The 213872-nt window shown below is 39.1% G+C and overlaps 1 protein-coding gene across 1 annotated transcript; it reads left to right on the forward strand.

Moving 5' to 3' along the window:
- Positions 1-16310: 16310 nt before the first annotated feature.
- On the forward strand, positions 16311-130472 carry dntt (deoxynucleotidyltransferase, terminal). Its single transcript, XM_028468999.1, has 11 exons — positions 16311-16504; positions 24979-25153; positions 33836-33946; positions 45055-45225; positions 52808-52879; positions 53052-53175; positions 54815-54947; positions 68570-68672; positions 81341-81589; positions 83583-83666; positions 130386-130472. The coding sequence occupies exons 1-11, from the start codon at positions 16311-16313 to the stop codon at positions 130470-130472; spliced, it is 1503 nt and encodes a 500-aa protein (XP_028324800.1).
- The last annotated feature ends 83400 nt before the right edge of the window (positions 130473-213872 follow it).

Consider the following 213872-nt stretch of genomic DNA (forward strand, 5'->3'; position numbering starts at 1 on the left):
TTAAATATCTATTTTAGTTTTTCAATTTGAAAACGAATATCAAATAACTAATCGTTGTTTAATGTAGGTATAATGCTGTTATTTTTGTTGGTTTCTCGTGTGTGATGATTTAGGATGCATTTACACTGCCCTTCTGAGCCATGACAAAGCATGTTTGACACCTAAAGTCCGGTTTAGTTGGTAAGACCGAGGTATGAGTGAGTGGCAGGAAAGAAGCTACAAAGCTACAGTTTTTGGGCGTTTATGTTGAACATTCCAATAAACAACTTGAACTGAAGATGGCGTGTTTACTTCTGATGATAAGTAATATCCAACGATATTACAGGTACCAAATACATTCCTTTCCCAAACTAGACCACAAATGAACACCCCCTACCACTAAAAAAAATCATTTTTTTTCCTGGTCCAATTGCATGGTTTGTTAAAGTCAGGCAATTGTGATTTGTAAAGGAAAGAGAAATAATTACCATAAAATATGTAACAAATCCCAATAAATTATGTATTCCCCTCTTTATTCACAATTCATTGCTCCAGGCCGTTACTAACTCCGTGCCTCTTCTGTTTTAAAATTAGCTGTAATGTAATGAAGATCCACAACAGCAGACGTGAAGCAAAGTGATATAATTCTTATTATAACATGTCAAATGAATAAATAAGTCTAACAATCTTATGAAATGACCACTAGTGAGCAGACTTTCTTGTGAAGCAGGTGTAAGCTTGTAAATATCTGCACAGTTTAGTAAAGTAAAGTTTTCAAAGCTGTTTTAAGAGCAATTTGACACCACACGTGGATGGATGGAAGAATCCTTTTGCAACATGGGCTAATAGCAGGGGTTTTCAACCTTGGGGTCAGGACCCCATTTCGGGTCGCAAGACACTGGGATGGGGTAGCCAGAGGCCTTCAAGAAACTAAGACTTTTTTCTTTTTTTTACAATTTGAGCCCATTTTTTCTTATTTTTTTACCCTTTTTCTGCAACTACACCAAATTTGTCATCTCTACCTATTTTCAACACTTTTTCTTACCATAGTTTTGATCCTTTTAATGCATTTTTGCTTTCTTTACTCCAATTTTTGCCACTTCTCCATCAAATTTTAATGGCTTTTCTGCACATTTTTTGCACTTTCAAGACATTTTTGGCACTTAAAATCCTTTTCCACCACTTTTCCCACAACACATACAGTATGTTGATCCATTAATGTTATTTTAATATCTTTTCACCATATTTCATGTTTATTTTTTGGCAATTTAACCAAATGTTCTTACTTTCTGCGACTTTTAAGCCAATATTGACTCTTTGAACTCTTTCTACCAATTTTTCTGTCTGTTTTTGGCAACTCTAATTTGCAACTTTAAACCAATTTCTGTGGTTTTTAACAAATCCCATTTTACAACCTTTTCCACCATTTTTGGTCACTTATAACCCAATTTATTTCTTATTAAAACAGGGATTTACATCTTTAAGATGACTATACACTATGGCCCAAATAATAATAAACTTCCTGCATAACAGTGGATATTATTTAGATAAACAAATAAATGTGGTTATGGACCATCATTTTGCTGACTTTATGGATGGCCCCCCAAAAAGCTCTCCCCTTTATTCTCCCTTATAAATGGTCCTGTCTCCACATGACTGTTCTTCAATGTTCATGTCTGTGTTCAACCACCTTCAGGTACAGTGGGGGTCCCTGGTGTCTGGCACCTTTATTTTGGTGGTTGCGGGCTGAAAAGTTTGAGAACCACTGGCCTATAGGACAGTTTATGTCAATCATTTGGAAATAATTTATTCAAAAAGCTGAATCCCTCTCTTCCAGTTACGCTTTAGATTTTTTGCTCCGTTAACAGGTGAGAAAGAAAACCATCAATTTAAAATCAGATGTAGCGTTTCAACACAGCATAATAAAAAAAAAATCAAATAGTTTGACCCAGAGGATACACAGCAACCGCTCCTACATTGAATTATTTATAGGAGTGTCTGTGCCACTTCAAATGAGACACAACATCTTTCCCAGCTGTAGCCTTTCCTTTGTGCTGGAGACCTGGAGCACAAGTGCAAAACCATGCTCAATCACATCACAATGCTCTACATTGGTCTACAACCCATTTCAACGCACGCACGGTTCAATCAGCATGTGTGAACATGGAATACTGTTGCTTTGGATCAGTCTCTTTTCTTTATGATGATGGGATTTATGTTAACAGCCATGCAACATGCGTGCCAAACAGTAAACAGGAGCTCTGCTGGTTAAATATGGATAAACATAAAGCTTATTACGTTCAAGATTCTAATCTTTTTACTGTCAGAGCTTTTAGTCATAGCATTAGTAGGAGTGATGGTCTGTGCGATGGGAAGTGGTTGGCAGTTAATACGCTGGTTTATTGATTCCAAAATGTGTCACTGCAAACATGCCAAAACATTGCTTTGACTTTAACAAGCTAACACAGTCAGCAGTTATCCTGATTCTATTGCGATATGAAAGGCACAGCATTACATTTGTCCTATATAGAAATATGTTACGTGTGTGATTGAGGTGGGGAATAATTCATTCAACACAATGACATCACAGCTTTTATGTCAGGGAGGTGAGGATTAGAGGAAGTCCATTTACTTTGAACAAAAAACTCAAAATACCAAAAAGACCAGCTGAGTCCATCAAACAAAAATACTTAGAGAAAAACCAAAAGAACTCAAAAACCAACCAACTGCAAAAAGAAACAGTGAGCTGCAAACAGAGACGGTGAGGCAATGCTCACTCACCGTGATAATTTAGCAGCTCAAAGCATATTTTGCCCTCAGTGCCGTCTCAAATTAACGTTTCACTTTCTGCACTATTGCAGGCGAGATCATAAAAAACTGGTATGGTGTTGAGATTTCATGGGCAGTGAGGATACACGATGCTACTATCTAAATTTAGATAAATATGTTGAAATCTCATTACTTTCCACACCAACCTCTATCCCTTAAAAACCCTCTAGGTGCTGCTGATTCAGTGAGGGGAGACACAGCGACCTCCTCTGCTGGCATCAGGTTCTGGATACTGGATTCTCCTCCTGTTCCTTTGACTACTGAAGGTATTTAATCCAGCTGAATTAAGTGGTCAAAGTCTGGGTGCATAAAGGTGTCAACTTGGGTTCTGACCCCACCTTGGATAAATAATCAGTCTCTGAACACGTTATGCATTCTTCAGTGTTCAGACACTCCTTAAGCAGCGCAAGGAGACAATCAGGGAATTAGGCACCCCTGAGTGGGGACAGGAAGAAAGAGCGGGACAATTCAAACTTTTAAACAAACATACTGACAAGACAGGGATTGAAGAAACATACTGCTTCTTCTACTACTTTAAGTATCATAGGAAATGCTTTAATAATCCACACGTCTGCCCTCAATATTATTGTGAGTTTGTCTTTTTTTTTAAACTAGAGTCACCAAAATAATTTGTTGAATATTGTTACTTGAATGCCTCAATGCTAGTTGGGCTAGCAGTGCTTGTTGAAAAAAAATAATATGTGAAATGCTGTAGGTGTAGATCTTAATAAACCGGAATAAATAAAAAAAGTGTTGATTTCAATGTGAAATGTAGGAGTTGGGCTTTTTACTGTGCTGAAAATGTTAGACTGTGCTAATGGAAGGATGAAACTTTGGTAAAAACTGTATTATCTCACAAATTAGACCCTGTGTTTACATTTTTAAAAAGAAAAATAATTTCATTTTAAAAAAAGTCTACAAATTGAAAGCTGATATCCGCAGTTTCTGAGAAATCTGTTTATGTATCATTCTTTTGAAATTCATAAAAATACCAAACTAGTCTTTTACTATGGTCTACTGCCGGTGGTCATTCATGTACATTAATGTATACAGTATAAGTCCCTCCTTCATCCTATAGACTCCTATACAAATGGAAACGAGCGTCGTGATCGCCCAGCCAATAGGCTTCGACTTCATGTTTTTGAGACTGTCAATCAAAGTGAATGTAGAACTGTGCACGGAGACAGAGTCAAGTTGAAGGGTTAAAGGTCAGATGTGGACACAGGGTTTATTTTTGTGAAAGGGTTTTTGGGGCAGACCGGCCTTTGATTCAAAGGTTTCAGTGTGTGTGTCCAATGTATCTGTAGTTGTTCTGTGCTCTCAGGGTTTTGTATGCTGCTGATAGCGCTAAGCATAACAATGACAGAGTGTCTGAGAAAAGACCTTGGAAATGTTATCAGTACGATAGTAGGGCAGTTTGACCAGAAACGACCAGGAGAGATTCTGTAATTCAATTCAATTAAATTCAACTTTATTTATATAGTGCAATTTACAACAAAGTCATCTCAATGCGCTTATCAAAATATAAAATTCATAATAAGAAAGAAAAAACCCAACAAGATCCACATGAACAAGCATTTAGCGACAGTGGGAAGAAACAACTCCCTTTTAACAGGAAGAAATCTCCAGCAGAACCAGGTTCAGAAATGGAACCAACAGAACAGGATAGAGAGATAATCACAAATCAATTTGTTCTGGCATCCATCCATACTCTGTAATCACAATTGAAACATTTGTTCATGCCTTTTGCCTACAATGGGGAAAAGAGCTTGGTGGCTGTAAAACTACAAATTTCATTCTGGTTCTCATACAGAATGTGGTCTTTTACAGGTTTGCGAATCAGCAGCAAGTTTCTTGATTACAGGTGTCACAAGCTAATTCAGGTGCAAAGTGTTTCTCTAGTATCAGCACCTTGTCTCATTCTATCTCTTTTTAAACAAAAATTTCACACAGCTTTCACAGCATAGCCTGTGTAACATATATTTAGCATGCTAATGAAGATGTTTGATACACACAACAAAGTGAATGACTAAGTATCAAGTATATTTTGAGTGGCTTTTGTGATTTTGACGTGTTATGCAAAAGCTGAAAGCAGCATCTTGTCACAGACGGCCTCATGATGGAGTCTGACAGTACATCTGATCTGCTACATACCTCTTTTAAGCTGTCTACCTGTGTGAACCACAGTCTGACTTTTTGATATACTGCAGTACGACTACAAAACTTAAGATAGTTGATTTAACCTGTGATTGTACAGGTACAATGTGGTTCAGCTTTGAGGAAGATATGCTCTGATCCGCTGCTGCATTTGTGCTTGATATTTTATGACCTTTGCTATGTGTGCTGTATGAACATTCCATGAATATGCAGGTTAAGCCTCAGGCCATTCTCAGCGATTCAACACTGGGTGCATAACATCCAGTAGCTACTCACAGTCCAGGCCCGTTCTGCCTTTAGACACATGCTGTTCACCCAATGAGTCAATTGCCGCTGAATGTTCGAACACACATAGAAATGATGAGAGTTTAGTTCCTACAACTCATAGGGCATTATTATTATTACTTTCAAATTCTTTTGTAAAAAAAGATTTCTCTCTTACCGTGTCTGCATATGTTGTCAAAGGTCACTGCATGTAGTGCAATCCTGTTGTGACAGCTACAGTATGCATGTTTTAATAAATTATACTTTTATTATTTAGCTTAATTGTGGTTTTGGGTTACCATAGTGCGATGTGAGCCAGCCCCCTTTTTCTTTACATTTGTTTACCCTTTGAGTAGGCTATATGAGTGGCACAGGCATGTTTAATTTGTTATTCGCACTATGCTGAGATGCTAAGGGAAGTGTTTATTTTTTTTTCTGAATTTTAATGTTATATGTTATAAAATATGTAGTTATCAGATTTCTTAATCAGAAAATTTAAGCTACTGTGAAGTTGCTGTTGTACTTTTGCTAAACCTGGGTTAAAACTTGAAATAGTTGAATGACAGAGCCTCATTTATCTTTTATATTGGGATTGTTCTATGCATTTTAACTCTGCAGGACACAGCAATAAAGTTGCACTTTTGACAATATATTTGATGTCTGCAGTCATTTTAAGTGCATTGAAAAAAAAAATCGCCCAGCCCTACTGTGTAGTATTTTCCAGTAAAATTTTACATTTCCCACAATCCTTAGCTCTTCTCTGTAGTCCATCTACTCTTGGGATGTGTTATAAAGGTGCCGGTACTTCCGTAGCTCGTCTCCCGGTCTCTCTGCTAAGCTCGTCTTCATCTCTCCTCACCAGGCAATTGACATGCAGGTCGGTGTTACCTTTAATGCGGGTTGATACAATGCCGAGCAGTGTTTTGTGTGACACCAGGTACACGGACTAGACTAAAATCTGAGGTTTGCACTTAATTGGCCTGTTGGACTCTGCGTTGCGGATCTACGCTCAAGTATATTTGAGCTTTTACACCCAAGTGAAGAAGGAGATACAAGTGAGGACATTAAAATGAAGGATGAGAGCACATTTTGGTGGTGCTGTTGGTATACCGTGATGTTGCTAATGTGAAATCTGCTGTGTCAGCGTATGTAGTATGTAGAGAGAATATTAGGAGGAAAACATCCAACTGCTCATATACTGTGACTATAAAAGTGAACAGAGGGAGTGAGTGAGTGAGTTCTTACAGCTTTTTTTTTCAGAATCAAATTTTTCTGAGCTATGTCAGCACATAAGCTATCCTGATGCCCCAGACATGCCTTTGTCCTGATGTGAGTGTAAAAGCTGCTGTAGGAAGCCATTGCAACGCAGGCGCCGCAAAATGGCTGCCCACTGCTCCTCAGGGATGGGTTAAATGCAGAGGACGAATTCCATTAATGTATTAACATTACATGGCCAATTAAAGGCGAAAGCCCCGATTTAATCTAATTTAATCGAATTAAGTATACATTTTGCTACAAAGATCATGTTTCAACATCAAACAGAACCAAAGTTATGATTAGATTGAAATTCGCAATATGGATGGTGGCCATCTTTGATCTTGCTCTGAGCACAATTTATGGAGTCCTAAGATATATTATTGAATTCCTTGACCCTGAAAACCTATAATTTGCCACTCTCCAAATTGGTGGCCATCTTGGATTTCTTGATTTTGAGTGGGAACAGTTGATTTGCCAGCATGAATCCCATTAACAATGGATTCAGCATACTCAAAAATCTCCATGTACAAATATTCATGCTTTCTTTCAGAAGTGAACATCTTTTTGACATATCTACTAGCTATGGAACAAGCCCCCAAAGGTGCTGAGACTGGTGTCATCCTGCCTTTTTGGAGGTGGGAGACAAGGAAAGTAAACACGCATGGGCATGGCGATACAGTATATCAAGGCTGGAAAAGTTATTGAGTTCATTTTCATAAATCATTTGCTTAATTGATTTCTTGATTAGTGTCACAGGCTTAGCGGCAGGCATTTTTTAATTTTGTGAAAAGAGCACCAATAGTGTTGGTACAGCAGAGGCTAGCAATGATAAAAAAGTCAATGGTTTAAGTTCTGGCCCAGGCATTTTGCTCAAAGATTGCTTGCCATGCATTTCTCTAATGGCCTATTTATAGACGAGTGACCTGCAGGGTGCATCATTATTTAAAAGCAGAGTATGTAAAAAAAAAGTCTTACAAATAGTGACATGACTGCATTACAAACCAATGGAAAAAAATATATAGTTTAATTTGATTCTCAAGCTCTGACATGTTGACCAATCCAGAGAAGACACTGCAGGAAAATACAGCATTTATGTATTTATTTTTCATATATTGATTTGTAAAGCTTCCTTTGGAACTCCCTCAAGCCCTGAGGTCAGATAATCATCCCCCATTCATCCACCCATCCTTCCATCTATTTACATTGTTATTTGCATGAAACTAGACATCGGCCCCTATTTTGAGTTCCCACACCCAGCTACCTAGAGGCAGGGTTGTGTAAATTATTCAAATGTTCTTCAAGGAGGAAAGGTGGGGTACCTTTGCTCTCAGGATTGCACCCACCTCATTGAGCTGGATCAAACTTCATCATTACTCAGAGCCGTGGTTCGGTTAGGTATACATTCCTGAGAGGAGAGTTGGAAATAGACCCAGCCTGTACCGTGCACCTGAGTAGGGTACACTCAGTGTGCAGTGCTCCATGCTCTCTTGGCTTTGTAGCACCATTTTGTCACCAACATACGGGGCCATTAGCTCAGCTGACTCAGTAAAGCCACATTTAATTTGGCCTTTAAACTCAAATTAATGGTTTTCTATGAAATAAAAAAAAAAACCATTGGTAACTCTTAAATGGGTTGGACCATTGAATATCGAGTATCCATTGTTGCTGGGACTACTTTTTGATTCTCCCGGAATCAATAAAAATGTTCAAATTTGATTCTTACTTTCGATACTCCCAAACAGAAGAAAAAATTGCTGAAAACCAACGAAGAAAAATCCTCGTAACTCCCCTCTCCTCACCAGGGGGACAAGGGCTACCCCGCTCCCTTCGGGGGGTCCGAGTCACACCCTCTCTCCCCGCTGACAACTCCGGCCACAGCCATCGACCTCCCTCGCCTCCCTCGGCTCTGGCCCGGTTTATTGTCCGATGAGGGTGGTGTGTTTAACGTCTCCGGCTCGCCCGGCGTGTCACCCTTGTTTGAGGCAGTGGTGGCCTAGTGGTTAAAGAGTAACTAAACCTCTGCTTTCTGCTGACCTGCCACGAGGAGGGAAATTAAAAAACTGCCTTGATTATGGGCGTTACTCCTGACTCAGTAAGCCACGCCCACTCACAGCGCACATTAACATTTGTGATCAAGTACTACAATCACACACACCCAATGCCCACGTGAAGCTGCACCCACGCACACACTATAACTTGTGTTCCAGTCTTTGTTCATGGCTCAGCAGAGGGTGGAACACACACAGGAAGATGCACGAATGTCTGCGCACACGGAGAGACAGACGGGAATACACACACGATGTGTCTGTAAATACACAGATTAATGAACCCTCTGAGCAGAATCTGCTCTTTATAGAAGCACAGTCAAAAAAAAAGAGAGCTGTTCTTCATTAGAGCTGCCAATCAATGCTCACTGACGGCTGTGATTGGAGGAAACTCTCCTCCCTCCTCTCAGCTTTTATAAGAGGGGCGGGGCCAACAGTGAAAGTTGAGGGTGCAGGGGAATCTTAAAGAACCCGTTTCAGCCAATAGCAAAATTCACTTGTAATAGCGACGTTCAACCCTTAGAGGCCAATAACTCTGACATTTTACAGCTAAATATGCAAAATAAATTACTAATGCAAAATAAATTACTAGTAATAAATTACTTGTATACACGTAAAATGTTTTTGATCAGACTGGTTTGTATCTATGTGTGTAGCCACTCAGTGAATGGTATAAGTCAGCTGTGCAGGGTTTATTTCACATTAACATTACACTAACTGTTGGTGTAGGCATTTTTCACATTTGGGTTTGCAGCTCCCACGGCTTTCTCTTGGAGGTGTTCATTTTTCTGACAGATAATAATCCCTATGTTCCATCACTTGAGGGCGAGGAAAAGCCTGAGTTATAAGGGAAGTATTTTGATGAAACATCCCACCTACAGTGAATTCATCTCAGGGCCAGTAAACAATGTATGAGAGTGAAAGATGTGTTTACTGTAGAAGATAAATTATACAACTCATATTACAATCCTCAAATACTGAAAACCACAGAGCTATAAACTTAAACAATAAAAAGTCTAACTGAAAGAGAGTTTGCTGTGTTATTTTTTTATGCCTATGGGTAAGATTCTGTAAACTGTAACATGGGCCACTCTGGGATCTTACAGATACGCTGATGTCGCTCAGACGGCTGGGGCTGGTTCTGATAGAGGTGCCAGAATGCTCAGCCTACTGTGATTTCCTACACATGTTACAGGCTGTAGATCAGTCAGAGGGATTCCCAAGATCCCAACTCTTAGCTCTCACTCCAATTACTGGACAATAATCATGGTCCAAGAAGAACCAACTCACTGCTTGCTGTATGTGGATCTAGAAAAAATTCAATGGTGTGGCAAGAGGGGGGCAGGATTTTTTTTAGATCCATCAAGATAACTGTGACTGAAGCAATTCAGAATTTATCTACTGCACTGAATCCATTTCACAGGAATTATAAAACAAGTCTGAATGCATTTTTATGGCATGGTTAAAATGAGCATGTGCAATATTTGCAGTTAAGAAGAGCTACGGCAACAGTGGTTTAACACACACTGACCACAACTAGTCACATGACCTTGTGTTATGTTGAAGTCTTTAAGGAAAGCCTGATACAAAATATTGCTTCACCAAAATATTGTTAATGTTTGTTTAAATTAACTTTAAATCATTAAAAACAAAATGAATGCAGAAAATGCTCATTTTCAGTGCTAGTATTATCAACTTCTCTGTAAACATGGACACTTATCAGTGCTGCTTAACAAGCACAATGATTAGATCCTCTTCATTTCTGTGAGATTCACAAAGTATCTTCACCATGTTTTCTTTGACAAACATTGATTTATAGACGCACAGAAGTGAATGGACATGAACCTCCTATAGCCCAGCAGTCTGCATCCTTTACTCTTAACACTAGAAGTCCCACAGAGGTGTCAAATGAACTTTTTACCTATAAAACCCAGAGAGGTGTCATTTGACCCAAAGAGAACACAAAAATTATTTATTTTTAATGACAGTGTGGTGTGAGAAATGTGCAAAAGAACAACTGTGATTTGTTTTCAATGGTTTTTATTTGTGTAAAAAAAAAAAACAAACAAAATAAATAAAAATAACGATAATAACAAAGCAACTGTGCACATATTTAGAAGAATCTCCTTCATCCTCTTATTGAGACTCGTGACATACTTGGCACTGCCACGGTATCTCTCTCCTACATTTGCCACATGTGTATTTGTGGCAATGAACACATCGCACAGTTGCGCGATTGCTCTTGCAGCAATGGTTGATCTGACACTTAGCCCTTTTCCCAGGGCCAGGTGTAGGCGGTTGTTGTTGGCGCAGTTGCTCTTTGAGTGCCTTCTTTTCACTCACATGAGAGTTAGCCAACTCTCTTGCTAGCTGAACCAGGAAGTCCACCCGTCTCTCCTGCACCCCGGTGCATGCTTGATAAAGCAGATGTGCATTGAGTGCCGCCATGTCGATCATGTTGTAGAACACGGCGACTGGCCATCGCCGTGTTCCTGTGCGCACACTGTACTCCCGCACCATCTGGTCCATCACATCCACTCCGCACTTTGTGGTGTTGTATTGGGTGATGGTGTTTGGCTTCCTTTTGATGGTTTCCTCAGTCTCAACCACGCTGTGCATGCTGCTGAGAATGTAGACGGTCTTTTTTCGTTTGGGCGCATACACCGTCAGCGTGGCACCAGTGGTGGAAAACACCTAAAAAAGAAGAAATTGTTGTTATTATAGCGGTTTTAAACACAATGACACACTCAGAGGTGTTGATGGAATAAAAAAGACCAACAACATACCTGAGTGGTGAATTCCTTGCGGTCCATCTTTCTAGTTGACTGAGGAATTTCCCGGCGAATCTTGTTGACTGTCCCGAGGATGGTGGTTTTCCGGCTGAGCAGTCGTCGTGCAAGTGTCAGTGATGTAAAGAAATTGTCCGTGGTGACCGTCCTGCCTTTGTCCATAAATGGTTCCATCAGCTTCATCACCACACTCTCAGAAAGTCTCTCCTCACTGGGACGACTGGGGTCCTTTCCAAGATATGGGAGGACATTGCAGATGTACTTTGTTTTCAAATCACAAGCCACCCAAAACTTTATGCCAAATTTGTCGGGTTTTGTTGCAATGTACTGCAGGAAACAGCAGCGAGTCTTCGATGGGAAAAGCTGTTCATCAATTGTGATGTGTCGACCAGGGTTGTAGCATGTGATGCAGTTGGTAACAAACGATCCCCACACATCCGAAATTGCAGCAAACTTATCTGTCTGCACTCGCTCACTGCGCGTAAACATGTCATCAAATCGTAGGTGACGCATGATGTCTTGGAAACGGTTTCGTGACATAATTCCAGTGATAAGTGGGTTTCCCAGGCATGCTGACCAGCTGTCACGCAGAGATGGAACCTTGGTCACCCCCCTCAAAATAATAACAGAAATAAATGCCATTAGTTCATGGAGGATCATGAACCAGTCCGTCTGCTCCGTTTGCCGTGCATGCTGAATAGTCCATTCTTGAATGGGACGGAGCATGCCAACAGTAATGAAACAGAGGAAGCTCTGAAGGCGACTCCTGATTCTTCTTCTGGCCTTTGCTGTTGGCTCTCCATCTGCAGCGTACGGTTCCATTGGAGTGAAACGGAGAATTGTACCCACATGTTCTTCATGCCACACTGTGCCCTCTTTCGCCGTCTCTGTGGGCTCACTCTCCAACCGAGCTCTCTTTTCCAGATGAGGAGCAGTCTCGTCATCTGCAATGTGAACAAATTCAAATTATTCTTTTCTTCGGTTTTAAATAAAAATAAAGTCAGGAAATGAAAATAGGATGTTTGGGAAATCTAACCTGAAGACAGCTCAGAGTCCGAATCCGAATTTGGCTGAAGGTTTATGTCCTCCCCATCTGAGTCACAAGGGTTTGCATTGTTCAGGATCAATTCCAACGCTTCTTGAGTGGTAAACCTTCTCTGCATTTTGAGTAGAATAAGTGTGGAGTGTCAGCAGGTGGAAGCAGCCAGCTATTTATTCCCCACAGCACAAAAGGCTGCATGACAACATGGTATTCCAGGGGTGTCGTCAGTTTGGTCCTAGAGTTCATTTGACCCTGCTCTGGGACTTATGGGGGGATATAGAAATCCCTGGGACTTCTAGTGTTAAAGGAGCCATTTTGTCTAATCTCACCTGGATTAAAGTCCTTCCGGAGCCAAAAAATACCTTCTCAAATAATAATTAAAACTTAAGGTTAGCCACACGTGCAAGACAAGTTGATGATCTGTAGCTGTTGCAGGAGGTGACGTAGGAAGGTGGAGTCATTGCACAATATGATTTATTTTTAGGTTAACAAATAGTTTTTATCATAATTATATTTGAAGTTAATGTCATTAATCATCAATACCCACTGTAAGAAATAACAATTCCTTATTTTAATATATTTTTGAAAACAATAGGGAGCCATCACAAAAAGAGTCAAAGAGCCAAATGAGGCTCCAGAGCCGCAGGTTGCAGACCCCTGTCCTAGCCAATAGCTAAACACTGTTAATATTTACTGGGGTGGAGGCTAACATCCACACAGAAAAACAGCTTCTGACCATGAAAATAAACAGGATAATTGTCACATCCATCACATTGAAGAACCATTCTGTAACATTTAACAAAGTGTAAGACTGTGTGAGTGATAAAAAGTGTCTAGTAGTTTTATTTAAATTACTACGGTGCAATATGTTTTTAATTATACAAAAATATGGCTTTAAATCAGTTGTTTTCACTGTAACAAACTGTAAGCAGATGGGGGGAAAATGTGTCACTATTATGTTGTTATTACTATTATTATTTTAACATTGACATGTTAATTTTGCCACACTGTTACATAACTAAGTATAAAAACTTATTTTAAGGGGCATATGATGAATTTGTGTAAAACAAAAATAACTACATTTATTTGTTATTTTGATTTGGTTTTAAAATGGAATAAAGAACAAAGGGTACACGGATTATGATGCTACATCTACATATGCTCCCCAAACGTGTGCACATTCAGCACACACTGCACACACCCACGTCAGTGCACATTGCCTCACACACACTCAGCGGACCGCGACCGTATAGTTCAGTGCCCGTGTGTACAAAGGGTGGCAGCAGGGGTGTTTTGGGGTGGCATCTATGACACCCGGTAGATCCGCCCCTGCTCATACCACAACACCTAATTAAATGTTTACTGGGAACATTTCAGCAAAATAAGCTCGCCATTGAAAGACTTCAAACAGGCTGATATTTATTGATCAGCTATCTGTTTACCATCACATACATTCATGAGTTTTATTAAATTCCATCCCCAAAGCTTGTCTCTGAATTATATTGAATGTGTGTTTATGGATATAGTATAGTAAGAAAAGTCTGTGCATACTCCTCAGCCTGAATTGCTGAACTTTCTAATGGTAAGGGAAATAACAGGTTATTTGTGCAATGCAGTAGCTCTTTAGACAGTGCCATACTATGTCTCCCACTTTACTTGCAAACACCTTTTAATAACCAGGGCCACCTGTGCCTGGTCCCACATGCACCCCTCCCTTCAGGGCAGGCTTCCGTTCCTTCTGTCTGGACTGTTTGAGCAAGGTTGAGCTGAGCGTAGGTTTGGTAGAGCAGTAAAGGACTGAGCTGCCACACAGTGCAGCTCTGGCATCTGGTTCAGTAGGAGGCCAGAAGTGCCTATGGGAGATTTCCTTTCTTTCCACAATAAGCTATGCTATGTGTAACCTTCAGGCACCAGTTTAACTTGGTACCTTCCCGAGTCATTTAACGATGAGAATGTCCAGGATGACACACCCTAACAAAAGGCTGCATCCTTTTTCTATCCCCACTTCCTAATGTTCTCAGGCAGGGCAAATGTGTTTGAGTGTTAGTACACAGTTTTATTGTGTTGTTTTTGATACAAATGTGATTTGACCACATTTTCAGTTAACAGTTCACTCATGCCTATTATGTCTCATTTCTATATCTATCAGCATATCTAAAGCCTCTTGTGTATATAAATGTCTCATAACATTAGGCAAGGTGTGAGAAAAACCTTTCAAAATGAGCATTGTATGAACTACAGTCAAACATCACTCTTGCTGTATAGAAGCTGAATATTTACACCTTTTTACATCTGTCAGGTGGGAGGACAGACAAATCCACAAATACAACTTGTTAAAAATCCCTGTGGCAGAAACAGATCCTGGTGCAAAGCAATGACAGTGGGCTGTAGCAGGTTGACTGTCTGCAGTTTAAGGTGGAGAGGTAGATGTTGGCTGAACATGAACAACTATGACTGACTGTTTGTGGCTTCACTATAGTGATAATAGGACAGACTCATATACACACCAGCAATCATTCACACAGATGGAAAACATGGGAAAAACCCGGGTTGGGAAGAGGAGAGAGGAGGAAGGGTATGGGACCATTGGTAAATAACAAGACTGAAAGTAAATGTGGAACCACATCATTGCAACAAATACCAGATCTAGGCTCAGAACATATTTATTTGGTTGTGTTTTTCTTACCTATAATTTAAATTTTCAAAAACAGTGAGGCAGTGGTTTGCGATTCTGCACTTTATGATTTCTAAACCAAGATGTCCCCAAATAAGAAGTGATTTAAATCTAGCAACTCTAGTGATCTCTCATGCCAAATATCAGTATTATACCCTGGAGTATACTGTGAAGGCTGCTCTGGACTTAACTACAAATGTCTTCTAATCGTAATAATGAGACGATTTCATGAGAATCATTGAATCCATCGCTCTGGGGAGATTGCTGATGGCTCCCTAGAAGTCATCCGTCATGGTGGAGTCAGAATTACATCGGTTTTGTTTGGATGGAGGCCAGTAGTCTCAAGTATGGCTGAAGAATTGAGGGAACACAGGGGCAGACAGTCAAACAATTAGTGGTGTCTCACCTGTGACACACATTAACCCTGAGAACTCAAAGCTAATGAGAGTCTTCTAATAGTTTCCGTCCAGCAGACAGAAGAAAGGTGGCCTTTTAAATTAACAGAGGGTGCAATAATTAGATGTCAAACCAAGGTCTTGAACAATGTGACCTCCTTATTTATAACCAGTCTAGCAGAATGAATATTTAAGATGATTCAGGCAAAGTAATATATCCAAACTGTTTAAGAAATATTACGAATCAAGAGGCTCCTGGATGAGTAAACGGCGCATTCATTGGGTGATTTCTATTTTCACAGGGTGTTTTTGACCTAGTTATTCTTCCTGATAATGGCTGATATCACACTTTTCTGTATCCAAGGCCGTGCTTTAGCTTTCGGACTCTGAGGAAAAAGTGGCCACAAAGGATTGTAAGCTAATTAAAGTGGTAGAGCAGATGGTGCAGAATTGGTCGGGACATAATGAGACAGGGAGAGGCAAGACAGAATGGACATGGCAGGACAGCTGTGAGGGGTGAAGGGGAGCTGTGACCAGAATTCAGGCGTCTCCCCAGAGTGATGTTCCATGAAGTTCCATCCAAGTCATAGCTGCAAAGTTTGGAACTTATGTTCAACACGCCACTGTTTCAGTTTATTTCCCTTAAGCATTGAAACTTTTACAGGAAGTGAAATTAACACACAAACAGTTTTCTTTTTTTTTTGATTTTGGTTGTGATTATTATCATTCTTGACACCTGCCACAAGAAACTTCTCTATCAATCCCCACCCACTCTGGTTTAACTGACACCATGTGAGCAAAATTAGAGTGAGAGAAAACCTCACATGAATTAAAAGATAGACAGTATGAAATGCTGCAGACGTATCCTCTGTAATAGAGATGCTGCACGGTGCTGTTGGGTTTCACATAAGAAGGAGGTCAAAGATGGAGAAAGTCCCTGTTTCAATGCACAAGGACGCCAAGTTTGAGAGTGTCAGACTGTACCTGGTGGAGAGGAAAATGGGCAGCAGCAGGAGAGCCTTCCTGACCCAGCTGGCCAGGTCAAAGGGATTTATTGTGGAGGACATTCTCAGGTTGGAGAAAAAGCTTTTGGCATTATCAAGTTTACAGATCGAACGCCACTTGGCTGTGTAAAAGCTTTGGTGAATGTGCAGGCTTGAGAATAGAGAAATGCAGAGGGATGAAGGAGTAATGTCTTTTATCGCAGACTGAACTGCTTGACCTTGTGGTTTTGAGAGTCCCAGCCACATGAATTCTTTATCAGGACAGTGACCAGCAACTAACACTGGGCATTCATTATCTTAAGATAAGTGGGGGTTCTCGAACAATTGTACAGCAGTATCCTATAGCAACTGATAGGGGTCAGTAATTCAATATATGCCTGTAATTTATATTCATTTGGTAATTTACCAATAACGTTATACAGTTAATGTAAAAAAAACCCCTAAAACAAAACATTATACATATATTATGCCAGCTATCAGATTTTTGTTTGTATTATGTTAGATACTATCATATACTGTAATTGCTGTGGCATAAAAAAATCCTCAATAAAACAAAAACCTTTGAAAATGAAGTCACTTCAGCTGTTAACATGAAACAAACCTTTTCTTTAGATAACAGTTTGTTTGCTTTGATTAAAAATACCAGTAACACTTAACTTGAAGTTTTATACATAAGGCTGACATTATGCTGTCATTATTATGACATGGCACCTGTCATTAGCATGAATAAGGTATCATGTTAGGCTGTCATTAAGTTTGGTTTGTTCCCCTAACCCTAACCCTTTGTTACCCAAACCCCTAATCCTAACTAACCCCACTAGATCCCTTCACCTAACCCAAAAAATGGTATATATAAATATAGGCAACATACTAATAATTAATCAAACTATTGTTTAAAGTTGTAAACACATTGTCCTGGTAAATAGTAATAAGAGGACAACTATTCTGATAGGACAAGCTGATTAAAGATACAACACTTTCAGGACTCAGGCTGCTTTACAGTAGTGATTCCTCCCACATTTCCCAGTTAAAAGGAATTGGCTCGGGCAGTTGGCTGTGAGAAAGATACCCACGGAAACTGCAGAAAACTTTTTAACGAGTTTGGAAGAAGTTTTTTTTTTGTCGTGGCATTGAAGATGTGATGTACTGTGAGCTTGTTTCTTGAAACGAAGCATCCAAGTATTATGCTATAATTAAAGAAAGAGCGCACCATCTTCATTATTCCTGTGTCTAATTGGAGGTATCTTTTAGATTCAAACTGTGAGTGCAGTGGCATCTTTTGCTTTACCTCACTGACGTGGCATTATCGGATTCTTTTAGGGCCAGTAATGTATCAGTTGCATGTTTTAAAGCAATGACTGACTTTTATGTCTATAGATTTTAAACTCATCCGGTGAGCACTTGGGTTTGTGCGTAGGATTTTGTTGCTGCACAGTCAAAGATTTCTTACAAATATTGTGCAGAGGTGTGTATCTTGTGTGTGTGTGTGTGTGTGTGTGCTGTGTTTAATTGCATGTCTGAGTGAGCTTACCAGCCGTCTTGCAGCTTGGCCATGGCAGCTTTCCCAGAAATACAGCTTGTGCACTCCTTCAGTTACACTTGGCTTGATACAATGGTTAGGAATCAACATCAGGAAGTGGAGCGCGCCTGCCGCAACCCACATTAATTCTGCAAGTCTACCAAACTGATATCAGCTCCAAATTATTGCAACACCTCCCATATCTAGTAGTAAATATGAAATAGGCAGGCTGCTCAACTACATGGACTGATATACGATCCATCAACAGCTTTGTCCTAATTGACTAATGGGCTATACGAAATGTTTACACACATTGACAGGCTCATTGACACTGACATGTACACTTTAATATTCCAAACGTTCTCTTTAGAGAGACATGGTTTTCCCATCATTTAGGACACTTTTTCCAGGTCTGAACCAACAATAACAAAGTGGCTCTTGTTGTGTGGAGAAAGGAACTCAGTAAGCTGGAGAAGAGGAGTTGTTAACAAGTTAGAAAGGTGTTAGCTGGACTCACACCAACAGTGGTAGCGTCATCCTCAGCTTTTGTCCAGGAGTCATATACTCAAAGGCGGAGTTTGAGATTCTTGCCAGGGGGGCAGAATTTTTTTTTTTTAATAAAAAATAGAAATAAATATATAGAACATCTCCAAATTTGCACCAACTACAGTGCCAACAATGCAAAAATGATTAGTAACATAATTGATAATGTTCACTACAAAAAATTGCGTCGACACATCGTTTAAAGCTGATACCCGGAGTTTCTGAGAGGACGTCTCGATGTCCCGCCCTCAACAGCCTCACTTCCACCCACTGCCTCTGCAATCTACCAGAAGCCACGCCTCTACTTTTCTGCATGTGCATCGCGAACATAACAAGGTCGCATCAGGTCGCATTGATATAGGTCTATGGGTCAGGTAAGAGCCAAAATCATATTTACCTGTTTGCTGTTGTGACGTGTGGCCCAGTTCCGCATTCACTATGATTGACAGTCTCAAAAAAGGAAGTCGAAGCCGATTGGCTAGGTGTAGTCGGCGATCGTTTCCATTTGTATAGGGGTCTATAGGATGAAGGAGGGACTTATATACATTCATGTATATTATTTACCACCGGCAGTAGACCATAGTAAAAGACTAGTTAGGTATTTTTATGAATTTCAAAAGAATGATACATGAACATAGATTTCTCAGAAACTTCGAATTTCAGCTTTAATGTTGTAAATTCATGATAAAATCAGGCCGGCGCCCACTTTCTGCTTCATTATTGCTGCAGTACCATACCTGAACTGCTGCAATTTAAAATGCAGCTTGAAATGTTCAGCACCCTCTTGTAGCTTAATGACAGAGTAAAGTTGCTCAAATTAAGCAGTGTTATTATTCATGATGTTCTACATGATATATGATACAACACTGGATACATGTGCTTTAATATGGGATATATGCTTTAAAGCTAGGGTTGGCGATTTTCTCTAGGTACACTTTTTAAATTTTTGGTTGAAATTGTCTTTATGTCCTGACAGAAATTAATATCTTATGTGCTCTGAAAAAGGAATGAAGAAAATTAATCATCTTGAGCAGCTGTAAATCTGTAATAACTTCGAACAAGGAAAAAAAAACAAAACAAAACCGTTTTTTTAACCAATCACGTCTCTGTCTCCCTGCTCGTTCTCGATCCCTCACATGCACAAGCACAAGCTCACACTGAAAGCGTGTCACCACTTACAGAGTTAAAACAGAGTTTTTTGACATATATAATGGTAAAGTTTATTGTTTACTTACTGCTGAATAAGACACGAGACAATGACGTTTCTACACAATACAAGCGATGAGCTGAGCTCCTCTACTGCAGCAGCTGTGTGCATGCATGTGAGCGAGAGGGGAGGGGGGTAAAGGCGGAGCCATCAGGGAGGCTACATTCAAAATCATGCTAGCTTTTGAAAATCGCCCACCCTACCTTTAAAATGGATGGATAGACTTGCTGGCAGTTGTAAATCACTAAGTTAGACAACAGGTAAAGTATAATGGGATACATAAAGATGCCCCCGCAAACTCCACATATGCATATACTCCTACTACTAATATTTTTCTAGGTTGTAAAGGTGAGGAGAATAGAGAATCTGGCTTTGTCTGGCCTGAAAAAAGCTACAGCTACAAAATCTATGTGACGAATGCCGGTACTTCTTACATATCACTCACTTTATATGTGTTTGATGTCTCCTCATTATCAATGGCCAGGGCATACTTGACTTTTGTAAAACCAATTAACAGAATAAAAGCTTTTAGATAATTCATGCAATCTGCTACTTTGCTGCTGTCATGTTACTGGCACCTAAGTAGCCCATAATAACATGCTTGTACTTCAGACCTGCTAAAACTCATGTGAACAAGTGCCTTTTTTTGGCAGGAACAGGTACAGACTATGGACCCACTGAGGTCCTGGCAAATAATTTTTGGTTAATTCTTAAAATGAATAGCAAGAACAACCTGTGTTCATAAAATTCAGAATATGCTTACTTGCATGTTGATTTTTTGAATTTTGCAACTTTTTCCTCCCCTAAATTTCTAAAGATTTGGTCCATTATTTTTGTGGTTGCCATGGAGAATCATGGCACATACGAATTAAGATCAAATATGTCGGTTTTCAGACTTAGGGATTGCTGGTTTCAGCACATCTTTGTGCTTGATTCATGTAGAGAAGCTTGCCTGCTGGGCTTTGACAAGACAATCGATGAATTTGGCATTTAGGAGAAAGGCCTATAGGTGTTTTCTGTCTCTTTGTATATGGCAGCAACTTTTTGCTGTTAGTCTGTTCACTTGACTATTCATCATTGTAAATTTACTGCATTTCATAGCTAACATTTTAAAAACAACAGTGGAAAGACCTTAATGTGGTATGTATACTTTTCCTATGTTGCCAGTATATCTGCTTTTGATCATAGTGCAGGATTTCAATAACTGCAGATAGAGTGTAATATTAAAGCCCCTTTACGTTGGCTTGTCTCTTTCCCCGGTCTTTGGCTTTCTCACTTTGTGGCAGGTGGTTAATGTTGAATGAGTGTGTGGATAGTCACGAAGTAACTTCACGGAAATGTCATCACATTTTCAAGTGTGAAGTCTCAGTGTAAAAGCCGAGGAGCAGCAGGAGTATAGATAAGAAAAAGACTATCACAAATAGTGGAAAATTGCTCTCCCTTTACCACACCTCTGCATGTGCTGTTGTGCAGTCTAGATTTGGAGATGATAATGCCCATTTTGCGCATTAATAAAATTTTGGCAAAACATGTTGAAGAATGATCATCTGTGTGTATGTGTTTAACAGAGTATCTCAATTGTGATATTAGGGATCAAGGAATCAGCTTCTTTAAAGCGGCTCTGAATAGGCCTTAAAGCTGATATCTGGAGTTTCTGAGAAATGTCCAAGGGTGTACTCAAACTGCCAGCTCGAGCCGTTCCAAGCTCACAGCAGGAATCCCCCCCTCCCTGTCTCTTTTCTGGCAAGGTAGAACGGACGTGATCACCAGCTCAACTCGGTTCCCACAGTCAAACACGTCATCACGTTAATTTATGACACATGTATGGCATTACCTTTTCATCGGCTAACGAGCACTTCTGACACCGCTATCATTGCGGAATGCGGATGTTTATGTGCCGTGAAGCGTTGGGCGGTACCAACGTCATCACATTTTGCGCGCGGGTCGAGTCGAGTTGTGCGTGCACATGCGTGGCCAACCGTGCCAATCTGGCACGGTGTTTGGACCACCTCTTCCAGCAGGACCATCGGGCCGTTAAACCCCCCGCATTGCAGTTCACACCTACGCAGGCCAGACAATGGCCCCCCATGGTTTCACACATGCAAAGAGCTGGTTAGGAACGGCCCTGGTTGCCAGTGTAAGTACACCCTAAATGTCCCGCCCCAAACAGCTCCACTTCCTCCCACTGCCTCTCCCAATCTACCAGAAGCCACGCCTCTACTTTTCTGCACATGCATTGCGAAACATAACAAGGGTCGCATTGATATAGGTTTATGGATCAGGTAAGAGCCAAAATCATATTTACCTGTTTGCTGTTGTGATGCGCTGCCTTGTTTCCGGGCACAGTTCCTCATTCACTTTGATTGACAGTCTCAAAAATAGGAGGTCGAAGCCTATTGGCTAGCCGCACCCGGCGATCGTTTCCATTTGTATAGGGGTCTATAGGACAAAGGAGGGACTTATATACATTGATGTATATGGATGGCCACTGGCAGTAGACCATAGTAAAACACTAGTTAGGCATTTTTTTTTTCGCATTTTAAAAGAATCATACATAAACATAGACTTCTCTGAAACTCTGGATATCAGCTTTAAGATAGTTAAGAATGGATGTCTTCGTTCTTCTTGAATCTGCATTTTTGCCCTGAGGATTATTTCCCTTTAGCTCATGGACCATTAGAGTTCAGAAGGCCATGTTGAGTAGATAAAGAATTAGTTTCAGTCAATGATTTGGCCAATTAGGCTTCAGCCTTAGCTCTGCTGGGACCCTCCTTAAGGAGTCTTTCCACCGATTTACCCTCACTATGAGAGGAAACGGAGGGGCATGCTGAGGGTAATTATGCACGGCTGGGCGCCGTGATTTGGTATGGTTGATACATACTGTGGTAAGGTTCAGAGAGGCGAAGGGACATGATGAAAAAATAAGTTGATAAACTTTTTTCTGAGACGACAGAGACACAGGTTGAGTGATCAAACAACAGTCACAGCAGTGATATCTGTGTACACAGTGTTGAGAGTTGTATACCCTGGACACAAAGCTGCATTACAACTGCTTCTCTCACACCCCTGAAGGTCAACAAATCAGAGCTATTTTTGCTGGATCAATTTTCTACCAAAGCTGTGTCATAAACTGAGATCATTATTCAACCTCTCTATTGTTGAAATGTGTAACTTAACAGAGAAGTGGGGATGTAAAGATTGATTGTAAGGCAGTTATTAATAGATTCACAGGTGTCAGTTCAAATCGATACTCTGAAAATGGAATTGCAGAACTTTTTTAAACAGCAGATGGTGCTCTCTATTTATCCTTCTCTTGTTTGAACTACATCACTCACATGTGATGTGAGTGTCGGCGCCAGGCATGGCCGGCCCAGCCTATACGCAGACTAAGCGGCTGCTTAGGGCCCCCTGGCAACTAGACGGCCTCCAACCTGGCAATCCCACTTGCATGTTACTAATACCGCTGTGCATTGCGTGCATCAAAACTGCAGGGCGCATTTCCAGTAATCTATCCGGCCATGCATTTGTTTGTAATTATGTTGAACCTGACGTTGGACCTGACCTTGCTACGATTGGTCAGCTCATTGTAAGCAAACATTGTATACAAACAACAGCACTCGTCATGTCGAAGATAATTTATCCATCCAGAAGCGTAGGGCGGAAGCGCCTACTACTCTTAAACATGTTCATAAATGATTCCTTACCCCTTTAGCACCGAAAGAATATATCTGTAATAGTACTTGAATATCTGTATGCTAGCTCTGTCTGGTAGCATAGCTTCTCTTCTTCACTGCTAGAATAGCTGCATGCCAACCGACCACTGGGTTACCAGCGCCCTCTGCTGGCCCAAACAAATATCTGATGTAAATACAGTGCAATGACTGTTTTTTTTTAAAGTCCAATTGTTAAGGCACAAAATGCATTTTCAGTTGCACTTTTAAAAAGAAAAAGAACTATTATGCAATTTTACATTGTTTACTGTAGAGCCAGAATTTAAATTAAAGGCTTCTTCTTCATTTGTATTATTTCTTTATTTATTTCATTCAGAATTTATTTTTAGTTAAATGACATTGTTTTGAATAGTTTATCAAGGGATTCTTTGACAATGAAAGATAAAGGAAAATATTACAGTATTTTCTATTTTTTTTTTCCCCGATAAAAATTAAGGAATATTTTTTCAGTCATCATTTGTCTACAGTCTGAATTTGTAAAATAAATGGTGAGAGAATCGTATCGTGAATCGAATCATATCGGGAGTTGAGTGAATCGTTACATCCCTACACAGAAGTATTGGAAATCATTTTATACAGGGTTGAAATATAGAAAATAGTTTCAAAGACATTTGGATGAAGCCCAACACATCATTGAATTGTGTATACCATCATTGATTTTATGTTGACGGGTGAATGGAAAGAAAGTAAGTCCACAAATCAGCACGCATGGTGGTGTAGCGCAGGAGATCCCAAAATCTTTTCATTGAAGGGACAAAAATGGTGATGGAGGACCTTGGGCCAAAACTAAAAATTCATGTTGCATGCATGAAATTAAATATGCCAATAACATAACTGTGCAAAATAAACACTTAAAAGTCGTGTTGAAATTGAATAACACTTTTTTATTACTATGCTTCATGGCATTAAATTATGAAAAATTTAAATGTCTTCAAAGACATTTAGTGCATTACAAATTCAACAAAATGGGACACAACATAACCCGCAAATACGATCAAAAAACTACAAACTCGAGAAAAATGATGTAATTGGACGTCAGCTTTAGATTTTTTCTTATAAATCACTGTACTTTATTATATACATTTTTATATTACAATAATATTAATAATTAAAAAAACATGTTCAGCGGGTCAAAACTAATCACTTGTGGGCCAATTTTAGCCCTCGGGACCCAAATTGGATGGCTCTGGTGTAGCGGTTAGCACTTCTGCCTTATGGCAAAACGAGTTGGGTTCAATTCCCCGAAGCCTTATGAAAACCTCATTGTGTGGAGCTTGCATGTTCCTCTTGTGGCGTACCTAAGACTGATATACAGAAAAAAAACATGATATTTATTTACTTGAACATACAAAATATTATTAATAGTGCACTGTAGGACATTTTTCTAGCACTGATACCATTTACATGTACTTATTTGAATTATTAAAATATATCGGCTATAATTGAGCATGGGTCATCAGACTTTGGTAAAAATCGAACTAATATTAATCAATAAGAAAACAAATCCCTAATAATCTCTTATTTGGTCTGTTTACATCCTCAGTGATGTGGTCACTCACATTGTGTCAGAGGACTGTCAGGCTTCCTCTCTCTGGACGTGGCTGGAGGGACATGGAGTGAAAACACTACCCATGATGCAAGTGCTGGACATCACATGGTTCACTGACAGCATGAAACAGGGAAAGCCTGTTGCTGTGGAGCCTCGGCACCTCATTCAGGTTGGTTTGTAACATAAACAGAAGAACCAAATGCTGATAAAGAAATAGCACTAGATGGCACTACAAACTAAACTGGGTAAAGAGTAAATAAACAAATGTTTCTGAAGGAAGATTACATAAATTTGGTGTATTTAATATTTTGTTCTTTGTGTAAATTGAATACATCACCTCTCATATTACCACTCTTCACCGGGTTGAGAACGTGAGAAACATCCTCCATGTCGAGTGGGATTGTCAAATGACTGCATTAGCTGGATATTGGCTCTGAGCAACACGCACGGACGCACGCACACACGCACACACAGACACACACACTTTTTCGGTGAACAATGCAGTGAAAGCTTGGCAACGTTTGAATATGTGACAAATCAATATATTGAAACTTTTTTCTTCCAAGTTTGAGGGAAATGTCACATGCTTAAAATGTGATGGTTTTTCTTCCAAGAAACAGAGACCAAGTTAGTTTGACACTGGTTGGTTTGTGAATTTATAACATGATTGAATCAGCTTGTGAGCACATACGTCTCTTACAAAAATTGTAAAAAACAATATCAAAACAGAAGCAACAAAATATTATTGATAATATCACCTACAATATGGGTATAGTCTGCAGTAAACCTTTCCACAAGAGTATCTAGTGGTTTGTATTGATTGTAGTGCATTGAGATATTGACTTTCCAAAGCATACAAGCCTAGACATCAACAACAGAGATAATAATGACCAACATATATCCTCAGATATAAGTAAACAGAATGTTATGCTTCAGCAATGTTGACCTTTTTCAAACATTTGAGCAACAGGGAGAGTTAATTTATCATTGCAGACCACCAATATTTATGTATATAAAATATTAATAAAATAATAATGTCACAGAATCACCAAAATGTTAGTTTGTCTGTATAGTTTGAAAAGAGAAGAAGACTGTGTTCACAGACCTGGCAGTCAGCCATTGGTTGATGACATTTATCTACAGTAACTTTAAATTTTTTGCATATTAGCTCATTTGAAAGGTAAACTTCATTTATTATTATAGTGTATTTATTTTATATTTTAGAGTGATTAGAATTGTTGAGTCCACATTGAGTAGACAAAGTAATGGGCTATATGCACGCGTCACTTCCGCGTTTAAGTGAAGACCGTGAAAGAACTTCTGGTTCTTAACTCTAATGTATTATTACAAATGACTATAGCTTTCATATTAATCTCACACAACTCAACAACAGCAGTAAATATCAGAGAACATTTGATACATTTCCATAAGCTACTGGCCTTTCACTGACAAACACTTGCTCCTCTTGTTTTATGTTTAGCTAGGCGCTAATGCTACTTTAATAGCTACGGCTGTGTTTTGATAGCATTTCTTACCATGTATAAAACCTAATGTCCTCATCTGAAGCTGCAAACCGTTCCAAGCCAAACTTGTTGCTGATGATCATCTCCTCCATCTGTCACCGGAGCGCAGTGTTCTCTGCCCGAACCTCCTCTATAACACTGAGGGCTAAGTCCAATGCACTCGGCTCAGCAGACGAGCAATAGTTGTGGTCACGGTACATTCATTACCTCCTCAAGGTCCTCAGAAGGAAAGTCTAGTCGCTCTCTTCACTCGTGCATTTGATCGCTCCTTCATGTCAGGGTTTAGGGTTTAGGGTTTATCTCTCCGGATGTTGATGATGCCCTTTTTTTGCATCCTCTTGTGGGAATGTAAATAACTAAAAGCAGAACGACATCTAGCTGAGCTGTACACCTTGGAATGCAACAGTTGTACCTTTAGAATAGAATAGAATGAACTTTATTGGCCAAGTTATGTAAGTTATAGACACGAGGAATTTGACTTGGTGAACTGTGCTCTCTCCAATAGTGTAAACAATAAATAATAACAATTAACTAGGAAAAAAAAATATATATAAACATAAATATAAACAGTAGTTAGACTAATATGTGCAAAACTAAATAAAATAATATAACAAGATAACAATAACAAGATAAGCTAATAATAATAATAATAATAATAATAATAATAATAATAATAATAATAATAATAATAATAATAATAATAATAGTGCAGTAGAGCATTGATGAGTAGTGCAGGTGAACATTTAAATTAAATAGTATGTACATGAACATTCTCAGTGACAGATTGATCCAGGGTTGATATGTTTAGTTCCAGGTTTATTTCACAGAAACAGGTCTGACACTCTTTGACTTTTTAGCGTTGATCAGAGTGACAGCCTGGGGGAAGAAACTGTTTTTATGGCGGGTAGTTTTGGCGTACAGTGATCTGTAGCGTCTGCCGGAGGGGAGGAGTTTGAACAGATTGTGTGAGGGGTCTGCAGTGATGCTACCTGCCTGTTTCCTGACCCTGGACAGGTATAAGTCTTGGATGGAGGGCAGATCGACACCAATGATCTTTTCTGCAGTCCTGATTATCCTTTGTAGTCTGTGTCTGTCTAGTTTGGTTGTAGATCCAAACCAGACAGTGATGGAGGTGCACAGAACAGACTGAATGATGGAGGTGTAGAACATGATCAGCAGCTCCTGGGGCAGGTTGAACTGCCTCAGCTGACGCAGGAAGTACATCTTCTGCTGTGCCTTTTTCCTGGTTGTGTCTATGTGGGAGGTGAACTTCAGGTCCTGTGAGATTGTGGATCCCAGGAATGTGGGAATCTTCTCTTGTTTGGAAGGTAAACTTCCTCCTTTTAGATGTCATTGTGTAGACACACAACCACACAAACAGACACAATAAAACGAAACTGTGAAAAACACGTTTCAAAAGTGTGACGGGTGACGGCTCACTTCTCCACTGTTTTGACTGTCCAAAAGCTGTAACAGGAAATACTTCATTGGTCTTATTGTGCATATAGCCCATAATGTGTCTGACAATGTTAGTGACTGCAGTGACCAGAGGCCACGTTTTATTTTGAAAGTATAGCACTCTACTTTTAACAAGGGATCCCTATGTGTATATTGTCTTATCGTTCCACAAATGTATAATTTTCAACTTCTATGGCCAAAAAAAACGAATGAAAACCACCCAACAGAGGTTGTTTATGGCTAATAGATTAAGTGGCATCATTTGGTTGTTCTTTATGTCCAAAAACAAACACATTGATTAACAGAAATTCACTTCTCCAAATGATTTATTTTGTGAGCTAAATATGTTTGTATTTACCATTATTTGAAGTACCCTCAATATACTTCTGGAGCTGTGAGTCTTTCCATTACTGTAATTCAAAGTAGGACGAAATTACAGATTTGATCCTTTTGATAAAAAAGTACTTTTTTTTTAGTTTTTATTGTCTCACAAAAAAGACCCAACTTGGAATAATAAGTGTTCTGTAAAGCTTTAATTTTCTGACCTCTACACATCCAGTTTTTTTTCCATAGGAAGTATTCCAACTACACTATGCATGTTAGTGGAAAAAGGACAAAAATGCTAATCTGTTAAAATTATGCCCCGCTCGGAGCATTGATAATGTCAAGCGCTCATATGGGTCAACTCTTTAGGTCAAAAAGTCAGCAGTGAGACTTGAACTATCAATTGTTTATTTATTATTACTGACAATTGTGAATTTATCAGATACTATAATCCAAAGTATTATAATACAGTATAACTGTGACCATTATAACATGCATGCACACACACGTGCTGTAATGATGGCCTTCTGAAGACTGTCCCTTTAAGGGCCCCATGGTAAGTTACAGTAAGGTCAGAGTGGAGTCAGACCTGCCTTCTTCCTGATTTGTACTGATACCTATCTGTTACTGTCCCATCTGAAACAACATATAAGCAGTGTTTGAGCTTCCCCTGCTTACAGAAAACGTGCAGTGTGACGGTAAAGAGTTGTTTTGAGTCCTGTTTATAACGTTATCGACCTGCAGACACCTCTGGATCTCTACAGCGCACACACACTCCCGCACGCAATCATTCACTCACACACAGTGACATTCTGAAGCCAAACCATTCCAAATTATTCTTTTTTTTACAAACTAACTTCTCGTTCAACTCTGTTTCAATGTTGTCGCTGCGGCTGCAGAGGTGAGTGAGAGGAGGAGGGTGTTTGGCCAGCGTGTGTGTGCGTTGAGTTTCACTCAGGGACAGAGCAGGAGAGAGGCGAGGCAGGGTTTAGATAGACACAGAGGAAAAAGGCATACTGGCGGCTCTACGGAAGAAACTTTTAATGTTACGTGAATTATATCAATAAAGTCCTATATTGATATTTATTAAAAACTTGATATATTTCCCAGCCTTAATATATACATATGTAAAAGTGCTGCAGGTAATTTTGACCGACTTAAAACAATTTGTGCTGGTTGACAAAAAATGTGATGCTAACACAGGTAGTTTGTCATGTCAAAACGTACATAAACAAACAGTTTTTGTTGCTGTCAGTTGCTTCATCGAATTGTATTTTTGCAGCATTTGTTTCCTCCAGCATGACAGATATCATGTCTAATGCTGCAGACAGTATCAACTCCTCTGCTATGGTGTGGGCTTTTTTACACTAAGCAATCTGGTACGCTACCTTGTATCATATGATGCTAACGGGGCTCGCTAGTTTACGACAAAGCGGATGACTGTTGGTAATATTTGCCACGTTCGCTGAAAAAACTCAAGCATCTTATCAGCGTTATTAGGGTGTAACATCTTTAATTGACGTCCCGCTTCCTCCGGTGGTCTCACCCTCTTATCCCTGGATAGCTCCGTGCCTCTCAGCCTCTCCCGTCAACTGACAAGCTTGCCGTGGAAGCGCTCATCGGGATGCGGGCGCTGTGGTCTTGTTCTGGCCGTCACCCCGTCCGATGCCCCCCAAGTACCCAGCAAGGAGGTGGGTTCAATGTCTCCGGAGCGCATGTGTTACCCTCGTCTCGAGGGCTAAGAGAATATATTTTGGGTGTTGTGGGCTGAAAAGTTTGGGAACCCCTGCTCTGTGGTCTGTGATAGAGCGCACACTCACCCACATGAGACACACACTGCCCCCTGCAGTAGTGGGTGTGCACTTACACTTTACTATAGTACAGAAAGAAAAATCATGTTCTCCAGGGTCAAACCCCCCCTCCCCCGGTATCGCACCTCGCCCACCCTACTATTTGAGAAGGATTGCCCTAGAGTATCTTCAGTTTTAAAGTATTGTCTATGTAATCTTTCACAGATATTGATAGTAGTCTAATTTTTATCATATAATTTATAATTTCTTGGCTACTGAAGACTTTATGTCACAACTTTTTTTTTTTGTTTAGTTTTTTTTGTTGGTATATGCTTTTGATGAGACCATCACATGACAAATATCTTGCTTCAGCATTGCTGTAATAGGACAGCACAACACTGGAACACGTCTAGTCAGCTTCATCATGAAAAGACAAAGTTAATGATGCCATGCTGACATTTACTGACCCAGCTCCCCAGGTAACCAAAAGCTCACTTCAATGCTTGTTTATGGAGGCAGCTCCTCGACTAAGCAATTGAGGAAACGCAGGGTGGCATTTATGTTTGCACAGTTTCCATTTGATTGCTTCCTACGAGTTATAAATCCATTAAAGGAGCTACCATGTAGAGATAAAATATTCCCCAAATGGGCTACTTCTTGGGCACATTTGCCTGTGGCAACTTCATGATAGTCTGGAGATGAGAAATGTTTTGTCATAAATATTCTACAGCAACTCGGGGTGGAATTTTAAGTATTAAACCCTTACAAAAGTAATTTTACATGAGGGTCCAGCTAGCAGAGAACTGGTAATGCCTGTTAAAGTAAAGATGTGAGAACATTCCAAATGAGCCAATAGAGAAGTGATTGTGGGTGTGATAGGTACGTGCCTGTGGAAGTCTGTGGAGGAAAGTTTGCTGGTTTGTGAAAAGGTTCAGAGGAAACGCTGCCTGACAGGCATTCAAAAGTAAATAACTGAGACTGGACTATGTCATGTAACTAACTGACACTTTTTATCTCAGCATTGGGACTGTAAGAAATAGGGATGTAACGATTCACTCAATTCTCGATACCATTCGATTCACGATACTGGGTTCACGATACGATTCTCTCACGATTTATTTTACAAAATGGGACTGAAAAATATTTCTTTATTTTTTTCGGGAAAAAACTAGTACTATTTTCCTTTTATTTTTCATTGTCAAAGGAATCTTTTTATAAACTATTCAAAAAAATGCAATTTAACGAAAAATAAATCCTGAATGAAGTAAATAAAGGAATAATAGAAATGAGGAAGAAGCCTATTAATTTAAATTCTGGTTCTATAGTAAACAATGCAAAACTGCATAATAGTTCTTTTTCTTTTTAAAAGTGCAACTGAAAATGTATTTTGTGCCTTAACAATTGGACTTTAAAAAAACCAGTCATTGCACTGTATTTACATCAGATATTTGTTTGGACCAGCAGAGGGCGCTGGTAACCCAGTGGCCGGTTGGCAAGCAGCTATTCTAGCAGTGAAAAAGAGATGCTATGCGCTAGCAGACAGAGCTAATAGAAAAATGTGACTTTTACAGATATTCGTGTAATATTACAGATATTCTATCGGTGCTAAAGGGGAAAGGAATCATTTATGAACATGTTTAAGAGTAGAAGGCGATTCCACCCGCCGCCTACACTTCTGGACAAGAGAAGGATAAATAGATAAAAAAAGTAATGTGATTCAATTTTCAAGGTATCGATATGAACCGTGATACCTATGAATCGATTTTTAACTGCCTTACGATTAATCGTTACATCTCTAGTAAGAAATGATCTGTGTTATTTAAGATTCACAATCTCTCCACCAGCTTCCAAAGTATGATATTAGTCAAACTTACGGTAGATGGGGAAACCATCCTCTTAATGATGATGCCAGAAACTTTTTAACTATAGACAATCAATCCTACGTACAATGTTGGGCGGTAACGCGTTACTTGTAACGTTACTGTAGCGTTACTTGTAACGTGTTACCGCCCCAACGTCACTTTTGACAGTAACTAGTACTGTAATGCAATATTTTTTTAAAGAAATAATGCGGTTATTGTTACAATATGGTGCGTTTGTCCATTACTTTGCTAGCTGCAGTGTACTTCCTGTTTACAGTGGCACTACATATTTTTGCGGGACGCCGTGCCAACCACGGTAAAACAGTAGAAGAAGAAGCATTGTCAGCGTGTCTCTGTTTACATCACATGCGTCAATCATGGCTAGTCAATGCGAGAGCAGGACGTGCTTCTCAGAGTGGGAATATACATATTATTTCTGTCTCCAAAAGATGCATCCGTGAAGCTAAGCTAACGCTGCGGCTGGATTTTAACGGACTGTGACTGTTATCCAGGGACAAGTCAGCCAAACTATTGCACGGTATGTTTTTGTAAATAAGAAGCCTGTCGCTGCTGCTGAGTCACCGCTAACAGCAGCTCATTAGACTGATATGTTTAGCATTGTGCTGTGAATTTGTTTTTCCACATTTATTTTCACAAGCATTTTCAACAGCAGAATGAGTACCTGGAATATGCACCGCTTACTTTTCATTACTGTGCAAATCCTGAAAAATTACTGTTTTAATTTTGGGGCAGCTGTTTTGTGCTTTATATACACATAATTTATGGTTGTTTTATAGCAGTTGATTAACAGTGGATTATTTTATTATTACAGCACTGATATAAAGCTGTATGGACACAAATGACCCAAAATAAATAATACATTCTTTAATTCTAAGTAATTCAAAAGTTACTTTTTCCAGTAACGCATTACTTTTTGATGTAAGTAATCAAAAGAGTTACTTTGTGGATGAAGTAACTAGTAACGGTAACTAGTTACTAGCACAACACTGCCTACGTAGGGTGAGGAAGAGTTAAGAAGAGGGGTGGAACTGATTAAAGGAAAAACCCTCTAGTTGTATTTAATTGTGCAAGGAATGGCTAAAACTATTTTACATTTTGATTGGCAGAAAAATTGTACCATGAATACGATAAAAACTTATTATAGCTTTTTTGAAAACAAGAATAGCTGATGGCAGAGAATAAATGATTAAAAAAGAAGAAGAAAGGAATCCTTTACTGATTGATTCAGCCCCGAAGAGGGAGAGGTGCCATCTCTTTTCATGATCTTTTCTGAAACAGTTCCATTTACAGGATCAGCTTTAGTCTGAACTGAATAGTGGCAATCTTTTTCTTGCTTGCGCTTTACTTCCTCTAAATAGCTCTCAAACCTGATCCATGCGTAATTTATGGGTGCAACATTCCCTTTTGTGATGTCTAATTGTCTCAAAGAATATTAATATTACATTTGTAATCCTTTTGACACTTGGGATACCATTTCTTTATAGAATAAAAAGGCAATTTACAGGAGGCAAATTGGATGATGGCAAGCAGATTTGTAATGCCACGGGTTAGGTAGCATAATGGATTTGGATGCCATCAGACTGTGAGATGAGTGTCATTAGCTTGTTGCCCTGGAGACACACAGTCATAAAAATAACCTATCCAAGGCAAACGGCCACATTTTTATGTAATTCAATTTGGCTCTTATCTTCCTAGGAGTAACCTGTTACACAGAGTTATATGTTGAGCTTATCAACAATTTAGAATCATATACTAGGAAGAGACCCACAACCCTGAGAAGGTGCAAGAGGGTTGGTTAGATGGATACTAGGAATAAAGCAATGTCTATGTACGCAAACACTCATGAGTCAGTGGTAACTTTTTTTTTACACAGGGTTCCTTGCCCATGTTACCAGATGCTACGACATCGACTCCAGTGGCCAAAGTTTCTCAGTACGCCTGCCAGAGACGGACAACCACTGCAAACAGCAACAAGATTTTCACAGTAAGAATGTACAGTTAACTTAAGCCAGTCTTAATATGAAGATCAAAGTACCAGAAATTAGAAATCAGTGTTTTCACATAAGTTAGAGTAAGCAGTTTGGTAGAGGTGTGTTTATTGATATCTGTACACATTTTACAATGACTGGGCACACGGTGGCGTAGTGGTTACCATGTCTGCCTCACTGCATATGTTTGTATTCTCCTCATGCTTGCGTGGGTTTTGTCCTTTGGGTTCCTCCCATCATCCAAAAACATGGTATCTCTAGATTGCCTGTAGGAGTGAGTGTGAGTGTCTGTCTCTGTTTGCGTTGCCCTAAGATGGACTGGCGCCCTGTCCAGGGTGTACTTCCACCTAGCGCCCAAAGAAAGCTGGAGATAGGCACCAGCAGACCCTTGCATACGAGAAAAGGAGCGAAAATATATCTGGCAACTCGGCATCTGAAGAGCCCTTTCACACCAAACCCTTCACCAGAATCAGGGTCAGAACAGGAAGGGTTTTAGTTAGTGTGAATGCACATTCCAATAATTTGGAGGTTGGTGTGGCAAACCAATGATCATGATACTGCTTAAAAGCAATGTTGGAATCACCACTTTTCTGGTGAAAAGCAAGTCGATGGCAGGGTGGGTAATCAATATTCTCACCCTCCTTATAGAATGACAATGTGGTTAACTAGCTTAGGTGTTGATAAATGTGAAAGATCGGAGAGATGGTGTTACACTGATTGTGATTACAGAGTAGAAACAAGTCTGTACAACTTGGTAATGCAAAGCAATAATCTAAAGTTTTAAATGGGTGCTTGTTTGACAGAAGATTTGTGGAGCAGTTAAGAGTTTGATTAGCACTTTCAGGGTCATTCTCTGAAAGGTTCCTGGTGAATTTCAATTCCCTACCAAAGGTGTTTTTTTCTGGTTTTCACTTGCTTAAAGAAATCTGAGAAATCTATGTTAATGCATGATTCTTTTGAAATTCATAAAAATACCTAACTCGTCTTTTACTATGGTCTACTGCCGGTGGTCATTCATATACAATAACGTATATAAGTCCCTCCTTCGTCCTATAGACCCCCATATAAATGGAAACGATCGCGACTGCACCTAGTCAATAGGCTTCGACTTCCTGTTTTGGAGATTGTCAATCAAATCGAATGCGGAAGGCCGCGCGTCACAACAGCAAACAGGTAAATATGATTTTGGCTCTTACCTGACCCATAGACCTATCTACCTATAAAATAATATGAAATTGTTGATGAAGTTATACATGCTCAGCAGGCCATGCATTTAAATTATTCTAGGGGTAAAACCGTGGGTGGGTGGAGATACAACATATACAACTTGTGGGGAATTTCATCTTCCAGAATCCTTCCGCCTCCGCCTCTTATGAAGACCATCCACTTCCTTACACCCCATATTTCTCTCTCCACTAACCATTCTGAATGATCTTACCTCAATGTGAAATGTAAATAGAAGTTTAATTTTAGGATATAAGGGCTGTAACCAAAGGTTTTAATCTCACTGAAAAGTATTTAGCTAAGCTTTAAGACTTGCCTTTACCTTAACTAATATTTCTTCAATTGAAAAAACAAAGCAAAACACTGTTAAAGTTTATTTAGGCATAAAAAAACCAAAACAAAAAAAAGAAAAAGTGCTTGCACAATTAGGGTTTACTCATTTACTCAAAATCCTAGAACATATCCTCAAATTGCCCTACTCCAAATATGTCTACACAAATGTTTGAATAAATTAAATAGCAAAGGCCTTTGTATAAGTTATCCCTTTTTTGTCTTCAATAGCTTAATTTAATTTTTTTTTTTGAAAGACCTTTTTTAAAAGATTTGCAACTACCTTGATGATTTTAAGTTTAAAATCAATCTGTTTTTATAGTTTTATGATTATGCAAGGTGTACCTCAAGGCTTTATCTTGGTTCAATGTAGTTCATTATTTAATTTCCATATCTACTTCTACTCAATCACATCATCCTTGCACCCTGAACCACATGGGACAGCCACTGTAACCCTTGACATTATATGCTAAGGATAAAGGTCAGGAGCATAAAAAAATACATTTTCATCTTGGGTTGTGCTAGACTTAAGGTGCGTTTTTGCTTAAGAAGCACTAATTCGCATTCTGTATAGAGGGCATGGTTATATGGAGCCTGCTAGTTGACAAAATGCATGGGACACTTTATTCATAGACATATTTTTAGACAATAAGAGGATGCTGGCAAACCTAAAGAGAACCTATTCTAAGTTTCAGTTCCACCCCAGGATTAAAACTCTTGCTTTCTTTTAAAGTAGTGCTAAGTGTCAGTATGAGCTTATAGACCTATACTTATGAGTTTCTTTAAGGCTTGTTAAACACAGATTATTTGGGGCAAGTGCCACATCTGTTTTAAAAGAATTCCACACACATTATGTTTTTTGCCCATTTGGACTAATTCACACACTTCCACATGTTTGTCTACATTCATGTGCAGCTACAGATGTACTGTCTCCACACACGTCTCACTTAGACTAGGGAATTGCTACTTCATTTTCCCATTCCCATTTCTTTCCACAACATTAGCTCCATAATTAGAACCCCGCTCATTTTGTCTCTCCCTGTGATGAACTCATTATCTTCAAGAAAAGCCACTTCCAAAGAGACTATCGGATCAGATCACTCTGGACCTCACTCAGGTTGACAAAATGGAAGGACCTTGTAGAATTATTAAAGATTTTTTTTCATTTCCTCAAAAACCAACAACAACATTTAACACATAGGGTGTGATACTGTAGTGTGGCTCTGCTAATAAAGGGAAAGCTACTCATCATCCATGTTGGCGCAGTCCTCGATCGTTGTGTGTTTGATTACAAGACAAATAATGATGCAATTTTCTTTGAATCTCATGTATAGACTAAATGTGTGTCCCAGTGTGTTGTGTTTCCATAAGTGGGTATCTGAAAATTCCAGCTTTTTCTTCGAGAAGTAGTGACACTTTTTAAAGCCTGTTCTGTTCTAGGGATCTTTGACAAGCAAAGCCTTCATTCATTCCAGTGAATCAAGTGCAGGACTGTGTTGATATGCACACTTTGGAATGAGATATTGCAGGCTCAGTCAATACCAACACTTCTTATGGTGTCTCTAAAATAATATATACAGTATGTATATTTATTTGCTCAGTGGCAAGAAGCTTCAGGCTTCTGAAAGAAGTCACTCATCTGGAAATACATTTTCCCAAAAATCTGCATATTGCCTTTAATACAGCCTTTGTAGGTGTGATATTTCTTGTAAACACCAAACTTCAGGGCACTGTATATGAATAATATTTTCTATCAGTGCAACAAATAACTTGAAGTTGCAGGAACTCATCTGTTGGGTTGTTGCACCCCTCAAACGTCAAAGAGCTTCAAAAGAACCACAATCATGATGGTTCTCTTAATCACTTAACCTCTCTAGTCAAGGATTCTGTCATAATGACAGAATAGTGTACTGTACTTTAGTTTATAGTTATAATTATAAAATTAGGGATTATGGAATTCAATGCTAAAATTGATGCTAAGGTAAATGCCAGGATATGAAAGTGCATTATGAGTGAAGGCAATGACTTGCCATCATTTTTTAAAATATTAAATACGCACACATTAGTACACCATAAATGTTTTTAATGTTCATACATAAAGATATTGGAACACAAAACTGCATGTTTTTATTACACTAATGATCTTTAGAGGATTAAAAAAAAAAAAAAAAACAGTCCAATCATGAATAACGAATTTCGATAATGAAACCAGCCAACATTTCTCCAGTGAGGTGTCAGCCACATGCAGACAAGGATTCACATCATTTAACAGGATGGCACTATTGATCTACTCATCCCATCTTCATCTCTCATCTTTTCCGTCCACATCTTGTTTCACTGGTTTCTACCCATCTACAACACCACTGATTTCACTCACTCATGTTGCCACTTGCTGTTCAACCTCCAGTGTGAATGGTAAATTCAGCAAAGACACATCCTCTTCCTATTATTTTTAATCTGCTTAGCCTCAAGTCCCTTGCTGTCATAACTTCCCATTAAGCCTGATATATGCCGACACAACTATTGACTTCAGTGTCTTGGCTGATCGTCAGAAAGTATTGAATCCCTTAGCAGACATACACAAACCCGCATAAGTCTACAAAAACAGACCAACACACAAATACCCTCATATAAACACAATCCTGCAGACACAGAAGCAAACATATTGAACAGACTAATAATGGCAAAGAGTTCACAAAAAAAACCAACTTAGACAGAACTGGATAAAAGTTCACAGTTTGTTTCTCCTGAAGCACAAAACTTCCAACTAATTGATAACAGAGTTAAGCAGATGAATGGGTTTGGGACTACTGAGCCTTAAACGGGCCAAATAGATTCAGCTTGAAGAGTTAACAATATAAAGAAGCAGCAAAGGTTCAAGGATCATAGCCAACTGTTTAATAAAAAACACATTCTAAACAAAAAGCTTATATTTCATTCAATAATAGGTAGTAAGATGTTATTGTCTCTATTGTGTGAAAGACACAAATTTGGTGTAGCTAGATCTTATTGCTGCAATGTAATAAATGGAATAGAATATCTGAAAGCGTTTAATTTTAATACCATAGAACTAATTTGTTTTCATATACTGTATGTTAATCCAGGATGTACTGGATTGGCAAACCGTAAAAACATCACAAATACATGCTATTCACCACAGGCCTGGGGATATTTTATCAAAGTGCTTTTAAAAGACCCAGGCTTATGGGTTACACCAAGATGTCCGTCGCCCATCTATCCATTTTCTGACTTGCTTGTTCCTTTATTCAGGGTCACAGGGGTTTGTTAGTGGCTATTTGCAGCTCGCATTGGGCATAGGCAGGGGAACACGCTGGACAGGGCGACCAGTACACTGCAGGGCAACACACAGACAAACAACCACTCACACCTTGCTGCAATTTAGAGTCTACAACCTAGTCATGTTTTTAGATTGTGGGAATAAGCCAGACCCAGAGAAAACCCATGCAGCACTGCGACCTTCTTGCTGTGAGGCGGACGTTCTAACCACTACACCACCATGCGCTGCTACCTGTCCTGACTGAAGAGCATTGGCTCAGCCAACGTCTTCAGAAAACTTGTGAGGTAGATTAGATGACAGCGTTAATGATCAGACACGTGAGGACGCCTGCACAGCAGCTTTTAGCCAATAGAAACCAATGACCGACAGGACGTGACATCATCTGTTACAGAGCAGTGAGCGAGAAGAAAGAAAAAAAGGACAGACATGTTTCAAAAGTTTCTGTAGTTTCAACAATTAAAAGTAGTATGGTTAAAGTTGGTGTTATTTAGGGATGTCCCGATACAACTTTTTCACTTCCGATATGATACCGATATTGCAGCCTTGCATTTCGGTCGATACCGAGATTACAGTAGGTTACTTTGTTGAGACTGAACCACAGTCACCTATGCATAGAAGTGAAAATTTTATCGGCGAGCTTATATCAGTGATTTTAGATGCAGTCCGATAAAATCCAATATTCGTTTTCTGGTTGATATCGGACCAATATCCAATATCAGTATCGGATCGGGAGACCTTTAGTGCTATTTAGTACATTTTTAGTACATAGAGAACAAATGAAGCATGTGCAATCTCACACTAATCTATGTGAGTTTAATGCATTCCAGCCGTATATGGTGAGAAAATGCATTTTTTTTCAATTGGTAGCTCTTGGTTGAGTGTTTTAAAGCACCACAAAAAGACACATTTTTAAATGATGACTTTTAAATGAGTGTGTCTGTAGCTTGCAGCAGGTTAAACCAAGCCTGCTGCTTAAACCGGGTTGGGAGCAGGTTTGCACCACAGACTGTGTTTCCATGGCAACTAAGGTGTTTTCTCTTTGCCAAACGGCCAATTCAGTTCGATCCCTGGTTAAACTAAGCCAGACACTCAGGTTAAACCTGGAAAAAAACCCTGAGCTGGTTTCCATGATCCCTGAACAAGTGTTTCACTGAACAGTTAGGTTTACTGGTGATTTGGAAATCAAAAACATGCAAGTTATTGACTTGGTCATGGCAATTTGATCAAGGTCTGTTTGTTTTCCACCAGGCTATCATTAACTAAATCATACTAGATAATTTGTTCTAAATATTGAATATGCGGGATCCAATTTTTTAGCCAATGCTGGAAGGTATAGTATTGCACTCGGCAAAAACCAATGTCAGTGACTGTACTTTGCAGTTGAAACCTAGTTGAAGACATTAAACACAGAGCTCCTAAAATTCGAGTCAAATTAAATTATTTGTCCTTTTTCTTTAACATTTTGTTTAAATTAGCAGCAAAATGCAGGGAAATTGTGAACAGAGCAAGATATTCTTTTCAAATAATTCTTTTAAAGAGTCAAAACTCTGCATCAACCTTTGAACATTTGGCTAGCAGCAGTGTCAAAGAAGATACTCATTTTGAACATAGACACGTCACTTAATATATTTATTTAATCTTTAACACATATTTTGGTTTCCATATGCTTGCCTTGTACACATTTTTCCCTTTTGAACGTCTTCACTGTCTTCAATAAACAACATCCACTCCTTTTTCATTTGAAACAGGACAGATGACATTCATCTCCTGGGTGGTAATTGTGTTAAATCTCTTCTCAGCAGGTCCTTTACACTCCTTTCATGAATTTTGTTTCGCAGGCAGTGAGGCAGACAGCCAAATGTGGATGACTCGCAGGCATACTTATGATTTTCATGGCAGGGGGTAAATCAACGTGCTATATCATCCTCCCTGCATACCAATTCCCTTACCTGACATACATTCTGATTAATTAGATGAACAGCCATGTAGAGGTTTCTGCATTACAGCTGCTATGTCGACAACATGACAGATGTCATACACACAGCAAGGGTGTGGCTGTGAGTACATGTGTATAAAAGTTACATAAAAAACCCATTGCTCCCCCTGCATTCCTGATATAAATACTCAATTTCTCCTTTATTTCCTGTGTATATTTATCTATTTTGGGTACATCCAAGTATTATCATTAGTACTTTTAGAACCACCACTCCCAAGTCAACACACTTCCGCACTCTAAATTCTGCATGTGTGTCTCTAACGGCTGTTCCCATTCAGTGTGCTACAGTAAACAGGTCAGAGCGTCTCCTGGGTGAGCTGGACTAAACTCTGTTACTCACTGACCTGAGGCTGGACGTCCCCTCAGGGCTGTGTGTGGTGCAGTGACCTCAGACCTCAGCTCGCCCAGAGGAAAGTGGAACGAAACCAGAAATGTAGCTCAGTGTCGCCCAAGCTCTGTTAAGCGCTGAATCGCATTAAGGTCATGCCAAGAAATAGGCATCTGTTTTTTTAGTTCCTGCAGTTGGAGTCCATGAGGCTTTGTATGCTGACAAGATGAATCACCACAGGTTTATGTAATTTTACTGATACTGTATTACATTTAATTAGTGCATTTTGAAACATAACACGAGACATAAATAAAGGGTAGAGAGATAACAATATATTTTTTGCACCATGAATGCTCGATCAAATGCTCTAGATAATTGTAATACAGTATGTCGATATCATAATTAAGTTATGTTTGCATGCTTTCCTTATAAGTGCATTCATCTCCAAATTAAACATTCACAATAGAGCACATGTCAAACTCAACGCCCGGGGTCCAAATCCGGCCCTTCAGAGCATCTGATACGGTCCGCTGGAGAAAGTGAAAATGACAGAGAAAACATCAATCGTGTAAATTACCGCATAATTCAGTTGTAAATTTTTGTTGAAAGAATTCTAAATTTTTCTAAAATCCTCTAAATTTTTCCAAAATCCTCTAATTATTCCACAAAATCCCCCTAAATTAAATAGGTTCTCTAAGATCTGAAATAAAAGGTGGTAAACCAGGTGAGTCTCCAAATCATTTGGTGGCGCTGTTTCTTCACCTGCTTGTGGGGAATTTACTAACGTTGCGGCACTTATAGGTGCGCCTGTAGACGTGGTTGAGACCGCTCTATTTCAATGAACATTTTGCTCATTTAATGTGGAGAGGTGAGTGCACAGCACACAATGACATTTGAAGAAATGAAATTGGAGGCAGGCGGACTTCTCTGTTCATTTAAATAAGGTGGTCTCAACCACGTCTATACACACACCTATAAGAGTTGCAATGTTAGTGAATTACCCACAGCAGGTGAGCAAACAGTGCCACCTAAAGATTTAGGGACACACCTGATTTACCACCTTTTATTTCAGACCTTAGTAACTCTGCCCCTTTGTGTTTTACTGAGACATCATATTTGATACTAATAATTGACATAATAATTTTTTTCGGTGTTTTAATTTTCATTTTGGTGCATCCCTACAGAGAATATTTAACAATACCAAAGGAGGGAGATGAAATAAAGACAAATCAATATGGAAACAATTTTATAAATTAACTGTATATACCCTCTGTAGGTAATTAAATACAGCTGACTTATAATGCTTTAATAAAAATGTTAATATTTTGTGTTATTTGTCAAGAAAATGTTTGAATAGTATCTGCTGTAATAAGCATGTTTTTTCATTGAATAAATTTGTATTTTTTTAAAAAAGTATTTAAATAAAATAAAAAAATATATATATTTTTATAAAGTAAAAATACACAGACTAACATTTTGTTGTCACATATAATATGAGCTCAATTGAATAAAAACTAAAGGAGACAAAACAATGATTATATCACTGATACGTTGAAGGTCTTTTTATGATGCAAGGCATTTTTATCTTTACAAATTGCATCATGTTCTTTTATAAATGACTAAAACATGCCAAACTACTTATTGGGTGATGTTTGTGATCTGCATCAATGGCCTTTTGGAGTAGGTCATTCACTATAACAGTGATTTTCACCCCCCTAATCTTTCTGAATGTTACTTTTTCATCAATTTCAACCCAATAGCAGACAAGAATTAACAGCCTGGCACTTCATAAAGTTTGTTCTATACTTTAATCAAAGTTTTTCCACTTTTCTGACAAAGCACTGCCTGTCAGAAGTAATGTCTGCTCTCGTAATGTTGGAGCCTAAAAGCCCACCTGCTGCTCGCTATTCCTCACTGATCGTTCATCCAGACATTTGAGATATTAGTCATAACTCAGATAAAAGTGATGGCTTGTTTTGTCAGGGAAGGATAACTGTGCTGAGGATGCTCTGAAATAAATGATGATCTCATTTTATCTGACCTGAAGTACTGAACTCTTTATGTTGAATGCCTGCACTGGCATACATTACTGTTCTAAACAATGAATAAAATAGGGCTGTGATGATTCGTTTTAGAAACAATTCAATTTGATTAGATTAAAATCACAATTTGCTTTTGCCGATTCTATTCAAGGCTGATATTGATTTGATCAGAAACAATTCAGTGACTTTATGAATGAGTAGCCCCATCAGCTAGCACGGGGAGACCACGACGCTAACGCATGTACACACTAGGGGTTGGTTGAACAGACTAGTCTATTGGTTGACTAGTCGACTTTAGTGTTGTCTCGCGACTCTGTCCACGTGTCGTCGAATAGTCGCACGCCCCTGCACGTGCAACAACAAGCGTTTCTTGCTTCTTCCTTGTTTGTGCTCAAACTGCAGCTGGTTGGCAGGTACTACAGGCTAATATACATTCCCAAAACAGCCTAAACAAAGTCTAAACATCCGGCTTTGATGAAGCCTCAGGGCTTAACAGTTACCATAGACTCACAGTAGGTGAAGCAGCAGTGTTCCTGGGTTTACTTAGCTTCTATACTATGTCCCATGTTCCAGCGGCTGGCGGTGTTGTGCCCAAGTCTGTGACCCAAAAAAATCTATGACCGCTGCGGCTTCTCGGCGGTAGACAAGAAGTAGCTATAAAAGAGCCATTTACTCCCCCTTAAACATGCTCCAGTGGGTGAAGTAAATGCAGACCGGAGAAGAATTACAAACGTGTTTAAGGGGGAGTAAATGTCCGCCGAGAAGCCGCGGGGGTTGGAACTGTCACAGTTTTTTTCGGGTCACAAATTTTGACACAACACCGGTACTCGACTGCCACTCGGCTCAGCTTTGGCTCTTGGTGACGTCGACTCAACTAGTATGCACATAGAGTCGACCTTTAAAATTATGAAGTTGTTCAACCCCTGATACACACACACACACTCGCTCACACAGGCTTTTCCCTATCGTTCCATCCGTTTACTTCTGTCCTTTCTTCAGCAACCGCAGCCGCCATGGGTGCACACTTGGCTGCTGCTCAAGCCTTTTCCCATCCATAGTTTTCTCCGATTTGCAAACATTTTCTACAGTATACACCACTCATTTATACACTCATTGTGTGAAAAGGAGATTTGCACACTTGGATCAATGCAAGTAAAAATATTTAATTTCCCAAGCTTTTGGTCAGAGGACCCCCCAATTCCTTTCCTGCGCTTCCAGGGAATTGAACATGTACATTTGCCAAGAGGAGGAGACCCTGACAAAATATTGTGTCACATAAATATGCTTTAAGCTCTGGCACCTAGACAGTTTTTGTTGTGAGTGCGGTGATTCTACTTCTAACCAATGTGATTGTGAAATAAATACTATAAATAGATCTAAAGGACAAATGTTTTTTACAGTTTGGAATCAAACTGGATTAACACACACCAAAAAGACTTACAAATTGAATATGACTGGACACAGCCTGGCTGACTTGAGAAAACTTCTCATGTCTGTTAAAAGGAAATTCCATATGCACGTCCCTCGGGTATTTTGTTGTGAACAAGTAGAAAATGACAGGTTTCTATTGGATATTGGACACCCTTTAATGTTGCTGTGCTGTCATGCAAAAGTAAAACAACATGCTGCAGGTCCTACAGCATGAAGAAGGTGGCATTGACAGGAGCAGAGGATGGAGAGATGTCTGTCTGCTTGTCTCTAAGGGTCACTGCATCTCATGTGTGAATGCACTTTAAACACATCTCGCTTGACTGTGCATTCTCTACTTTGCCCCTTTGTTTTGATATCATAAAAAGTGAGTTATTTATGAAGTAAAAATGATCATACAAATCCAAACTGTAAAGTTGCACTTTCTCTTATGTCTTCCTTGGCCTCTAAATCTGCAGGATGCATTTGAAGTGCTTGCAGAGAGCTATGAATTCAATGAGATGGAGGGACAGAGTCTGGCCTTTAGAAGAGCTGCATCTGTGCTGAGGAGCCTTCCAAGCAAAATACAGAGTTTGAGGGATGCAGAGAGCCTGCCCTTCCTGGGGAAACACTCCATAGCAGTCATAGAGGTAAGGTCAATGCTGGGACATTCATTTATGTGGACTGGTCCATCTACTTCAGTGGTTCCTAAACTTTTTACATTCCTGTACCCCTTCAGACAATTAACCTGAAGTCATGTATAATAATAATAATAATAATAATAATAATAATAATAATAATAACTTAGATGATGGCACACATCACACTGTATTAGCTTATCATTGGCATTAGCTAGCATTAGTATTATCTAGCATCAGCATTAAAACAACAATAGTATTAACCTAGCATTAACATTAGCCTAACATTATTATTAACCGAGTATTAGCTTTAACCCAGCATTATTGTTAGCCTAGAAATATCATTAACCTAGCATTAGCTTAGCAATAACAATAACCAAGCATTAACCTAGCATTAGCATTTACCTCACATTAACTTTAACACAGCATTAGCAATAACCTAACATTAGCATTAGCCTAACAATAATCTAGCAATAGCATTAACATAGCATCATCATTAACATTAGCATAGCAATAACATTAACCTAGCATTAGCACAGCATTATTATTGACCTAGTATTAGCTTTAACCTAGCATTATCATTAGCCTAGCAATAGTATTGGCCTATCACTAGCAGTAACCTAGCATTAGCAATAACCTAGCATTAGCCTTCACCAAACATTGACTTTAACACAGCATTAGCATTATCCTTCACCTAACATTGACTTTAACACAGCATTAGCCTACCAATAGTATTAGCCTAGAATTAGCATTAACATTAACTGCTGTATTTATATTCTATGATAACTTGCGTACCCCACTTTGGGAACCTAGGATCTACTTTAATGACCATGTAAGATAGAGGAGAGGAAAGTTAAGTTGAAGAAAGGACGGTAAAGTGTTAGTAAAAGTAGAGCGTACAATTATTCAATATTCCTCTTGTGTTATTGTTTTGTGTGATTCATGTGTTATTGTTGCCCGTTGATTATTTGGTCTACGTAAGGTTTCAAACCAAAATAGCACTGTAATTAGCATGTGTTAGCATAAAAACACTGATGCAAATTGAGCCTGGATTGATTACAGCCCTCATTGTGGAACATTCAGGACCTGCTCACGTTTTTGTTTTTTTAACATCCTCTCATGAATGTCAGAAATCAGTATCTGCTTCAAAGGAAAACACTTGAAAGTGATTTGTTGACAATATCCTTTAAAAGCAGCTGAGGAGGCCAAGTTAGAAGTCACAGTCATGAAAATTAATGTTAAAAATAATAACTGGCTCTTATTCTCCTTTATTCTTTGAAATCAGTCTAAAAAAAACATCTTCACTAGGAAATGTTGGGATAAATATTTAATGCAATGACTTGATGATACAATTGATGATGAAATTGATACAATTTGTTGGCATAACATTGAGACAAAATGCTACAGAAGTTATGTGGTTTCACTTAATCAATACAGTGTTGGGCCAATTACTATAAAATAGTAATAACTTATTCAATTGAATTTAATTCAACTTTATTTATATAACACCATTTACAACAATCTTGTAGTGCTTATCAAAATATAAAATTCTTTAGAAAAAAACCCAACAAATCCACATGAACATGTATCAGCCACAGTGGGGAGAAAATACTCCCTTTTAATGAGAAGAAATCTCCAGCAGAACCAGGCTCAGAGGTGGCAGACGTTTGCTTTGACTGGTGAGATAGAACATCAGAGTGTCCCAGACTAGTTGAGCCGTGAACCACAGATCAGGAACTTCCATCATCAGCTTCATGACACCTGAATCAGAAAAAAGAGAGAAGGGTGAGGAGAAGGCACTGACTGCAGAAAAACATGATACAGTATTAGCAGGTCTGCCTGCATGGAAACACCTGCTGCACCTGGTCTATGTGAGAATGGGGTGGCGTGGACATCAGTGTAAATGGTGTGTAAGCAGTGTGGTGGGTATGTTACTGGGACATCCTGACAGTAAAGAGTTACAATAATCTAGTCTTGATGTAACATTTGCATGGATTCATTTTTCATCATCACTCTGGGTCAACATATTCCTGATTTCAGAGATATTTTGGATGTGGAAGAAAATTTTTAAAGTTTAAAATGAGAGTTAAAGGATAAGTCGGTATCAAAGATAACGCCTCAGTTTTTTACTGATACTGGGTAACAAAGTAATTCCATTCAGCAATTTTATTTACTGAATTACTTCATAAAAGTAATTAGTGACCAGGAAAAATAATTATTGCATTACTTTAAAAAAAATAAATAAAAATAAAATAAAATATATTAAAGAATTAAAATTTTGAGTGGGTTTCACGGGCCAGTTGCATTTTAGAGTAGAACAACATAGATGGGTATACACCTTTTCACACTCTGGAACTGCGCATGCGCGACCTGGGGGGGGGGGGGGGGGGGGGTCATAGGTCTAGAGGGATATAAACATAAACAAGCTCGTTCGGGCAGTTAATATTTCCAACCTAACAGCTTTTGTAATTTTATTTCAGAGAATAATAGTGTTTGTATTATTATTATTATTATTATTACACATATTTGGACTCGACGGGGTGACCAGGACTTTCCACTGATGCCACTTTCGTCCGATCCGAGCATTTTTAAAAGCCGATGAGAGCAGCTCAACAGCAGCATGGAAGCGAGGGGACTGCCCTCGCTTCCACACAGGTGACCCCTGGTGCACAAAAACACTGACTACCTGGGTATCCAGTGGGCTGAATTCAGACTCTTCCTGGGAATAATGCACATATCCGATGGGAGAAGCCGTATCAAAGCGACAAACCTCCTCTGCTTCCTCACTCTCTTCTCTCAAGCTTTTAACTTGTGATTGTTATGTATTTGCTGTATTTACCTTTATTGTTGTTGGTTTCTTTTTCTGACTTGTGTTGTAAAGTGTATTTGAGTTTTTTAAAAGCATTTATAAATAAAATGTATTATTATTATTATTATTGATGGGAGAAGTGTGATTTCCGAGTGTGAAAAGGACAGTATTAGTTCTCACTTAGAAAAGGTAAATTTACGAGGTACACCATTCACTAACCGGGTCCATGATTATTTTTATTAAGCTATTATTTTAATTTGATTTACAAATGTGAAGGAAGTGTAACAAGATGGACAGGGCGATAAGTGAAACAGTTTGAAAAGTCAGGGAAAAACTGAATTGTCAGCTCGTGTGCAGCATTAGCTTTAGCAGCTAACTCTGTCTTTTTGCCTCTGAGACCGACATCACGTTAAGACAAAAAATCTTTCAAGGAATCAACGCTCCAACGACAAAAACAATCTAAATCTCTGTCAGCTAAGGCAAGTTTATCCCTTTTGACCTTTGAACGCATGCGCGAGAACTGAACGAGAGCGAGATTTCCGAGAGTGTGAAAAGGCTTATTTATTGGATCTCAAACCACAACAGGAACATACTGCAGGCACTAATTCAAGTATTTCCTTCAAAGTAAAGTTTAACATTAAGTGCTGTTGAAATAGAACTGAAAATTAGGATGAAGAGAAATCCAACATCAACTCCTAAACATTCATTCATTCATCCCAACATCATCCATATACTCTGAACATTGTTAAATAAACTTCTATAGAATATCAGCTCCCTTTGAGAGACGCGTGTGTGTGCATGACTCTTTATTGTTGCATTGTCCTTGTTGCACGCTGAGGTTTGTAACAACACCCACTTACCTTAACTCTGGCACTGATTGGCTTACCAAAGTCACCTTTAGCCGATCATCATTACTTATGAGTCTGCATCCCCTCTGTCTCGTTAGATATCAGTGAATCGTAACACGCCACATTTCACAGTATTGGTAACGCCGTTGTAACGTTTGAAATAGTAATTAATTAGATCCCCCGTTTTTCCCCAACACTGGTTGTCAGGCCAGCAGCATGGCTGGTTAGAGTGATGAGCTGTCAATATTCTCTTTCATTTAACATGATTAATGTCAGCCAGGGGGGGGGGAAAAAACATGCTTGAGTTTTTTAAAAAAAAAAGAGAGAAAAAGATTCAAAGTTTTGAGGCAAACACAACTTGCAACAGACATCAGAAGAATTTCGGATTTTGCTTTGAAAAAAAAAAAAAAAAAGCAAACAGGCTTACTGGGTCACTTCATCGCCTCAGATTCTGTCAAACTGAGGGCAGAAATCATGGCAGTTTGTCAGCTAAAGTGTTGAGAAATGTTTACTTGGTGGGCTTCAGCATCCGACTCTCTGACACCTTCAGCTTAACATAAACGCAGCAGGTTTTTGAGCAACCTCCTGAATCTGTCACATCTAGTAGGATGAGGTTAATTCATTTACCAAAATATCCCACAGTGTCCCGATGTGACTGAAAGAGTCTGCTTGTGAGTGCCTAGTCCCTCGTGTTGATATCACACGAGCCAGAAGAGCAGCGTCTGTCGGCGTGTTGTGTCTTTTTTCAAGTTGGCTACTTTGCAAGAAAATCGCCGCTGAAAACAGAAAACTGAGCTGATGTGAAAAAGAGAGTGAAACCAAACAGAGAAGAAGAAGAAGAAAAAAAAACAACAACGCTTGAGCTGCCTGTGAACATTGGAGTGACACTGTCAGCATCCCTGAACTGCTCACTGCTGACGGAATGTTCAAAGTGGAGAGAAAAAGACATAAAACCACTGACATCAAAGTCAGGGAGCAGTGAGGCAGAGCTGGAGATGAATAGTCAGTATGTGTCTTCTTCATGTATGTCTGTGACAGAGCGTAATGTCGTGCATGTGAAGAGGTGTGCCTCCCCAGGAGCAGAGCGTGAGTAGCAGCGTTTTCAATGCATTTGAGGTATTTTGAGCCTGAAAAGAGGAAAAAGATGGACGTGTGGATGCGTCCCTGAGCAGTGAGTGAGGCATTGTATTTACTGTCTGGATCTTAGGTTTCAAGCTGTCAACACCATTCAGAAAAGAACAGATACCCTCTGAGAAAAATTGTTACTTTGCGCAACATGTGAAGAAAAACACAATAAATTGTATTTCCAAGTTCCCTAGATTAGAATAACATGGCACAATCGTAATCTTAAAACAGCTTATTACATGTACCATTTGTCAGAAAATGTGTCCTTGTTAATTTCGGAGGTCCAGATGCAATAAAGGGCAACAATAGTCATTAAACTTGTTTTTCACAAGTTATTTGTACTTAACTGTTTTGGGAACATTACTTTAAAAAAAGCAATTAGTTATAGTTACTTGGGTTGGGCGATATTGACAAAAATAAATTATCCCGATAATTTCTGGTATTTATCACGATAACGATAACAATCACGATAAATAAAAACTATGCATATTCAAAAAAACTAAATAAAAAAAAAAAAAATCACAGCTTTGTGTAAACAGGTTCTTTACAAACACAAATACATCTGAATACATCAACATTAGACACATTTAAATAGGCTACAATAACTGCTGACTCAGAGTTCATGAGCTGATCTTTTATGGAATATATTTATGCATGTGGTCACTCTATAAACACATGAAAAGCAAAAATAACTCCAATAGTGTTTTTACTGCTGCTGAATCTTGTTTCATTTATCTTATGAGTTACATAAAGTCATGATTGATAAATAACTCTTTGATTTCCTATAATTAAACCAGATCAAGATGATGATTTAATAATTCAGTATATTTAGGTGTAATAATCTCAATAGTTACATTAGTCTAATGGGATCATCTTTGTCTGTGAACACGTGAAATGTAATTAAAAAATATTGTGTTTCACAAGTTGGGACGAATGAATAGTGACATTAATATTTATGCTAACATTTATTTCACACAACGTGTGACATGTTTATCTTTTATTCTTCCATACAAGTGTTAAATCTGACCATAAACAAATCTGTGGCTTTATGACAGTAAGATGTGTTCTTTTTATTTGGCCTATTCTTTATATGGAGTGCTTAGCATTAGCTCTTAGCCCAGTCTGTGTGTCGGTGGATTAGCTTAGCATAGTTAGCTTTAGTTGAGTTTCCAGTTCATAATTGTTGCTACAGGTTCATCTCTGTCCCCGTGTTTGTGGAACTTTGGGTGGATCTGATGGAGGAACTTGAATCGGTTCCCTTTGATGGATGGTTATCTGGTTTTAACCAAGTAGCGGTCCATGATGTATCGCAGCACGGCAACTTCAGGTAGCAGTGACGAGCACCTCACACAGACAGACGGCGGTATGTGAAGGGAGCGGTGGCGGAGTACGTCAGAGCTTCCGTAAACAGCGTTCCGCTCCAGAGAATAATAAGTTGACAACAAACAGGGGCAGTTTTGGCCTGTGGAACACGTTGTTTTTTTTGGGCATTCTTGGTTAAATTGAGGGACAAATGGCCCGTGGCCCTCGCTAATTTCCGACATGGGAATTTATCATTCATATCATGGGATGACATATTCTTACCGGTGGGAATGTTTTTGACGATAAATCATGAATGATAAAATATTGCACATTCCTAATAGTTACTCACTACTTGATTCAAAAAGTAACTGAGTTAGTAACTGAATTACTCTATAATAAAAGTAACTCATTACCGAGGAAAGTAACTATTTGTATTACTGTCAAAGAATTCAGATTTTTTAGATGTGTGTGTTATTGTGAGGTGCTTCATTAAATTCGAGTTGCTTATAACGGATGTCGACAAAGTCACTCCTGTGTAAAAACACTGGCTCTGATTGGCTACCATGAAACATGACGCTGCCTTAGCCAATCGTAATGGCTCACCTTGTTTTTAACCCACCTCCTCAATACAGCTGAGTAAGAAGCAGGGGATGCTTTCAGATAAAAGTTTATTCAATCGATGCATGTAACGCACCACATTTAACGTTCAGTAACGTAAACAGCGTTGTGACGGCGTAAAAAGTAATTAGTTAGATTACCCCGTTACTGAAAAACAAACGCCGTTGCATAACGTCGTTATTCCAAACACTGGTACTTAATCACGCATGATGTTTTTATTGACTTTTCTCACAACCCAACTGCTCTAAAATTTAGGTCATAAAAGACTAGTATACAAACTCACCCAGCTCACATTTGCACCCGTCCCTTAGTAGATGTTAACCAAATGCCTGCAGGCAGATTTTCATTCTTCTCATAATGAAAAGAGTTAAATGTGACGGGCATCTTTGCATTGTTTTATTGAGAACAGCCCACACTTCAATAATGAACAATTTGGTTTTGAAGAAAAAACAAGGGAAACATTAACTTTGGTGTTTTTAATGAACGCTATAAAACAGTTATTAATCCTAGTGCAATGATGTATTCTCTTGATTGTAAATGGACATCAAAAACTTCTTTGCTGTTTGGTTATCGTTGCTATAAAAGATATTACACCTTCTACTGTTACACTGTCTTGACTAATTTGTGTTTTGTAATTTTTCCTTCTGACTCGCAGACATGCAGAAGAATTCCATTTTACCTGTTCTTTTGAACTTGTACAGACGGCAATAAACTATATTCGATTCTATTCTATTCTATTCTGATCTATTCAATTCTGATTTATTCTATTCTATTCTATTCTATTCTATTCTATTCTATTCTATTCTATTCTATTCTATACTATTCTATTCTATTCGAGGATATTGAGATGCAGACACAAAATAGTTTTGTTATTTTATATCTTCTCTTGCAGGAGATACTTCAATGTGGCTTTTCAATGGAAGTACAGAAAATACTTTCTAATGAGAGATTTAAAACACTGAAAGTAAGTAGTTGAAACAACAACAAAACAGCAGCACAGTTCTTTGATTATGTTCTTTGTGCTGTAAACATCTATCTCTTGAAGACTCTGTCTGTTGGCGGCATCAACTTCTGTGAAATAATCTGTAATCTAGAACAAACCTTCTTAATTGTGTCTCTATGCTGTTTCCTGCCAGCTGTTCATGAGTGTGTTTGGAGTTGGACTTAAGACAGCGGAGAAGTGGTACCGTAAAGGACTGCTCTCCTTCAGCGACATTTTGGCGGCTCCTGGCATTCATCTAAACCGGATGCAACAAAACGGTAAATCATTTTCTCAACATCTCCACTCTGCCACTTCACTAATTATCTAACGTCATGTTCACCTCCAAGAGACTATCAAAGACCTAATCATGGCATGTCTCAAGAGGTTTTCTTCTCATTTCAGATTTTTGTGCTTTTACTCAACAGGGAGGCTCTCTTATGCAAGGTTATATACGCAAGAAACTTTCAATGGCTTCATCATTAGCAGAGAACTATCAAAGCAAAAGTTACAAGACATTTTTTATTTCCATTTTGAAGATTCAGATTCAGTCTGTAATATCTGCTAATATATTTATTTAAGTGTTTCCATTGAAAATATTCAAACGTAACAGACAGCAACAGAGTGGTGTAGTGGTCGGTACTTTTAACAAGAAGGCAGAAGATGAAAAAATAGAATTAAAAGTTGACAGAGCAAAGGAAAATTAAATAGGTAAAAAGTATGCCTGACCCAAGTCTTTAAAAGTAGGAGCAATCAGTCTTTTTTACTTAAATTATTCCCAAAATTCTTTCCAAAAATGAACTGAATTGACTTCAGTTGGTCTAATGCTCTTAAATGAATTTAAAGAACATTTTCTCCATCCAAATCCCAATTAAAAAGCTTTCTTCCTTGTATCCAAGATGTTTTAGATTTAGCAAAATGTATTTCAAGAAGAAAATTATCTGAGACGCTTCTTCAAGACATTGATTAAACAGAAGTATTTGAAGGTGTGCTATTTGGACCTTTAGTTTTTGACTATACATGATTTAAATGTTTAAACAGGACAACATATGAGTCACGTTTTAAGAAATTCTCTTGAGATATCTGATAGCCGGAGTAAGGAACAAATGTTCCAACTTATGGGCCAACAACCTGAAAGTAAACGGCTGGGCAGGATATAAAAACAAGCTAGTAAAGTACACCTGGAATATTAGTTTCTAGATCATTTCTTAGTGGTGTTAATTTATTAGAAATATGAAAACAAAGTACTTTAAAATGCATGAACCTTTGATAGTTAAGTGAAGGCTATCATCACTCTGCATCATTTTACCCACCCTCCTTGCATCGAGGCGTGGTGTTATAATGCTCAACAATATAGCTTGAAGGTTCCATCATTAGCTTTGAAAGTCCATTCAATGATGAATTATGCTGATGGTCTATTCCCATCAAGATGGTAATAAACCATCAGAGGACCACGATTCTCATTGTTCATAAAGAAACAAGTGAGTTTATGACCCGAAAAATGTGCTTAGGCTTCTGATCTATCCGCTGTATTATGTAAATTTGAACATGAAAGATCCTAATGATTTTACAGAGGTTCAGAAATATCATTAAAAGTTTCGTAATTAATTTGTGCTCTGGCTCTGTTCATTAAAAAGTTGTTAATGTTTCTTGTAAAGTGCAGAGAAAGGAGAGCATACCAAATGAAATACAAGATGTCCATCAACACAAAGGTTTTAATTAAGCCCAGTATCGAGAAGCGACTCTGAACTTTTGTTGTCTGCCGCAAACGAACATTGACAGTCTCCTCCTATCAATCAGCGGTGCATATCACATTTTTTACCTTCCTTTTATTTCGCTCTGACTCTGTTTCCCCAAAGCAAAGTGCTATGATTGATGGCTGGCTCGCACACTAAGTAGCACGTGGTCTTTTCCCTACAGGCTTTCTACATTATGGAGACATCTCCAGGGCTGTCAGCAAAGCGGAGGCCCAAGCCCTGGGGAACATTATTGACGAAACCGTCCATGCGATCACATCAGACGCCTTACTCACACTGACGGGTGGCTTTCGCAGGTACAAGACATGTCTCCTCCTCTCAGTGTTTATATTGAAGATGAAAGAATACAGCACCTTATTTTGTCTTTTGTCTATTGTTAAATCTATATTGGTTATGTACAAAGACAGAGGGATCTTGAGAGGTATGTTTGGTTCCCTCAGGCTTTTTCCTCATTGTTAAATATTGTCAAATACAATGTATAACAGGCTTGTTTTCATTAGCAAATCAAAGTACAGTAAGTCATTTGATATTTACTGTTGCAAATTTCTAATGCATCAACAAAAAAATGTGGTAAACACTAAGACATTTTTTTTTTTGCATTTACTCTGTCTCGTCGGTGCCACCCTGAGCTGCCAGCCCTTTTAGGCTTTTTCATTTTTTTCACTTGCAGTGCTTTACGGCTAAATACGCATGCAGCACTCTGCTCTGAGGTGTTGTAAAAACCCAGCCGTAACCACTGATGTGTGAGGTAAATAATTCAAAGGCAGTCTAGAGGGAAGGGCAGAGGATAACCTCTTAGAGCAGGGTGACACAGCTGCCACAGCATAACTGAATAGTGACTCCTTTGCAAAAACTCCCTTATGTGTATTCACTTTATTGGTTTTTGACTATTTGTTTTTCCTTAAATAAAGAACAGTAGAGCTGAGGGGTATTCCAGAAAGTAGGTTATGTTCATGCTCTGACTGTGTTCGGGCTCAAATGAGGGAAACTCTGAGTATCCCATTCCTGAAAGTGAGGTATGTTCTACTATGAGTATGTCCCATGGTAACATTCTCGGGGGTTTCAATCTGAACTGAAGAATTTTTTTATGACGTCTTTTTTGGATGTCCAGACAACTCTGGCGACTACATTACATTAAAAATCAATATGAATGACGCAACGTCAAGCAGCCATCATTGTCTTAATAGCCGCTGCAGTGGCAGGGCTGTACACTTCCCCAACCTACTGGGGCCATATGAAAGTGTCATACTCCTTGAATACACCTTTTACATTTAAACTGTAAGTACAAGTTTATCTGTCAATGAAAAGTGTTGTTAACGTACGACTGGAGAAGAAGTGATCAGACCTCTAAGCGCGACTGTCCAGGCTCCACAGACACTATAGTATATACTATTCACACTATTCCCCGGTCATTACGTCACTGGAGTGATGAAGCGACCAAAAAGCGCGACTCATCACGAACAATTTAAGCCATGTGTCAAACTCAAGGCCCGGGGGCCAAATCCAGCCCTTTTGAGCATCCAATTCGGCCCGCAGGAGAAAGCAAAAATTACAGATAAAACTATAATCATTGTGTAAATGAAACTCAACACTCCTGGTGCTTATATCATATGAATGCAGTCATTTTTAAGGTTAAACAGTTGAAAAAATGTAAAATTCTTACAAAATCCTTCAATTTTTCTCAAATTTTGAGATGACTGGAAATTTCACGTGAAGATCCTATTGGGACTGATAACTACTGTATGTATATGTAGAAGTGTAAACTAGTGCACAATAATGTTGAAATTACTTATTTTCCCGCATACAATCTGTGGCCCAATTGAGATCAAACTGCTCTGTATTTGGCCCCTGAACTAAAATGATTTTGACACCCCTGATTTAAGCAATTATAGTTGCTGAAGTGATGTTCTGTGTGAACAGTTTCATAAAAGGCTCATATTCTCCAAACACCTGCTTATTTCACCCATCGAGGTGAAATAAATCACTCCCTTCCGGGTGGTTGCCATGGTAGTTCGTGTTATCTTTGCTCCATTGATGATGGATTTTAACCCAAGGTTTACATACTCAGGGTTGATTGACCCACTTCATACCAGCTGTAATAGAATCAGATACCCAGGTATGTTGACCCAAAGTTTATGGATAGACTCAGATTTTGTTGAACCTCCTTTCGTGAATACCCCTCATTAGTGTCCAGCTTTGTGTTGGAGTATTGCCAGTTGCATGTTTTAGGCTTCTCTAAGCATTAGCACATGATTACAGTATTACAGATTAGCTGTTAGCAAACAATTTTTATTCTCTTCTTTGCGTCTTTACTGCTTATCTATGTCAAAAGATGTTGGAGAATGTAAATAATTACAGATAGTACAGACAAATGTATTTACCCCATGTGATCTAGATTCATGTTTGCTGAAACAAAGATTAAAAAAAAAAAGACATCAACTTCTGTTTACAAATGAAAAAAAAAATAAAACAGAGCAATGACTGCCTTCATATACAAAACAATATTTTGCTGTCATTTGGCACTTTGGAGCGATAGATATATGGGTTGAATCACTGATCTTATACCCTCCCCGTGTACTGCCAGTAGTGCCAAAATATTCACCATGCAAACTGTATACTTGGCACAGACATGCGTACTATTGTGTAAGGGTACAATGTTTGTCATGTAATAAGTATAAGTTTGATCCTCCTGAAAAACATGTTCACAACAACATGGTTTAAACCCTACAGGAGGCAATATACATACAATTATACCAAAATAGTTGGTGTGATCTGTGAGATGCCAACAGCAACACTAATAATCTGCAGTTTCTCCTCAGCGTGACATACTTAGGAATGCTCTTCTCCTGTCAAAGCTTGACTTAATTACCTATAATTTAAAGCCTGATGTTAGAGTAGCTATTCCATTAGCTCCATCTTTCAAGCCATTAGTCATTGTCAAATTTTGAAATACACATGGGTTTAATGTCTAGGTAAAAAAAAAAAAAAAAAAATCAACCTAGTTGTTATCTTTGAATTAAAAAAAAATTAATTCCCCAAAGTTTCACTAAATATTTGACATGCATACTCTGGTAAACTCAAGCTGTCACCCACTTTGGAGAGAAACAGCATGGTGAGGATGTGTTGATGGCACTGACATTAGCCTCATTGAAAGGACAGCTGTGGGAAGGCGGGCGACGAGCCTCAGAGCGATATGTTGTTGGAGCGTAGGATTAAAAATAGATTACGCTAGAAAAAGGCAGCAATCACCACCACTTTTTGTGTGCATGCATCTGTGTGTTTGTGAGTGTCTGGGACTCACGCTGTGTCAACTGAGCACTGTATTTATGGCTGCGTGAAGCTGACAAGTGCCCGGAGAGGATCTTATTTAACATCAGATTGTGTGGGTGTACAAGTCAAAGTGACACAAGTGAGGGCGTGGAAGGTTTTACAATCTGCAATTGAGATCTGAGTCGCACAGCTTTGTTTCCCTTCAGAAGCTGCTTAGATAAGTATTCCTTATCAGTTCATCTCTACGTGTTGGGATTCTTAAGCCAACTCTATTATTAGTGTGTGCAAAACCATTTGTCTGATCATGCCAAGCATTTACCGCTGATTCTTCTTTGTTTACAGGCAGAAAGGGTGATGAATAAAGATGATTTGCTCTTCTACAAAATATGTGTTAATTTGTGCAAAAAACTCCTGAAAAAACTACACCATTGGAAGGGTAGCAGAAAACAATAACAAAAAAAAGCATGTGTTAAAAGCACACTGTGGACATTTTGACCTAAAAAGCTGACCCATATGAGTTATTTTAATGATTCCTCAGAACAATATACAACGCTTGACAATATCAATGCTCCGAGCGGGGCTGCCCTTTTGAAATACCGACGATGTAAATTTGGAGAGACGGATCGTCTTTGGCAAGGTCATGTGACCTGGAGAATGCCTGGAGAACGTTTTACTGTATGGCAGTCACGTTACCACAGGCTCAGATATATATAGTTCACACGTCATGTCACAACATACGGGCATTTTCCGACCCGGCGCAATTGTTCTGGGCAGCTGACACAAGTTTAGCCTCTGTTTACAGCCAAAAGAGCACAATATGGTAGTTTTGTGTTGGGTTAATGGTGCACTTATCACCATGATAGTTCAGTTAAACATGGATTCTTTAGTAAGGGAAGTCAGCAAAACAGATCCGTAACTTCAGGATAAGGATTGGCTCTAAGGGCTGGGGTGTGAAGCGGGGCTGCTAAGTCTATGGGCTGGAGGAGCAGCCGCCATTGCCACATTCTTCTCCCCGCCGCCAGAGAAGTGGGCTCGCCTCGCCGTATAGAACAGTATAGAAATGGCTAATGAAGCTGTCAATCTGCTTTTATGTTTCACTAAACTCCTCTCATCATATCCTGTAAAATTTCCATCACCAACAACACTTCCCATAATCTACATTATTCATACACGCCGCTCGGCATCAGGTCACATTTGTAAATAACCATATATATTTTTTATAAGCTTTGTGCCAAAAGGTTAAATAATTCAAGGTTTTTCAGCACGCGATAAAAAGGCTAAATTCACACTGGGTGTGCTGTGCTGTGAAGTCAGAGCTGTGTGTTATTGTGCTCAGTTTGGAGGAATACCAGGCTGTTGGCTGGTTCTCAGTGTTGTTAACAGGCCCATCAGTGCTTTATGCTTTTTCAGCTGCATTTCCACATGTTTGCGTCTCCCGCTGCGCAGGGGTGGACATTAAATGCTGAATAGAAGCAGCATGCTGAAGGTGCACCATTAGCTGCTGAGGCAAATAAGAAGAAAAACAGCCTGCTTTCCAAAGTGAGCCCTCCTGATGGGTATGTGTGTTGCGTTGGGGACAGGACTGGAAATAAAGAGGGAATCTGCTCTGACCTGACAGTGCTAATGCTATAGTACAATCAGGGAGGAGATTAATAATTGCTGTTTAATTTAACACTTCGGTTCACACAAACAATCAAAGTGAAGCTTTTCGGTTTCAGGTTTTTGTTTTCACTCATACCTATTCAAGGGTTGTATCGGACAGGCTTATATGGAGACGGACAATCAAAGACACATGCATATTAATCCTCCTATTATCCTCAAATATTACTAACACATTTTAAAAGTCGCCAATTCCATCTTCTACTCCTCCGGACCATACACTGTAAAAAATGACGGCACTCCAGGCACTACCTTGTTATGAGCATTGCTGTGTTTTGGCCACTGCGGAAAGGGGTGGGGGCTGTGAGCAACAGCTGTCAGACAGTCCATCAAACACAATCCTGGCTCTGATTGGTTCTTTTTGCTCAGTCAAACAATCTGGCAATCTGCCAAAGGCTGCAGGAGCAGCAGGGGGGACTCAATGAGCCTGTTTTTTTTTCACACAAACTACTAGTTTCATGTAAAGCTGTTCTTACGTAGTGACAGCAAATATGACAAAAAGTCACTTTTATAAGTGTTACGGACTGCACCTTTAAAGGGGACATATCATGGTTTTAAATCCTTCCTTTTTAGATATAAATCATACAGTTGTGGTCTATATAAAGTGGAACTGCAATGCTTGGGTCTGAATTCCTCATTATTATAGCTCCACCCCTTTTCTACCCCTTTTCTGATGTGCTTCTAAGAGCAACTCGTTTTGGTGCGGTCTCTTTAAATGCAAATGAGACACTTCATACCCCGCCCCCTCTCCAGGTTCAACTCCACCCTGCTCGGCCATTTTTGTAGTTTGATAGAAGAGATATGGCTATGTAGCGGCGCAGAAAAAGTTTATTCAACAGAAGACTTGTCCATCCAGCTTTACATGTTTGAGTCAGAGTCAGACCTGGCGGAGCGAGATGAAAATGAAGATGATGAACCTGCAGAACCCTAACAAGTGAGCTAACACAAGCACCGAGCTAACGCTAGTGCCAAGCTAATGTCATGAAATGCATTTTAATACAGTCTTTTCGGAGACAAAAACGGCAAAATGAAATGACTAATGAAAACTTTAGACTTAAATTAAACCACGTAGGCCATATCATCAAGGATCTAAAACGAGCACACAGCGCTAACATATGAAGACGGTGCAACTGCTAATGCTAACAAAACAATGACAGGGACGTCTTATCATCACACTTTTTAGCGTTATTTACAGCTTACCGAAGTGCTCTGTTCGTCGTCTCCAAAGATAGAAGGAATTGAACCCTCAATCAGACAAAGTCTTTCGGCAAATCCTTCTTTATACTGGCGGAGGTTGCTGAAGCAGTCATCCTTGAAGTGCTTCGCACACACAAAAACGACCTTACCCACAGATGTGGGTACATTTCCATGAAAAATAAAACTCAACCAGGCACTTTGAAAAGGTTCTGATGCTGGGAGACGTTGTAATGAAGCGTGTGGGTTACTACATCCAACAACCGAACATTTTGATTTCTCCTCTCGTAACTTCTGCATCCTGGAGCTTGGACTACAAAATAAAAGCGAGAAATAAAAATGGCGGATTGTTCGAAGTGTTGGGCCTGGAGTCGATGTCCTAATTTAGCAGTTCCGCTAACGTTATTGTTCAAAAAACGTAATAGAGAATCGAAAAATCGAAACAGATTGAAAAATATGACCAAAACAGAATATACTGTAAAGATATCAACGGAGCACCTGAAGAGACTAATTTGAACTTTTCTGTACTTCTAAACAATCTAAATATACATCAAAATGCATTTAAGGGCTAAAAAAGTGGATTTAGCATGATATGTCCCCTTTAACAGAGGACCACCAATGAGTGCAATGTGTTCAGCACATTGAAAAAAAACATCATAATAAGTTTAGGCTTAATCAAATGTATCCATCAAATTAGGAGAAGTCATGAAATATGAGGCAAAAAAAAAAAAAAAATGAAGTCAACTATTATTTGTTAAATGATAAAAATTGTTTGGGGCCAAATTGACCCCCAAGGATAATAGGGTTAAATTATAATCTTAAATAATTTATGCTGTACATTTATATGAGGCTTTTACCAATGTCAAATATTTTCTCATATTACAGCACACCAAATCCTCATTTTTTCTTTTCTGAATAAATACTTTTACATGGTAATATTTTCACATGTAACTGATTCAGTCCTGTAGCTACTATTTTATTTATAGTAATAAGCTCTTTTTACATTCTCCCACTCATTGTCCCATCAGTCAGAAACACTTTTCCTACTTGTGGCTGATCTCTTGCTGTCTCTATCATTCTTTAGCTATTCATGGCACACGTTTATGCAGTGCACTTGAGAGAGTTTTGCAAGCGAAGCAGAGGGATAAGCAGTCAAGATTCACTAAACAACTTAAGCACACTATACAAGCTGGAAGGGTTGTGGTTTCCCAGCTTTGTCAATTAGGAGTGTAAGGGAGGTTTGTAGCAAAGATGTGGACTCAGCAGATGGAAATCTGTGATGCGTGTCCTACCAGTCAGCTCATTAAAGGAGCGCTTGCACGTGAATAAGGAGGATAAACACGAGTGTGTAAGTTCTCCCATGGCCTCAATTATTTTGAGATGGGGAAGGGGTTTTTGCCCCACCCATAGTCCCAATACTCTGGCATTTGAGCAAGTCCCTCAACACATAAATGCTTGGGAATACATGTCGTACACTGTATAGCAATAGAAATTAATCTAATTTTATGTCTATCTATGATTTTACGCAACCGTTATTATAATTAAGCTCTTTTGGTGATATTTAAAAAAAATTCAAAATTCAACCGAACAATTATTATTCTTATTCTTATTATTATTTTGTTCTTGCCTTAATATTCAAGCAAAAATAAACACGTCAAACAATGTACTGTGCACAATTCAGGAGTTATCACAGCCTGAACTCACCAGGAGTCAGCACTCAGTGCCGAGTGTGTTGTACGTGAAACAATACATCACTGGTGTATAGAGTTAACCAGATTGTCAATAGTGGAATGTTGATTGTTGTCCCATTGCTCCAGCAGTGCAACTTGGAGATGGCCCACATTTCCTCAAACCACAACACGTTGTCTTAACTCACTGATCCAGAACATCCCAAAGGTTTTCTTGATGATTCTCTGTGCTGCCAGTCTCTCTGAAGCCACTTCTAAACCGACTGATGGTGGAATTATACACATTCAAGTGTGTTTACACGGCCATCAGATATATCCCAGCTTTCATCATGGCAATGATACACTCCCTCATGACTTGTGACAACTGTGGCATTGTGACTTGTAACAAAAGTGCACATTCCAAGGTGGCCTTTTATTGATCCAGCTGCACTCAGTGTCTGAGTATTGGTCACGCTGCTTGACCAACTCTGTGTTATGCTCTGTACAGCTCAGGGGTGACACATTAGTGCCAAAAAGCAGCGCACATAAAAACAAGAGTCGCGCGCCGTTAACACCGTTAATCAAGTCCACGCGCCCTCACTTTCGCTGCGCTCTACATCACATTCTGCGCGCTCAAATGTATTGAAGAGGGCGGGCTATGGGTTATGTTTTGTGAGCCTAGTATAGACTACTGTTTCCAGGCCAGAGCCAATCCAACGCCGAGTAGGGTGGGTGTTCCACCCCAACAGAGTCAGAACCTGCTGCATGTATTCACACTGTAATGCTGTCATTCTTAATAAAGCTTATGTATCCTTGTTATGGTTGGTGCCTCCTGGCCTCTCAGCCTGCTCTTCCTTCTTCTTACCTAACACACTAATGTGACGCCATTTGGAATATTCAGTGAGTGAGTTATCTCACAGGGAGTGGTCAATGGGAAGTGGGTCACCAGAATTGTACAAAAGAAATAATTCTGTACACCAATAAAACACTATTAGTAGTGTTATTTAAGTGTTTATATTTGTGTTCAGTGTTTTTTCCCTCCTGTGTGTACCTAAATGACCAACATATTCTCAGTTGCGGTGAAAAGCAGCTAACCGACCCTCAGCGTCAAACATTAATGCTAAGGGGGTATCTCGTGTTAACCCCCAATTTTCACTAGAAGAGGCTCCGCTGCGTTACGTCTGCGCCACGCCACAAGAGCTGATAGGTTTCCACTTTAGTCTATGTGTTTATTTCCACCAGGTCCACTGCGCTGCGTGTCTGCTACTTCCCAGCTTTGACAGTCCGGTGCATATAAATATCGTGACACTGCTCTGTCTCCTGACGTCACAGTCGTTCAACCGGAGTGCTCTGTGGCGCACTCAAAACGTAACCGGTGAGGATTACTGGACGGCGGACAGCGGGGCAAAACTGGATCGGTGCCGTGGTTCAGCGGAGACGTATCCAGTGGAAACTCCCAGTTAAGGGTCGTTCCGGAACATCGATATATGACAAGTTGGGAGTGAGACTGGAATGAACACCTGAGTCAGTGAAATTGAAAGGGAAACTTATTTAGATTGTAGACTTCACTGTATTAACCCTTGAGCAGTGCCATACCGTTTATTAATTTTGACCTGTGCAAACGTATACACATGCTTTTAATTATGTTGCGTTTGTCTAAGTCTCGGGGTGCCTGGGTAGCGCGTCGTCTTTGAAGTCTTTGAAGGTGTGGGTGTTTCCCATATCTCAAATCTGCGTTTTCTTACAGGTATGATTTTCGACCCAAACCTATGCCAAACTAACCATGTGAATAATTCACTGTGGTGACCTTGGAAGGCAACAGTCAAAAGTAAATCCCAAAAGTGACAGAGGCATACTTCAACTAACTAAAATTAGTGACACCATCTCTAATTCTTACCTGAAATAATATACCCAATAAAAGATAATGGATATCAAAATATAGGCAATTTCTATTGAGTATATTATATCGGGTACTACTCTAATTTTTTGGCACTAGAGTACTGTCAAGTACTTTTAATTGGGTATATTACATTGGATTAAAATCTTCCAGCGTGATGGTGTTACTAATTTTAGCGACAGTGTTCTATGGTTAATACCTTTTGACATGAATTTAATGATTTTTTGTTTTGTTTTAGTTATTTATTTTAATAATTCTTGTCCACCATTTTGAATGGTTTTGGCAAAATGGTGACATTTTTCTTTTTATGTGGTATATACTACTTACATTTGACTGCAAATGACTATTGTTATCTTTTGGGATTGTAAAGTGCTGAATTAATTAACAGTTGACTGATTGATTATATCAGAAGCCAACAATGATCTCATGATTGGAATTAGGCTGCCATGGCTCCCTCATCACTCTCCACACTATGGCTTTAGGGTTTCACACTTTTGAAAACACTCATTCATTTGTCCACATGTCACAGTTAGGCTCTTTGAAATTGGCTTCTACCCTTACTGCTTTCTATTAAAATGTTCATAAAACATATCCTACCTACTTAGGTTGATGGGGGATAATTAGTGTTAGTTGCTTCACCTGTCAGTGTTTCGATGCCAATGGCTACCAGGTGTAATCCCAATGATAGAAGAATTTAAATATAGGCCACCAGATGCCTGTGGTGGATAGCTTTGTTTTTTGGAATCGGAACTTCACACAGAATGACAGAATTCTTCTGCAAGAGGACAATTTTTCAGCAAACACAGTTGGCGCATCAAAAATATAAGCTGAAACTCCAAAACACAAACAAAACACTTATTTATTCAGAACTTTCAGAAGTCGCTCTTTATTCTGTGCTGACGGTCATTTAACAAAAACAGAGGCGTATAGAATAAACATATCAAGAGTTTCAATGATATTTTGTTTTTCTAAAGTTTTAGTTTCTACTTCATTCAGGCTAAATGGAAGAGAAAATACTCAACTTGCAACAATGTCAAACCTCATTTTTACTGACCATTGGATGATACCAAATGGCCTTTCAGGATTGGTAGTTTTTCAATGTTTTTGATGGTTTTGGGACCTCTGTTTATCAGATCTGCTTTTACCTTATAAACAACACGGCTCCTCTGCACTGTACTGGTCTTTCAAATGTTTCCAAAATCAATATGAAACTTACAGCACCGCAATGTGTTTGACTCTGTTGGTGGTGGAGGTGGCGGTGGGTGGGGGGTTGATTCAATGTTTTTTTTTAAATGGTTAAAATAGTTATGCCTCAAAACATAAAAAAGGGAAGTAATGAAGAATAAAAGAGATATTCCCATAGTTTTGAAGACAGGACGAAATTGTAAATATAAGCGTATTTTACAGGTTTTTTTGTGCTTAATTGAAGGTACTTCAACTTCTGCCTCCATGCTTTTATCCATTTAAAATTCATTTTGGTTCATCTAGTTGTGTTTAGTTGACAAACTGACATAATAGTTGCTTGCGTAATTGGAAAAGTTGCTGCAACTTTTTCATTTATTTATTTATTTGAAATTATGATGATTTACCCTTTGTGTTGCAAAGTGTGAGCGTGAAAAAACAGCTCATGGGAGGTGCACATAGATGTAGCCAACTGTTTCAGTAATGGAACTGCAATTGCAACTCAACCCTGGCACAACATGGACCAGTCTGAAATGGCTGAAACATGATAAACATTCTGCCCGTAGGAGGAATAGATATCAGCAGGTGGAATGGGAAAGAAGTTCAGTCATATCCAATGTATTCATGTCCTCTTGTGACCTTTAGATGACTAATGCACAAATATGATAATGTATTTTATAAAGGCAGGCTTATGGAGTCCATTTACATTTTAAGGAATTTGTAAATATTCTGGACTATTATGCACTTTTGAACAATAACACGTTATTATTATTAGTATCAGTGTATCTAAACTCATTAAAGTGTGCATTAAGGCAAATTAGTGGATTATTCCCAAATGCATTTTTATTTTAAGTTTTTGTATTTTCATTTTTTTATCACTGTTATTATTATCATTTTTTTCATTGTGAGATGCACTGCTGTTGTTTTCATGTTCAAAAGAAAAATGAAAAAAATTCTAAATTCTTCTTAGAAAATGAAGGGATCATTAGCAGATACACAGCGTTTACTTCACACAGTTTTATCTACCCACATAGGCTACATATCTTCTTTTTTTATCAAACAATAAGCTTTTTAATTTGTGGAAAAGTGCAAATGAAGTGTTTGAATACGATCGCCTCAGATATTTTTTTTTATTGTTATAATCCTGATTTTTTTTTTTTTTTAAATATATATATATATATATATACTGTACATATATATATATATATATATATATTTTTTTTTTAACCAAATTAATGTTGGCCTTAACTATGTCAAAAAAGCAGGTAAGCTGTTTGCGCTAATTATTAATATGAATTTACGTTAGGAAAAAAAAAAACTATTTATGGAACTACATATATTGTATATACACATACATATGACAGTGTACTGTATAAATATTATAAATCAATATTGATGAAAAATTACCGAAAATCCCAGTTATGTCAGTAGGAATCAATGGATTCGAATGACCTGCCACTAACTTCCGGGAACAAATTCAGTCTTACATGAATCATGTGACGGTCAAGCATTTTGGACTTCCGTTGTTGCAACTCTCTTTCTATACGGCTCTGGTAGAAGGTTGTTTCTACACAGAGACAATGAATTAAAGACAGTCACGTTAATAAAACACGAGCATTAGTCTTTCCCCTCTACTGGTGGAAACCACAGTACAGGAAATAAGCCACTCATGCATGCTCAGTGAGAACATCAAAGTGTCAAAGCCACCGCTGTCTGCTTGTGAGCTACAATGGTAATGTTAAATGAGGCCCGATTACAGCCCTTTTAACAATAATCCTATGATGTATAATGAGGATAACGCTGATCTTTTAACCTGCTTTGCACTCCAATGAAATGAATCCTGGGAGGATTTTAAAAAGGAATCCCTCATTTGCTCTCTGAGTAAGTGATCCGTAGCCAGTTTAAAGTAGCCGTGAACACCAGTAGTTTTGATAAAACTGTTTTTACTAACCAAATCACTGTGTTGATATCAGACTGATTCTCTATTCCAGTGGTTTGCAAACTTTTTTGGCCCAAGCACCCAATTTTTCATATTTCTGAATCCAAGTACCCCCTTTGTCTGACTATAGTGATATGATATGAGTGATAACACACATTTTAAAGAATCACATTTTGTAAATTATTGGAAGGAAACAGTATTCAGTGCAGTGGTTCCCAACATTTTTTGGATCGTGATTTAATATCAAGAATTTCTGCCGACCCCAGACATTTTTTTTCTTGAATTAGTTTTTGATCATGTTTGTGCTCAGATTTATTTATTTATTACTGCATTTTAGTTGAACTAGATTTACAGTATATTTCACCAAGTGAAAGTATAGAAATATGGTTGTTTAGGATTGTGTTTTAATTTAAAAGAAGAAGAATTAAAAAATTTCAAAAATCCATTTTAATATTTCAGAAATATCAGGCAACCACATTTAAACTCCAGGCCCAAGGTTGAAAAACTCTTATATAGTGGTTCCTGAATTTTAATCATTTGTGGTCATCTCACACCTGGGGTGGGACCAAGACTGACACTTTATTTGTTAATTTTCCACTCTCTGTCTCTCAAGTACCCCCTATAGAGCCATTGCGTACCCCTAGTGGTACACGTACCCCCATTTGAGAAACCCTGCTCTATTCGACCCCGTGTGTCTATAACTGTAGCTGCAACAACCTTTTCTTTAGTCTGCTCCCCTCAGATAATCACTTGATAATCAGGCTGTACTATAACTCAGTTATGCTGACAATGTCAATGCATTGAGTAAGCTCAGTTTGGCTCCATATGGGTCTGCTTTATCACACTGATCAAAGTGGAAAATGATGTATCCCATAAATGGTAAAGCCCTGACAGCTGAGGCTACAAAATGAAAGCTTTTACACCTGACTACAAAGGACAAGAGAATAACTAGAATATGGAAAGAGTCAGTGCCTGTATCCTGACATGTGTTTAATAGCTCCATCTGCCACCTTTCTCAAGCAACATCTAAAGACTGTCACAAAAGCATAATATATTTAATTATTCCTGCATCTCAATGAATCAATAATGGTGATGTGTCCTTATCTGTAGGGGGAAGGACTTTGGTCACGATGTGGACTTTATTGTCACCACACCAGAGATGGGGAAGGAGGAGCATCTACTCACTGCTGTTATTGAAAGCCTCAAGCATCAAGTAAGCAGTTATTGACTCATTTTATGACTATGCAGTAAAAAGGTTTAATATTGTTGACTCATACCGGTACCTCTGATATGGTTTGTGGACAGAAATGGTTTGAATTCAACACATTTTGAGATATAAAAACAACGGTAATTGACCTACGACGGTAAAGAACCTCCATCAATTCCTCTTTTATACTTTGCTAAGGGCAAGGGCAGCTTACTCTCTGGACCCATGGCCAGTCCATTAAAAGGCTATAGCACAAATACAAAATTGCAGCCATCACACACAAGGACCATTAGTGTCAATTCTGAGACTACTATGAACCGTGTTTAATGTGGTAAGAAACCAGAGTGGAGGAGAACATCCTACAGGTAAACTCCACAGAGAAATAATCAGACTTGAACCAGAAGCCATAAAGTGATTGCAGTTTTTCTTCTGAAAAATGTCTCCACTGTATTCTGGAAATATTGTGTTAATAAAAGTAAAATGAACAATAAAGGGCAAAATAATGTTCTCCCTTTGTGGTGGGAAAACCACAGAGAAAGAATAAACCTAGAAATTAGCAACAAGTACAAACTCACAGCAAAGAACACACAAGCTGTGATTGGCCACGTTTACATGGGAGCTTTAATTCCTCTTTAAAGTGGAATAAAAGTTAATTCCTCTTTAACCTGACCTTGTAAACACCTAATTCCCAATGCTTATTCAATTCCGAATTAAACTTAATTCCAAATTAGGTGGCTGGTTAATTTCCGTTTATAATTCCGAATTAAACAATTTCTCTTTCTTGTAAACAGTTAACAACACTTAAAGCCGCTTCAAGTTTATTTCAGTCGTTTTGCGCATGTGTGACTCGCGGCGATGACACGCTGGATGACAACATAATCCAACATGGCGGCCTGGAATAGAGCAGACACTATTTAAAAATAGCCTTAAAAGACATGGAGATTATGAAAAAAAGGAGATGGACGGAGGCATAAACATGCAGACATTAACACGGACACATGGACTTATCTCACACATGGAGGTCAGCAAATGGAACAGGTTTCAGCGGACAGGTGATATTAAGACCCTGAGATGGAATAAATGCGTCCCCATACTGCTGCACAGGCTGTAATATCACCAAGTTTATCATTGTAACAGTTGTTAGAGCTTCTGTCTTTACCAAGGAGCAAATAATTCTTACTGGTTATTGTTTTACTGGGCTTTATTTACTGGTGATTAGTTCATATCTCTCTTACGCTCCATAGACCAAAGTGTGTTATTGTCGAGCTGCTGCTTCAAAACTACAATCAAAAATAAAGGTGAAAACAGTTCTCATGTGTAATCTTCTGTGTTATAGCCGACAATAAACGGTTTGTTGTATGTTTCTCCCAATGGACGTGATCGACGTGATACGTTATGTGCTCCCCTGTCCATTCAGAGCCTTCCCAACTCCCAGACCTAAAGCGGAATTAACTAATAAACTTAATAATTTAATTCAGAATAACTAAGGCCATTGTTGCCTTACAGTTATTCAGCTTGACATTCATGGGTTTGTACCATCGACTGAGGTGCAGTATTTTCTTTGTTCTCTGAGATACTGGTTCCTCCGTTTAATTCAATATTTGCACGATTTAGCATAAACAGAAGACTATTTTGGATTTATTTTATACGCGACCATTGTAAAAATTGCCATTGTACCTGCATTTATTAAGGCATTTCTGCAGTCATTCATTTGACTGAAGACACCTTAGTTTGAAACAATCCACAGTATTACACTTTGCAGGCCATTGTATGACTATCATAAAAGGTCAATTCAGGATCCAGGTTCATCTGTTTTTGATGCATTGCTATGCAACTTGCATCATTCACAACTGTGAAGCCTTTAAACCGATTCAATTTGTGCTATGCAAGTAAAATCATATACCAGTAATGAAAGTTTGCCTGCAACAATTGGATAATTAATAAAGTGAATAATTAACCTGTATGATTTTATTCTTCTTGTACGAGTGAAATTATTTAAAAAACATTTTTTTACAGGGACTTAGAATGGAAATGAGCAGCAGTGAATAATTTGTACTGCCAATGGAAAATGAATATTAAAAAAAAAAAAAAAACGAGGGCATGAGAAAGAGAGAACTAATGTGAAGGAGAGATTAAACAGTGTTTAATTCAACTGGATAGAAAGTGAGAAGAGATGGACATTGTGTGTGAAAGTGCTTTCACACCAAGCCTGACGATGTTAATAGTTTACATGCAAATAGTGTTTCATTATTATTTGCACCTCTTTGCAGCCGATGACAACATAATTTAACAACACACAGTGAAACTGAGGTAATGTGGTCGCTTTAATGGATTTCTTTTAAATTGCGGTTTCTATTACTTCCACTGTAATACGACAATAGTCATGTACACGTAGCACCTCATTACATCTAATGTGATAACTCCTGTAATTGCACATATCATACAATTATAAAGACTTGATTTAAAGGTCCCATATTATGCAAATCAACTTTTTTGTGCTTTTAACCTTGTTACAATGTTAATTCCTTATAAAAAACACCCCCAAAGTTTGATTGGGATTCCTTCCCTCGTCTCTGAGAAATCCTCAATAATCCTGCTCTCTGAGCTGCTTCTCTGCCCTCTTGTGAAAAATGAGCAGTGACAAATGGTAGTGACGTCATTAGCATTCTGAACCGCCCCCTCCAGGAAGTGCCTGCTGTTGGTGCCGCCCCTCTACAGTGAACACTGCAGTGTAGGCACAGAGGGAGTAGACATTGTATCTCCTTTGACTTGATCTGACGTGTTTGTGACCCAATGCGATGCAACGGTTGAGGTGATGAACAAATGATAAACACCTTAAATGCACTATTCCTGTATTTAATAAAGATGAGGAGGAGAAGAAAGTGAATTAGCAGCTTAAAACTCTGGTGAGTGTTTGAAGCTGTTGCTGCTGCTGGATGAACACAGCGCGAAGACGGACTCACACAATAGCCGCTTAAATATCCATGTGTTTTACTGTTATGTGCTGTTTTTTTGGCTGAAAACAATAACAACAGTGTGTGGATAGCAAGAGAAAATCGTTTTGGTGATCACTGATCTGTCTCAGAGTGAGAGAGTCAGTGTATAGACACACCCACTCATGAATATGTATAAGCAGACAGCAAACAGCCCATTGGCCAGAAAGTCACTTTTTAGAGGGCTGAAACTTTGGAAAACAGGCGAGTTTGGGAAAATAAACCTCAAATACTATGTTTTTGGGGTTCTTAGAACAAATGGAGATGGGTGAAAAATGCATGATTTGTGAAAAAAAAAAACCCATTATTTTAAGTCTTTTAATGTTTATTGGTGATGAAGCGTTCAAAACCCAAAAGAATGAGCCCACACACAAACCTTCCTATCACCTTGAACAGGCTGTGTGATGCATTATGTACTGCTATTCGTGATCCAAATTTCCTGCTCAGTTCTGCGGATGTGACGTCAGATGTTGCTGTATGCGTCATTTGACGTCACGCTTTGGCTGATAGTTGCAGTTACCCTCTAGGCCGGGGGTGTCCAATTCCGGTCCTCAAGGGCCACTATCCAGCATGTTTTAGATGTTTCCCTCTTCCAACACACCTGATTCAAATGATCAACTCCTCATCCAGCTCTGCAGAAGCCTGATAACGATCCTAATCATTTGAATCAGGTGTGTTGGAAGAGGGAAACATCTAAAACATGCTGGATAGTGGCCCTCGAGGACCAAAATTGGACACCCCTGCTCTAGGCCGTCGTGTCAGTATTGAGTCTTATTTTTTTATCCTTATCCTATGCTCCTTTAATGATTCACTTCAAAAGCTAGGTGGTATTTCATATGTTGTCCATCAAATAAAAGGAGCATTGAGATGGCCATAAAATTGCTCCACAGCCCCCACAGATCCACTTTGGGTATTATGGAATATGGGGTGTTCCCAAATCACAGTTGCATTTGTGGATTTTATTGTTGTGGATACGAATCTGACATAATAAAATAACGTCCAAATGGGTCTCGGGCATTATGTGTTGATGAAAGACCTGCAATGCCAATGCTGCATTTCAAGTTTTGACCAGAGGCGGCGGTAATGCATCAAAATACTGGATGCAACTGCTGTTTAACACGAGATGCAGAAGTAGAATTGGGACATTGTGCTAAAGTGTCACATTAAAAGTAGAGAAAGCTCATCTTTCTCTACTTTGTTGTTACATGCTTTTTGCACAATGTTATAGTGTTGGCACGGAAGTGAGTTGACGTGTTTTGGACAGCAATTAAAAGATTATTTTCATTTAGCAGACACTTTTATCCACAACAACGTACAACACACGCAGTTAGAGTTGAGGGACTTGCTCAACATCCACAGTGATGGCCCAGGTTGGACCCTTCGATTACAAGCCTGCTTCCTTGTTCTTATTCTACATCTTCTGTTTTAAATGGCCATTGTCATCCAGCATTTTGATGCATTACCGCCACCACTTAATTGAAACCTTACCGTATTTCCTCAGTTGCTATTACAGTTGGTTTGTGCAGTAGAATTGCTGCTAAAGTACTATATAAAAAAATAAGAATAAATAAATACATTGAATAAGTTCTTACCTTGCTTCAGGTAACTTTAATTCAGGCAACTTTCCAATTGAGGTAACCTTCTCTTTGAACATAAATTTGTTTTTAGGGCTAAAGCAAAGCAAACTAGAAAAAAATATTTCACAAGAACAAAACACATCATTACAGAATAGCACACAGATAAATGGGACTCTAGGTTGGTTTGTAAACTGTGGTTAAAGGGACTGGAAAATAATTTAGCTTAGATGCAAACAACATTAATATCGCTGTCCTTTTGCTGTTAGTGCTGAATTCTACACATTTTATGTTGCTTACAATTCTTGCCACTTTATTTATTATGAACAAAATTAAAGCATCAGGCCAGCCAAGCTAAAAAGTCTAACAGACTAAGATAGATATTATCATTAATATTTTTAAATCTATGGACACCAATTATTTACAGAGGAAAAAAACATGCATTTTCTAGTAATGCTTAGGGCTGACAAATAATACACCACCCTGGATGTTTATCCTTCGTGGCACTGCTTGAACTCTCTAGAGAAAAACAACACTGCAGGTGTCTGGACAAGAAATCACTGGCAGCGGATTGCTTGTGATTTTTAATGCCACCACAACAGCTAGTATTCACTGGCATTGCTGGGACTTGTTGACACAGGGTCATCAGCTCAAGCCACATGGTCACACAAACTCATGGCCACACACTTGCAAGCTCATCTAAAAAAATAAACACAAGCTCAGTGAGTACACACTGGCACCAAGCGAAGAGATTCCTCATGCCACCAATTCCAACCAGCAATCACTAAGAGTAAAACTAACACGGTTGCCAATACAACGAATACATCTTTTTACATTGAAGAGACTCTTTGCATTGATGGTCATTATGTTAAGATGGTAAACATGAACTAAAATTTCCTTCTGAGCTCCTGATACCGCTAACCACAAGAACGCAGAACCAAAGGGCAAAATCTAGTTTCACTAACAAAAACTTTGACTCTCTATTACCTTTTGTGAAGGATGAGGTGGGAAATGGTGGACGTTTCTTTGTCAATACTATGTGATACATACAGAGTTGAATGGGGTTGACAGAGAAGGTAAGTGCTCGATGAGGAAGACAGTCATGTTGTCAAGGTAAGCGTCAGGTTTCCTTTTTTCATAACCAGGACTAAAAATACATCCTTCCACCCTCTGTCACCTTTCCCTTCACACCTCCACATGCCCACACTCTTTCAGAAGTCCTCTTCTACGATAATCACCTCCTACTCATTGCACATTATCATGGGGAGTTCGCCATTCTCACCACTTACAGCCACTTAAATACAATAGCCAGATGGAGAGAGGTGATAGTTATGAGAATATGTGTAAATGTGTGGGGAAAGTGAAGTAAAGTAGTTGTGAAACAGTAATTTAGAACAGGAAGGCCAGGTGTAAAAATGGCTTTGGTATCCTGAGAAGGGCACAGTGCAAAATGACCGGAAGTTTTTCCCCCTGTCGGGGAGGATAAGGGTTGGAACGTCTGGCCAGGGGACTGGTCTGCAGGGATGAGGACACATGAGACAGTGATTAACTGCGGGTAGCAGAGGTTGATTTTAAGTCATGTAACCTTGTCATCTGTAATGGAACCCCTGGGGGCTAGCATGTCTTCACTGAGATCTAATACCACAGACAGACCCCATACCCCGAGCTCTACCACCACCATCCATCCAGCACCCCTCTGCAGCCTGCAGGGAGTTTAAAATAGATCCATTCAGAAATGTCCTTGTAAAAGGGGGGTCCATCATTTTCCCTCCTTCCTGCCAGAACTGCTGATATTCTAAAAGCATAACTTGGGGCTGAGGCAAGGTCAGACACAGCTTCGGTGGTAGAATGATGAGATTCAACCTAGCCCAAGTGATACCATCAAAAAAACAGAGGGGTCTACACTTATTTTCTTTATTGGATCAACTATTTTACTAAACATTGCAGGAGTCCTACATTCTGATGGCTGAGCTCTCTGTGATTCACTGTCATTACCAAATCATACTAGTCAGACTTTATGCTCAGCTTTTGAGTCAATGCATTCAGGGCTTTTTCTTCAGTCAGTCAGAGTTGTGCCATGTAGCTGAAGGGATGTTTTACAGTCACTATCTAAAAGTTCAATGGCAGCTTTCAAACGACGTGATAACATCGCAGAAGAATTGCACTTATTACAGCAATCACTTTTTTTTTTATCCAAATAAAGCAGTGTATCAAAGTCAAAGTTTCAGTTCAAAAGATTACGGCTGATGTGCTAATCTGGAACTTCAAGCCAAATTTCTTGTCAGTCTGTTAATGTGAAACAAGATCAAATGCTTGAGTTCAAGATAACTTGTCCTTTAGATATAGTGGTTGGAGTAACCACTTATCAGACCTAAATGTTGAAATAAAAATTGAAAAATCCTTTTTAGGTCATATTTTTTAAAAGTGCTTATTCACTTGGCTTTTTTTATTTCTTTCTTCTGGGCTTGAGGGTTAAGCTTCATTCAAGGAGATTATCTTTCCACCGTCATCTGCTGTAATTTCCTGTGTAAACAGTTCTGCTAGAATAAGCTTACTCTCAGATGCTTGCTGACATTACCTGCTGCGTGGGAGATGATTACAGATCGCTATTGGGCTAAACAGCCCTGGTGGTGCAGAGGCGAAGGAACTTCACGACACCCTATTTTTATGGTGGATTTGTGAGTGCTACAGTGTCAGGCTCAAAGAGAGAGACCAAAAGGGAACAGTAGCAGAGTGTGCTGTGATAAATATGTGTGGGCAGAGAGGCAGCAGACTTCTCTCACTGAAGGGCATCTGCATTCTGTGTACTTAATGGTCCGTACAAATGTCTCCATAAGTCATTAATACTTATCTTTGAAGGCATTAGGATGATTTAAGAATAAAGGAAATAAACCTCCAGCAAGGGATGAAAAACATGACAGCATGGAATGTGGCTTACATTTGGAGCTTTGCACGCTAGATGAGTTGCCGACATTCTGGAAGCACTTGACTCAAGTGTACCTCAGTGGGATTTTAATTTCAGATAAAAGTGCTGTTATCCTTGCTAAGTCTAAGTAGGCCTTTAGCAAAGTTGTTAATGAATGTCTTTTAAAAGAGCCTTACCATTTGACTTTTTGAAGGGGAGCAATAATCACTAATTGTTGTCAGAGAGATGTCTAAGAACCCCACAGAGAGTGAAATTAAGAAAATGTGCCATAATGGATTAATTTAAAGATGTTAGTGGTGTGAGGGGTAAAATCAATTAAAACAACGGACATTTGAACCCCTGTCTTATCAAAATATTGGCCCCTTGCTGGTAGACCATGAGGTGACTTAATAACATTTTAAAAGTATTTCTCAAAATTCTATTATATCTGTATGTCCAGTATATCTGTATGTGTTGTTTTTTTTATATAAAACCAACTTACATTATCATTATTACCTTTTTTACCATGTTTGAAAAGGCTTTTTTCAAAAGTTTTTTTTAGCGTTATGTGATTCATACAATCCAAAAACATACCTTTTTGGTTGATTGGAGTCTCTAAATTGCTCGTAAGAGTGAATGTGAGTGATTGTCTGTGTGTTGCCCTGCAATGGACTCTTGCCCTGTCCAGGGTGTACCCCCGCCTAACACCAAATGAGAGCTGAAGATGGGAACCAGCAAACCCCTGTGACCCTGAAAAAAGAAGCAAGTGAGTCATAAAATAGATGGATGCATGATTCAAGCTGTTTAAAGGCTTAAATGGCTCATGCTAAAAGAAGCTCTAAAATAAGCACTATGTATGACAGTATGGAATCACGTTGCACGTTGTGTGGAAAAAACAACAACTCTCAATTAGTTTCCATGGTCAGACAAATATCACAATCTTTTTGAGCCCCTTAAAACTGATATCCGGAGTTTCTGAGAAAAGTCTCGATGTCCCGCCCTCAACAGCTCCACTTCCTCCCACTGCCTCTGCCAATCTACCAGAAGCCACGCCTCTGCTTTTCTGCACACGCATCACGGAACATAACAATGTTGCATCAGGTCGCCTTGATATACTGTAGGTCTATGGGTCAGGTAAGACCCAAAATCATATTTACCTGTTTGCTGTTTCCGTGCACAGTTCCGCATTGACTTTGATTGACAGTCTCAAAAACAGGAAGTTGAAGCCTATTGGCTGGGCGATCACAGCGCTCGTTTCCATTTGTATAGGGGTCTATAGGATGAAGGCGGGACTTATATACATTGATGTATATGAATGAACACCGACAGTAGACCATAGTAAAAGACTAGTTAGGTATTTTTTCACATTTCAAAAGAATGATACATAAACATAGATTTCTCAGAAACTCCAGATTTTAGCTTTAAATAAAAAGTTTTAAAAACAATTCTTCATCCGAAGCATCATGCTAACATGGATAAGTCGACTAAACACTACCTTGATGAAACTTTTAATACAGTGCAGTGCTCAGTGAAGCCTGCAGATACATAAACGACACCAAACAATACATAGGACTAAAAAGGTTGGTTAATTCTGCTTTAGTATAGAAGGAGTTTGTTTTCAACCAATGAATCATTGCACAAAACTAAAAAATGTCTGATCTGAACTTTCTTTTCTCAGTCTATGGTTTGCAATTAGTAATTATCGGAACTACTCCACACATTTCTGTTGGAAAGAAGTAATTCGTTTTGGTTACATTCTTCACTTATCCAACCTATATTTTACTTGGTTCTGTGAGCGAGAGAAGACTTTAAGCAATCAAACAGCCATCCACCATCATGGCCACCTCCAATTTTCACCATTGGCATTTTGCAAACTTTAGGAAGTGCTGTCCTCATCTGATGAGTTGTGTTTTTAGATGATCTGCTCGTAAGAGCTTTTCAAGCCCTGCTGACATGTTACTTAATGTTTTGTGATTAACCTTTGGTGGACAGGCAGAGTAGATGTGTGCTGAACTCACTTTCCTAATTATTGCTCTTTAAGGGGAGTGAAGCAGATTTATAGCCATCAAGAGGAGAGCGATGTATCCCGACAATTAGACCAAGTACTGGAATTAAAATGACAATATGTAATCTTAATCACCTTAACACATCAGTTTAAAGGAAAACGTATTATCAGCAATGTCAAGGCTCCGAGGAAATAAATAATGGACTATCCCTCAACTCATGCTTTTACCCCCTTTCCTATTTCCTTGTTCAGTCATTTCTTATTTTTTTCAAACAGGTTATTTTCAGTAACTCCCTTGCACTCACTCCATTTCACTCTTTCGTGTCTTTGTTTCGCACTAGCACGAGTGGTCCTCTCTCCTCTTCTCACTGCTGATATCTTGCTTGGCAGCGATTTCTATTTTCTAAGAAGAAGAATCATTTCCCATGGAAAAGTATTCAGCCTTACTGCCATCCTTATTTTGCACTATTTTAAGCTGTGATCAGTCTGATGACATCTCGCCCGTTCCCACTTTTGTCAATTGCTAGCTTTCAAGAGCCTGTCTAGACCTAAGCCGGTTTGATATCACAACTAATCATTCAATCATACAGTGGGAGAGAAAACATTTAAGAAAAACCTTTACTTGAGAGTTTTTTCGGTTATTCAAGTAAAAACAGAAAACACTTTTCTTTGTAGATCAGGCAGTTTTACCAGTTCTTTACTTCTGTTTGTTTGCTTTGATTATCTGCATTTTTTTTGGTCAAATAGCATTTGTTCATTCAAATTTGTCCAATGCATGTGTAACATTAAAACATAGTTGTATTAAAATGGACTTAGTAGACCTTTACTATAATGACATTTGGAGACTCGCAAAGATGGGAATATTTGACCTTTGTTGAAAAGCAACAATAAAAGTGAAATGACAAGCCTTCACTTTGGTTAAGTTTGCACACAAAAAAAATGAAAATCCATGCATTTTTTGTTCTTTAAGAAAATGAATTTGACTTTGAATATGGGTAACGATGCGTTAGAAACTTGTTTACCTGCCTCAACTATATTTAAATTCTCATTCCAAAGATCTAAAACGGTGGTTGACATTATACAATTTTATTTTCAACATTGCATACTTTCTGCACGACTACGTTAAGGCAAAACTGAAAGCTTGTCTACATTTGATATATTATCCCTAAATATAACTCTGTTCACAGTGCCTTAATGTTTGACACATTTTTCCTGCAAAATTAAAACATGCCACCTTTATTCAGTCTAAACTTCTGCAGCTGACAGATTTCAACCAAACGCATGCAGAGAAAAGCAATAGTAAAATAATTTTGTCCTATGAATGCAGGCTGACCACTAGCAGGATAATAGATTATGCTTTTGATCTATAGTTACATTTTAACATTGACACAAATTGCTTCATTAGGAAACTGTCTCCTGGTATATCTTGTTTAAACTCATAATCAGGGTCCCAGTCATAGTGTATTACTGTATTAGTACTAACAGGGGTGTTTCTAGACCCCCTGGGGGCCCTAGGCAAGAAGGACTATGTGGCCTCCCGGCTCCAGAATGATGATGAATGAAGTCCAGGATGACGAATCAGTAATACTTTATTCAATAATCAACATTAAAAATAAACAATACCTAACATAACTATCTAAACTGAATGCAAACTTTACGCACAATATATAAATGCCAGAAAAACACACAAAACTGAAATGTGCAAAATTTTAAGTATGATAAAAATGCAATCAAGCAAAAATACAAGGAATTGAAGTGGAAAGTCTGTGACACCTTGGCCTTATATCTACTGTATAATATTTAATGAACATTAATTTGCAGTAACAACTTTAATGCTTCATGTTAACATTATTTAATGTAATATTTAGGCTATAGCAGAAAATGTATGGATATATTGCTATATTACTAAATTATCTTTCAATTCTAAGAACAAATTAGCCACAGTCTAGACTAAACTGACAGCAGGATTGATGCTGGTATCAGTTTTACCATTTGACAACAAATACTTTATTCTGGGAGAAAATATCATTGGCAGCAAAGGACTAACTTATTATGTGGCTATTAATGTACAGTATGTACACAGCCATTGACAACAAGACTTATGACATACTGTGTAAGCCAAGCTGGACTACTTCTTAAAATAAAGCTGCTAAAGTTGGTGTAAAGTAAAAATAAATATGTTACTAAGTTTGTCATACTACAGAAGTTTGTTTTTAGCCACACTGTCAAATTTGAGGGATTAATAAAATACATATATGTACACTTAGACTATTTTTAGGGGAAAATGGCTGAAATAACTTTACACAGACTTAAATGTGTAGTGAACATTTCTGGTGCTTTGACAAACTTCTTTATAATGTAACACATAGCTTCTTTTCATCTTCTTCTTGGTTTTTTTTTTTTCCAACAAGGATTGCACGTTGATGCAGGGTAGAAGTGGGGCTCCATTAGGAAGGTTCCTGACGTGTTATTGTAATGTGTCCGGGGGATTCAAATTTTGTCACTGTTATCTGCCGTCTGTCGGGGCCCCTGCTAGCAACAAGCCACTGACTATTCAGAAAGGGCCCCGTGCAGGGGGATTTTCAATGTGCTGTTGTTGCAGCATTTCAAAGCAGTTACATTATTTTGTCATTGAAATTGACTAATGTTAGCCATCCCTCGGGGCCCTAGGGAATTGCCTGTGTTGCCTATCTCGTTGCTGCACCTCTGAATACTAAATTGACATAAATATGACTGCAATTTATACATCATAACTAAACCAAACCAAAACACACATGCACAAGCTTTTATTGGGCTAACTGTGGGTATACCATTTTCCCAAGTTCAGCAAGTTTAGATAAGAAGTACATAGCTGTTTTCTTTCTCTTTTTTAATTTATTTTTTTAATCTAACATGCACTGTTTTTTTTCTCACAGATGTGTACATTTGGGCGTTGACATGCCCAGTAGTTGAAAAGACAATGCTTGCTCCTGTGAGGCAGGAGTACAAACCACTATTCCCCTGTGCTGCCCTGCATCACTACATAACCAGATCAAAATAAATATTTGTTCCTGTCTATCATAATCATTCTTTCTAGAAATAAGACTCCTTTATAATTAAACATTAACATTATTAGACATAAAATTCATTCTTCTTTTATCGTCATTTTTGATGTTTAATTTCACTCCTCCTTTCTGTGTTTTTTTTTTACACATCAGGGTCTAATCCTCTACTGTGACTACCGGGCCTCCACATTTGACATGTCTAGGCTTCCCAATCACAAGTTTGATGCTATGGACCATTTTGCAAAGTGCTTCCTGATATTACGGCTGGATGGCAGTCGTGTAGAGGGCGGTCTGTGTGGTGCAGAGGGGGATGGTCGAGGTTGGAGGGCGGTGCGAGTGGACCTGGTGTCACCACCTATGAAACAGTATGCCTTCACCCTCCTTGGCTGGACTGGGTCAAAGGTACGACAGGCACATGACAAACACCATTTTTGATGCAATGAGGGCATCGTCAAAGGTGCAATATGTTCATGCTTGTTAATTTTTAAATTCCTACAGTTATTCTGCAATTACGGACTTATAAACATCTCATGTCATCACATGTGCAAAGACATTTGCCCTTTAAGTTCTGACTACACAGTTACTTTATAACATTAGACCCAGGGCTGCCAGTTAACTCTAGTGATGTCAAAAAAGGCAGTAGTGCCTCAATTCATTCACACTATGTTGCTTCTGTCAATCACAGTCGACCAGTTACATCAGCACAGTCATGTGGTGAGATGTCAACTTGTTTGTGACATATTGCCGCACACCATCATGCTATTTACAGGAACAGCCAAAGATGATAATTGAAGAGAAAAAATTGATAAATGCTCAACAGCAGACATTCAATGCAACAGTTTACAGCCCACTAGAGCCATACTAACCATAAATAGGATACAAAGAAAATTGCTAGAAAGTAATACAGTGTTTGACTAAGTTGTTTTTTTAAAAAAATCAGACTAGAGAACTAACGTATGGAATGGTTTTTAGGTCACTTTGGGCTTGTTACACTAAAAAATAAAACAAAAATAAAATAAAATAAAAGTAAATTCAATTTTCAAATTTTCTAAAAAAACGCATTTTTAATGTAAAGTACAAAAAAAAAAAAAAACCTGCAAAATCCTTCAGTAAACTCCATTGTTGTATAATTTTTGATTAGCAAAGAAAATTACATTTTTGTAATAATATTTACTGGTACAGGATCAGACAATCTAAAAAAACTCATCTTTCTCAGCAAACTTTCTAAACTGTAGTAATTAAATTCACTGCCATTTCTCATTTTCGTTGGACACAATGTTTATTAAAAAAAAAAATGCCAGAGGAAAAAAAAGTTAGTTTATTGGAAGAAACGAGGAAAACTTTAAAATCCAATAACTGTGCTCTTTGGTACTTTATACATAGGAGACTTTGAAGTAAGGAATGCATTTCGATTACAAGTTAGTTTCTTTACATTAATAAATACAAAAACATCTGCAGAAGCCCAAGCCTTGTATTTCTGCAACAAAAAATGTTAGATTTTGTAATCTATTATTTTTCCTTTTTTAAAAAAAGCTCAGGAAAGAAGAACACATCTTAGGTTGATCATAATTACATAGTTTGATCACAAAGAGATAAATACATTTGTCTTCAATATAAAGTTTGTCGTGTCCCCCCAGGTGATGATGTGGATGATAAAAAAAAGGTGTAGTGTGGAAAAAAGTCCTCATTGAAACTGACTTGCAAAATAATACAAAGTTGATTAAAACAAGCAGAATCAAAAACCCAGGGCAGAGACAAAAACCCTGGGAGAACAAAGGAGGTCAAATCATGTTCTGAGGCAAAAACAGGAGAACTGGAGATATCAGTTCAATGAGAGCAAACGGGGTCAAATCATGCTCTGAAGAATCCAGCTCCTACAATCACATATATGGACTGACAAGAAATTCGAAACCCAACAGGTGGAGTCTAAGGCTTTTGCCTTAAGACAAAGAAAGGAAGCCACAAACTCCTATATATCAACAAATGAAGGCCGAAGTTAGACTGTTTATGTATACAGCTGTAAATGGAGGAACGACCAGCCTGGGAAAAGGCAACTTTCAAGGTTCACAAGTCAATAAACATCCCAACAGCAGAACAGCACAGAAATAACTGGCTTGGATTGTAAACCCCATATGTTTAAGGCCACCTTTTAAGTAAAAAGGTACATAGCATAAATGAATATCATATTAAGCAGTCAATACACCTCAGTTTTGTCTTAGATACAAATTTTTTTACATTAAATTCCCAATGTTGAATCCAAAAAGTTCTGAGTTCAAAAAGGAAAACCATTACTCTTTCAAAAGTGGCAAAATACATTCAAGTTTCTAATGATGTAAAAAAACACACACAAGAGTGGTATAAATATATATTTAATGATAATGTTTTTTTCCCACAGCAGTTTGAAAGAGACTTGAGAAGGTTTGCTCAAAAGGAGAGGCACATGCTTCTGGACAACCACGCTTTGTATGACAAAACCAAGGTAAAGCGCTACAGACTCACAGATTACACGATTACAATTACAAAATCATTATAAAAAAATGAAAAAGTTGGTGTTTTTCTTGACTGAGGTGAGTTCCTGCTTTAGTTGGAGAGCAATCCACAGCTCAATCTTTCAAAATATTTAGAATAAAAACTGAAAAACAGTGATTTTTTTTTTTTTTCTGTGGTCACATTCATTATTTAAGAACTATTTATATTTCTACTATATTTTTACTACATATCTGCAGTCAACAAACAAATCCTATTATTGGTATATTCAGGTATTCTAAGAATAACTTAGGAAACAAATGTTTAGAAACAACAACGCTTTTGCACATGGAATGAAAGATTTCTTTGGTCTTAACTTGGAATAATAAAATGTTCATATGAATAAAAACCTGCCAAACTGATAAAAATATGACATGTTATATATAGTTACTGAACTATAGGATAGCTCTTGTCCCTGATGTTCAATTCATTGTACTTGGCCATCATTGAGCATGTTAAGACAAAGTCATTGACAGTTATATGAGAAATTCAGTATGTTGCATCATTACTAATAGATTATATCAGAGTTGACACCAGATTTCAGGTCCTTGTCAATAGCTGAGTTTTCATTACAGATATTTCTAAATGTCGACAAAGTATAATTGCGCTTTGAACATGAAGGTTGTTTTGGGCAGGAGTCTCTTAACTCCCATGAAAGCTCTTTCGCAGAGATACTCAGAACTTCCTTAAAACAAGAAATGTCCCAGTCTCCTCGTCTATCTAAACGTAGCGTCATGTTTTCTTGGAGAGAAGTGGTCATGTGACCGGTGTTATCTGACCAGGTATGCCATGTGCTGTGATGTGTATTTGCGAAAAAGTGTTTCCGAAGCGCTTTTGTGACACATTTCATTATCGAACCATCTAAAATGTCCTCATCATGAAAGCATAGAAACTTTTTAGCTATACGTAAAATTCCGGTTTTGCACATTTCCAAGGGTAATAGAAACACAACTAATTACAGTCTGGTTTCTCTTTGGATCGAGAACTTCAATTTATATTGAGACTAATCACCAGGACCTTGGTGATGATCTTTTTCTTAAATAATATTAAAGCAACACTACCACATGATGGAACCTCCACCATGTTTTAAATCCATTTTCTTTATGGTCCTCATCTATAAACATGATTTTACTGCTGTAGTTTCAATTAATTTCTCAAAACTATACTAAAAGAATGTGCTTATTTTTTACACTTACTGTGCTATACATCTCTCCCCATTGCAATGAAATGTTCTTTCATTTATAACAGCGTCTTAGATGAGGCAAAATAAATGTACAGTGTTGGCCACTGCAAGATTTCTTCAACTTAGTCTGTGGCTCTCTCAAAAACTAATTTTAGTCTTTTCTCAAGGCATATTAAGGCTGAAAGTTTAATGCTCAGTATCATTCATGTATCAGATCATTTATGGACATTCAATAATCAAATCTATCTTGCTTTGAGTATTTATTTTTATTTGAGAATTTAACAGTAGTTGCTATACAATTACATGAATTGTACTAAAATTTAAACATATAATTGCATATTTGTTCCAACAAGTTCTTCAATTGAACTTAATTTGAGTAATGCAACAAAAACAAACCTCTTTGCTTCCACTCAACTTAAGCCATAGTGGTATATTTGAATTCTGTCTTTAACCTTATCTGAAAATGTTAAGCGCAATATGAATGTCACGTCTGAGTGATCTGAAAGTAGCAACAAAATGAGAACAACATTTTTAGTTATATGAGGTGGGTGGTGCTTGATGAAGATATGAGCTCCATTGTATTTTTCTGTAATGCACCTTATATCAATATAATAGGAAAACACTTTTAAAACAACTGGCTTTAAAAAAAACAAGTAGACTGCATTAAGAAGTCGTTATTTATTCTCTACATATTAAATAAAACACATACAGAGGCACTGATGAGCATGATGGAAGAATTCACATTCTGTTTTTTAACAACCAATTAATTATTTCCTTCCACGGTGTGAAAACTAATTAGGATTTTAAAGAGCAACTCTCGCCTCTGTTGGATTTATACACATAATTGGCTACAATGGAGGAAAAGCAGCAGGACAGTATGTTTTCATGGGATAACTGAGTGGGTCATACTGTGGTGTTAATAGCATGGTGCTAAGATTAGCTGGTTTATTTGATGAACAGTGCACACATGATATTTATGTTTTAATAGAACAAGTGAAGCTTAACACTCATTGGGATGTGTTTTGAAGGCTTAATATTTACATAATAATTATCTATGAAAATATTGTAACCGTGCAACCCAATCCTGGAATATGCAGGTGTCTCAATCTGGTAATACCCAGATTTTAGATCCATTGCAGAAAACTGTTTCGCTCCACTTAGTGCAGATAATGATTCTTCCAAGTTAGGAAGTGCATAAGCATCCTTGATGGTTTGAAGGTTTCATTTCCTGTAATCCACACATAACCTGATATCACCATTCTTCCTTTTGACCACTGCGATGGGTGACGAAGAGGGGAACTGTGATTCTCTAATAAAGCCAGCATCAAGGAGTGATTGCAGATGCCGTGTACGACTGCCTTATCTTGGGGATGCATTGGGCGTGGCCTTTGTTTAAAGGGCGCTTCATCCTTCAGTTTGATGTGATGTTTGACTTTTGTTGCATTACCAACGTCTAGGTCATGATGAGCGAAGACGTTATTCGAGTCTTCCATTCCTCAGGAAGTGGAGAATCTCCAAAATTGAAACTGAGGCTTGCCTTCATGTCACCTTGCTGTTGACTTGAGCAGTTAGCTGTCTGTGGTTGACATGAGTCATGAGTTTGTCTTTGATGAGCAATAGGATTATCTTGTTTTTGAATTATTATTATAACACAGTTAGGTGGGAGGACAACATCATGCCTGGTTTAATTTCATAATACAGCAGGAATCTTGTATGGTGAATGTGTTGGAAGTGTGACAAGGGAATTGTCAGTGAAGATGCTGCTAGGTATATATACATATACATATATATATATATATATATATATATATATTTATATATAAGGGCGACCGTGGCTCAGGTGGTAGTGGGTCGTCTTCTGATCGAGAGGTTGGGGGTTCGATCCCAGTACCTGACTATGTGTCGAAGTGTCCTTGGGCAAGACACTGAACCCTAAGTTGCTCCCAGTGGTCGACTAGTGCCTTGCATGGCAGTCCTGTCCCACTGGTGTGTGAATGTGAGAGTGAATGGGTGAATGCGCTGATATGTAAAGTGCTTTGAGACTGCTTCAGTGTGGTGATAAAGCGCTATATAAATCAACTCCATTTACCATTTAGGTAGAGAGTGTCTCGATTGCTACTGACATTAACGTACCCTTCCAGCTAGAGGTTAGATCGGGCCCAAAAAGTCCAGCCTGACCCGACCCTGGCCCACGGGCATGAAGCCTGACCTGACCCGAGCCTGACCCATTAACTCATTCGGTGCCAGCCAATTTGAGAATTTCTACCCCCTCAGTGCCAGCAGTTTTTGAGCATTTTGACTGATTTTTAAAGACCCATAGAATATTTTGTACGATGACAATCTGATTTTTGACACCAGATTCTGAAAGATTCTGAGAGATTAAAGTCTCTAATTTCATTATAAAAAATAATTTTGTTTCTAGCTTTTTTCGTTCTTCTGTAATCCGCAGTTGAATAAGGCAAGTTTCAGACAAATCGCCAGTTTGTGACAAAAAGCTGAGAAAAATGGCTTTTTATGAAAAAACCTATTAGTGACTTTGAAGCAATTTTTTTTTTTTTACTTTAGGGACACCTCAACATTGTTTCCTTCTATAAAACTACAAAAACAACACAGAGACCGGGCTTTTGATGGCAAAATTATTATCAATTTGCTATCTGGGTCAGAGTTGAATAGATTTCTTACTGTATTTTGGCATTCCTCCAAGTTTCTTCACCCGGTTGGTTGATGGTTTTATCTCACGATGGCAGCATTATCAACAATCCACTCAGGTCCGTACATGTTCTGTGTTAGTATGTGGAGCTGTGAGCTGCTGGATACTTTATAATATTACTTCGTAGCACCATAATCTTCCTCGTCCCTGCTTCTTCCTCCTTAGTTAATGGTAGAATCAGTGGCTAATCTCACATCTAAAGGTGCGCTACTGCAACCTTCAGGGCACAGTTGGTCACAACATCACACTACAGCTTAGATATTGATGAGGGACCACCGCCAGGGTGTATTCTAGTAATCCCCACGAAAAAACGTAATTGACGCAAAAGTATGTCAATGGCAATGAATGAGTTAACTTAAATTGTAGGCCCAAGCCCAAAGCAAATTTTATTATTTTATTGAACATATTGCAGCCGGTAGATTAGTAGCGCGGTGCCTCGCATAGCGAGGGGGGAGAGAGGGGGGGCGCGCACACACCCACTGCAGCTTGAAAGGTATTGTAATGACGTGACAGTTTTACAAACTTTAATGGAGGTTGTAGTAACACGCCAAAAATAAACAATCAAACAAACTAAGAATCATCTTACACCATCATACATTCACACTACCGTGGGAACAGAATTGTTCACTAGTCTTTTTCCCGCTTACGCCTGCCCTTTCCTCAGCCTCCCAGCCAATCAACACTCAGAACACATGTAAACAAAGACACATTGGCAGAGAAAGCTGCACGTAACCATGATGCCTTATAGGCCATGGGAAATCTCAGCATCAGTTAACCACTGAATACATACAAGTGGAACATAACCAGAACATAGAACCCAGTCCATTACAGCATTGCAGACCAGACCTGGCGGCCCGTGCGTGGAGCGCAGACCTGACTGTTCCCTGCGCTTCATCAGCAAGTAAATAATAATTAAAAATAATATAATAGCAAATAATATTCAGTGAATGTGAACCCTGAACAATAAAACACAATTTCGTCAATATCCCGTCCCACTACTAGCAGAAATCACTTTAGAAATGATTCCACAACAATACAGAGGTGTTATCTGTTTATTAAAAAATAATATTAATGTAATTGAAAAAAAGTTAAAAATGAAGCCCGACAGCTGAGCGGGAAAATGAGGCCCAAGCCCGGCCCGAACTCTACTTCCAGCACAACTTTCTGGCCTGCTGGTACAACATTTTGCTTTTGATTACTCAATTTGACAAAACCAAGTTGTCCTTTAGAGTTTTGTTTATGCCTGCGCTGCCAGGTTTTTATAACTTTCTGGTAGCTACAGTATGGTTTAGTCTGTTCTTCACAGAACTGCTCGAGTCAAGTGTGTTTGTACCAATTAATACTAGAATGTCACTGTTAGAACGAACATCTGGGACAATCTAGGCAAGAGTTAGGATTTGAGGCTCAGACAAAATGAATTATTTTGGAAATTGCGCATTCAGTTGTACATAGCCTGTATACAGGACTGATTGGCCATTTGTTCCTTCGATTTCTAGGATGTCGCTTACTGGGTGAATGGTTTGATGTGATAAATGCTGGTTGTAGAAGGACTGAGACACAGTGGTAACCTGTGACCCTGTATCGAGCAACGAGTTACAGTCAACTCCATTAACTTTAATGTTAGCAGTGCTTTTGCTTCCAACAAGACCTTGAGGTATTTTCCTTGTTTGTGAAGCTCTGCGCTCTTTTAATGATGCTCTGGTTTCTGTTTTAAGCTTATTGGTGGGACTTATGCTTGTTCCTATTTGTCCCTCAACAGGAACAACTCCTAGTTTAAAGCAGAAACGTCACTGGGAGAGTTTATTTTGTCTCAAGCTTGTTGCTTTTTTTTGAGCTCGTTCCTCCTGGCTTCGACTAATATGGGATTTGGAGGATTGCTGCATCCACTTGCAAGATGTCCATCTTCACCGCATTGAAAACAATATCAAGGTCTTGGTTTTCTGGCCCCAGGGATGTGGCTGGCGGCTGCTTCTCAGCAGATACTTTATTTTTTGGCTTACTTCTTTTATTTGCTTCTTTTTTGGTGTCAGGTTTTCTTTCTTTGATTTGCAAGAGAGTTGCAATCTGGGCTTAAAGAACAACAAGTTGATTTTGGATTTCTGTTATTTTTCCAGGTGGGTTGCTGTCTGGCTTTGGTAAGTTACATAGGTCATTTACAGGGAAAAAAAACATCATGTGCTTAAGACTGAACTCTAGTTTTGGTACAACCCAAGTGTTGTCTCATTCTGTTAGCTTTGGCCACCTGTTTGTCTTCTTCAGTCTGTAGAAGCAATAAAAGTCATGAGAAAGCATGTGGATCGTTCTGCTTCAGTGTGTTATTCCAGCACCCTCTGCAGAACTGTTTAAGTAGCTGTTTGTCTGCCTCATCTGCACTCATGGCCTTTTTACGCACAACTGTAGTAGGAGATGTTTGCAGTCTTTGAAGATAAGTAGATGGTTTCTGCCCTGAGTTCTGGTGAGTATTCAGGAATTTTGCGAATAACTCATCTCCATCTTCAACAGTTGCATATGTGGCTTGAACCCTTAGAGCTTCACCATTTTAGTCACCGGAGGTAGAAGGCCTTTGTAGTTGGAACAAGTGACCTTTCCTGAAGAAGACCTCAGTTTAACAGGTAAGTAGAACTAAGATACAATATCTGTGCTTTTCACGATATGTTCGACTACTACTCGCTGCACTTCAGGTGTGCTGAACTGATCAGAAGGTAAGTTAAAGTAAGGCTTGGACTCTCCAGTATGAGGCGCAGTGTCGTTAGGGGTTAACTTTGGTGCTGCTGGGGAAGTGTTTAATGCCATTTGAGTTGGAATCAAGTGCTCTAGCAGTGTCAGAAAGGGTGACTGAATTTTAATTTGATCTTGGAATAGGTGGTGGGGCAAAAAATGTCTTATTTTCTTCCACAAAGGTCTGTTCTGTAATTTAGTTTATCTTCGTCAAAACAACCAGCAAATTTCCAAAATCTAAATTAAACTCACAATTAAATAGAAATGTCAAATCAAAAGCAATACGGTAATTACAGAGTTATCCTTGCTCCTATGCTGGCACGCTAAGTTTTTCTATCCGTGCACCCCAATCCTGGAATATGCAGGTGTCTCTAGGTTTGAGCAAGGTTTGGATTCACTAATAATTAACAAGTGTAAACCACAATTGTATGAAAAATAACAAACTGGGACCGTAGGAAGAAATAGTCTTCTATACTGTAATTTCCGGACTATAAGCCGCAACTTTTTTCTCACGTTTTGAACCCTGCGGCTTAAACAATGACGCGGCTAAATTGTGGATTTTTCCCGGTATTATAAGCTTCATGCACCACAAAATTGAGCTCAGTCACATTAGATCAGGTGGAACAATGAAATTGTTAACATTAAATAATTCTTGCTCGCACTGAATCATTCTGATCACTCATTTTGTCATGATGCACACTCCCTCATCATAGCAACGACGCGGAGAAATGTTGTCAGAGAGAGAGAGAGAGAAAGCACCCGCTGCAGCAGCAGCGTGGATGAATTAAAAGTCAGCCAGTTTGTAATAGAAGGATAAACAGCATAAAGTTGTTAAATCACCAGGTTCAGGATTGATCGGTGCTCTGGACTCTGAGGCTGATGGAGACGCTTCCGTAAGGAGGACGGACAGACGGAGCGGTCTGTCTACAGTAAAAGTCAGCCAGTTTGTAATAGTATACCAGCATGAAGTTGCTAAATCACTATGTTTGATTTGTTCAGAAGCGATCTCGTCCGCATTCTGACTCAGAGTCCGACTCGCTGTGATCGCGCCGTGGTAGTTCACGTTAAGAAGAGTGGATGAAGCTGTGTATCAGTCTGGTTCCAGTAAAAAGTGACCATAAAAAGCTGTAAATGGACTGATATGTAGACTCGGGCAGTGAGGAGGAGACTTCATGTAGTAAAGGAAACTTATCAGTTGAAACACGGACATTTCCTGCACCCTAACTTGAGTACAGCAGCCCACCTACATGCCCATTCTGATTGGCTGAGTTGTCTGAAGGGCACCCTCCCCAGCCAATAGAGTGTGGCCTAAGTTAGGCTGCGGCATTTGTATGGATTTTTCTTAGAAAATTGCCAAATTATTTTAATGCAGTCAATGAAACAGTTATAGTTTATAGCCCGGAAATTACGGTATATTAAATATTCGCACTTGAGGTGCTTTGAAGTCAGAGTTTGAGTCAATGTCAGTAATGTCAAAAAATAAAATATCTTTGGAGTGCACTCGAAAAAAAAAAAGAAGAATCCGGATCGGTTTGAATCAAAACCTACAATGTGGCACACAGTCCGTCTGGCCTTTTTAGTGGGATTCAAGAAGTCGATTTTTTCCTGGGATCAAGCTGGGAGGCTCGCCATCTCGTGGATCTTCTGGACTAGTTCGCTGGGTCCCATGGACTATTACAAAAAAGACTTGACCGATTCAAATCCACATCACCACCAAATGACGTCACGGCTCACGGTCCGACACAATAGCGGAGCAAATCAATTCCAACACCAAACTAGGATCAGGACTCCCAAGGCAGTCAGTTCAGCAGCATCAGCAGAACTGAGTGAATATTGTGGCAGTGAAGTGATATCTTTTTTCAATAAAAATATGTATCTGCTGGTCAAACGTGGCTTCTCTAACACGAGAGAAAGCTAACTACACCTGAGCATACACGTTTTCTAAGGCTGATCTGATTGGCTGTTTGTTCTGGGGTGATATGTCAAATGATGCATTCAGTGCAATCAGATTTTTTACACTTTCAGCCTAATCATAATTTAAACAAATAAACTAATCTTTTTTTTAAATATATAATTTTAGATCCACTTTATTTTTAATAATCTTTGGATTCATTTATCTCTAGCTAATAGATTTATGATCATAATAATATTATAATTTTATTTAATACAATCAATTTTTAACCATGGTAACAATAGATAAAGTTGTTTCATTCATATGTCCAACAGTATTTTTCTTTTAAAGGATTATAAGTGGAAAACCAGTTAATTTTGAATAGAAATTGACTGACCACAGTGGTTACTGAGGTAAACATTTTTGTTTGTAAAAATAAAAACAAACATGAACGTAGCAGCTTCCACTTACCCCACGTAATCAAGTATCCATGCAGGGAAGAAATTTTGTGCTCTTTGTTTGATCTTAGTAAATGAGCCCTTATGGATCGGGCAGAACATATTTATGTCACATATTGTATGTCTTCATAATCAAGATTTGGGAAAAGTGACTAATTAGTGAGATTCTTCTTATTATTTTTTATTTATTGAACAGCTGGTAGTTTTCTTTTATATTGGAGAGAAGTGGTGACATCTCATTCTCATCACTAAATCCTTTAGTTTCCAGAGATGCATCTTTAATTCTTGAATCAGTTTATTTACTGTTTTCATGTTTTTATTCTGCCTTGTATTTTTTGGATTTAATTTGGGCCTTACACATCATTCATTGCTTGCAACAAGCTTGATGTATGAATGAATAAGGAATGCATCCTCAACCTCCCTGGTAGTAAATGACTTTATTTCTATAGAATACAGGCAAGCAAACACTCTCTGCATGAACAGATCTAGGCACAAACATCTACCAATTTATACTGGTGTAAAAATGGCACTTACTCGGGCTAAGCCTTTCTTTATGAGCCAGACTGTTTTTTCTGGGTCCTATTCAGAGTCCAGAAGGTTTGTTTGGATAATAGGACTTAGTCTTTCAATAGCTTATTGCTCGTCATTTCCTTGTCAGAATTACTCTGTAATCATTTTTTCCCCTGAAAGGAGTGAATGATTGAAATAATTGTGGTAAATGTTTCCATTTTTTCCAGGATGGGCCAGTAAGTGTCCAAAATTGGCTGTTTTTGAGTTTCAAGGTCATCTCACAGCTTTACAGAATGCATTCAGACAGAACTGTACAATGGTGTAACCCGTTTTTTCATTCTGCGCTCCGCAACACAGCTTTAATTAACATAATGAAGATCCATTAACTGTCTGTCTAGGCGCCTTTCCATGACACCGATTCCCTCTTTCTGCTCTGGTGTTGCTTTAGGTAGGACAAAGGCACACTCTCTCCATTCTGAAACTTATTGTCTTAACATTTGACCATATGGCCAGTGTTGTAATGGTGATGTCTTTTCTGTGTCTTCTCTCATTGGCCAGAAGTTTTGGAAATATCTTGTGATGCTTATATGACTGATGTCAAAGAGACAATAGCATAGCGACGACTAGCATCTGATTAGAAGAAAAATGTCTGCTTAAGGACCCAAAGGCGGTCATTTGTAGGACTTTAATCTTGTCGGTTTCTGAGAGTCTCTCAGTGGACATGAGCTGGTTTTATTATAAACTGCTTAAAAAGGACTACAGGGCAGTATTCAACTAATGATCTTGTTCAATTAAGAACAGGCTCAGGGGAAAATCACATATCACTGAGGTATTAGAGTTCACAACTGTCTGACAGAAACAAAAATATGTCTGAGCTCATAAAAACAAAAATGGCTCCAGTTTCATAAGTGGAATAAGATTTAGTTTTTTTTTCTATACAGTTGACAGTCTTTCTCAGAAACAGCTTAGAGGGCATTGAAGGAGAACAACTGCCAGCAAACCCCAAGAAAAGAAGGTCTCTCTCTAAAAGAATTTTAGAGCTGAAAGTGATGTTAAATACATTTTGTGAATGGGTTCCCAGCCCCAATGGTAGATATTAGTCATTTTCATAGAAAAGAAAAGTTTTCGATAGGTTGAAAATAGGAATACACCGAAATGAAAATTTGTGGTCGAAGTCAAATAAAATATAAACGCTTGGCCGAATACCGAATACCAAAAATCGAATGCGGTTGTTAAGTTTTTCACTATTTTTTTTAATAGTGCATAAATAGCCTAGAATACATTTTTAGACATGTTTTTTTAAAGAAAGTAAATGTTTATTGAATATTCTGACATTTTTTATATATTCCAGTAGCCTTTGCTTTTCAAAAAAAGCACAACAAAGTTTTTCATTTATATTAGCCCTTCAAATAAAACAAAACATGCAAAAAATTCTTGTCATGAAGGTGTTGCTACAGTTTCCAACTTTTACGCAGTGAAGGAGAGCGGTAAGTGGAAAGGAGAACGTCTGGCTGTGTTTGTATGCGGAAAGGAGGAGCTGTTGTTGCTGCTGCACAACGCACACACACTTTTCCGACTCAAAATCACTGCACGTTGTTTGATTGCGTCAAACGCTACTATTCGGCCTTGCTTTTAACTCATTCCACCGAAGGCCAAATGTGGTTTTTTCTTTTGCAAAATTCGGCTGAATATTTCCGGCCACCGAATATTTTGTGCATCCCTAGTTGAAAATATGCTTATGAATTTTTTTTTGAAGGACTCTGACAGATACCAAAAACCACATAGCTGCTGAAAATCTAACAAAAAAAGGTCATGGAAAAATAGTCTCACAGAATACTATACGTGCAGGGTTATTGTTATGTACCACATACTATATGCTTGAATGTAATTTGGACTGCCTAAAACATAAACAAATTTCAGTCCAAATTTCCCATGCCAGCTTTGCTTTCTGACAATTTCTCTTTAAATATGAAATTATTAAGTGGTAAATATAAAAATGGTTTAATATGATTTTACTGGTTCTTCACCGAGAGAAAAACACTAAAAATAAAACATGCCTGTAAGAAATAAAGCATATATTTCTATCTACTCTAGCTCATAAGATATTTCAAATCATTTTTGGCAGTTGAGTTTTTACTATATTATCTCCCTAAAGTAAGTTTAGATTTTAAGTTTACCAACTCAGGCTGTATGTAATGACCTAAAATCACAAATATTTAATAATATCATTGGCATAATGCATATGGTAAGGGAGACCTTCTCTTCTTATTTAAGCTTTCCTAAAAAAATAAAGCATAAAAAAATTAAACAAAAACAAAACAAAACAAAATCAGGAGTGCAGGAAGTTTAGGGAGTCATTTATACTTTCATATTCTTGTGAGATTTTTATATATTTGATTTGGTTGGTTTGGGTTTGAATACACTGCTAGCAATTTGTGACATCTAGTCGTCCTCTGAAAATACCCCGCTGACTTTTTTACCCCAGGCATTTACATCTGGCATCAGTGAAAGACCACCACTGTTGAATTTTAACTGAAGTGCCAGTCTTGGGCACCGGTGTGTGTGTGTGTGTTTGTGTGTGTGTGTGTCCTCTGCTGTAAGTCTGAAGGTTTGTGATAATTAATCTGTGTAGTTGGCTTGATGAATGAGGACAGGTGGAGGATTTCATCATGCCAGACAGACTGACTCCCTCCCTGGGCAGTGCAGATCCCTGACCCTGCCCCGACACCTTGGCAAAAAAACACATCTGTAAATGTAGCAAGATTTATCCTTGAAATTGTTTGTGTCTATTTGTGTATGCGATGTGTTGCCCAGCAGTGCAGCAGATACAAACAAAGCTGTTTTTGTTTTTTGGTTTTTTTTTATCAATAATCTAATTCATTTTCTTATTCAGATTTGCATACTTCCACTCTCTTCATGCAGATGTATACAAACCCATGTGTGTAGCAAGTGTGACATTCTTGCTGGGTAATTACTCTCTGTCATGAGTAGGAGTGTGATTAATGGAGATCTGGTCAAAAGGCATTGGGAGTGGACTCCCAGGCTTTGGTCCCAAGGCACAGGTAGAGATCTGAGGGGAGTTTTTTATACCCTGGGTCAAGACCCAGAGCTGGTGTATGGTGTAGAGGAAGGTGTCCTTAATTTTTTTTTTCTTCCTGCTTTAAAACATCTACATCTAATAAATGTATCATTATACAGTTAGCTGCTCTTATTATAATTAGTTGTGATGGAGCAGGGAGAAATATAAAATGTGCTGCTCAACAGCCCTCCAGGTCTAGTCATGGGTACTTTTTGTCAGGGACACAGCCCCCCGATCACCCTTCATTGATGTTGCTCACGCGATGAGCCTTAGTTATTGTTAAAGTCGGGACCCGCCCCCCAAGGGCCCCAGTCAGGCTGTCATACCGGTATGCGGCGAGCACAGCCCCGAGGCGGCAGCGGCGCAGACCCCGGCCCCGCATGGCACCGCCCAAGCAGGGGCCACCCCACGCAGCACCCGCAGGCATGCAAGGGTACGGCCCACACCGCCCACCCCGGAAGACCGACCCAGCCAGCTCGCCAAGCTCACCCGGACCCCAAGGGTACCCTTTCGGGACCGGAAACCTCCAAGAGCGAGCCTCCAGGTGAAGCCCCCCCAGGGAGAGCCCCCCCCCCCAGCCCACAAACCAGCCACCATCCAGCAGGACCGCACAGCCCAAGACGGTGCAAGGGCAGACAGTCCAGGCCCCGCCGCTCACCGGACAGTGCAAGCCATCGATCAACGGCCGCCACCGCGAAAAGGAGGTACACCAATTGCACACACTTGAGTGGTGCAGCAGCCCCCAGCCAAGGGTGCTTGGACCCACCCATCGGCCTGCAGATAGCAGGACAGATTCATCAGGAGATCAACAGCAACCCCAACCACTGGAACAGTGAGCGCCACCCCCCAGCATCATCCCGGGGAGCCACGCAACCCTGCCCCAACCCCGGCACAGACGCCAACGCCCCCCACACTGGTGCGTCAGATCACTCCGTGCCACCAGGAGACAAGGCCAGCACCAAGCTACACCCGAAGGAGAGAGGCACCCCCATTGGTCTCTTTCAATCCATCTTGGACTTGGATTTTGTCAAAAAAAAGCGGCATCTTTAATGATTTTGTGACGTGTGAGTAAAATTACCGTAATGGCATGCTACTGGCTGTAAAGAGCAACTCAACTTTCAGAAACTGGTGCAATGTCTTAGATGGAGCAAATATTAGCGGAGTTATGGTCTTTTATATTAACATGTTCCCCAAGATGTGTACAGGATCTCTGGGAAACCCAGACATATTGATGAGTTTGTAAAATCTGGCCAGACAGTCCGGACAATCCTTGAAAAGAGGACATGATTGCCTCACGTCGATCTGTGCACCTGACTGTGCTTGTTCCTGCATAAAGGAATAAATATAATCAGGTAATCAAGTTAAACCTGCCTAAGTCTTGGGTAGCCAACTGTCCCCTACTGAACTGTAAAGAATATGTTTAATTTGCTTAAAACAAATAAAAAAATGCAAACACATTCCCTTGAGAAAACTAATTTATGTTGACTTATATCAATTAGATTTGATGATTGAAAAGGTTGGATGTTAATGACGAACAGTGACTGATTTCATGAAGGTGAGGCGTTGAAACAACACAGCTAAATCTGAGGCTGTCATCACTCAGCTCTGCAGAAGGTCTGTGAAAGAGTCACTCTTTGTTATTACCAGTAGGTGTGTTCAAGTAGCAAGACAAGCAATTTAAAAGCACTAAATTGCTGCACTCTGCTCTGGTAGTTGCATCTTTGGCATCACACCATGAGGTCAAATTGTTAACCAAGAGTGAACCTGGAAGCTTTCTGTGGGTAATTTGCATGTTTCTACCTGGCTTCTTCAGTTAATCCACCATCAAAAGACAAATGATAGATATCCAATCATGACTCACAGCTGGGATTAACCCTTCGTTCACCTAAACGTTTGTTGAAAACAAAATATTTAGTTCCCTTTTTTCCTCATTCCATTTCATCTCATCATCTTTTCCATGCTTATCCTGCAGGGGATGCTGGAGCCCCTCCCAGTATGAGACGTAAGGCAGTATAAACCTCCCCCTGCTGCACTGTTACATGCATACACCAATATAAACATCTTCTTCAGACCTGGTGATTATTACAGTTAGGTGTGTTTGAATAGGAAGACATTTAAAATATAACATGCGAGAAGTTTGAACAGCAATTGGAAATGGGTGAGATTATTCTAGAATGTGATGTCTCTACATTTATGATAGGCTGCAGTTCATTTAGAGGAAGGGCCTGCAGTGCACTGGGCTTACATATTAGTCTTAATCTGCAGCTGAAGATACTTAAGATATTCAAATTTAATTTCTATATGTTTAGACCAACAGGGAAATCACTTTGGTTAGCAACCTGGAAGTAAGTGGTTGAAAGGGACAAACAGTGGTGTTGTGTTGTCCTCAGTAAACATGTTTTCTGATACAGTTTTTTAAAATTCTATTTTTAAACATTATCTATTATGTACATTATATATTGTGTATTTTTTTAATCTATCTTTTTTTTTTTCCTTGTCTTGTCATGTTAATAATAATCTAATGTGATCTGACAGTTTCCAATGTCAAATTTACATCTGCTGTATTTCCTTCTTCTACTGATTGTTTAAAGTGGTATTTGACAGCCATTTCTTTTTAGAGGAATGTATCTTTCCTTGCCAGATATCAGAGTGGAAACTTCCAATGTGACCTCCAATTTAGAGCTATATGATCATGGTTCAAATATACACCAGTATATATGAGTATCTTATCTTTTTAAAGATTTTGACCACAAGGCAAAACATTTTTTTCACATTGTGCATCGTAAAACAGCAAAGCTCACAGTCAAATTAAAATGTTTTGGAAGAGGGCAGTTCTCAGTTCCCCACCATACTGCTACCCACCTCCCCATCTGAGCTGTGGATGAATGGACAATAACAGGGCAATTGCACTGGGCTTTGGGGAGTGGTGCTTCTGAATGCGCCCCCAACGATCCGGCTGACTGACTGCTGCTGCTGCTCCGAGGGGGGTGAGTGCTCGAAATACAGGCCGCCTGTTGGAAGTGAGACTTACCTTATACTGTTCAGAAAAGGCAATGAGCAGGGGTTTAATTTTGCAGATTGTGACACTGGGACCCTCAGGCCACGCCACATCACAGTGTATTACACACACATACATATCAGTGCAAACTATGTAATACGTGAGCTAACAGAGGGGTGGTCTTTTTCTTCTTAATATCCTGCTGTGAAGCATTTTCAACAATGCAAACTGCAAAGTCAGTGGAGATCTGGCAGGTTCACTAATTACATTGGAAAGGCACCATCTTGACCTTGGTGGTATTTGTGTTCCTATTAACGTAATTATCAAGAGTAGATTGATTGACTTTCATTGCTGCTTAAGGAGAGATATGAAGGTGTAATGCTGAAGCTTTTGTTTTGGGCATTTTGGTCATAGCTTGGTAATGTAGAAAATGGTTTTTTGGTGGTGTTGATTTAAAAAAGATACAATTATATGTGAAAAAAATGTGAAAAAGAAAGACAGAAAGTGTATTTGAGTATAAACATTATAGCTGCTATTATCCTGCGTCAAAATGACTCTAAACCTTGAGTCTCACTGCCCAGGAAACACATTCTGACTAACATTCCATAACATTTATAACAGAACAGGAGCTGGATGAGGGATAGCTCTTTAAATAGGGATCAGACAGCTGGATTAAAAATAATCCAAACATCTCACATTTACAGGCCTTATGTAGACGATTTGCCTCAAAGAAATGTGTCCTGCACTCCCTCTGCCTAATGATGGGACATGACAGATTAAAATATTTGGATTTGTAAACAGGATTTATTAAAACTAGACCATGTTTAATATATCTTTTGCATATCCGTTTCTATAATGTGCTGTGACAAATTTAAGAAAATCTGGCCATTTTTGAACCAGTCTCTGGCTGATTAATGTCAATCATTCAGAAGATATGATAAAAAGGAAGCCAGAAGAAATGGTCATGGACTCGGCAGAGACTTGAAACTTCAGTTTTACAAATGTGTATTTCTGTCAGACTGCTTACTTTTGTGCGGTTTCCATCCTGCTAAGTCTAAGAATTTGGTCTTTGCACAAGAATTAGGTGCGATCTGGCCATTGGTAAGAAAACTAACTGTTTGCTTTCACTCCTAAAGTCTTTGGTCTATAGTTGATGCTGTATCTGTCTTGTTTGTCCTTAGGATGGTTTACTTTATATTCCAAATGATTTTTCACTTCCAAAATGACAGATTAGAACAATAGAATGCACATTAGTTGGTTTATCAATTGGTGTTGGTTGGGTGTGAGAGTTTCCTAGATGTGTTAATGTGTTTTAAGAGTGTGTGGAAGTGAGAGTACAAAGATTTAGACTAAACAGGCAGGCTGGAGCACTGCCCAAAGAAAGATGCATTCAATAAAATAGAAAATAGAAAATGAACAAAGTACAAACCAAAGACTTTCAAACAAAAAGAATGTATTACAAGAACTCTGGCAGCAGAAAATTAAACAAACCGCAGACTGATAAAAACCACTCAGAACGCAGAATTGAGCAGGTGTGAAAGACAAAGACTCAGCAAGCATTCAGTGTTTAAGCACACTGTAAACAGAGGAGGGGAACACCCAAACACACAGACAAAACTGGGAGTGAAATGTACAAAACAAAAATATGCAGAAAATGACTAAAACCTGGATCAAACTGAACAGGTTACCAAACTATAACTATAAATTTAACCAAAACGTGTCTGCCAGAGTACGTTTGAGCCTTAATGTATCATTGGTTCAAAATGATCGTATAACAACATGCATTTAACTTGACAACCCTGAATACTATTAAATAATGTACTGTAAGTATAGATACAGTAATTTGGCTCTATGAAAAAATAATCAACCATTAAAAGAAAAATAAATACATATTAAATAGAAATAACTTCAAGTTGAAATAACAAAAACAAATCTGAGTCACAAATAGAGCAAAACATTAACATGTACCTTTTTTTTTAGCCCATTCAGTATCTGATAAAAATGTGAAATTTTTAAGCTTCACTTGTTGATGTGTAAATTAAATTCTACTTTTGTCTGGGGGTTGGGAAGGGTTCTGATAGGACGGGGGACGAACGTGACTTATTCACGTGTATCAGAAAAAAAAACACACAACAAACCTTTTATTTTCGTCTACAACATAGAAGACCACGAGAACTGTTTTCACTTTTAGTTTGATTGTAGTTATGAAGCAGCAGCTCAACAATTAGTGTTTCACTTTCATCCGCGAAGCAGGAGAAGAGAGCTAGAGAGAGCTAGAGTAGCGGAGAAGGAAGGCAGAAGTCCGTACTTTGATCAGTCAAAGCCAGCGGTTAATGCAACAGCTGTTCTACCTCCACTATACAGGATGAAAGATTAACTTTGTAATGATCCACTCATCATTAGTGAAGCTCTGGTGCTTCATGCCCCAATGAAGACTGTTCTGTTTGCTGATGTTTGTGTGTGTGTAAAACGTCTGTGTGTCCGTGTGAATGTCTGCATGTTTATGCTTCCGTTCATTCACTCTTTTCATTATGCCCATGTCTTTTATGGCTCATATTAAATGAATAGTCTCGCCTCCAGTCCGGGCCACTGTCTTGGAATATGTCGTCACCAGCGCGTCATTGCGGCAAGTCGAGCATGCGCAGAACGACCGGAATGAACTTAAAGCGGAATTAAGAAAGAGGAATTATTTAATTCAGAATTAAAATTGGAATAAACTAGCCACCTAATTTGGATTTAAGTGTAATTCTGAATTAAATTTGCATTACTAATTAAGTGCTTACAAGGGCAAGAAGATTTCACTTTTATTCTGAATTAAAGAGCAATTAAAGCTCCCATGTACATTATATATGTATATATTTTTACCTATACACTAGTAAGTTAGTAGACACTTTTACTATCACTAATGCTGCTGCAAATGGCTTTACTAGTAGATGTATTCATTTTACTAGTTCATAAACATGTTGGGTCCCACTAGTTTACGAGAAAATAGGTAATTAACAAGTGAACTAGTTAGTTAGCTATTCCTAGAATCTCATTGGCCACACACAGCGCAGATTCAGCAGTGATTTTGTAGTTGGTCATGTCAAACAACCCAGAGCGCACAGCTACACGTGCAAGAAAACCCACCCTCTGAAGCAATGCGGTGTGAGAGGCACGAGCAGAGCACAACAAAGCACCGCCACCATTCCACCCCCTGACACGCCCCTATTGACCACAACAGCTTGGACACTGTCTCTCATTTGTAAAGAAGAACTTATAAAGACAGGTACATTTGTGCAAAAAACAAGGTGTATCATACACAGATATGCAAGAACTATATAGGGGTTTGGAAAATACACGCTGTATGCATATATGTCACAGATTGATTCAATAGCTGTTTACCAAGAGCAGTTGAGCTAGGTAAAAAATGACTGGTCTTTTAATATGATGCATGGTTCCTAGACAAGATTCCTATTTGCATCAGAAACCACTGTAACGACACAGGTGTGACAGGTGAACAAGGGAAATATGCACAATAATAATAGTGACTGAATGATTGGGTCATTTCTCATAGAGGTCAGAAACACAAATAAGGGACGGGAGTGTAAAGTGCTTCTAATAATGATTCTCATTGATGGAGTTAGCCTGATGATGCAGATCCAGTTAAGTATTAGTCCATTAAGGTTTGCTTTAGTCGTTACTCGCTCATGGCAGGTTTATGATGCATATATCCCTAAATATGTAAGAAATCATACTGTTGAGAAAAGCTCTCTTACAGGTAAAGGACCACTATTAAAGGTTGGAGTTTTTGTGTTTATAGTTTATATGTACTCTATTTCAAATATTAGTACATAAACTTAGTTTGTATCTGGATGTTGTTGGCTATCCTGTTTTGTGACTCATTCACTCTCACACATACACACAGATTAAGAGATTAAAGAAGGTGCTATAGAGGTTCAAGGCTTTAAATTGTTGTAATTTATAGTTTAATATTATGTTCAAGGGCCATGAAAACATTGACTGATACAATAGTGACCTGCATTTTCTGTAATAAACAATGTATCCATTCATTTATCTTCTATTCCTACTCTAATATCTACTGGATGGCATTCTAAGATAATTTAGTGTGCAAAGTAATGCATTGCCATGAGTGGAGGACACAAGGGCTATAACACACAGAAGCAGAGCCACATTCATTCACTGCTGAGGCCATTTGACTTAAAAACACATTTTTAGACTGTGGGCGACTGAGAAAAGCCACATTATTAAAAGGACAACTTACCACCTCAAACCATTAACAAGAAGAAGGCCTAAAATGCTGTGTTTGCTGTTCTCTCTTTATAAGGGAGGAGTGTTTCTCTCTACTGACTTACAAACAGTTTGTCCTTTGAATTTTTGTTTCAATCAATCAGTTTCTGTAGGCATGCAGAGAGTGTTTTATCCTGCATAGTGAGGGTTTTACAGGGCAAATAGAGGATATGTTCTTCAAAGGAAAGTGCGCTTTAACAAATCATGCTAAAAGGAGATTCGACAAGAGCATTTTCAAAAAGTAGTACTGCTTTTGGCACCTAGGGATGCATCATCTAATGAGGCAAAGGAAAAACAAATGACAATAAATCAAGGGACAGAGGAGCTGGGGAACGATTTTTGGAGTGAAGAAACGGATGTGGCCATTCCTGCAGCGTGAAGTTCCCAACATGGATATGTCAGTAAGATGGACATCTAATCAACCTTCACAGTGGGACAACTGCATCAGTTAGAAACAATGATAAATCATATTGGCAGCTTTTGTGTGAAGGAGGGGGTAATGATAGCAGAGTGGATGTAGAAAGGGTGAAAAATAGACTGGATTAAAGGAGAACTGGGAGACAAAGAAGAATATCAGAATCAGAAGTACTTTATTTATCCCAGGGGGAAATTACTTGTGTTATAGTCACTCAGAAAAATATTACAAATACAAAGAATAAACACTGAACAAAGAAAAAAAGAAAGAAAGAGGAAAAAAAAATTACACAATTAAGTAAAAGACTGTTCATTAAATAAGGATTAAATACAAGTGCACACATTACAGTAATAAAAAATAGGGTGGGACTCATTGACCAAGATGGCCTTCACCTTGGACAGGCTCCTCCTCTCTGTTACCACCATCAGATAGTCCAGTTTGATCCCTACAACATCACTGGCCTTGTGGATGAGTCTGTTGGCGTCTGCAACCCTCAGTCTGCTCCCCCAGCAAACAACAGCATAGAGAATCGCACTCGTCACCACAGACACGTAGAACATCCTCAGCATTTTTCTGCAGATGTTGAAGGACCTCAGACGTCTCAGGAAATAGAGGAGGCTTTGGCCCTTCCTGTAGAGACAGTAAGTGTTCTTCCCAAGTCAAGTTTATTATCAATCATAAACCAGGTATTTATACTCCTCCACAATGTCCACACTGACCCCCTGGATGGAGGGACCGGCCTCTTGGTTCTCTTCTGGTCCACGTTCTGCTCCTTAGACTTTGTCACATTGAGCTGTAGATGGTTCCACTCACTCCATGTGACAAAGCTGTCCACAGCAGCCCTGTACTCCACCTCGTCCCACTCCCTGATACATCCAACCTCTGCGGAGAACTTCTGGAGATGATAGGTCTCAGTGTAGTAGCTGAAGTCCGTGGTGTAGGTCAGTGGTTCCCAAATTTTTGGGCCCAAGGCATATCATGTGTCACTCATGTGCTTATTTATTTACTAATGCCAAATAACATGTGACAAAGACAACTGTATTACTCATGAAATATTTATTAACAAAATATTTTAAAAACATTTTAGGTATAGAGTTTGCCTCAGTATTATGAAATGAGTGCATATAAAGTAGTAAATAAAAAAAAAAAAATAATAATTGATCTTCTGTAGCTCTGATGAGATGTTGTCAAACGCTCTCAGCAGGTGAAGCTGAGTAAAGCTGATCATATTTTCACTACGCTTGACGAGAAACAGACGGAGCTTCACAGGCACAGCAAAGTTAAACGGGCACTGGTGGCTCTGTATTATAGGAGTCAGTGATGATTTGTGTAGTTTTTTGGCAGTTTAGATACTTGGGTGGTTTAGGCAGTGTTGAATGTGGCCAGGATGAGAGGGGGGCGAACGGTGCACATAATGAGCTGTCCCCGGAAACATTTCCCAATAAAAAACATTCCTTGCCTCACAGTGACAGTGTTTCATGCCGATTCCGTTTTCATTGGTCGATTCCGTGATTCCGTCCGCGATTCCGTTAATGTGGATTTTATAGGGTCCTAAATAATAATCTATATTTGTCACAAAATCAATCCCACGGCACATCCGGACTTGCCTCACGGCACACGAGTGTGTCGCGGCACACCGTTTGGAACCACTGGTGTAGGTGGTGAAGAGGAAGGGAGAGAGGACAGTCCCTTGAGGGGCCTCAGTGTTGCTGACCACTTTGTCAGACACAGTGTTGCAGGTGTTCATACTGTCTGTCTGCCAGTCAAATAGTCAACAATTCAGGACACAAGGGAGGAGTCAACCTGCATCTCTGTCAGCTTCTCACCCAGTAGAGCTGGATTACGCACGTTTAGACACAATATTAACTTTTCACGCCTTTTACTCAGTAATCAGTAAAAAGCTCTTTCTTTAATGAGTTAAAAAAGCTGTAAAACCAGGATTCTATTGAATAAAATAATGTGTCAACTGCAGACCAGACTTGAAAATAGACTCTGGTTTCACACACTTCTGCAGTCTCTAATCTGATTAACAGAAATTCAAAACAAACAGAGAGTATAAATGATTCAATGAAATCGGAAGATGGGAGGAGTGGAAAAACAAAGGAAGATAATGAGGGGAACAGGGGATGCTAGAGGCATGGGTTGGGGTTGTGCTGAGACAGGATGTGTTGGCTCACTCAGGAGACAGATTCTTCTCCATTATTGATAAATGAGCAGACCGTTCTGGAAGACTTGGTTTTAGGTCAATTCTACTTGGCAGGTTACAACATTGGACATAGCTTTTAGACTGAAATGCGGCTCCTGTTTGAGTTCACCTCTTGGTTTGCTCACAATTTACAAGGACATTTTGTGAACTCTTTTTTTATATACTAGTGGTGGCAGTTGGTATGTGCCTAAAAAAAAAGGATTTTTTTTTAACGGTGGTGGTTCTGTGCATACTACATTTTAAATGTTGTATGCTATTAATAAGTATATAAAGGATAAGAACTTTTCAGAGTCAAAAAACTTCTTTATCTTTTTAAAACATCATTGATTGGTCAGAGTGTTGTGCTGTTTCATTAAGGAAATGCTTCTTTTTACTACTTTGCACTGTTTTTATTACATTCATTAAACTAAGTGTATTATTTATGCAGTTTCACCTTCAAAGGTTTTACTTGTATTTTATTGCAGTAGCAGCCATTATATTTTGTTTTGGCCAAACAGCTGAGGAAAATGTCCAAGCTTGTGTAAATTGCTAGGATTTGTAATCTAACCTGAACTATTCACTAAAATATAACTGTATCTCCACCCTTCCACAGAGGGGATTCCTTAGAAATATTAGCTTTAAAGGTCCCATATCATGTTATTTTTCACAAATCTCCATTTGTTCTAAAACATAGTATTTGAGGTTTATTTTCACAAACTCACCTGTTTTCCAGAGTTTTAGCCTCTGAAAAGTCATTTCCTGAGGAACTCTACACAAACAGGCTGATTTGCGGCCTACTTATGCATACTCATGAGTGGGCGTGTCTATAGACAGCAGGACACTGACCTCCTCCCCACACGATGACGTAGGGCCAGAGGATGGCCCGCCCTCCTCCCACCCACTTCGTGGCCAAACACGAGATAGAGCGTGGGGGTGGGGCGTTCGCCGGTACATACATAGACTGTAAAAAATACATACATAGCACTGCGCGAAGGACGTTGAAATGCACACCTTCGTGGGCGTGTCTGTTTACATGCCAATCACGGCAGAGAGCTTCCTGGAGGTGCGGCTTCTCCAGCTCAGTGCTGCGTCAAATTCGTCATTAAAGTGGGAACGAGTCATCAAATTGGAGTGAGGTGTTTGGGCTCGCCCTGCAGTAAGAAAGGAGCAAATCACCCTCTAACTAACGATTGAGGGAATCAATGAAAAAAGCACTTTGGGCATGTGTATGAAGCACAAATAGCACTTTTACGATGTTTAAAGCACAGAAAAGTTGATTTAGATTAACATGGGCCCTTTAACATGTAATCACATGGATGCTTGAAAAAGACAGTGATCTCCCCATTAATGTACTCCCCATCAGTCACTAAATATTTCCTCAGATACAGCTTTAGATCTAGATTCAAAGGCTATGTTCAGACAGCTGGCAAATTTTGCCCATATGCGATCCGTATCCGATATATTAAAGACAGTTTGAACAGAACAAATCCTTATTTTTCAAATCGGATCCAGAACACTTTCATATGTGGTCCTAAATCTGATATGTTACAAAACGACTGCTGTCTGAGTGGCCAGGCTGCAGTATCTAACCTGTACATCATCAAAATGTGATAAACGTCACCATTGTGTGTCCCAAAAGTCAAATTAGATAGTGGATGGAGAGTAAGGCTTTAAAATTAATACATATTTATTATATTATACATATTACCAGTGCCAAACACATGCCGAGACTACATCAGGGGCAGATTGAGAATTGAAGAAAATCTGGGGTTTAGCCCAGATAAGTGATGGATTGGATCTCTGTTATTCACTTTATTTTTATGAATATTATCCAAGCTTTGTTGGATTCTTCCCATTTACCACATACAGTACGTGACATTATCTTGCTATCATTCACTTTCTTTGTACCATTACTTTACTGATAGTAATATAACATTTAGCAAACCAGCAGAGTAACATAACACTTTTCAAATAAGATTCACAAACCTGAATCATCACCTGTTTCATCACAGCTGCTGTTAAAAAAAAATTGTAATATCCATGTTTACATCAGTATTTCCAAGTGTGCGGCTCAGGCAGGTGCAGTCGTGCTACTATGGTGTCAACATGACGCAGTGGTTGACAAACAAGAACGCACGCTTTGCAATTTACCTCCATGCTGCAAGAGGGTTGTGGCTGTGTGTGTGGTTTCAGAGGAGCATAAAAAGCTCTTGTTTATCTTCTGGTCACAGTGAACAATGTTTTATGTTTTAAGCATCTTAAAATACAACTTCATTCGGAATTAATACCTTTTTCCTACCTAACCATGTGTCTACTTTTTGGTCCATTTTGGAAACAACACTTGCACTGCTCTGCAAAAAGTTGGCATTGTCGACCAGAAAAGGCAATGGCTGTGTCTACATCTTCCCTCCAGTCTCCTTTCCTATCCACTTTTCCTTAACCTCGTAGATGACGTCACTGGGTTAAGGAAAGGTGTTAGGAGACTTCCTAAAGGAGTTAGGGAAAGGCGATCACGTTGTTTTGACAATCACATGCGCTTCCACGAGGTGACGTATTTATATTTATGGCGGCAAAGGTTAGTGAAGTCTGCCGTGATGAAAAAAATGACACATTTCCGAAAATGGACTACTAACAGCACACTTTGTCACACTTTCCCTTGTACCTCTCACTGTTGATATAATCTCAAATATCACAAGGTTGGAATGTAAATCAAATGAAAAGAGGCTACCAGGCTACAAAGAACAAAAGTGAAACTAAAAGAGCGTCACATTGACAACGATTGCTCACACTCACCTTCCACTTAGAAATCAACATTATTTTAAAATAAGTAGTATTTTATGAAAATTATACATTTATGCAAGATATAGGCCTACATAACATTGCAGGCATACAAATGTACAACTTCACAAAACGTCTCCGATACCTTTTTCTTGAACGACAGAGAGCTCAGTTTTAGGTAAGTTGTAATTTGACAAGACGCCGTCTTGTCACGCGTGCAGCGTTGCTGGCCAGGCGGGCATTTCAGACTTCAGGTGCATTGCCTCAAGTTTCCGCTCTTTCTCTGCACGTCAATTTTTTTGACATGGTACTACCAAACGTGATTTGTAGAATAGTAGTTACTGTATAGTAGAAGTAATAGTAATAGTTGTGCATGTGGCTCAGACGCTCCTCTCATGTCCCGTTCGGTTTAACCTGCATTTATCACGACATCATCAGTTAGAACATTATGATTGGAAATAATGGATGCACACACTCAGGGTATTTGGAAGCCGTTAGCAGAGTATAAGGTTGATCAGATACCACGCCGGGGAGATATTCGCTCCACACACACACACACACACACACACACGCACACGCACACGCACACACACACACACACACGCACACACACACACGCACACGCACACGCACACACACACACACACGTTCCTTGCTTTTATTTTTTATAGATGGCCTGCATATCATAAGATATGGGTTTCAGATTATTTAAAGTTGTTCAAAGCATATTATTGCATTGGTAACTTACATGCATCCCTTTTCAGTCTTTGTGAGTTTTCGTGATGAGCGTGTCCCTTTAAATGTTGTCGCTGCAATGCTTTGTGGGGCAGCATTATCTGGTTTCCTTTGGTAAAGGATGCATCAGTGTTTCCTAGGCTACTGGAGGTTATAAAGAAAGCATTGAGCTTCCTTTCCTTAGCTTTTAGACAAATGAAATGCTCTGGGAATGCTCTGTATCATGGCCACTTAGGGATCTGTGTTGACGCAGTAGCATGACTTAGACTCAGCGCAGTTTTCTTCCGGGGAGGCTTAGACAAGCTGTATGCAGGCTACTTTACACAGTTGCTGCCGCTCTGTTGGACTCCGGTATTGCATGTTACTTTCAAAAGTTTTTTCCCCTCTCAGAAGTAAAATTCAGTAATTGTAATACATTATATATTACTAGTTACAGGCATAAAAATGTAACATATATGTATTACAATATTACCACCTTCAAATGTAACTGAGTTACACTACTTTAAGTTACTTTTAGCTAATCGCACATTTATGTTATGTGAAGCCATTTTAACATACTAATCCTATTACATTGATACCATTACAGATTGATATCTACAAATGTGACACCACAATATATTTTCCTTCTCCTTTTAAATAATAATATGCAAACAAAACTGATACCTGTTCAGGTATCATTAGGTATAAATTAATTAATTTTAAATTGTGTGAGTAATTCCACCTTACAAATGTGTAGTCCGTTGCTATGGCCATGATTTACAACAGTCCGCTCTGCAGAAATGAAGTCGTTACAGAGGTTCGTGACAGAATTTACGGTGGTGTCTTCAACACATTTTTGATTATTTTTTTATTTTTTTTTCATTGAAATATCAGTGGAATTTATTAAAGTCTCCTTTTAACTTGCGTTACTGAGATTTCTAATGAGTAATATATTGCTGATTTTTTGTGTCAGTAATGCGTTATATTACTGCGTTACTGAAAAAAGGAATATATTACAGTAACTTGTTACTTTTGTAATGCGTTACTCCCAACACTGTGTGCATGTGGGTCATTTCGGGGTCTTATTCCATTCCTACTCTAAACTGATAAAAGTCAGTCATTATTTTTGTAATATGAATGAGCACACAAAACAATCAGATTTTTCCTCAAAGATCCAAATTGTGCATTAAGAGCTGTTGTCTGAACGTAGCCTTAGTCTTTAATGTTCTGCTTTAGTGCTTTAATGTTGAACAAGAGACACAACAAACCCTAGAAAGTGAAAGTACAATGACTTCCAACCAAACTATTGAGCAGTGTGCAACAGTTATGGGGGAATATTTTAATGCAAAGAAAATGTACAAGATAAACAGAGTATTCATGATGAATATATATAGAGCAGCGTTCTACACATCTGTTTTGGTCACTGTTTGAACCCTTTTCTGATTATATGTGCTAATGTCAAACTCAAATGTGCAGTCAAGACAACAGTGTTTATTAAAAATGTATTTTATTTTAAATATTTTTTGTAAATGGTACAAAACAACTTAGCCATACCTGCCTAACCTTCAAAAAAGCGTTCCTTATATCCCACAAATATGCTGCTTCTGCACTGAAGTAACTGAAGGAGTGCTTAATTTGTTCCTCTCTTATATCAGTGTGAAATGTGTCTGAAATGTTCCTAAACATAGCTCCGATTTTGCCAACGTGCTGTTTTAATTGTGCAAAACGAGCAGAGCGCTGAGGCAGCAGCATCTGATCACACTATATGCAGCAGGAAACAAATATTTCATGCAAAACTAGCCCTTCTTCCACCAAGCAAACAATTATTTGAGCTCTATGAGCTTCAATGGAGCAGAGAAAGTTAATTTATTGTTTTCACTTCCACAGTGTTGTGTTGTCTCTTTCTCTATATTAGAAAGAGTTGTATAATGCTGTAGTTGCAAATACAGAGACATGTTTCAACAACTTCAGCTCGACAAAACATACATCAGAAGTTCAGTGAAGATGTTCCAAGTAAATATTTTAAAAAAAAGATGAGTGACGAGCTGAGTCAAGGTCAAGCTTCCAAGGTGTCAAATGTGTTTCTCACACTAACGCAGTCTGTGGTGGTTTAACTCTCTGGGCAAGAACTGCAATGAATGGTACTGATATATTACAGTTTTTCAGTATCCTCATGTAGATTACACCATGGGCAGTGGCCTACATTGCTAATATTAAAAACAGGCAACTTTTGTCTAACTCTGTGTTTCCTGTCCCTGATTGGTGGTGATGTTTTTTCCCCCACTTTGTCTGCACATGCTGTCGAAGGTCAACACTACAAGAAGTGCAATATTATTAAGACAGCAATGCATGTGTTGTTATAGCAAATAAAATAAATAAATGAATGTATTGTATTGCATAATTGTGACCATCACCAGCCCTCCTATGGAAGGGTAAGAAACGCTTTATAAAAGTGAGAATATAAAAAGAGAGGGCAGTGTTACACCTAGGTGAGGGGGAAGGGAACAGGGAAGAGGGAGTCAGGGTAGGAAATGGAAGGGATGGGGAAGTGTTGACTGTTTTAAGGTGAGAGTGAGATGTGATTTTACAGTTGTGCATATTGTGCCTATTGTGTTGTGTAATCAGTTTGCCATTCTGGTGACAAGTGTGGAGAAATTGAAGTGGTTGACACAGCACCCAGCTTAAAGGGCCCATGTTAAGCTTAATAAACTTTTCTGTGCTTTAAACATCATAAACGTTCTATTAGGGCTTCATACACATGCCCAAAGTGTTTTTTCATTGATTCCCTCAATTGTTAGTTAGAGGCTGATTTGCTCCTTTCTTACTGCAGGGTGAGCCCAAACACCTCGCTCCAATTTGATGACACGTTCCCACTTTGATGACGAATTTGATGCAGCACTGAGCTGGAGAAACCGCGCCTCCAGAAAGCTCTCTGCCGTGATTGACATGTAAACAGACACACCCACGAAGGTGAGCATTTCAGCGTCCCCCGCGCAGTGCTATGTATGTATTTCCTACAGTCTATGTATGTACCGGCGTACACCCCGCCCCCACGCTCTATCTCATGTTTATAAAGCAGCATGAGCTCAGCTATGGAGTGGGTGGGAGGAGGGCGGGCCGTCCTCTGGCCCTACGTAACCGTGCGGGGAGGAGGAGGTCAGTGTCCCGTCTATAGACACGCCCACTCATGAATATGCATAACATGCAGCCTGTTTGTGTAGAGTTGGTCAGAAAGTGACTTTTCAGAGGATAAAATAAACTTCAAATACTATGTTTTTGGGGTTCTTAGAACAAATGGAGATGGGTGAAAAATAGCATGACATGGGACATTTAAGTATGATGATGGTGGCAGTGAACAGAGGGAAGGAGTGAGTGGTTATACCTAAAACTGGTATTTGGCATTAACATGTCTAAGGTTAAGCCCAGTACGAGTTTATCCCACAGCCATACCCACACCCGAGAAAGCCCCAAGAAGCAGAGGACCCAGCACACCCCGCCACCGACCCTAACCCCCAACCCCAAGGCACCCCGCCACCGCCCACCCCCTGATTGGTGTTGCTAACCCCAGATTCGCAATTCTATTGTGTCAGTGTTATGAGTGTCATGTGCACACAACTTTAGTGCAGGGTTGTCTAAATTTTGTTGACCCACAACCTACTTTTCAAACTTCCAAATCATCAAGTTACAGTATATGATTGCAAATGATTGTCAGCAAATAATACTTAATTACAATAGCCTACTTTCTGTATCGCAATATTTTTTTTAAAACTGCAATTTTAACCAATTTTAACCAAAAAAAATGAAGAAAAACACAGTAAATGAATGCACACATCCTCAAAGTGCAAACATAACTCCTTTATTGTTTAGAACATTATATAAAAATATATATGACTGCTTGGGGAAATCATTCCTTATTTTCTATGATTTATTTTGTGTTTATTTGTTCAGTGTTTTTTGTAGGCCTGTGAAAATTCCAAAAAGCCCCTGTTGTGGGCTGCAGCTTGCTGGTTGGAAACCTGCTGGGTTTGATCAGAGCTCAGCAGGATTGAAGCAGTCTGTTCTTCACCTTCAACTCCTACCTTCCACAATTGAGGAGCATCCCCGATGTAGTGGTTCCAAAAAGCCTATTAGGATCTTACAAGGGCCGTAGAAGAAAATAATGATATCCTTTGGGGGCAAAGGTTCCCAGGCCGCCTTGACTTTTTACGACTGAGTTTTTTTTTTTTCTTAGTGAAAAACGTCCTGGCCCATTAGCTGAACCCGTCATACAGATGCAAATAGACCAATCTGACATCTCAGCTGCACGCTGCATTGTGGGATGGTGTTTGAAGGTGACAACCACCTAAATCAACCACCTAAATCAGTTATCAACAATAACATACAATAGAGACACATTGAATTGAAATTGATGAATTTAGGCACTGGGAAGTGCAGCAGTTGCTGACAAGTGAAAGGAGGAGCTGGTGGCACTTTGCTATGCAGCCTGGGACCACAAGTGCTCAATTATCCTTGAGAAGGAAGAGAAAACATCTGCTGCTAAAAATTAATACGATAACTTTCTGGTTTCAGACAACCTTAAACTGTTGATCCCCTTTTGGATTTTGTCTAAATTGACCCCATAAATAATTCCGAAGTTGGAGTTACCTTTATTGTGAAATCATCATACATTTTTTTTTACCACTCCCATGCACGTTTTGCTTTACTTAAAGTCCCTACTTTTGATCTGGAACAGGTGCAATAAAAACAGTGGATAGCAGATGCTTCTTGAAGTACCATAATTATGGTCGTGAACTTCACATTTGTTTCATTTTTACTTCCTGACTGCTGAAATACCATTAGTGTACTCATTAATGGTACCATGTTTGCTGGACATGTTGGTTTAACGTGCTTTAACGACTAAAAAACCTTCAGGCACAATATGAATCATCGGGCCGTCTCTGGTTGTGACTTTGACTAACTAAATCTTGTGCATGCTTAGTTGAAACGATAAATTGTATAATTGAAACTTGTGGTGTCAGGAGGGAGATGAAAATGATACAATACAGAGCAGATGCAATCCACACAGGCTTACTGATAAAAATGAGTTGTTTTGCAACATCGCAGTGAGGTCCCATTTTATTCTTTCAATCATAAGTTTGGATATTCCCCTTAAGAAGTGGATTCGTACAGCACATCTACACCTAAAATACACAGCTTTAATAAATCAACAATTACAATGCATAATTCAGTAAGAAACGAGAACAATGTGGTGATTAAATCATGATGAAATGCATTTCTAACCTAATAAAAGTGAGGATTACATGTAGTAAAGTGAATCACTATTCTAAACTGATCTAAACTAACTATAGTAAAATCAAAGAATAAAATCCTAAAGCGAGCTCATAAGACAAAGAGGAAAAGACAGACAGGGATAACGGACAAACGTAGATGTGGTGGATCGTGAGTGGAGTGTAGGTATGAGGATGTATTGAAATGAGTGCTCGCTCATCAGTACCTTAAGATGAGGTCTGGGTTGGACCTGGAGACGTTCTTGGTTTGCAGGAACAACGTTTGTGTGGCAGTATAGCTGCGCTGGCGTGCCGCCGTTGAGTTCTGTTTTGTTAAACAGCAGGGTTTCTATTGGCCGATCTACAACCCCTTCTGGGTTGATCGCAGCCGGTTTCAGACTACGGGAAGGGACCACAGTTTGGTCCGCGATTCAGATGTTGGAAGGTCGGCTTTCAGGCACGCTGTTTTGTGTCTTAAGCTTTCGCTGCGAGCAATGTTCTCAAAAATCTAACTGATGCAACTACAAATAAAAGAAAAATGAAATGAAAGACTGGAAACATGAGGGAACGCGTGTGAGCATGAACGCCTCGTCCAAAACTGAAGTTTTTGGAGCAGCGCGTCTTTTAAAAAGAATTTGGAGACGCCTTCTATAGGAGGTGTCTTGGTTGATCATTCTGAGATCATATCGTTGATTGGGCAGTGTCTATGCTTTCAGCTTATGGGTGTGTCTCAAGTGTGGGCGTGAAGTGGAATGACAGACAACAGAGAGAATTCCTAAACATAAAAAAATGCCTAATTATTAAATCCACATATTTCAAAACATCTTTTCAACATCATATCTTGAAATATCATGTATGGAATGTCAAAATTCATGTTAGGCTTTTTCTTTACCATATATGGTCAACTGTAAATACCTTAAACTAAGCTTTGTGATGTTTTCTGGTATTTCAAGCACTTTTTAAATGATGAAACATTTTAAAATAGCATTCTGTTGGTTATTGAATTACCTGAAATGAATGGCATAGGATAGACAATATTTGCAATTTCAATTTCTGCAGGAACCATTCCAATAATGTTTTCTTTTGTGACTTTTCAAACATAATACAGTTTCTTTGTTCTCATTTGAGCGGGAAACAGAAAGCTGGTGTTATTCCAACATCCTGTGGGACCTCTGGAGGGGACAAATCTGCAGGGTGTCGGAGCTCAGAGTTTGAAAATTTAGCATGTAAACATTGACTGATCGTTTCCTTTTGATCGTAATGTAAAAGAGAGGTGATAACAGGAGCAAACTCTTCTTGGATTCTCCTGTTCCTTTGTTCGGACAGGAAGTGGGAGAAGGTCCCCCTGTGGGGCAAGTTTGCATTTCACAGTAGAAGACAGAGGAAGAGATTATATGTTATTTTGTATCATATAGTGTGTTTGAGTAGATTTTTAACAGGAGATTTGACATAACCATAAGTTCGGCATGGCAGCTATTAGCTGAAAGATTATTAGGCTCCTCTATTTGGTTGATGATGTTTAAATATCTGACCTACACAAAAAGCTTTGAGGACATTCATTTAGACCCCGTCCACACATAGCCAAGTACCTGCTAAAACTAATACTGTATATTTTTCTACGGTTTGGCCTGTAATCCAAACAAAAATGCAGGATAAGGTCATTAAAAATGGAACATTTGGAAAACTCTGACCAAAGTGAAGATTTGGGAAAACTCTACAGTTTTAAGTTTCCAAACGTCACAGGGACTGTGCTGGCGGCATTGGTGTGGGGTAGCGGTGCCTGGTTGGGGGTGCTTGGGTACGCCTGCTTGTCGGCCTGTGGCTGGCGGGGTTGATGGCATCCTCCCTCGTCGGGGGGGGAGCACCTTCTTGTGGACGGAGTTGTATCATGCGTACCTGTGCTGGTCCTAGTGTGGACGTAACTTTTTTTTTACGAAGGATAGTGGATATACGTTTATAAAAAACCCAGCTACATGTGGACAAAGCCTCAGACTCCTTAATGTGTCTGGTCATTGCATCTGAGCAGCCAAATTAACTCAATTACTGTGATTTGCAATTGTTTACTTCTCCAGGTGAGCAGACAACCTATATAATGGGAACACTGCAAAGGGATCCTTTAAAGCTTCAAGCAAGGAATGAATTCATTTGCACCATTCTGACTGGCTGCTTCAATAGCTGTTTTATTGGTGGTGGTGCTTTATGATGCTTGCAGTACTTGCAGGTGTGATTAGTGAGGTGTCTCTGCCCTCTCTGGTTGTCCTTTGAACCAAACTGTTGCAGATCAAAGCACAGGAGAAGCATGGCTGTGAAGGGGATGGTTGTTAAAACCAGGCAGAAGGGCTTAATCAACATCTGACTTTTTTCTGCCATCAGCCTTTTCATGTGAATTGCAATAAAGACAAATTAAGTTAGAAGCTATTAGTTTTTGTTGTTGTTTTGATCTCTTGGCAATAAAGCGATCTTTTTCTCAATGCGAAAACAGCTCAAACAAAAAGAAGACAATGAACAGGAGCTGCATGCCAATTTAAAAATTATATTAAACAAGATCCCTCAGAGAACACAAACCTCTGCCAAGCACAAAATATCCTTTTTGCCAGATATTCCCAGTTGTCTGGAACAGTGATCCTAATCATGGTACCATGATCATTCACACTTTAAAGGCTTGGAAGAAAGTTCTATAACAATACAATAGTTTGAAATATATGGGCATCCCCATTTTTATGTAAAACTATGGAGAAATGCGCAAACCACATCAAATTTGGGCGGGTAATTGAGCAACCAACTTGACATAACTGAGGCAAATTTCAATTACAAATCAACATGTGAATTTTTCAAATTTCACCAACAATTAGAAATAGAGATTTTTATTTTTTAAACTGATATATAGTCACTATATTCATCTGGATCCCCTACAAAATTGAATGCAATCCTCTGTAGCTTAAAGTCTAACTTTGGTTAAAGTACTTTTGACGTAATACCTCTAATAGACAAAAAAACAAATGGTAGCACTTTACTTGATGTTTTATACATAAGGCTGACATTACTCTGTCATTAGCATGAAAAAGGTGTCTTGAAGGCTGTCATTAAGTGTCGTTCACTAAATTATGGCACCTTTGGAGCTATGTTGGCATTTTTTGGGTTAGGTGGAGGGATCTAATGGGGTTAGGGTTAGAGGTTGGGGTTAAAGTTAGGGATAGGGGAACAAACAACACTTAATGTATTCATGCTTGACAGCGTAGTGTCAGTCTTTTGTATAAAACTTCAGGTAAAGTGTTACCAAACAAAACATGTGAAAATATTACCTCTTTGGTGGAGGTCAAAAATACAGCAATTTTCCAGCTTATAGTAACTACCTTGGTGAGAGTGTATCTTAAGGTCTTTGTATGACTGTAGATGCACACCACCCTGACTATGTTCCTGCAGCAGAAAGCCCATTAATATAAAGCACAGTGAAAGATGGTGTATTCACTTCTTTCATTCAGTCTGACCTCAACTCTGAGGTCTTGACACAGTCATTGTTTCTGTGGCCCAGCACCACGGCAGAGCTGTAAGTGAGTTGACAGCTCTCTCAGTGAGGCTTTCACTCAGGCACAATTTCCCTGCTTGTGTTAGTGAATTTGCATGGATTTCAGGCTGTGTTTGCATACTTTTCTGTGTGACCTTTATCTTGGTTCTCTTCCAAAGTTCTGTTGCCATTTGTCTCACTATGTTTCTAAAGATAGGACTCTGAGTTTCATCTCCTAGTCCTTTTCTACATACTGTTTTTCATGCACTGTTTGGTATAAGCCAATTATTTTGTGCTCTAACAGCTACCCTTTTTTGAGAAAACATTTTCAAATTGAATAGAAGTTTGTTTAAAAATATGCACATATTATGTAATCCCAGTCCTGCATTATAAGCCTTTCTCACTTTTACCTCTTTCTTTTTTCTTTTATGACATTCTACATTATACACATTATGCATTAAACATTATATTGCTTTTTAAAAGTTGACGACTTACTGGTGAGCGATGTAGATAGATAGATAGATAGATAGATAGATAGATAGATAGATAGATAGTTAGATAGATAGAGATACTTTGCAGTAATCCTGAGTTTTCTTTGTGTTACCGCTGATCAACACCTGTATTGTAATTAATAATAATTGATTATAAGCTCTAAGATATTGATATAGATCAAAGTGAAGGAAAAGTCCATCTGATTAAGAGCATATTTTTGATCAACCATGATGCAGCATCTCCTGAACATTATGTAACAAAACAGATGCAGTAGCTTTCAGATATAATAACTAAACAGATGTTTGTCAGACTGGGACTCTGCTTCGTACAAAACAAGCAGGTTTTTTTGTGTTTGTTTTTTTTTAAGCCATTTCTCCATGTTAAGTTGAAACGTCTTCTGTTTCTTCTTCTTTGTATAACTCTGCTTATTATCTTCTTATTTGTGTTTTTTTTAACTTCAGTTTTATTTCAAGCACTAACATAAATTTACCTTGCGAGTTAATGAATTTTCCCATAATTACATTTAAAGCACACAAGCAATTTATCTCTGGGATAATAAAGTATTTCTGATTCTGATTGAAGAAAAAAAAATCCTATTTCTATGAATGACATTGGATCTTTTTTTTTTAATTTATTTTTTTCAGGGTTTTTTTTTTCTTTCACAGTCTCTTTGGGAGGTTAGGTTCCACTTTTTAGTGTGTCTGTGTCAGGTGAGTTAAGCTGGAGGATCAGGAAGGAAGCCGTGTCCATCAGATCCATCCATCAATCAGAGGGCAGGGTGTGAAAGGGGATGATGGGCAGCAGAGAGGAAGCACTTTGTGTTCACATCCACAAGTAATGCCATTACATGGTGACAGAGGAACAGGTAGCTGATTAGCATCTGATTGAGTTAAAAACATGGTTTGCAGTTACTGTGAGTCATGTTTACATTCTGTGACTCAACGGATAGATAATGTCTTTCTCGTGCTTCACTTTTCTTTAGATTTTCATTTAAAATGTACATGTGGAACATGAGCTTTGTGGATTTCCCTCATTCGGGGCCCATTTGGTGCTACTGTACCAACTTTTGGTCTGGTGATTGACAATGATGGGCTCATGACAACGATACAATATTTTTTTGACATATTAAGTCTTGGTATGACCTATTCAACTCAATAGGAATATAGAAAATCAAAACAAAGTATAACAATCAAGCGTGCAATAGATTGTGTGGAATTATTTTTTTTATCTAACCACCCGTCCCTGTCCCCATCTCCTTCTCATGACACCACCCTTGATGATACATCTTGTGATGTTTTACTATATTGTCCCACCTTTCCCACGCTGTGTTGGGGGCTGGACCAACATGTGAATATTTTCTGACCTGAGGAAAGTGAACAATGTATCTGGTCCAGAGCTTTAGCCCTGTTCTCAGTTATGGGCTAATGCGACGCTCCTTGTTTCTTTCTGTATAGTATGATTGCCTCAGTTGTGTCTTACTGTGTCCTCTGAACAATAAACTCTGCTGTGTTACAAATGGGGATTGCCTCAAACTCCCATTTGTGCCCTACTTTCCTTTTCTCTGTGTTCTCTTTTTCTTCCTCCTCCTCAATGTTTATCACCTGTATGTTTAACATAGTAAAACTTGCCACATCATAAATTGTGTGTTTGTGTGAGTGTGTGCGCACTATATATGAGAGGTTGGAGCAATAAATGAGCTGAGGGTTAGGAGGAAAGGTAAAAATACTGGCACTGGAGGGAGCACTTATTAGGCCTGAGAGTGGTTTCACACAGTTGTAACACTGCTTCAGCAACAATGATCAAATCTTGTGAAGGAGACAGTATTCTCAGATGGGGTTATTTAAATGCGTTTGTGTCGAAAAGAAAATTATAGACTGGAGTCTGAGTATGATTTCATGGGACTTGATTCTTGCCTCAACATCAACACCAGCAAACTAGAGATCATCAACAGTCAAAGGAAAATTCAAGCTTGGTCTTTGAATCTCAGTGAAACTCATAATTTGTGTCAAAAATATTTCTTACAAATGTTACACAAAAACCCAAGAAGGTAAACAATAAATACTAGATTCCTAAAGTGGGGTACAGGTACCCCCATGGGTACACAAACTATCATAGGGGTATGTGAATAAAAACAACATGGCAACATTGGTAACTAGAATATACTGTAAATAGACCAGGAGTCAGGAGCCTCCATCCATTGCCATAAATTGCACATTGGCCTCTGTAACTCTGCCCTCTAGTGGCGACAGAAAAATCTCTTCGAAAAATGGCAAATATGATGAGAGCAACATTTTTTTGCGTTAGCCAAAGGTGCTGCCAATAATTTGATGCCCTTTGCCACCACATACTTGTGTGAAAGGGGATTTCTGCTTTGCAGGTTGTCAGTTCTCTTGTGCAAGATATATAGCAGGTGTGATTAATCACAATGCGCTACACCTATCATTAATCAGCAACAGTCCATCCCCTGAATCACATCCCACACAGCCTTTCTCTATAATGCTAACCACCCACCACAGTACTTATTTCCCTTTTGAATAAAACGTGTACACATGCAGTTTTTGTACAGATTTTATAACTCCAACAATGTTACATTTTTTTTTTATTGTGATACAATTTTACTTCACAACTATTTTACATGATCAAACACTGATAAAGAAGTGAAGGGTGTACCAATAATAAGGTAGCAAGACACTGACACTATATTGATACTCTGATGTCAACATTAACCTTGTTTGTCCTACTAATTAATTAATTGAAAAACTTTTTTTTTAATACAAACAAGACATAAAGCATTACACAGCCAGTGGAATTACTTTTACTTGACTCAATCCGCTAGCAGGAGATTGAGTCTGCTCAACTTTGAAAATTGAAGTATAAAATTCTATTAATCTTATCAATGTCTTGCAGTAAAATTAATCATACAGTGTTTTTGTGTGTGTTTTTTAATGCATATATATATATATATATGCATTAAATATATATATACATAAATCTTAATACATCTTAATAAATCTTAAATGTAATTGTACTGGATTGGACAGCAAAGTGTTGTTGTGGTTTCCAAAGCAGGGACATATGAAAAAGGTGTTGGACAATGGACAATGAATTGGATATTGATAGCATACATCATAAATCAGTAGAATTGTTTGGCAGAATTTTTGGCCAACAGAGAAACTTTTCACCAGTAAAAGCTAAAATCATACACTTCTGCTCAAGGCAAAAAGGAGGAATTACTTGAACGTACATCAATCAGCCACAACATTATTACAGTTGACAGGTGGAAAAATAACACAGATTTTCTTTTCATCATGGCACCCTTTAGAAGGTTGGAATTTTTTTTTTTTTCAAAGTGAACATTTTGTTTTCAGATTTGACATTTTAGAAGCAGGAGAAAAGGCTGAGCATAAAAAAAAAGAGTCAGTTTGCCAAGGGCAACATTATGATAGTACCAGTTTATGTCATATTCTTAGTCTGCAGTGGTCAAAATCATGAGAAACCAAAGCTTTTAGATGTGCAAGAAAGTAAAGGGTTTGCACACAAAATGCTACATCAAAAGAAAATTGGTTGTGCCAATGTGTTCAGCTGATGCCATTGTGGTGCTTAGTGTGTAAAAATAAACTGCTCAACATAATCTCTTTTCAAGATTTCACAAAAGAAACTATCGTAATAATAATGACAATAGTTTTCACATTTTTAAGTATTAACAATCATATCTAATCCAAATGTTCACAATGTTAGTTTATTGTTGTGGTTCCCAAACCGTTTCTGTTGCATACCTTTTGAAGAATGAAAAAAATTCCAGATCCCAGATGTCAGTATTCTTATTCAAAACTAAGAAGTCATAAAATGTGCAACCACATATTTTACAACAGTAATAATAAAGTTATCTGTCATGCTCAATGTTCAGCAAGGCCCTTCTTGCGACCCACCTCACAACCAGTGTTGGGAACGTACTTTAAAAAAGTAATTAGTTATAGTTACTCACTACTTGTTCCAAAAAGTAACTGAGTTAGTAACTGAATTACTCCATAATGAAAGGAACTCATTACCAAGGAAAGTAACTATTTGCGTTACTGTTAAAAAAATAAAATAAAAAAAAGTTGCTATATGTCAAATAATTCAGATTTTTTACATGTGTGTGTCGTTGTGAGGTGCTTCATTAAATTAGAGTTGCTTACAACGAATGTCGACAAAGTCTTCACTCCTGGATATAATGAATACTTCACATGTACGTTCTTGTCTTTGACCACAATTAATTTAAAGTAGTGTTTGTATCACCACCTTAAAAATGACAACTTTTCATCAGACTGCTCCACGCTCACCATCACTGCTGCTTCACCCAATCTGTAGTGTGTGTGTGTGTGTGTGTGTGTGTGGTGCGTGTGCTGGCACATGTGTAAAAACACTGGCTCTGATTGGCTACCATGACACATGACGCTGCCTTAGCCAATCATAATCGCTCACCTTGTTTTTAACCCACCTCCTCACTACAGCTGAGTAAAAAGCAGGGGATGCTTTCGGATAACAGTTTATTCAATCAATACATGTAATGCACCGCATTTAACGTTCAGTAACGATAACGGCGTTGTAATGGCGTAAAAGTAATTAGTTAGATTACCTCGTTACTGAATAACAAACGCCGTTATTTTAAACGCCGTTAATTGAAACACTGCTCACAACCCCCCTTGTTTATTGGGACTTTACCTGTACTTTATCACTGGCATGCAAACACATAAGATCAAAATTATCGTAGGTGTTAGACAAACATTTTAAATTAATGCAAATAATGCAAAGAAACTATCAAACAGTGACTCGTGACAAATACTAACAATAAAGTACCAGTCTTAAAATAATTGCTCTGTCAAAGAACACCAAACACCTCGCCCCAATTTGATGACGCATTCCCACTTTGATGACAAATTTGACGTGGCACAGAGCTGGAGAAGCCGCGCCTCCAGGAAGCTCTTTGCCGTGATTGACATGTAAACAGGCACGCCCAGGAAGGTGAGCATTTTAGCGGGTGGGCAATGTTGTTCGAATTTCCTGGCCCATTAGAAGTTCAGCTGGGCTGGCTCCTGTCACGCTGCATGGCGTTGACTGATAACACATTAATGCAACGAGAGGGTCCTTCTGTTTTAATATATGCTTTGCAGTCCACACAGCCCTCTCTGCATGACCATTACCTTGTTACCTTGGTGTGGGCTCAAGGTAACATGTTTAAAATCCAACTCACAGGCAAGGTTTTGAAACTCAACGCTCGTGAACTGAGGTCCATTGTCCGTGGCGGATGCCGTATCGAGCACATGTTGCTTTGAGCTTTAGAGCGACATGGGCACTGGTTGTTGTCTTCATGTGTAGTATTTCGATGTACCTGAAGTAATAGTCTACAATGATTAGGAAGCTTTGTTTGTTGTACTCACATAGGTCCAGAGCTATGCGCTGCCATGGTCTGTCTGGGAGCGGGGTAGAGATCAATGGTTCTTTTTGATGAGCTCTCCTTAACTCACAGGACGACCGACATGACTGACTTTGTGTTTCAACTGTGAGGAAATTCCAGGCCACCAGGCAGTGGCGTTTGCCCTGTCCCGACACTTCGAGAGTCCTTGGTGTCCGTCATGCATTCGATCGCGGATGTCTGCCTTCAGCATTTCTGGCATCACTATGCGGTTACCTCTGATAACCAGCCCATCACACTGCAAAAGTTCACCTCTCATAGAGAAATACTCTAATGTTGCTTGGTACTCGATGTGCGTGTTCAGGCCATCCTGATGTAATGTAGCTGATCACAGTCCGCAGTTCCTCATCAGTTGCAGTACCTGTGCAGATACGGTCCATCTTTGTGGAGTTGCTGGGACGCTGTCCATGACTGCTGCAATGTAACACTCAGCTTCAGAGTGTCTCCTCGCCATCCTGTGTGTAACTCAGCGGACTCCGAGACAGTGTGTCTGCCACTACAAGAGTTTTTCCGGTAGCATATGTAGCCACCGGCTGAAAGCGCATCAGTTGCATAAGAAGTCTCTGGCACCTTAAAGGGAAATAGTCTAAATCTTTACAGTTAATAAGTGGTACCAGGGGCTTGTGATCTGTCACAAGTTTAAAACTCAAAGGCCGTAAAAATATTTTTCAAACCTTTCACAGGCCCAGACACTCGCCAAGCATTCCTTCTCTATTTTTGCATATCTAGTTTCTGCATCACTCAGCCTCCTAGAGCAGTACGCGATCGGTTTTCAGTCATGTCCATGAAGCTGGAGCAGCACTCCACCCAGCCCGTAGCTGCTTGCGTCGGCTGAGACTGCGGTGGGTCTATTGACGTCGTAAAAGGCTAACACAGATGATGTAATCAATAGTTCTTTCAGCTTCTCTAAAGCTGCGTGTTGTGCATGGTCCCAGGTCCACGCTGTCGTGTATTTAAGCAACTCGTACAGTGGCTGACCCACTGTTGACAGGATTGGCATGTATTTACCAAGATAGTTCACCATTCCGAGGATACGTTTGAGTCCATGGACGTCATCTGGTGCAGCAAGCTCCCGGATGGCTTGCACTTTTGCAGGATCTGGCCATACGCCTGTGGCGTCAACCAACTGTCCTAGGAAGTTGAGCTGCTTCTGCCTGAGTTTACACTTTTCCCAGTTGAGCTTGAGGCCAGCTGACTCTACTCTCTCTAAGACTCTCTGGAGATGGAGATCAAGTTCTTCCATATTCTTTCCATAGACAACTATCACCCTTATAAATCGAGACACCTTGTAAGCCTTGTAGTGTCTCTGAAATGTTCTTTGGAAAATTTCAGGAGCACTTGTTATCCCAAAAGGCAGCCGCCGGAAACAGTACCTGCCAAATGGGGTGATAAATGGGGTGAACCGGCTACTCCCACTGTGCAGAGGAATCTGAAAAAACCCTGAGGCTGCGTCCAGGCTGGAGAACACTAGCTCCACTCAGCTCTGCTGTGATCTCCTCTGGTGTAGGTAAAATTAATCTTTCTCGCTTTACCTGTTCATTTAATTTCTTGAGATCAACACATATATGCACCTTCCATTCTTTGAGTACATTCACCATGGGGGCGCAGTCGGCTGCGTTACCTCCTCTATAATGCAGCATAGCTCTTCCTTGACTTTTGACATCAGTAGTATTGGGACTCTGTGAGCAGTCTGTACAGCATATGGAGAGGCATTGTCCTTGAGCTGTGTTTTCACAGGCTCAGTCATCAATGTACCATGCTCTCCAAAGGCACCATGGACCTTCTCGATCTGTTTCACCAGGCCCATCTCAGCTGCTGTGGATCTACTGAGTAAGTTGTTGACAGATTTTCCTTTATTTACATACACAGGGAAAAAATACGAGTTATTTTTACAAGTGGTGTTCACTTGAAATTGACCTTGACAGTTTAATTGACCCCCTAGGGCTGGTCAAAGACACACTAGTTGTCCTCAATTCTCTCTCTGGAATGAGTGTATTGAAAGTCTCTTCACACATCACACTAGCATCAGCCCCGGTATCAATTTTAAACTTCACAGGTGTTATTCCAACGAGAAGTTGCACTGTCCACTCATCACTTGTGTTTGAATTTACTGATCCCAGGAAGAATTTGCCCTGCTTATCTGTCTCATTTCTCTCGCTCACTGCTTTGGTCCTGCACTGGCTCTGCCAATGTTTGTTTTTATCACATTTATTGCAAGTAGAAATGCGGGCGGGACATGTCTCTATATTTTTGTGCACTGTTTTTCCACACCGGCCACATTTCCTGATGTGCTCTGTATTTCCTCCCTTCTTTCCGTTGCGCTGCCATTTAGGATTCATCCTCCTTGCACCTCGCACCTCTTGTACGTTTGCTGTGGCTCCCCCAGCTTCTGCTGCCTGTGCACTAATTTGCATATTCACAGTCTCTGACTGGCTACCAGACTGTATCGTCCGTGCCAAAGTAAGATCAGGCATAAGCTGCAGCTTACGAGACTGCTCTTTATCCCTGATGCCCACCATGATTCGGTCACAGATGTTTTCATCTCTACTTTCCCCAAACTCACAGTGCTCAGATAAATCATAAAGAGCCCGTATAAATGTCTCTGCCGGCTCACCGGGCCGCTGCGCTCGCTGGTGAAAAACAGCACACTCGTGGATGACGTTCCTCCGTGGGAAGAGGTACTCGTCAAATTTCTCCATCACTATCTTATAGTTATTCTGGTGCGATGGGTCAATAAAAGTAAAGGACTTAAAGATACTTTCTGCCTCACTTCCCATTGCATAAATCAAAGAACAAACTTGTACTTCCCCAGACTTCTTGCTGAGGTCCGTCGCCGTCCGAAATCTCTCAAACCTTCTCTTCCAGTCCGTCCACTCCATCAGTTTATCAAAGCTGAAACCTTCCGGTGGGTTGAATTTTGCCATGATTTACACTCATGGACCACGTCGGACACAATGTTATAAACACGGAATGTCCAGACTGTTTGTTTATAAGATCTTTTATCTTCAGCTGCTCAAACACGCTAACACTCTCTTGTGTACTGTCTTAAAGAGACAGTACACAAACACTAACAACTAAAACCTTGCAGTTTGTTAAATTGAGGTTTATTCACATTGAAATCACAATGGGAAAGCATCTATAGCCACCTACTCAAGAAAATATGAAGTTTGTTTATTGGTTTTTTTGACCGAATACCAAAACTGTCTTAGACAGATGGTTCTTCATGCATACACATTATTAGGTAAAAACCTAATAATGGGAGACATTTTCAATAAAGATTAAAAACCGTAAAACTTGACAGATATTACTACAATAAACAATGGAAACAGGTCACCTATTTTAAGGGTTTTTGCATCTGTAGCTTGCTGTATCTAAGATGAGTGCTTACTAACTTTTACTTCCAAATGAGGTGGTCAGGTCATCGAGTTGAACCATTGATTTGTTTCTTTCTCTGTTGTCCCTCCTCTGCAGTATATCACTGTGTTCTGACTTCACAAACACATTGTACATGAATAGCATAGTGATTTATTTTACAATGAGTTTAAACATAGTTACTGCTTAAAATATATGACAAATCTATGTAAAGAAATGTCAAAGCAGGTGTGATATGAAGTGAGGAAAGAAACATACCTTGTGGTGTGTTTCCCTGCTTTAGCCAACTACTGCTTTTTCCCCCATGTTGCCCATTATAGGCAAGCAGTGAGACATGATTGTGATTTTGCTGCCATGGCTTCACAACACGTCAGGTCCAGTTTAGCACATGCAGAACGTGTCAAATTTGCAGTCCTACTCTCTCTCTCTTACTCAGGGAGTTTCACTCCTAAGGTGAGTTAGGTCTCATCATCAAATCCATAGAGACCTGTGTCATGTGAGATCCTCTCACATGACGCTGCTAGATCGCCAGCAGTTAACAACTAGGGTGTAAATTGTCATAGAAAATATTCATCGGATGAAGAGAGCAACTTACAGCAAGTTGAGAGTGTTTGTGGGTTAGACAGAAATGGCAAATCAGTGCAGTCTTGGCAGAGAGCTTTTACATTCAAATTAACAGCTTTTGGTATAAATGGTGGTTTCGAGCTTGACTATTTCTCACTGAACACTGAGAAATATTATATTTTACAGAGGTGTAAAGAGTACTGATATCTCTTACTTGATTGAAATCGTACTCAAGTACAGGTAAGTCATACATTAAATACTCAAGTACAAGTAAAAAGTAGCTGAAATAGTACTCGAAGTAAAAGTTACTAGTTTACTTTTATCCCCCCCACATTAATTTTTTGTAATAAATCTTGCACCCTTGCATACAGTAAACATCTCACGTATAAACTTAAAAAGGAAGAGACCAAATTTTGCACAATTGGAACTGAATTTACTTTCCACAAAGACATCTGTATAAAATTAAAGATATCAATTCATTCTGGTTTTACTACAGATATATGCATTCCTTTAGCCTCATTCAGAGGGCCAGAGTTGAAAAAGTTCTGTTTCCTCCCTTCCTTTTTATTCCACATTTTGTAAAAAGTCAGCTACAAACAAGCAAGTTGGATTTTTGCTCCCTTATGATGTCATAAGGTGGAAAGTCCTCCTCCTGACAATCCTGGCTCCTCCTACCCTATAAGACTGTGAGCTCTTCCCTCTCAAACTACTGTGGTTTAATATAGAATATACGTTATACTTTGTCATATATGTAAAGCTACATACACAAAACTTGTTCTCTGCATTTAACTCCTACTTGAGGAGCAGTATGCATCAACGGTGTAGAACCCAGGGAGCAGTTGGGGTACTGATCAGCATCCCACAGTGATGGATTAGAACCCGTGAGCCTACGATTACAAACCTGCTTCCTTAACCACCAGTCCCTTTATCCACAGATAATATCTTGACATTCAGTATACAGTATAGATAATTCAGTATATAGATAATTCAGTATATACTGTAGATAATCCGAAGCTCAGAGTGAGCATACACAATCAGTTTCATTTTTTTCTCGTATTGCCTTTGACATGATCTGGCGTGTTTGTGACCAAAGGCGATGCAGCAGTTGGACAAAACAAATGATTATCACCTTAAATGGACTATTCCTGTGGTTGGAGGTGAGGAAGGAAAGGTAGCGACGTAGCAGCAGAGTGTTTGAAACAGCTGACTGACTCCGCTGCTGCTGTGAAAAACACACCCCCTGAAGCATATTTTGTCGGACTCACAATCACAATAGCCGCTTAAATAGCCATGTGTTTTACTGTAATGTGCAGTGAGTGAATAGAACAAGACAACCGCTATGGTAATAAAGATGTTGGAATCCCACACACAAAACATAATATTAGTGCAAGAGTGAGGTATGAATGCATATGCACGAAGGCCCCAAAACAGCCTGTTTTTATAAGCATCATAAAAGTGAATTTTCAGAGGGCTAAATTTCTGGAAGACCTTCAAATACTATGTTGTTGGGGTTCTTAGAACAAATGGAGATGGGTGAAAAATAAATAGCACAATACTGGACCTTTAAATAAAAAAACTAAAAAAACACTAATACATTCAATAAAGAAAAGAAAAATATAGCTACATTTATGAACGCTAAAACAGTGCCATGCCAAATGTGTCATAATATGTAAGAAACCCCACCCCGATGAGAAGAAAGTGGCTGCAGGCTTTGATCAAAAATGGCACGACTGAGAACATATGGATTATGTTCAATGTGCCTTCATTCATGAAGAGACATGAAACTAAAATAAAAAAGTAATCATAAAAAAAATATACTTTACTCAGTCATGGTTGGATGCAGAAATGTAATGAATTACTTTACTTATTTTAAAGTGTACTGAAGTACAAGTAAAATTATGAATTTAGAAACATCCTAAAAAATGTACCAATAAAAGCAACTCAATTACAGTATACTTCCATTACTTTTATCCCTGCTATTTTAATATTATTGTATTGCTGAATATTATAAGTGAACACTGACATTAAAAATGTGCATCAGTGTCTCACATAAGTTACTATATTTCTCTCCACTTGTTTTCTATTCAGAGAGAATTACTGGCAGCTACAACTGAACAGGACATCTTTGCCCATCTGGGTCTTCAGTACATCGAGCCCTGTCAGAGAAATGCGTAGGCCTCGGCTCCTCCTAGGATGGAACGAACCCTCTGTGTTCGTCAGCAGTGCTGTGCAGCTTATCCTTCAACACTTTGATTTTCATGCACTGATTATTGCTTTTGTTGTCACTGTCTAGATTTTAAGGGCTTTATGTAAATCTACAAATGTGCTCATTAGCTTTTGCCAGCAGATGAATAAACATTTAGGAATTGCTTTCCTGTTTGAGTTTTGTAATCTTACTGGGGACAAAAAAGCAGTGTGAATCACCTGGGGTGTGTTCAAAGCAAGGCAAGAGAATCTGTAACATGGTGATGAAGGAGCGACCACTGAGAGCAAAAAGAAGAGCGAGGCAGGAGATAGTAGGAAAGAGGAAAGCTGAGGGGGTGGGGATATTTTGTGTCGAGCAGAATGTTGTAATTACCCTCCTTCTGGCATGAAAGCGCTCAGTATGAAGCTGAGCCAGATCTTAAGGGATTTGAGAGGCAGGTAATGAGCTTGGGATAAAGCGAGCGTTGTGTCGCCATTGGCCTCTTTTTGGGCTTACGTCCACTGGAGATCACTTAGCTGGCTTTTTTCTTTTCAAAACGATGAAACCACATGGTTTAAGAATAAACGAGGCATAGTAGCATTCAGATGTACAGATGAATCAAGGGGAAATCTCATGAAAAATCAATGAATTCGGATGAATGGATCACTGCGCTCTTGGCAAACTTCTACTGCACTAATTATACCAGTAACCTCAGATTTGTGTCCCTATTGTTAATGGGCAATTTGTGTTTATTAGCAAAGCTGCATTTAACCTTCCAGTTTTCCTGGTTGATCCTCAGCCATAGCAGACAGCATTTATACATAGTATACGTGCCTTGCTCTATGTAAAGATTTTTAGTTAGCACATTGTACAAATGGGCTTTTTTAAAAATACACATTTTTAGTCTCATATGGTATTTTCACACTACAATAACTCTGCAGCACGTGGGTTGCAGAGCCTCGGTGGGGGTCAGAGAGAGGTTTAGCAGTGTTAACATTATCCCATGCCAGTGGCCCAGGCGAGCATCCCTTCATCCCCTCATCACCATACACAGATTTCACCATGCAATACCATACACTATATTGGATTTGCTAGATCAACAAAATTAGAAAAGAGGAAAAAAAAAGAGAAAAAAATTACATTAAATATTTATTTATATATATTATCTTTATCATATTTATTTATTTTTTATTATTAATTTTATATTGCACTTTTTGCAACATGTTTAAATTTTAGTTTTTGTATACGTTTAACCTTGCTTGTGTTAAACATAGCTTTGATTGAATGAATGTCAGCTGTATTTAAAATGCTAAGCCTGGCTCCATCTACCACAGGCTTAGTCAAACTGGAGCTCTGGCTTTCTTTCAGTATGTGATTAGTCATACTTGGAATAGGGGCGAGCAGTGATGACCAAAGACCATAAAGATCATTTTTTTCTTTAAAAAAATACAAAAAAAAAAAAAAAAACACAGTTAAAAAATAAATACATACATATTGCAGTGACCCAGTGTGTATTGTTTTCCAAAATTTCTGAAATGTTAGAAAACCTATTAGTCCGGGGGCCAAACCCCTAAATTTCAGTGAACATGGTTTGGATAAAGCTATTTTTCTCACCTTTTTTAAAATAGTAGTCTAGGGCACTGTGATGGACTGGCGCCCTGTCCAGGGTGTACCCCCGCCCAGCGCCCTATGAGAGCCGGAGATTGGCACCGGCAGACCCCCGCGACCCTGATAAAACGGGAATAAGCGGGTATGAAAATGGATGGATGGATAGTCTAGGGCATGCTTGTCATAAATCAGGGGGTTGACAGTTGATAGCTGTTGGGCAACTCATGATATTAATCCCTTTTATCGGATACAGCCAAATTATTAAATACTTCTGATTCCTCTGTTTTTTCAGTGTGCTGCCCAAACTTGAAATGTGCTCATATTCTGCAATAATTGATGTTGAAGAGATTGTCAGAATCATTTTAGGGGAATAATGTTGCAAATTAACCATTCCGCTTCAAATTATTGATGGCTATATAACTTTTGTTTTGCCCCTTCTCTCTTAGAAATGAGTCTTGGGCCTACTTACTGAAAAACACTCCAGATGTCACTTTTGTTTTAAGCACATGTTTACCATGTCTTTCTTCAAAGTTATTTTGCTTAGGAAAGACATCAAACCATGAGGTAACACTTTACTTGAAGTTTTATACATGAGGATGACAATACGCTGTCATTATTTGTCATTAGCATGAATAAGGTGTCATTGAGGTTGTCATTAAGTATTGTTTGCTAAAGTATGACACCTTTGGAGCTATTTTGGCTTTTTTGGGTTATTGGAGGTGGGATCTAGTGGGGTAACAAAGGGTTAGGATAAGGGCAACAAATGACATTTAATGACAGCTTTTATGAAACTGTATTCCTGTTAATGACAAGTGTCATGTCATAATAATGACAGCGTGATGTCAGTCTTATGTATAAAACTTTCCACTTTATTTAATTTTGAATAAAAGGTTAAAAGTAATCTTTGTTTCCTCTGATTCATTAAAGCTGGTGTAGATTCCTGTTCGAACTCACTTTTCCCTGGTTTCAAATTAACAAGTTTAGTCTAAAAACTTAGACACAATTCTCCTGTTAACAGGAGTGGCACCCCGCAAAAGTTGAAATAATATTAATAATCACAATTAATATTCTTATTTATATAACCCATTATTAATAACTCATCCTCTTACACATCTTTTCAAAGCTAGCACCAGGATCTGTAAATGATGAAAATGGCATCATGATTGGAGAGGCAATGTTAAAAGACTCTGAGCATGGCCAGAGGGATTTTACAGTACCCTCTCTAAGAAACTGGAGAAGATTCCAGCAAGTCTGTGTGGATTGGTGAATCCAAGGTTTCTGACCTGAATGCCATCTACTCAAGGGTCATTGCATTATTAACCAGTAACAGAGATGTTGATGTGAAGGAGCTGTTTGTCTATGAGCTTGTATAAGGCTCCATGTATGGGGTAAGAAGACTGGTCATTCATCTTCCCCAGCCTTGCATGCTCTTCCACCAACAAGGGAAGCTTTGATTGAAAATGTCAAGAGGGCCCATTTTCAGACAGTTCTATATCGAAATCCTGGTTCTGACCCATCACCACCCAGGAGACTATGGATGGGAAAAGGACACAATAAACAAATCCCTCTGCCCAATTGCTCTAAGAGAAATCTGAACCTGCGCCAGATTTCATATGCTTCAGAGTAGGATGCTCCAGGACCACAGTAACTTGAACTAGCCATTACAATGTTGACTCTTAAAGCTGCAGTATGTAAGGTTTGTTGTTTTTTCTTTGGCTTCATTTGATTAAAAATACATAATCACGTTTGAGCATATTGTAATACAAAGTGTTCTGAACGAACACTTTGTATTCACTTTTACTCTTTCTCCTGGCTCTGTGAGACGTGGATAAGAAACAGAATACAGACATAATGAGGAGGAATAGACTCACAGATGTCCATGACTACGTGCTGTCTGCACCACATGCTGGTGTCGGAGGGGGAGCAAGAACACATGGGATAAATCAAGTGTAAACCTCAAAGAGCTACAGCAGCAGCCGCCGATGCTTTGGAAGACAATAACTAGAGAGTGATACAAGCTTTCATGTCTCTAAAACATCCGAAAACTCTCCAATAACACCAGATAAATTTGTCACCAGTCTCTATTAAGAAAAAAAGAGCTCCACAGTTCGAGTGTTCACCGCGGTAAAAAACGATAGGTTTCTAAACAGGGAGGAAGAGTGGTTGTTTCTATACAAGTCTCACAATCTTACATACTGAAAATGTAATGCAATTTCTCTGTTTACACTCACAGTTTAGTGAGTATGCCATATTCACCTGCTCACTTTCGTGGTCTTTGAATGAGACACTGTAGGCATTAATACATAATATAAACCACTGCTAAATTTCTGAGCTTTGACAAATAGTCAAATAATTACTGTGTTCAACCTAGGTTCCCAAAGTGGGGTACAAGTACCCCCAGGGGTACACAAATTGTCATAGGGGGTAAGTGAAAAGAAAGTGACAACATTGGAAACTAGAATATAAATAGACCAACAGTCAGGAGCCTCCATGCATTGCCACAAATTATACATTGGCCTACAGTGCATCCGGAAAGTATTCAAAGCGCTTCACTTTTTCCACATTTTGTTATGTCACAGTCTTATTCAAAAGCATATTAAATACATTTCTTTCCTCAAAATTCTACACAAAATACCACATAATGACAGATTAAAATTCTGAAGGGGAACGGGACTGTGAAAAGTTTGGGAACCACTAGTCTACAACATTGTGCATTATTATATTCTTTTTATTTTGGGTATTCAAAGTCTTGCTGACTGAATTCTGTTCATTTGCTTTGTAACAATGGCCAGAAAAGAGTTCATTATTTTTTACTTGGATATGTCATCCAGCATTAAACACTGTATAAATAAATATTAAGTTTCACAAATTTGATGTGTTTAATGCAAATTAATACCATGGAATCATAGCAAATTCTCATGTTCTGATAATTTGGGACATGAAGGGGTTGATAACTAAAATTGCCCAAAGCATATCAACTGTCACAAAATGACCTGAAAGAAGAGAAAAAAAAAAAAAAAAACTTTGACAAAACTAGGTTCACCCTTATGGCTCCTGCACTATATATCCTATGACTTTTTGTCATTGCATCTTGAATGGACAATTTCTCACCCTGTCCCATTTTTGCCCAAACTTCCTTCTCTCTCTCTCTCTCTCTCTCTCTCTCTCTCTCTCTCTCTCTCTCTCTCTCTCTCTCTCTCTCTCTCTCTCTCTCTTTTTTTTTAAAAATTGGGTTGACTCCAAAGCTGTAGATATAATTTGTTTATTCATCACTTTTAACAAATCATGTGGCTATTTTTATGCAAACCATTGCCTTTGGCTCACTGGTGTCTGGAAAACACTGGCTTTTCTGCATGCTTGATGTCTGGGGTCTGACTGGGATGACAGATGTGTGAATAAAATGAGAAATTGCTGGCAGGAATTTGCATAAAAGTGCTCGATTTACTGACAAAATGTATTTTCCTATTCAAATCAGTTTTCATTTTGTCCTGAGCAATCATTTCCAGCCACCCAGTTACTTTCAGGAATGTCCCAAAGCTTCAATCATTCTCTTCCGACAACCATTCTTTTAGCTGATGGTGATCCATTATGGCGCAAAAGCTGTGTATTGACATTTGGATGACACACGCAAGCCAGGTTTCACTATCTGCTGCACTGCAGACACGCTCCTGACCTTTAAACAAGCTGTCTTGCTTTTATAGACCAGATAAATGTGTATAGAGTTTAGTCAATAAACACATTAAAAATGCCCAGCCCCTGAAATGACCAATGTGAAAGCATTAAGAAAAGAGGTACGATTAGACATCTTGGTATACCGACTATGATTTACGTCAAAATGACCAAAGAAATGAATGGTATGTCTTGGTAGTTAGGACGATCCAACCCTTTGTCGCTTGTTTTTGTTGTTTATAGCTTTTATGTTGTTTACAAATACAAATTCCATTGGGGTCACTCAGTTGCACACTGGTGAGCATTGGTTCCTATTTACACAGATAGGCTCCAACATTCCCTGCAATCCTGAACAGGACACGCGGGTATAGATGACGAGATGAGATGATACGATTTCAATACTGAATTTGACAAAAAAGACCTGATTGCTGCAGTTCTGGTTGCATTATTAAAAGCACAAAGAAAGAAAATGCAATGAATGCTCTACTTTACTTGACTTTCCTAGCAGCTCTGTGAAGTATAAACCACTGTGACATAAATCAGAGGAAAAGTGATCATTACATTGCTAATCCATGTCCCATTAAAGCTGCAGTATGTAAGTTTTTTCAGCTTAATTTGGTCAAAAATAATCAATTAGTATATTATAATTCAAAGTGTTCTGATAGAAAACGGGACCTCTGTTCCTTCACTCAGCAATTATGAGACCTTTAGAAATCCAAGAGCGTGACGCAACCATTCAGCCCATCAGAGATCTTTTTACAGAGTGCTCCATGAGCTGTTTAGGGTGTTACTATTGGCTGCCAAACAGAAGTCAATGCGCGTTCACTTCCTTTGTAGTACAGTACACAGCAAATTCAAAAGTGTTAAATTTTTGGTGTTGGTAGACTTTGTACAAAAGCAGAGTTAATTTTACTCTAAAAGAGTCACATTATTTTTATGTAACTCTGGGGTGTATAATATTAGTAGTTAAAATCGAGTGTTAAAAGAGAGTGTTTCTATATCAAATCTGGAGGTGTTACAATGGAAACAATAACTATTTTTAATTTTTTAACTCTAAACTCCCACAGTGTCTATAACACTAAAAGAGTAAATTCACTGACTCCGCCCCCAGCATCACAGGCATTTGCTTTCCACATGACTGAGGTGTTTGCCACGCTTGGTTAGTCATTTTAATCTGAGATAATTTTAATTGTCATTATTATTATTTTGGGCTGAGACCAACCTGTGTGAAAGGTATTAGCCACATTGCTCGATGATATGGTTTAAAATCTGGTTCAGCACACCGAAGTTCATTGTTTGCGGGCAAAACTATAGTTTTAAAAAACGTGCAGGTAAACATTCACATTTTTGGCTAACTTAAATACAGTAGGGGATTACGTTCTAAAAATAACTCGCAATAGGCAAAATCCGCGAAGTAGTCAACTTTATTTTTTTTACTATTTTTATACATGTTTTAAGGCTGTAAAACCACATTTCTCTCTTGTTTGAACACTCTCACAGTTCAAAACATCTAGATTTTAAAACATAAACCTTTGGTGATTTGGTGTGGAGGAGAATCAAAGAGGAGGTGGTAGGAGCAGGTAAATGTTCTCTCTGTAGCACTGAGCTAGCATAGCATTAGCCGCTAATCATACCGGCTTTTTTCACCGGTGGTTTATGTTTATGAGAGGAGAAAAAGGTGCACAGCTCCTCACTACAGCAGACAGTGAAACTCACTGAGTTGGATGTGTCGCTGGTTTGTTAATGCAGCATAAACCAATCAGGACACAGAACACACTGTAAAAAATGCATCCAAAATTGCACTGTAAAAAAATCCACGAAACAGCGAGGGACTACTGTACACCTAAAGCAATTTTAAGATCGTGAAAGGTTGACATACAGTTATGCCACAACTTGAAGACAGATGTTCTGATTGGGTTCTACGTTAACATTTAGATCCCTTCAGAGCTTTGTGCACACGATTTAGGTAAAAATAAAAAAGGTTGAGGTTTTGTATTTATTTTGGCACTAACTATTGTCTGTGTGCATTGATTAAGAGAGCATAATTTTAACAAACAAGTTCTGTTCTCTGTTATTGTACAGCACTTTGTGAATTTTATCTGCGAAAAGCACTATATAAATAAATGTTTTTTACTTTTGAGTATAAAATTGCCTTTAAAGATGGACAATAGTATCTACAATTGTCTTCTTGTAAAATACTTGGGCTTACACTACTTCTGGTTCATAATGATTCTCTTTTTTTAATCTCCACGCAGGAGATGCAAAGGTGGAATATGGGGGAGTGCAGAAGTACAAAAAAGTTCCACAAAGTGATGAATGCTTCCATTTCCTCCAGTTTCTTCAAGAGGGTTTGTATTTATGTGGAATTTAAATTGGTATAGACTAATTACTTATGAGTGAACAACTTGAATTGGTGGTTTTAATAGTTTGACATTTTAATTCTCTTAATTAATTTCAGTTATGGAGAAATTCAGCTTTCCTGATGAACACTTCTATGCATAATGTATTGAAATAATAAAAAAAAAAATATTATTTGCATTGACCAGCTCACATATGTCAGACCCTTTGATAAGCAATATTCTAATGAAAGTGAGAGCACGTACATTTATCCACATTGTTACATGTTTTAGAAATTGTTTTCTAATTGTGATGCATGTTTTGAAATAAATGTATTTCAGGAAATCATTGCCTCTTAAATGTTTATTTCCCAAGGAATTTCTAAAAGTTAAAAACTAAAGGTATACCTCTTTTAGTATTATTTACAAATAACTATTATGTAGTTAAAAGAAAAGAAACTCTTTGAGAGTTAATATTTAGACTAACAATGAGTTAGCGTTACTAAGAGTTCAATTATTATATCCAGACAGATTTAGTATTTGACACTTAATTAGAGTTAAGGTACCAACTCTCCAAAAAGAGTTAAATTAACACTCTGGTTTGGACCCATATGGACACTTTAAAAGTGTTGAAATCAAATCTGACAGTGTTAATTTGGGCATGCTGGATTTGCTGTGTACAATTGTGGACATTCCAGCAGCAGAAGTCCCCATCGCGGTATTAGGCCAATAGTTGCACGGAGGAAAAAGGAAGACCGATGTGGAGAAGCAACAATCTAAGGGCAAAAAACCTACTTGGGAGGATTGGACCCCTTTACATCCTTGCAGATCCCCGTTACTTTTCAGGGTTACCCATGTACTGGTTTCAGAGGGAGAGCCACAACAGACATGATACATCGCCATACGCGGAGTTTGCGGTGGGGTGATATAATGTACATAATGTAATAATATAATGTACATAATATACACATATGTTAAATGCCAAAATCACAGTGACAAGGAAATGATAAAAATGGCAATGTAAAATCCAAAGGTTTACTTCAATTCAACTATTTATATAGCGCAAAATACAACAAAGTCATCTCAAAACGCTGAACAAAATATAAAGTCCATAGTAAAAAAGAAGAAAGAACCCAACAAGATCCACATGAACAAACATTTAGCGACAGTGGGAAGAAAAAACTCCCTCTTTTTCATAGGAAGAAATTTCTAGCAGAACCAGGTTCAGAGGTGGCAGCCATCCGCTTCGACTGGTTGGGGTTAGTGAACAGAGGGACAAACAGAATAGGATAGACCATACAAGTGTCCCAGACTAGTTGTGCCGTGAGCCATCGATCAGGAACCGCTATCTCCAGCATCAAGACACCTGAAACAGAAAAGAGAGCGGAGGGCGAGGAGAAGGCACAGACTGCAGGAAAAAAAAAAAAATATATATATATATATATATATATATATATATATATGGGGTGGATATCAGTGTAAATGGTGTGAAGCAGTATGATGGGTATGCAACAAGGAACAGAAGTGGGGGGTTGTCTCCAACCTGGCACAACTGTGTCCCTGGACAAACATCTCATTGCAGCCCATTGGAGTCATGTGTAGATAGATGGTGGATTGTGTTTGAATATAATGTTGGTGTTCTACTATATAATCTTAGTTCTTAGTTCCTATTTTTTGGTTTAGAGCTTTTTTCCTAGTGTTTAGGTTAAGGCTATTATATGGTATATGCTTTACCAAATAAGTAGGTTTTGAGTTTATTGGAAACTTTGAATCTGACAGATTACCAATGTCCTGTGGGGTTCCTCAGGGATCTGTTCTTGGACCCCTTCTGTTTAACCTTTACATGCTTCCTTTAGGACAAATTTTACAGAACTGTAAGGTTGATTATCAGAGCTATGCAGATGACACACAACTATATCTATCACTGAACCCAGATGACCATGGTCCCATTGAGGTGTTGTGTGACTGTTTAGAAAAAGTAAACTGCTGGATGAGTGAAAACTTCCTTCAACTAAACCATGACAAGACGGAGGTGATTGTCTTTGGTAACAAGGAAAAGAGGACTGCTGTCAGGAATTATCTTGAGTCTCGATCTTTAAAAGCTAAAGACCAAGTCAAAAACCTTGGTGTTCTGATTGACTCAGATCTTACATTCAGCAGTCAGATCAAATCTATCACAAAAACAGCCTTCTACCACCTAAAGAACATCTCCAGAGTGAAAGGTTTAATGGCTCAGAAAGATCAGGAGAAACTGGTCCATGCTTTTATCTCCAGCAGACTGGACTATTGTAATGGTCTTCTGACAGGAATCCCCCAAAAGAGCATCAAACAGCTACAGCTGGTTCAGAACGCTGCAGCTCGGGTCTTAACCAGAACAAAGAGGTCAGAGCACATTACTCCAGTTTTAAAGTCTTTACACTGGCTCCCAGTCAGCCTCAGAATAGACTTTAAAGTTCTGCTGCTGGTGTATAAATCTGTGAATGGGTTTGGTCCAGAATACATCAGTGACATGTTGGTCAGGTATGAACCCAGCAGGTCTCTCAGATCTATGGACACAGGTCAGATAGTGGAGCCCAGAGCTCACAGTAAACATGGTGATGCTGCTTTTAGTTGTTATGCTGCAAAGAAGTGGAACAAACTGCCAGCAGAGCTGAAGTCAGCATCCAATGTGAACATTTTTAAATCAAAGTTAAAGGCACTTCTTTTCTCTACTGCATATGATTGAGAGAGAGATTTTTTGTCATGTTGTTGATGTCATGATGATTTTACTGATGATTTTAATTGATTTTACTGATGATTTTAATTGTTCTTATTGATTTAAATGTTCTTATTGATTTTAAACAATTGAATGTTTTATCATGTAAAGCACATTGAGTTGCCTTGAGTATGAAATGCGCTATATAAATAAATTTGCCTTGCCTTGCCTTGCCTTTACTTTTAAAGGTGGAGAGAGTAGCAGCCTCCCGTATTAAGATTGCGAGCTGGTTCCAAAGGCGAGGCGCTTGGTAGCTGAATGGTCTGCCTCCTGTTCTACTTCTAGATACTTTAGGATATTCCAGGAGACCAGCAGACTGAGAGCGGAGTGTTCTGCCCAGACGATATGGCACTAACAGGTCTTTAAGATACACAGGAGCTTGATCATGTAGAGCTTTGTATGTTAACAGAAGGATTTTAAACTCTATTCTAGATTTTAAAGGAAGCCAATGAAGAGAAGCCAATACAGGAGAAATATGCTCTCTGATGTTAATACCTCTTAGTATTCTAGCTGCAGCATTCTGAATTAACTGGAGACGTTTTAGTAAGTTACGAGGACATCCTGACAGTAGGGAGTTACAATAATCTAGTCTAGATGTAACAAATGCATGGATTAATTTTTCAGCATCACTCTGGGCCAAGATATTCCTGATTTTAGAGATATAACGGAGGTGGAAGAAGGCTGTCCTTGTGATTTGTTTAATATGAGAATTAAAGGATAAGTCAGTATCAAAGAAAACGTCTAAGTTTTTCACTGTGGTGCTGGGTGACAGAGTAATGCCATCCAGAGACACTATTTGCTCTGATAATTTATCTCTGTGTTTTGGACCAAATAAAATCACTTCAGTTTTATCCTGGTTAAGAAGGAGAAAGTTGTGACTCATCCAGGATGTGATGTCTTTTAGACAGGCCTGGAGTTTTAATAACTGATGAGTTTCATCAGATTTCATTGAGCGATAAAGCTGTGTATCATCTGCATAGCAATGGAAATTTACATTATGTTCTCTGATAATGTTACTGAACCTTGTGGAACTCCATGATTAATTCTGGTGTGTGCTGAGGAGAGATTATTAACATGAACAAAGTGGGTTCTGTCTGATAGGTAGGATTTAACCCGAGCTCAGAGGAGAGGCTGGCAGACAAGCTATGACGGTAGCGAAGCCTTTAAAACGTGTCCCAGGAGTACAGAGAAGCGCTAAGAATTATGGTTTTTAATGGAAACTACTACGCGGCGGTGGGCCCAATTATGTAAGCTCAGAGGAGAACGGACAGTCCGGGGTCCACCCGACTATGTTTGAGCCCTTAGGGACGATAGGTTTTGAAAAAGGGGGGAAGGGGAAGGGGGCAGCGTGGTTGTTTCTCATTTTCATTCTCAGCCTCCAGAACTTTCTACATGAGTGAAGCACCCAGCAGCACATCATCTAATTCACCTACTGCCTCAGGGAGAAGTGTTGGGTCCATTCAAGCCAAAGCCACAACACCGGCCCATAGTCTCTATCATCAGGTAGTGAGGCTTAATGAACATTCAACTCCTCCACCCAAAGCCTCTGATCAAGACTGCCAGACTTTATGATATTGTAGCTGATTCTACAATATGATAATAGATAAAAATGACTGTCTTTGTCTAACACTGTTTATGTCAATTCACAATATCATCACAAATCTTTATGGAAACCAGCAATGACATTGCAGAATGCAACTCAAATTGCTCTATATAACAGTTAGCCAATAGAGAAAATCCAAAGAAAAAAGAACCACCCCTGTAAAATATATTTTAATCACTTGAAGGAACAAGCTTAGAAAAAAAATGCAGTTTAAAATTAAACACTAAAACATAGTATTACATCAAAGGAGACAACTAATTTAAATCCACTCCAAAAAACCAATATACCTGATATCCGAAGCATCTCATTGGGGCCATATCTTATTCCCCACTATCACAAAGATATTTGTATTGTGTTATCCCTAGTGCAAAGAAAGAAAAAGGAAAAATCAATGCTGATCCTCAGATCACCCAATAGAGGCAGGCAGGCAGACAGGACAAGAACCAATGTCATTGGTTATGCTATGCATTTTTAATTACTTATTCTGTAGACGGTCAATGAGGCATTCACAGCATGCTCCACCTTAACAGAAGTTTGTCACGGTGTGGTGTAGGTGTAGACACAAATGCAAGGAGAGATGGAGGCAGAACGCATGCATAGCATTCTTGGAACCAGTCCATTTTTTCCAACAAAAACCAAAATGGTAGCACAAAGAAATCAGGGGCCAAAACACAGCAATACACATTAACAATGATCCCGCAAACACACTGTGTCCAAGCACTCAGCTAAATAGTGGAGGAGGTCTGATTGGGAATGGGCCACACCTGGGTGGAAACATGAGGGAGCTAACCAAGCACACAGACATCACTGAGGGGTGGGGAGCCACAAGGAGGAACACCTGAAGAGTTAAACACAGGAGGCCAGACGCAAACAGAATAATAACAGAAAGAGAATCCCTAAGGCTTAACAACAGAACCTGACAAAGTTACCCAACAATGAGAGAGTGGAACGCGTTCTGATGAAAAGTTCTTTGTAATATCTATAAAGATGATATACTTCTTCTTCTTCTTGACTACAACTGATCAGGCTGAAATTTGGTAGGTTTAATCCATGGATGTGTATGCATACTCCTCTGTTATTTCTCGTTAGATTGAAATGCAGTTTGGTATGAATATTCTATGAATGAATATAATGAGATGCTCGGAGCCCTTTTTTTTTTGATAATTTCCAAATGGTAATGGGAATTTAGTGATATATCGTTTCAAAGGTAATTCAACGTAGATTACGATTATGTCTTGCACAATCTGATTAGGGGCTATCCCCCTTTTTTAGTCAATTTCCATTAAAGTCATTTTCTCATTTATTTGTCAGTCAACTATTGCGACAGTTGGTGGTACCAAACCATTGACACATACCAATATATGAATGGGGCCCATTACTCTGTATGTGCCATGGGGGCACCAGGGGACCCCATTTTTTAAATGACTACTCCTCTGTTAATGCTTGCTGAATCGGGCTGTAATTTGACTTGGACATTTTATGAGCGGATGTCAAGAGCCACGCAAGACCTTTTTGAAAGGTGGGAGGGGGTCATTTCTAGCTTTATCTGAACAGAGTCTTGTAATATATCGTTTCAAAGGCAATTCAACGTAGATTACAATTTTACATCGCACAATTTCATTTGTTTTACTCGGTGGAACCGAGTCATTTCACTGAATTCTCGGGAACATGGTACTTGCTATTCAGCGAGGAGACATTCCTCAGGCCCGGCTGTACTTCATCAGAACTTGCTTAATTCTGTGGAATAAAACATAAAATAAAACAGATTTAGAAAAACTAAAGCCTTTAGCCCTTTTGCGTTTGAGACCAGCATGCCCTTAAGAACAGTACAAGTGCAGTTAGAAAAATCCATCCATTTTCCTACCAGCTTGCTCCTTTTCAGGGTCTGCTGTGCTTATCTCCAGCTTTCTTCGGACACGAGGCGGGGGTACACCCTGGACAGGGCACCAGTTCATCACAGGGTAGAAAAATCATGACTCACTATCCTGGTCATTCAAGTGAATCATGTTCCAGGTCTGGTGGTCCTTCGCCCACACACCTGCTGCTTACTGCCTCTGATCAAATTATTTTACCCTTTACAATTTCAGCTATTATAATTTACTTTTTTTAATCACTTTCACTGGAAATGAGCTTGTTAGACAAGACTGTGTATCTGTTGAGTTCAATGGATGTAAACTAATCCAAGCTATTTTTTAACTCTAAATTTAGAATCAGAAGAGGAATCCTAATATTTCAGAGACATGTGCAGTGTTTTTGTACAGCTAATTAATAAAGACTTCAATGCTTTGCATCCTGAGTTTTCTGGGCCTAAACTGTCAGTGGTTTGGCCATGACATTGTGTGTTTTTTAAATAATGCAGTGGCAGGTCAACTGTGTGGGAATTTAGGAGACTGCCCTTTGAATGACCTGCTTCTTAACAGGAAAGCTTTGAAAGCTATATATATATATATATATATATATATTCTGTATATATTTTATCTCTCAGATGTTGCTCTTTGGTTAGGTTGCATTATGTGCTTCATTTATAGCTCAGTCAGTCTTGTCATTGCTTGAATGATGAGGTTGAAAGTGAACGGACTCATAATGTGAGGACGGTTATATTGATATGTACGTCACAGAGATGAATGGGTGATTCCCTGAGGAGGACACATGTACCAGTACCTAGAGGTACATGCATCAGTTCCCCTAGTGACTGCACTCTCTTATAAAGTTATGTTTTTATAAAGGTCAACATTAGGGTGGATGTGCAGATGAGCTTGTCTTAAATAATTGCATAGTTATGCAAAGTGGGACCAAGCACTAAATGAAAAGAAGGGAAATTCCAATCATTATCATAATCTCTTTTGAGAGAGAAACATTACTTCTCATTAAGCGATGAGTCACTGTCATGTCTAACCTTTCTTGTCAGACTTTGAACAGCAGCAAAGGAGGGTACCAAAATACATCAGGACAAAACACTAATGTCAGAGCTGAGCTGCTTCAACAAACGTTTAGGTGTGACTCAGAAGACAGTGATTTATTGGCTGTTCTGTAGGAGTTTACATGCAAGTGTTTGGGGCCGGTCAAAGCCAATAGGGGAAGGTGACAGAATAAGGACACTGTGTATCCTCAGATCTCAAGTCCAGTTACTATGTCAACCCTGCCAAGAAGAAGTGAAGCCAACAGTCAGCTTTAAAACAAAGGAACAGATGAGAAGAAGAAAAAGGAGAGAAACACTTTGATCTCTTAACCGATGAAACAGTTTACAACAACTTTTAGTGTTGATGTACACATCACTGCCGGGTAGAGTTTAATACAATACAACACTTGAATAAACAAAAACAAAAATAAGTTACATGAAGTTTGCATGTTCTACTTCAGTTTGCATGTTTTTGCTTCCGCTATAACATGTACGTCATCTAAAAGTTGACTAAATGATCGCAGATGTTTTTCGTTGTCGTTTTTTGCAGAAACACTTGAATACGGCCAAAATCAGAGTGAGCACACAACCCGATAAACAAAGCAGGACAAAAATAATTTTAAGCAAATCGCTGTAAGAATTAAATAAATATAATTCTAAAAGAAACTTGTCTGTGGGACTCCGAATCCCACAATGCAATCCGCAAAACTTGCATGTTTATTTTTCAACAACCCATTTGTTTGAATACAATCAGGTTTTCTTAGGTTCCAGTCCCTTTTGTTTATATTTGATTTGATTATATTTTCATTTTTTTTTTGGGTAATTAAAGCCCTTAAACTTAAATTTGTATTGTATGGCATCCTATTATATGTTGTGTTGTCCTCTCCGAACAAACCCTGGAGGTAAGTCCAGTAGGAAGTTCTAACTAAAGAAACTCTAGTTTGGAACGTTCTGGAGTATATTAACGTAATTTAAAAAAAAAAAAAAACCTTTTCTAATTTTGAAATAAGTGTTTTAAATGGTTTTAACAAATGCAGGTTGTGAACATGAATTCCACAAGGTTCCATCTTAGAAACTGTTGCATTTGTGTGATGTATCAATTATAATTGTGCAAGCACAGATACAGTACATACTCTTCTGCTGAAGTTACACTTACAAACTCCCAACGCCTGCAACACAAACTGAAAGAGACTCATTGTGACAGCTGCTGAAACAAGACAGTGTTTTTTGTGCCTAGTATCATTCCCTCATCCTCTGTCCCCACATAAGGTTCAGTTCACCAACAACTATTTTAGCTGAGCATTGTTCCTGTTTTTCAGGCTTCTATAGAGAACTACTTTTTACCTTCTTTCTATGTGTATGTTATTTTGTAGTGTTATTTGAGGAGCTGTGATGCTGTTTCCTATGTTGTGTTTGCAAGGTCATGTTTCTTTTCTATTTTCATTGTATTTCACCTTGTTAGATAAAGCTATAGCCTACATATTCATAGTAAAATATTTAATGGGGTTATGGCAAATTTGAGTTAAGTAAAGACGGTATTCAAACCATACTTCAATGAAGTTTATATATATACTGTATATATACAAATATGTCTTTGCTTACAAAGACAAAACTAAGATAAAACGCACACATCAGTGTCACAGTGACTTTTGGATTTCATCTCCTACACGTTCCGATCAGGAGAAAAATCACCAACTCTTGCACCAAACTTTTCGTTTGAGGTGACCCCTTATTCATGATGAATGACCTACATCCTTGAAGGCGGACAGTTTTGGAGAGTATGTGTCCACCTCCACAGGTGGTGGAGTAACAAGCGAAGGAGAAGAAGAGAAGCATGAGGAGAGAACCTATCTGCTGCCAGATGTCAGCGTCTTCTCCGTGCTTTAAGCTCGGAGGCAGGAACAGATAATTAGATGTGCTTGGTTTTGTAGAGCATGTGGCCTGTCAGCTTGTGGGGGGTTACTTATATATGTACTTGCATATACAAATCTGTCTACATGTCAGTATGCTTCTCTTGTATGTTGTGTATTGTGTTGTCTCAATTAGATATCTACAGTATTGCTTTTCATATTTCCTGACACATTTATCCACTATGTTCCTGAGGGACACTAGATGTGCTTGTGACTGTGGGACTTAAATGGGTCATCATGACAAACTATCACAGTATGTGTGAACCAGTGCAATTAATCAGTGGTTCTGTTAATCATTAATATTGCCAGATATTAACTACTGGTACTGAAAACCATTGTAGAAAAACCAAACCTTCTTCCGTCAAACTGAGGTGAGGGGACACTAGTTTTAGCCACTGGCTGAGGGTCATAAAGTTTTATTCTTTACAGTATAAAATTGCCGAAAATTTGTTGTTTTTCCTTGTATGATAAATGTTTTCTCATGAATTGGATTCTCCTCAGCCCACAAAGCTTTACGTTGTCTTGTCTTACATACTGTTAAAGTGACAACAAAGCACCTATGGCAGCATACACTCTGCACAATATCCTAGATTACTGCAGATCTAACATAAATAACACGTTTTGATACCCTATTTAGGAGTTTTGCAAAGTCTGCAAAATTAAAAAGGACTGAAGGCATTTCAAAACAAACTCAGATTGGTGCCGTATTTGGTGGAGGTCAATATTTCAGCAACAATCCAAAGAGGTGTCCGTTTTTATTGTTATCAATACCGGGATGTCAAGAGGCTAAACATTTAGAATGGCTGTTCATACATTGTTACAAATGGGATCATGAATATTATAGTGTGTTCATGTTCTTTTAAATTTTAAGCATTTGTTCTGTGGGTATGTGTGCATCATATGGTCAGTATTTTAGTATTTCAGCTCTCTCACACCCCCTTCCCTCCCCCTCTCACACCTATTCCAGATGGAACAGCTTTCACATCAGGCTGCTAATGAGACGGCACTATTCGTTCTGTGGCTCTTCCAAAAAGAGGCCAACCATTTAACCCCACCCAGCACCCACTTTTGACCCTCATGTATTTTTAGGTTTCACCTCATTTCATGCTGAATAAACACCACTTCTGGCTTGCCCTTAAGGACTGAGCCACACGTGGTCCATAAATAGACAAAAGTCTCACAGATTGTCTTTATCTTGACTACCTTCCCGTTTTAGAGCCAAGAATGGATAGAAAGTCACATTTAAACGTAATATTACATACAGTTGTTTGCAGCGTTGAGCGGTAACTCGTTAACGCCACAATGTTACTTTTGACAGTAACTAGTACTCTAACGTAATATTTTTTAAAGAAATAAAAGCAGTTACGCTACAATATGGTGCGTTTATCTGTTACTTTACTAGCTGCAGTGTACTTCCTGTTTACAGTGGCGCTACATATTTTTGTGAGATGCCTCGCCAACCACGGTAAAACAGAAGAAGAAGAAGCATGGTCAGTGTGTCTCCGTTTACTATAACGTGCACTAATCATGGCGAGTCAATGCGAGAGCAGGACAAGCTTCTCAGAGTGGAAATATGCGCATTATTTGACCAATCTGCCTCCAAAAGATACATGTTTGAGTGAAGCTCTAAGCTAACGCTGCGTTGATGGACATGATGGAAGCCTCTGCACCGAAACAACAACAGCTGGATTTTAATCAGACTGTGACTGTTATTCAGGGACAGATCAGCAAAGCTATTGGACAACATGTTGTGAGAAATATGCAGCCTGTGGAGTCACTGCTTTCAGCAGCTTGTTAGCCTGATACCATGTCCTATGTATTGTATTTTGTAGCTTAGAAAAATGCTGTCATTTTTTTTTTGCTCCCACGATTTATTTTTTATAAGCATATACAACAGCAGAATCTGCACTTTGAATACACACATCTTTCTTTACATATGCTAAGGTGCAACTTTTAAGTTGTGTGAAGGTTGAAAAATTGCTCAGTTTGAATTTTGGAGCGGCTGTTTTGTGCTTTATATGCACATAATTTATGTAGTTTTTGCAAAGCAGAGTTGGTCAAAATTTATTCCGAATGTTAATTCAGATTGCTTTCATTTATTTATTTTAGAAGATTTTGTGAGTTTATGTTGTATGTTGTTGCTAGTTTTTGTACCTAAGCTGTAAGGAAACATTCTAAGGGCTAAACACAAATGTTTTTTGATGCTGAAGTCACTTTAATTTTTGATCTCTGATTCTGAAAAATATTCAGGTTGTTTTGTGTTATTTATTTCAGAATTCCTTGTAACATTTTCAGTTTCTGCTGGTCTCAGGTAAACAAACTGGCATTGAATAAATACTTAGTGTTTCAGTCAGATTGGTGTTTGTGAAGACTAATACTGAGCAGAGTTTAGTACAGTGAATGCAAATGATTAGAAAGTGTATGGTTTGATACAACACAGTTGCAGTAGGCATAGCCTGGATTCAAACCATTGACCCTCAGATTACAAGGCAGCGTCCTTAACCACTATTCCTCCACTGCAGAGTTGATCAACAGTGGATTATTTTCTGATACAGCACTGATATGTAGCTGTACGGACACAAATGACTGAAAAAACAATACATGATTTAATTCTAAGTAATTTAAAACTCATTAGTTTTTGGCGTAAGTAATCCAAATAGTAACTAGTTACTTTGTGAATGAAGTAACTAGTTACATTTGTTCAGTAACTAGCACATCCCTGGTTGTTAGTGTTCTGTTTGAGAAATGTAACCATATAGTATATTTCTTTTGTTCTGGGTCATTATGGTAAACTCTGATTATTCTGATGGTCAGTTAACACTGGTCTGAAGTCTGAATACAGTTACATTCTTATGATTTAACAAGATTCTTTTCTATAGTAGTGGAAGTAAAGATATTACATTGTGGTGCAATAGTGTTCCAAGTATTCTACAACTATGTGCTATTTTTGTTGCATTGCATGAGCTGTGCACTAATGTAAATCATAAATTAGTCTGTCAGATGGTATCTTTGCTTTACTTATTTAAACCCTGATAAACAACAAAACACAGATGTGCAAACTATTTTAAACATGATACTGTATACACTTTTAAGCATCGCATATGAATGCCACTTTAGTCTAAAAGTTCATATTTTAAACTTTTAACATTTCCCATGTCTTTGGATTCATCAAGTGCACAGTCATTTGACATTAGTGGAGCGTGTTTATCTGACTACTTGCAGAACTCTTTGAAATGTAAAAGAAAAATATTCTATCAAAATGAAGTGCTTTCCAGCTCTGGGGAATCTACTTTGATGTGTGAAATTGGTTTTTGTATTGAAAATTCTTATTTTTGAAGTACACTTACCACACACACCCAAAAATTTTATTTGATCATCAACGAGTCCAAACTCAAGTGTTTTTAAACAAGCTGGAATGACATCATACTTACGCTTAACACTTTTTTCTTAGATTTATTGTCTGATGTCCTGATGATAGTAATGAAACAAGGATGTGTTGGGTGGTTTCCACTGTAAATAATTACATTATATAAATAATGTCTATGACTACTTTTATGTACAATATGCTGAATATGTCTATTTGTTTTTCATACTAAACTATACTAATGCTTATCTCCTTAAACAGCCAAACTATACTTTAGAGCAGGGGTGTCAAACTCATTTTAGTCCAGGGGCCAAATACGTAGCAGTTTATCTTAAGTGGGCTTCAGATTTAAAGGTGCAGTCTGCAACTCTTATAAAAGTGACTTTTTGTCATATTTGCGAAAGCTGTCACTATGTATGGACATCTTTACATCAAACTAGTAGTTTGTGTGAAAAAACAGGCTCATTGACTCCCCCTGCTGCTTCTGCAGCCTTTGGCAGATTGCCAGTATGCACCACGGCCGAGCAAAAAGAACCAATCAGAGCCAGGTTTGTGTTTGATGGGCTGTCTGACAGCTGTTGCTCACAGGCCCCACCCCTTTCTCGGGCTGGAGCGCCATCTTTTTTACAGTGTATGGTCTGAAGGAGTAGAGGATGGATTTGGTGACTTTGCTTGAAAGGTAATTAGTGCTGTTTGATTTGTAATTGTTAGACTAGAACTCTGTGGTGCATGTGTTGTTCATGTGCGCGCAGCAGCCTCCATTTGGGCTGCTGTCAGTGACAATGTGTTGTTGCTGCTGCTGTTGAGGTGTATGCTTTTGACAGAGCATGTTATATTACTGTGATGTTGCTGTCGGACTAACGTTAGCTTGTTAGCTCCTCTTAGGGAGGGACTTTGGAAAGTTTGGAAGCAGGGCAAGAGAGCAGTGAGGAGGGAGGGGGAGGGAGGGATCTGCACCTTTGAGGCTGGAAGATAAGTTATTGAATCATTTTTTAGCATAAATTATAAAAATATGTACGGCACTGATAATATTAAAGTAATAAGTAACAGATTTCAGTCCCTACAGGTTCTTCACATTCAATTTATTCGATTTGTGGCCAATTTTTATGTAATTTGGGGAAATTTTGTGAAATAATTTGAAGAAATTTGCAGGAGTGGAGAAAAGTTGAGATATTTTATTAATTTGAGATTATAAATGACATCTATCATGTGATATAATCATAGGGAAAATTTGAACCTGCTAATATTGTATAGTTTCATTGAATTTGTGTATTAATTTGGAGATATCATCAACTGAATTAGTTGGTAATTTATACAATGACTCCTGGTTATTCTGAATTTTTTGCTTTCTGCTGCGGGCCGCATTGGATCCTCTAAAGGGCCAGATTTGGCCCTCGGGCCTTGAGTTTGACACGAATGCTTTAGAATCTCTTTCTATTTAGGGAACTCATTGTGTCAATCATTTCAGCTAACTGCCCGTTTATTCGACCAAAAGCGAAGGATGGATGTTATTCCTCGTTTAATCCCAGGGCAGCCTCAGTTGACAGTCGATCTCAAAATGAGTTCCTGTCCTGATTTATTTGAGTTAATTTATCACACACTTCACAAGGGAGCCCGGAGATGTTGCTTTGGAAGTTTTTTTTTTTTAAGGCAAGGAAATAAATCATTTTAGACTCACCAACATCTATGATCTTTCTTACAAGTTTGCCTGCTAATTACCTTAATCCTATTTGTCTTATTAAAAGCTTTTGTAGAGCCTTCCTTTATAGCACTGCTTTAGGGGGGCAGAGCATGTATAAATGTAATATTGTTATGGGTTCTTTTAAAAAATCTAAGCAGTGGTCAGCAACTTCTACAGTTTATAGAAAAACAATAAATATGTATATTAAAAAAAAGCACAATAAACCGGCATGTATGAAGTTATTCTCATAAATAGATCCTGCAAGCCCATTTGAGTGTTTTTTTTGGTTTTTAAAATGATTAAAAACTCAGCCTCAGATGTTCTGTATCAACACACACACACTCAAACACAGCTATAGCATGTTCACTGTACTGGGGCAAACAGAATATAATTAGGATTTTGTCATTGCACGACTATTATTATATTTCAATAGATTTGCAAGCTTAGATGAAAACCTCAGAGACACTTTGATGGAAGATGCACAGTATATGTGTATTTATATATATATATATATATATATATATATAATACAGTATATACTGTGTATATATATATATATAATACAATAAGTTTTTTTTTCTGTCTTTCTGTTAATGTTATTTATGAAAAGTAGTTTACAAAGAAAAAGGCAGAACCAACCAACCAACTGCTAATGGGGGTTAAAAGTCTGTAGGGAGGGAAAGCTGTCTCTGTTCAGTGTTGCCAAGTCCTCAGTGGGAAAAATGGCTATTGACTGACTTAAATATTGCTTGAAGTAGATGTTAGTGATGGGGAGGTAGGGGTGTGTGTGTGTGTGGGGGGGTCTTAAAGAGCTGTGAGATAACTACGGTTCTGCTGGTGGGTAGTTACTGTCGATAGGTTGGAATGAGCAGAATAGTAACTATGCACAATAAAAGTCACTAGACGTGTCGCTAATCCCTTTTTTGAAAAAGAGTTGCTCGGGGGATGTGAAGTCGGAACATCTAGCTACAAATTTCCTAAGTTGGCAAAAGTGTCACAGAAGAACCTTTTCCTGTGTCCCACGGAAATGGTAAGGCATGTGTAAAATCATTTGGCTTGGATGCCTGCATTGTCACTTTAATGTGTGGATGTAGAAATGCAGGTCAATCGCAATCTTTTATTTGTATAGTACCAAATCATAACCAATGGTATCTCAAGACACTTTACAGTAGAGCAGTCTTAAGGACGGACTCTTCATTTTATGGATACACACATATGCATATTATACGTATATACACATACATATGTATCCCACACCCAACATGAATTCATCATGGCGGCAAGGAAAACCTTCTGTTAAGCAGCAGGAACCTTGTGTGGATCCCATTCCTATGATGAACAACCATCCACGTTATGCTGTGTTGGGTGATTGAATTTAGAATCCAATGGTCGCAAAATCCATGAAAGAAAACTGAAATTTTCATTGTAAAATCTGACGCTATTATTTGAGGGCTTATCAGTGTCAGCGGTGCTTTGGCCGCGACAGGCTTTGGGCGCGGGTCTGAGTAATAATGACAGCAAGAGGTAACTGACTTTCCTTCATTTTACCCACTGCTAACCACTGCTGGGAAAAAAGCATTAATCATATTCCAGGAGATATATTGTCTTTTTCTCCAGCAGTTTATTGAGAAGGCAGGTATAGCGTGTGCTTGTGTGTGTGACGGAGTAGAAATGCTTGTCAGGGTGAAGGGCTGTGTGTGTCTGTGGCTGGTAGGTGTCATGGCTGACGAGGGGACATGTATCATGGATTTGCCACTCGAGGGTTCCTGTACTTGAGATAGCATTACAATGATCTATGGCCTCTCTCTGGGCTAATACCAGTGATATTAAGATATCAGACTGATGCTTTCTGTGCCTGGCAGGACGGGGTCGCACATCGACATACAAAAGAAAAAAGTCAGGAGGATGGAGTTCATCTCCTGGGTCTGAGGTGATAATCTAATGTGGGTATTTGTTTTTGTCTCTTGTCTTTCCAGCTTCAAAAGAGCAAGCTCTCGTCGAGGGGGCCTTTTGCTGCCGCTGCCTCCGTGGTAAATAAATAACAGACACATGACAGCTAAACAAGTGTAACAGACACCATCTGGCACCTCTGCTGGTGACTTCCTCAGTCACAGAAATAGACAGGACTGTCAGACTGTGAAGGAGGGAACGGAAGAGTCCAGCACATCACAAGGAGAGTGACAGAATTATTTGACTTTGCTATTAGCTTAATTTCTCTTTATTTCAATGCAGATACGCAGCTGAATGTATCAAACTGAAATGTGTGTGTGATGGAGTGCTTATCCTAAAGTACAGTACACACTTTCTGCCATATGTAAAAGTGTTTCTGGCTACAAATTAAATGACTCCTTTTAAATCACAAGAAGAAAAAAGGCTTGAGGCAACCTGCACAGTAATTGTAATCAATATGAGGTTTTTGGAGTAATCTTCCTTTGTTTTGGGTAATAAAAAAATCACATGATCTCCAGTTTCCATCCTTGCTGTCCTCTGGCATCTGTTTCTCGATCCATAACTTAAGTTATGATGCTGAATAAAGGCGTGGAAGCTCATCACCCTCCTGTGACTGTCCTCTATTTCTCTGATATCAGCCAGATAGTTATTCATCACCTCTATGAGCCTCAATCAATTTTTGGAGCAAAGCATGTCCCATTACCAAGAATTACTCATCCATTGATGTGTGAGTAGAGATATAAATCAATGTAACCTTTGTAACTAACAACCTTGTTATTCTCTCCAAGCCAAACAGAATGAGAATTTGGCTGCCTCTGTGGCTCATTATGGAGAGCAGACAGTATACACAGCTATTGATCATACACCAACACAGGTCTGCACTGTCAATACTCCCAGCCAATGAAACATGGTCTTATTTTATGACTGCATCCTGCAAAGTAAAGCAGTTTTTCTTGGTAAGGTGGTATCCGATGTTCACTTACATGTAGCTAAACCAAGAGTCACCAACCTTTCTGAAACTGCGTGCTAGTTCAAAGCTAGTGAATACCCCAATGGGCTACCAGTTTAAAAAAAAAAAAAAAAAAAACACTTATTAAATGCAAAATTTTATGGACGCACCTGGTTTACCACCCTTTATTTCAGATCTTTGTGAATCCACCCCTTAGTGCCAAATCACCTCTGATTCTACATGTGTTAAAATCTCCAATTGTCTCGACTGCACATAATGCAAACCTATAGCTGAGGCAAAACTCAAATTCCTTATCCAGCTGTAATGCTGTTCATGAATGTAATGCTACCAAACATACTGTACCTGTTATTACCGCAGAGGATATGCAGATACCTGAAATAGAGGTAGTCAAGTTCTTTTCCATTTCTTTTATTCTGTGATCAATCTGTCTAATAGCTGGCAAAGCTTATTCATAGGTAATTTGACTTAAATCCATGCCATTACAATAACCCACAAATGTGTGTTTGCATTGTCTTGCAAAACTGTAATTGTGTGTCATTCCTCTAGGAACTCTCTTGGGATGACAACATATGTTAACCCAAGACTTAAACAGATTGTTACCACACTTCACAGAGATGGGACTCATCCAACACCTGTTTCTCTGCACCACAATACTGTCACTGATGCCTGTTTTTGAACCGAGCACTGAAAACAAGTCGACGGCCCATTTTCCTCAAAACCTCATGCATAAAACCTCCAAGACTAAGTGTTTCTCTGACCTAAAAGCTTCATTTAACATTTTATTTTTCCATTTCAATAAAAATATTCTTGTTGTACAGTGTCCACTCAGTCATTCCCGTGCTGTTCTTTTCCTTATGCTTGAGTGTAACAGTGGCAGAGAGCAGGTGCTGTGCTCTATCTGTAGTATATGTTAGGGTTTCATTGTCCTGCATGGAGGCACTTGGACATGTGGAGGAGCTGGAGATCAAACCCAATTCTTTGCTATCAGCTGACCTGCTTCCCCACCAGCTGAGCCTCAGCCGCTTAAGGTTCAGCCAGTTTGTTCATTTTCTGTGAATCACACAAAAGAGGATTCAGTCAAAAGATAAAGAATAATGGACATTCAAATATATATAGATGAGTACAAAAATGTAACAGAACTTTCTCCTGCTTGTCGAACAAAACAATAAAAAAATAACTTCAGGGTCATCATTACAAATTCCATACAGGTGTAGAAGAAAGTAGAACATTGTATGGGCAGCCCTTTTAAATTCTGTCAGAACCATTATGGCACAATCCAAGGTTATTATGTGGTAAAAAAAACCATTCAAACAGCCATCTTGGTCATCGCAAAGAGTACACACACTGGATGATAATTACGACATTCGCAGCCTTTGTTCAATACAGGACTTAAAAACATTTCTTACTTTGTTTACTTTCAGCTAAGATCAGCCCTAAAACCGTATGTAGTTCTCCTCTCTCTGCACATCCCATGCTAAATTTGATCTCTCTGTTACTGGGTAGACCCTCTGTTTCTTTAACCCTTAGGAGTCGATGGACGCGTTGGCGAGTCCTAATCACACGACCAATTTAAGAAAACCCTGCAGCCAGATGCAGCCTCAGTGTTCATTTCAACTTGTGTTGAAAGTGGGGACTATATACCAGTTTTTTAATGATCTTGATGGTCCAAGTAGAACAATAGTTATGATGTTTTAAAAACGCTGCACTTTTTCTGATAATTTTTTACGTGTTCGTTGCAGAAATTAACTGTAAAGAGGAGGCCGTTCTTCCTTCTCTCACAAAACTATAGTGTTTGCAAGCCAAAAATACACATCTTTCCAATTGGTGGAAATTGTTAGGCCTGTGATGTGTCCCCCTGTCTCATTAGTGAACAGGAACTGTTTCTTGCAGTAGCACAAATCATTTGTGGCATCTGATTGTGAGGTTTTGTAAAAAGTTGAATTAGATGATTTGGGGAAAACGCCATACAACTTGTTTTCTTTGGTGAACTTTACATATGTTTTTGATAAGGGTTAGTGCTAGTGCGGTGGGCCGGTGTGAGGTGTGGCTCACTTAGGGGATCGCGTGGGCCAGTGTGTGGGGTGTGCTGGGGGTCAGGTGGGGGAGCGCAATGGGGCCTTGCCCATGCAAGGGCCTCGCCTGGAGTTGTGCTGGGTGGGTGTGTGGGCGCATGGCCTGTAGTTCTTGCCCTGGCGGATCCCCATCGGGAGTGGTTGGTTTGCTGGCTGGGTGCGCTGGGACCCTTGGGCGCTGTGCCGGGGCAGGGGTGCCCCGCGGGTGGGTCTTTGGGTGGGTCTTTGGGTGGGGCGTCTCGGAGCGCATTCTCCTGCCGTTGGCCCGGGAACTGGCTGCGGTCGGTGTGGCGGTCTGCCTTTGGCGGGATGGGGCTGGTGGCCTGGGACCCGCCGTCCTCCGGGCTGTGCTGGCATTGGGGGGGTGTCTCGTGTCGGCACGTGGGTGGCTTCTGTGGGGGTGGCTGGAGGTTCCGGGGTTTGCCTGCGTATCAGTCGGTGGGTGGAGGGATGGGCCTGCTTGGGCGGCTGATAGCATCCTTTCTTTTCGGGGGGCCGGGGCCACCTCCCTGTAGAGGGCGTTGTAATGTGGTGCCGTGCGAGCCTGTGCGCGCCCTGATGTGGGCGTGGGCTTCACTTCTGCTCGGCTGCTCCTTGTTGTGGCGGGGCGGGCTGCTTTAGGCCGGAGTGCAGTGGGTGTTGCTCCCTGGACTGCTGGGGAGTGTGGCTGGTGCCCGGCCGCACCTTGGGGGTGGGGATGCCGCCGTGCTCTGTGGGGCCAACATGGTTCGGGGGTTGCCATGGGGTGGGTCTCCGGCTGTGCTGCTCGGCGTGTCCCTGGGGTCAGCTGTGCCACGTGCCCGTCTGCGCCATCTATCCTCTCCGGTGGCCCGCCATGTGGACGGGCCGGGCTCATACAGGCCTCCTAAATGAACACTTCAGTTCACTCCCAGCTGGTCTGGATCACTCACTTGGTGCACCAAACACCCATACCCAACCCTTGGGGGGCTGGTGGATGGTGGGGCTGGGGGTGGAGGGTGCCGCTGCCTGTGCTACTGAGTAGTGGCGCGGGGGCGGCATTCCCACCTCAATATATACTGTATATGTATGCAATATTATAGTTTTCTACATTGCCAAAATAAAAGAAACTCGATACATCTTGAATCTCGATAAATCGCCCAGCACTAATTCCTAAATTATAATACAGCCTAAACTAAAACATAAATGGGTATATGAAGCACATGTGTTTATTTAATATATTTACAGTTCATATACAAGTCTACACATTGAATATTTACTGTTTTGCACATTTACATTTCATTCATTTTCTTTTAATTTCTCATGCTCACTCGTGGTTCTCCGGTATTAACTAATGACTAATTAGACATTTGTTGCATATTTTACATTCTTTAACATTTTTTGAAAGCAGTGTATATTTGTGATGCTTGTGATTGGCTGATTATTCATGGTGACTTACGTCGTTCCTTCCCCTGTGGGAGACGCTAAAATCTCAGTTACTAATCAGAATGTGTAAATGTGTCACATCCTGCTGCTCTTTAGGAAGATAAACTATGTGTCTCATTTTCCAAGGTATTTACACAAGTTCTTTGTTTATTTTGCAGGAACATCTTTATTCATCCATCTCTTTTCTGAGTAGTTTTCGGGTTTGTTGCCGCTGTCGGCACCATACCTGTCCAGTTTTGCATTTGAAAATAAGGGACATTTTCTGGCGCCCACTACGAGCCGTCCCACCCGCCCAACCAAGCTCCAGTATCCCTTATATTTTAAGATAGATGTACAAGAAATCATAAATACCCACTTGTTAATCACATACTAAATACAATTTTGTGATTAGAATCTGGTAGGTCGACCTTTATTAACATTGAAATGCTCTGAACATTCTTACTAGGGCTGGGCAATATGGACCAAAACTCATATCTCAATACATTTTATATATATATATATATATACACACACACACACGCACATATATATATATAGATATAGATATATGAAATATTATTTTTTTATATATCGCCAAAATAGAAAACTCCATACATTTTGAATTTCAATATATCGCCCAGCCCTAGTTCCTAAATTATAAAACAGCCTAAATAAAAACACAAATGTGTATATGAAGCACATGTGTTTATATGACTTAGACACATTTGTTGCAGACTTTATATCCTTTAACACTTTTTGAAAGCAGTGTATATTTGTGGTGCTTGTGATTGGCTGATTTTTCATGGTGACTTACGTGTTCTGTGGTAGATGTTAAAATCTCAGTTATTAATCTAACAGAACGTGTAACTGTGTCCCATCCTGCTGCTCTTTAGGAAGATAAACTCTTTTACACATTTTACAACGTATTTACACGAGTTCTTTGTTTTTTGTTCATTCATCTCTTTTCTGAGTTGTTTCTGGGTTTGTTGCCGCTGTCTGCAGTTATCGCGAGGCTAGTGATGGCGTTCAGTTTAGTAAAGCATCTTTTAATTATTGTTACATTAAAATACGGGATATATACAGGAAAATACTAATATGGGACGACAGCGGTAAAGAGGGGTAAAAATACAGGAGTTTCCCGGCCAAAACAGGAGACTTGACAGGTATGCATAGGGCTTACAATTCACCCTGTTAGAGATTCCAAATGAAGTTCCAATCTGCAAAAAAAACTGTCATATGTGGCACTGCTTCACCTCGGACATTCGTACACATTTTTAGGATTGTCAAATCATTTCTAGATTCTGGTCTCATGTAAACTCAGTGTTAGCAGATATGCAGGACAATTTTACATTCCTAATCCTGGATTTTGTCTCCTTAAAGATAATTCTGATTTCACTTTGACACAAATTGGTGTTTGCAGATTTTACCTAAAAAAAATGATTTTAAAACATTGTGTAAAAACGAGGTGACGTTACTTATGGACTGTTATATTTCAAAAAGGGTAAACTGTGGTAACAGACTGGTAGTGCTTAATTAAATTAAGAAAACACATTTTGTTGTATTGGTGGTGAAGCACATGGTTCAGGCCACAAGATTTCAGGGTGTATTTAGTGATAAAAACAGAAAACACATTTTAGTATAATTGATATACTGTATAACTTGGCAGTGACATGAAAGATAAAACAATTAAATATTTTCTGTTATTCTGGGTGTGGCTGAAATGTGATCTTTCATTGATTGCCTCCACTGCTACGGCTGCTCTTTGACACATTGGTTTACTCCAGATACTGTATGTGCAAGAAATAGTTGTGGTCTCAAAACCTAATCATTATTATCAACCTCTAACATACTTCTGCACGTCTTAACCAGCGACATTCAAGCATGGAACACTTTTTCATCTCTTGGACCAGGGACAACAACTAGGCCAGAGGTCGCCAACTTTATCACAACGGGGCCACAAAACTGTGTTTGTTTGATCGGAGGAGCATTAATACAGGAAAGAACAGTTTTTATAGTAATTTCGTGTTTTCCTCTCATTCTGTGTATGTTTGTTGTTGTCTTACTCATTGTGAGGCATTTTGTTCTTTAGTGTATTTTTCCTGTAAAATATACATTTTGGAGTCATGTTGTGTATTTGTGCTATCATTTTGCGTTTTTTGGAGCCATTTTTGGCTGTTGTCGTTTTGTTCATTTTAGTAGTATTTTCTGAATTTTTCTCTTGTGTTCTCCTGCAATTTTTTAATTCTTTGGGTTTTTTATTGTGTTCTTGTTTTGTGAACTTTTTCTGTCATTTTGTACATTTACTTTGGGGGCCGCATAAAATTAGACCGTGGGCCGAATCTGGCCCCCAGGCCACCGTCTGGACTAGGCATTGACATGCCTGCTTCATGTGTTGTGCCAATTAAATGCTGTCAGTGTTTACTTTTCTAGATGTGTCTGTATCCCCCTTCCCACCTTTCCAATAATTCAATGAAAGTTTTGATCATATGTTGTGGGTAATTGATTCTTGGACCAAATGTTCAGGTGATAACAATACACTGTCAGCGCTGAATTATGATCATCTAGAAGAGAAAGTCTCAGCACTTACAGAAAAATTAGAAGCTGTAGTTTTCATAGTTGCATATCTGTGCTAAATAAAGAAAAAAAAAATAGATGACATAACCCTTCATTGTCATTTGTTATTGGTTACCCAAACATGGTTTAAATCCTAGTGTGCAGTTATTTAGAATGATCAGAATAGATTCACCCCTTTATGATCAATGTACAGATTTAGAGGAACAAAGTGTATCAAAAGATCTTGTGTTGTTGATGTTTGCAATACTTCAGCATGGGTCAGCATAATTCAATAGAACCGTTCTTTGATCATATAGTCATCCCTTTGTTGCCCATATTGGGGCTGGAAGGCATCATCTAAATATTACCAAAATGTAATTCTCACTGATGATATGGCTTCAGCAAAGATGAAGGCTAACATCTTCAAAATGCTTCATATCTCCGCTAGCTGGTTGTGGTCGTCCTATACAACGCATGAACTTTGCTCTTCTGTGTTATAACAGTCGTGTGTCATTGCATATTTTTTCTTCCAGCTTCTGACAGCCACAGCGTTGAGTGTTAAACCACATAAACCCCAGTGACCTTCTTTTAATCTTATTTTCCAACCATGTTTGACCTCGTGCAGAAACATGAGTTCATATAATGTCAAAATGATTAAAAGACTTTGAAGCAAAATTATCTTTTGTTTCAGGTTCCAGAGGATATTTTCACTGGCGTCTTATCTCAAATAATTTCTCTTCTTTCTTCCACAAACCCCAACAAGTCAAGGGAGATGATCTCAATACCTGAGTCTGGTTTTGTGAGAGCTTTCTTACCATTAAAAGCCTTTATTGGTCCCTATGAACAACCAAAAAAGTGAAAAAAAATAAATAAAATATTCAAAGATAAATTTCCATTTATGAGTTTTGATTTGCATCATATTTGATACGTCCAGTCTCAATGCTCATATGCTATATATATATATATATATATATATATATATATATATATATATATATTTATTTATTGTTTTTAAGCAAATGGAAATCACTAGACTTATATGGTGTCTTATGTAGCATGTGTTGCTAATGCTACACTACTTTAGTTAAACAAAGTAAAAAGACTGTGACTAAAATAACTTGTCAGCCCTTTTGTTTGATGTTAATTGTACATGGAACCAGTTTGATAAATTGCTTACATACAATTAAAAAAAAATATTGGAAAATGACCTTGTCTTAAATAATATGTTATTTCTTTTTTCCATTTAGGGCAATGATTTTAAGTATGTGAATTAATTTGTTTTATTGGTAAATAACTTGAAAATCTAAATGATTTGAATGAAAAATATCGCGATGTGATCGTGATTTTACAAAGAATAAATTGTGATATGACTTTTTTTCACCCCGATTTCCCCCACCCCTTCGTGTGTGTGTCTGTGCTAGACATTAACTTAAATCAATTAAAACTCTTATTCAACTACTAGCAGTGTTATGAACACTGCTAGTAGTTGAATTGCACTTGTAGGTTATATCAGCATAAATACATAATAAATGAAACAAATGCCTTGTCTAATCCAATGAACTGTTCTTATTTGATTATTTTTGTATGTAAGTGTCTTTCTATGGACCTCGTCTGCTGCTAAGACATTCATTCAATCAAAAATCACTTGATGTTTTAATGTTTTTTGCATAATTTGCTTTTTAATGATCTTTCTGTTGCAAACAAGGAGAGCTGAGGTAAAAGTAGCACTGCCTTGGGCCACAGTCAGTGATGTGCCGTCAGGGTAGGCAGTGCCTACCCAAGGGTGAATTGATATTTTGATTATTTGTTTTAGTTATAACAAATTATTTATTTTTCCTCTTCCAATAGCCTACAGTACCTATAAGTTTGAGTGTCTGCATTTTGTGAGTTTCATAGCCCAAATTACTAAACTGCGCTATTTCCTGGAACGGCTGCCATCTCACTCCGCTGTAAAGCAGGAGGAGGCCACGCCCCCTCTCAAAGGCACGTTGCTGCTCTGCCTCTGTTCCCATAGCATGTTTTTCCGTGTTTGTGCATGCACAGTCAGTTCCCCAAGATGACAACCATTTACATCCAAAGGCAGCTTGGAGAGCTGCCTATACATTTTTAGAACATAACATACATTAAAAAATAACAGCACAATGCCCGTTCAGAAAAAATAACAAAGGTAAAGCAAACCAATACACTATTTATATACATGCTCAAAGGCATTTAACAGACAACATGAAAGGCCCCCAGACACTCTAAGAAACATTTAGTCTGCCCTTCAACACATAGGTGATCTTCTCCAGTGGGAGGGTAGATAACATCTGTTGTCTTCACTGATCCACAGCAGGTCCATGACTCTTCTTCCAATATAGTGATATACATCTCTTATCTCTCAACAGGCTTATATTTATAAAAATGTATATGTATATTTCTCCTCCATGAACCGCCACCTTAACGTGGTGGAGGGGTTTGAGTACCCGAATGATCCTGAGAGCTTTGTTGTCGGGGGCTTAATGTCCCTGGTAGGGTCTCCCAAGGCAAACAGGTCCCAGGTGACGGGTCAGACTAAGAGCGGTTCAATAGCCATATATGAAAGACAAATATGAAAGGCAGTTCACGTCGCCCAGATTGGCGCAACCGGGGCCCCACCTTGGAGCCAGGCCCGGGGTTGGGGCTCGAGTGCGAGCGCCTGGTGGCCGGGGCTTTGCCCACGGGCCCCGGCCAGGCAGAGCCCGAAAGGACGATGTGGGCCCGCCCTCCCGTAGGCCCACCACCCGCAGGAGGGATCATATGGGGCCGGTGCAGTGTGGATCGGGCAGTCGTCCAGGGCGGGGGCCTTGGCGATCTGATCCCTGGCTACAGAAGCTAGCGTTAGGTACGTGGAATGTCACCTCTCTGGCGGGGAAGGAGCCTGAGCTTGTGTGCGAGGTGGAGAAGTTCGGACTAGATATAGTCGGTCTCACCTCGACACATAACAAGGGCTCTGGAACCAGCCTTCTCGACAGGGGTTGGACTCTCTTCTACTCTGGAGTCGCCAATGGTGAGAGGCGCCGGGCCGGGGTGGCTATACTTCTTGCCCCCCGACTTAGTGCCTGTACGTTGGAGTTTACCCTGGTAGACGAGAGGGTAGCCTCCCTCCGCCTTCGGGTGGGGGGACGGATCATGACTGTTGTTTGTGCCTATGGGCCAAACAGCAGCTCGGAGTATCCACCCTTCTTGGATTCCTTAGAGGGAGTACTGGAGAGTGCTCCTTCTGGGGATTCCCTCGTTCTGCTGGGGGACTTCAACACTCACGTTGGCAGCGACAGTGAGACCTGGAGGGGCGTGATTGGGAGGAACGGCACCCCTGTACGGAACCCGAGCGGTGTTTTGTTGTTGGACTTCTGTGCTCGCCACAGATTGTCCATAACAAACACCATGTTCAAGCATAAGGGTGTCCATATGTGCACTTGGCACCAGGACACCCTAGGCCGCAGTTCGATTATCGACTTCATAGTCGTGTCATCGGACTTGCGGCCGCATGTCTTGGACACTCGGGTAAAGAGAGGGGCGGAGCTGTCAACTGATCACCACCTGGTGGTGAGTTGGCTCCGATGGCGGGGGAGGATGCCGGTTAGACCCGGCAGACCCAAACGTATAGTGAGGGTCTGCTGGGAACGCCTGGCAGAGTCTCCCGTCAGAAGGAGCTTCAACTCCCACCTCCGGAAAAACTTCAACCATGTCTCGGAGGAGGCGGGGGACATTGAGTCCGAGTGGGCCATGTTCCGTGCCTCTGTTGCTGAGGCGGCTGATCGGTGCTGTGGCCGCAAGGTAGTCGGAGCCTGTCGTGGCGGCAATACCTGAACCCGTCAAGCTGAAGAAGGAGTCCTACCGGGCCTTTTTGGCCTGTGGGACTCCGGAGGCAGCAGACAGGTACCGACGGGCCAAGCGGAGTGCAGCCACAGCGGTTGCCGAGGCAAAAGCCCGGACATGGGAGGAGTTTGGTGAGGCCATGGAGAACGACTTTTGGACGGCTTCGAAGAGATTCTGGACCACTATTCGGCGTCTCAGGAGGGGGAAGCAGTGCACCGTCAACACTATGTATGGTGCGGATGGTGCGCTGCTGACCTCGACTCGAGACGTTGTGGATCGGTGGGGGGAATACTTCGAAGACCTCCTCAATCCCACCGACACACCTTCCAATCAGGAAGCAGGGCCGAGGGACCCGAGAGTGGGATCTCCTATCTCTGGGGCTGAGGTTGCCGAGGTGGTTAAAAAGCTCCTCGGTGGCAGGGCTCCGGGGGTGGATGAGATCCGCCCGGAGTTCCTCAAGGCCCTGGATGTTGTGGGGCTGTCATGGCTGACACGACTCTGCAACATCGCGTGGACATCGGGGGCAGTGCCTCTGGATTGGCAGACCGGGGTGGTGGTTCCCCTTTTTAAGAAGGGGGACCGGAGGGTGTGTTCCAATTATAGAGGGATCACACTCCTCAGCCTCCCCGGTAAGGTCTATTCAGGGGTACTGGAGAGGACGGTCCGCCGGATAGTTGAACCTCGGATTCAGGAGGAGCAATGTGGTTTTCGTCCTGGCCGTGGAACTGTGGACCAGCTCTACACCCTCAGCAGGGTCTTTGAGGGGTCATGGGAATTTGCCCAACCAGTCCACGTGTTTTGTGGACCTGGAAAAGGCATTTGACCGTGTCCCTCTGGGATTCCTGTGGGGGGTCCTCCGGGAGTATGGGGTATCGAACCTCCTGATAGGAGCTGTTCGTTCCCTGTATGACCGGAGTCAGAGTCTGGTCCGCATTGCCGGCAGTAAGTCGAAGTCGTTTCCGGTGAGGGTTGGACTCCGCCAGGGCTGCCCTTTGTCACCGATTCTGTTCATAACTTTTATGGACAGAATTTCTAGGCGCAGTCAGGGCGTTGAGGGGGTCCGGTTCGGGGGCCTCAGTATTGCATCACTGCTTTTTGCAGATGATGTGGTCCTGTTGGCTCCAACATACCGTGACCTTCAACTCTCACTGGATCGGTTTGCAGCCGAGTGTGAAGCGGCCGGAATGAGAATCAGCACCTCCAAATCCGAGTCCATGGTTCTCGACCGGAAAAAGGTGGAGTGCCTTCTCCGGGTTGGAGATGAGGTTCTGCCCCAGGTGGAGGAGTTCAAGTACCTCGGGGTCTTGTTCACGAGTGAGGGAAGGATGGAGCGAGAGATCGACAGGCGGATTGGTGCGGCGTCTGCAGTGATGCAGAGTCTGCACCGGTCCGTCGTTGTAAAGAGGGAGCTGAGCCAAAAAGCAAAGCTCTCGATTTACAGGTTGGTCTACGTTCCAACCCTCACCTATGGTCATGAACTTTGGGTCATGACCGAAAGAACAAGATCACGGGTACAAGCGGCCGAAATGAGTTTCCTCCGTAGGGTGGCTGGGCTCTCCCTTAGAGATAGGGTGAGAAGCTCAGTCATTCGGGAGGGGCTCAAAGTAGAGTCGCTGCTCCTCCGCATCGAGAAGAGCCAGATGAGGTGGCTCGGGCACCTAATTAGGATGCCCCCTGAACGCCTCCCTAGTGAGGCGTTCAGGGCACGTCCCTCCGGAAGGAGGCCCCGGGGAAGACCCAGAACACGCTGGAGAGACTATGTCTCTCGGCTGGCCTGGGAACGTCTCGGGGTCCCCCCGGAAGAGCTGGAGGAAGTGGCCGGGGAGAGGGAAGTCTGGGCCTCCCTGCTGAGGATGCTGCCCCCCGTGACCCGGAAACGGCTAAGCGGGAGAAGATGGATGGATGGATGGATATATGTATATTTCTCTGGATATAAACCAAATAAGAATAGTCTTCGGTATGATACAGATGTCTTAGAAATATTTTTTTCAATGACACCTCTTTGTCTTTTCCAAAACACTGCAACCTTCCTAAAATACCACATACAATGAGCCAGTGTTCCTCTACAGTCAGTACATTTTGGACATGCAGTAATGTTATCATTACATCTATGAAGATCTACTGGCATTACATAAATTCTTTTTTAGATGGTTCAGGGGAGCGGTGATGTCCGCCAGCCTGGGGATAAACTTGTGATACCAGCCGACCATCCCAAGGAATCTCTGGATGCTTTTCAGGTTGATTGGAGGGAGATAGTCTGTCGACCTCTACTCCTTTGCCCGACACAAGATGTCCCAGGAAAGTGAGCTGGCTTTGGAGCAGGTGACACTTTTTTACATTCAGCGTCAGGTTTGCTTGGTGAAGCTTGGTAAACACAGCTCCGAGATCGTGCAGATGTTGTTCTTGGGTCTTCGAGAACCCAATTATGTCGTCGATGTATACGAAACAGATCTTTCCCCTGAGGTCACTCAAAACGATCTCCATCAGACGCTGTAACGTGGCCCCAGCATTGCGTAGACCGAAGGGCATGACCTTGAACTGGAACAGGCCGAGGTGAGTGGTCATTGCAGTCTTTAGTTTGCTCTCTTCATCCATAGCAATCTGCCAGTATCTGCTCTGGAGATCCAAAGAGCTGAAATGCTGGGCGCCTTGTAGGGATTCCAAGATCTCGTGTATTAGGGGCATAGGATAGGCATCATGCTGTGTCTTGGCATTTAGGGCTCTATAGTCCACACAGAACCGTGGCGTACTATCCTTTCTCGGTGTGATGACCACAGGAGAAGCCCAGGGGGAGGTAGATGGTTCGATTACATTGTTCTCGAGTATCTTCTGAATCTGCTCCTCAATGACATTTTGTTTCTCTGGGGACACCCTATAAGCCATCCGTCGCACTGGCATCACATCTCCTGCTACTATTTTGTGCTTTATCACCTTGGTGGCCCCAGTGGTCTCAGTCCAAACAGTTGGTCACTTCTGCAGCAGAGGCCGCACCACCTCGGGCTGGGAATCTAGGAGGGGGATGACAGGTTAGTCGACCTTGAGAGTTGTCACAGCCACATAGAAGTGCACTGAAGGGGCTTTGTGATTCAACTGAAGATTCAATCTTGACTTCGGGAGAAATGTGTATTCCCTCCCTCGTGGCATGGTGTACCTCCTGAGGTATGGTCTCAGGGTGATCTGAGACATGGTCATGAAGTCGAGAGCGAGCAGCAAAGGCATACACAGGTGGCCATCAGCTAGAACATGGACTGCGAGCGTACCGTGGAATTCGTTCAGGGTGAGGAGCAGGGTAGCCTTCCACTAGGTTTGTTCTCCTGTCCATCAGCCATAACGAACCTTGGGATTTAACTCGGGGCTAGGATCTCTCCTTCCTTTCTCACAGCCTTCCTTAAGGTGTGGCTCATCAGGGAGTAGATGCATCCTGAATCTAGGACTGCGTCGCCCTTGGACCCACGGATACTGATTGGCACTACCAATAGGGACTGCTCGCCCATAGCCGTGGCGAGGTCCACCCCAGCATTCCGACCTGGACCATGGTCCGATTTCTTCCTTGTCTTTTTAGGGGGGTGGGTCTGTTGAACGCGGCTCCAGTAGTCTCTGGTCCTTTTCAATGAGCGAGCCCACCAAGTCGACGTGTGACGTCACAACACTATGCACGCGACCTGTTCACCTCATATAGCGGTGACATCTCCCTTTCACAATTACTTTCATACAGCTCCAATAATACAACAGTACTAAGAAAAAAAATGGCCACAATTAAATGATTTTGTATCCTCTGTGAGCAGGTTCGGCACAATAAATGACATTTTAAAGGGTTTGGCTCACCCCTGCTGGGTGACACACATGTAGGTACCTATGCGGTCCTTACACAACCAAGGTCCCACTAAACTGAGGGTGAGAACGCAAAGCAATAGCAAATGGTTCATTTGTTAATGAGAACATTAAGGGTGAGAGTGAGCAACCTTGTCTACAACCTCTGCTAATCTTAATTTCTCTTCTCTCTTCTATTTGTCACATGTTCAGCAGTCGGATTCTTATATAGTATCTTGACCCATTTCTAAAAGGTTGCTCCGCAGCCAAATTATTCTAGAAACGGTATAGCCTTTCCACTCTATCAAAGGCTTTTTGGCATCTATTGATAGAAGAGCAGTATCAGGTACATCCTTATCATAATGAATTATACTTAACCTTTTTAGATTGTGAAAGCCCTGCCTAATGGGTGTAAAATTCTCACATTTATTCAGGGGTTTATCTGGTTTTGGTAAAAGAGCAATCGTTGCTGTATTCATTGTAGAAGGGAGACGATTCAACTGAAAAACTTCTGTAATCATTTACAGAGGGCCCACTAATTTATCTTTACATTGCTTATATAGATCAGTAGGAAGACCATCTGGCCCTGCTCTTTTCTCAGGCTTCATATTGTCAATGGCTTGTCCCATTTCTTCTTTGGTCATTTCTAAGTTTAGATGATTTTCATTTTGCTTTAAGATCCTTATTTACTTAAAAATGTATTTATTTCTTCTGATTGTATAGAGGTTTCTGCTTTATACAGCTCTTCATAATATTTTTTAAAGGCCATATTAATCTCCTGTGGATCTAACAGAATTTGGCCATCAGATAGTATTGATGTGATAGTTAATTTCGATTCCACTTGTTTTGTTTGCCATGCTAAGAGCTTGCCAGATTTACAGTGGTATGCAAAAGTTTGGGCACCCTTGTAAATGTTCATGATTTTCCTTAATAAATAATTGGTTGTTTGGATAACAAATTCCAGTTAAATTTATCATATAGGAGACAAACACAGTGATATTTGAGAAGTGAAATAAAGTTTATTCGATTTACAGAAAGTGTGCTAGAATTATTTAAACAGAATTAGGCATGTGCATAAATGTAGGCACCCTTGCATCTTATTGATTTTAATACTCTTAGCACTAATTATTGGAACTCAAAATTGTTTTGGTAACCTCAGTGATCCTTGATCTCCATACACAGGTGAATCCAATCATGAGTCAGGGTATTTAAGTAGGAAAATTCTAGGTGTTTCCTCTTTGCATCTTCTCTGATTAGTGGCAACATGGGAGCCTCAAAACACCTCTCAAATGACCTGAAAACAAAGATAATTCAACATCATGGTTTAGGGGAGGGATACAAAAAGCTATCCCAGCGATTTAAGCTTTCAGTTTCAACTGTGAGGAACATTGTGAGGAATTGGAAGACCACAGGCACAGTTCTAGTTAAGGCCCGAAGTGGAAGACCAAGAAAGATCTCCGAAAGGCAGCGGCGCAGGATGGTGAGAACAGTCACAGTCAACCCGCAGACCAGCTCCAAAGACCTACAACATCAGCTTGCTGCAGATGGTGTCACTGTGCATCGTTTCACTATTCAGCGCACTTTACACAAGGAGATGCTGTATGGAAGAGTAATGCGGAAAAAGCCTTTTCTCTGCACACGCCACAAACGGGGTCGCTTGAGGTATGCTAAAGCACATTTGGACAAGCCAGCTTCATTTTGGAACAAGGTGCTGTGGACTGATGAAACTAAAATACAGTTATTTGGGCATAACCAGGGGCGTTATGCATGGCGGAAAAAGAACACAGCATTCCAAGAAAAGCACTTGCTACCTACAGTAAAGTTTGGTGGTGGTTCCATCATGCTGTGGGGCTGTGTGTCCAGTGCAGGCACTGGGAATCTTGTTAAAGTTGAGGGGCGCATGGATTCCTCTCAATATCAGCACATTCTGGAGAACAATGTCCAGGAATCAGTGACAAAGTTGAAGTTGCGCCGGGGCTGGATCTTTCAACAAGACAATGATCCTAAACACTGCTCAAAATCTACTAAGGCATTCATGCAGAGGAACAAGTACAACATCCTGGAATGGCCGTCTCAGTCCCCAGACCTGAATATTATTGAAAATGTATGGTGTGCTTTAAAACGGGCGGTCCATGCTCGGAAACCATCAAACCTGACTGAACTAGAGATGATCTGCAGAGAAGAATGGTCCAAAATACCTCCCACCAGAATCCAGACCCTAATTGGAAGCTAGAGGAAGCGTTTGGAGGCTGTTATTTCAGAAAAAGGAGGATCTACAAAATATTAAGTATTGTTTTTCTTTTGTGGTGCCTAAACTTATGCACATGCCTAATTCTGTTTAAATAATTCTAGCACACTTTCTGTAAATCGAATAAACTTTATTTCACTTCTCAAATATCACTGTGTTTGTTTCCTATATGATAAATTTAACTGGAATTTGTTATCCAAACAACCAATTATTTATTAAGGAAAATCATGAACATTTACAAGGGTGCCCAAACTTTTGCATACCACTGTATCTCCCTGCTCATAAAATGATTGTTTAAGGTGCAGAAGACTTGATGCAGCTCTAAAGGCAGAGTGTGTATTGTATTGTGTTCTCACGGTCAGTAATTCTTTTTCTAATTGTGGGTTATGGTTTTTGTTAATATTATCTTGAAGTACTTTCATTTTAATTTCTAATTGTGACCTAACTTCTTTATTTTTTTTGGGTTTATGACCTGTATAACTAATTATTTGACCTCTAAGGAATGCCTTAAATGCTTCCCATTGTATAGATGTTGTTGTTTGTGTGGTATTAATTTAAAAAGAAAATATTTGTTTGCTCAAATATTTGACCAAGTCTACATTCTGTAACCATTTATGTTTAAATTGCCACCGTGGATGGTCTCTTTTAATCTTAACATCTCTATATATCAAGCAACAGGGAGCGTGATACAAGAGCACAATATTACCATAAAAGCAGTCATAAACTTTGGATTGTAATATGGCAGAGACGAGAAAGAAATCTATTCTAGAGTAGGTCTGGTGAGTGCCTGAGTGGTTGGAGTAGGTTGTAGTATTTTGATTTCTTTCCCACCATATATCAATTATAGTTAAATCTTTCATAAATCTATGAATTGTAGCTCTACAGCTAGTACGTGACTGATCTACTCCACTTGATCTATCCAGTTCTGGGTTTAGCGCACAATTAAAATCTTCCCCAATTATGTTGGATCCCTGAAGAGTAGAAAGAGTAAAAAAATTATCATTATATAAATTACTATCATGTACATTGGGTCCATAAACACAAACTCAATGTTACGACTCCTCTAGACACTTTTTGGAATCCATCTCTTTATTTTGTTTGTAAGTTGTTTAATGTTTGAAGGCGTTGCAGGCCCCTTCAGTTCTACAAAATAAAATGAAGATCTAAACCTTGAGACATAAACATTGTATAATGACTTGGTTATGAGGTTGCTTTGTAGTATGAAAATATATTCACTGGGCACAACAAAAACGGATGAAAGAACAAACATCAAACAGGTAGAACAAAAACACTTCCCTTTTCCACCATCCACTGGATGGTCCTCACCTTCCCCAACTTCTGCCGTTATCGCTAAGGACCAGTCTACACTAAGGAGGATTGGTCAAACTACTTAAACTGCTCATTGCTGCTACAACATCATCATATTATTTCAACTCCTGCTCACCTAATATTTAAAACAAATTCCCTTTTCAGCCTCTACTCTTAATTATGTAGTAGGGTTGCACATCTGCCTGTGAGAAACAATTCAATATGCATCTTGATACACAGGTTACAATTGGATTTAAAAACCACATCCTTTCATTACTGACCAATTTGATACGAATCGATTCGATACAGTGTAGAAACTATACAATTTGTTTCCACTGTAAATATTTGTTGTAGATATTTTATAAAATAAAGAAGAAACTTCCAAAGTGACAGTACAATTTTTTTCTTTTCAAATATGTAAAATACCACATATCCCCAAGCACTGTGGCTTTATTGCACTGGCAAAAATACAAAATAAAAAACAGAACAACAAAATCACGTCACTGTATTTAATTTTAGACATGGACCAAAAAAAAAGTCTGACTGACTCATTAGATGGGAACTCCAAAAGTAAAAGTAGCACAGAATACTAACAACAAAGTGCAACATTTCAACCTGAGCATAGTGTTTTGAGCACGAGAGGTAGGTAACAAAAGATGCAACATTTCAATGTAAACAACTTACACACTTATAAACAAACCATGTAACAATAACCTTATAGTGATTACCCCTGGTGGTCATCTCAAAACGTGGCCTCAGGCCTCGGGAGCTAGAGTGGAAGGACAAAGCAGCAACCACATTCTTATCTTAACAATGCTTAGAATACTCGTCACATGTTTTTTTTTCCAAACTTAAACTCTGCTGCGATCATTAGTTAATATCAACCTACATTGTGTTCAAGTGCTCATTTTTCTGTGAAGTTTGTTTTTAAATAAGTTATTTGAGGTTGAAAAACGGGATTTGACATCATATATGACGATGATTGACAGCCGCGGGTCTTGTGTAGCTCTCTTTGTGAATAGTAGGGATGCACCAAAATGAAAATTTGTGGCCGAAGCCGAATAAAATATAGACACTTGGCCAAATATTGAATACCGAATATCAAATGCGGTTGCAAAGTGTTTCACTGTTTTTTTTAATAGTGCATAAATAGCCTAGGATACATTTTTGGACATGTTTTTTCAAAGAAATTTAAGTAAATGTTTATTGAATATTCTAACATTTTTTTTTAAATATTCCAGTAGCCTTTGCTTTTCAAAAAAAAAAAAAAAAACACAACAAAGTTTTTTATTCATATTAGCCCTTCAAATAAAACAAAACATGCATTCCAAAAAACAACTGAAGTGCATTAAAGGGGAGGTATGATGAAATAAAACCACTTTCTAATAGTTTGATATACAATGATATACATCCCTTTAGCCTCAATCAGAGGGCTAAAGATGCCCATGTTGGCAGGTGACGTCACCTGCCAACATGGACATCTCTCACTTGTTGAGCCGGATATCCGGTTGCATCGGTTTATCATTCACAACCTTATTATGTAGCATAAAGTAAATGAGACAAGTATATAAGACAAATAGTCTGTAATATTCACTTTTAGTTAAACTTGAATATCACAGGTTAACAAAAATGCTACAAAGTAATTTATGCTCTTAAAAATAAACCTGCTGGTTGTTGTAGATGATGTCCTTCCTGTCCCGTGCCACCTGGAGGACTGCCTGTTTGTCTTTAAAGTTGAGAAAGCGCATTATCGATGCTCTTGGGCGGGATTTGGTGTCCCTCTTTGAGTTAGAGTTGAGTTGAGTTTATTTGTCATTGCACATGTTACAGAGCAACAAAATTACATTTCAGTTTCATCCCGTCCACCCTGTGCGCTTTCTCCAGTATGAAGCGAGACAGTGGCTTTTCACCTCCACCCAGCACCTCTCGTATCCACCGCTCTAAGAAGGCACACACGTTGGCTCCCTCGGCTTCTTCTGGCATATCAACAAGTCTCAAGTTGTTTGTAAGTGACCTGGTTTCCAAAGTCTGAAAGTTTCTCCTTCATATCCTTGTTTTTAGTTTGCAAAGTGCGCATCTTTGTCTGCAGGCCAAGCACCTCATCCTCAGTGCCAGATATGCGTTGTTCCGCTTGCACAACGCATGCGTTGCATTCACCCATCTCCTTCATGTCTCGTATGGCCGCCGTCATGTTGTCAAGCCTGGTGGTGAAATCTGTTTTCATTGCCACTATTTCCCCTTTCACCAAGCTCAGCAACACCAACACCTGGTTAACTTTATCTCCCACCGAAGCGTCGTCGCCCCTGACCGGTGCTTCACCGTCTGATGGTTCCTTATTAGCATGCTGCGCAGCCATGCTACTGCCAGCTCTCGTCACATCACTGCCACAGAGTTTACAGTCTGCCTGGATGGTGGCTTGTTCTTACTCCTTTGTATCTTCAAAGAGTCTGTTTTGGCCAATAGTGTGCGTGAGCAGGAGTTTTTAGAAGTTAAGTAGCAGCAGCAGCGAGGCAATACACGTCTTCCTACATGGGCGCCATAACCGGAATCTGAGAAATGTTTTTGCCTGGATTTTGAAATATTAATGAGTGAATGTGCCCTTCCATCATCCATCCATCAATTTTCGAGCCCGCTTGTTCCTTTTTTCAGGGTCGCAGGGGCTAGAGACAAGTGTTCACTCTGATAAATGAAGCATTCTGTGGTCTGATCAACATCAAACTCTAATTAACTGTTTATTACTTGCACCCTAACAATAACTCAAAGAAGAAGACAAACACACAAGAAGCCAAAGAGTTAAAAATACATCATAGTAGAATGTTTACGCATTTGTTTATCCATGGTTGGCTGAGGTCAAGGAAAGTGATGGATAGGAAAAATAGACAATAATGGAGCCTTTGCCCTCTCTAAGGACAGGAGGGCTAGACTTTGTGTGTGGAGTGTTGGATCTCTCAAACTCATAATCCTTGTCAAACAGTGTAAACTGTGAAAGTCATATATTTACCCAGAATGCCTCTATGCCTTCCGTCCCACAGAAATGTGCACCGCTGTGGATGAATAAACTCTTATATTAGAAAGGAGAGCTGCTGATAAATTTTAATACCATGAGCAACGCTTCATAATGGGATATAATAAAAGTCTTCCACCCCTTGGAAGAAATAACAAAAAGGAATTACCTTTCTTTTCCTCCCACATTCTGTGGTTTAGATTTGGAATACTCTGTGGAGCAAAATTCACTGATGGTGTCATGTTATCCTTTGCAAAGTAATATGTCTCATCCATCCATCCATCCATCCAACTGGTAATCCTAGTCAGGTGAGTGTGGTATACCTATGCACACAGAAAAACCAGGGTCACTCCGTCCTTAAACTATGACTTTCTTTCTTACAAAGGTCCCATCTACTGCAGCTGTGACCCTCTTTTGTGAGACATTTCTTGTGCTCCTGTAGAACCCCCTTGGAGATCAATAAAGGGTAACTTAACTCATCTTATAAGAAACTCATTGCTAAAAGAAAAAATAAATAAATGTATCTTGCATTGAGTGTGTGCCTTTTAAGAGTAAAAACATTAAAATATATATGTTCTCTAACATTTAAACGTTTTATCCTATTAGCATTTGTAGGTGCTCACAGCATGATGTCAGCACAAATATATTAATATATCTAAATTAATGATGGGGGGGGTCATGATTAAGACATCTTCTCTGGCTATTTTCTGATCCTATCATAATATATGAGACAAGGGCCTCTTCAACTGTCTCAGAGTCAGCATTGGTATACTTTATAAGTGGAAACACTGTGATTGTGCCTCTCTACACTCATTAGACATTAGACTGTCTGCTGCTTCTGGGTTTCTCTGTGACATTTTAAATCAGGGTGAGATTTACACAAGAATTGGCACGCTTAGCCTCCAACAGATGTTTACTGAACATGGAGTGCATTGTGCAGTGAGCAATGTGTGACTAAAAGCTTCAATTATCACAGGTATACAGAAGAACTCAAATGCAACGCAGGAAGGAGTAGACAGATACTGAAATATCTAAATAAGATTGAATAAACGGGCCCCGCACAAAACCAGGAAGACAACTGAAATATTCCCCACTCGGATTTGTTATTTAATAAAGAACTCAGATTCCACACTTAATAATCAAAAACAGGAACTCTCAATACTTTCTAGGAGTTTGAAGTCTCTCTTAACGGGTTGACCATCTAGCAAGAGACTGACAGAACAGAAGGAGTATAAGTAACCTTCATCAGCTTGAGGAGGGAATGAGGAGCAGCTGTGGAGAGCAGGAAAACTGGGCAGGCAGGAAAACATGGACAGGAACAGGCAAAATCAAGGAACAGGGAGTGAATAAGGAGGTAAACCATAACTAACTAAGCAGACTCATGACATCAATGCCACTTAAAATCTCCAGCTCGCTATGACTAACACTCGATCACGATGCTGTCTGGAGTCATTTCAACACCTCAAATAACCAATGACTTCTGATAACGTCACTCCAGTGAAGGTGGGAACTGTGTAGAAAGAAAGCAGAAAGAAAAATGCAATATGGCTTTAATGGGGTTCGTCACTGCGCATGTATAGCTCAGACAGGTGCTTTAGTCATCTGTTGTAATTCATAAAACTGCTCAAAAAAATTACAAGACAGCAGCTAAGAGATGTAATATTAATAAATCATATTAAAAAAGGGGTATACAGTATACAAATTCAGTTTATAATGGTTTCACTACAGTGATATACATTCCTTTAGCCTCATTCAGAGGGCCAAAGTTGAAAAAGTTCCTCCCTCCCTTGTTATTCCACATTTTGTAGTCAGCTTCCAAACGGGCGAGTTGGATTTTTCTCGCACTGACATCACAACCCGGAAACTCCTCCTCCTGACAATCCTGGTGCCTCCTACCCTACATAAGAACGTGAGGTTCTCCTTCTTAAACTACCTCACAGTTAAAACAAACATAGTGACAGCAGGTTGATATTACAGTTAAAATCTTTACGTTCAGTATATAGATAATCCAGTATATAGATAGTATATAGTGCCCAAAGAGTGCTCACAACAGTTTCACTTTTAGTAGCCATTATACCATTTTGTATCGCATTTATGGGATGATGTTTGTGACCCAATGCAACCTAGTAGTTGGTCAAAACAATGGACTATCGTCTTAAATGGACTATTCCTGTGACTAGAAGAGGTGCGAATGAAAAGAAACCGGCGTGAGTGTTTGAAGCAGCTGACTCAGCTGATAGTTGAGAGTTTACTTTCCTGCGGCACAGCACAAGTGGTCATAATCAGTTCCATTTTTAGTAGCCGTTTTACTGCCTCGCATTGCTTTTATGGGATGATCTGACGTGTTTGTGACCCAATTCGACGCTAGCACTCGGACAAAATAATGGACTATCATCTTCAATGGACTAGTTCTGTGGTCAGTAGAGGTGAGGAGAAGAAGAAGTTTAATACGTAGGTGACAAACACTGGTTAATAATAACTACGGTTAACTGGTAAAACACATTATATGCAACACAATAATATATACATCATATGCACAAGAGTATGTAAATGAAGTGTGTGGGATGAGGGATGAGCTATAATTTTACGTAAGTGGAAGGATCTGGTGATGATGAAACAGTGGGAAAAAAAAAAAAAAATCAAAAACAAAATTGGGATTTAGGAGTGTAACAATACTCTGAAAAGGTTGATCAGAGACTTTTAATTTGAAAAGCCACCTTTAGGCGAAGCATTTGCTGTGCATGTGTTACCATTGGTTGGTCTGCTACTTAGCTGGCACACAGAGATGCATAGTTAGGGGCTAAGTCTTCCGTTGGCAGTTGTTTTAAAACCATTTTTCTTTTTCTGATCCAGAGAAAATGAAACCAATCGCCCAAAAATGATTGGTTGTAAGAAAGGGCTGGTTACCGGAACATTGGTTTTAAAAAGAAAATAAAAGTTTTGCTCAAAAGATAAACGTTTCATTGCCAAAAAGACTAGAATCAGAAAACTCAGCCTGCAAAGATGAACATTGTGGTGTAATATCCAGGACAACTTAAAACCTAATTCAGACTGGCAAGATGACTCAGCAAACGGACTGAGAACTGGAAGAAACTCTCAAATTTCAAAGGAACTATGTAATGTTTTCTGATTCACTGAGAGTTCCTGTTGGAATTGTGGAATGTGAACCTGTTCATCTGAACAAAAAAAACACAAAAGAAAGGGGTGTGTGTCATAGCATGTATGTTGAGGTGTCTGGGTGTAATGTGCCGAGGGGTTGTCTGTGTGTGAGGAACATGACACAGCAAAAGTCACATTTCATAATTAATCCTTATAGATCTTCATAACATTTCCTTCATAAGATTCAGTTTACTCATAAAGTAAGAAACTTTAACACTTTTCTAAAAAGGATATTAACTCGTTTTAACTTATTCACACTTAACACAAAAAAAACGTATGAAAGATTAAAAATGTATTTAATTAAAGATAAATGATTACCATGTTTTATCCATACATTTCTAATAGAAACAATAAATCTTAATGGATTTAGTTAGTTTTACCATGATTAGGGATGCTATGTAATAAGTACATTTCTAGAAGGGTATAATATAACTGTCATTCAAATTTAATACGTTTTAATATTCCTTCTACAAAATAGGGTGTAAACTGTGGTTTTGACAATAGAAGGTCCATTTTAAGCATTAGTTACTGTAATATTATTGGATTAGTTCTGTTGCGGAATGAAGGTGTTTTGTATTTGTTCTTCTGGTGCTGGTCTTATCTTGGTGAAAAGTTCCAGTGGTTTAAAAAAGGTCCCAGGTCTTGGGAAACGCTGGAGTTTATGGGATTAATATGGATTTCTGGTTGTTCCACAGTGTTCCTTGACAGCAAAAAGGTCAGAGCGTATATAGGGAATGTGTCTGTTAAATGTTCAATGAGAAAATTTTACAACTTAAAAGGGAATAGGCCTGAAAAGCTTGTTTTTCACCCATCTCTGTGTTTTCTTTTAGAGTTCAGAGGTCACGTGCCTCCACAGCATCTCACATAGAGGTATTCAAATATCTGGTGTGCATTTTAATGTCATAGACAAATAATGTTTTTGATTCTGGGTTGAATCTCTATTTCACCACTGCCAATTGCACTCTGATCAAAATATGCAGTAGTGTTCAAAAGATGTGCTCTTACTCTAGAAATGACCCAATATTTGACCATAATCTCAGAGATTTCATGCAATTTACCGTAGATTATTTTCTCTGAATGCAACACAGAAAGGTTGATTTTGACACTGATCATGAGGCCATGAGGGGTTTATAAAAATGACAAAATTAATGATTCCATCACCCCTCCACCTCTTTGCTCCCCCTTTTCTTTCCTAAACCGACTGTATTAGATTGGTAGAAAGTAATGGCTTTTGAGAGATTTCAAGGGGTTTAGTTATAATGGGTGCTATTTCACAATGACAATCCCAAAAGCCACTGGATTTCTATTAGCAACAGCAGATGGCTTTTAATGAAGCAATTATTAGATATTAGTTTGATGTTACACACAGCAAATTAAGATAAGCAAAAACCAGACATCTCATCAGTTTGCATTAGATTCAATCAGCTTTTAAGATTAGTTTAATCTGTCAATTTCATGATGAGCACAGACTGTTACAAGAGCCAGTTTCAATAATCAAGCAGCCGTTTAGCTTCTGTGCTCGTTTCTATGTTGACAAAACATCTGAAGGCTGCAAAAACACAAACCATTGTGTGAGTAAACCAGTAGCACATCAAGAAAATTGTTGTGGATTCTGTCTTACAAACTTACGAACATTATAATGAAATACATTGCAGTGAGGGATTTGTGCTTGTTGGAAGTGGACCCAGGTGTTGGACTCCAAAAGAGCAGACATAAAGATTGTTTGCAGTCTCTAATATCTCTTATAAACAGAACTATAACTCAAAGATGATCTGAAAGATAACAGGATCTATTTTAAAGGGCCCATGTTAAGCTAAATCTGTGCTTTAAACATCATAAAAGTGCTATTAGGGCTTCATACACATGCCCAAAGTGTTTTTTTTCATTGATTCCCTCTATCGATAGTTAGAGGGTGATTTGCTCCATTCTCATTGCAGGGCGAGCCCAAACACCTCACTCCATTTTGATGACGCGTTCCCACTTTGATGACAAATTTGACATGGCACTGAGCAGGAGAAGCCGCGCCTCCAGGAAGCTCAGCCCCTGCGCTCTGTCTCGTGTTTATAAAGCAGCATGAGCTCGGCTACAGAGTGGGTGGGAGTAGGGCGGGCCGTCCTCTTGCCCTACGTCAACACGCGGGCAGGAGGAAGTCAGTCTCCTGTCTATATACACGCCTACTCATGAATATGCATAAGTAGGCCGCAAATCAGCCTGTTTGTGTTGAGTTGCTAAGAAAGTGACTTTTCAGAGGCTGAAACTCTGGAAAACAGGCGAGTTTGTGAAAATAAACGTCAAATACTATGTTTTTGGGGTTCTTAGAACAAATGGAGATAAGGGAGAAATAGCACAATATGGGACCTTTAAATAACAGAAACACCTTAAAGAAGGCCTGAAGCTAGACACTCACTTATTTCCTTCTTCAGGACAGCAGTCAGGTCATAATAGCAGAAAGACCAGCAAGCAGGTAAGCAGTTTTACTCTCTCAGTACTCTCACTTTTTGATCTGCATTTTTAATGGCCTGTAGACTTTAAAACACACTTAACCTGTATATGGTTGCTTAGTCATCCCAATTTCCACTGGGTGCCTACCTGCTGCATAACAGCAATGCAACTGATACGTTTCCATTAAAGTCAGTGTGTCAATTTCCACCATCACAGCTGTGTAACTACTTTGTCATGCAGGAGCCCTCCACTACAGATACGCAGCCGTTCTATTTTCACTGGATGCCGGAGTTGTGCTGCATAAATTCAGCAAAGATAAGCTTGTGCAGGACATAAAGTAGTGCACAGAATAAAACATGTGGTTTATTTTCAAAATAAGTTATTCTAGGCTGATCGTATTTCTATCAATTTTCTGAACCGCTTGCTCCTTTTCAAGAAACGAGGGGATCTCTATGTTTTTACGGGCTCTAGGCGGTGGTACACTCTGGACAGGGCGGCAATGGATCAGTTGAATCACAATAATCTCCACAAAAGCGGAAGATCTTCATGGCAGGACCAAGTCGATTTCCTTCTGCTCCTCTCCAAGAACACAATGAACTATTTGTATGACTTTGTAGTTTATTTTGTATTACAACTCTCTATATTGTGCTTGAATTAACAAGATCTTCTGAGACCTTGCTGCATTCGATACAGATGGACTGTACGTCGACTACACAGCATAATGCTGGTATCTCATGGTGCTGGTTATCTCTGTGTTAGTGTCATCCAGAGACTTAAATGGGGGGGCATTAAGAAAATTGTGGGGGACACAAGAACGCTCCGCACTGACTAGCACACCCCCCCCTCGTGCACACATCAAACACCATTCTACATTTAAACAGTAAACACGATCCTATTACACCAAACAGCAGATAAAAGCCTATAAAAACATGAAGTCATATAACTATAGCAGTAACGGCTATAATGTAAACAAACATGCAATACATCTTAACAACGACGTTAAGGTGCGTTCATACCAAACGCAACTGCAGTGCTGCAGTAGTTTCCATAGCACCTGATGTGTCGCTTGCACATAGAAGTGCTTTTTGGTCACTCCATCACTTCATCGCTCCGGTGTCGTGATCACCAGGGAATGTGTGTGTGTGTGTGTGTGTGTGTGTGTGTGTGTGTGTGTGTGTGTGTGTGTGTTGAGCTGGTGACAGGGTAGAGAGAAAGAGAGAGAGGGTTGATCACTTCTTTTCCTTTTTGCTCCGCTTTTACGGTTTAAATGATCAACTTACGGAGATATTAAAGGATGAGTTCACTCAGAATCAGTGACGTGCCGTCAGAGTAGGCAAGGTAGGCGGTGCCTACCCAAGGGTAAATTGATATTTTGATTATTTGTTTTAATTTTAATTATAATATAATTATTAATTATTTATTTTTCCATTTCCAATAGCCTACAGAACCCATAAGTTTGAAAGTGTCTGCATTTTGTGCGTTTCATAGCACAAATTACTAAACAGCGCTATTTCCTGGAACAGCTGCATAGTCTCACTCTGCTGTATCAATCTTTATTTGTATAGCGCCAAATCATAACCAATGGTATCTCAAGGCATTTTACAGTAGAGCAGTCTTAAGGACGGACTCTTCATTTTATGGATACACACATATGCATATATACGTATATACACATACATATGTATCCCACACCCAACATGAATTCATCATGGCGGCAAGGAAAACCTTCTGTTAAGCAGCAGGAACCTTGTGTGGATCCCATTCCTATGATGAACAGCCATCCACGTTCTGCTGTGTTGGGTGTGTGCAGAGGAGAGGGTGGAGACAGAGCCGCAGAGGGAGGCCACGCCCCCTCCCAAAGGCACGTTGCTCCTCTGCCTCCGTTTCCATTGCGTGTTTTTATGAGTTTGCGCATGCGCAGTCAGGACCCCAATATGACATCTATTTACGTCCAAAGGCAGCGTAGAGAACTGCGTTTGGACGTAACTGTGCTATGCTAAATGCTATACTAAGTTCACAGTACATTAGTGAATAGATGCCATGTAACCGCTGCTGCTACGTTCTCTAGCTAGTGGACGGGATAACACTACAGTCGGGATGACAGCGCCAGAGATGATAGATGAACTTTTTTTTGAGGAAAAACGACAGCTTTTAAAAGATGTAGACCAACACCTGAGTTACCAGAGCTTCAGCAAAGGAAAGGTCAGAAAATGTTTTATACTTTTCACAGTGAATGGAACAAAAGGAAGGATTGGCTTTGTGGATGCTCCTCACTGAGGCTGTTCTGAGTTGTTGTTGTTGTCATTTTCTCCATGTTTCTGTGTTTCCAACACAAACAACGAATGCGCTACCGCATGGTGTTATACGATGTTAATTTTGTTAGATGGCTAAATACTTGTTCATAAATACTTGTGGATCTTGGGTTTTTTCTTTCTTATTATGAATTTTATATTTTGATAAGCACATTGAGATGACTTTGTTGGAAATTGCTTTATACAAATAAAATTAACACTTGCAAGCAGAAACATGAAATTGTCATTGGTGGTCTCGATTTGCAACGCGCCTACCCAACCTTAGTGGTCACGGCACGTCACTGCTCAGAATGTATTATGATCAGTAGTTACTGTGGTTTTCCAGAAGTTAACCGCTTTAATTTTGCACTGTAGTGGGAGGGAACAGGAAAGGGCTACAGCCCCCGCTCTACACACAGTGGAGGACGATGGATTTGTCGCTTTAAGTCACTTAAAAAATTCAGATTTTTCAACTTTGAGCGACGAGGTCGCGCTCGACCTCGTCGTTGCTTCATTCACTTCAGTGGCGTTCGGTGTGAAAGCACCTTTAGCCTGATAGTCAAGGATACATGAGGTCTGTTCGTCACATAGTGGTCACTACAGACACATCACAGTAGGTCAGCAGGGGGGCACGGCCCGTGAATGCCCCCCCCCATGATGTTGACACTGGTGTATGAAATGTCGGGAAGGTTTGAGGTTTTGGAGGAACTAGTTGTAGAGATGATTATTTAGGCAGGCGAGAGGCTTGAAAAATTGTCCATGTTGTAACAAACACTCAAACAAATACCAGCAGCCCAGCAAACAAAAGAAAGTCCATTCAGCTTTGCACAAAGAAACCAAGACACAGGCAGTGACTGGTTCACTTCACCTGTCACGGCTTATTTATTTGGACAAAGCAAATGCTCTTCCTGAGCTCCATCCTTAGAACACCTTGATAACTTAAGAAGTGACATCATCACGTCTAACATATCACTGTGTTCATTAAAGTGGAATCAAAACATCCAGGATGATAATCAGATTACGCCTGGTTTAACCTAGTCTATCCGACCGCGCTGGCATTTCCCATTTCATCAAACTCGGCTTAGAAAAACTAGTGACATTATCACGGCCTTCTTCAGACGACCTGTGATGTAGATCACAGATTTAGTCATCAGAGACATTAAGAATATTTGATGATTTATCCTTTTTTTTTCTATGTTCTATAAAATGATGTTTTTGTATAAGTTATTACTTATTTGGCTTTGAAACCTTCATAAAAGCGTCACCACTTAATTGTTAAATAAACACTACTTTGCTTGAATTTGTTAAAATGTTTATGTTGTATAACTGCTCCTCAGGGATGGGTTAAATGCAGAGGACAAATTCCATTAATGTAATAACATTACATGGCCAATTAAAGGCGAAAGCCCCGATTTAATCTTCAATCTTAATCAATAATATGTATACTAACTATAGTTGCATTTAAAGACTTTAGATTCACCCACTATCAATCTGATTCATTAGTTACAACTGTGCTATAAATCAATGCAGTGCAAATCAAAGACTCAAGCATTTATATTTGCTTTTTGTGTGCAACATAGGAATGTCCATTCTTTTTTTTTTACATTTGTGTCCTTGCTAAAAGGTACATAAAAAAATCCTCTTGGCAAATGTGTTTGATCCGATCAGAAGACGAATGGAAGTCTTGTAATTTCTAATAATGGTTGTTTTAATATACATAATTTTTAATAAAAATGCATAAAAAATGTTTTTAACATGGCACAATAATGAAACGTACCTCATAATAAACATAAAAAAGCATCTGGCAAATGATCATGACTCACACACCTAAATAACTATGTAATAGAGTTTAAGTACTTTCATCCTGTGCATCTTGCACTTAACCAAACGTGACCAAGTTTATAATGAGTATTAATGGGTGATTTGCATGCATAATAAACAGCTGATAGAGGTATTAATGTTATAATAATTATTAATCAGCCCACATCTATAGTCCACAGGTTTGTGCTTGGTGCTAAAATAGGCTAACATTCAGAGACAAACAATTATTGATTTACAGCAAGAAGGTTCTAGGTTCAAACCCTAGAGTTGAACCTTGAGACCTTCAGTGTGTGGAGTTTACATGCTTGTGTCACCTCCAACCATCCAAAAACATGTATGTTAGGTCAGAGCAGTGTTTCTCAAATGGGGGTACGCAATAGCACTACAGGAGGTGAGAGAGAGAGAGAGAGAGAGAGAGAGAGAGAGCGAGAGAGAGAAATGAACAAGCATTAATAATATGCGTTTTGTTTTGTTAAAACACAAAACGACAACAAAAACACACAACATAAAAGCAAAATTCACAGAATAATAAAAAATAATGGACAAAAAATAACAAAATACACAAAATGACACCAAACACACAAAGGGTCAGTCAGGAGGGAGATGACCATGAATGATAAAAACTATAAAAATAAATCTATTCAGGAAGAACTAAATATTCCACTGATTTACAAAATGGGATTCTTTAAAAAGTGTTTTATCACTCAATTCCATCGTTATGCTCAACAGTTGTGTTTTTTCCACAGAATTCTGAGCAAAATGTTGTAGTTGGACAAATGGGGTATTTGGATTCAAAAGTAAGACAGCCAAAAAAAATTGAGAACCACTGGATTAGAGGATAAATGGAGGCCCCAGATTGCCTGTAGCAATGTGAATGGGAGTGGGAGCGTTTGTTTGCCCTGCGATAAACTGACCGTCCTGTCCAGGGTGTACCCCCCACCTAGCACCCTTTGAGTGCTGGAATTAGGCACCAGCAGACCCCCGCCACCCTGAAGAGGAACAAGCGTGTAAGACGATGAATAACTTAATATATAATGTAGTTTTAAAAAGGTATTTTCACACATCATAAGGTATGACCAGTTTTTATCAGTCTCAATTCAATGTACATTAAATCCCTATTAGTAAAGAAAATCCAATGCAAGGTGAATTGTGCTGCACTGTTACAGGAAATGCTGACCATGAAAAAAAGGAATGATTCTATGCATATTTAGATGCAACAAAGCAATTAAACCTTGAAACCTAATTAATTCATTATAAAAAGCAGACTCCTCTTTAGTGGTCTTTATCATTACTGAAAATCCATCAAGGGATCACAAGCAGTTCTTCATTGAGGCGTCATACATTAGAAGTGAAACATCTTTAGACTAAAAATTTAAAAATCCAAGTCATTACTGCTGATTTTACTGGGTGTAAACCAGTCACAGGAAGGCACAGACATTTTCTCTGATACAGTGACTCTGATACAGAATTTATCAATCCTTAATTATGGTGACAACCTACATTTAAAAGCTGATCCCACTGGTTCATTTTACTCTCTATATATAATTATTTGAATCGTCTTTTTGTCCCACACATTCTGAAACAGTCTTTAGAATCAATCTGCCATGTCGCATCCAACTCTGTACCTAGACAGGACACTACGGCTGCCACAAATAGTCGACATCATCGATGATGTCGACTACAAAAGTTTGTCAACGCAGATTTCATAGCGTAGTACCACTCCCACCAAACCATTTCAATGCTGGAAATTGAAAACTACAAATGAGGAAGAATGGCAAACCAAACTGTTGACGAAGCCCGAAAGCTTCGACCTAAAGTTTCTAAAGTGTGGGAACATTTCAGCGAAGATAAAGCAGCGAAACAAGTTAGATGTAAACTTTTCCATGGTAAGCGCAAGCACCCCACAGCTGGTGTTCCACGTTCTTCATGTGATCATAAGTCACGTTGATAGCTCAAGGATCTTTCATTTTAATCACATGCGGATTTCTTCGTTAGCCAACATACTATGATTGAAATTGTTATTACGTTTGTTTAGTGCTCATCTGTCAAAAAACTACGGAAGAAGCTTGCTAAGTTAGCAAACACTAGTTCAGTTTTGTTTATGCATAACTTACTTCACTAAACAGTAAAATGCTTTAATTTACTATCAATTTTGTATAATATTGATAAATGATTAGATTTTTCTTAACTTGTAAGTAATCTGATAATTAATAATAGGTATTTTATTATGATAAAACATATGGATTTTAAATTGTGAACTGATATACAGTACATCTTTTTTTTAAAAAAAATAGTGCTCCTAAGCAAATGCGTTAGGATGAGTTTGTCATGAGGAGAGGTTCATACACTCCCCAAATGGCAAAAGTACTAACAGAGAGCATCCTGAATATGATAGTCATTGATATGAGGCCAATATCCATGACAGACTTTCCATCCAGACTACACCTTACCATGCACAACTCTTGAGTTGGTTTAAAGTTCTTACCACCAGAACCTGTAACGCAGGTTAGCAACATCTTTTGTTCTCTTTTGTTTTTACAAAGTGTTTCCATTATGAGTAGTTGTTCAAGACCAAATGCACTTTATTATTTAATTTATTTATTTTTTATTGTGATCACAATTTCTCATGTTGAAAATACAACTATTATAAATGCATAAATGCAATCAAAAACAATACCCCTAAAGCCATACTTTTTCACTAGTACACTGTGGTCAACTGTATCAAATGCCTTCTTAAGATCTAAAAACACTCCAAATTGTATGTTATTTTTTTATCAATACTATCAGTTATTTCTTCAATTAAATCTGTTAGTGTGTGTGCTGTTGATCGATTAATCCTGAAACCATACTGCCTATCTGTTAATAATTAATTTTTTTCTGCAAAACTATCAAATCTATTTATATATATATTTCTAATATTTTAGAGAACTGCGGTAATATTGAGATTGGCCTGTAGTTTGTGAACAGGCTGGAACGACTTTTGCAATTTTCATCACATTTTTTACACATTCTGATTATGTTAATGACTTTATTTTTATATTTTCTATATTTATTTTCAGTTTCTATAGTTCTAGATTTTATAAATTCTCTATATAAAGTGTTCTTTTTTCGTTACAGGCATTTTGAAGCCTTTTTGTCATCCACGGCTTATCACAGTCCTTTTATATTTTATCACTGGACAATTTTCATACAACATTTTAGATATTTTAAAAAATTCTTTATAAGCTGTATTTAACTCCTTTTCCTTATTCCGGTATATAGTATTCCAATTTTTGCTTTTGTAGTTCATTCTTGAATTTATTGAGCGTTTTCTCTGTTATGATTCTTTTACACACAGTTTCACATTCTTTTCAGGGACTATGTCATTTTCATACATAGTTGTTATATTCTACCCATGTATTTGTTGCTATATTTAATACTGGATTATAGGGATGTAACGATTAATCCTAAGGTAGTTAAAAAATCGATTCATAGGTATCACGATTGACCGATACTTTGAAAATTGAATCGCTGTACTTTTTTTAAGCAGCAGAGGGCGCTATATATTTATCCCTTCTCTTGTCCAGCAGTGTACTCGGTGGGCGGAATCTGCTATTACTTTCTTTCTGGCCGCCTTATACTCTTAAACATGTTCATAAATGATTCCTTACCCCTTTAGCACCGAAAGAATATCTGTAATATTACGCGAATGTCTGTTAAAGTCACGTTTTTCTATTAGCTCTGTCTGCAAGCATAGCATCTCTTCTTCACTGCACGAATATCTGCATGCCAACCGACCACTGGGTTACCAGCGCCCTCTGGTGGTCCAAACAAATATCTGACGTAAATCAGTGCAATTACTGTTTTTTTTTTTTTTAAGTCCAATTGTTAAGGCACAAAATACATTTTCAGTTGCACTTTTAAAAAGAAAAAAAACTATTATGCAGTTTTGCATTGTTTACTATAGAACCAGAATTTAAATTAATAAGCTTCTTCTTCATTTGTATTATTCCTTCATTTATTTCATTCAAGATTTATTTTTAGTTAAATTGCATTGTTTTGAATAGTTTATCAAGGGATTCTTTTGACAATGAAAAATAAAAGGAAAATAAAACAGTATTTTCTAGTTTTTTTTCCCAAAAATATTTTTCAGTCATCATTTGACCACAGTCCCATTTTGTAAAATAAATTGTGAGAGAATCGTATTGTGAACACAGTATCGTGAATCGAATCGTATCGAGAGTTGAGTGAATCGTTACATCCCTACTCAATTACCAAGTTGGCAACACGATCATTCATTCCATCATTTGTACTTTTCGAGCTTGTGTCTCACAAAGTATCCGAAAAAAAAGTTTGATACTTTGGGAAGATAACAATAGTTGGCTACACAAGTTCTGTATTTTGCTTCAAACATGCAGGAACCTTGATAAGGACAAATGGGTAAAGCTAGGGATGGACAGGTATGTAAGTGACCATAGAGCGTTATTGCCTTACTGGTTAGTTGAAGTGTTATGATCATATAGCAGAGCATTGAAGGTGAAAATGTGTACCTTCTCAGCAAATCTTCCAGAAATGTAATAAAGAAATTCTCATGTGACTGAAATTAGTTCCTTGGTGTGATGAAAGAAGTAGCTGACATTATGAGGCCTGTCTTCATTTTCTGCCTAATGCTGTGTGCAAAAAGCTCTTGCAAATGCAGTGTAAATGTACTTACCGACTGAGTAGCTCCACTTCTTATATGACCTGCTTACTGCTGCTTGTACAGAGAAGAGAAAATCCAATTTGTTGTTGGAGCGTATGCAAGCTTCCCTTTACAAGGAATTCAAACATAAATAGTCTCGGGTTTGATTTACTACCTCATTGGAGTTTAACCTCGTGCCTTCAGTGAAAAGCCTGTCAGAGGACAAACACCAGTTCGACCCAGAGGAAATTAGTCTCAGTGAGAAATTATTGATGTCTCTTTGATTCAAAACTCCTCTCTGAGGGAGTCAAATATTGTCTTCAGGATTCACCACAAGCTGAAATGAAATGAAGTGTAATTATTGCACGAGCTTTCTTCATCTTCCCATTTTTACACTTCTAACGGTTCGGAGATAGGAAACGCTAAAATTAAAGCTGCATTTTAGCTTGCATCCTAAAGCCTGTGATCTTAAGTCTAATTCCCAGCTCCTAAACACACACACACACACACACACACGCACACGCACACGCACACGCACACGCACACGCACACGCACACACACACACACACACACACACACACACACACACACACACACACACACACACACACGAGCAGGTCTACCAGCCCTATTTGGCATTCTGCTGCTGTCTTGCATAGCAGGGTACCTCGACTGACCAGGAATACACTATTGTTAAATCTTCAAAATATATGAATTATTAATCATTACAAATGTGCATAAGCAGCATGGGATTGCTATAATGTGCCTTACATGTATATACTGTTTTGTGGGTGTGAGTGCTTCCAGTGCACTGATATGTAAGTTACTCAGTTGTCCTTTCTTGGAGAATTTTTTCTTACTCTGAAAAGTATTACAAACAGTGTTCATATACAGTATGTGCTTTTTTCTGGGCTGTGTGTTTCTCTGTACTTTCTGTGCGTGTATGTGTTGTTGTGCATGGTGGGTGTAACAAGCCAGGCTGCACCGCCGTGGAGATGGAAGTCTAAGAAGACCGGCCAGCCGCCTACGGTGGGACAGGGAGCGGGTTCGATGGGCAGGTAATCCTCCACTGTGTCTCAATTGGCATAGATAAGCAGACGCAGAATTTGTGACAGTCAGTAACCTATGTTGAATTGAGCTGTACTCCCTCCTTAAAGTCTAAAAACACTGGGTTTTTGCTGACCTGCCACTTGGGGGAAATTCTAAAAATACCTTGTTTTGATGTGCTTAACACCTGCAAACACTTGTAACACAATCCCGATGTGACGCTCATCCATGCACACACAACCCTACAGACACTATAGCATGCATAGGAAAACATCAGCCTTGTCACAGAACCCAATCTCAGCTAATTATAAAATTTGACTATAAGCCGACGTTCAACTCATAAAGGGCAGTCACTCTGACATTTTACAAGTAAAAAGTCTCAATGTAAAAACTTTGACAAAAATATGAAGAGTTGGACTAGGATCAATCAACTACATTACTTCATCCCTAATCATATATGTATTCAGCAGAAAAAAGGGCCGTAGCTATACGTAACTCTCTGTCAATGCAGACCCTACGCCATTACCTTACGTGTGCCTCTCAAAAATCCTGACTGTGCATTTCAGCAACGCAAACCGCAAGGGCTGTGATTGGTCTGCTCCAAACCTCAACCCCAGTCACTGTCTTTTCCAGCCAACACTGCCATGTTTCAACTTTTTGCGGAATAAGTCGAAGAGAGAACCAAGACGGACAAAAACTGTGTTTTATTATTTCCTTTCATGGCTGCACCACACGTGAAGCAAGGCCAAACGAAATCCAATCACAAAAGGTGTGTGTTTTTTGTTATTACCGCTACTCGGCCCTGACCCTGACCGTGTGTTTATTACATATTTGCTCTTGTTGATTGGACATGAAACCGCAAAAAACATGAGGTGAGGCAGCCAGTACCTCTACCTCAACTGAAGGGGGCGTGCGTCATGTAGCATGAGGCTAATAATGCTAAGAGTTTATGAAGAAAAAGAAGTCGTCCAAGTTTGTTTGTTTTTCAATTTTGCAAAAATGGAGGAGAAAGATTTTATATCCAAGATGTCCTTGGCAGACATGACATTATCTTTAAAGGCTACAGTTCGATTCACTTTTATACTTTGTTTGCCTCTTGCATATGTTTATATTAAAAAATAAAGCGCATGTTTATTTTACCATTAGGAAGGTAAGTATAAATCCTGAAATAAATTGCATTTTAAGATGCTTAAACAAACAAAATATTGTTTGTTGTGCCAGGAAGATAAACAAGGACTTTTTATTGCCCCTCTGAAACCACCCCTTTTGCTCCATGGTGGTAAAGTTGCAGAGCAACTAGGGCTGGGGCAACACGTCGGCGTAAAAAATATGATTGACGCAAAATGTGCGTGCCGATGTGTCATCTGACCAAATCATAGATGGCGGCGTTGGAGAATAACTAACGCGAGTGGCTCCTCAGAGTTTCAAAAGTGCAAGGCGCTGAAGACACGCACTCGTTTGTCGAAGGGAGCTGTTCTCCTTAACCCTCGTCTTTTATCTCGGGTGTGACCGGACGGCAGCGCGTCGATGCAACAAGGAGGAAACACCCGCCGTTACATCAGCAGCAGCAGCAACAGCACATGCACACACTTGATGAGAGATGACATTTACATACCACTGTGATACCCTAGTAGTCAGTACTGATTTGTGAAAATTAAACACAGTGTATGTTTGCTGTACACATAGGCTAGGCATCTATTGGAGTTTTTTTCTTTGCAGTCTGACCTTTTATTTTTTCCTTAAACTTCCTAAAGGATAACACACACACACACACACACACACACGAGCATAAGCATGTTAAAAGAAAGAGTCCTACAGCGGAGCGATGCACTCCCATTTACTTTTGCTTTCACAGCGGACACTTCTATCCGTTTCAGGACACAGAAACGTGCATGTGTGTGTGCACTCCACCTCCACTGTCCACCTGTCAATATGGACTTGGCCAATCATTCAAAATGGCATACAGCTTATAATTGATCTGCTCCGCTCACTCACACACACACACACACACGCACGCTTGCACGCACGCACGCACGCACGCACGCACACACACACACACACACACACACACACACACACACACACACACACACACACACACACACACACACACACACACACACACACCTTTGGGTAAAAGGAAAGTTTATTTTAATGCTACCTCTGACTCTGAATGTATTATTTTTTACTTTTATATTCTAACTTGAACTTTATTTTGGAATTTTGAGTTGAAGAGAAATAAACATATATTGCAATGTTAAGGAATTCATGTTTTTTTTTTTTCATTTTAGATATGTAAATCAAAATATATAAGTTACTTTTAGTCAATTAATGGGGAGATAATCAAAAATCAAATCGCATCAAATCTAAAAAAAAAATCGCTAGATTAATTGTTTAAAAAATAATTGTTTATCCCAACCCAAAGAGCGACCCGTTCCCTCGGCGCAAACATTTTTTGGTAACCCACTAAACATCCAACGTCCACGGACCTCCAGATCACGGAGGTTGGTCTGGACCACATCTGCAGGTCTATATGATGTCATGACAACGATCTCATCTGGAGCTTGATATGACGTTTGAGGCAATTTCATATATGAAATTTAAATAGCCTTGCAATTCCACAGTCACAGACACATGCATGTGTATGTGCTTCTGTTTATTAAAAATCATTATTCAGTGTTATTCACAGTCACTAAGTATAAATCCAGGTGTACTTCATTAATATTTATGCTCTGCAATCTTTTTAAGAATGTCAAGTTCCCATTGAGCAAGTCAACGTTGAAATAACGTTGAGAAGACGTCTTTTTCGGACGTCGTCGGGTCAGGTTAATTTAACGAACGCACACACAACAAGAACGTCAAAATTGCATATAAACATTACAATACTCCCAAAATTATTGGTACTGTATGCTCTTACAGTGCAAAAACTTTCATTCTGCACTCGCCAAAAGACGTCTTCTCAACTTCAAGCCATCACGTCATTTCAACGTTGTTTCAACGTCGGTCTGCTCTGTGGGAAATCTCTGAGTCACGTTGACGCCGTACCTACCAGTGACGTGCAGTCAGGGTAGGCAGTGCCTACCCAAGGGTGAATTTGATTATTTGTTTTAATTATAATATAATTATAAATTATTTATTTTTCCATTTCAGATAGCCGACAGTAGCTATAAGTTTGAAAGTGTTGTGCGTTTCATAGCCCAAATGACTAAACATCACTATTTCCTGGTACGCCAGAGACGCTGCACAGTCTCTCTATGCTGTAAGGCAGGAGGAGGCCACTCCTCCCCCCCAATAGCACATTGCTGCTCTACCTCTGTTCCCATAGCATGTTTTTATGTGTTTGCACATGTGCAGTCAGTTTCTCAGTATGAAACTTCTCTACGCTGCCTTTGGATGTAACCGTGCTATGCTAAATGCTATACGTAAGTTCAGAGTGCATTAGTGAATTGATACAGAGTGGCAGCTGCTACGTTCTCTAGCTAGTGGGTGAGGTAACAGGAAGGATGACAGCACTAGAGATGATAGAGAAACTTTCTTTGAGGAAAAACGACAGCCTTTAAAAGATGGGAAACCAACACCTGAGCTACCAGACCTTCAGCAAAGGTAAGGTAAAAAAAATTGTTCGTATTTTCCACAGTGAGTGGTAGGATTGGCTTTGTGGATGCGCCTCACTGAGACTGTTCTGAGTTGTTGTTGTTGTTGTCATTTTCTACGTGTTTCTGTGTTTCCAACACAAACAACATATGCCCTGCTGTGTCATGAGAGATATCTTGTTGGGAAAGTATGGAAGCTATATTGAATAATTGTTTAAGTTTCTTTAATGGTGTTTTACGATGTTGATTTTGTTAGATTAACACTTGCCAGCAGAAACATATGGAATTGTCATTGGTGGTCTCGATTTGCAATGTGCCTACCTTAGTGGTCACAGATCATCACTGGTACCTACCTACGGTGTAGGTCCAGACGCATGATTCAGGCTTTTTCACATCTTTACCCATTTTGTGTGAACCACAGCCTCTGTAACATATTCACATTGTAAATAACTCAATGCCTACATAAAAGATTGTGTCTGCTTGAAAGTTTGGCCTTTAATGTTACATTTCTGTACTCCTAGGCTGGGGTGTAACAAAAGAAATTGAAGAAATCAGTAAGTGGTGAAATTCTGCTAAGCATGATCTTGTTAGCTTTGGAGAATTACTGTGTGACTCACATCTATTTTCCAACCCGCTGGCTCCTTTTAAGGGCCGTGGGGTGCTTTTCCTAGCTGTCATCGGGCACTGGGGGGGGGGGACTCTGGACAGGGCCCCAATCCATAGGGAAACACACACACTGACAGACGATCACTCACATTCCCATTCACTCCTACGGGCAATTTAGACACTCCAAACAACGCAATCCCCAAAAAACCCATGCAAGCATGGGAAACACATTTGAATATTTTTTTTTAATCTAATATCAAATTCAAGGCAGTAGCCAAAGGCACTACAAATAACATGATCCAGATTAAATGGCCATTAAATGGCCATGGTCAATTCGTCCACTTCAGTATTCTTCATTGCTGGACTCAAGTCTCTTGCATCATAAAGCCCACTGAATTGCTTTATTGAGCTTCCTTGCCCCTTTGCTCATCTGAAACACTCACACAAAATCAGATGTTAAAGCAACCTAAGAACCTGCTGCCATCCTACATTATTTCTCTGTATTGCTCCCATCAGTCATAAAAAATATGGTCCCAACTAATAATGCCCCAAACACCCTGTAAAGGGGAACCAAAACACACCAACAGTGTTGGGGAAGTTAATTTTTTACACAAAGTAGTTCAAAGTTCAGTCAACAATTGTTAAAATAATCAAGCTCAGTTCATAGTTCATAATTCAAATACCTTTGAACATAGTTCTCAGTCCCAAAAGTGAGGTTATAGTTGTTTTTGTTTTTTTTTTAATATGTTGCTCAGAATACCTGCATTTATAATAGGCCTATGGAATTTAATGTGAATTCTTGATATACCCGCTGGTGCAGTTGTGGGTACCAGTTCTTTGGCTCCCCATGTTAACCTTTGAGGCCACATGAGTGATGAGCGGCTGGCTGTGAAGCAGCATTCTTTGAACCCTTCTTTCTGCTGCACGCGCTCCGCACCGCTAACAGAGCCACTCAATCATAAAAAAAAAAGCTTTCTTCCCTGCTTTAGCAGCTTGATCTTGTGACCTATGTTTAAACAAACCTGATGACGACAGATGGTTTATTGCTAGTATTCTTCCTGGTTAGAAGATGGCATACCTGGATATTGTTTTGGTCAAGGTTGATTGCCTTGGGTTGCATGTCGACAACCACCGTCCTGCTCACCAGGATACCCACTATTCTGCCTTCGTAGGATCCAGGTTTTACATGGAGCTCAGTGATGATAGCTGTTCCATTCTAGGCTCTCCATATGCTATCATCTTTTCACTTCCTGCATTATTGACCACTTTTTAAAGTGGTTTGCTGCAACTTCACAGCAGGAACAACCTTCATTAGGAACTTGAGGGACTTTCTAGTGTTGTCTTCGTCCTCTTATGTTTACGGGGAGTCAGCTGTTAGTTGATCAAGGGTATTTTACCAAAGTGGAATTAAAAGATCTAGGATAGCAGGATGATGCCTTACCTAGCAATTAGCGCTGCACAATTTTGCCAAAAAAACCTAATTGCGATTTTTTTTGACAGATATTGCAATTTCGATTCGATTGATTTAAATATATATATATATATATATATATATATATATATATAATACATTTAAATGCAAATGCGTTTTATTAATTTATATATATATATATATATATATATATATATATATATATATATATATATATATATATATATATATATATATATATATATATATATATATATATATAATACATTTAAATGCATTTGCGTTCTATTAATTTTTTTTCAAAATTCTGTTTTCCACATCAATTTTTGAAAATTCAGTTGTTTTTAGAAATATTAATAATTTTTTTCAGAAAACACTATTTTTTAACTCAGGTGAATAAATAAAATACAAATAAATAAAAAACCCATAATTAAACACAAATGTATATCAAAAATAACGTAAGATACAATTAAAATGAAGATATTAGTTTTTTATTAAGTTATTACCAAATAAATACCAATAAAAAGAAAACTATAATTAAACAAAAATGTATGTCAAAAATAAAAGTGTAATTTAAAAATAATGAGTAAGATACAATTCAAAGGTAGATTTATGTTTTAATGACATGGATTATTCTGACTGTTCCTTTTTAATTATTCATGTCATAAAGATGTAAGAGATCAGCATTAATGTCACCTAATTGCCCCTCAAGGGACATTGGTTTACTGAATCTGATCAGATTTATTGATTAAGTTTTGATCAACTTAATTTAAATTAACCATCCTGATGACATCATTCCAGAAGTAAGAAGTGTTTTTTCACCACTAGGGGCTAGAATATTTTAAAGTATCAGAAGTTATCATTAATCTCTATTATCCCTGGTATCGATGGTCTAGTCTACAACAACAGAACAACTTTATCCACAGATCTTCTGTAGCTCTGATGAGATGTTGTTTAAACGCTCTGAGCAGGTGAAGCTGATTAAAGCTGCTGCTGTTCTCACGGAGCACAGCAGCGCTACATGAGAAACGGACGGAGCTTTATAGACATGTTAAAGTTAAACTGGCACTGGTCTGCTCTGATTTAGAAGTCAGTGATGGTTTTTGGCCAGGTTAGACAGTGTATAGGTGAGAGTGGGGAGGACATTTCTGCGTAAAAAAATGTCCTTTCCCTCACGGTGACGACGTTTAAACGCAATTTTATCAATTTCAGCTTTCAACAGTAGATTCTGTTTTCATTGTTCGATTTCGTGATTCCATTAATGTGGATTTTATAGGGCCCTAGTGTAGTTGTTCGCGCACTCAGAGACTCGCTGTAGCAAAAAAAGTAAAGACACTCGCTGCGGCACATACAAGCGTGTGTTCTGTTACCATCTCTGATTGGCCAGCAGTCCAGGAAGGCGGTTCATGGCAATTCTGATTGGTGAACATACGTATATATCACTCAAATGATGGAGACGGAAGAAAAAACCTCCTACATCTGAGGTTACGTTATCGCAATAGTGAAAACTTTAATATCGATACAATTAAGGTTAATCCTTAAGCCTTATTAGCAATGCCCTCTTTAACCTGTAACCAGGTATGGACACAATAATTAAGCTGTGGTTTCAACATTGTAAAAGTAGTTAACGGTTAAAGTAGGTGTATTGTAACGTGTGTTTTTTTTTTTTACACCTGTCAGCATTTATTGAAAAGTGATGATGTAATGATTGCCACATGTTTTGCTCATAAGGAATAATACATTTGTACTAAATTCACTTTTAGTACACACTCCTGTGCAGCAGGCTCACTGTGCTTCTATGAGAAATTGAAGATGAATGCAATATTATAGCTAATTAATACCCTTGTGTATTGTTGAAATTAATAATGAATACTTGCACTGCCTTTCCCCTCACCACCATATATTCTGCTTATCTCTATGCTAATCTCTCGTTATCATCATTACAGTTAGGAGTACTATTTTTATATAGTAGTAGTAAAACAAATAAAACAGCAAAAATAAATACAAAAAAAATAAAAGAAGAAAATGAATATCAATAGGTCTATTTCATTAAAAGCAGGATAAGCCAAGCCTCCCCTTTAGCCTGGTCAGGAGCAGACGAGCTGCAAAGAATATATGGTAAATGGACTTGATTTATACCGCACTTTTTGGTCTCAAAGTGCTTTACAATATCAGCTCATTCAACCATTCACACTTACATTTACACACCAATGGGACTGCATAACCTTGCAGGGCAATGGGAGCAATTTAGGCTTCAGTGTCTTGTGGGATCGAACCCCCAACCTTGTCTCCTCCATCAGAAGACAATCCCTCTACCACCTGAGCCACAGCCGCCCCTATCTCCATGGCAACTTATGGATGAACTCATAGGGGATAAATCTGTTTGTTGTTTACTTGCTTGCTTAGCAGCTGGATCTGTAATCTCAAAGATGTAAGTAGTGTATAAGTAGTACAAAAGGTCGTGAAGCATGCCATGCTGATCATGTTGTTATGGTTGTTTACAGACAAACAGAGCGATGTCCAACAAACTGCTGACATCACACAAAAAATAAAAAGAAACAATCAGATGCACACTCAAAAACCCATCCATTCACATATTGTCTGGCCCACTTGCTCCTTTTTTCAGGGCTTTGTGGGGCTCAAAAATCACTACTTTCAAAAGACCCTCATTACTTTTCACCAACAATAACAAACAAAACAAATAAGAAAACATAAAAGCATTATCAGTTTGTCAATGTCAATTCTATTTAGGACTGCCATTTTACCAGTGAGATCAACTTTTCTTGGTAAAAACTGCTGGGCGCACAAGAACAAACAAAGAAAGAAGTTCCTGGATTTACTTACCTTTTCTTTAAGGTTTAATTGCAATATCTTAGCGAGGCACAGTCCTCCTCACAGTTTGCCATTGGGATGGAAGTGTTCTACTACCTGCCAATAATGCATAACTATATTCAAACCTTAATGATCATTTTCTTATCTCTTCAAAAATGTTCTGCTGGTTTGCAGTGGATAAAGACTTGGAAGAAACAAAACTTTCTTCACCTCAATTGTTAAAAAATGTAGGTAAAATGCACAAAATGATGTTTTGAAGAAGTTAAATTAGAGGCAAGTGGACTTCTCTGTTTGCTGCACAAACATTCAATAATGTAGAAAACAAAATAAATAAATAAATGAAACCTATTATTTTCCCCTAATTTAATGTGTCTGCTCCATCAGTTCCTGTAACTTTGCTCTTATGAGTCCATGGAAAACAGGAGCAGCTTTGGACAGAAACCGTCCTATTGATCGGAGTCACTGCAGCAACAGAAAAATCCGTCTGCTGCACTAGAAGATGATACTGAGCGTCACCGAGCAGGTCTGGGGTAGCGCTCAGATGCATGGAAACCTTGTGCCATCGCTGTGTAAATTACGCAGCTGGTCAGCTGATTGTGGCCTGACTTTCCATGTCAAATTATGGAGAGGAAGACAAAGCTCATGTGCGTCGGAAGCGACATCCATGGATCTCCGTGCACAGCATCCTCTCTGCACCACAGCGTGCCACACCGGACTCCACACAGGCTGCCTCAGAGGTTTCTCTCTCTCACACACAGTTTACGCTGCAATTCAGTGGCTGTTATTTCACTATTGTTTAAATTATTTTCTTATACTAGAAAGGTTAACTGGCACCTTTCTTCTATCTCTGCTGTGTATTGTGTCAACATTCCCTGCAGCTATGAACTCTGTGTGTGAAGCTGTGAGTTTGCACCTGCCTGTGAGTCGTACTATTTTCCAGTGCAGAAACAGTCACCGCAAACAGTTCCGGGTTTGATGAATTGCATTGCGTCCACTGCATTCATTTATTTGTTATCTCCCCCTCCCATTTTTTTGCTTCCATTCTGTGATCCGCCTACTTTACATATTCATCAGATGGATGGTGGTCACATTGTGACGCACAGAACACATGCCGTCCTGATTCCCTGGGGTTTGTATTAGTGATAGACCGATACATTGGCCCGCCGATGTCATCAGCTGATTTTTTTACTTTTTACATGTATCGGCATTAGCCGATGCGGGTTGTTGTAGTATCGGATCAAGAAAATCGGCAGTCCGTATTGGTCATCGGCTAAGGCTGATGGAAAAAAAAATTGGTATTGGCATCGGCCCTAAAAAACCCATATCGGTCTATCCCTAGTTTGTACCCCTTATCAGCTCGTGGAGTGACATTTGCAAATGTTTAAATACTCCAAAACCTTTTGTGAATCTGCCCCTTTATGGGTTGTGACAATATACTGTATATACAGTCACATTTATGCATCTTTTTTTTTTTTATTCTGGATTGCATCAAATTTTCTTGTGTGAATATTGTGTGGCCCCACCAGAATTAGCATACCAAAATTGCCACTGATAACAAAAATTAATACACTAACATGTAACTCAACCACATCCACTCAAATAAAGCTAATATATCCTTCTAACTAAAATATGCCAGTTTACCAGTTTTCTAAACATTACCGCTTATGTACTATGAATAAAAAGTAAGAACAATGATTTAAACTGTACCTGCAGATTAATGAAGGGAGACAGACATTGGATTAACATCTTTATCAAGCCAGTACCATTTTATTTCTGAGTTGTGCTGAAATGTAATTTTACATTCTGCTCTCCATCACTGTGGGCGCTTGAGCAAGGCACTTAACCCTAACCTCACTCTAACTGCTCACTGGGACCTGGGCACTGTACTGTGGCTCCCTACTGCTTCTCAGGGATGGGTTAAAAGCAGAGAACAAATGTTGTGTATGTAGTGACGTACCATTAATATTCATTCTCTGACCAACAAGCCATCGGTCACCACATTTTGACAAAGAGGTGTAACTGCACACCATTAGACGTCAATATGAGTAGTATTGCAGATACTACTGCACACCCTAATCTTCTCAACAGGGTTAGGGTTAAGACCCACTGCACACACTAAGCCTGCTTGTGTGTTGAGGTACAATTCCTCCTTGTACAATCATTACTGAGCTCAAACTCAGAAAAGGAACTGATAAAAGGATTGTATAATGTTTAATGTACCTATTTCAAAAAATGTGTTTTGACAAATGTTGCTGTTGGATCTTCATGCTCATTATGAACACAATATATTAATTACTCTTAGACTGATGATAAGTTTCCATGGCCGTGGGACATTTTTTTAGCCCAAGAAAACCACAAAAACCAAGCTGCTGCCATCTCTTCTGCTACAGCTGAGCTGAACTTGTCACTAAGCAACTACATTTTTAAACCCTAAACCAGGCACATATGCCTCTTGCCAGAGCATCCTGAAATAGAAAGAAAAGAGGAAAAGTAGATCTGTAACCTAGACCCGTTACGCTACACCACTGATCTCAATCCCAGCATCCTTTTCACAGATTCAAGGAGCCATCCATTTTTAATCGAAGACCTACAAAAAAGACTCTTCCTCCCTCTCTGTCTCTTGTTTTTAAAGACAGGCCTGGGAGTGATGGAGAATATGAATAAATTAGCAGCAGGATTAGATTTCCTTTTTCAGGAGTAGACCATTAGGAAATGTGTTTATGGGAAGCTGAGTGTGTTGAGCTTTTGTGTACTAACGAGAAGGTTCATTAGATGGGAAAAAAGCCCATGACATGCCAACTGAAGCGTCTAATGTTGCACGATACCAGTGTTTTAACCCACAAGCTTGAAATGTCCGAGTCTTGACATACGTGTGTGTGGGGGAGGGGTTTAAAGGTGTTTTTCAAACAGGAATTTTGTTGGTTCTGAATGTGGAAGATAACACAGTTTCCTCACCCTCTAGAGACCCCTGTGTAAATTGAAGAGTTATTCTTGCTTCCACAAGACTGGGAACACTGGGAACGATCACTGCAGGACTCGGCACATCAGATAAACAGCATCACATCTGTTTGTTACTGCTGAGTGAAAGTGCTGTGAAATACATGAACTATCACTGACACTAATGTGCACTCCTGCTATGATTGCTCTCTTTCAATATCTCAGATTTTCTATAGCAACAGCACCTCTTGCAAAGGTGAAAAAAGAGCAGAGAATTGGCACTTGGCATTGATTGCACAGGATTGGCACTTAAAGCATCTCATTTGCAAATGGCTAATCTCTACTCAAGGCGCTGACATGCAATTTCCCTGTTTCCCTCTTGTGTTTGTTGCAGATAATCCAGATGTGGTGAAAGGTTGGAGGTGGGGGGGGGGGCTGGTATCAACACTTACTGCCCCCACAATTAAATGGTGAATAAGCGTTCAGTGTAAAGAGCACTTCTGACCTGGTCTTTTTTTTCAAATGTATTTCACATTGTAGTTTTCTCAATGTAAAAGTGGAAAAAAGTGTTTAATATCTGAAAATCAAAAGATAAATTACTTGTTTCAAAAATGTTTTGAGGCGTCTTACTTATTTTACCAAAAAAAAAGGGTAAATTGTAATTGTAAAAACAAAAGTAATCTTTGATTTTAAAGGGATCGGTATGGCCTAACCCCCAATTTCCACTGGATGCGGCTCTGCTGTGTTACGTCACCACCGCATCACCGGAACTGATAGGTTTCCACTTTAGTCTATGTGTTCATTTCCACCAGGTTCACTGCGCTGTGTCTGCTCCTTCCCAGCTCCGACAGTCCAGTGCTCTCCACCAGATATACGCAGGACTTCTTTTTCTGGCAGACACCGGAGCACGATGCATCAATCAGCACAGAGCAAATGAAGCTAAGCAGGAAGTTAAGCACGTACTTCGCAATAAAATGTCCGGTTACTTTTCAAAATAAAACACTTCAGATTATATTTCAAGTAACGACATCACCAAAACGTCATAATGTGTAAAAACAAAAACACATTCACTATATTGATTCCTCTTATACTGTAACTTCACTGTAAACTGCTGCAACTTTGATTTAGTTCATGTTTTACTGGTGCAGTTTTATCTCTTCTCTGTTGGCTGTTGCTGAAAAATGTGACTATGACAAATCCAGAGAGTCCAACCTTCTTTTACTCCTTCGTTAAGAACACTGACCTGTTAATCTGTTTATTGTTGCGTTTAAAACACATACATTTAACTGCGTTCTCGCGCGATTATATAAATATCGAGAGAACTCCTTTGTCTCGTGACGTCACAGTCGTCTAACCGCAGTGCAGCGTGGGGATTACCGGATGGCGGACAGCGGGGCAAAACCAGATGGGTGCCGTGGCGCAGCGGAGACGTATCCAGTGGAAACCCCCAGTAAAACCTTTGAAATATCCTTATTAGAAGATTTATGCCTAACAAAACACATTATTTTGCACCAAATTCGTTTTATTATGTTTTAAAACTGGGACTACTTTACTCTAGCCATTAAAAGTTAATAAAACGAATATGGTGTAAAATAATGCATTTTGTTAGGCATAGCTCTTCTAATAAGGACATTTCAAAGGGTTTAGGCCAATTGTAAAAACAGTGGAGGAACCCTTTAAATATTTATCTCACAGTTATTTTATGTGAGAAGATTGAAGAAGAAGCTTTGAGTAGCACTTCACTGTGTATATAACATTAAAGTTAGAGTTACGTTGTTAATTTAACCTGAAAAGCCAATTTCGTTATACGCATTTCATAGCCATGCCTCAGGAGAACTTGTTATATGTAAATGAGGCCAAAGGCTACATGTTTAAATGTCAATAACTGATATAGTTTGATATAACAAAAAGAAGGCCCTTCCTGCATCAATGTAACTGTTGTATTCTTGGTTTGGACTGGTACATATCTAACATTTGTCATTGACAATTCTTTCCTCTGCAGAAAACCAATACATGCCTTTATGCTTTTATAGAATGTCGACATTTCAAACTTCCTTCAAATGAATTATTCAGCTCTTCCCTTGGATAACTTGCAAATCCCAGTCGGACCATGTGTCTGTAGGGAAAAACAGGCATAAGATTATGGCAACACACAAAAAAAGAAAGTATAAAATATAACTGATTTGACAGGGACACTCAGAAGAAGGACACAGGAAGGTAAAAGTAAGTCTAATATATTTGACCCGAAATAACCTAAAAATAAAAATAGCAAGAGTAACATTAATATTAAAGTAGTCTGGAGACCATGATGGACATATGCTATGAATATGTAATACGCCAGAGGATAAGGTTAATGTGTCTTCTTTGGATCCTTTATCCATCGTGTACATTTTCAGCGTGAGACTTGTTTTCTCCAATGAAAGATGATCATAGTCTGGTTCCACATTTTCTAACTTTATTCATCTTGAATTCTGGCATGCAGGGCAATTAAAAAAGGTGCTTCAACTTAAGGTATGAAGTGTGTTTCAAGGGGCGAGCTGGGATGTCCTCGTAACCTCATTGGCTTGAGCAATCATGCTTTCTGCACTGCTGTCTGAGTTGATGTTGAAATTCTTTCTATAAAATAGTAATGAAGAGATTCCAATGAACTTGACCTCATACATAAAAGCTTTAAGATCCACCGGTGCTCCCCAACTAAACAGTTTCTTATAATTACAAGTGGATCAATACTTAGGTAAAGTTTAAAGACCTTATGGGGTTAATAAAGGTGGAAAAAAACACTGAGATGGTGAAGTTCTGACTCATGGACATTATTTTATTTTATTGCTGAGCAAAATGAGTTATGAATCCAGTTTGAGTGTAGGGCTGCCTTAACCTCTCAAGCTTCGGTGGATCAGACCGAAACCCACCTGCCCAGGTCTGGACAGGTGTGTGGTCAACCTATTCTAACTGATCTGCATATTGTTCCTACTTGATCCAGCATGTAAGAGAAACCATGTATGAGACAATTTGCAAAGCAGCAATACACCAGTATAATGTAGTTCTTCCATGTTTCCTTGGAGTAAATTAACTTGACATCTATTCCTGTCAAACATAGTCTTCTATTCATATTGATTTGGTCCATAGGTCTTGCCCACCATGTAATTTATTGGTTTTTGAGATTTTTAGCGTTATGGTCAGTACCAATTTGTGTTAGTTGTCTGAAACTCTTAGAAAGCCTCACTTTAATACTGAGAACTATTTATCTTCTTTTATTTTTAACACACAGCATTCAGCTCCAAGTCACCAAACCTCATTTTGTCGCCACATTCATTCGCAGCTCATAGATTGAAAACTGCTGTTTCAACACAAAGTGCAGCCACTAGCAGGTAGTAGGGAGAAAAAGAAAGGCTCATTGCTTAAACAAAAAGCTTTGTCTTTGTTTTTGCTAATCATTATTTTTAATAAACATTAGCTGTTGCTTGTAGAAACAAAGTAAGTATCTTAGTTTATTTCAGTCTGTAATTTCACTGTAATAATTCAGCTTTTATTAGAGTCATTTTAACTACAGTGCACTGCTTCTGGGTTTTAACACAGAGAAAAGCCCAGAAGAGCTGTAGTATATTATATCCCAGTGCTAACGTATCACTTCCAATAAAGTGAGTCCAATTGCTATCATAAATTTAAAAAAAGGGTGTTTCCATATCAGCTAATGCATTGACACAATTGTAGGAGGAGAGATAAACCTCTTATAGGTACTTACATATTCATCAAATATGGTTTTAATGAAAAATGTTCTTCAATATGTGTTTAATTTATCAAACATAAAAGAAAATTGGCTCGATTCCTATAAGGTAAAAAAAAAAAAAGCATCAACAGAAGAAGCAGTCATAATGATTCATGACTCATGAATGAATGATTTCATTATTTAATAAATTGGTGAACAGGATGAATTCTGGAATAAAATGATTAATAAATTGAATTCATTCATTAATCTATGAATACAGCATGGAGTTCAAAACATAGTTTAATTTACTCAGTTCACTCTTTCAATCAACCATGAAACTTGCTTTGTGTACAGGTGGATGCTGCCTTCAAAATGAATGCAGACAGGTATGTATGCTGGTATACTGTGCTAGTTTGATATCAACAACAACAAAAAAGTTATAACTATAGCAATACGATATTATAACCTTTACATCTCCATAATCACATGGGGGTCTATTCCCCCGTCTGGACTTAAGTGCTTTTTTGAGCGTCTGCAGTTACGCGCTTCTCTCATATGCGTATTCTCAGGTCCAGGCTCCTGACACGCCCACTGCGCGTAAGTAAAGCAAAACCGCGTAGTCTGTGAATGAAGGCGGGCTGAAGGAAAGGAGGCGGTGATGTCATTTTTTGAGGCTGTCTAGAAATCACTGAACATGGAGTTTTCCCAACGCTTGTAAATGTCATTGAAATCCATGAAAATGATAGAGTTCACTTTTAATTTGAAACGCCTTCATTGATAAACAATATAATCGGTTGATTTGATCAGATCTTTAATCAGATTATTGCAGTGTGACTGAGGATCGGCTGCATTCTTCTGACCGAGTCACGGTTAAAATCTCTCTCCTTGATCATCATCATCATCAAAGCGATGATGATGATGAGTGATCACAGCTGCTGCTGCTTGACGCACGAGACTGTGTGGCTTCAATTGTAACTAAGGCCATATTTCTAGTGCAATATAATGTTTCACTTTATGGGGCGCTGCACTTATTCCAGGGTTAGAAGCGCGTAAGAGGAAAATGACTTAAGCACACAGGAGAAGCAGTTCCTGGGTTTGCAGTAGCGTTTTTTTTTTGCACATATACTGTTATACGATGCACTGGCACGCCTTGGGATGTGGGATAAAACTCATACTGGGCTTAACCTTAGACACGTTAATCCCAAATACCTGCTTTAGGTACTACCATTCACTCATTCCCCCTGTCCACAGCCACCACCATTATAGCTAAGCTTCACACTTGTCACCATACTGGCTGGATTACACAACATAATAAGCACAATTTATTCTACAACCTCACATCTCACCCTCACTGCAAAACAGTCTATTCTTCCCCACCTTTTCTATTTCCTGCCTTGAGTCTCTCCTCCCTGCTCCCTTTCCCCTCCCCTTCCCCCTCCACTTAGGTGTAACACTGCTCTCCCTTTTTATATCCGCCCTATAATAAAAAATTTCTTACCCTTCCTTAGGGAGGGCTAGTGATGGTCACAATTTTGCAATAAAATAAATCAATGTATTTTATTGCAATAACAAAATATGCATTGCTGTCTCATAATGATTGCACTTCATGTGGTGATGACCTTTGACAGCATGTGCAGACAAGTAAAAAAAAAAAAAAAAAAATGAGAGAAAAGGAGAATGCGCATAAAGCCAGATTTGAATGGGAACACCCACATTTCATGGCTGCTCCACCCACAGTGTGTAACTGGGATGAAGGCGCGCAGAGACTGACTTAAAGGGACCACGTTATGCTAAATGGACTTTTCTGTGCATTAAACAACATAAAAGTGTTATTAAGGCTTCATACACATGCCCATAGTGTTTTTTTCATTGAATCCCTCAATCATTTGTTTGCTCCTTTCTTACTGCAGGGTGAGCCCAAACACCTCACTCCAATTTGATGACGCGTTCCCATTTTGATGACGAATTTGATGCAGCACTGAGCTGGAGAAGCCGCGCCTCCAGGAAGCTCTCTTGATTGACATGTAAACAGACACTCCCACAAAGGTGAGCATGTCAGCGTGCTTCGTGCAGTTCCATGTATGTATTTTCTACAGTCTACGTATGTACCGGCGAACGCCCCGCCCCCACGTCTGTCTCATGTTTATAAAGCAGCATGAGCTCTGCTACGGGGTGAGTGGGATGAGAAATTTCACATTGCATACCTAAATACTGGGGAATGAGGATTGATTGTTTGGCAAAAACATCTGTGAATCATCATGTATGAAACACAAATACTGTATAGTTGAAAAACATCTGTTATGCAACCCCCATCTCTTGACCTTGTTTTTCTTTCCTAGCAGCAGTTCCACATGCACGGAAAGTGAACCGATTTGAGATTGCCGAGTGGAAGTGCATCTCTGAAGGGCTCGGAGACCATTTAGCCTGGCTGCGCTGGCAGCCCACAAATTATTCAGGGATGGATGCCGACGTGCATTCACACGTTGGTGTCACCAAGAGTTCACAGACGAGCGGCTCTGCACAGGTGGACTCAGAGAAAACCCTTCACAGAATGCCTGAGGGCCGATTGGCACCTGGGTATAAGAATCTGACAGTGTGGGCGTTTGGATGAGTTGCTTTGCATTGTTTGTAGTTAGTGTATGTGCGTTTGGGTGCATGTGTATTGCTTGAAATGCCATTTTGTTGGAGTGTGCTAGAGAAATTGTGCGGCCTGTTGTATCTGAGGGAGTCAGTCAAAGCCTATGTGCAGGGTAAGGTAAAATAACGCTTCATTGCAATGTGACACCGTTTTTGGTTGTTTTGGGGCTCCTTACAGTGTATTGTTTATATCTATTCTAATATAAGGTAAGTTCCTTCCTGAATGGGAAACAAGGATCTTTTTTATTCCTATCAGTATTAAAAGTGTTGGTTTCCAATCCCATTGGGAATCTATTTCAGTTGGCTTGTCATTTTGGTTTTCCGTGGCCACGGGTGACTTACTTCTTGAATGGTTTTCAGTTACTTATTTGCCAGTGTTTTCTGATCTGTTAATCCCATTTTTTGTCTCAGCTTCTTTTCTTTTCTTCTGCTCCAAGTCTTGTCAGTGTGTGTGTGTGTGTGTGTGTGTGTGTGTGTTGAGTTAATTAGTACAGTAGGTTTCTCTGCTCCCTCCTGTCTCCAGCCAGGTGTGCCCAATGCACTATTAAAGGACACAAACACAAAAAAAGTGCTGTGTCGATATGTTGTCATCCTCACTCGGAACTGGGCAACTTACAGTAAGAGATATTAAATGTATTTATTGATCCAGAGCATAAAGTATTTCTCTATCAACTCTTCAATTGATATGTAATATTCCAGTGTGAATAATAGCGCTATTGATTATAAAAACATAGCCTTTTCAAATGTACTTAATTCCAAATGCTCCATATCAATCAAGATTGACAAGTCAAATTGAACGGGGTTTGAAATAATGGTAAAATGACAAACATAATTAAGAATAGAATTTGAATCGCAGTTAGTCTTTTGGTTGGTTGTTCTTCTTTTACCTTTTTGTCTGCTTCTTAAGCAGCTCCTGTTTAGTCATAGTCTCTCCTTACTGTGGCTTTTTATGACCGCTATGTTTTTATACAGATGGTACTTTGTCTTTCTGCCTTCTGTTTCTCCTCAGAGGATTGGAGTGATATCTGTGATTATTCCTTAAATTAAAAACCATTGATGGGGCAAAATTAATATCTCATATTCATTATTTGTGTTCCTGCCTAGAATAAGATGTGATTCTTTTCCTGAGATGTGCTTTTGTCTGTTTCCCTCAGGAAAGGGCAGGATGGCATGGTTACACACATAACGTACAATATGATTCCAGCCGGTACCGGCCTGCCAAGGCCATACTAAGATAACATTGAAAACAGTGGCACTTGTGCCTTTTTATTCCCATCATCTATAGTCTTCGTCATCCTGCTTTCTCTGTGGGGGTGGAATTTCTATTAGTGTACAGGGCTTTAAAATAACTCTTTAGATCACCTGCTAAGCCAACCAGATTTTCCACGAGCCAAATTTTTTTCCAGCAAAAATAAACTAGATTACGAGTGCCACAGAATAGATTTAGGAATTCATGTTTTTTTTTTTAAATAGTTTTATTTTAGTTGATTGCAGAAATACATTAAAATGATAAAAACATAAACAATTAATTTTAAAACAATTGTTGTAACGATGCCTAAAAGGTGTAATATGGAACTTTGGGTGTGTCGGAGAAGTTAACCTTTTATAAAGTATATTCTCATAACTTAATAAACTAACTAAACTCCCTGGAACACTGTTTGAAGTTAGAAAGAATAGAAGTAATCAGTTCTAAGAATGACATGTACTGTAAAGAAAACATGTTTTACGAACATACATGCTCTTCAAATGTAAACAAATCCCACTCCCCACAAATTGCATAGTGCACATTTTAAAGGTGAACAAATTGTCAAATACCAGCCACTCACGACCCGACATCCATTTTGTATTAAAACTCCTCAATTTCTTCTTCTTTTCAGATCCTCTTTAATCTTCATTTTCCCATGTGTCAGCAGCAGCCTTCCTTTTTAGCAGTTCAGGTTTTTCAACACCCAATAAATATCTCCACATTTGTTTGTTTTTTCCTAACTAATTTTACAACTTAATTTCAGCTCCTATTGTTTGTTTTGCGCCGTTCTGTTGTTCTTCTCCGATACCAAACCATAACAATAACGCTAACGTAAGCACATAGCCAATTTTTGTATGACACGTCACATTATGGTATTCCTGGGAAATGTAGGATTAGGTAACACATATGATACTTAGATTATTAAGCAAAACAAAGTAATAGTGAAATAAGTATTTAAGTATAATTTTAGACTAGTAAATCAATAGACTAAGTACAACTCAAGGAGAGAGGAGCAGAAACTGAAGAAACATCAAACATGATTTTGAACGGCCATTCAGTGCATATGTACAGTGTCGAGAATGATAACTATAAAGAATATTAAGTTCCTGAGCACCCTGTTCTAAATCAAAATATAGAACAAGATTACAATACTAATAAAGACAAGTCAAATAATAATTTCTTGGATCCGTGGATTCTGATGTTCAATCGTCCATTTCCTTCGCACACAAATTAACAGTTCATTGACCCAGGCAGGGATTTAGAGTCCAGAGGAAGGTGGTGTGTATGTGTGTGTGTGGGAGCAAGAGTTCATGTGCAACAAGAGCCTCCTACTGCCTGGATTAAGCAGGAGGTGGCGTTCCTCTCTGTGAGTTACAGGTTCTCCTGGATACAGTGGGCTTAATGCCTTTCCATAACTGGAAACTGTGCAGCGAACAGGACCATGTAATACAAAGATTTCTCTGTGTAAACAATTTCTTAAATAATACAGGTTGTATTATAAATAAATTATATTCTATAATTATATTAGTCAAATATTGTACAATATATTTCATTTCATGATTCTCAAATTATTAAATTATTCTCAATATGATTAACTAATGAATTTAATCATCTAAATACTTAAATATTAGCATATATTCATTATGAATATTAAAATAGCAGCTTGCTTTAAAAGTGTAAAGTGCATTGGAACTATTAAGCACAATGTTTTGTTAAAAACACACCACAACATAGCTTAATGATAACTCTTATCCACATTGAACATGATTACTAATATAATTATTGATTAAATCCCATGACATGATGAAAAAGTTGGCATAAACAACTTATCACTATAGGACCGGCTGATGCCAACGCTAAGCAGTGACTTACCACTTTGCTCCGTTTCACATATTGAGCGGTTTGATCGCGGTGGTCGGCGTTTGGCACCTAGCTCTTATGAGTAATCGCTTAATTATATCACTTTCATGGTTTGTCACAACAGTTTTATCATTAACTGAAGTTAACCTACCTGTAGCAACAACATCCAAAGCATATCTTGCGTTTGTCCGCCGCTTTCGGGTAATGCAAGATAGACTTTCTAATTGGTCTTGGCGGAAAACGGCCCAATCTGGCAACAATAGCTTGTTGCCTCATTTCTGCAGCCTACTGATTCAAACAGATGCAGTGGTACAGTATTTGTTTCGTTCTTCACCAGCCAAAATGGCTAGTAACGCAACAATTTTACCCCCCAAACTTAATTTTTACTCGTGTTTGCCGGTTGGAGGTTGTTAATTTAAAGCCTTGTTAGTGTATAATGTATTACTAGTTGGGTTTCTTCCATTAGCTTTGCATGCTTCCTTCCTACGCAGGAGGAATCTTTGTACTCTTTTTATTTAGTTTAAAATAAATAATTTTTTTAAATTCATCACAGAGCATAAATTGGTTTAAAACAAAGACAACTGTAAAACTGCCTTGACACCATGAATACATTGATGTTGTCTTTGCCATTTTTTTTTAACCTTGTCTACATTTAAAGGATTTAAAAGTCAGTAAAAGTAAAATTAATAATTTTGTGTCAGAATTCTCTTTGCAGTCACAGCCCACATGCTGTTTAATTAAAAAATTCAATCAGCAATGGAATGATTTAAAGTTGCCATTATTTTACTTTTCACCTCATTTCATGTCTCTTTGTAATTTTCTAAAGGAACTGTTGAATAATTAAGCTCAAAATATGTTTAAGTCATACTTTCTTCTGCACAAGTGAGAATTTATTAAATAACTCTGTCATTCTCCCAATTATAAAGTAAAGCAAATGTAACTGCTTTTTGTTATGTGTGAAAAAAGCCTTCAAAGAGTAATAAGTTGAATGTTGAAACATGACATTGTGGCCTGTATACCTGCAGCTGTTGTAAATGACCCAACCACACTTGACGTTACACAGCAAATACGTACTTCAGGTTGTTCTGATTGGTTGGGTAGTTGAGAGAACATTCACACTCTAATCAAGTCACTTCCTTGGCGAAGTGAGATTTCCATGATGATTAGTTTCTTACCAGGTGATTTATCTCAGCAAACACCTGCATTAAAAATCATCACATGAGCTTTATTAAAGCCAGTGGCACATCCATTGGATTTATAGGAATGTTAAACTTCCCTATGAAGATGTTTTACAATGTATGCGCATTTTTTTTGTTTTGTTTTAGGATGACAGGTTTAGAGTGACATAGATTGAACGTACATGTCCAAGTCTGTTCCCATACTTTAAATTACTGTTTTATGATATAGGCTGGAAATATCTACAAACATCCCAAACAATACAGTGGGGCAAAAACATATTTAGTCAGCCACCAATTGTGCAAGTTCACCCACTTAAAAAGATGAGAGTAATTTTCATCTTAAGTATACCTCAACTCTGAAACACTGTTGCTGATATTTTGGCCCATTCCTCCATGCAGATCTCCTCTAGAGCAGTGATGTTTTGGGGCTGTCGCTGGGCAACACGGACTTTCAACTCCCTCCAAAGAGTTTCTATGGGGTTGAGATCTGGAGACTGGCTAGGCCACTCCAGGACCTTGAAAAGCTTCTGATGAAGCCAATCCGTTTCCCGGGCGGTGTGTTTAGGATCATTGTCGTGCAGAAAAACCCAGCCACGTTTCATCTTCAATGCTCTTGCTGGTGGAAGGAGGTTTCACTCAAAATCTCACTATACATGGCTCCACTCATTCTTTCCTTTACACGGATCAGTTGTCCTGGTCCCTTTGCAGAGAAACAGCCCCAAAGCATGATGTCACCACCTCCATGCTTTACAGTTCTTTACATTCTTTCTCCTCCAAACAAGACGAGTTGAGTTTTTACCAAACAGTACTATTTTGGTTTAATCTGACCAAATGATATCCTCCCAATCCTCTTCTGGATCATCCAAAATGCTCTCTCGCAAACTTCAGACGGGCCCGGACATGTACTGGCTTAAGCAGGGGGACACGTCTGGCACTGCAGGATTTGAGTCCCTGGTAGCGTAGTGTGTTATTGATGGTA

This window comes from Gouania willdenowi, chromosome 15 (assembly GCF_900634775.1).
Source record: "Gouania willdenowi chromosome 15, fGouWil2.1, whole genome shotgun sequence".
NCBI lineage: Eukaryota > Metazoa > Chordata > Actinopteri > Blenniiformes > Gobiesocidae > Gouania > Gouania willdenowi.

Bases quoted from the DNA above. Each gene is read 5' to 3' on its own strand.
- dntt (XM_028468999.1), top strand. From the start codon at position 16,311: ATGCTGCACGGTGCTGTTGGGTTTCACATAAGAAGGAGGTCAAAGATG. The intron at 54,948-68,569 runs GTACAAGACATG...CCTTATCTGTAG, and splicing joins CTGACGGGTGGCTTTCGCAG to GGGGAAGGACTTTGGTCACG. The intron at 68,673-81,340 runs GTAAGCAGTTAT...TTTACACATCAG, and splicing joins TTGAAAGCCTCAAGCATCAA to GGTCTAATCCTCTACTGTGA.